We start from the raw sequence: 284511 nt of genomic DNA, 5'->3' as shown, positions 1-284511 counted from the left end.
TATACCACTTATAGTCTAACTCAGGGGTGTCAAACTCAATCACATAAGGGGCCGAAATCTAAAACACAGGCTAAGTCGCAGGCTGAATTTTTAAATAAAAATTACTTAGTATTAATAAAAGATGCTTAGTATTAGTAGAAGGAAAGATCCTTCCTCACCCTCAGACACCTGTGGCGCGGTCAGGCACTTGGGATTGAGGCCTGCAAATGGATACTGGGGCAGTGTAGTGAGGAACTTGGAGCACCACTGGGACTGGGGCTGCACCGTCAGGTGCTTAGATGTGGCACAGTCACCGAGGGCCACATAAAATGGCCAGGCGGGCCGGCGTCAGCCCCTGGGTCTTCTGTTTGACATGTGTGGTCTAACTGGTTAACATTCAGGTACTCAATCATTTTTCCCTATCTGTTTTAGTGGACTCAGTCTACCTAATGTACCTGGGGCAATGAGGGATTTGGTGACTTGTCCAGGGTCATTAGGGGCAGCATGGGATTTGAATCCACAACCTCGGGGATGTGGAGACTGTAGCCCTAACCACTGCACCACAACCTCTTATACAACCCAGGGGTTGAGCGTGCCCAGGACTTCTTACTCAATTCAGGGAGGAGCGTGCCCGAGACTCCTTATATAATTATGGATGACAGTGGTAACACCAGGGGGGACAAGCTAGGTAGAGTCTAGGATGATTCATCTCAGCCACTTCATCGCAGCTGTTTCAAAGCTGAATCTTTGTCCAGCGATGAAACAGCTGTAAAGATTTGTTGGGTCTGGGAGCTACAGCAGGGCACCTTTGAATTTTGACAATGCCCCCCCCCCCCCCACCCACACACCAAAAGTCTTTCCTCCCTGTCTGTGATCGGCCAACAGCTCTTCTGTGTTCTGTGTTCACAGTGACAAAAGTGGATGATTTGCGATCTGGCACCTCTCAGGTGATGCCCCCCCCCCCCCCAAATGTCCCTTAAAATTCTTCCCTCCCCTTCCTGTCCGCAATCCGCCTAGCACCCATTCCTGCTCCTTGAAGAGGATGATTCACTACAGCTTCCTCCCTGTTCACGATTTGCCGGCACCTCTCCCTGTTCCTGTGTCCACATCGACAACAGAAGGGGATGATTTATCATGGTCATTTCATCACAGCCAAGCTGAAACATCCCTGATAAAATGGCCTTTATGAATTGTCCCATTCCAAGCTAGGTATGGGGGAAGCAAGTCAAAGCGACATTTTTGTTTATCATATCCCTCTTTTCCCCCACTTTTAAATTAGCATTATTATTGATAACGTCATTCAACAAATTATTCTGTATGGGAGTGGTCTGGATTCTCTATAAAATTGGCCATAATCTTTGCATAAATCCTGATGCTCCTATTCTATATCACAGACTTCATATTCCTCAACAATGGAGTTATCTCCTTAAAACACCAAAGAGAGCCCAAGGAAGCTCAACAAGACAATCAAGGCACAACAAAGGAGTCGTGAGTATGAGATGTCAATAATTCAGAATTAAAGATATTTTAGGTTGCATTTCAGGGCATAAGATCAGATTAGGGCACAAATGGCTGTTGAGGAACGTCTCTGTATGGTGTTAAATTCCCTCCTGCCCACCCCAAGGAGGAGGTTTTTGATTTATAGGCTCTTCAGTCAACCAGGAACAGGGCATTGCTTTGTTAGGATTTTTCTGCTCTTTCTTTTTTTTTTCCAGGTGTAAGTACTTTACTTCTGCAACCACAGTATGACTGGGAAACATCGTGTCACCAAAGCTGCTGCTCAGGTTACAGCTTCTGTCTCTGTGCAGACAGAAAATGTTATCCAAGCAGGGAGAGTGGTTCCATGTGTAAGCTGTCTTCAGCTTGAATCCCTCATGAAGGAAGTAAAGGAGCTAAGAGGGGAGGTGATAAGACTGAGAAGCATCCATGAGAATGAGAGGTACATCGATGAAATGGTTCATGAGGTGTCAAAAGATTTCCAGCAGTGGGGAAGAAGAGACTGTGCTGAGGGAAGACAACTGAACTCAGATTATGGAAGACTGCAAGATTGGTACTGTGACTCAAACTGCTTTTGAACTGAAGAACCGGTATGTAGCCCTGGAACTGGAGGAAATGAGAGCTTCTCAGGGAGAGGAAGGACCAAAGCTTGAAATTCCAAAACTTACTGGATCCGTGACCACTAGGAGGCGTAAGGTATTGGTGGTTGGCGATTCCCTTCTGAGGGGTACAGAAGCATCCATCTGCAGACTAGACACGATTGTCCAGGAGGTATGCTGTCTGCCTGGTGCCAAAATCCAAAATATTACGGAGAACTTGCCGAGACTCATCAAGCCTGATGACTATTATCTGATGCTGCTCATCCACATTGGCACTAATGATACTGCCAGATACCCCTGTGAACATATCAAAAGTGACATTGTGGTTCTGGGAAAGAAGGTGAAACAGTTAGGTGCACAAGTAGTATTCTTATCCATCCTCCCTGTCGAGGATAAAGGTCAGGGCAGAGAAGCTTACATCCTGGAGATAAATGTGTGGCTACATGGATGGTGTCGTTAAGAGCATTTTGGCTCCTTGAACCATAGAATGATTTTCCAAGGACTGCTGTGCAGGGATGGTATTGTAACCAAGGTTTAAGAGTTTTTAAGTTTTATTACTTGGGATCTGGGTGGTTTGGGGGTCATTCGTTTGGATCTGGGAGTTGGATCGAGTGATTGATCCGGCTTTCCACCGGATCCACAAGTTATGTAGGGCCGTTCCTGGGTCTTGTTCTGGCCGCCAGAGGTGTGGGCCGCATCAGAGCCATGGGAGAGTGCTGTTGCGGCATGTTTGTGCCGCTGCTGATAAAGAAAAAGCTAAATTGCTTAACAATTCTGTGTTCACGCCTGAAGCGCCGGGAGTAGGACTGCAGAAGACAAACATGAATAAGGATGGAGGAGTGGTAGACCCTGATCGATTCTCAGAGGGTTGTGTTCGTGAGGTGCTTGCTAAATTAAAGGTAGGCAAATCGATGGGGCCAGATGGTGTATGTCCAAGAGTGCTGAAGGAACTTAAAGAAGTTCTGGTGTCTCTGCTGACTGACCTTTTCAGTGCTTCTCTAGAGTCGGGAGTGGTACTGAAGGACTGGAGAAGGGTAAATGTGGTCCCTCTACACAAAAGTGAAAGTAAGGAAGAAGTAGGGATTTACAGGCCAGTCTGACTTCTGTGGTAAGCAAATTAATGGAAATGCTTTTAAAAACAGAGAAAGTTTCTGGAATCCGGTGGTTTACAGGACCAGAGTCAACATGGATTCACTAGAAGTAGGTCTTGTCAGACAAACCTGATCAATTTCTTTGATTATGTGACCAGAGAATTGGATAGAGGGAGTGCGATAGATGTGATGTACAGTATTTAGATTTTAGCAAAATCTTTGACAGTGTTCCACACAGGCATCTAATAAATAAACTGAGTGCCTTCAGGATGGGCCCCAAAGTGACAGGCTGGGTCAGGAACTGGTTGAGTGGAAGGTGACAGAGGGTAGTGGTTAATGGAGATCGCTCTGAGGAAAGGGATGTCACCAGTGATGTGCCTCAAGGTTCTGTTCTTGGGCCTATTATTTTTAATATTTTTATAAGCGATATTGCTGAAGGTCTGTTGGGTAAGATTTGCCTTCTTTGCAGATGATACCAAAATCTGCAATAGAGTAGACACCCTGGATGGTGTGAATAACATGAAGAAAGCCCTGGCGAAGCTTGAAGAATGGTCTGAAATTTGGCAGCTCAAGTTTAATGCTAAGAAATGCAAGATCATGCATTTAGGTTGCAAAAACCCAAGGGAACAGTACAGTTTAGGGGGTGAAGAACGTATGTGCACGACAGAAGAACGGGATTTGGATGTGCTTGTATATGATGATCTTAAGATGGCCAAACAGATTGAAAAGGTGAGCTAGAAGAATGCTAGGGAAAGATGTAGCCAGTAGGAAAAAAGGAGGCGAGATCTCATTTAGAATATTTAGAGATCGTACCTTCAAAAAGATATAAAAAGAATGTAGTCGATCCAAAGAAAGGCTACTAAAATGGTGTGTGGCCTTCGTCATAAGGCATATGGGGACAGACTTAAAGATCTCAATATGTATACTTTGATGGAAAAGCAGGAGAGGGGAACTATGCTTGAGATGTTTAAATACCTACGTGGCGCAAATGCACATGAGTCGAGTCTCTTTCATTTGAAAAGAAGTTCTGAAATGAGAGGCATAGGATGTAGTTAAGAGGTGATAATTTTTTTACAGAAAGAGTGGTAGATGCATTGGACAGTCTCCCGGAAGAGGTGGTGGAGACAGAGTGTGTCTGAATTCAAGAAAGCATGGGATAGGCACGTGGGAACTCTTAGAAAGAGGAAGAGATAATGGTTACTGTGGATGAGCAGACTGGATGGGCTATTTGGCTTTAATCTGCTATCATGTTTTTATTAACAGGGAACACAGATGTATTATGTATATGAATCCATGATTATATCACATAGGTCACTTTACCCAAGGCTCTAAAGAGAAAAAAGCCAACAGAATCATTCATTCATTGTGTCACATGACTACAAAGGGTCATTCAACCTAACTGCATATCTTCCAATTTTTTAATGTTCCTGATGAGCTCAATGTATCCTTGGCAGACATTAAAAAAAAAGAGATCCCAACACATAAAAGCTCTTGATTTGGTTTACTGAATTGCCAGATTTATGTAGTTAAACTGTCTAACTGGAAAAAAAAAGAGAAGAGAAAATTCTCAACACTGGAGCTCATTGTTCTGAGCGTGATAATTTTTCTCCTTGTTTCTTCAAGGAAGCAGATCATCTCATTTTGCAGGCATTGTTCAGAAGAAAAGAGAGTACAATGCTGTCCTTCAGAAAGCAGGCTTGGAGTTTGTCTCTGCTTTTTTAACATGCACGAAAGCTACATGTTGAAAAGCCAGAGAGCAGAGGGTAGGACCACATTCCCTGAAATGGAGAGGTGAAATGTTCTTGAGGAAGGCAGTGTGACTGAACTGCTGGCCAGAATGAAAGCTCTATAGAAAAGGGACTTTCTCCTATGTGTTTATATACAACTAGTCTTTAAGCCCGTTACATTAACGGGTGCTAGAATAGATGTGTCTGTCTGTCTGTGCTTCTTTCTCTCTCTCTCCTTTGCCACTGTCTGTGTCCTTCTATCTTCCCTCATCCTGAGCAAAGCTGTCTGCCCCAGCACACCCCTCCCCCCAAAGCAGCCCCCTTTCCCTCTCCCTGACTCTCTCCGTGGACCCTTCTGTGTTCACCCCAGAGCAAAGCTGTTTGCCCCAACACACACCTCTCCACAAAGCAGCCCCATTTCCCTCTCTGTCTTCACCCCACAGCAAAGCTGTCCGTCCCCAGCACACTCCCCCCCCGCCCAAAGCAGCCCCCTTTCCCTCTCCCTGACTCTCCATGGCCCCTTCTGTCTGTCCCAAGCACACTTCCCCCCCAAAGCAGCCCCCTTTCCCTCTCCCTATCTCTCCATGGCCCCTTCTGTCTTCCTCCCACAGCAAAGCTGTGTTTCCCCGCACACCTCCCCCCCAAAAGCAGCCCCCTTTCCCTCTCCCTGTCTCTCCTTGGCCCCTTCTGTCTTCCCCCTTCCCCGAGCACAGCTGTCTGTCCTAAGCACACCCCTCCCCCCCAAAGCAGCCTCCTTTCCCTTTCCTCCTGCCCCCCCCCCCTGTATTGACCCCACTTGGAATACTGCATCCAATATTGGTCTTCCAACCTAAAGAAGGATATAAAACTGCTGGAGAGGGTACAGAGACGAGCAACGAAGTTAGTAAAGGGTATGAAGAAACTGGAATATGAGGACTGGGATTGTTCTCCCTTGAGAAAAGGAGACTACGAGGGGATATGATCGAGACCTTCAAAATATTGAAAGGAATCGACAAAATAGAGCAGAAAAAATTATTTACATTGTCCAACTTGACACGGACAAAAGGACACGGAATGAAGCTAAGGGGGGCAGGTACAGAACAAATATCAGGAAATTCTGCTTCACGCAGAGGGTGGTTGACACCTGGAATACCCTCCCAGAGGAGGTTATTGCGGAATCGACCGTCCTAGGATTCAAAAGCAAACTGGATGCACATCTCCTTACGAGAGGCATAGAGGGATATGGTTGACTAAAATTACGCCTGGTGTACATCGGGCAGGGCCTCCGCATGTGCGGATCACCGGACTTGATGGACCGAAGGTCTGATCCAGAGATGGCGCTTCTTATGTTCTTACCCTCCCTCCATCCCAGCGTCTTCTGGCCTGCTCCTCTTCAAAGCAGCCTGCGATCGTGGTGGCCGGCTTTAGTGAACCTCGCAGGCCGCTCTCCAACTCGGTAGCACGTTCCCTCTGACGCGATCCCGTGCGTCAGAGGGAACTGCTACTGAGTTTGGAGAGCGGCCTGCCCGGTTCGCTAAAGCTGGCCATGATCGTAAGCTGCTTTGGAAGAGGAGGAGAAACGGCGGTGGCGGTTGGTGAGTTGAAGCTCCAGTGTGTTCCCTGCTTCGGGTTGGTGAGTGAGGGCGGGAGGAGGGGGAGTGATCAGAGTGATCTCTGCAGCCGGGTTCTAAAATGAAACACTGCCACGGATCACACACCACAGCAGCAGGGATCACGCTTTTTTAAAAGTGCATGCACCGCTAAGGTTTTATTATATAGGATGCTGTATACAGTATATTTGCTATTGTATATGGAGAGGTGAAATGTTCTTGAGGAAGGCAGTATGACTGAACTGCTGGCCAGAATGAAAGCTTATAGAAAAGGGTCTTTCTTCTATGTGTTTATATACAATGCTGTATACAGTATATTTGCTAGTGAGTTTTGTATCTGTGTTATTGAATGCTTTAGAGATGGTTTTTGTTTTAGATTTAAAATGTTGAAATGTTTTATATTATTCATATATGTTGTAAACCAACCAGATTTGTAGATGTACGATATATTAAAAATAATTTTAAATTTGCTTTTTAATTAAGGCTGTGTAAGGGGTTTTTTTTTATCGCAGACCGCTGTAGTAAAAGTTCCAATGTTCATAGAATTCCTATGAGCAACAGAGCTTTTGCCGCAGTGGTCTGTGATTTAAAAAAACAACAACAACTTATGCAGCTTGATAAAAAGGAGGCCTAAATGAATATTTTTCATAATTTTTTTCTAGTATGAACTTTATAGGTGGTTCCTTCAAGATAGGAAAAGTGGCCACTGGCACAGTGTGTAAGGAACACTACTTGTACCACTACTGCATATACTCTGTGGGGCCGATAGAGCAATTTAAGCAGGCAGGAAGCTCTCCTGCCCGCTTAAATCCCTTCCGCCTGCCTAAGAGGGGATATTCAGCGACACTTAATCAGAGTGAAAGATAGTAACATAGTAGAAGACGGCAGATAAAGATCCGAATGGTCCATCCAGTAGGCCCAACCTGATTCAATTTAATTTAGTTTAGTTTTTTTTTCTTCCTTAGCTATTTCTGGGCAAGAATCCAAAGCTCTACCCGGTACTGTGCTTGGGTGCCACTGAATATCTAGATGATTAGCTATGTGGATACCGGCATTGAATATTGAGCAGGCACTTGCATAACTTTTTTTAAACCCTTCCCAACCCCCCTGGGAAGCTCTGAAAACCCCCTCCATGATGTGACAAGTCCCCTCTCCCCGAATGAACCCCTGCCCTCCCTTTGATATGCAGGTAGGCCCCCGGGCTACCTGTGTACTTGGTGGTCCAGTGGGGGTCTTTGGGGGCAAGAGCGCAGCCCCCCTCACTCCTGCCCCTTCAAAGCTGCAATCCAAAATGGCTGCCACAACCTCTCGCAAAGCTCACAGTACTTGTAGTACCATGAAAGGTTGCATCAGCCATTTTGGATTGCAGCAGTGAGGTGGAAGGAGAAAGCAACTCACCTCCTGCCCCCAATACTCCCGCTCGACTACCAGGTACATTGGTGGAGGAAGAGAGCAGGGGTTCACGTGAGGGGAAGGGAGAGAGAAGGGGAGAGGGACAGCAAGGGGGAGTTGAGAGACCCATGGGGGAACATCAGAAGGTTTTTTTTTTAATTAATAGTGAAATGGTCCCAGATGGATATTCATCCAGGACCACATAACTTGCTTATGCAAGCCTAGATGAATATTGGCTGGGCCCACATAAGCTCTGGCAGCCTGCCCATTCACATTCAGCCCCCAATACTCACTGCTGGTGCCCAGACATGGCCCAGCACTAAATATAGGGGCTAATTCAGTCAGTGACGGTAAGTGTTTAAAAAAAAATCTGACTGCCGCCAGATGAATATGGTGGTGATGGTCGTGGGGGGTGGGTGTTTGTATGTGTAGTCTCTCTTATATACTCTCTTTTCATATTATATACCGTATTTGCCGGCGTATAAGATTACTTTTTAGTACCTTAAAATCCTCCCCAAAGTCGGGGGTCGTCTTATACGCCGGGTACAGTTTACATGCCCTTACTTGCGGGGCTGGATGTACTCAGTCGCGCGGCTCTTCTTCTCCCTACCTTCTCTGCTTGCAGCACAGAGCCGAACGGAAGTCTTCCTGACGTCAGCGCTGACGTCGGAGGGGAGGGAGGGCTTAAACAAAGCTTAAACAAAGCCCTCCCTCCCTCCGACGTCAGAGCTGATGTCGGGAAGACTTCCATTCGGCTCTGTGCTGCAGGCATGGCAGGTAAGGAGAAGGAGAGTAGCCTCGCGGTACCAAGAGAGAGGGGCGGCCGCCCCGCCCCGGTTGCAGCACAGCCGGCCAGGTTCCCTTACTTTTGTGGCACTTCCCCGACCGACCGATAACAGCCCGGGTCCGACAATCCTCCCTGCCCTGTAGCCGCGAATCTAAATACCTTCTTACAGCAGCTGTAAGAAGGTAATTTAGATTCGCGGTTAAGGGCAGGGAGGTTTGTCGGACCGGGGCTGTTGTCGGTCGGTCGGGGAAGTGCCACAAAAGTAAGGGGACCTGGCCGGCTGTGCTGCACCCGGGGCGGTAGAGAAGGTGTGCGGAAGAAGGGGTCGTCTTATACGGCGAGTATAACACAAAACTCTATTTTTTAACTGAAAGTTGGGGGGTCGTCTTATACGCCCAGTCGTCCTATACGCCGGCAAATACGGTACTTAAATAGTGCCTGGTTCTGATTGAGTTAGAGCAGAGGCCGTTAACCTTTTTCAGTTCCCGCACCCCTTCAACTGATCAATGAAGCCCTTGTACCTCCTTCTTAAACCACATGCCCAGAAGTGACTACTGATAGTTACAGACAGTGCTTGTCCTGGGTTCAGTAGCATGGAATGTTGCTGTTATTTGAGTTTCTGCCAGATATTTGTGACCTGGATTGGCCACTGTTGGAAACAGACTAATGAGCTAAAAGGTTCATAGACAAAATCGCGCAAGACAACGGCGCGCCGACAATTGAGCGCAAGGTTGATGGTGCGCCGAAGAAAAGCACTATTTTAAAGGGTTCCGACGGGGGGGGGTGTTGGCGGGGAACCCCCTTATTTTACTTAACAGACATCGCGCTGGCGTTGTGGGGGGTTTGGGGGGTTGGAACCCCCCTCATTATACTTGAAACTGAACTTTTTGCCTGTTTTTTAGGGAAAAAGTTCAGTTTTAAGTATAATGTGGGGGGTTACAACCCCCCAAACCCCCCACAATGCCAGCGCAATGTCTGTTAAGTAAAGTGGGGGGATTCCCCCCCCCCCACATCCCCCGTCGGAGCCCTTTAAAATAGTGCTTTTCTTCGGCGCGCCGTCAACCTTGCGCTCAGTTGTCGGCGCGCCGTTGTCTCGCGCGATTTAGTCCCGTCACCAAGCTAGAAGGACCATTGGTCTGACCCAGGATGACTATTTTAAGCAATCATGTTCATTGCTGGTTAAAGGCTATTCTTATGTAGATCATTCCATACATGACCTGATATAGAATTTCCAGGGATAACAACGGCAACAGTCAGCAAAACACTGATTGCCAACCAGCTGAATATCAAGCCTATCGTCCTTTTACCTTGCCACTTGTTTCTGCCTTGACTTTTCAGTATTCCTTTACTAGCATCTGCTGTTTGCTTTTCACTTTCAGACTCTGCCTCTTCTGCTTGTTATCATCCTCCTCGTCTCGGCACCGAAAGCAGCTCAGACTGGTAGCTAATTCCCAGGCTACAGCTGTCACAGCTGCCTTCCAAATTGACTATCACACACACAAAGTCAGAACATTCTTGGCACTATCTCGAGTCCCAGGCAAGAGCGCCACATGGGAGACTAATGGGCTCAAAAGCGAGGCAGCTCTGGGTGTCTTGAGCCTGGTCCTGGTGGCGCCGTGTCGTGCTGTCTCTGCTGCCTTTGTTTAAGACGGATCTGCTCGAGTTTTCAGATGAGTTACGAGGAGCATTCTGCCATGCCGAGCCTTGTCGAATCAAGGTCTGCCAAAGGGACTGGTGTGAAGAGTTTTCAGAGCAGGAGCTAGGGGTGCACAGTCCCAACTTTCTCATTTCCTTTAGTTTCCTGTGCCATTTACAGGAATGTTTTTTAAAAATATTTTGTAGTTCTCCCCCCTTCTTTTCCCTCAATCATATGTATGGTCCAAACACAACCTTCCCCTTCACCCCCATTTTGTGATAGGCGGGATATCAAGATTGAAAGAAACTTGGAAACAGTGACGTAAGCGAGAGTGAGAGGTTCCCCACCCCCGTCTGTTCCTTCCTCGCCCCTTCTGCCACACACACACCCTCCTTTCCTTCCCCCACACCTCTTTAACATTCCCGGCGTTAGCAGCAACCCCAACCTGCTGCTCACGCCAGCATTGGCTCTTTCTCTGATGTCACTTCCTAGGTCCAGGAAGTGACATTAAAGAGATACAAGGAAGGGAGCTTGGAAGGAGGAGGGGGTCTGAGAGGAGGACAGGTGCCGGTGCCCCCATCAAGATGGTGCCTGGGGTGGACCGCCCCCCCCTTACTACGCCACTACTTGGAAACAGTGTGAAGGGGAGCAATAGACTAAAGGGTAGGGCAGTAGGCTGAGAATCAGGGGAGTCGGGTTTGATTCCCACTACAGCTCCTTCTGACCTTGGGCAAGTCGCATGCTTCAGGTATAAAAACTTTTAAGCTGAGGGACAGAAAAAATACCTGCATCTAATACATGTAAACCACTTTGGCTGTACCACAGAAACACAGAAAGATAGTACAGTAGAATGCCAATTATCCGAACGCCGATTATCCAGATAGAATTGCAGGATATGCAGAATATAAATTTTTAAAATAAAATATCCAGACTGCTTCAAGGGTCTCAGTCTATACTCAAGTTCTCCCCTAAAGTCCCATTCCTATTACCCTCCCTCCCACTAGTGTTCCATCTCCGCGGCTGCCACTGCTTCCATCAACCCCCATCTGAACCAGGAGACTTCCCCTGCCATCAGCACCCCCCCCATCCCCCTTACAAGAAAAGGCAGTGTTCCTCCTCCCTTCCCCGAACAGGCACCACCAACCACCCTCCCAGACCCAGAGGAAGGACTCCAGGCCTACCTCGAGTCCTTGGTGGGCTAGCGGAGCTTCGGAGCAGGAACAATTCCCACTTACTCCTGCCCATGGTTTTTCAGTGATGAAAATGCCTGCCATGACTGAAGTCTCTGCTGGGAAGGAATGAGAGTGCAGTAGAGGAAGTGTCAGAGGTGGGTCTGCAGTAGAGGGGAGATTTCTCAGATCTGCAGGGAGGAGTGCCATGGAGAGTTTAGGGAAGGCTCTTTGCTTCCTACCTGTTCCCATGAGCCATATAAAATATTTGTAAAGTCTCAAAGGAGGTTAGCGCAGGACACAGTGCTCGTATTTCTAGCTGTGCTGCCATGCTACCTCCTGATCAATGTTCAGTTTCTCTCCCATGCAGTCAGGCACTGAGAAAGCATGTCAGTCCTTCACCACAGGCTGTTACATCGCTGAAGTCTCACTATATGAGTTGTGAGATCTCTCTGCTTGTAGCACCGCAGCAACAGGAACTGAGGCGTTTTAGCGCTTTACCTGCTGCCAGTTTTAAGAAGTGATTTTTAAGAAGTGATTGGGAAAGGGTGCAGACAAGTAGGGGCTGGATCAATGTGTGCCACACTTGTCTCCTTCCAGCAGTGCCACTGTTCAGGGGTGGCTGAGGCACTTTGCAGCTTGAGACAAGGAATGAGACGGTGCCTTTCCCTCACCCAAAAGAGACAGCTCTCTGAAAACTCTGATCAGAGAGGAGGGCGAAGAAGTCCCCTCATGCAGAGCAGTTGCCCCAAGAAAGAATGCAATTTATATTCTCAGGTTAGGCTTCTACTACTTATTATTTCTACAGCGCTACCAGGCTTATGCAGCGCTGTATTTCAGAACATGGAAGAGACAGTCCCTGCTTGAATGAGCTTACAATCTAGTTGAGACAGACACACTGGACAAAAAGTTGCATCTATACACAGTGCACAGGTGGGAGAATTACAGAGGGAATAGCAAGACAGAAGTGGGTGCCTAGCAGGTGGATTGGAATTTCAAATTGAAAGCAGCTTCGAGTCTGGATTTGAATACTGCCAAGGATGCTGCTAGATGTACCAAGTCAGGCAGTTTGTTCCAGGCATATGGTAGAAGGGACTGAGTCTGGAGTTGGCTAAAGAGGAGAAGAATAGCCTTACTGAGTCAGACCAATGGTCCATCAAGCCCAGTAGCCCTTTCTCACGGTGGCTAATCCAGGTCCCTAGTACCTGGCCAAAACCCAAGGAGTAGCAACATTCCAGAATCTCAGAGTAGCAACATTCCATGCTACCGATCCAGGGCAAGCAGTGGCTTCCCCCATGTCTTTCTCAATAACAGACTATGGACTTTTCCTCCAGGAAATTGTCCGAACCTTTCTTAAAACCAGCTACGCTATCCGCTCTTACCACAACCTCTGGCAGTGTGTTCCAGAGCTTAATTATTCTCTGAGTGAAAAAAAATATTTCCTCCTATTGGTTTTAAAAGTATTTCCCTGTAACTTCATCAAGTGTTTCCTAGTTTTTGTAATTTTTGATGGAGTGAAAAATCAATCCACTTTTTCTACACCACTCAGGATTTTGAAGACTTCAATCTTATCTCCCCTCAGCCGTCTCTTTTCCAAGCTGAAGAACCCTAACCTTTTTAGTCTTTTCTCATACAAGAGGAGTTCCATTCCCTTTATCATTTTGGTCGCTCTTCTTCTTTGAACCTTTTCTAGTGCTGTTATATCTTTCTGGAGATAAGGAGACCAGAATTAAACACAATACTCCAGATGAGGTCACACCATGGAGCAATACAGGGGCATTATAACATTCTTAGTCTTGTTAACCATCCCTTTTTTTATTAATTCCTAGCATTCTGTTTGCTTTTTTGCCACCACCGCACATTAAGTGGAAGGTTTCATGACACCCAGATTCTTTTCTTTGGGCACTAACCCCCAAAGTGGACCCTAGCATCCGGTAACTGTGATTCGGATTATTCTTCCCAATTCATCAGTGTGCATTTGTCAACATTAAATTTCATCTGCCACTTGGACACCCAGTCTTCCAGTTTCCTGAGGTCTGCCTGCAATTTTCCACAATCTGCATGCGTTTTGACAGGTTTGAACAGTTTAGTTTCATCTGCCTGATGAGCGGAGTTCCCTGGGTGGAGTATAGGGAGAGAGGAGAGGTACTGAGGAGCTGCAGAGTGAATACATTTGTAGGTCAGTAAGAGGAGTTTGAAATGTATGCAGAAATAGATAGGGAGCCAATTAGGAGAGAGGTAGTATAGTCAAACTGAAGCAGAGAAAGATGGTTTAGTAAAAGGCCAGCACGAAGCAGGTTGCAGTAGTCTAGGCAAGAGGTGATGAAAGTATTGATGCGGGTCTTATCAGTGCACTCAGAAAGGAAGGGTCAGATTTTGGCGATGTAGAGAAAGAAATAACAGGTTTTGGTGATCTGTTGGATTTGTGAAGAGAAGGCGAGAGATGAGGTAAAGATTACCCTGAGGTTTTGAGCCGATGACACAGGGATGATGGGGGCATTGTCCACAGAAATAGAGAGATAGTTTAGGAGGAAAGATAAGGAGCTCAGTCATGGCCATGTTTAATTTTACATGGCGGTGAGACATCCAGGTAGTGATATCAGACAGTCAGGCTGACACCTGGGCCTGATTGTCTGTAGAGATTTCAGGTGTAGAGAAATAGCATGGAAGCCATTAGCGCACCAAGGGAAGATGTGTAGATAGAAAAAAATAAGTTGTCCCAGGACAAAACCCTGAGATACACCAACTGATAGTGGGATGGCGTTGGAGGAGAATCCACCAGAGCATATGTTAAATGTGCGATGGGAGAGATAGGAATAAAACCATGAGTAGACAGTGATTTACTGTGTCAGAAGCTGCAGGTAGATCAAGGAGGATGAAGATGGAGTAAAGGCCTCTGGATTTGGACAGGAGCAGGTCATTGGAAACTTTAGTAAGGGCAGTTTCTGTAGAATGAAGAAGGCAAAAGCCCAATTGAAGCAGATCAAGAATAGCTGGAGATGAGAGAAAGTCAAGACAATGGCGGTGAACAGCATGTTCAAGTATTATATAATAATAAACAAAGAAAAATGTTGCTGACATTAGTTAGAGCAAACTCTTAAATAAAAAGATACTGACCCCTGACCCTGCATCATCACGGTGTGCCTTCATAGAAGCCTTCCTCATGCTACAATGGGTGTAGAACGGAACTAGGTCATTTCCTCAAAGAACTCACCACACAAAAAAAGTTTGATTCTGCTTTCATCTTACGAACCTAACTTAAAAAAAAAAGGTAAGGCAATAACCTACTGAAAATAAAGAAAACCCAAATAAAATCTCTTTCTATATACAAACTGAAGGCAATGTGGTGGCACTATATACAAGTATACCACAGGATCAAGCTTTACAGATTGTTCAAGACACTGAGCAGGAGACACTTTTCTGAGAAGAGGGCCCACTTCATTTTTGATTACTTTAGCTAATTTGGTTCTGACTAAAAATTATTTCCAATTTAAGGGTTCTTTTTTCCTACAATGCCAGGGGGTTGCCATGGGAACCACAGCAGCGCCCAGCATTGCCAATCTTTTTATGACTCACTTTGAAGAGCATCTATTGTACCCAGCCATTCAGTATAAAAACATACGGATTTTGACTCATTTTATTGATGATATTTTCCTAATATGGACTGCTTTGCAGGAAGAACTCGATTTACAGCTACTTATGACCAAAACTCAGTTTAATTTCTTGATAGAGTAGTACAGAGAAAGGATTCTTCCCTGGTGACTACAGTTCATCATAAAACAGCAGAGAAAAATAATTTTTTTGATCTATAGCAGTTTTCATCCCAAATGATTAAAATCAGCCCTACTTATTAGTCGATTCCTTTGTATTTGCAGAATTTGCAGCTCTTTGGAAGAATATAAGAGAGAAGTATCAATTTTGGAATGGAAGTTTTGAGCTAGAGGATACCCCACTACAGTTGTACACAAGGCTTTCCTGCAGGCGCGTTATGCCAAACGGGATTTACGACGTATGAATAAACCAAGAGAACCTTCAAACAAGTTTTTGTCCTTTCTCATTCCACTCAGGCGTATGTGATAGTGAAAAGCATTCACCAACACTGGCATATTCTTCAATTGCACCCCATTTTTCAGGAAAGACCCTGTATTGCTTACACGAGGGGGAAAAATATATCAGAGAATTTGGGTTGTTTTTTTCTAACTTCCAATTAAGGAAACAAGATAGGGTTCATTTAACTTGTGGCCAATGCACCAAGTGTAAAACAGCTCAGAGAGGAAATTATTGGGTTCATCCTGTTAAGGACAAGCTTTACAGGTTAAAAGCCAGGACTACATGTGCTTCAGCATTCGTAGTTTATGTCATTTCATGTTCATGCGAGTTCTTATATGTTGGTTGCACTACATGCCCTATAAGAATTAGACTTAGAGAACACTAGCTGTTTAAAGACCTGGAAGTTGACAGCTCCTCTGGTCTCTCATAATATTGAACAGGACCATATATTTTTGGAATTAAAATGGCGTGTTCTAGAACAAGTTTCTTCGTACTTCAATGATGCAAATCCCCCCTCCCCCCCCCCCACCACCACCACCACCCCCCATCTTTTTTTGTTAGCCAGAGAGCAGTTTTGGATTTATCATAAGAACATAAGAATTGCCGCTGCTGGGTCAGACCAGTGGTCCATCATGACTAGCAGTTATAACATAACATGACATAACTTTATTTTTCTATACCGCCTTAAAAGAATTCTAGGCGGTTTCCACAAAAGAGAAAAAACCGGACAATCAGTGAAATACAAAATAGTAAAAAATGAATACAAGCTATTGTATTAAAAAGACATTAAAATTTTTTAATGAATGGAATAAAATTAATTATGTTAAAAATGAAAGCACAGATTAAGAGATAAATTTATCAAATAATATTGTCTTGATTTCTTTTCTAAAAGCGCCATAGGACAGCATGGCTCCACTGATATAATTACCCAACCAGGACTGTTGTTTGTTTGCTTGAAAAGCAAGCATCCTGTCTAAATAAGACCTAAGTTTGCAGCCTAAAATCTTTGGGTAAGCAAATAGGTTGCAATTCCTGGTTACCCTCACAGTCTTCTCACGCGGCGGCCCTTTGGTCAAAAACCAGCGCCCTAACTGAGACTAGCCCTACCAGCATACGTCCTTGTTCAGCAGGAACTTGTCTAACTTTGTCTTGAATCCCTGGAGGGTGTTTTCCCCTATGACAGACTCCAGAAGAATGTTCCAGTTTTCTACCACTCTCTGGGTGAAGAAGAACTTCCTAACGTTTGTACGGAATCTATCCCCTTTCAACTTTAGAGAGTTCCCTCTCATTCTCCCTACCTTGGAGAGGGTGAACAACCTGTCCTTATCTACTAAGTCTATCCCCTTCAGTACCTTGAATGTTTCGATCATGTCCCCTCTCAATCTCCTCTGTTTGAGGGAGAAGAGGCCCAGTTTCTCTAATCTTTTACTGTACGGCAGCTCCTCCAACCCCTTAACCATCTTAGTCGCTCTTTTCTGGACCCTGTCGAGTAATACCGTGTCCTTCTTCATGTACGGCGACTAGTACATTCCAAGACATCTCACGCATACAGATGAAATGGAATCTGTGACCTTTGAAAGTCTGAGAACATAGTCATTTTTTGATCTCTTGATTGAAAGAGGATCAACAAAAGTGAAAATATTCCTTAAGAAACATCCCAAACAGTGGACAGATGATCCAGTTTTCAAGGAACTTTGGAATCAGGCATCCAAACTGACTGTTGTTCATGATGCAGCAGAACGAGGGATAAGCCTCATTGAAAAATACAATGGTACTTTGACAAAAGATGAAGAGCAAAAGCAATTTGTTCTTTCGGCTAGTGGCCAGCCACCGAAAGAAGTTTCCTTTTGCATCAAAGATGGCTCTTATGTCATAGACCGTTGATTATTTGTCGAGTGCACAAGAATTACAATATACCAGAGTCTCGCAAACTTTCTGACCGGTGGCACACTAAATCTAGTGCCCCGGCTGGTAGGCATCCGGAAGTGCGTGGATGTTGACGTCCGCACATGCACAGAGGCCCATCTGGCCGCAACTCACCGGTGGAGGGATCCAGAAGGTGCGGGGAGAGGAGGAGAGACGCTGGCCAGGAGGAGTCATCTGCGCTAGCTGACTTCCTACAGGACATGCCTCTCGCCACTGACTTCCTACAGGACGTGCGACTCTCTTCCTCACCAGTGTGTCACAGCACACCAGAAATCTCAGGAGGCACAGTTTGCGATACAGGTTTCAGGTTTAGAGTTTATTAAAAATTTGATATACTGCATTATCAAATATAAAAGCGGTTTTACATAGTATAAAAAGAAATTATAAAAAATCCATTACCATCCTTAAAAGGACTATCATACATCATATGCAATATACTATTAAGCTTAGCGGTAGTTCTAAAAAAAACAGTGAGGTGGGACAAACTCTAAATTTTGTTTTAAATAAAATTTTGAGTGGTTTTCATTTTTATATAAAGGAATAAAATTAGCCTTGGGGACAAACAAAATGTGTTAATTTTTGGACCACCCTAACGTGTAGCCCTCAAGGACCAGAAATAAATACTACAGTATTGGCATTTTGGTTCATTTACAATCTACAAGGGGGTGCTGAAAAGTTCTCAATCCAACCCACCAACTTCCTAAATTTTGAGCATTATTTTGCTACTTTAACTGAAAATGCTCGAGTACCTGAATAAATTCATGTCAACCATTCTGAGCTCTCCTGGGAGAACAGTATAGAAAATTTTAAAAATAAATTTAAAAAAATAAATAAAAAAATTTCATTAAAAAAGGTGTTGAAGTGAATGGAACGGAGCCTTATACTCAGGCTCAAATGGACTTAGGCAATATTTCAGATATTTTGGAATCATCCTTGGTGCATAGTGGTCAGAAACCACTTCACAGGTCGCAGACCTGATGGGCCGCCGCGGGAGCGGACCGCTGGGCGAGATGGACCTCGGTCTGACCCAGTGGAGGCAACTTCTTACTTCTTACTTACTTCTTACATATTGAGGAGAGGGCAACTCTGCTTGTCTCGTTTGTGTTTCAACAAGATTTAAATGCTATAATGAAATTATACTTCAGGAATGCACAGAATCCTTTCATGGGTCAACGGGATGGATTTATCCGGATGTCAACAAAGAAACCCAAGAGAGGAGGAAACTTTTCCTAAATATGAGGCAAGAAGTAAAGGATTTGGGGGCAAATTTCCAACTAGCGTATCCATGTAAATGCCTCATTAAATATCTCGGATTGAAGTACACTTTCTTTGTTCCAGACCATTTACGGTCGTTTCTGGACTTAAAGAAGATCAACAAGGGTTAGATTTGGTCAATAAGTCTTTAGAGGAGAATACCCGTTAATGCCTATTTTGTTATAATGATTGCTTGTTGGATTTATAAGTCCTTATTTGCTTTGGGCCACCACACTGTACTCTAAGTTGGGGTCTAAGAAGAAATTATGAATGTTTTTGTTTCATTAATATTATATTACCTTGTATTTTGTTTCCTTTCGTTTTGCTTAACAAGCGTTGATGCTTGCTTTATATTTTTAAAACGTAATAAAGAAATAAATAAAAAGTAAAAAAAATTTCATTAAGTGCCAATTTGCAGAAACGAAATTCTACGTTTTGACATTGTTTGTGATCATTGATTGAACCACACCCACGTCATTCTCTTCCTGACTGGGCTGAGAACTTTTCAGCACCCCCCTCGTACTGGGGAATTTTAACCATCGGAACCCACATTTTGTTTTAGGTTTTCACTTACATTAAAATTTCTGTTTTTGTGATTAAAATGTGATACATGGGAGGACTCGTAAATAGCACGCGGTGAAGAGGGGGGTGGGGGGGGTCTGAGGGCTCAGCTGGAACACAGATTCACTTGAAAGAGAAAGAAAGAATGTTTATCAGAAATATCCCAAATGTCCGTTGAGTGCCTGTGTGCAGTAGGAGAGTGTAAAGGAAGGTTATGTCATTCTAGTCTGTGAGCCAATGTTATGATGAATCTCCATGGATACAGGAAGGACCAGGGCGGGTAAAAATAGCTAAAGTAATATGAACCCAGTTCCAGGAATTCTCTCAGAACACACAGAGAAAGAGAGAAACATATGTTCCAGTTTAAAACCAGGAGGGGGGGGGGGGGAAGCTATGGTTCTTGTGAATCAATTAAAAAAACCCAACAACTGATAAATATGATTTCTGTTGCTCCAAACAAAACGGAGAATTTACTGCGTCATTACATATATTTTGCATTGAACAACAGAGTGGTTTGTTTCCGCAAAGGTAAGCATACAAGATTCCAAACAGGCATTCTTGAAGCTCATTCGGATTAATTTTTTTTTTTTTTTTCTTAATGTTTTATGAAATAAAACCAGATATATAGCAGATGCTGTGTATGTGGAATTCCAGAGGCCACAAGAGACAAACTCCGCTCAGCTGTGATTTAAATTTCACACAGGCTCAACATATGCCAATGCCTGCCTGGTCCAGAGGTTTGCACCTCACATTTGCAAGAATAACAGCCTTTTATAAGCAGAAAAACAGAGACAGGATTCAAAAGTTTTGTATATATACATACAGATAGATAGATAGCTTTTTTAAAAAAAACCATAAGAGCAACTGGTAAATATGACTTTCCATGTAAGTAAAAAACTTTCCATGCTTTTTCAACTTTCACCATCAGCTCCAGAGTTTCCCTCGAGGAAAGTAGAGGCTGAATCAGATTAAAGCGTCAATGATGGGCTGTTTGGAACACATTGAAAGGTGCATTAGTCAGAAAAATAAAGGAGTGGGGAAGACCTGTGTTACATTATAGGGAATGTGTCCTTTCTTCACAATTCCTCACTAATTGTGGAAATCTTGAAAACCCCCTCGAGGACCATAGTTGCCCCAGGATTAGGGTTACCACATTTTTTAAACAAAAAAGAGGACATTTGACCCTGCCTCTAGCCCCTCACTTGCCACGCCCCTCCCAAATTAATTTTGACAATTAAATATCAGTACCTTGAACATAAGAATTGCCGCTGGGTACTGATATTTAATTGTCAAAATTAATTTGGGAGGGGCGTGGCAAGTGAGGGGCTAGAGGCAGGGTCAAATGTCCTCTTTTTTGTTTAAAAAATGTGGTAACCCTAATCCTGGGGCAACTATGGTCCTCGAGGACTATAACCCAGTTGGGTTTTCAAGATTTCCACAATTAGTGAGGAATTGTGAAGAAAGGACACATTCCCTATAATGTAACACAGGTCTTCCCCACTCCTTTATTTTTCTGACTAATGCACCTTTCAATGTGTTCCAAACAGCCCATCATTGACGCTTTAATCTGATTCAGCCTCTACTTTCCTCGAGGGAAACTCTGGAGCTGATGGTGAAAGTTGAAAAAGCATGGAAAGTTTTTTACTCACATGGAAAGTCATATTTACCAGTTGCTCTTATGTTTTTTTTTAAAAAAGCTATCTATCTATCTGTATGTATATATACAAAACTTTTGAATCCTGTCTCTGTTTTTCTGCTTATAAAAGGCTGTTATTCTTGCAAATGTGAGGTGCAAACCTCTGGACCAGGCAGGCATTGGCATATGTTGAGCCTGTGTGAAATTTAAATCACAGCTAAGCGGAGTTTGTCTCTTGTGGCCTCTGGAATTCCACATACACAGCATCTGCTATATATCTGCTGCTGGGTCAGACCAGTGGTCCATCGTGCCCAGCAGTCCGCTCACGCGGCGGCCCTCTGGTCAAAGACCAGCGCCCTAACTGAGACTAGCCTCACCTGCGTACTTTCCGGTTCAGCAGGAACTTGTCTAACTTTGTCTTGAATCTCTGGAGGGTGTTTTCCCCTATAACAGCCTCCAGAAGAGCGTTCTAGATTTCTACCACTCTCTGGGTGAAGAAGAACTTCCTTAAGTTCGTACGGAATCTATCCCCTTTCAATTTTAGAGAGTGCCCTCTTGTTCTCCCTACCTTGGAGAGGGTGAACAACCTGTCCTTATTTACTAAGTCTGTTCTCTTCAGTACATTGAATGTTTCAATCATGTCCCCTCTCAATCTCCTCTGTTTGAGGGAGAAAAGGCCCAGTTTCTCTAATCTTTCACTGTACGGCAACTCCTCCAGCCCCTTAACCATTTTAGTCGCTCTTCTCTGGATCTTTTCGAATAGTACCGTGTCCTCCTTCATGTACGGCGACCAGTGTTGGACGCAGTACTCTAGGTGAGGGTGCACCATGGCCTGGTACAGCAGTATGATAACCTTCTCCGATCTGTTCGTGATCCCCTTCTTTATCATTCCTAGCATTCTGTTTGCCCTTTTCTCTGCCGTCGGACATAGCGGGGACAGCTTTATTGACTTGTCAATCAGAACTCCCAAGTCTCTTTCCTGGGAGATCTCTCCAAGTACTGCCCCGGACATCCTGTATTCGTGCTTTCAGATTTTTGTTACCGACATGCATCACTTTACACTCATCCACGTTGAGCCTCATTTGCCTTGTCGATGCCCATTTCTCAAGCTTGATTATGTCATGTGCTTTCAGTTTGGCAGGGCCAGCTTATTCAGAACCCAACGGCTCCCCCCTCTTCCCTCCTCAGTGCTACAATTTAATTTTCTTCAGGCCACTGTCAGCTCAGCAAGGTCAGTTTGCTGTCACCAGCCTGTCCTGGAAGCTGCTTCTCTGCAGGTTCTGCCTATGTAGGAACAGGAAGTTGCTGCAGAGAGGCGGAATCTGAGGAAGGTTAGCAGCAGCAGGCTCACCTCGCTGAGCTTCTGGCAGTTCAAAGAAAATTGAACTGCAGCGCCAAGGAGGTTAGAGGGGGAGAGCCACTGGATTCCTTGTAAGCCGGCCCTGCCAAACCCAGACAGCCTCAATCTGGACAAAGAGGACATGTCTGCGTTTTCCCAGACGTATGGTAACTCTATTCAGGATTATTTCTTTCAGCACTGGTGGAAGGGTTCATAGACAAAAGCGCGTGACGACAAAGGCGCGCCGACAACCAAGCGCAGACAACTGAGTGCAAGGCGGAAGCGTGCCAAAGAAAAACAGTATTTTAAGGGGTTCCGACGGGGGTGTTGGTGGGTAACCCCCCCCCCCCACACTTTACTTAATAGAGATCGCGCCGGCGTTGTGGAGGGTTTGGGGGGTTGTAACCCCCCTCATTTACTGGAAACTTAACTTTTTCCCTCTTTTTTTAGGGAAAAAGTGAAGTTTTCAGTATAATGTGGGGGGGTACAACCCCCCAAACCCCCCACAACGCCGGCGCGATCTCTGTTAAGTAAAGTGGGGGGTTCTCCCCCACCCCACCCCTGTCGGAGCCCTTTAAAATACTGTTTTTCTTCGGCGCGCTTCCGCCTTGTGCTCAGTTGTCTGCACTGGGTTGTCGGCGCGCGCTTTTGACCTGTCACCGGTGGAAGCAGTTATGTGTCACCAGCTGGTTGTATGCCCCTGCTGCAGCTTAGTTGGCGAAACGTGCCAATGTCAGGCACCATCTCCTGGGAGCATCGATTACAAAACATTTTTCTTCATATGGTCTTGCGTCTTGTCTTTTTTTCCATTTTCAATGTGGATATGCTGAAAACATGATTGACTAGCTGTGCCTCCAGGAGATAGTTGGAAACACTCCAACAGGTATATTTCTCTGGGAAACCTCGGACACATAACCCCATCCTGTTCCGCCCTAGCCCCGCCCAGTCCTGCCTCCAGCCCCACCTCCTTCACAAAGCCTCTTCTCTTCCGGATGAGCTCCAGCTGCAACTGGAGGGCCTGGAGCATACGCAGATGTGCGTGGCATCATCCGTGCATGCTCAGGGGCCCTCCAGATGTGGCTTGAGCTCATCTGAAAAGAGGACATGTCCGGGTTTTTCCCCAGATGTCTGGCAACCCTACCAACAGCTATTACTAAAGAAAGTTTCTATATTTCCCAAAAGTGAGAGACCCTACATCTCTGTAATACTCTCCTCACACGTAGCTGGGTGTAGTTTCTACTCCTCAACTGATGTATCAACATCTCTTTTGACCTGTAAAGGAACATTAATTTGCAGTAAATCCTAGCCCATTAACCTAAAACAGGGTTTTGCAACACAGTTCTGGAAGCCCATCTAATCAGTGAGGTTTTCAAACAACCTAATGACTGTGCATGGTATATATTTGCATACTTGTGTCTTTAAAGTATGCAAATATATCTCACTAGTCTTTAAGCCCGTTACATTAACGGGTGCTAGAGATGTCTGTCTGTCTGGGTTTTTTTTCTTTGTCTCTCTCTTCCTCCTCTGTTATGATCTTCCATCTCTCTGTTCTTCATCAGGGTCTCACCCCCCCCCCCCCCCCCGTCTGCACCTCTCATAGTCCAGCATCTGCCTCCTGTCTTTCCCCTTTGGTACAGACCTTTCTGTGTTTCTTCTGCTTACAACCCCCACCCCTTCTCTGCCTCTCTCTCCTTCCTTCCTCCCTATGTCCCCCTTACTGTCTTTCAGCCTTTGTCCCACCCCTCCCCTGAAGCCAGCCTGCCTTGTCCCTCCTGCGCCCAAGCCTGGCCTATCTGCTGGCGATATTTCCTCCCCCCGGTCCGCTGCAACTCGCCGCCCTTGGCCACCTTCCTGCCTCCTCCCAAGCAGACATTGACTCCGGCGTCACCCCACCCTCTGGCGAGAAATCGACGGCTCGGCGATCAACCGCTGCGAGACTCGAGCCCTCCGCCATTTTAGGCGGGGACGACAGGGGGCGGCGCTTGGGCAGCGTTAACTCTTCATTTGTTCGCGTGGAGCCTGGTTACGGCGGCGAAGCCCTTTTATTTATGTTTACTAAGCGGCGGACTTGGCCGCGCCACAGCGCTCGAGCCAGCTGAGAAGCTGAGGCGGGAAGACGCAGCCCGTCGCGAGCGCCGAATCCCCCTGTGGAGACGAAACTTTTTTGTCCTTCTCGCCTTGGGAGGACGATTGAGCCAGGAGGGAGGAGTTGCTGGCACATGCGCCTCCAGCTAGCGCAGGTGCAAAAGCACACCTCACGGCGCCAGGAATCACGAAGTTTGAACAGCACATGCGCGCTCTAGGGTTTTATTATTATAGATACATATTTATCATGACTATTCTCAAAACCAGACAAGTTAGAAGAACTTTCAGGAAATAGCTGGAACACCTAGCATATGAAGATGACTGGGACACCCTTGGCTTCTGTTCCACTGCACTCTGCAGCCACAGATCCTGATCAGTCTCGGCTCTTTTCCTCTACCACTGAGATTCCATTTCTTTGGGTTTAATCCTTGTATGCTTGAATTCTGCCACTGTTTCGGCTCTTGTAAACCTCCACTGGGAATTAGTTCCAGGGGACCATCACCTTCTCAGTGGAAAAAAAAAAAAAATCCTTGCATTCCTTCTTATGAGGCTGAAGAGAGGGAAGTTCAGATGACTCATCCATTCTGTGGAATATTATTCCTTTCGGTACCTTACTGAGGAGACCTGTCTTTGAATGTTTGTATCATATCTCATTTCCCTCCTTTCGTACCGAGACTATCTTTATCACCATCAGTCTCTGTGTGATGGCTTACAGTGCAAATAATAGCTCAATAAAGTTTGTTATTTGAAATATGGACATGGCTCTGAATACTCTATCCCAGTGTCCCACAAACTTTCTCGAGCCTCGGCACACTAAAGGTGTGCTCGAGTGCATGGATATCGCCATGATGACAGATGGGCCTTGAGATGCCAGAAGGTAAGAGGGCCAGAGAGAAGGTTAGGTGTAGGCGCCCACTGATTGCCTACAGGACATGCCTCTCGCCACGAGAGGCACGTCCTGTAGGCAGGCAGCTGGCACTGGCACCTCTCCTCCTCCCCAGTGTACCGTGGCATACCTGAAATCTCAGGAGGCACACAGTTTGAGATGCACTGCTCTATCCTCTATTAAAGCACTGGTCGCCGTACATGAAGAAGGACACGGTACTACTCGAAAGAGTCCAGAGAAGAGCGACTAAAATGGTTAAGGGGTTGGAGGAGTTGCCGTACAGTGAGAGATTAGAGAAGCTGGGCCTATTCTCCCATGAAAAGAGGAGACTGAGAGGGGACATGATCTAAACATTCAAGATAATGAAGGGAATAGACTTAGTAGATAAAGACAGGTTGTTCATCCTCTCCAAGGTAGAGAGGGCACTCGCTAAAGTTAAAAGGGGATAGATTCCGTACAAACGTAAGGAAGTTCTTTTTTACCCAGAGAGTGGTAGACAACTGGAACGCTCTTCCAGAGCGTTCCCTCCAGGGATTCAAGATAAAGTTAGATAAGTTCCTGCTGAACCAGAACATACGCAAGTAAAGCTAGTCTCAGTTAGGACACTGGTCTTTGACCTGGGGCTGCCGCGTGAGAAGACTGCTGGGCGCAATGGACCACTGGTCTGACCCAGCAGTGACAATTCTTATGTTCTTATGAATGAGTAGCTTTGTGTCCAAGGAATAGGCTGAGCTGTTCTTAGACACAGAATTTTAAAGAGGTCTAACCTACATAGATTGCTGGCATTGAGGAGAGCACTGGTTCCAGAGTGAAGCAGTTGGTGAGGAGGAAGATGAAAGACTCTCTTTCAATTGTCCAAAGGGCAATCCGAAGAAAGGTAACCTTGAAAAAGGATCTCCCACACCTTCATAAGTAAAACAAAGAGCTTCATCTTCTTCACATGTGCCTCATAAACCTTTGAACTGAAGTTGATATCCTTAGGATTGGTGCAATGGGTATTGGGTACACTCAGTAAACCTGCAGGCTTGCCTGCCTCAATTAATGTTAATGCCTTTAGCTCCCCCCATTTGAGATTTTGATAAGCAAAACAGTCATAATTAATTCTGCACCACCCTTCCCAGAATAATACTGTCAAAAATGCTTAATTGGACATAATATTTTTAAATATGCCTATACTTCATAGATATTTACACAAGAAAAGCAATTTCTGGAAGAGGTCTATTTGAAAATTGCTCATCCTTGCAAGTAAGAGTATTTGCTGATGAGAAGTGGCATACCTGACTTGGTATCCATTTGGGGTGGACACCCTCTCCTCCAGGCAGTGGGGGGTGGGGGGGAGGGGGAATGTATGGAGCGGTCATGGGGCCGCAGTCTATTTGGGCGCGGCCATCGGCTCTGCCATTCTCTTGCTCCAGATCAGGCAATTGTCATCAAAGGGGGCAGGGCTGGTGGAACTGATGGCCATGCATATATGAATTACAGCCCCACAACCATTCTGTGTGCACCCCCTACTGCCTGCACTTGGGTGGACCATTCCAACCTTGGTACAATAGAACTGATGAGTTCTGAGTAAGATTATTGTCAGAAGCTATTGCTTTGCTTTAACTGCAGCTGCTCTTTGATGCCAACCCCTTCAAGCTGCTGTCTTAGGCAATTGCCTAGTCTTACCTAATGGTTAAGCAGCTCTAATTATCCTAGCTCACTGCCCTATTGCATCACTCTTCCTGGCGCCGACCATTAATGGGAACAGGGCATCTCTGTGAATGGTAATAATTAAGAAGGACACAATTTGCCCTGAAGAGAAAGCTCACATTCCTTGTCTAATGAATGAGCTCACTCCAAGGGCCCTCTGCCAGAAACAATAAAGCTTAGAATACATTCCAGCAAGTGAAATACAGTCCAAAATGGATGTATAGCTGGAAATATGCAGTCAGTGTTCAACGCAGGCTTTGTGAGACGGTTGAAAAAGCTCTCATTTTAACAAAGGTGGAAGGTGCCTACGTTGTCTAGTGTAACAAGAATAAACAGTGGTCTTCCTCTGAGCAACAGTGGATGCAATACAAGCCTGCACAGGACAGGACAGCTAACATCTAGCTGTAAGCTTAGGTGAGTAGGCTGCCCAGTGAAATCCTCAATCACCTACCTTGCCTGGGAAAGGTCACAAGGTCAAGACTGGAGCTGGATTAACCTCTGCTGTACAGACGAGGTGGCTCCAGTGCCTCAGCAAGATGATGAGTTGGTGTGAAGATCTAGAGCTTTTATTGATTTTTGTACTGTTTTACTTTTTGCAAATATGCATTATTGTTTATAGGTACTGTATGTTTGATATTTATTGATATGTTTGTTTTATTTTTTGAATAGTGATTTTGTCCCTTGATGAAGACAATGCGTCATTGATTGATTATGGTATAAATATGTCTACATGGAAAACCAGTTCAGAAAACGCTAACTCTGTATTGTAACACCATTACAGAAGCTCATGTAAAGCGCTCTGAATTGACTCCCCAGTCATTAGTAGTGGTATAGAAGCTTTCAATAAACAATTGCTGAAACTAGGATCCTTGTTGAGACCAAGAGAATAAAGATTGTTGAAAGAGGCTGGTGACTGTCGTCTGTTTTGACATCTCATCTGCCTTTCTTTTATACATTTGGACATTATCACAAGGCAGTACTGTGTTCCCCCTTTTTATCATGTCTGGTCCAACCTCAGCCCTCGCCAGGTTGGGTTGCCAGGATTTCCCAAATGAATATGCATGAAATTTATTTGCATACAATGGAAGCATCACGCGCAAATAGATCTTGTGCAAATTCCTTGGTGAAATCCTGAAAAGCCAACTGGATTGTGGCCCTTTTTGGTCAGTGTTAGCAGGTGTTGAGCACTGAAGGTACGGTTCATAGACAAAATCGCACGAGACAACGGCGCGCCGACAACTGAGCGCAAGGTTGACGGCGCACCGAAGAAAAGCACTATTTTAAAGGGTTCCGACAGGGGGTGTGGGTGGGGAACCCCCCCTATTTTACTTAACAGACATTGCGCTGGCGTTGTGGGGGGTTTGGGGGGTTGTAACCCCCCTCATTATACTTGAAACCAAACTTTTTGCCTGTTTTTTAGGGAAAAAGTTCAGTTTTAAGTATAATGTGGGGGGTTACAACCCCCCAAATCCCCCACAACGCCAGTGCAATGTCTGTTAAGTAAAGTGGGGGGTTACCCCCACACCCCCCCCGTCGGAGTCCTTTAAAATAGTGCTTTTCTTCAGCGCGCCGTCAACCTTGCGCTCAGTTGTCTGCGCGCCGTTGTCTCGCGTGATTTAGTCCCGTCACCGAAGGTACACTGCAGACTATGGTATAGCACAAAAAGAAATCAAACGCCTTCAGATTATTCAGAATACAGCCATCAGACTTATTACAAAAGCTAAAAAATTCGACCATATAACTCCTCTTCTTAAGGAAGCTCACTGGCTTCCAGTAGCCCACAGAATAACGTACAAACTTTGTTTGCTCACATTTAAATCTCTTCTGTTTAAAACTCCGGCCTTTATTCATAAATTATTAATCCCTTATTCCTCCAATAGAACCCTAAGATCAGACCAACAGCATTTACTAATGATTCCCTCATTAAAAATAATAAATACTCGCCAGCAGTATATTTTCTCAGTGACAGCACCCCAAACTTGGAATTCTCTCCCCATCTATTTACGTGAAGAAATCAATCTAGACAAATTTAAAAATAAACTGAAAACTTTCTTATTTAACGATGCTTTTGTAATCTAATATCATTGGTTCCTTTTAATCAATATTCAATAAAATTTTGGACCTAACTGCCTTTTCTCCACACATTCCACACATTCAACTATTTTTCATCCCATCCTTTTGTGTTTTCCATTTTTGGCTTCCCACTCTGCTCAATTACATTGTAACTTCTTCCCCTACCTTCCTCTTGTTTCCAGTTTGTCTAGTTATCGTCTGTGTCTAGTCAGTTTTTAAATTGTTTTAAAATGCTTTTTATTCTGTAACTTTTATTCATGTGTAAATCGCCTTGAATACTGACAAGGCGATTAATCAAATAAATATTAAACTTGAAACTTAATTTGCTTTCTCAGACTTGGAGGTGGTCCTTTTGCAGCAGGTTAACATTCTTGTAAATTGTGAAAGAAGCCTCCACTGCCTTCCTCTGCTTTATTTTTTTTTTTTTCTGTATTGGGACTATGTTTGTACGTACATATCTAAAGCCTGCATCTGTATAGAACCTGCACTGTAGTTGACCATACTGAACATATTCTGTGGCGCAGTGTGCGTGGAAAGGAAAAGGAGAATTGCCATGCTACTAGCAGTGGTCAGGGCTGGCATATTCATTACGCAAACTAGGTGGACACCAGAGTGGCAGCTTCTTAGGGGTAGCAAAAAGCAGCTCCAGTCAAAGCAAAGCAAAAGCACCTGACAGCTGCACAAACTCAAAGAACTATCAGGATGTAATAGGGTTACCATAAAAAAAAAAAAAAAGAAAACCCCCAGACACTTTTGCCTCTAGCCCGCCCTATTCTGCCCCCAGAAAGCCACCTCTCTTTGCTATGAGGTCTGGCCATGTCCAACCAATTTTCTCCCCTTGATCATAAATGGGGCCATTTTTCAACTTGAGATTCAGCCTGATTCCCTTGATTTTCTGCTCCTCTTGCTTGCTCGGCCTGATTATTTCAGGGTTCCTGCTCCAGAAGAAGGAGACTGGTACCTCCGAAACGGACTTCCGTAGCGCTATTGATGTTTCAGAATGAATGACAGATGATTACAGACATCTATTTTGTGCATTTGGAGATAAGTGACCCTACTTTTGTATTTATTGTTGGGGAGAAAATTGGTTGGACAGTTGATTGTGGACATTAGCGTACTCATTGCAGTCAGAGCACACTGGGAAGTACTATACACGATTGATTTCAGAGTGTGATTTTCACCTAGCACATCGGGCCCAGGGATATTACTCCTTTGTGTTAACATAGCTAAAAACTTTTTTTTTTTTTTAATTCTTTATTGATAACAAATTCAACGTATAATGGTACAGTAAAAGCACATTTAACTTTCATATGTTCATAATCAACCATTTTCCCCACCCAATAATCATTCAATAAAACACAAAAACATATACAGTGGTACCTTGGTTTACGAGCATAATTCGTTCCAGAAGCATGCTTGTAAACCAAAATACTCATATATCAAAGTGAGTTTCCCCATAGGAAATAATGGAAACTCGCTTTGATACGTTTCCCCCCCCCCCCCAAGGCCAGCGGCGCTGCTCCCCCCCCCAAGAACCAGCATTGCTCCCCCGCTCATGAAGGCCCCCCCTGTGTGATCTGCAATCCCCCCGCTCGTTTCACCCCCCCCCCCCCCCCGTGATCCAGCGACCCCCCACGCTCGCATCGCACCCCCTCCCCGCCGCGATCTGGCATCCCCCAGGCATCCACCCACCCACCCACCCGATCACATTTCTTACCTCCATTGGCACCGGCATCAACGCACAGGACATGCTGGTGCCGGTGCCCGAAGATCTGCCTCCTTTGCGCTGGGCCTTGAGCATCTGCGCATGCTCAAGGCCTTCGGGGGATGCCGGATCGCGGTGGGGAGGGGGTGCAACGTGAGCGGAGGGTGCCGGATCGCGGAGGGGGAGGGTGCCAGATCACGGGGGGGGGGAAGGGTGCTCATAAATCGAGGCACGCTCGGTTTCCGAAGCGCCGATTTTGCGAATGTTTTGTTCGTCTTGCAAAACACTCGCAAACTGGTGCACTCGCAAACCAAGGTACCACTGTATTACCATAAAAACCTTACCCTATTTTAAGTAATGATATCTTCCCACCCCAAGTGTGAATATTCAAAAATCAATTTATGACATAAATAACCCCCTCCCACCCTTCCCTGGATATGTACCACAATAAACAAAAACTGACTCATAGTCAACACTCAATTATTATCAATTATAATGAGGTAACATAAAATGTCAATGGGCCCCATATCAATTTATGTATATTACCATGCCTCAAATTCTCAGCATTTATTCTTTCAAGTCTATAACTAGAGCAAAGACTTGCCCACCAGAACAAAAAATTTAAACGATCACAGTTCTTCCAATTTCGAGTGATCATCTGGATGGCTATCCCAGTCATTATAAGGAAAAGACGACCTCTATATTGATCTAAAGGGGGTCACCCGCGGGCCGTAATATTGTACCACAAATGATTGTCTCATACGTTAGAGGAATTGTTGACCTCCAAAAGCTAAGTATCAAAGGACAATAGAACATCAGATGATCCAGTGTCCCAATGTCTAAATGGCAGTGCCAGCATCTATTAGACTTGGAACTAACTAGCTTATGCAACCTAACAGGGGTCCAAAAAAATCTATGTAATAGGAAAAAACATGTCTGTCTCATAGACGCTGACGCTGTACATTTCAATCTCCAAGTCCAATTTTGTGGCCATCGAGACGCAGAAACTGCTGTATCTCGATGCTCCAGATGTCCTGAAGAAAATAATAAAAAATAATAATAATTTTATTCTTATATACCGCCATACCCAGCGAGTTCTAGGCGGTTTACATCAATTAGATTAGGATCCGCATTGACATGCAGATTTACAACAATTTATCAGATTTACAACAAATTTAGCCGAACTTGGCAGATGAAGAAGGAAGAGGGTAGAAGAAAGGGAAGATAGAAGCTATCATGAAGGAGGAGATGAGCCGAGCGAGGGGCCCGGAGATTGCCGGAAGGGTCGGTTAAGGGTCTTGTTTGCTGAATAGGTAAGTTTTGAGTAATTTTCTGAAGCCGAGGTAGGTGGGGGCCATTCTTTGGGTTTTTTAGTCAAGAACTCTGATATTAATATATACTGCCTGGCAGCCTGATGACCTAACGAATCTATCTGGAAGGAAAGGATCTGCAAACTATAATCATTTTTTAGATTTTGCCAATCAGGGAACCCCTTCTGAATGGCCTGCTTCAACTGCAACTACTTATAATTTTGAGAATTAACAATACCGAATGTTTTTTTGCAGTCGTGAAAACGTGCTAACAACTTTTGAGAACAGGCTTGTCCTGTTGGGTAAGTTGTGTAAACTGAAGACCCAGTTCACACATTATAAAAATATTTGGGACTTGAATATATATGTTATTGAAGTTCTAACTCCCAGTGTACTCTTTAATACAAGGAAGAATTTTTGTTCAAACCATCTTTTGAGTTTTCTTTCTTATACGGGTCTCTTAATTTTGAAATCATCTCACACTAAAGCAGAACCTCAATGCATATGTTCCAGGACCAGCCAGACCCCTTTCTTCTGCGTTTTTGTTAGCTAGAGTGGCATCATTCTCAGAAACATTAAACTGTGGCATTTCATCTTTCTCTTAAAGCTCCGGGATGACTTTTGATTCCATTGAACAATCAAAAGTCTAAATATAATTAAAGAAGCATGAGAACTGTGACAGGATCAGGGATGATGGAGGATATTTGATACACGTTTGCAGTCTTAGCCTCAATTCACAAATCAACATTCTAGCTACCTTCTCTTTAAAAATGTGCTTCTCTCCCAATCCCTGAGGCAGTTAATAATAATAATAACTTTATTTTTGTATACCCGAAGAGTTCTAGGCGGTTCACATTAGTTAGACAGAGATTACAAGTGGTTACATATCAAATTGAATCATAGAGTTGCGAACAGCAAGGAGAGAAGTTGGGGGGAGAGGAGGGATATGGGGGAGGGGAGTAGATCAGAGCGGGGGGAGGATTGAAAAGGGCATTAAGGGTCTTGGTCTTGGAATAGGTGAGTTTTGAGTAATTTTCTAAAGTCGAGGTAGTTGTAGGCCTTGAGGACCATTTGGGATAGCCAAGGGTTTAGTTTGGCGGCTTGGAAGGCGTAGGTTTTGTCAAGGAATTTTTTGGAGTGGCATAGTTTTAGGGAGGGGAAGGAGAAGAGTTGAATTTTTTGGGAGTTCTTATAGTTGTGGTTAAGGGTGAAGTGAGGGGATACCCCTCCAAATAACATCTGTCTATACAGTGCTGTTTTCTCTTCAGTATTTTATATTTCTTAATTCACTTCTACTCCTTGAAGTCCCTTGGAAAATCCAAACGCTTCTCTTGAACCCTAATGGATTTCCTTTCCCCCATTTACCTCCCTTTATTTTTATTTCATCTTGATGTATTTACAAAAACTTACCTTCCCCCCCCCCCCCTCTTTCTACTCATTTCATGTACGTCAATGTGAATTTGCCCCGGCATTTTTTAATCAAATTTCTTTTTTAATCTCATTTTATTGTATACCATTTAGACATCTTTTTGATAAATGGTATATGAAAAATAAAGAAACTTGAAACGCCATAAGAAATGCAGGCAGAAGATCCAGCCTTTTCTTGTAGCATGAAGGAGTGAATGTAAAATGTACAGTGTTCTCCTGTGAATTTGCGGTTCGTGAATCATAGACCTGGTCATTCATGGTCTGCTCCGACCGCCTCTTCCTGTAGTAAAGTTGGGCTACACCAATCAGGAGCTGCTCCTGATTGGTGTAGCCCGACGTTACTACAGGAAGAGGCGGTTGGAGCAGACAGCGAGTGATTTCCTTCACCCGCCGGCACTCCAGCTGCCCTCTCCTGCCTCAAAACTGCATTTGCAGTTTTTCAAAATTCACGGGGTGTCCTGGAATGGAACCCCCGCGAATTTCAGGGGAGTACTGTATTTCCACTTTAAATCTACTTTTCTATATTACTATTAAGAATGACTGAATTACAAAACATGTGCACATAGCAGCTAGGAATTGATACTGGCACTACAGTTCACAAGGCTCAAACTTGTCCTCATTCAATCTCTTTTTATATCTTATCTGCAAATGTAATAAAACCGAGGTAAAACTAAAGCACCCTTGATCTGAAAATCTTTAGGTTGAAAGAATGACAGTGTTATGCCAAAAGAGGAGCCTTTTATTAAGCCATGTTAGGTGCTGCAACTAGGGTTGCCAGATTTCCTCTTATGTATTTTATTTATACCACTTATATCCTAAGTGCTTTTACATTCAGATACTTTAGCGTATTTCCCTATCTGTCCTGGCAGGCTCAAACTCTATCTAGTGTGCCTGGGGCAATGGGGGGATTAAGGGACTTGCCCAGGGTCACAAGGAGTAGCGAGGGATTTGAACCCACAACCTCAGGGTGCTGAGGCTGTGGCTCTAACCACTGCGCCACACTCTCCGCAGAAAAGAAGACACCTGGTTCTGCCCCAGCCCTGCCCCATTCCGCCTCCAACTCTGCCTTATTCCACCTCGCCCCACCCCACTCCCACACTAACCTGCCTGAGATCGGCACTACATCTGGAGAGCATCCGTACATGTGTGGACGTCAATGCGATGATATGATTAGCATGCACGCATGCATACAATGTCATGTTGACATCCGCAGACGCCCTCCAGACGCGGCCCTGAGATCGGGGACTTCCAAAACCCAGACAAACATTAAGTTCTTACAAGACACAATTACATAGTAACATAGTAAATGACGGCAGATAAAGACCCGAATGGTCCATCCAGTCTGCCCAACCTGATTCAATTTAAATTTTTTTTATTAATTTTTCTTCTTAGCTATTTCTGGGCAAGAATCCAAAGCTTTACCCGGTACTGTGCTTGGGTTCCAACTGCCAAAATCTCTGTTAAGACTTACTCCAGCCCATCTACACCCTCCCAGCCATTGAAGCCCTCCCCAGCCCATCCTCCACCAAACGGCCATACACAGACACAGACCGTGCAAGTCTGCCCATTACTGGCCTTAGTTCAATATTTAATATTATTTTCTGATTCTAAATCTTCTGTGTTCATCCCACGCTTCTTTGAACTCAGTCACAGTTTTACTCTCCACCACCTCTCTCGAGAGCGCATTCCAGGCATCCACTACCCTCTCTGTAAAGTAGAATTTCCTAACATTGCCCCTGAATCTACCACCCCTCAACCTCAAATTATGTCCTCTGGTTTTACCATTTTCCTTTCTCTGAAAAAGATTTTGTTCTACGTTAATACCCTTCAATTGTTAAAGAACTTAGTAGTCCTTTTACTAAGCCACCTCTTTGCAAGTCCCGCCTACGCGGGGACAAGAAGTTGCAACAGAGAGGTGGTTTCTGGGGCAGGCTGGCGGCAGCAGGCTTACCTCACTACTGCTGCTGCTGGCTGCCTGAAGATTCAATTACAGTGGTCAGCCTGGGGAAGAGGTAGGTGGAGGAGTCGGGAGAGTCGGCTAAACCCGAACAGACTTTGCCATTTTTGAAAAACTGTCCAAAGGGAAGGGGTAAAACGCGGACCTCACGGATCTAAACTCGTAAGGCCTTAAAAATCTGAGGTCCGTGTCGGTCCGTGTCCCTGCTGCTTGTAGTTTCTGTCGCTGACAGACCTTGATGAGATTTGAGCGCTGATGGATCTGTCTCAGCATAGGGAGGGAAAAGTGTTAGGATTGGTCAGTGCTAAAAATCTCTTCGAGGTCTGTCAGAGCCAGAGACTAGTGCTGGAGCGGCAGAGCAGAAGCCAAGAGAGCGGGGACATAGGTTTTGGACGTGCGTTATGGAAAAGAAGTCTCCAAACTCCAGCACTAGTCTGACAGACCTCGAAGAGATTTTTAGCGCTGATGGATTCTAACACTTTTCCCTCCCTATGCTGAGACGGATCCGTCAGCGCTCAAATGTCAATCAAGGTCTGTCAGCGACAGAAACTACAAGCGGCAGGGACACGGACCGACACGGACCTCAGATTTTTAAGGCCTTACTGGTTTAGATCCGCGAGGTCCGTCAGGACCTTGAGGTCCGCGTTTTACCCCTTCCCCCGTCCAGGCACCTGGACGGTCCTTGAAAAAGTAGATATGTTCAAGTTTTCCCGGATGTCTGGAAACTTTACCCATGTCCCTGACATGGCCATGGCAGATCTGCATGGAAACACTTAAATGCTCTTTTATAAATAGGCGTATACGTATGTTTTTTTGCGTGGATCTGCCATTGTTGCCCAATTTTGTACCTTGGAGCCATTAGAACTATTTTGTGCCGGAAATATGTTGTAGAAATAGCACCTAACATGGAGAAAATAATTTCAAGTTACAAAGCGTAACGGCACAGAGCATGGGGGTAGGGGGTAGCACAGTCCCACAGCTGCTCTCCCAGGGCTGTCAGAGGACAGCCAAGTGGTGACCTTTGGATAAGCTTTTGCAACTGAGGGACAATATTTCAGCATTATGCATGTTCAAAAAAGCCATTTGAGCACAGGTGACTTTCTGAGTGCAAAGTAATAATCAGAAAATAAGGGTGTCAGGTCAAAAGCGCACCGGGACAAAGGCGCGCCCAGCAAATTGAGCACAACGCGGAGGCACATGCCGCTCAAAATTACTGTTTTTAGGGCTCCGATGGGGGTTTTGTTGGGGAACCCCCCCCACACACTTTACTTAATAGACATCGCGCCGCGTTGTGGGGGGGTTGTAACCCCCCACATTTTACTGAAAACTTCACTTTTTCCCTGTTTTTAGGGAAAAAGTTAAGTTTACAGTAAAATGTGGAGGGTTACAACCCCCCAAACCCCCCATAACGCCGGCGCGATGTCTATTAAGTAAAGTGGGGGGGGGGGTTCCTCAACAAAACCCCCCGTCGGAGCCCCTAAAAACTATCATTTTGAGCTGCGCGCACCTCCGTATTGCGCTCAGTTGTCGGCGCGCGCCTTTGTCTTTCGCGCCGTTGTCTATGAGCCGGAAATAAGTTGTGGGTGATGCTATTTATGATTAGTTACAATGGTATGCTTCATAGTTTCAGATTCTGGATACGATTTATCAACTTTCATCCCTCTCATTCGGCATCTGGTTGTGTGCGCGACTGCCTTGAGAGAAGAAATGTCTTAAAAAGATGCTGAGCAACAACAGAAAAATCCAACTGAACCTGCAGTAAAAAAATCACCAAAACGGAAAAACCAACAGAAACTGCAGGCAATGTACAAGATGCAGGCAGGATTTATTGTGCCAAATTAAAATGCAGTAATATAAAAACTTTTTTACCAACCAAGGGACCCAGGTTAAAAAGATGCTGGACATACATTGGACGTCGTGAATATCTGATTTGGGGCACTGTTGAGATAGATGTGGCGGGCAGCGTTAGAAAAACTGGCTTAAAATCATGTATAATAAAAGACATAAGATCATAAGAATAGGGGGTAGGTTGTTAAGTACAGGAGCATATATACACATATTCTCTAAGTAACTGATTTTATCTGTATCCATTTACTTATTAGTTAAGGAGAAAACAAAGTGGAAAAAATTACAGAAACTTTCTGACCTCTCAACATGAGCTGCAGTTTGCTGAAAATGTGCTAGAGGGAGCCAGACGAAAGCAAAAGATTCTGCCATCTAATTAAGAACACTTCTTCCTGCCCATCCCTTCTGTTTGGGAAGAGCATTAATTAACAAGCACCCCCAGAGAAGCAAACGGACGTGAAACCTGAGAGCTCATTATTGTTATTAATATCCCTGGAAGACAAATAGCATGCATGCACCTTGCTCCTCAAAGCTGCTGGAATCTTATACAAAGGAGGTTGCAAAAGCCCTCAGTTTTGCCAGAGAAGGGGCAGAATACAATTACGGTATTTCCATTCTCCTGCATGTTCTCTACCTGTCTCTGTGCTAGTTGTGCAGCAGTGGGAATCAATAATTTCCCTGTCCATGCAAATCACACGCAATCAAGGGAAAGCACAGCAGGGATATCCATGGACTTCAAGGACAAAGATTATAAACACCAAGAGGATTCCAATGAAATCACAGCCACAATTACCAGTGCAAAGCCAGTGCTCCCTGGCAGGCTGCAGGACAAAGTTTTCCAACATCAGATTTGGGGAGTGTGTGGCGCGTTGGTTAGAATTACAACCTCAGCACCCTGAGGTTGTAGATTCAAATCCCACACTGCTCTCGTGACTTAGGGTAAGTCACCTAATGCCCCAGGTACATTAGATGGAGTGTGAGCCCACCAGGACAGACAGGGAAAAATGCTTGAATACTTAGTCTATAAGTGATATATAAATACTTAATTAGATAAATAAAAGAGAATGCGACACCCCCTAGGCCACGACAAACCCCCACCCCTGTCCTCAGGCCTACCTTTCTCCTGGTGGTCTAGTGGGGGCAGGAGTGCAGCCCCCTCATTCCTGCCCCTTGAGGTGACTCCTCAAAATGGATGCTGCAACCTCTCATGGTATTTTGGGAGGGGGGGGTGAGGGGGAGGAGAGTATGGCATGTTCAAGAGTGGAGTCGGGAGGAAAGACTAGAAAGGTTAGGGCTCTTCAGCTTGGAAAAGAGAAGGCTGAGGGGAGATATGATTGAAGCCTACAAAATCCTGAGTGGAATAGAACGGGTACAAGTGGATCGATTTTTCACTCTGTCAAAAATTACAGACTAGAGGACACTCGAAATTGCAGGGAAATATTTTTAAAACCAATAAGAGGCAATATATTTTCACTCAGATAATACTTAAGCTCTGGAACGCATTGCCAGAGGTTGTGGTAAAGGCAGATAACGTAGTAGGTTTTAAGAAAGGTATTGGACAAATGCCTGGAGGAAAAGTTCCTAGTCTGTTATTAAGACATGTTGGAAGCCTCTGCTTGCCCTGGTTAGGTAGCATGGAATGTTTTACTCTGGGGTAGAGAATGACACGGTGACAAAATTCATCACCGTTCCCGTCCCCGCGGATAACCACGGGAAATAATCCCATGTCATTTTCTAGTGTCTATTTCAACCTTAGTCCTTCTACACCAGCATTCTTCAAAGCAAAGCTTGCAGATCAGTGGTTGTGGCCATTCATACTCTGATTCTTATGGGAGCCAAGGATAATGAAGCCATTGTGACATCACTGATGTGATTGGCTCTTAGGCACTGGTGGAATGAGGCATTATGACATCACAATATCTGCTCTGGATACCAGAGACTGTCATTCTGTAGTGTCTGTTTCAACCTCGGTCCTTCTACACCAGCATTCTTCAAAGCAAAGCTTGAGGGTCAGTGGTTGAGTCCATTCATACTCTGATTCTTCCCTCTCTCCTTAAAGAATGACATGAAGATGGTTTCCTGCGGTTATCCACGGGGACGGGAACGGTGATGAATTTTGTCACCGTGTCATTCTTTACTCTGGGGTTCTGGAATCTTTTGTTACTCTTTGGGATTCTGGAATCTTGCTCTTCTTTAGGATTCTGAATGGAATGTTGCTACTCTTTGAGAATGTAAGAAAGGTCTACCAATTTTTAGCAAGACAGTCATAAGTGCTAGAGCAACAACGGGTACAAGTGGATCGATGTTTCGTGCCATCAAATATTACAAAGACTAGGGGACACTCGATGAAGTTACACGGAAATACTTTTAAAACCAATAGGAGGAAATTTTTTTTTCGCTCAGAGAATAGTTAAGCTCTGGAACGCATTGCCAGAGGTTGCGGTAAGAGCGGATAGCGTAGCTGATTTTCAGAAAGGTTTGGACAAGTTCCTGGAGGAAAAGTCCGTAGTCTATTATTGAGAAAGACATGAGGGAAGAAACTGCTTGCCCTGTATTAGTAGCATGGAACATTTCTACGCCTTGGGTTTTGGCCAGGTACTAGTGACCTGGATTGGCCACCGTGAGAATGGGCTACTGGGCTTGATGGACCATTTGTCTGACCCAGTAAGGCTATTCTCCTGCATGCTCCCTACCTGTCCCTGTGCCAAACATGCAGCACTAGAAATCAACCTTTCCCCCATCCGTATAGACCACACGCAATCAAGAAAAACAGGAGGCATGCCCCATGGACTTCAGACTGGTTACTTGTGCGGGCATTTCTAGGCAAGCAAAACTGCGTGGCCATTTTGGGTGGGCAAATTTAGGTGTCCATTCTTAGCCGGGTAACTTTAGGTGGCTAGTTTTCCCCAGGCAAGAATAGCCACCCAAGAAAGTCGCCTATCTATAAACAGCTATTTTAGTCGGGTACACGAGTTGAGCTGGCTATATTTTGTGGCTCTTATTTTATGTGGCTATTTGTAGCCATGTAAAAATAGCCATCTAATATAGCTTGCTAAAGTTACCTGGCGGTCTCACCCTTTCTCTGACGTCAGAGAAAGGGCGGGACCGCCGGAAGAGGAAGCAGCGCAGACGCAGGGCTCACAGAAGGGCCGGGACTGCCAGCAGAGGAAGCAGCAGGATAACGGTAGGAGCTTCTCCATGATGGGGGGGGTGCGAGCGGTCCTTCGGGGTGGGGGTGCAGGTGCGGGTGCGCGTGCGAGTGGTCCTTCGGGGTGGGGTTGCAGGTGCGGGTGCGAGTGTGAGCGGTCCTTCGGGGTGTGGGTGCGAGCGGTCCTGCGGGGTGAATCGGACGTCGGGGGGGGGGGGAACTGTGTAAAAAAAAAGTTGTAAAATGCGCTCACGCATATAACGCGCATGGTTATGCACGGTTTGTAAAATTGTGTATAACACGCGCGTTATATGCGTGAAAATACGGTATTTCTGGATCTCCCATTTGCCTCAAAGTATTTTATATATTTTTCAAAATGTTTTTTAAATAACACGTTTCTATTCCAGACTTTGTTCCTTTCACTTTGCTGCCCCCTATGCCTAGAATAGACTATCTGAGGCTGTGTGTCACACCTAGAGTTACTATCGTCCAGATTTCCCCGGACACGTCTTTTCAAAACCCGGCACTTTGTCCGGGTTTTAAAAAGCTGTGTCGGACAGGGAGGAAATCCAACCGTCATGCGATGAGGTCAGGTGCACGGGCTCCAGTTAAAAGAAGAAAAAAAAAAAACCTATGCCGGCCCAGAGGTCCAGTAAAAGTAAAAAAAAAAAAAAAAAATCACGGCTCTGACGGGCACGGTCTGCGCATGCGTGGGGATCGCAGAAAAGTGATCCATGCCGGCGTTCTTCCGATTGCCCCCCATCTGCATATTTTACTGTGCTGAATCTGTCGGACCGGCAGGTTGGTGAATCTGGCCCTTAACCCTCTCCCTCTGCTCATTACCATAGCCAGCAGCTTAACCATCTCCTGCTAACTGCAACCCCTGCCCTGACATCCTGTTTATCTGTCTTGATGAATTAGATCGTGAGCTCATTCGAGCAGGGACTGTCTCCTTCGTGACTGTGTACAGGTAACGCTCTAGAAATAATTAATAGTAGTAGTAGTGGCAGTTTATTTTGCACTAATTATTTACAGATCCTTCCTCAGTTGTCCCCGCTGCATCAATGTAGTACCAGCATACAGTAGCATAGTAAGAGGGGGGGAGCGAGGGGGGCAGTCCATCCCAGGCGCCATGTTGGTGGGGGTGCCAGCACCCCCCTCCTCTCCACCCCGGCCTCTTCTCATTTATCCCCTTCATGTGCACACACCCCCCCTTCCCTTCTCCCATACCTCTAGTTGAAGTTGTTGTTTGCGGAGGTCAGCAATGTGCTCTTCGCAACCCCGTTGGCTCTCCTGGCTGATGTCACTTCCGGGTGTCGCGCATAGGAAGTGACATCAGAGGGAGAGCCGATGGGGTAGAGAGGAGCACATTGTTGGCCGTCGCGAGTAACAACTTCAACTAGAGGTACGGGGGAAGGGAAAGGGGCGTGCGCGGCGGGGAAGGAGCAGGGTAGGGGCGCGCCTCACACCCTCACTAAACCACTGCCAGTGTGAGCTCTTTTACGAAACCCATGGTAAGATTTGCAGTTACCGCAACTTAACGCAGGGCTTTTAGCATGAGGAAGATGCAAATTTAATACAGCAGCTGTAGCATCAAATGCCGGAAAACACCCTCAGTGGCTGCTGTGTTAAATTTGCAGGAGACTGAGAGGGGACATGATCGAAACATTCAAGATAATGAAGGGAATAGATTTAGTAGATAGAGACAGGTTGTTCACCCTCTCCAAGGTAGAGAGAACAAGAGGGCACTCTCTAAAGTTAAAAGGGGATAGATTCCTTACAACATAAGGAAGTTCTTCTTCACCCAGAGAGTGGTAGAGAACTGGAATGCTCTTCCGGAGTCTGTTATAGGGGGAAACACCCTCCAGGGACTCAAGACAAAATTAGAGAAGTTCCTGCTGAACCAGAACATATGCAGGTAAGGCTAGTCTGAATTAGTCTTTGACCTAAGGGCCGCCGCAGGAGCAGACTGCTGAGCACGACGGACCACTGGTCTGATCCAGCAGCAGCAATTCTTATGTTCTTACAAATCAGCATGATCGAAACATTCAAGATAATGAAGGGAATAGACTTAGTAGATAAAAACAGGTTGTTCACCCTCTCCAAGGTAGAGAGAACGAGAGGGCACTAAGTTAAAAGGGGATAGATTCCGTACAAATGTAAGGAAGTTCTTCTTCACCCAGAGAGTGGTAGAAAACTGGAACGCTCTTCCAGAGGCTGTTATAGGGGGAAACACCCTCCAGAGACTCAAGACAAAGTTAGACAAGTTCCTGCTGAACCAGAACGTACACAGGTAACACTAGTCTGAGTTAGGGCACTGGTCTTTGACCTAAGGGCCACCGCAGGAGCGGACTGCTGGGCACGATGGACCACTGGTCTGACCCAGCAGCGGCAATTCTTATGTTCTTATGAATTAGCATGGAAACGGCACCTCCTGTTTAAAAAGTGATACATGGCCCTGTGGTAGCTGCAAAAATGCCAATTAGCATGCAGTATATGAAGTGTTTTAACCACAAAGGACCTAATTCTATGGTGGCAAAAAATCTGTGTCAAATTAAACATGCTTAGTACTACAGTGTTCCCCCGCGAATTTGCGGTTCGCGGACTCGCTCATTCGCGGTCTGCTCCAACCGCCTCTTCCTGTGATAAAGTCGGGCTACACCAATCAGGAGCTGCATATCAAAGCAGCTCCTGATTGGTGTGGCCCGACTTTACTATAGGAAGAGGCGGTCGGAACAGACCGCGAGCGATTTCCTTCACCCGACTGTGCTCCAGCTGCCCCTCCTGCCTCTCTTGCCTTTTGACTGGTGAAAACTGCATTTGTGGTTTTTTGAAATTCGCGGGGGGGGGGGGGGGTTTGAAACCAGAGGTTGAGGTTGAGGGGTGGTAGATTCAGGGGCAATGTTAGGAAATTCTACTTTACGGAGAGGGTGGTGGATGCCTGGAATGTGCTCCCGAGAGAGGTGGTGGAGAGTAAAACTGTGACTGAGTTCAAAGAAGCGTGGGATGAACACAGAAGATTTAGAATCAGAAAATAATATTAAATATTGAACTAAGGCCAGTACTGGGCAGACTTGCACGGTCTGTGTCTGTATATGGCCGTTTGGTGGAGGATGGGCTGGGGAGGGCTTCAATGGCTGGGAGGGTGTAGATGGGCTGGAGGAGGTTTTGATGGAGATTTCAGCAGTTGGAAGCCAAGCACAGTACAGGGTAGAGCTTTGGATTCATGCCCAGAAATAGCTAAGAAGAAAAAAAAAATAAAAAAAGTTTAAATTGAATCAGGTTAGGCAGACTGGATGGACCATTTGGGTCTTTATCTACCGTCATCTACTATGTTACTATGTCCCATACAGACCGAAGGTCCATCAAGCCCAGTATTCTAACCCAGGTAAATGCCTTTCACTCCCATTCTCCATTCATAACACATCCCCTAACACAAAATGTACTTAACACAATGTACTTAATGTATCACCAGAGACAGTTAGAGAGACAGTTAGAGAGACAGTTAGAGAGACAGAGACACCAGAGACAGTTAGAGAGAGAAAGAGAGGGCACCAGCACAGAGAGAGAGTCAGGGAGGACACCAGCAGCAGATAGGGAGAGAGAAAGGACACAAAGCGGACACAAGTCACAAGTAATCTCAAGTCACAAGTAATCTCAACTGATATATTAAAGTAGGAACAACAATGGAAGCAGAAGGAAGCCAGAAGATGAGCTTTCCAGTGTTCTGCACAGACTGTCATATGTATGACTATCTCCCCTCGGGGAGACAGTCATATGTATGCAGTCGGTGTCAGGAACTGAAAAGCTTGAAGAAGGAGGTCAAACGACTAGAGGACAGGATACAGGAGATCGAAGGATTTCACACCACGGAGAGACACATTGAGGAGGAAGTCAGGGAGCTCGAGAGATTCATTGAAGAGGCATACAGGACGAAGGTGGAAGAGAACGAACTTCAGATGAAAGAAGAAGCTACACGGATACCAACATGCATGGGAGAGCAAGAAGAAGACTACCTCAAGGATGACACCCACAGAGGACTACCGCAAGAGGGGGAGAATTTGGCTAGTCGAGGCCCAGAAGAAGAAAGAGTGAAGCACTTTGAGGACATTGACCTGAGACCGAAGCGAAAATTGAAGAAGGGAAAGTCAGCGATCCTAGTGGGAGACTCGATCCTTAGGCATGTGGACAGCCACATAGCAGGAGGGAGAGAGGACCGACTGGTGACCTGCCTTCCGGGAGCAAGAACCAAGGACATCGTGGACAAAATTGGAATGATCCTGGAAGGGGCGGAGACAGAAGAGACAGCTGTAGTGATCCACATCGGGACGAACGATGTCAGCAAGAGAGATTACAAAAGAAGCACGCTGTTAGAACAATTCAAGATTCTGGGAGGGAAGCTGAGGATGAGGGCCCAGAGGATAGTGTTCTCAGAGATCCTACCAGTACCGAGGGCAGATGTGAAAAGACAAGAGGAACTACAATCAATAAATACGTGGATGAGGAGATGGTGTGAGGAAGAAGGATTCCACTTCGTGAGGAACTGGACGGCGTTTTGGGGCAAGAGCAAGCTCTACAGGAAAGATGGACTGCACCTCAGCGCAGCATGAACTAGACTCCTAGCAAACAACGTCAAGAGAGGAATAGAACAGGCTTTAAACTAAGAAGAAGGGGAAAGCCGACAGTTGACCAAGGGTCGACGATTCGGAAGACGGTATCCTGCGAAGATACTGAGGGGAAAAATGGCTGGGAAGAAACAAGGGACAGATTGCAGGGGTCGACGAACCCAGAAGAAGTGGTTACAATGTCTGCAGCAAAAGAGAAGAAAATATGGACCGAAGCACAGGGAAAGGAAAGGAGGACAGCAAAATACCAGGATCTAAAGTGCATATATGCTAATGCAAGGAGCCTAAGAAACAAAATGGGGGAACTAGAAGCCTTGGCCAACATAGAAGACATCGACATCATTGGAATCTCTGAAACATGGTGGAATGAGGAAAGCAAATGGGATACAGCACTACCGGGATACAAGCTCTATCGCCAGGACAGATCAGGACAAAAAGGAGGTGGAATAGCCCTATACATAAAACAAGGCATACCATCCACAAAAATGGACACAGCAGAGACGGCCAGCAAGCTGGAATCTCTATGGATCAAAATACCGGGAAGGAAAGGGCCTGAAATAAAGATGGGCCTATTTTATCACCCACCCGGGCAAACCAGAGATATCGATGAGGAAATGGAAGCCGAGATGAAGCGAGAATGCAAAAGCGGCAACACGGTTATTATGGGAGACTTCAACTACCCTGGGATAGACTGGAGTCTTGGAAGCTCGAAATGCACTAGGGAGACAAAATTCCTAGAAGCTACACAGGATTGCTTCATGGAACAGCTTGTTAGAGAACCGACGAGAGGAAATGCCACTCTGGATCTAATCCTAAATGGGTTAAGGGGACCTGCAAAGGAAGTAGAAGTAGTGGGACCGTTGGGAAACAGCGATCATAATATGATCAAGTTCAAGGTTGAGGTAGGAGTGTCAAAAGGCAAGAGATCCATTGCGACAACCTTTAACTTCAGGAAGGGAAACTACGAAGCAATGAGGGAATTGGTAAGGAAGAAACTTAGGAACACTTCCAAAACATGGCTATCGGTAAATCATGCCTGGTCCTTCTTCAGGGACATGGTGAGCGAGGTGCAAAATCTGTATATCCCCAGATTCAGGAAGGGGTGCAAAAAGAATCGAACAAAAGACCCGGCGTGGATAACCAAAACAGTGAAGGAAGCGATAGGCAATAAGAAAAATTCATTCAAGAAATGGAAAAAGGACAAAACTGAGGGGAACTGGAAAGAGCACAAGAAGCATCAAAAAGAATGTCACCGTGAGGTTCGGAAAGCCAAAAGAGAGTATGAAGAGAGGCTAGCCAGGGAAGCAAGAAATTTCAAACCATTCTTCAGATATGTTAAAGGGAAGCAGCCGGCTAGAGAGGAAGTGGGACCGCTGGACGACGGAGACAGGAAGGGAGTGGTGAAGGAGGAGAAGGTAGTGGCAGAAAGGCTTAACATGTTCTTCTTGTCTGTATTTACAAACGAAAGCACGTCCAACATACCGGATCCTGAGCAATTCTTCAACGGAAGTCAAGCAGAAAAATTAACATCCATAGAAGTGAGCCTTGAGGACATTCGTAGGCAGATAGAAAAACTAAAAACTGACAAATCCCCGGGTCCAGATGGCATACATCCTAGGGTTCTGAAGGAATTAAAGGAGGAGATAGCAGAACTACTGCAGCAAATTTGCAACTTATTCCTGAAAACAGGCGAGATCCCGGAAGATTGGAAGATAGCCAACATTACGCCCATCTTTAAAAAGGGATCAAGAGGTGACCCGGGAAACTACAGGCCGGTGAGCCTGACTTCGGTTCCAGGGAAAATGGCAGAAGCACTGATAAAAGAAAACATTGATCAACATTTTGAAAAACATGAACTTCTGATAACCAGCCAGCATGGTTTCTGCAAGGGAAGATCATGCCTAACAAACTTATTGCACTTCTTCGAAGGAATCAACAAACGGATGGACAAAGGAGACCCCATAGACATCATATATCTAGATTTCCAAAAAGCCTTTGACAAGGTGCCCCATGAACGTCTACTCCGGAAATTGAAGAACCATGGGGTGGAAGGAGACGTACATAGATGGATCAGAAACTTGTTGGAGGGTAGAAAACAAAGGGTAGGAGTGAAGGGTCACTACTCCGACTGGAGGAGGGTCACGAGTGGTGTCCCGCAGGGCTCGGTGCTCGGGCCACTGCTATTTAATATCTTCATAAATGATCTAGAAACAGGGACGAAGTGCGAGATAATAAAATTTGCGGACAACACCAAACTATTTAATGGAGCTCAGACTACAGAGGACTGCGAAGAATTGCAAAGGGACTTGAACAAACTAGAAGAATGGGCGGCGAAATGGCAGATGAAGTTCAACATTGAGAAATGTAAAGTATTACATGTGGGGAGCAGAAACTCGAGGTACATCTATACAATGGGAGGGATGTTATTGAATAAGAGTACCCAGGAAAGGGACTTGGGGGTAATGGTGGACATGACAATGAAGCCGTCGGCACAGTGTGCAGCGGCCGCTAAGAGAGCGAATAGAATGCTTGGTATAATCAAAAAGGGTATTATAGCCAGAACGAAAGAAATTATCCTGCCGTTGTATCGGGCGATGGTGCGCCCGCATTTGGAGTACTGCGTCCAATATTGGTCGCCGTACCTTAAGAAGGATATGGCGTTAGTCGAGAGGGTTCAGAGGAGAGCGACACGTCTGATAAAAGGTATGGAAAACCTGTCATATTCTGAGAGATTGGAGAAGCTGGGTCTCTTTTCCCTGGAGAAGAGGAGACTTAGAGGAGATATGATAGAGACTTATAAGATCATGAAGGGCATAGAGAAAGTAAAGAGGGACAGATTCTTCAAACTTTCTAATAACAAAAGAACAAGAGGGCATTCGGAAAAGCTGATAGGAGACAGATTCAAAACAAATGCTAGGAAGTTCTTCTTTACCCAACGTGTGGTGGACACCTGGAATGTGCTTCCAGAGGACGTAATAGGGCAGAGTACGGTACTGGGGTTCAAGAAAGGATTGGATAAATTCTACTGGAAATAGGGATAGAGGGGTATAGATAGAAGATTACTACACAGGTCCGGGACCTGTTGGGCCACCGCGTGAGCGGACTGCTGGGCATGATGGACCTCGGGTCTGACCCAGCAGAGGCATTTCTTATGTTCTTATGTATCGTAAATTCAGAACTACCACAAAGCCCTATTTGGCGGCTGTGTGCTAGCAGTTTCCCCGAGCTAAGCACTTAACACAGTTAAGTAAAAGGGCCCCTTATTTTGGTGTACAAAGCTTACAAGAAATTTCGGAGATTTTAACTATGCCAATTCTGTGGATATAAGAAAAGAAGGAACTCGTTTTAACTGCTTGCTGAATTGTTTTAAAACAAGATTGCTGCATGAATGTAAGATTCACTGTAGATTTTTCCTTTTGCCTTGAGACAGGAAGAAGACAGAGTTGTGCGTGGCTGGCAGCGGCAGCAGGAGACGATGGCTTCATTTTGACTCTCACTGATGCGTGAAGCTGGACAAATACAGTCAAACCTTGGTTTGCGAGCATAATTCGTCCCAGAAGCATGCTTGCAATCCAAAGCACTCGTATATCAAAGCGAATTTCCCCATAGGAAATAATGGAAACTCAGACGATTTCTTCCACAACCCAAAAACTTTAATACAAAATACTATACGTACTTATATTGCAAGACCTCGCTCGTTTAGAACAGTCACTACACCCCCAGTAGCATCAGAGAGAGAAGAACCATTGGCTCAGTTGTGATGATGTGACGCGTGTATACCGTATGTACTCGTATTGCAAGACTTTGCTTGTTTAGAACAGGCACTACACTCTTGCAGCGTCAGAGAGAGAAGAACCATCGGCTCAGTTGTGATGATGTGACATGTGTATACTGTATGTACTCGTATTGCAAGACTTTGCTTGTTTAGAACAGTCACTACACTCCTGCAGCGTCAGAGAGAGAAGAACCATCGGCTCAGTTGTGATGATGTGACGCGTGTATACTGTATGTACTCGTATTGCAAGACTTTGCTTGTTTAGAACAGGCACTACACTCTTGCAGCGTCAGAGAGAGAAGACCCATCGGCTCAGTTGTGATGATGTGACGCGTGTATACTGTATGTACTCGTATTGCAAGACTTTGCTTGTTTAGAACAGTCGCTACACTCCTGCAGCGTCAGAGAGAGAAGAACCATCGGCTCAGTTGTGATGTGTGTATACTGTATGCAAGACATTGCTTGTATATCAAGTTAAAATTTAATAAAATGTTTTGCTTGTCTTGCAAAACACTTGCAAACCAAGTTACTTGCAATCTAAGGTTTTACTGTATTATATAAATGAAGCAACAACAATATTAAAAAAAAACCCAAAAGCTACAGGCTGCATTTATTGATTGTGGCAGAAGAAAAAAAAAATCTTGCTCTGTGTTTTCAGAATCTGTGGGTGGACCCGAGCAAATCTCTGTGCCCTCCTGTGGTTCAGAAGTTTATATGAAAGTTTGTGTTCCAAGAACAGGCCTTGAAGCCAACAAAAAAATAAAGATTGTGTTGATCGGGCCCTAATCTGAAGCTTTTTTTTTCTCTCTCTCTCCCCACCACAGTCAAAGCTAAAAATGACTCAGAGTGTCGACCTTTAATGCCACCGTGAATGGAAGCAGGAGGGAGTGGGGGCGTCTGCCTAGTCTATTAATTTCTTTCCTGTGATCCTAAAGCTTTTTTTGTTTTTCTACTGGGGAAATGAATCGTGTGTGCATGTACGAAGGCCCAAGGTGATGTGTGAGTGAGCGCACACATCCATGTGTGCATCTGTATAGGTTATGTCTGTAAAAGCAACAGGGCAGCCAATCTGCAAGATCCAATGTGGTAAAAAAAAAAAAAAAAGGAGCAGATCAGATGGGAAAGAACTTTCAAAAGATATTAAAAAACTACATTTAAAATAGACAGTAGCCTAAAACGGCCATGTTGTGCCCCTTCCAGGGGCTGTGTCAGGGGCTATAAGAACCACATGGTGCGATCTCACCTAAGTGATAGATTTAACCAAACTTCTGAATAGCAGTAACAGTCCCTGGAAGGGGCGAAAATACCGTGTCAGGTTATTGTCTATTTTAAGGGTCGTTTCTTAATAATTATCTGTTGAAAGTACTTTTCCATCAGATCTGCATCGCCTGTTGTTACCACATTGGATTATGTCTGTTCAAGCATTTTTATGTCTGCAATGTATCTTTACTTATACCGTAATTCTATGAATGGTGGTTGGGTTGTGCCCAATTTGCACGCCCAATGTAATTGGATAATGAGCCAATTCGTGCTGATTCTGTTACATCTACTCCAGATTCCGTACGCGGCGTGATCAATCCTTTCCCGCGGACTGGACTTGCAGAAGTGAGAATACTTACAGCTTTGAGCACCTCCCATATGGAGGCGGAGCCCAGTGAGTGGGAATGGATTGATCACCCCACGTACGGAATCCGGAGTTGATTAACAGAAAGAAGATTATCCAGGTAAGAACCGAATCTTTCATTGGCGACTTTAATGAGCAATTGTTAGGATTAATTGGATTTAATTTAAATGTACGCGGGAAAATGTAGGTAGAGTGCAGGTCTGCGCCTAAAATTTGCATGTGGCGCCAAAAAGGAGGAATGGAAACGAGAAGTTCAGGGGTGGATCAGGGGCATTCCTCAGAGTTACGCACTCGTATAAGTATAGACCAGGGATCTCAAAGTCCCTCCTTGAGGGCCGCAATCCAGTCAGGTTTTCAGGATTTCCCCAATGAATATGCATTGAAAGCAGTGCATGTACATAGATCTCATGCATATTCATTGGGGAAATCCTGAAAACCTAACTGGATCGTGGCCCTCGAGGAGGGACTTTGAGACCCCTGGTATAGACTACGGGACATCTGCGCTTAACTTTACATTACAGTGACAGAGAACCAAGAGAAAGGAAGCCACAGTTCACCTACACTTCATGCTGCTCTCAGGCAATGCCTCAACTGGCTGGACTACAACTGGAAAGCCAACGTATTTAAAAGAAGTATTGCCTTGCAATCAACTTTAAATATGTTTTACATCTGTAACGTTCCTTAAATCGTCTTTTATTCCCATTGCCCTTTTTAGCTCAGTTATATAATTGAAAGTGCATGGAGAGTAATTCTACCTGGTGTCTGGAATAAATGGGACCCCAATTATTTTTCAAAATAACCCAAAAACAAATATACTAGTGTATATTACAATCATTGCGATTATTGACAGGTGTTACTGCGAGATGCTGTAAAATATGGCTGATCCCTGTTTTCAAAATGACGCCATTCAGGAAGTGACCATTAAGATCAGTTTTAGCAAAATGGTGTTTAGCAAAGAAGATAAAGTGGTTCATAGACAACGGCGCGAAAGACAAAGGCGCGCCCGGACAATTGAGCGCAGCGCGGAGGCGCGCGCCGCTCTAAATTACTTTTTTTAGGGCTCTGACAGGGGGGCGTGGGGGGGAACCCCTCCACTTTACTTAATAGACATCGTGCCGGCGTTATGGGGGGTTGTAACCCTCCACATTTTACTGTAAACTTTTTCCCTAAAAACAGGGAAAAAGTGAAGTTTTCAGTAAAATGTGGAGGGTTACAACCCCCCACACACCCCCAACGCCCCCCACAATGCGGCGCGATGTCTATTAAGTAAAGTGGGGGGGTTCCCCCCCATGCCCCCCCATCGGAGTAATTTAGAGCGGCGCGCACCTCCGCGCTGCGCTCAATTGTCTGGGCGCGCCTTTGTCCCGGCGCGCTTTTGACCTGACACCAGATAAAGTGCTGATTACATTTTTGTGACAAAATAAGGCATTTGGTGCAAAGCATTTGCTAAGGGAGTTTCCCCAATAAAGGTTGGCTCCTGTGTTTTCAAAAGTCATACTACGTGTTTAAACAATTGCAAAATATTTTGAAACTATGGAAGCAGTTCCATTCCCCCCCCCCCCCCCAACTCCATGTATTAACAGGGCACTTAGAATTTAGGTGCTAGAAAAGCATCTATTTAAAGCTTCTTCTATAAAGGCACAAACCTTTCTTTATAGAATACTAGTGCAAGTGGTGAAAGCATGCAAACACAAGAGTCATAAAACTGGTGTAAAAGCTTGTGCGTAGATTGCAAAAGAATGCATGTTGGGTGAATCTCTTTATAAAGGCGGTTAATACATTTCAATAAATAACACTGTTCCATATGTACTGCATACATCCCACCCACATTCTAATCTAACTCTGTCCATATGAACATCCACCTGTCATCGAATACTGCCGCACATTTATGGAATAGTGTATAGCCTAGAATATGCCGCTGAAAAGTTCTCAGCCCAACCAAGAAGAGAAGAATGATGTGGAGCCACGAAACGTACAGGTTATTCCACACTTTCATGACACTTTTCGTTTCAATGAGGCAAATGCATCTAGTACATGGACACAAGTATAGGGAAACGAGGCCATTGTGACATCACCGATGAGGCTGGCTCTTAGGCACTGGTGGAAAGAGGCACTATGACATCACAATAGGAAGGACAGCTGAACCAACCAAGAAGAGAATGATGTGGGGCCATGAAACTTCCAAGTTATTCCACACTTCTCTTGACACTTTTCGTTTCAATGAGGCAAATGCATCTAGTACATGAGCACAAGTATAGGGAAACTAAGCCTTTGTGACATCACCGATGAGGCTGGCTCTTAGGCACTGGTGGAAAGAGGCACTATGACATCACAATAGGAAGGACTGCTGAACCAACCAAGAAGAGAATGATGTGGGGCCATGAAACTTCCAAGTTATTCCACACTTCTCTTGACACTTTTCGTTTCAATGAGGCAAATGCATCTAGTACATGGACACAAGTATAGGGAAACGAGGCCATTGTGACATCACCGATGAGGCTGGCTCTTAGGCACTGGTGGAATGAGCCATTATGACATCACAATACGAAGGGCTGCCGGAAGGTTCTCAGCCCAATCAAGAAGAGAATGATGTGGAGCCACGAAATGTACAGGTTATTCCACACTTTCATGACACTTTTCGTTTCAATGAGGCAAATGCATCTAGTACATGGACACAAGTATAGGGAAACGAGGCCATTGTGACATCACCGATGAGGCTGGCTCTTAGGCACTGGTGGAATGAGCCATTATGACATCACAATACGAAGGGCTGCCGAAAGGTTCTCAGCCCAATCAAGAAGAGAATGATGTGGAGCCACGAAATGTACAGGTCATTCCACACTTTCATGACACTTTTCGTTTCAATGAGGCAAATGCATCTAGTACATGGACACAAGTATAGGGAAACGAGGCCATTGTGACATCACCGATAAGGCTGGCTCTTAGGCACTGGTGGAATGAGCCATTATGACATCACAATACGAAGGGCTGCCGAAAGGTTCTCAGCCCAATCAAGAAGAGAATGATGTGGAGCCACGAAACGTACAGGTCATTCCACACTTTCATGACACTTTTCGTTTCAATGAGGCAAATGCATCTAGTACATGGACACAAGTATAGGGAAACGAGGCCATTGTGACATCACCGATGAGGCTGGCTCTTAGGCACTGGTGGAATGAGCCATTATGACATCACAATACGAAGGGCTGCCGAAAGGTTCTCAGCCCAATCAAGAAGAGAATGATGTGGAGCCATGAAACTTAGAAGTTATTCCATACTTTTCTTGATGCTTTTAATTTCATATCATTGTGGTGTGTATAAACAAACAATCAAAACATCATAGATATATGATCAATAACTAGGATACAAGCGTTTAAGCACATTACTGCTGCCTAAACTAGATGGGTCTTTATAGAATTATCCCCATACTCCCAATTCTAAAATCTTTTGCACCCAGTTTCATGTTTAGTGTGCAATGTTATACAATACCTACAGTTATGTGTATAATAACTTCATTGACAAATCAGCTGCTAATTAGCTGTGGCCTGATAACCAGAGGAATTGGGTTCAATTTGCACTGCAGCTCCTTGTGGCTCTGGCAAGTCACTTGACCATTCACTGCCTCAGGTACCTGTATATAATTTGTAAAACTGCTTTGATCGTAACCACAGAAAAGCAGTATATCAAATTCCACCTCCCTTTCCCTTAATTGCTACCCACAACCAATTATTGGTGTTAATTGACACTAATATGGAGCTACCTGTATAACTACACTTGGGATTCGATCACCTTAGTGGGAAAATGTTACAGCACCTAACCACAAAGCAGTGGGGATGTGGGAGGGACATGGGCAGGTCAGGGGCGTGTCCTGCATATGTGCCTAGGCCCTAATTCTGTAGATGTAAATGAATGAGCTAAGGCCGGTAGTGGACAGACTTGTACGGTCTGTGTCCCAAATGTGATGATTTGGTGTAGGATTGCGCTGGGGAGAGCATCAATGGGAACCACTAACTTGGAACACGAGGATGTTACTGGCCAGACTTTATGGTAGATATCCTGCAAACAGGATGGTTGGATAGGCTGGAGGGAGCTTGGACAGCAACTTCAGCAGCATTTGGGACCTAGGACAATACCAGGTGGACTTTACAGTCTATGACTCAGAAATACCAAAGAAGAGACAAGTTAATTTAATCATGTATTTTTAGTGGGTATAACTAATGGGCAGACTGGATGGACCGTTCAGGTTTTATCTGCTGTCATTTACTATGTTACCTGGCAGAAACCCGAAGAGTAGCAACATTCCAGAGCTGAGATTGTGATGTCATAATGCCTCATTCCACCAATGCCTAAGAGCCAACCTCATCAGTGATGTCACAATGGCTTGATTAGATGGCAACTTCAGCATTTGGAACCTAGGACAATACCAAGTGGACTTTACAGTCTATGACCCAGAAATATCAAAGAAGAGAAGTTAATTTAATCATGTATTTTTAGTGGGTATAACTAATGGGCAGACTGGATGGACCATTCAGGTCTTTATCTACCGTCATTTACTATGTTGCCTTTGAGTGCAATTGTCAATCCGCTAGGCACTGTTTTCTTATGTTCTTATGGAAAAGTCCATAGTCTGTTATTGAGAAAGACATGGGGGAAGCCACTGCTTGCCCTGAATCGGTAGCATGGAATGTTGCTACTCTGAGATTCTGGAATGTTGCTACTCCTTGGGTTTTGGCCAGGGACTAGGGCTCTGGATTGGCCACAATGAGAACGGGCTACTGGGCTTGATGGACCATTGGTCTGACCCAGTAAGGCTATTCTTATGTTCTTATGTTTATAGAATTGCGGTCTTAGGCGCCAGTAGGCGTTGAAACCTTAGGCGCGCTCCCATATAGGCTAAGGTTTTCTTGTCTTAAATAATTGCACCTAAGGTTATAGAATGCTGTGAGTTATGCAGGTAGCTGACAGTATTTAATCTAATCTGGGATTTATAGGTTGCACTAGGCCTAAGTAGGTTCAAAGCGATTTACAGTACAATTTAAGGAGATACAATTTAGTACAGTATAAGGATGCTACAGAAGATACATTACAATACAGATTGAGAGATGGTACAACACATGAAGAGACAAACTAGTATTGCTGAAAGAGTGGTATTGTGAGTTAGAAGGTGGAGGTAACTTAATACAAGGTCAAGGTCACGTAGATGACAATATGTGTAGTATCATTGAGGTAGCAAGGTGTTTGTAGCCTCGGGGGTCATTATTCTGTGCTGAATATGGTGTCAAAGAGATAAGTCTTTAGTTTCTTTTGGAACATGAGAGCATGTACACCAGCCTTGGTCATGGTGTAAGTGTTACAGGTTCAAGTCTAGTGATACTCCTTGTGACCCTGGGCAACTTAACACCCAATTGCCACAGGTACGTTAGTCAGATTGGGAGAAATACTTAATTTATTCTTTAAATTTTCTATACCATTCTCCCAGGGGCGCTCAGAACGGTTTATATGAATTTATTCAGGTACTCAAGCATTTTTCCCTGTCTGTCCCAGCGGACTCACGATCGATCTAATGTACCTGGGGTAATGGGGGGATTAAGTGACTTGCCCAGGGTCACAAGGAGTAGCTTGGGTTTGAACCCACAACCCCAGGGAGCTGTGGCTGTAGCTTTTTCCACTGCGCCACTCTAGAAGTGAGCCAAGTGTAGGACAATGAAGTCATTGTGACATCACTGATGAGGTTGGCTCTTAGGCATTGGTGGAATGAGGCATTATGATGTCACAATACCAGCTCTGGTTATCAGAGGCTGAAACTTTTCACACTATTTATTTATTCAATTTTCTATACCATTCTCCCAGGGGCGTTCAGAACGGTTTATATGAATTTATTCAGGTACTCAAGCATTTTTCCCTGTCTGTCCCAGCGGACTCACGATCGATCTAATGTACCTGGGGCAATGGGGGGATTAAGTGACTTGCCCAGGGTCACAAGGAGTAGCTTGGGTTTGAACCCACAACCTCAGGGTGCTGAGGCCGTAGCTTTAACCACTGCGACACACTCTTCCCCCTTTTGAGCACCTGAATATAAACCGCTTAGGCTACAAGAAGCGTATAAATACTAAAACAATTAAAGAACAAATTGTACAATTGTGGCAATCGCATAATTTCCAATATAGAATTTGCGCTTGTTGCACATCGTCTCGGTGCCTACATTTATGTGACCTGTAGAATATTTACCTCATAGAGCCCATGCTGGCTGGCTAGAAAGATTTCATGAAATTGCCTCAATTAATGTTTTCAAGAAAGGTTTTCTAGGTATGAGTAACACTGACATATGATGAAATCAATTTAGGAGTTTGCAGCTGGTTGTCTCTCCTTTTTGCCCCTTTCCCGTTTAATGATGTCAATGCGGCTGCGGTAAAAAGCTCGACTGTAGCTTCGCAGAAGGAACCTCCGTGGGGCTTATCTTTAGCGTTGGCTGAAAAGACAAACAAGTGCAGCTCTGCTTTCATGGAAACATAAGGAACATCTTAAGGTTGAAAGATTGCAGGAGCAAAGTGACTAGGTGAGGGAAGGGGTAAAACACGGACCTGACGGACCTCGCGGATCTAAACCCATAGGGCCTTAAAAAGCTGAGGTCCGTGTCGGTCCGTGTCCCTGTCGCTGACAGACCTTGATGAGATTTGAGCGCTGACGGATCCGTCTCAGCATAGGGAAGGAAAAGTGTTAGGATCCGTCAGCGCTAAAAATCTCTTCCAGGTCTGTCAGAGCCAGAGACTCGTGCTGGCGTTTGGAGACTTCTTTTCCCCGCTCTCTTGGCTTCTGCTCTGCCGCTCCAGCACGAGTCTCTGGCTCTGACAGACCTCAAAGAGATTTTTAGCGCTGACGGATCCTAACACTTTTCCCTCCCTATGCTGAGACGGATCCGTCAGCGCTCAAATCTCATCAAGGTCTGTCAGCGACAGACAGTACAAGCGGCACGGACACGGACCAACACGGACCTCAGCTTTTTAAGGCCGTATGGGTTTAGATCCGCGAGGTCCGTCAGGTCCGTGAGGTCCGCGTTTTACCCCTTCCCACTAGGTGACTATAGAGGTGAAGATGATGCAGGGAGAATGAGTAAGGGGATGGGAGGGGATGCCAAGGGGCAGAGAGCAAGTGAAGGGATGTCAGAGCAGAGGGCATGTGAGGGGGAGGAAAAGAGATGGAGGAATAGGAGTGTGCAGATGAGGGGAAGAGAGTCAATTGGAAGGTAGCAAAGAGAGAGAGAGCAGGTGTGAAGCGAGTGGCTTGAAGAGAATAAGGAGAATGAAGGGTTTGGGGGGCCTTCAGCCAGGTAGATGGAATTAGAGTGGCTCCTCTCTTCTTCCATCTCCTGATTCTGGATCTCTCTCTTCTCAAACCATGAGCTTTCCACTTTCTTTCCATTCCCTTTGCCAAGATCCTGTCCCTGATTCCCTTCTTCCTCTGTGCTTTTCTCTATTTTTTTAATTTTATTTTAATTGGAATTATTCTAAACAATACAAGCAAAGTTGTTACAAAAAATAATTTGTAAAAATAATCCACTTTAGAGAAAACTTAAAATAGTAAAAGATTAAAAGTCAACCACCCTCCTGTGCTTTGAGCCTGCATCCTCCCTTTTCTCCCTAAGATCCTTTCTGTGTCTCCCTCTGAGATCTCCCTTTTCCTCCCCTCCCCCAGATCCAAATCTTAAACTCCCATCTTTCTTCTCAACATCAATCACTAGTATTCCCCCCCCCCCACGACACACAATAAATGCACTGGTAGATCAGTGGTCTCTTCTGGTCATGAGCAATCCCCAGTCATTCCTGCCCCTGCTAGTTCCTCAGTCAAAATGGCTGCCAAGACTTCCTGCAGCAGCAGCCTCATAAGTCTGCAGCGGGATGTCTGACTCCTGACAATCATTTTGAGATTGGAATTAGCATGGGCAGGACTTAAAAAGCTACCAGGGCTTTCCGCAGCAATCTCATGAGGCTGTTGTGGGAAGCAGTGGCAGCCATGTTGACTGAGGAATTGCTCCTGCCCTGAAGAAGCCACGAGACCACCAGGGCATTTAATGGTAGGCCCAGGGAAGATGATAGGGGTTGTGGTCAAAGAGGCGGAGGGGCTGGGAGAAGGCTCCATTTTTCAGTTTCGTTCAAAACCAAGAACCCTAGTTTTGTTTGACTTCTACCACACAATAACTTCTACTGTCACAAAACCCATTAATGTGGTTGTGTGCTAGCAATTACCAGGCAACCCCCCTCGGTCTATAAACTTGGATGTCCAATTTGACACTTAGCGTGCAAAGCTGCCTGCCCACGTTATAGAATATGTTAATTTGTGAATTAGCGGCTAACTGTTATTAACAATCAATTATTGGCAACAACTGATGTTAATTGTTCTTAGTAATCTACAAAACGCATGTACAGTTTCCACAGTGTGCAATTGCATGGGAAGTCTGGACCTGGGTGGGACACGGACGGGTCGGGAGTGTGCCTTGCACATAGGCGCAAATCTATAGAATACTTGCAGTTACGTGGCTTATTGCCCTTGAGCTAGGGTAAGTGCTTGCTCCTAACTTAGGCACCTAAATGTGGATTTATACTACTTCTCGGGACAGACATGTAGGATTTCTTTTTTTTTATTATTATTTATTTATTGATTTTAAATTTTTCCAAGAAAACTTCTTGTACAGAATATTGAAAAAGAAACAGAAATAATTTTAAACAAAATATAGATAGCAATTAGAAAATACAAATCTTAATCAATACTTTAAATCCCAAATATTAGATCCAAGACTCTTATTGAGTGAACAAATATGTAGGATTTCTTAGGGAGATAGTGGATACTGCAGATGGGCAGACTGGATAGACCATTTGGCCTTTATCTGCCGTCATGTTTCTATAACCATACAGTTCGATGACATCAGAATGCAAGTGTTAAGAGCTTTAGCCTATAACCATAAAGCTCTATGACCTCACAATGCAGGTGTAAAGAGCCTTAGCCTATAGGGAAAGGAGGAGATAGTAGATACTGCGGATGAGCAGACTGAATTGACCATTTGGCCTTCATCTGCCGTCATGTTTCTATGTTACATGCAATTACCCAGTATAGACTATGCACTCAGGCCCCTATTTTATAAAAGATGTCTTAATCGGCGCCATGAATTGAACATTGCAATTAAATCGCAATGAATTAGATGGTAGGCATCTTGCTTGGTAGACTCCTAGAAGTCTACTCCAAGGCACCTACTAGAATGTAGGCATGGTTAGGGGTGGATTATGGGCGGATTGTGGGTGTGTATTGTCTTAGGTGCAATAATTTAGGCCAAGAAAAAACCCTAGCATAGAGTGTGCCTAAGGTTTCAATGTCTAAGACTGTTTTAAGCGCCTCTAGGTGGAATTCTATAAATGGTGCTAATTTATGATTGACACTTGTGCTCCTTGGCACCTACAGGTTAGGTGCCATTTATAGTATCAGGGCCTCAGTGTGCTTCACCCTGTTCGGCTTTAGGCCAGCTATAGAGTATTACCCCATAAGTACTTAAGTGCAAGTGACTGGGCTGTGAACTTTTCGGCCCAAAATTATCTTGCCGTTACGATATACGAGAGAGTGGTTTGAAAAGTGTGCTATAAAAGCAAGTTAAACAATATACCCCCCCCTTTAAAAACCATAGTGCGGTTTTTAGCGCCAGCTATGGTGGTAACATCTCCGACGCTCATAGAATTCCTATGAGTGTTGGAACTGCGTCTGGCGCTAAAAACCACACTATGGTTTTGTAAAAGGGGGGATAGTCTTCATCCAGGGCTATACATTTAGTTCAGTGAGTTTCCAGTGTTCTGTAAGCTATTTTTCCTACAATACGGAGAAACTGGAAACTCGCTCTACTAAGTGCACAGCCCTGGATGAAGACTACACTTCTCCCTCCGTATTTGCTGTCATATGGGATTAACAGAACCGCAAATACAGAAAAACCGCAAATAACTTTTTCGTATGTTATTCACTGTTTTCTATTAAAAACCATCATGAATAGGGTGAAACCGCGAATAACACGGCGGGAGACCTGGCCTGTTCCTGAAGGAGAGGCAAAACACGGTGAAGGAAGTGCCGGGAATTGGCGATTTTCTCTGTAAATGCTTGGAATCAGCGATTTCTCTATGTAAGCTGATGTAATTTGGGGGGAGGAGCCAAAACCGTGATTAATCGAAACCGTGAATGCTGAAACCGTGAATACAGGAGGGAGAAGTGTATGTTGTTTAACTTGCTTTTTTTTTTTTTTACCAAACTTTTCAAACCACCTTCATATGATAAAAAAAATTATTGCGCATACATGATTTGTATCCATACCGAGTCTGAGATTGCAATTGATAAAATAGTAACACAGGAATTATCTGAACGCCTTTGGCAGTATGGAAAACATTTTACCGATCGAGGTCTCACAGAAAGCTAGGCGGTGCTGAAAAGTTTTCAGCCCAACCAAGAAGAGATTGACGTGGATACGGTTCAATCAATGATCTGCAACTATGTAAAAAAAAAACAAACAAACAAAAAACCCCATAGAATTTCGTTTCTGCAAACTGGCCCCTTAACGAAATAAGATGACCCTCTTTCCAGCTACAGTAGCAAAATAACGCTCAGAATTTAGGCGCCTGGTGGACCGGGCTGAGAACTTTTCAGTACCGCCCGGGAGACAAGAGCTGGTTCTGTGGTGCTGAACCGGTCCGTTCGTCAGGCAAACATAGACATCCGCCTAACTATTTCACCAGAAGAAGAAATAAGAGTCAGAAGGCGAGTGGAAGGGATGGAGAGAGCCTTTTGCCCTCCCCCTCGGCATCTTTTCCACTTTGGTAGAATGGGAACCAAGAAATTGTTTGGGGTTTTTTTTTTTTTCTTCTCCGGCTTTGCAGAGGCAGCAAGAAGGCGATCTGGGAGGGGGAGGGCAGGCGGTTCCTGGAAGAGCCAGCCTGGGGAGTTGGTCACATTCTTGGCTGGGATTCAATGACTGAGGCAGACGGCAACAAACAGGGAGGGAGGGGAGGGGGAGGAGGAGGGAAAGAGAGAGAGAGAGAGGAAGGGAGGGAGCAGCGGGCAGTCACTCTTCCCTGGAAGCCCAGCGGCGAGGATGTGCGGCGGAGCAGCGCAGCTGGGTCCCGTCACCAAGTGCTGAAGGAGCCCCCCGAAACTTCTGGCCGCCTCGGTGCCCGCTTGGTTGTTTCGTCCGGGGCGATGGGCGGCGGAGCGCGGGCCGCGGGCTCGCCCGGGCGCCCTTAGGCGGGAGATCGCGAGGGGGGGCGCAGCGTCGGAGCGGGGCAGCGCATCTCTCTCGGAGCGAGCCATGGAGGCGGTGAGCAGGAGCGGCTTCCAGCCCCATCCCGGACTGCAGAAGACCCTGGAGCAGTTCCACCTGAGCTCCATGAGCTCGCTGGGCGGGCCGGCGGCGTTCTCGGCGCGCTGGGCGCAGGACCCGCTCAAGAAGCCCGAGGCGGGCGCGCCGAAGGAGGCGCCCGCCGAGCCGGCGCCGCCGCTGCCCGGCCCCCTGTTCATCGCGTGCGACCGCTCGACGGAGCGCTGCGAGACGGTGCTGGAGGGCGAGACCATCTCGTGCTTCGTGGTGGGGGGCGAGAAGCGCCTGTGCCTGCCGCAGATCCTGAACTCGGTGCTGCGCGACTTCTCGCTGCAGCAGATCAACGGCGTGTGCGACGAGCTGCACGTGTACTGCTCGCGCTGCACGGCCGAGCAGCTGGAGATCCTGAAGGTCATGGGCATCCTGCCCTTCTCGGCGCCCTCCTGCGGCCTCATCACCAAGACGGACGCCGAGCGCCTCTGCAACGCGCTGCTCTACGGCGGCGCCCTGCCGCCCGCGCGCGCCCGCAAGGAGCCGCTGGCGCTCGAGCTCAGCGAGCGCAGCTTCGCCGTCTACCACGAGTGCTTCGGCGAGGGCCGCGGGCTCTTCGTGCCCGAGCTGTACGCCGGCCCGAGCGCCGCCTGCGTGCAGTGCCTGGACTGCCGCCTCATGTACCCGCCGCACAAGTTCGTCGTGCACTCGCACAAGCCCCTGGAGAACCGGACTTGCCACTGGGGCTTCGACTCGGCCAACTGGCGAGCCTACATCCTCCTGGGCCGGGATTACGCGGGCAAGGAGGAGCAGGGCCGGCTCGAGCAGCTGCTCGACGACATGAAGGACAAGTTTGACTACAACAGCAAGTACAAGAGGAAATCGGCCCGGGTGAGTTGCCCCCTCTGGTCACTGAAGTGCGGGACCCGGGCGCTTAACCCTTTGCTGGCCGCCATGGGCTTCTAGGAGGAGTAGTTTAAGATTCCTTTCTTTGGGGGAAGAGAAAGCCCCGCTTCCTCTCTCTTATTGCTACGGGTTCTCGGGCTTTTTAACGTCCCCCCCCCCCCCCCCTTTCAGTCTCTCTTTGAAAAGTAGTTGTAACTTTCTTTTTGCTCTCTTTTCATCCTTCTGGGCTTATTATTAGCGACGTATAATAAAGCTGCATTTACTCGGCGCTGCTTGGGAGGCCAATTAATCCCGTTATTATTGCTTAAACCCTTTTTTCTTATTATCGGTGAATAGATTCCTTCCCACTTTTCCCCAGGAGTTCCTCACAACTGAGTCTCGGAGCCATTGTTGCCAGCCTTAAGTGTAATGAGGCGCATTATCTGCCGTCTTTGGAGGTGGATGTGTTTTTAATGGCTTGTCTGGCTCCTGCTAATCAAGGACCGAGGTGCTAGGTTTGGGGGGGGTGGCCCGTCAACTCAGATGTGGGAAGGGGGCAGACTTAACTTTGGTAGGGGGGGTTCTGTTTGTCAGAGTGGGAATTTGGATACTGTGTAATTTATTTTTTTCTGCTACAGTGGAAATTCATTCTATTTAAAGAACGCCCATGGCTGCCAGGAAATGTGTGTGTGTGTGGGGGGGGGAGGGATTCTGGTACAGGTCAAGTAACACCATCTTTTATTTTGAGGAAGATTTTTTTTTGTTTGCATTAGGCAGAAGAGAGGCAAAGCACAGGCGCTTGCATGCTTTTAAAAGATCATATGTACCTGGACCACCTATCGATATATGGAATCTGAGCAGAGGCTTTAATTTGATGGAGTCTGTGGCCAGCCGCAGATCATTATCTCTTTTCACTTCACCTCCCCGAAAGTGAAAAGTTGCTCCTGGTATTGGGCTAGTTCAGGGGTCTCAAAGTCCCTCCATGAGGGTCGCAATCCAGTCGGGTTTTCAGGATTTCCCCAATGAACACGCATGAGATCTGTGTGCATGCATTGCTTTCAGTGCACATTCATTGGGGAAATCCTGAAAACCCGACTGGATTGCGGCCCTCAAGGAGGGACTTTGAGGTCCCTGGCCGCTAGATTTAGCTATTGCTGAAGAGCTTGTCTGTGCACCTTTGTCAGCCGGGTTTGTGTCTGGGTGTGCTGGTGTTGCTGTCCTTGTGTCTGCCTGTCTGGATATGCTGCTGCTGCTGTGTTTGTACCCTGTGTCTGGGTGTGCTACTGCCATCCTTGTGTCTGTCTATCTGGCACTGTTGATCCTGTATCTGTGTCTGGGTGTGCTTCTGCTGTATTTGTCTGTGCCCTATGTCTGGGTGCGCTGTTGTATCTGTGTCTGGGTATGCTGCTGCTGATTCTCTGTCTGGATGTTCTGGGTTCTCTTCACCCCCCCCCCCTCCCTCGCTATGTTGCTTGTCTTGAGGCTCTGAGGCAGGGTTTGGAGGTAGGAATCAGCAGGGGTCTGCCTTCTCATATGCAAGCTTATAGAATTAAGGCCACAGAGGTTAAAAGGAGACCTCAGCTCTGCACATCCCCATTACAAACTTCACTTCACATGGATAGTTTTTACTTTTGACTCAGTTTAATGTTTTTCTCTTTCTGTGGTTGCAAGCAAAGCAGTTTACACTTATATACAGGTACTTGTGTGGCAATGGAGGTTTATTTGGTTTTCCCAAAATTAGAAGGAGCTGCAGTGGGAATTGGAACGCAGTTCCCCCAGGGTATTGCACCGACCGTTACACTATTCCTCCACTCCGTTCTCACAAAACAACTCGGGTTACTCCTTCACCTTCATCCAGTCCTTAACCTTCAACTTGTGCTGATTTTTTTTTTTTTTTTTTTTACACTCCATCTGTCTTCACTCTCCTCACACCCCCTTTCGTCTTTCTCACAGTCCTTTTTCTTTCTCGCTCTCCTTGGCTTTTAACCTCTTCATCATGCCTGGGCTTTGCTTTGCAAGGTTCTGGTGTTTAGGAATTTTTTCTCTTCTCTCCTTTGGCCTCAAGTTTTTTGTTCTTTTTTTTTATTGTAATTGGGCTGTATAGAACAAATCAGACCTCTGTTGTGAGCATTCCCTGCCTGTAAAATTAAGTGCAAGAAGCTGTGATTGTACTTGTGAACGAGGTGTGTGAATGGAACTTATTTTTAAAAAATATAGCTTATGGTCTCTGTATGACGAGTGCAGCATGAGGAAACTGGGTGGTTTTTTTTGTTTTTTGTTTTTTGGTGGGAGGGGGGGTTCCTGGAGTACCGATTCCTTTTACCATTTCCTCCTTGGACCCAAGACAGGGTAGTAATTCCCAAAAGCTAGTCAAGAAACGTATTTAGTGTAATTAAGAGGTACCACTTTATAGGGTTTTGTTTGCTAATCTTTCTTAGATTCCAGAAATTTACTTTGGTTGCTGGAAAAATAAGTTTATTAGTGTGAAACCCCCCCCCCCCCCCCCGATTTGTTTTAGTTTTAGATGGTTTTACAATTTCGTTAACCTTGTGCAGAAAAGGTTTCTCTCCACTTCGGCAAAGTAAAGCCAACAAATAAGAATGCAAAAGCATTAAGATCGCAGCATAAATTTAAGAGGTTGGTTGGTAGAAAACTACAGTCTGAGAATGACCAGCGGAGCTTGCAGTATGCAGACTCTCTTGTGACTGAAATGAATGCCCAGTTGACCATTTTAAGAAAGCTGAATTCTGGAATGTAATTTGCATGTGAACCTGCCTTCCAATCATTCGCCATTACCTCACCAAGATCCAGTTAGGATGCAGAGCATCTGATGTTTTATTCTTCCCAAACTACATTTAAATCCAACAGTAATTTCATGGCGATCCTCATGCCAGATTCTAGGATTGGCAACCTGCAATTTAGTTGGGTTTTTTTCTGTAGGAAAACACTATTGTGAGGAAAAACATGGCTGCTTTTTATTAAAATGCATGGATGTTTTGCACTAAGGCCCTAATTCTGTAAAATATATCTACCGTTAAGGCGCCTAAATTATGCCCCCCTTTTACTAAACCATGGTAGAAGTTTCTACTGTTCTGACGCTCATATGAATTCTTTGAGCATCGGAGCATTTAGCGCTCCTGACCCCCAGAGGGGTGGAGTAATTATTTTAACTGGCTTAATCTGCACTGATAATTGAAAGCGCCATTAAAAACAATTAAACATTATTTAAAACAATTACCCCCCCCCCCTTTTAGAAAATCATAGAATGGCTTTTTTTTAGTGCTGGCCGCAGTGGTAGCGGCTCCAACGTTCATAGGAATTCTGAGCATCGGAGGTAATACCAGCACTAAAAAATGCTCTGTGGTTTAGTAAAAAAACAAAACAAAACAGGGGGAGGGGTTAATTTGCTGGTAGCCTAACTTAATAGGCACCAACCACGTGGATGTAGGCATCTACACTGATTTGGGTCAGGGTTTGGGCGTGGTTTGACTTAGGCCTCAGTCACTCATTCAGGCCAAGAAAACCCTGGCCTGTGTTGCGCCTAAGGATTTAGCGCCTGTTTGTGCCTAAGAACGCTTAGGCACTGCTAGGCGTGATTCTAAAAAAAAACAGTGCCTAGCGGTTGATTGACCACCGTGCCAAACGGTGCCTAGGAGTTAGACGCCGTTGATAGAATCAGGTCCCGAGTGCAACAGTTAAATAAGGTGCATTACATGCAAAACCTCTGCATTAAAAATTACCAGCCGCATTTTGCAAATGGATGCATGTTAATGCCCTTTGCATTAAATACACAGGGTATTCCGCGGTCCCTTTTTGAGCCAAAATGACCTTTTCACGTTAGCTGTTTGGTGTGGTGGTTAGTGCTTGCTAACTTAGCACATGTTAAATAGTTAATTCTTCCCAGTAAATGGGGCCTGTTACAAGCGTTTCATTAAAACCTTGCAAAAGAGTTTTATGCATTTTGTGATGGTAATTATCTTTGAATTGAATTGCCTTGCAAAATACTGGGAAAAACTGTATCTCCACCCAATCTGTGGCATCCTTCCAAGAAATCTGAATGTGACAGCTGTCACCATTAGTTTTTCTGTTCTAAAGGAATGTCCAGCGTATTATTTTTAAGAGATTATCATCATATAGGGGACGGGGAGTCGTCTTTGAAATTTTCCCACTCCCCCCCCTCTATCCAAAAGAGGATCCGTCTTGTGTTCGTGTCCTTGTAATGGATACATTTTACATCGGTACACAGTCTGAGGCTGAGCGCTTGCTGTTCATTTAAAAGTGTGGTTTCCCAGCTGAAAACCTTCATAAAGCGGTAATTGCATTTTCTGGAAAGTAAACTTGGGAATTAAAAAAAAAGAAAAGCACGTTGATCGATTCTTCGTTGCCCCTGGCTTTCTTGTCTAGTGATTCATGAACAGTTTACTTGCAGGCGGCAATAGTTGAAAATGTTGTTGCTACTGGATTACAGTACCTCTCTCTTTTTTTTTTTTCCCCTGTCCGTCCTCCCCCATCTGTTTTTAAAGGTGTTTGAAAGGTTGAGCGGAGCCGCACCCATTTGATTGGGTGTGTCGGTGGGTCAGAATTTGAGAATGCATTAGTGGCATGCTCCAAAGACTTGCATCCTCATTCTTAGTTCTGCCTAGCCTATGCTATCTTTTTGAAGAATAAGGTCATTGACGGGGATTATGCCTTAGTTTCCCAACTTTTTCAGTGGCCGGTTTGTGTAACGTCTGTCTGAAGTGTTGAGTAAAGACATTGAAATAGCAGACAGGATATCAAGTGCTAGGAAGTCTGGCTGGAACAGCTCAGTGGCTCCTTTCGCATATTTATAGAATCTGTTCTGGAAGCTGAAACTCCTGTTCAGCCCCGGTTTAGTTTTCTCCCCAATAATTAATTTTGCATGTCTTTGGCTCTGCGGGGGCTGAAATGTTGACCTTTATGTGGTGCTGAAAACATTACACAAGATTTAATAATGTTACTTTTACAACGAGAGTTGTGTAAGATACAAATGATTTCTTCACTGCATGCGTTGAGCAAGCTCAAACTGAAATGTATTCTGTAAGCTACAAAACCGTTCTTATGCCATCTTTCACTAGTTCAGGCAGGGATATGATATGTCTGCCTCGAGCACCACTCATCTGGTGTAATCAGATGGTTCTAACAACTAAGGGGTATTTATTTTTCCTGCTACCTGATATCATACAAGTGATTTTTGTAGGCTAACCAGACAAAACTAGGAATCCCAGAATGCTTTGAGAAGGAGAGACAGAGGCTCACCCTTGGATGACCGTAAACTTTGCCTTTATTGCCAAGGTGAATGAAGGCCTTGATTCTATAAATGGCACCCAACCTCTAGGCCCTGTTGAGCACAATTGACAATCATCCAATAAGAACATAAGCAGTGCCTCTGCTGGGTCAGACCAGAGGTCCAGCAGTCCGCTCACGCGGCGGCCCATACAGGTCCAGGACCTATATAGTAATCCTCTATCTATACCTTTCTATCCCCTTTCCCTTCAGGAAATCATCTAATCCCTTCTTGAACCCCGATACCGTACTCTGTCCTATCACACCCTCTGGAAGCGCATTCCAGGTGTCCACCACCCTTTGGGTGAAGAAGAACCTCCTAGCATTGGTTCTGAATCTGTCCCTTCTTAATTTTTCCGAACGCCCTCTCGTTCTTGTAGTTTTCTAAAGTTTGAAGAACCTGTCCCTCTCCAATTTCTCCATGCCCTTCATGATCTTGTAAGTCTCTATCATGTCCCCTCTAAGCCTCCGCTTTTCCAGGGAAAAGAGCCCCAGTTTCTCTAATCTTTCAGTGTATGAAAGGTTTTCCATACCTTTTATCAATCGCATCGCTAGCAGTAGTTTAGTAAGGAGGGGGGGAGAGCGCACCATGCCAGGTGCCATCTTGGAAGGGGTGCCGGCACCTCTCTGTCCCTCCCGGAACCTCCTGAAATCTTCTCCAGCGTGAGCAGCTTCTCAGGCCTGCTGATCGCGCCGGCTTGACTCCCCTCTGAAATCACTTCTGGGTCTTGGGATCAGGAAGTGACATTAGAGGGAAAGCGAACGACGGCACGAGCAGCAGGCACGTGGGGAAGGGAGGGCGTGAGCGTGGCGGGGGGATGGAGAGGAGGGCGCAGGGGGGATGCCACCGCTCCGGGTGTCTCCTACCCTCACTATGCCGCTGGCTGCTAGGCGCTGTTTATAGAATCGCACCTAGCGACACTTAAGCAGTCTTACGCGCGGGTAGGCGTTGAAACCTTAGGATCACTCCCATTTAGACCAGGTTTTTCTTGGCCTAAATGAGCGCTCCTAAGTTAGGCGCCTACTGGTACCCAAGTCAAACCACACCCAAAATCCGCCTTTAACCACGCTTACTTTCTGGTAGGCACCTTGGAGTACACATAACATAACATAAAATTTTATTTGTATAGCGTGATACACCATGAAGTTCGACGCGGCTATCTAAAGACCTACCATGTTAGGCACCTACCACCTAATTCATTTTTTAAATTGGGTTTTTTTTTGGCGCTTTCAATCAATGGTGCCAACTGAGCTAATTAACACCCCCCTTTTTTACAAAAGCGTAGCGTGGATTTTAGCACCGACCATGGCAGTAATAGTTCCTATGCTCGAAGGAATCCTATGAGCATCAGAGCTGTTACCGCTGTGGCTGGCGCTAAAAACCACGCTACGCTTTTGTAAAAAGGGGGAGGGGGTGAGTTAGGTACCATTTGTAGAATCTGGGCCAAAGTGACCTCTTAGGCTCATGGAAAATCTATCAGCTGTTGGTGAACGTAAAGAAACTATAGGTCTACAAAGATCTAGCCCCTCTTTGGCCTCTCTGTTCATTTAGGTTTCTCCATAGTTGGGACACTGGGAAGGAAGTTGAAAGGATCACCTTTTTGCTATCCTGTCCAAAGTGTTAGTAGGTTGTGAGGCTTTTTGTCAGACTAGCCTAATGCTAAATAACAGATGTTGTCGAACTTGATTCCTTTGAAAACCAAAAAAACCTCTGTGGAGTGATGACATTCCTAAATGGACTTTATTTGAAAGAGTCAACGTTCCAAAGGTACACCAAAATCATCCACATAAAAATAGGTTATCCACATAGAAGCCTTAAAGGACCTAGTCCGCTAGGGATACAGGACCCAACATGGTCCACGTTTCGACAAAAAGTCTTCTTTAGGGGTCCTTGAATATGTGGGAAACATATTGCAAACGCAAGCAATGTCTCACTTCCGGTTCAACACACTATTGTTTCCCACATATTCACCTTTTTAGGACCCCCAGGAACCCCTGAAGAAGACTTTTTGTTGAAACGTGGACCGTGTTGGGTCCTGTATCCCTAGCGGACCAGGTCCTTTAAGGCTTTTACGTGGGTAACCTATTTTTATGTGGATGAATTTATTTTATGTGGATGATTTTGGTGTACCTTTGGAACTTTGACTCTTTCAAATAAAGTCCATTTAGGAATATCGTCACTACACAGAGTTTTTTTGGTTTTCTCTGGATTTTCTTCTCTGTGGATATCTTGGGGTCAACTCCTTTTGTTTTTTTTGAACTTGATTCCTTTGACAGAGCTCCTGTGACCTCAAACATTCATTCTGGATTATTCTTTTCATAAAGAAAATCATCACATCCATTCTGTTGATAAGTACTAGGAGGGTGAAAGTTGGCGTACGTTGCTTGAAGGAGGCTTTCGTGTACTTATCCTAACTTGATATTTTTTATTTTTTTTTAACCGAGAGACTCGTTTTCTGCCTGCTTTAATATATGTTGTAGGATGAAACCTTCTCAGAAGCATTAAAAGTGATACGTTGAAACAAGATGAGAGGTCTATTGTACGAAGGGTCTCTCGTACGAAGAGAGACTGAACAAATTGCAGCTCTACACTCTTGAGGAACGTAGGAAGAGGGGAGACATGATCGAAACATTTAAGTACCTCACGGGACGTGTCGAAGTGGAAGATGATATTTTCTTTCTCAAGGGACCCTCGGCCACAAGAGGGCACCCGCTCAAACTCAGGGGCGGAAAATTTCATGGCGACACCAGAAAGTATTTCTTCACAGAGAGAGTGGTTGATCATTGGAACAAGCTTCCAGTGCAGGTGATCGAGGCAGACAGCGTGCCAGACTTTAAGAATAAATGGGATACCCATGTGGGATCCCTACGAGGGTCAAGATAAGGAAATTGGGTCATTAGGGCATAGACAGGGGGTGGGTAAGCAGAGTGGGCAGACTTGATGGGCTGTAGCCCTTTTCTGCCGTCATCTTCTATGTTTCTATGTTTCTAACTCTTCCTGAGTTAACCTATTCTGAAGACTTCGGACCAAAGTCTATTTAAGTTGCTTACAAAATCGGCATTGGAAAAATCTGCACAGTGCTATTCTATAAACCGCCACCGGAGTTAGGCACAATTGATAGACTGCATGTTACATCCGACTGCGCAACTAACATTTAAGCACAATATATACAGTGAAACCAAGCCAAAAATGCCAGTGCCTAAATTGTGCATGGTGTGGGCATATTCTATAACAGTGCACCTAACTTTTAGGGACACCATGCCCCTCCTCTTGCCACTCCACTTTTGAAATTCATGCACTAGAATTTGCGCGCTCCACTATACAGAATATTTTTAGAAAGTTGGCGTGCGTAAATTCTAATTAGTGCCAATAATTGCTAGTTAAGTGGCAATTATCACCACTGATTGGTTTGTTAATTAAGTTGCACACGCAAATCAACAGGGCACACAGATTTGCACGCACATCTTTGACCGAAGTATAGAAGTCCAGTCGGGGTAATTAAAGAGTTAAAATGATGCTACACCTTTGTTGTTTTTCAATTTCATATGGCCATATTAGGATTTTTTTGTGGGGTGGTCAGATTGTTAGACTTTGGAATTGTTACTGTAACTGGACAAGTATTGTGTACGTCTGTTGATGTAGGCTTTTCTTTAAAAATTTGCAAAGTGATTTACTATAGAAATATGTTTGTTACTTTAATTTTCTTCCTTTTCACGTTTGTTCTATTTTTTTCACGTATGTTCTATTACTATTAATCTTTCTTGGATGTGGCCCTAAAACTTGATTATGTGTAGGAGATGCAGTGAACTAGAAGACTTTGTGGTGATTCATTGTAGCAGGGATGGCACTTGGTAAATTTTGCGCATACAGTTTGCAGGACTCGTGCACACAAAATAAATAAAATTGAGGTGCTCTTAAAACCCCCCAAAACAAAACATGTCTGTAATCTGAAACTCTGCCCCAAATCCAGCAATTCTTCCCATGGACAGGATTTACCAGTCTAACTACCTCAGATTGTGATAAATACAGTGGATGGAAATCTGTGCTAATTTGAGGACTAATGTATTTATTTATTCAATTTTCTATACTGTTATCCCTGGGGAGCTCAGAATAGTTTACATGAATTTATTTAGGTACTCAAGCATTTCTCCCTGGCTGTCCTTGTGGGCTCACAATCTAAATGCAGAGCTCTCAAAGTCCCTCCTTGAGGGCCGCAATCCAGTCGGGTTTTCAGGATTTCCCCAATGAATATGCATGAGATCTATGTGCATGCACTGCTTTCAATGCATACTCATTGGGGAAATCCTGAAAACCCGACTGGATTGCGGCCCTCAAGGAGGGACTTTGAGATCCCTGATCTAATGTATCTGGGGCAGTGGGGGGGGATTAAGTGACTTGCCCAGGGTCACAAGAAGGCTGTAGCTTTAACCATTGCGTAACACTCTTTCTCCAGTAAGACCAATCTGTAGTACAATTGGAACAGCTCTTCCTGACAACAGGGAAAAAAAATTATTTTGTTCATTCCTCCAAAGTGAAAATTTGTTGTGTTAAAAATATCCCGATCCAATTCTTTAAGTTTAAGAAATGGGAGTGCAGAAAATCCAAAGGAAATGAGAAGGTCCTGAAGACTTTACTTAACACAACGCAAGAAATGCCAGTTCTTTTTTTTTTCCAAAGTTCATTCATCTCTTTCACGTCTTTGCTCCGGGCTGTTTATTAACGTTCCTCCTTTTTTTTCCACCCAAACAAAAGCGTAGATATGTCAAAAGGAACTTGAATTTCAGGCTGAGGCCAAAGAGCAGTGAATGATTGATTTGAATATTATGCAGGTGTGCTGGTACCTTTCATTCATGCCCCAGCATGATCCCTGTTCCAAAAAAAGAGATTGGGGGGGGGGGGGGTGAGGGAGTTAGCTGTCTATTAAAACACAAGACCTTTCAAGGCCTAAAGAATAAGTAAGGCTTAAGTTAGCCTCACCCTGTACTGCAGGCTGCCTTTAAAACAGCGCATGAAGCCTGGAGAATAGTCATGGGAGAAATTACAAAGTGCACAATAATGTCCCCTCCCTCACCCAGCATGGTTTTGATGGGGAATCTGGGGGTTCATATCTAATAAGGCAAACAGGATGTTGGGCATGATAAAGAAGGGAATCGCGAGTAGATCAGAGGATATCATAATGCCGCTCTATAGAGCAATGGTCAGACCACACTTGGAATACTGTGTCCAACACTGGTCTCCCTACTTAAAGAAGGATATAGCAATACTGGAGAGGGTGCAGAGGAGAGCGACGAAGCTAGTTAAAAATATGGAGAACTTGAGCTACAATGAACGCCTCGGAAAACTGGGATTGTTCACCCTCGAGAAGAGAAGAATGCGCGGGGATCTGATAAGAGACTTTTAAAATACTAAAAGGACTCGACAAAATAGAGCAAGAAGCAACGTTATTCACGTTGTCAAATGTGACTCGGGCAAGAGGTCATGGACTGAAACTGAAGGGAGACAGGACCAGGACAAATGTCAGAAAATACTGTTTCACACAGCGAGTGGTGGACGCCTGGAACGCTCTCCCGGAAGAGGTTGTGGCGGAAACTACCATTCTAGGATTTAAGGGCAAGTTGGACGCACATCTTCTTGCAAGACACATTGAGGGATACGAGTGACCCAGGTCCTCGTCGGGGAACACCTAGCTGAGCCTCCGCGGGTGCGGACCACCGGACTAGATGGACCCACGGTCTGATCTGGTGCGGGCATTTCTTATGTTCTTAATAAAGCCCAATCCCATCAGACTTGAGCCTGCTGTATCTTTTCCACTCACTTAGCTATTCTTTCTGGGCTGTTTAGTCTAATAACAGCTCCTAAAACTCCACTTCCAGGATGGTCTTTTTGATCAGGAGTAATTTTTAGCATTTTTTTTCTTTAATACAAGGTGTCTATGATCAAAATACTGTACATCAATGCGCTTGTGTATATATATATTTCTATAGCACTACCAAATGTTTGTAGCAGTCCTTGCCCCGTATGACTTACAGTCAAGACAACCAGAAAAGACAAGAGAGGCTTCGGTTAAAATCAACGAGGCCATATCAGGGTAGGCCAAGAATCAGTGTTTAAGATTTAAAAACAGTGTCAAAAGGTCACTTAATAGTGGAAACAAGTGCATTATACAAAATATCATTCACTTGACAGGTTCCTGAATGTACATGATAGCAGCGTGCCAAATTTATAGACTACCAGCACTGTGGTAGGGATTGGCTCTTCTGTACATTGTGTCTAATTTGCATACTTCTCGATTCTATATATGGCACCCATTCCAAGATGTGCGCCCCACTAAATTGGCTAACAAACCAATTAGTGCCAGTAGTTGGGTGCTAATGGGAATTATTTGGTAGCAATTTGAATGCGCGCACACATCTTGCTGTGCACTGTTTTACAACAGTGTGTGTCAAAATCCTATAGTGTGCAACCCCAATGAGGGCACGGCTAAGAGAGGTGCATGGATGGATCAGGGGCATTCCTAAAATCTGTGTGTACTGTTATAGAACATCAGAGATGTGTGCTGGGAATTACACCTAACTTCAGCAGATGTAAGTCCTAGTGCTCAAATTTGGGTGCCAAAATTGGCATGCGATGCTAAGGACAAGAATAGCCTTACTGGGTCAGACCAAAGGTACATCAAGCCCAGTAGCCTGACCTCAAGGTGGCTAATCCAGGTCACTAGCACCTAGCCCAAACCCAAAGAGTAGCAACATTCCAGAATCTCAAAAAGTAGCAACATTCCAGAATCTTAAAGAGTAGCAACATTCTAGAATCTCAAAGAGTAGCAGAATCTCAAGAGTAGCAACTTTCCAGAATCTCAGAGTAGAACATTCTAGAATCCCAAAGAGTAGCAGAATCTCAGAGTAGCAACATTCTAGAATCCCAAAGAGTAGCAGAATCTCAAGAGTAGCAACTTTTCAGAATCTCAGAGTAGAACATTCTAGAATCCCAAAGAGTAGCAGAATCTCAGAGTAGCAACATTCTAGAATCCCGAAGAGTAGCAGAATCTCAGAGTAGCAACATTCCACAATCTCAAAGAGTAACATCATCATCCAGGGCGCAAGCAGTGGCTTCTCCCATGTTTGTCTCAGTAGCAGACTATGGACTTTTCCTCCAGGAAATTGTCCAAACCTTTCTTAAAATCAGAGCATGGACATATGTAGGCATCTTAGACTAGGCGCTTAGATGGAAGTCATAAGCGCCTACCAACCCAATTAATTTGAATTTAAGCCGATTATAAAGTGCTAATAGCAGAAAAACAATTTCTTTTTAGATCCGCAATTCGTCAAGTCGCTAGGCCTCGAGCACGAGTCGATGGCACCCAACGGCGGCAGCAACAACAGCAATGGTTTATTGTTGGCGCTGATTAAGCTTCTTAAATAAATTAGGCTCCCTTTTACAAAGCGGCGCAGCCGAGCGCTACTTGGCAAATGCTCTAATGCCCATTCAGTTTCTTTGGGTGTCGGAGCATTCACCGCGCCAGCCCACGGCTGCCAACTTTTGTGAAAGAGGGGGGGTAAGTTAGCCATCTATCTTGGCTAGGCGCGCTGATCGAAGCGCCTAACTTCAGGCATCTTGTATAGAAGCAGGGACTAATGTGCCATTGCAGGCGGAGGGGAAGGGGACGTTGCCATAGGCAGAGCATGGGCATATCATGGGTGAGTTGCAAAGGGACAGCATAACTTTAAGAATACTCTCAGCTGCATGTCTTGATTGGCACCTTTAAGCTGTTCTGGGACTGGCACCGAGTGCCCCTTTATGTCACCTACAGATACATTGATAAATATTTAGATTGATAGCTAGATATAGAAATAGTGTATGTATTTTTTATTCATTGTTCTATACCAGTGTTCTTCAACCACTGGTCTATGGACTGGTGCCGGTCCGCAGAAATTTTTCTGCCGGTCCACAGGGCCCGAACGTTCATCGGGCAGAAGACAGTGTTCTTTAGCCGCCGGTCCACGATGCGATCAACGCGGCGTCTTCGGACTGGCTCCCTGAGTGCTACAGTGCACAAAGCCGTGGGAAAAGGCTTCTACGCATGTCCTGCGCCTGAACCGGAAGCCTTCTCTCTGACATTGCAACGATTGAGGGAAGGCTTCCAGATTAGGTGCGGGACACGCGTGAGGAGCCGCTGCCCACAGCTTTGTGCAATGCAGCACTCAGGGAGCCGGCCTGAAGACGCCACGTTGATCGCACTTTGGACTGGCCCGAAGATAACACCGGGGGGAATGGGGGAGGGGGGGGGCAGGCCATAAGGTAAGGCACAGCATGGAGGGAGAGAGACAACAACGGTAAGGGAAAATGCTTTTATTTTTTTAATTTAGTGATTGATTTGTCTGTTCAGGAAGAAATGCATTTGCTTCTTTTCCTCTGGGGTTGTACTGCTTGCAGAGTTTTGCATCTTAGGGTTTGTTTGTAAATATTAGTACTTTTAGTTTTTTGGTCCTGCATTTACATGGGGTTATCTGTTTTCTGGTAGGAATGAATGTTGAAAAGCATAGAGTGTGCTTTTGTGTGTTTTAATTGTGTGGTTAACCATTATGTGTTGTTAATGCAATTATATTGTATGTGTGTATATATGAAAAATGAATGGAAAAAATGGTGTTACAATTAGTACTATTATGGGGGCGGGGTCTGGGGTGGAGATTGGGGGTGATGGGCACGACTTGGCCCAGTGTTCTTCAACTGCCGGTCCGCAGACTGGTGCCGGTCCACAAAATAATTTTTTTATTTCTGCCGGTCCATGGGTGTCAAAAGGTTGAAGAACACTATTCTATACTGTTCTCCCAGAGGAGCTCAGAATGGTTTACATGAATTTATTCAGGTACTGAAGCAGTTTTCCCTATCTGTCCTGGAGGGCTCACAATCTATCTAATATACCTGGGGCAATGGGGAGGGGGGGGGGGGATTAAGTGACTTGCTCAGGGTCACAAGGAGCAGCGTGGGTTTGAATCCACAACCTGTATCTGTATCAGGCTGTATCTACAGTATATTTATTTATGGGGCTGATATTCATGGGAGTTAGCAGGGCTGAGCCTGGATATTCAATGCCAGGCTGTTTCCGGTGACCAGCATTGAATATCCGGTTTATTTTTGGTGTCTGTTATCTTAGCCAGCTAAGTCAATGTTAAGCGCTGGCCGGCTACGTTTATAGTAGCCAAAGATAGACCAGCTATTTACGTGGCCTGATTTGGCAGCAAACCTTAGCTGCCTAGCGCTTTAAATTTTGTGGATAGCTGGCTAAAGTGTCCTGAATATTAGCACTTAGCTAGCTAAATGCAAGTTAACCAGCCAGGAGCTGCTTCTGGCCACTTAAATAGTGCTGAATATCTATCTGTCTATCAGTAAATAGATATACAAATGTTTGGAAAAACTGGAAAGAAAATTTCTGTCTGTCTGATGTGCTAAAATGTTTCCATGCTTATTATTATTTTTTTTTCAAGCTCCTTCTGTATCCGCTGGGCCCTCATGCATGCTGGGATTTCCCTTTTGCTGAATGTACTGCTTGTTTGAGGGTGAGGAAGTGAGTTCCCAGTAGGATTTAAAGGGGGAAGGGGAGAGAGAAGGGGTGGAGTAGGAATGAGTTTGGGAGTAGAAGGGACTGTTCTGTTTCAAATGCAAAGCACAGTGAACTTAAAAAGGAGGCATTTTAAAAAACAAAAACCCTGATCTGCCGTAGCCCGAGGCAGCAGATGCTGGCTTTGTGATAGACTATTTAAATTAAAAAAAAAAAAAAAAGATTTATTGGGGGAGGGGATGCATTTCTTTTACACATTAATTTCTTATATTGTTTTCAAAAGTGATGCGTTCCAGTCTCAACCATTTTTATGAATTAATTTCTGCAAGCCACCGAAGCATTATTCATTCAGGTGCAGTGCATATTTTTCTGTCCTCGGAAGACTCGGGGTTAAGTGACTCTCCTGTGATCACCAGAAGCAGCAGTGGGATTTGAACTGGTCTCCTCTGGTTCTTGGTCTACTTGCTTTAACCATTAGGCTACTCATCCATTGCGTGTTGCGTAATATTTCCACAATGCATTAACGCAGATGGGAGAGAGCTGAAGAAACCCTAGTTTGGTTGGGATTTTTTTTTTCTCTTCCAGTTCAGAAATTCACTCGCACTGAACTGATTGGAATAGTGTGATCGTGTTTTTCTCACTTGCAGAATGGATTTGGTTAAATTTTAGATTATTAAAACAAAATTGTGAACCTTTCAAGAACCCCTCCCCCCCCCCCCAACACACACACTTTTTTTTTTTTTTTTTTTTTTTTACAAAACCATAGCATGGTTTTAGGGTCGGCCGCAGCTGCAGTAGCTTTGACGCTCATAAGAATTCTTTGAGTGTTAGAGCTGTTACCGCCATGGCCGGTACTAGAAAAAACACACTACGTTCTTGTAAACTGGGGGGTTAATTTGTCTTGAGTTACAACTAGAAAATGTATGAGTCAAATCTAAATAGATAATATTCGTCATCATCATAATAAAAAAACATTCCTCTCTGTTCCATGGCATTAGCTACTCAATGACCTCATTGCCAGCCCCTTCAGCTGCAGTTTGGGGTCTGTGATAGGGACCCCATACAATCTGCATGGAACAACAGTGGTGACATGCTGGGTAGAAGGACTTAATTTTGGCTAGAAACTGTGTGTCTTGCTTGCTATTATCGATTCATGGCCACTGTTCTGCTATAGGTCCTAAATGTTATTGGCATTGGGCATACAGCTAGAGTTGCTAACATGTAGAACTGTATCGTCACATGTTGAGACCATTTAAGATCTGAGGTGATATGAGCTGTTAAATTTAGGACACCTGTATTTGAGAACTAACATCTGTACCTTTTGTATGGGATGGCGTATGTATTATGTGGTGTTAATTAATATGTATGTTTTAAATTGCTAAGCCTCTTGAGTCATTGAGTTGGAGAATGTGTCATTTTGAGGTTTGAACAATAAAGATTTTCATATGACCAGACAAATTGGAGGACAACTTTTTTGTCATTTTTATCTGAACAATTCTACTCTGGTTCCTGTATGTTTTAAATTGTTAGCCACTTAGTTGTAAGCGGGTTATAGATTTGTAAAAATAAATGAGTAGTGATTAGGCCTCATTGTAAAAAGTGGGAACTGAAATGCTCAGTGCATTTAGCTTGAAACATGCTCTGTTAAAATGGGCATCAGAGGTTGCCCCTTCCTTTGCGCTGTGGAGATCTCAGATGATATAATTGTTAGACGTGTTAAAATTAGGGGTGGGCGAGCTATATTGGTTGCAGCTCCAGTGAATCTGAGAGCCACTTTGGAAACTCACTAGTATGTGGCACGTAGTAGAAACTTAGAAGCATGACGGCAGAGAAAGACCGCATGGCCCATCCAGTCTGCCCATCTGCAGCATCCACTATCTCCTCCTCTCCCTATAGGCTAAGGTTCTTTACACCTGCATTGTGAGGTCTTAGAGCATTATTGTTATAAGCTAAGGTTCTTAAATGCTGGGGCTATTCTCCCTGGAAAAGCGGAGACTTAGAGAAAACATGATAGAAACCTTCAAAATCCTGAAGGGCATAGAGAAGGTAGACAGGGACAGATTCTTCAGACTGTGGGGAACCACAAGTACAAGGGGGCACTCAGAGAAATTGAAAGGGGACAGGTTTAGAACAAACGCTAAGAAGTTCTTTTTTACCCAGAGGGTGGTGGACACTTGGAACGCGCTTCTGGAGGTTGTGATAGGCCAGAGCACGCTACAGGGGTTCAAGGAAGGTTTGGATAGGTTCCTAAAGGATAAGAGGATTGAGGGGTACAGATAGAAGTAGAGGTAGGTTATAGGAATAGTCAGGGACCACTTCACAGGTCATAGGCCTAATGGGCCGCCACGGGAGCGGACCGCTGGGCGCGATGGACCTCTTGTCTGACCCAGTGAAGGCAACTTCTTATGCTCTTATGTTAACATTTGCACTGTGAGGTCATAGAGCTTTATGGGTATAGGAACATGTTGACAGATAAAGGCCTAGTAGCCCATCCAGTCTGCCTATCTGCAGCATCCACTATCTCCTCCTCTCCATAAGAGATTTGGCCCATGGGAGTGGGGAGGGAGAGGGAGAAGTAGAGCGTGTTAGGGGAGCGGGAAAAAGTGATGATAAATATGGTCTGTTAGTGACTTAAAATGAGCCTTTAAAAGTACATGCAATTGTAATGTAACCTTTGGTAATAATTTCTGCTCAGCTTCACGGCTTGGTGTGACCAAATTGTGTCAGTGTAATCCTTGACAATGGTTTACCTGTTTTTCAATAACAATATTCAAACATAAAATGGGACCATTAGCACGCATGGATGCAGCAGTGCACGCCAGTAACCAGGGCTGTGGAGTCAGTAGATAAATGTTCCGACTCCGACTCCTCAGTTTTTTGTACTTCAGACTCCGACTCCGACTCCAGGTACCCGAAATTTCCTCCGACTCCACAGCACTGGTTAATTTTCAGATCGTTAAAATGGAATGTCAAGTTGAGAGAAATGAGCATTTTCGACACCACCTTCTTTTTGCTTTTAATCAAGGTTCTAAGGCCGCAGAAGCTGCTCGCAACATTTGTGCTGTGTATATAGTGGGTGCTATAGCTGAAAGAATCGCTCGTGATTGGTATGCCAAGTTCAAAAATGAAGTCGGTAGATAAATGTTCCGACTCTGACTCCTCAGTTTTTTGTACTTCTGACTCCGACTCCAGGTACCCGAAATTTCCTCCGACTCCGACTCCACAGCCCTGCCAGTAACTCTAGTTCAGGAATCCGTGGCTTTGGTATCAGGAGCTATTTAGATGACTTCAGACCTTTGTTTAGACATTGGATGAGGAGAGAGAGGTGAGGGGTGTGGCACAATCAACTCCTGCATCTGGCGTTACGGTCTCCATAAAAACTTGGTGCTTCTTGAGGACTGGAATGGTGCCCCCCCCCCATCCCATAGGAAGCCTTCAGGAGCCCTGGTTTGATTTACCTGTCAACTTCACCACAGGCAGGGGAGGTGCATTTTGGGCTCAACCATTTTTTTTTTCCTATAATTATGCTGTGAGTCGAATGATATGCAAATGCAGTCAATTAAGCGAGAGGTTTTTAATTAGCAGTTTAAGTTCATGTGCGAAGTGCCTTGCCTTAATTACTTGACAGTTTTGTTGTTAATTTGCTAAGGTTTTTTTTTCCCTCTGAACTATCAAAACTGTGATCTTTCTTTTCTGGTTAACATTCTGAAGGATGAGTAAGACTCGACTACAAAACCTTTATGCATTTTGGCCTTATTTTTAATTTCGCTCAAGAGGAACATACATTTAAGACTTCGCCAACGTAGTCCAGTATAGAATACCCAAAAGCAAGCGTTATCTGAACGTAACCATTATTTAACATAGAAAAGAGAAAAATGAAGGCAGATAAAGACCATATGGTCTACCAGTCTGCCATCCATTTCATCGATAATTCCTTCTTCTCCCTTAGAAATTCTATGCACTTGTCCCAGTCTGTCTTGAATTCAGATACCGTCTTCATGTTCACCACTTCTGCTGGGAGGCCGTTTCATGCATCTACCACCCTTTCTGTAAAGAAGTATTTCCTCAGATTACTTCTAAGTCTTATCCTCTTTTACCTTCATCCTGTGCCCCCCTCATTCCAGAGCTTCCTTTCAGTTGAAAGAGCCTCGCCTACTGTACATTTATGCCACAGAGGTATTTAAATATATCACGTCTCCTCTCTCCTGAAAAAATGGGACCATATCACCCCTTTCTACCACAAACTCCACTGGCTCCCTCTAGAATCCAGAATCATGTTCAAATTCGCCTGTTTTTGCTACAAAACAATATTTGGTTTATCCCCTAGTTACATCACCCCCCATTTCACCCTTAACCACAACTACAAGAACTCCCATAAAATTCAACTCTTCGCCTTCCCCTCCCTAAAACTATGCCACTCAAAAAAATTCCTCGACAAAACCTATGCCTTCCAAGCCACCAAACTAAACCCTTGGCTAGCCCAAATGGTCCTCAAGGCCTACAACTACCTCGACTTTAGAAAACTACTCAAAACTCACCTATTTCGAGACCAAGACACTTAATGCCCCTTTTATATCCCCCCCCGTCTGATCTACTCCCCTCCCCCGTCCCCCTCCTCTCCCCCCCACTTCTCTCCTTGCTATTCGCAACTCTACGATCAATTTGATATGTAACCTCTTGTAACTACTCTCTCCTTGCTGTTTGCAACACTAGATCAATTTGATATGTAACCACTTGTAATCTCTGTCTAACTAATGTGAACTGCCTAGAACTCTTCGGGGTATGGCGGTATACAAAAATAAAGTTATTATTATTATTATCTCCTGCCTTTCTTCCAAATTCTCAATATTGTTCATCTGCATTGTGAAAACATGAGTAGTTCATATGCAACTTTTGGCCCTCTTTTTTACAAGGGCGCACCAAGCGTTTTAGCGTGGATTTAGTGCGTGCAAAATCAATGCATGCGCTAACCGCTAACATGTCCATAGGATAACATGCATGCGTTAGCGTTTACCGCACCTTTGTAAAAGAGAGGGTTTTGTCTTTCTTGGTCTCTGGGTCAGTTCTGTGATGCTCCAGCAGACCTGTTAGCATTGCTATTCCTCTGCAGGGTTCACACTCTCTCCTCATTCACTCCTCTCCATTTATCCTACTGCCCTAAAGGCTATTGAAGTGGTTGTGGAGTAGAGAATGGCACGGTGACAAAATTCATCACCGTCCCCGTCCCCGCGGATAACCGCGGGAAACCATCTTCATGTCATTCTTTAAGGAGAGAGGAAAGAATCAGAGTATAATTGGGCACAACCACTGACCCGCAAGTTTTGCTTTGAAGAATGCTGGTGTAGAAGGACTGAGGTTGAAACAGACACTACAGAATGACAGTCTCTGATATCCAGAGCAGATATTGTGATGTCATAATGCCTCATTCCACCAGTGCCTAAGAGCCAATCACATCAGTGATGTCACAATGGCTTCATTATCCTTGGCTCACATAAGAATCAGAGTATGAATGGCCACAACCACGGACCCGCAAGCTTTGCTTTGAAGAATGCTGGTGTAGAAGAATTGAGGTTGAAATAGACACTAGAAAATGACATGGGATTATTTCCCGCGGTTATCCGCGGGGACGGGAACGGTGATGAATTTTGTCACCGTGTCATTCTCTATTGTGGAGTCCTCATAGCGTAGGAGATGAGGAGGCATTAGAGAGATGGGTCAAAAACCCAGAAGTTAAGCACAGATTTGTTTAGGTAGCTGTAATATCAGTGAAAAGGGTTATTCTGAAATTCTTCCCCGAGTTGCTGGGTACAGTTGATGCACGAGATGGCTGGCTTTGAGCTTTATATCTTTAAGAATAATCAGAAGCTAGGATGGCTGCTGAATAACTTTGTTATGCTTCAAGGGAAGGTTCCCTTGTGATACAGAGAGCAGTGTATGTGGGGAGGTGGGGGAGGAGGGCAGGTAAACAGGTAACTAGAAAGACAAATGACTTGCATTCAGGTTTTTCAAGCTTATTGCCGCCTTTTGGTAATAGGGAAAGAGATTAGGACTTGTATATGGCCTTTTTGCAGTTATGCAACCACACTCAAAGCAGTTTACATATAGGTATTTCAAGCATTTTCCTATCTGTCCAGGTGGACTCATAATCTATCTAATGTACCTGGGGCAGTGGAAGATTAAGTGACTTACCCAGGGTCACAGGGTGTCAGGTCAAAAGCGCGCCGGGACAAAGGCGCGCGCAGACAATTGAGCGCAGCGTGGAGGTGCGCGCCGCAGAAAATTACTGTTTTTAGGGCTCCAACGTGGGGGGCTTGGGGGAACCCCCCACTTTACTTAATAGAGATCGCGCCGCGTTGTGGGGGCGTTGTGGGGGGCTTGGGGGGTTGTAACCCCCCCATTTTACTGAAAACTTCACTTTTTCCCTGTTTTTAGGGAAAAAGTTAAGTTTACAATAAAATGTGGAGGGTTACAACCCCCCAAACCCTCCATAACGCCGGCGCCATCTCTATTAAGTAAACTGGGGGGGCTCCCCAACAAAAACCCCCATCGGAGCCCCTAAAAACTGTAATTTTCTTCGGCGCGTGCCTCCGTCTTGCGCTCAGTTGTCGGCGCGCGCCTTTGTCTTTCGCGGGGTTGTCTATGAACCGGGTCACAGGGATTGAACCCACAACCTCAAGGGGCTGAAGCTGTAGCTCTAACCACTGTGACACCCTCTCCTCCAATACAATATCAGAAGTGAGCCAAGTATAGAACAATGAAGCCATTGTGACATCACTGATGAGGTTGGCTCTTATTGGTGGAATGAGGCATTATGACATCAGGGAAAGGGACTGGGACTTGTATACCACCTTTTTGTAGTTTTACAATCCTGTTCAAAGCGGTTTACATACAGGTACTTCAAGCATTTTTCTATCTGTCCTGGCGGACTCATAATCTATCGAATGTACCTGGGGCAGTGGAAGATCAAGTGACTTGCCCAGGGTCACAAGAAGCAGCGTGGGATTTTAACCCACAAGCTTGAGGTGTTGAGGCTGTAGCTTTAACCATTACGCCACACTCTCTGGAAAAGGTCGAGAATGGCTGATTTTTCATGTCGAGTTCCATAAGCAGTCTGTAAAAGTTACACGTTTGAATTTCTAGAACTTTTTACAATTTTTTTTCCACATAAAAGGATTACAAATTGTTTGCTCTAACAGAATTTTGTTTGTTTCTGGATTTTTGTAGTCACCTCTTCCCAGAGATGGTCACAAATTCTAATGCGAACTGTACATATCTTTCGAACATGTGGAGAAAATCCAGGTTAAGAAATTTTTCCTTTGAGAGCAGCAAAATTTCTGTTGAATTGTTTGGACTTGTTTTTAAATACTCAACTGTAATTATTTTGATAAGGGTGATGCATGTTTTCAGGGAAACAGTTTTAGTTCTGTCTTTTAAACTTGTAGCCTGGTACATTATAGAATTTAATGGTGCATTTTGGAGAAATTTGGGGCTGTTGCTCCCTGGCATAGGAGTCAGAAGGGAAAAAAAAAATCAAAACCAGTTATATTATGGAGTATTTTTTTTTTTTGCCAGCTGAAATGATTAGGGCTATGATAATCTGCTAAAAGTAAATTGGAAATTTTTAGAAAAAATAAATACGTACAATGGAAAAGCTCTACAGGGCTGGAAAAATCCCAGGAGCCATTAGCGGAAGAGGCATCAGAAGGTCTTGGACTAGGGAGAGATGGAGATGTTGTCCCTGATGGAGTCGAATAAGGAAGGCATATCACAGCTATTGCTGTCACCACTAACACGTTTGAGGTTAAGGATGAAATTTTTTTTTCTCCTCGATGGAGATTAGGCTACAGACATGCAGCATGCATTATTTTCAGTATCCCTGGATTACCCTGTGGAGCAGGGGTGGACTCTCTGGTCTGTGAGGGTTACCATCTGGCCAGGCTTTTTCAGTTAACCCTAATGAATATGAATGCATGAGACAGATTTGCATACATTGGATGCAGTGCATGTAAATCTATCTCATGCATATTTATTGGGCTTTCCCGGAAAAGCTGGCCAGTTGGTGACCTTTGAGCGCTAAAGTACTCAACCCTGATATGGAAAAAGCTGGTGGGCAATTGGAATAAGGGCTTCTGGTGGACAGAGAGAAGAGACAGCACCATGGTGATGTTGAGTAATTCATCTGTAGTTTCGTGTGTGCTTGGCTCAGGGATGCATTAATATCAGAGAGAGACTTTTTCATAAACCTTAGTAGGAGCCAGTGGCGTATTAAGGGGGGTGGGCGATCTGTTCCGGGTGCTGCTACCCCTCCTCTTCCCACTCCTCGCCACGCATGCACCCCTCTTCCCTTTCCCCGTACCTCTAGTTGTTCATTGCCGTGAACAACAACTTGAATGTGCGCCTCGCGACCGCGTCATCTCTCTCTGACATCACCTCAGGGTGCCATGCATAGAATGTGACGTCAGAGGGAGAGCCGCCGGGGTCGCGAGTAGCATGTTGAAGTCCATGTTGCTCACGGTGGTGTACGGGGAAGAGAAGGGAGGGGGGGTTCGCGTGTGGAAGGGGAGGGGCGGAGATGAGGGTGGGAGAGGGGCGCCTCTTACCCTCGCTACGCCTCTGGTAGGAGCAGAGCAGGGAGAAAGTATTTGAGACACCGCCATGTGACGTGTGGTGCAGGAAGTGGCGACGGAACATTAGATCCCAGTTTCCTGTTCTAGATTTCAACTCTGAAGGGATTTTAGTTCCCCGAAAAGAAACATGAGGGGGTATTTTATAATGTAGGTGCTAACATTTATTAGAATAATTAGATACCAAAAAAGCACAAACTAATTTAATCAGCAGATATGTCAAGTAATACAAAAATATCTAATCGTTATCTGCCAAATGTTCATTAATTGATTAATCAATAATATATGATTCTCAGCGCCTTTCAGAAGCATAAGGTTTCATAGAAACACTTCAACGATCCTAAAGGATCAGCCTCATATTCTTCATAGAGTCGAGTTTGAAAATACTTAAACACCCCGCCCTCCCCTCCCCCGTTTTACAAAACCTCATTAGGCTTTTTTAAAATCACCGGCCACGGCGGTATTAGCTCTGACGCTTATAGGGATTCTATGAGCGTCGGTGCTACTACCGCTGTGGCTGGCGCTGAAAAAGCGTAACGTGGCTTTGTAAAGGAGGGGGTGGGGAGGGGGAGGTGATTGAGAACTTATTTTAAAAGAAGTAAATGCTACTTTGCTTGTTAGGAGACGTACTTTTCCCCGTTGTTATTCCCCATTATTAGAATAATGACATTTCTGGGTGTGTACATCTTACGTAGTCCACCTTTTACTGGTAGGCATCCACATGGGTGGAGCCTGGGTGAGACTCATGCATGTAACCTACAGACTGCTATGAGTTATGTATATAGCTTGGGCATTTAGGCTGTTGTAAGCGCTTGTGTCCAAAACCAATGTGTGTATTCCTGAATATGCTAGTGTTCTACAAAGGCAAGTAGGGGCCTGTTTTCCTATGAGCGTCGGGAGCAGCGTGGGCCATTCAGCGCGGCTCTCTGCGCTAAAAACTGCTAGCGCAGTTGAATAGAAGAGAGGGGGGGGGGTGTTAAATTTCCACCAGAAATTGATTTTATTTTTATTTACAGTATTAGAATTTTTTTTTTTTCTGGTTGCTTGAGAGTTCTGGTTAATCGAGTTCCAGTTAACAGAGCGTCTACTGTAGTAGTAAATTTTGATGCCCCGTAATTGAATGAGGGAGAGGGGATTTACTGTCCAAATGGGTTTAAAAATGGACAATGGCATGTCGGGATCCTATAGCACTTGTGTCGTAAGAATCAGTGCTGCATACAGGCCAGGGAACTGACAGAATAACAGTACCCTGACAGAAAAAAAAAGAAGCAAAACAAAAAAGCAAACCTTGCACAGAGACAACAGTGTCATAAATCAGGAGCCTGAGAAAATGAGAATATATTACTTCCGATTCAGACGTTCAAATACTTGAAGGGTATTAATGTAGAACAAAATCTTTTCCAGGGAAAGGAAAATGGTAAAACCAGAGGACATAATTTGAGGTTGAGGGGTGGTAGATTCAGGGGCAATGTTAGGAAATTCTACTTTACGGAGAGGGTGGTGGATGCCTGGAATGCGCTCCCGAGAGAGGTGGTGGAGAGTAAAACTGTGACTGAGTTCAAAGAAGCGTGGGATGAACACAGAAGATTTAGAATCAGAAAATAATATTAAAGATTGAACTAGGCCAATTACTGGCCAGACTTGTACGGTCTGTGTCTGTATATGGCCGTTTGGAGGAGGATGGGCAGGGGAGGGCTTCAATGGCTGGGAGGGTGTAGATGGGCTAGAGTAAGTCTTAACAGAGATTTCGGCAGTTGGAACCCAAGCACAGTACCGGGTAAAGCTTTGGATTCTTGCCCAGAAATAGCTAAGAAGAAAAAATTTAAAAAAAAAAAAATTTAAATTGAATCAGGTTGGGCAGACTGGATGGACCATTCGGGTCTTTATCTGCCGTCATCTACTATGTTACTATGTTAATCAAAATAATTATGTTTTCCTGGGCACCAAGTTGTCTTTATGGATTTTTCTTTTTTTTTGCTGCCTTTGCTGTGTTTCTGTCTGTCTTGTGTGCCTTTGACTGCTACGGATGTAAGTCAGTGAAATTCTACACGGACTGGGTTTGCCCACCTGTTTTTGGATAACCATTTTAACACAGGATAGAACTTGCTGATAAATCATGATTGTTACATACTTAGAGATTTGCCGTTTTCCCAGAAGTTGCTAAAGAGCAGAATAAATTTTGTGAGCGAATGCGCTTGCATGTGTGTTTGTGCGTGCATTTATTTATAAAATCCAGGTGTAGAAACATAGAAGATGACGGCAGAAAAGGGCTACAGCCCATCAAGTCTGCCCACTCTGCTTACCCACCCCCTGTCTATGCCCTAATGACCCAATTTCCTTATCTTGACCCTCGTAGGGATCCCACATGGGTATCCCATTTATTCTTAAAGTCTGGCACGCTGTCTGCCTCGATCACCTGCACTGGAAGCTTGTTCCAATGATCAACCACTCTCTCTGTGAAGAAATACTTTCTGGTGTCGCCATGAAATTTTCCGCCCCTGAGTTTGAGTGGGTGCCCTCTTGTGGCCGAGGGTCCCTTGAGAAAGAAAATATCATCTTCCACTTCGACACGTCCCGTGAGGTACTTAAATGTTTTGCTCATGTCTCCCCTCTCCCTACGTTCCTCGAGAGTGTAGAGCTGCAATTTGTTCAGTCTCTCTTCGTACGAGAGACCCTTGAGCCCCGAGATCATCCTGGTGGCCGTCCGCTGAACCGATTCAATTCTGCGCACATCTTTACTGTAATGTGGCCTCCAGAATTGCACACAGTACTCCAGATGAGGTCTCACCATGGCCCTGTACAACGGCATTATGACTTCAGGCTTTCGGCTGATATTGATACAACCCAATATCTGCCTTGCCTTAGATGAAGGCTTCTCCACTTGATTGGCAGTTTTCATGTCTGCACTGATGATTACTCCTAAATCTCGTTCTGCTGAAGTCCTAGTTAAAGTTTCTCCGTTCAAGAAGTACGTCCTGCATGGATTTCCGCTTCCGAGGTGCATGACCTTACATTTCTTAGCATTGAAATCTAGCTGCCAGGTTGAGGACCAACTTTCCAATGTAAGCAGGTCCTGCGCCATATAATTCTGTAGCTTCGTTCTTAGCCCTTGGAGGCTTTCGGTTTTATGTTTCCTGTGCTGTAGTGTGCACTTCTAATTTTAGTAAGGAATGTTAACAGGGAAGCTGGGAGAGTTTGAAGATTCATCATCCTTGCTCAGTTCCCCCCCCCCCCCCCCATGGGTATTATAAACTCCCAGCCATTTCCAGGCTTGCTGCTGACCAGGCAAAGCTCTTCTGGAGAGGATTTAAACACAACATCTTCATGGGAGAAGGGCGGAATCCCTTGGCAGTCTCTGAATATATGGAGACTGGTGCAGAGTAGGAAATTTATGAGAGGCTTAAGAAACTCAGGTTGTGTTGGAATCTTTCACCCTCCCTCCCCCCCCCCCCCAAGCACTGACAGTTCTTTCTTAGCTATAACTCCCCCCCCCCCCCCGTTTTAAAAGAGTAGTGCGGTGTTTAGCGCCAGCTGCAGTGATAAGAGCTCCTATGGAATTCTATGAGCGTTTGGCGCTGTTACTGCCACGCCCGGTGCTAAAAAAAAAACGTGCTTTGCTTTTGTAAAAAAAAAAAAAAAAGGGGGGGGTGGTTCCTGCAGAATCTACATCTGTGGAAAAGGCTAAGCCAGAAATGGCTTTTACCGAGTGGATATAAATGTATTTTGCACTTTGAAAAGTACCAAAAGCTTCCAGGGAATATCCCAGAGAACATTAAGTGAGAAAGAAAAAAATAATAAAAAGAAATGTGTAGTGTCAGTATCTTCAGGGTAGACTGTCTGGCACTTGAGAAGAGAGAGAGAGAGAAAATACATCCTCCTAGGGGAAATACATTTATCTAAAAAAAAAAAAAAAAAATTACACGCAACTTTGAATTTAATTATTCAGTTATTCCCCCAACAAGTGTAAATTAAGGTAGCACCGCTTTGCGCGTGATAGTCTGGCATTAGCAAGGAGAGAGATAGAGAATGCAAAATAACCCAAGGTGGGATCCTGCATACAAATTAGAAGGCAATTATGCCAGTGTTATCCAAACGAGTGTAAATGGAGATACTGTACCTTGCTCTGGAAAGTTAGGTAGTAATTGAGCTGCACGGGAACTCCGCCATACCAGCGGTGCTCATTGGAGCAGGCTTGTTGGTACTTGCAGAGAGGCAAATGACCTGGGAAAATGATGGAAAAGATCAGAACCACAAGAGAAAGAAAGTGAGGAGGGAACTGTGGTCTTCAGTTTCAAATCATTTCTTAAATGCAGCATATCAGTCCATATGACTTATCCTCTTTGTGGATCATTTCATACTCTCCCATTCAGTTTACTGAGTTGAGGTTCATGTACTTTGGGAGATAAGCATACATGGCCAGACTCAATAGGTCAGTGGTCTCCTACTCAAACCCTTTGCAGAGCCACATTTTGGATTTGTAGGTACTTGGAGGGCCTCAGAAAAAATAGTTAATGTCTTATTAAAGAAATGACAGTTTTGCATGAGATAAAACTATAGTTTATATAAATCTTTCCTTTTGGCTAAAGTCTTAATAATAATATTGTCATTTATAGCTACAGAGACATATGATCAAGAAACTGTTTTATTTTGTGATTATGATAAAGATCCTGAGGGCTTCAAAATAGTACCTGGCGGGCCGCGTGTGGCCCCCGGGCCGCGAGTTTGAGACCACTGCAATAGATGGTGCTCAAATTTAGTCACCAGGAAAAATATGCACTCAGCACTAGTTTATAAAGGGTGCTCCAGGTTCAGTGCCCTAATGGAGCAGCACTCAGCGTGGATCCCCGCGTCCCCCTCCGGGCTCAGTGCCCTAATGGATCAGCACTCAGTGCGGATTCCCGCGTCCCCTCCGGGTTCAGTGCCTTAATGGAGCAGCACTCAACGTGGATTCCTGCGTCCCCTCTGGGCTCAGTGCCTCTTATTGAACAGCACTCAGCGCGGATTCCCGCGTCCCCTCTGGATTCAGTGCCCTTTATGGAGCAGCCCTCAGCGTGGATTCCCGTGTCCTCTCCGGGCTCAGTGCCTGTTATAGAACAGCCCTCAGTGGGGATTCCCAAGGCCAGCTTTGGGCATGAGGGCTTGAAACCTAGTGTAAATCCTGGTGTGCGAGTTGAGCACCTAACCTCGGTATTCTATAACACTGTACCTAAATTTTGAGGATACACTTGCCCCTCCCGTGCCCTCTTTTGGTTTGTGGGCAAGTCGGTCTCGGCGTTCAGTGTTATAGACTAGCGCATAGGCATAGACATCTATTTGCAAATCTGAATTGGTGCAAATTAATGTTGACATCTCTTTAACACTGTTGACATCTCTGTAGCACATGTGCATGTGTGTCCTGTGTTCCCAAATTTGGGTTGCTAACTTTAGAATTCAGAGGACAGAGTCCCATTTGTAGCGTTGGAAAACTCTTCATCCCCTGATATCTTCTGTCCAGCTTCTCAGATCTGATCCTCCCCTCCCCCCCCAGCCACTATCAAAGCTGTATACCAAAGCTGCAGTTTACCTCTAGGGCCTAAGAACATACGAATTGCCATAATGGACAGACTGAAGGTCCAACAAGCCCAGTATCCTGTTTCTAACTGTGGCCAATCCAGCTCATAAATACCTGGCAAGATCCCAAAGAGTACAATAAATGTTACGCTGCTTATCCTAGGAATAAGCAGTGGATTTTTCCAAGTCTATCTTAATAATGGCTTATGGATTTTTTTTTTTTTCTTTTAGGAAGTTGTCCAAACCTTTTTTAAACCCTGCTAAGCTAACTGCTTTCAGCACATTCTTTGGCAGTAAATTCCAGCATTTAATTACACATTGCATGAAGAAATATTTTCTCTGGTTTGTTTTAAGTGTACCACTTAGTCGCTTCATTGCATACCCCCTAGCCTTAGTAGCTGTACTAATGGTGTTTAGGGTTGTCAAAATTTTAGTGGTAAAAATATGTACAGAGATTGGTTTTTGTGTTCATGAAGATCAGGTTGAGGCATCAAGCCAATAAAAACATCCTTAAAGCTCTGATTGTGTAGGTTACATTATACTTTCGCAATGCAGGGAAAGCAGTGTACTCGGTAGATGCCAAACCCAAACACAGCTGTCTAAAGAATATGACGACACTGGATAAAAAAGTTTAGACAGAAAGGATAATATATTTAGGGTTCAGCAGGTGCGGCAAGTGGTGTATTTAAACTTCAGCTGTGTCATTTAAAACATGTTGGGGGGGGGGCATTTTTGATAGGATGTCTTAAGTCTAACTTTGCACGTTTCCGCAAAGACGTCCAAAAACCGGGTTGGGGGAAAATGATCATTTTCGAAATGACGAGACATCTATATTTTGTTTTTCGAAAATGACTGGTCTAGATCATTGGCGTAGTGAGGGTGATTGGTGCCCCTCCCCCGTCTTCTTTTCTGCTCCCCGCTCCTTCCTGACCCCCCCCCACACTCTATGTGAGCCCCTTTTCCTTCTCCCATACTTTTATGGCTGCGACAGTGGCCCGTCGCATTTTTCCAGTGATATTAGAGAATCTTCCTCTCAGTCCTTAGTTTTGAAGAGGAGCAGGGGGCCCAATATCCTGCCTGGTTAAATGGTGCCCATTGCCCTGGCTGGTACCTATATTTTGGGCTCCTTTTACTAAGGTGCGTTGGGGCCTTAACGCGCGGAATAGCGCGCGCTAGATCTTAACGCCAGCATTGAGCTGGCGTTATTCTAGAGGCGGACCGTGCGGTTTAACGTGTGGTCATTTTGTGCGTGCGCTAAAAACGCTAGCGCCCCTTAGTAAAAGGAGCCCTAAGTGGCTCTTAGGCAGTGCCTCTGAATAATTGCTCCGACCCTAATGGCACTGCCTGTTTACTGCTGGAGGGGTATTTAACCGGCGTCTGTGGTGGCAGTAGTCCTCTCACCAGCAAAAAAAAGCTGTCCTAATTTATCCACCAAGGTAACAGGGCACTGATTTGAATATCCGCTGGCATTCAGTTAGCTTCTGGGTAAACATCCAAGCTCAGTTAAGCTTAAAGCCACTGACTGTCGCGGGCTGAATATTTCCCTCTCCGCTCCTGCCGAATGGATTTTCTGCACTGCACTTAATCCCATGTGACTGTAATTCAGTACTGACTGTGGCATGGTTTAGCTTTAGATACACTCCTCTAATGCTGATTTACCCCAGTTTTATGATTTTTTTTTTTTAACCTGTTCTTGGAGGAACATTTGTATATGAATGATGGCACACCAAACTCAAATTATTTTTCCCCCCCCCCAAAGATCCGTGAACGTTGAAACTGTAGGAATACAAATTTTAGAACATGCTGTTGTAAGCTTACAACAGCTGTGGGCAAAGAATACAGAGGTAATTCTTTCTCCAGATGTTCTGTGCTCTATTCAGCTCAAATCCTGAATCAGCAGCTGTACACATGATACGTCTGTAATGGGCGTCCATTCATAATGACGTATGGCATAGTAGATTTGCTGGCATCCTTGGCTTAAAAAGTTGTGGCGTGGGAGACGCGGTTTCCATGGCCATAGAGGGGGGGGGGAGGCACGTAGATAACGAAAGCTACTGCATTAGTAATGGTGGCTGCTTCTCACGTCTCTGTGTCTCGCAGGGCAAGGGTTGTGAATAATTGAACAAGTGCAGGGAGGGATGTCTACAGAGGCATCATTGTTAGGAATACTTCTGTCAGCAGCCAGCCAGTCTGGGCAAGAAGCTAGGGAGGCACTAGCAGAGTCAATACTCCATCATGTCATCGAATTGAAAGGGTTTTTAGAGCATCTCGGCACTAAAGAGTCTAATTTTACCAAGGCCCTTTATCCCATTTTGAAGGTAGTTTTTATAAGGAGGCATCTAGTTTAAGCAAGAAATTTTATAAATATACGTAGGTGTCTATGTGGTCCTTTGATTAAGGCGTGATAACTGATTTAGAACGCGCTAAATGCTAAGGCATCCATTATATTCTATTGGTGCCTTAGCATTTAGCATGTGCTAAATTGGTTAGCGCACCTTAATTAAAGGACCCCTGTGTGTTTTTATAAAATATTGTGCAAGTAGGCAGAAATTACACCTATTTTATACACGGCAACATTTAGATCTTCTCCACAGCTTGCAAATCCTTGGATCAAGTATAGAGCAGGTGTAAATGTCTGTACCTAGATTATTTAAGCACATGAATAAATTAATGTATTCTACAATCTGTGCTCGTACTGTACAGGCCGTTACATCGACATGCATGCATTTACATCAATCAGGATTTTATAACAGCCATTTACTTGCATCTGTGGCCACATGCATGTCAAAATAACTTCATATACGGTATTTCCCCACCCTTCATATCTCATTTTTTTACTCTATCTTTATTTTCCTCTCTATTATTTTGCTAATTTGTTTGTTCTTAGGTACTTTAGTTAGATTGTGAGCCTTCGGGACAGTAAGGGAATTTCAAAGTACCTATTCTTTATTTATTTATCTTGTTTTTATTGTATCCTTTAATGTATATTTCTCTGTAAACCTATATTACTTATAATTTTAATGCACCCTATTGTCTATTATCTGTAAACTGCTTAGAATCCTAACGGAGTTTAGCGGTATATAAGAAATAAATTACATTACATTTTATGGTGAAAAAGACCAGTGAATGAATCGGCCCCTAAATGTGAAACTAAATAATTGCATCTGCCTAAGAAAGCCAAAATGGAAAGGATCCAGCCAATAGCTAAAGTCAGAATCACAGGGTAAAACAGCTGTTAGCGCAATTTAGACATTAGGAATGTATTTATTCGAAACCTATTCCATCAAGACAAGTAGACACCTGCTTTTCTTTGTAGGAATACTAGTGTAAATAGCCAAAATCATGACTATAAAAATGGTTTTTTTTTTTTTTTGTGTGTTAAGGCGTTCGGGGGCAGACTTGGAGGATCACAGTATGTATACTGTGAAGGAAAGGTGGTAGAAGAGACATATGCTAGAGGCGTTTACATGCCTAGGCATAAATGCACATGAGTCGAGTCTCGGTTGAAAGGAAACTGAATTGCTGGGGCATCAGATGAAAGTGAAATGGGATAGACTCAGAACTAACCTCAGAACATGCTTTTACAGAAAGGGTGGCGAGTGTGTGGAGCGGCTTCCTGGCGGAGGTGGTGGAGACGAAGGGGCTGAGTCTCCAAACAGGCGTCCCGATTGTAGGCATCCTAGCGCCATCTCGCAGGCAAGGAAGGGCGCCTACATTGCAGGTGTATTTCATGCGCTTATGGAGACATAGAGAGATGCTTATGGATACCCAAGGCGTAGCGTGAGCATGGTCTCCACCAGAAGTGGCTGTCGGTGTCCGTAAGCATCCCTACACATACTCCATAGAAACGAAACAAGATGCCTTAAATGTAGATCTTTAAAATACTGGCCTACATTTAAGGTGTCTGTTAGTAAAAGTAGATGCAATCCTCTATGGGACGCCGATGTGTGATTGATACCAAATTGACGTCCTTTAGATAATAGGCCCAAAAAGTGTATCTGAATTCAAGAAAGCTTGGGACAAGCACATTGGATCTCGTTGGGAGAGGAGGGGAAGGAGAGAGAGGGGCGCATTGGGACTCGGGAGGGAGAGGGGTGCGTTGGGACGCCGAAGGTAGAACAGGACCCCCCCATTCGTAAGTACGAGTCTGACGTAAGACGGATGTTGGTAAAACGGGGACTGCCCTATCCCAGCTCCACCCCTGTAAACTGCTACCTGCAAAGTGCAAGTTGTCACATATATCTGTTCACTTATGCATATAAATGACTAGAAGGTGGTTTATCAAATATGCAGTGTTCCCCCAGTGGTTCGCGGTTTGCGGTCCTGGTCATTCGCGGTATTTTCTGCCCGAGGAGAGGGCAGCGGGAGAGGCAGGAGAGAGCAGCCGGAGGGCTGCGAGTGCAGGAAATCACTCGCGGTACGCTCCGACCGCCTCTTCCTGCACTAAGTCAGGCCTTATCCAATCAGGAGCGTACCGCGAGTGATTTCCTGCACTCGCGGCGCTCCGGCTGCCCTCTTAAGGCTCCCCCATGAAAAACCGTATTCGCGGTTTTTCGAGATTCACAGGGGTTCCTGGAACGGAACCCTCGCGAATCTCGGGGGAATACTGTAGTACAGTTAAACCTTAGCCTAATCTTAAATCTAAACCTGCCATGCTGCTTTTCACATATGTCTTGCTGTGAAATGTTTACCGGCTTCTTATAGAACTTCCTAATGATCTTATGTGTTATGAGCACCTTTAGTAAAGATTTCACTCCCTTTCGTTCCTGCCCCCCCAAAAGTTCTTTCATTCTAAATCCTCCATTCTGTGTTGCTGAAGGAGATGTCCCATGGGCTTTCTTCATGGCAGGTTGTGCTAGGTCAGCTCAGGCTGCCTTTCATTCAAATGCTTGGGGGGAGGAGGTTGTGTTCTCATGTGCCGCAAGGTCACTGACACATGACCTTCCCACACAAAAATACTAAATATCTCCCTTCCCCCCTAACCAAGCCTGTCTCTCACACACACACATACGCATCAGCCCTTTTCAGACTCCCAGATGGTAAATACCAGCAGGAGGTGAAAATGAATCTGTTCCTTTCTTATGTCCCTTTTGTGTATTCTGTGTCTGTCCAATTCTCTTCTCCTTTTCCCCCTTCTTTAGTCACTAGGTTGAGAAAATTTTGCTTGCTGGACAAGAAATAGAGAAAGAGAGCTTGAGCTCTTAAACTAGGGACAGTACTATCTTCATGGCTCTTTTTTCTTGTTTTTTTGAACCCCCCCCCCAAAAAAAAAAAAGACTAAACTTCCACTCAGAATTATTCTTTACCCTGAAAAAAATTGTGCGTTAGGACAGATTTTCAGCATGTGATTCTTTATAGCAGTGTTTCTCAACTCAGAAAGGGTAAAAGTGGGGCAGACTGGATGGACCATGCGAGTCTTTATCTGCCGTCATCTACTATAGGGTTACTATGTTACAGTCCTGGAGTATCTACTTGCCAGTCAGGTTTTCAGGATATCCACAAAAATATGCACGGAGACTGTGTATGCAAATTGAGTTTATGCCTATTCATTGTGGATATCCTGAAAACCTGAATGGCAAGGGGTACTCCAGGACCAAGTTGAGAAACACTGCTCTACGGGAGTGAAAGGCACAATGATGGAGAAACGTTTTCCAAAGCAACACTGACTTGTGAATGTGGTCACTTCTGAGATTGCGAGACTCAACTTTTTTTTTGAAAGCAATCATTATGGCCCTCTCTGCCTGCCCCATTTAGGACTAACCAGAGAATAGTTCTCTACAAATCCAGATATGTGTTGGGTTGGTTTCTTTCTCGCCCCTCTTATTCCCCTCTCCAAATTCAGCATGTGATCACCCTAGGAGTTCCCTCTGACCTGGGCTGGAGCTGAAGGCAAAGGAAGGACTTTATTTCCAGTCTGAGATGATTGGATGTGGGAGGATGGTGAAGTGAAATATAGAAGGATTAATGAATCCCTTGGGTACTGGGGTTGCCATCCCTTTGTTTCTCTTTGTTTTAAGCTGTTGAATATTAATGGTGGGGTGAAGGGAGTGGAGGTGGGGGGGGAGGTCAGAGGTGGGGGAGGGTGCAAAGTCTAGTTAGATTTCTAGTGTTTTAGAAAGGAGGGGCTCTCTTTTTTTTTTTTTTTTTAAGGTTTTGTTTTGCAAATATTGTTGAGGAGCATCCTGCCTGGTTGCCAGGGTCCTGACTGGTCTTTTGGATGTCATGCAGATGTCAGCTGGAGAAGCCGGCTGGATGCATTTAAAGGGATAATGCTTTCTTTTCGGCGCTGTGGCCCCAGACTAGGAGTCTTCTAGCCTTTTCACTATTTATTTTCTTTCTTTCTGAACAGATGAGAAAACAACAAAGGTTGCGTATATCTTGAGAACATCTGACCTGATTTATGTGCAGGGTTTCAACATTAAAAAAAAATTCATGCCTGGAAATCTTGAACCAGCCAAAAGTCGTCCGGTATAGGCCCTTACCATGTATTATTTAGCAGAACGTGGTTAATTTCAGTTAAGTCTGGGAAAAGGATTACCACTCAGTACAAAATCTTGCACTTTATTATAGGACTTCTGTGGTCTAGTGTTATGATTGCAAATGTTCAATATCCATCATGTGTCACGCGCACAGGGACAGATAATGAGACAACGGGAGGCAGCCCAGTTACCTCCTGTGGTCAGTGGTGATCCCGAAAATAAAAACATAACATAACATTTTATTTGCATACCGCATTACACCATGAAGCTCGATACAGTTAACAGGAATTAAATAGAAGACTGTACATGAGAGGGGCCGTTATGGGTACAAATAACAAGGTCAGGGTTAAACACAATCATGGCAAAGTAATACGAGAAAAGCTCAAGTACTGAACAGCTTTCGAATACCGGTACAGATATAGGTATGGAGAACCCGAAGCAGGTAGCGAAATGGTTAGGGCTCTTCAGCTTGGAAAAGAGACGGCTGAGGGGGAGATATGACGGAAGTCTACAAAATCCTGAGTGGAGTAGAACGGGTACAAGTGGATCGATTTTTCACTCTCTCAAAAATTACAAAGACTAGGGGACACACGATGAAGGTATAGGGAAATACATGGATACATGGAACGCGCTTCCGGAGGCTGTGATAGGCCGGAGCACGTTACAGGGCTTCAAAGAAGGTTTGGATAGGTTCCTAGAGGATAAAGGGATTGAGGGGTACAGATAGGAGTAGAGGTAGGTTATAGGGATAGTCAGGGACCACTGCTCAGGCAATAGGCCTGATGGGCCGCCGCGGGAGCGGACCGCTGGGCGAGATGGACCTCTGGTCTGCCTCAGCGGAGGCAACTTGTTATGTTCTTACTTTTAAAACTAATAGGAGGAAAAAATATTTCACTCAGAGCATAGTTAAGCTCTGGAACGCATTGCCAGAGGTTGTGGTAAGAGCGGATAGCGTAACTGGTTTTAAGAAAGGTTTGGACAATCTCCTGGAGGAAAAAGTTCATAGTCTGTTATTGAGAAAGACATGGGGGAAGCCATTGCTTGCCCTGTATTAGTAGCGTGGAATATTGCTACTCTTTGGGTTTTGGTCAGGTACTAGTGACCTGGATTGGCCACCGTGAGAATGGGATACTGGGCTTGATGGACCATTGGTCTGACCCAGTATGGCTATTCTTATGTTCTTACGTGAGCCAAGTAAGGACAATCAAGCCATTGTAACATCACTGATGAGGTTGGCTCTGAGGCATTATGACATCACAATCTCAGCTCTGGAATGTTGCTCTCATTGGGGTTCTGGAATCTTGCTATTCTTTGAGATGCTGGAATGTTGCTACTCCTTGGGTTTTGGCCAGGTACTAGTGACCTGGATTGGCCACCGTGAGAATGGGCTACTGGTCTTGATGGACCATTGGTCTGACCCAGTAAGGCTATTCTTATGTTTTTAATCCTCGCCTGAAATGCATGTATGACGAAGAAGACCCTATAATGGGGAGCAGTTCCCGGCTGAGGTGAGCTGGCTAAGACTGTTGGCTAAAGATAGACCTGCTTTTTGGGTGGGTCTATCTGATTGTGTGCCTTAGCCAGCCAGCCAATGAAAATCGGCAGTGACTAGCTATGTTGCGCAACATGGCCGAAAACTGGGCTAGCTGTTGAGCTTGGATATTCAGAGGGAGACAGCCAGCTATCTCCCACTGAATATCAGCCAAACGGGACTTAGCCAGAAACCGTTCCTGGATGGCTAAGGTCCGCTGAATATTGGGGGGGGGGGGGGGGACACATATATTATCAAGAGCATAGGATTTTTGAAGGATATTTGAGTGTGTCTGTCTATGTATGTGCATATTCAGTGGGGATATTCAGTGGGGATAATCCTTGCCTAAAGCTGAGCATAAATGGCTGTTATAGAATACTAGCATAAGGCGTGAGTATTTAGGCCAGCTCAAAGTCTGGTGTAAGTGCTTGCGCCTAACTTTTGACAGTTAGGTGAGTAACTGCTAGTATTTTAGAACCTGGGCACACAGGTATAGGTCATGCCTCGGACCCGCCCATGCGCCTCCCAGGTCCATGCCCCCTTATGCTTCAGATTTTGCGCACACAGTTAATAGAATACCAAACTAGGGCAGTTAGTTATATGCGTAACTACTGTTAGTGTCAGTAAACACCAATTGTAGTCAATAATTGATTATTAATGTCAGCAGGTCATTATTTATTTTAAAACGTATTTCCCGCCTAATACCTAGGTGAGTTCCAGTCAACAAACACAATAATTCATACACATACAAAACATTACCAATAAAACAATCGTATAAGTGACGGTTCCTCCTGTGACAAGCATTTTTCTTTGAAAAGTATATTCCTCGAGGGAATTAGAAGTCTACGGCACGAATTAACTGGCCGTCAGAGCATTTATGCCACAACGTTGCCCGACTTCTCTGAGTTGGCCTACCCTACTAGGACCGGTGTCAGGTCAAAGGCGCGCCGCTCAAAATGACTGTTTTTAGGGCTCCAACGGGGGTGTGTGTGTGGGGAACCCCCCCACTTTACTTAATAGACATCGCGCCGCATTGTGGGGGCGTTGTGGGGGGTTTGGGGGTTTGTAACCCCCCACATTTTAATGAAAACTTCACTTTTTCCCTGTTTTTAGGGAAAAAGTTAAGTTTACAGTTAAATGTGGAGGGTTACAACCCCCCAAACCCCCCATAACGCCGGCGCGATGTCTATTAAGTAAAGTGGGGGGGTTCCCCAACAAAACCCCCCGTCGGAGCCCCTAAAAACTGTAATTTTCTTCGGCGCGCACCTCCATCTTGCACTCAGTTGTCGGCGCGCGCCTTTGTCTTTCGCGCCATTGTCTATGAACCACTAGGACCCCATGATTGTGGGCGTGGACATTTTTTTCTGATCAAGAGCACGTTGCTGCTTTCCCGGTAAGGACAAGCCCACAGGGGGTCACATTTGCTCTTGGGGCCTCTGCATAGTAACACTGCAAACCATATAGCTTGTGATTAGTCATTTGATTCTTCTTTAGACACACAAGGCAAATGCTGACATACCACTATGGTGCCAGTCTGTCGAGGCTGACATAAAGCTGTTTTGGTGTAGCATTTAGTCAGAGAGAAGCTCCCATAGAAACTGACCTTGCTTACAAGTACAGCTGTCAGAAAGCTATCTCTGTACGTTTCCTTCCTATGGATCTGACTCATGTTACAGGAACACGTTTTATCTGGTCAAATGGTTGTTACAAGCAGTATCTAATGTGTATGCCTAAACCACAGGGTAATGCAAGATGACTGAATTCACTAGCGCTCTGTTTTGCACAACCTTGGCACTTGTTTTATCATATAAATTGTTAGTAGATTGAATTGTGGCGTTATATAAAGACGACTTGCAACCTGGTAAAAACTAATCATAGAACCTTTGGCCCACCCCTCTCCCCAGCACTTGTAGTTTGAAGGGCCAAACACACCAATCTCTAGCCCCCATCCGTAGTTGCCGAAGCTCTGTTGGACAAAATATTGGCGGGGCATATTGCTATTATTTATTATTTCTATAGCGTTGCAAGGCATACATAGTGCTGTACATTAAACATGTAATAGAGGGTCCCTGCACAGTAGAGCTTATAATCTAATTAGAGCAGGGGTTAGGGCGTTTCTAGCCTCTCTTTACAGCCGCCTTGAGCCTGTACAGGTATGAGTGGTGACGGGCCATTCGCGCGCGAGACTTCAGCGCACTGACATTGCGTCGGGTTTCTTTAAAAGTCACTTTTTAGGGTGGAGCGCTGGTGTCTTGCGCCGAATTGTCGGCGCGCTGAAGTCTCGAGCGCGAATGAATATGAACCGGTATGAGTGATGCACAAATAGAAGATTAGATTAGATGAGATGGACATAGGTATCTTATGGTGAGGGGGGAGTTGGGAGTTGATAGCAGCCTCGAAAAAGCCTTGATGCCTATGCGCTGAACACTCGCTCCCTCTTGCATACCCCTGGCTGTCCGTTTCCTTGCTTCCTGGCAAGTGTTTCTGGGACTGTGTTTTTAGGGGGAAAGGGAGACTTGTATACTGTCTTTTTGTGTTTACACATTCAAAGGTGGTTTACATATATACAGATACAGTAAAACCTTGGTTTTGCGAGCATAATTTGTTCCGAAAACATACTTGTAATCCAAAACACTCGTATATCAAAGCAAATTTCCCCATAAGAAATAATGGAAACTCCACAACCCAAAAACTTTAATACAAAATACTGTACGTACTCCTATTGCAAGACCTTGCTCGTTTAGAACAATCACTACACTCCTGCAGTGTCAGAGAGAGAGAAGAACCATCGGCTCAGTTGTGATGATGTGATGTGTGCATACTGTATGTACTTGTATTGCAAGACCTTGGACAAGTTCCTGGAGGAAAAGTCCATAGTCTGTTATTGAGAAAGACATGGGGGGAAGCCACTGCTTGCCCTGGATCGGTAGCATGGAATATTGCTACTCCTTGGGTTTTGGCCAGGTACTCGTGACCTGGATTGGCCACCGTGAGAACGGGCTACTGGGCTTGATGGACCACTAGTCTGACCCAGTAGGGCTAGTCTTATGTTCAACCAAAAAAACCCCCTTTTGCCCAGTAAGATTTTACCCCGATGCGGGCTGATGTTGAAATATGGCCATTTTGGGTTGATATGTAAATACATTTTAGGCAGTCCCCAGGTTAAGTACGAGTTATGTTTTTAAAGCTGTTCTTAAGTTGGATTTGTATGTAACTTGGAGCTTGTAGATTTTAAGATTCTTGCTGCTTACCTCTGCTCCCAGCTGACTCAAGGGCCAACTGTCCCTACCAGTGTTCCCTCTAAGGTACAGCATGCACAACCACACACCGCTCTTAATGCGGCCCTGCATCTTTCCTGAAACTGCCGCAGTCATACTTAAGTCGGGCGTCTGTAACTCGGGGACTGCTTGCACTGGTCTTTGCTGATGTTTTTACAATTGGTCCTTCTGGAGCCTCCACTCCAGGCAGTATTCCTTTGACTGCTCTTTTCACTACCTCTTTGATACTTTCTTCTGGATGTATCTGATGCTTTCGCCGTGGATGTTATGAACCTATTGGCTCATGCTCCAGGAAAGCATTAGGAGCCCTTGAACTAAGAGAATGTGCAACATGTGTAACGTTAAGAACAGAAGAATGGCCTTACTGGGTCAGACCAATGGTCCATCAAGCCCAGTAGCCCATTCTCACGGTAGCCAATCCAGGTCACTAGTACCTGGCCAAAACCCAAGGCGTAGCAATGTTCCATGCTACCAATACAGGGCAAGCAGTGGCTTCCCCCATGTCTTTCTCAATAATAGACTATGGACTTTTCCTCCAGGAACTTGTCCAAACCTTTCTTAAAACCAGCTACGCTATCTGCTCTTACCACATCCTCTGGCAACGCGTTCCAGAGCTTAACTATTCTCTGAGTGAAAAAAAAATTTCCTCCTATTGGTTTTAAAAGTATTTCCGTGTAACTTCGAGTGTCCCCTAGTCTTTGTAATATTTGACGGCGCGAAAAATCGATCCACTTGAACCCGTTGTTTCTCTAGCACTTATGACTGTCTTACTAAAAATTGGTAGACCTTTCTTACATTCTTCTGCAGTTTGTTACTTAACTTCCCCCTACCTTTTACAAAACCATAGTGTGGTTTTTAGCGCTGGCCACAGCGCTAACAGCTCCGACACGCATAGGAATTCCTGTGAGCGTCGGAACTGTTACTGCCACGGCTGGTGCTAAAAACCGCGCTACAGTTTTGTAAAAGTCACCATCTAAATTCCATTTTCATTATTATTTTTTTTATATTTGTTTCTGAAGAGTGCTGTTTCATAACACAAGTGAAAGAGCAGGGTATGACGGTGGTTTTCGGGGGAGGGGGGGGCGGAGAGATGGCAGTTAGGAAACAATGGCATGACTTGTGGTTTTTTACATCCCAGTTTGGCAGAGTGGTAGTCTAGCATTGTGCAGACAAGGGGGCACTGAGTTGTCTCCAGAAAGTCTCCTGTTATATCAATGCAAACTTCCTCTTTATGTTAATATTGCTGACCCAACTGCTTTGGTTTTGTGTCGAAGGATACTCAAGGTTAAGGAGTTATCTGAAGTCCAAGCTATAACTGATCCTTCCACCGCCTTCCCGTGGCAGAAACTTGTCATCAAGGCTACCCAAGAAGAAATTTCAGTGGGCCACTACGTGCATTAATGGAGTCCTTACGCTTGTTTTCAACAGAGCTTACAGGACTTCTGGCATGCCTTAACCCTTTCAGGACCAAGGGACATATTTGTCCCATAACTTTAAAATCCTATAAATTTTGATTGGGATAGTCTACAGTTCTAAATTTGATATGTACGGATTCCATATGATACTGCCTTTATGTAAACAAACGGGTTCCGACATTCATTCATTAGCGTCATTGCCAGATTGACGAGAAGATTCACTTGCCACACTGTCCATAAGCCAGAAGTTTGATTTAAAAAAAAAAAAAATAATGATATTTCACAAAAAAAATCAATTTTTTGGCATCTGCAAGCCCTTTTTACCATAAAAATGTCGTCAAAACCACAAAAATTGGCCTACGATCCTTATGGTCCTGAAAGGGTTAAGTGTTTCTGGAATGTCTTTACTGATTTTTTGTTGTTGTAGTACCGTATTTTCACTCATATACCGCGCACCCGTGTAAAACGCGCACACGGGTATAGCGCGTGGGGAACTGTAATTTATGTAAATAAATTTTTATATACCGCGCACACCTGTATACCGCGCATGCCGCCCCGACTCTCCCTCCCGTCGCTGCCCGACTCTCCTCTGGCCAGCCCGACTCTCCTTTAGCCCGCCCCGACTCTCCTCTGGCCAGCCCGACTCTCCTCTGGCCAGCCCACTCTCCTTTAGCCCGCCCAGACTCTCCTCTCCCCCTTGAAGTCCTGTCCCCACTCTGAAAGCCAGATGCCCCCCACCACCGACGTCCGATTCCCCCCCCCCCCCGCAGGACTGCTCGCACCCGCACCCCGAAGGACCGCTCGCGCTTGAACACGCACCCCCACCCCGAAAGACCACTCGCACCCCCACAGCCTCCCCACCCACCCCCCATCATGTAGAAGTTTCCTACCGTCGTCCTGCTGCTTCCTCTGCTAGCGGTGCTGCCCCTTCTCTTAGCCCTGCGTCTACGCTGCTTCCTCTTCCGGTGGTCCCGCCCTTTCTCTGACATCACGATTGTAAAATCGTGTATAACACGCGCGTTATATGCGTGAAAATACGGTAATTATTATTTTTTTTTTTTGAATTTTTCATTTACAAAGAACTCTTCTGAGACAGCTCAGATCGGTATAACCTGTGAAAGGATTTCAGCTGAATTGCACGAGTGGTTGTAAATAAAGATAACATATCAAACTTGAGACCCTGATTCTTGAACTTGCTTGTGCCTGGAAAGATCAGCTTGTGTGTGTGTGTGTGTGTGTGTGTGTGGGCGGGAGGCGGCAAAGTCTGTGTACTTGTGCCCGATGAGACTACAGCTTGAACCGAACAGGTAAACATGATTATGTTTGTGCAATTCTGAGCTCTTGGAAACTCCTATTTGGGGTTGAGCTTATGGTTTAATTTTTATCTACACTGCCTCTTGACCTCTCCCAGCGTGTGTACCTCGGGCTAGTCTGTTTATATAACATGTCAAGACCCCGAAGCGTACTCCCATGTTTAAACAGAGACTGAATTGATAGTAAGTGATCCGTAGAAATGCCTCATCGGATGCCAAACACAAGACTTGAGGTTACGAGAGGTGGCTGGATACGAGACGTCCTTTTCCACCTGCCCACAGAGGTGTTCGTGTGAAATTAGGTTGAAAGTCGTCACCTGACTCGGAGCAGTGGTGTTAATTGATGAAAAACTGAGCCAAAGGCTCAAAACTGGATGTTAAATTTCTGGAACCTTATTTTTTTTTTTTTTAATGTCATTAGGTCGTTCCGATTGCGCAGGCGCACAGCAACTATTCTTTTGAAGATTTTATGTCAATGACAAAGCATATATTCCCTAAACAATCTTGCTGATATTGGTCTTTTTTACATAATTTTTCCCGATGGCGTTTTGCTTGGGTATGTTACAAAATAAGAACATAAGAATTGCCGCTGCTGGGTCAGACCAGCGGTCCATCGTGCTGGGCAGTCCGCTCACGCGGCGGCCCTTAGGTCAAAGACCAGTGCTCTAGTTGAGTCTAGCCTTACCTGCGGACGTTCTGGTTCAGCAGGAACTTGTCTAACTTTGTCTTGAATCCCTGGAGGGTGTTTTCCCCTATAACAGCCTCCGGAAGAGCGTTCCAGATTTCTACCACTCTCTGGGTGAAGAAGAACCTTCTTACGTTTGTACAGAATCAATCCCCTTTTAACTTTAGAGAGTGCCATCTCGTTCTCTCTACCTTAGTAGCTCAGTAGTTAGAGAAGTACTGAAGAAGGGTTCTCATATTTCCACTACTCTCACCAGTAGTCACTTCATCCTGTTTCCTTAGGTGCAACTTCATGGTGAGTCCTGACAGTAACTTGCCTTGAATTCTGGCTTAGAAAAGATGAGTAATAAATCTAAAATCCAAATCTATGCTCATGACATTGTACGTTGGAAACATCATTTGTCAGAGCTGGACAGATCCCGGGCATCAGGTTGCCATGGCACTGAGAAATTGGACCCTGGTATCTAGGGGTTTATTTTTCCCCAGATTCTTTTTTTTTAAAATATATATCTTTATTAATTTTTCATTCTAAACACAGTGCATAAAGGAATACATTACAAATAATTTGAAACCCAGCACTTACATCCATCAATAAATACATGAGAAACCATTTTCTGCCCCCTCCTACCCACCCTAATTCCAGTGTATACAATAAAACCATACAACAGTACATACATGTAATTAATAAACAAATCCTAATATAATATCCCTTTCCCTCCCCCCTTCCCTGGATAGAAACATAGAAATAGACGGCAGATAAGGGGCAAGGCCCATCTAGTCTGCCCACCTTAATGTCCCTCCCCTACCTTCGCCCTATGAATAGATCCCTCCCCTACCTTCGCCCTGTGAATAGATCCCATGTGACGATCCCATTTGGCCTTAAAATCAGGCACGCTGCTGGCCTCGATCACATGCATTGGAAGACTATTCCAGCGATCAACCACCCTTTCTGTGAAAAAGAATTTCCTGGTGTCAGCTCGTAGTTTCCCTCCCCTAATTTTCCACGGATGCCCTCTTGTTGTCGTGGGACCCTTGAAAAGGAAGATATCTTCCTCCGTCTCTATGCGACCCGAGAGATACTTGAACGTCTCGATCATGTCCCCCCTCTCTCTGCGCTCCTCGAGTGAGTATAGCTGCAATTTGTTTAGCCGTTCCTTGTATGGGAGATCCTTGAGTCCCGAGACCATCCGGGTGGCCATTCTCTGAACCGACTCCAGTCTCAGCACATCCTTGCGATAATGCGGCCTCCAGAATTGCACACAGTATTCCAGATGGGGCCTCACCATGGATTTATACAGCGGCATAATGACTTCCGGCTTTCGGCTGACGAAACCCCTGCGTATGCAACCTATGACTTGTCTTGCTTTGGATGAAGCTTGCTCCACTTGATTGGCAGCCTTCATGTCCTCACTGACGATCACCCCTAGGTCACGTTCTGCTTCAGTTCTTGTTAGGATCTCTCCATTTAGGGTGTAAGTCTTGCATGGATTTTGGTTGCCCAGGTGCATAACTTTGCATTTTTTGGCATTGAAGTTGAGTAGCCAGGACCTAGACCAGCGCTCCAGTAGGAGTAGGTCGTGCATCATGTTGTCGGGCATTGAAACATCATCTATTGTGCATTTGCCCACTACATTACTTAGTTTGGCGTCATCGGCGAATAATGTTATTTTACCCCGAAGCCCTTCTGCCAAGTCCCTTATAAAGATGTTGAATAGGATTGGGCCCAAGACCGAGCCCTGCGGCACTCCACTGATCACCTCCGTCATTTCAGAGGGTGTGCCGTTCACCACCACCCTTTGAAGCCTACCTCCAAGCCAGTTCCCAACCCATTTCGTCAATGTGTCACCTAATCCTATAGAACTCATCTTGCTCAGCAACCTGCGGTGTGGTACGCTATTGAATGCTTTGCTAAAGTCCAGGTACACGATGTCCAGGGACTCCCCAATATCTAGCAAATCAAACTGGTAATAGGGGAATAATCCATTTGATTAAAATTATAAAATTGGTCAATGGATCCCACGTCAGTTTAAATAACTTATTATAACTTATTTTTCCCCCAGATTCTTAGCGCTGGTTGCTTCTGCTGTAGAAATGCACTGTTTGTTTATACTATTCATTGATGGCTTTTTTGATACCCCACTTTTTGTGCATACTCATGTGGGGATTTTTCTTTTCTCGAAACGCACTTTCTTGTCATCTGCGTTGCACAGCTTGGCTCCCAATAAATGTGAAAGGTCTGGTGCGGGAGCAGTCAGTTGAGCTTGCTGTCATCAGTCACGCAAGAATTGAGACGGCAAGATCAGCTGTCTGTCCGTGATAGAGACTTTTAAAATACTAAAAGGATTCGACAAAATAGAGCAAGAAACATCGTTATTCACATTGTCAAATGTGACACGGACAAGAGGTCATGGACTGAAACTGAGGGGCAGCAGGCCCAGGACAAATGTCAGGAAGTTCTGTTTCGCACAGCGAGTGGTGGACGCCTGGAATGCTCTCCCGGAGGAGGTTGTGACGGAGACTGCCATTCTGGGATTCAAGCGCAAGTTGGATGCACACCTTCTTGCAAATCACGTTGAGGGATACTGGTAAACAAGGTCTCCATCAGGGAACACCTAGCTTGGCCTCCGCGTGTGCGGACCGCCGGACTAGATGGACCTAAGGTCTGATCCGGTGAAGGAGTTTCTTATGTTCTTATGTATGTTCTTATGTAGTGCAAATAACCGGAAACTGCATTTTCTTCACAGGCAGAAAAAGCAAACAGTGAATTGAAAGTGGGGATGTAGCTAGCTATATATAGTCTGGAAGATGCATGGGATGGTGGTTGTGCGGGGTTGGGTAATTAGGGAGTGAAGGAACCAAAACTCCTGGGTGGGACAAACTGGGATTTGGAAGAAAGACAGACAGAGTGGTTGAGGTGGGAGTGGGGGCTTCAGTGAGAGGCCTGTGTGTGCGCGAGAGAGAGAAAGAGGGTGATGCCAAGAGATACTTTGGTTCCTGCCATATTAAGGGTCAGATTTACTAGTTTTTCATGCAGACAGTGAATGAAACCCCCGCCCCCCACAGCATTAGTTAACCAATCTCTCATAAGCAGAGCTGCTAGCTAATTGGCTGCCGGGAGTTCTTGCGGTCCCACAAGAAATCGCAGCGGTCAAATAGCTAGTGGCTCTGCTTGGGCAGAAACAAAGGAAGGTCACTCCTGCTGTGGTTCACCGCTGGACCACCAGGGACTTAACAGGTACGTGGAGGGAACGGGAGGGAGATATCACACAGTAACGTACAGTCAATTTAATATCCAATTTGCAAGTTCTTCCGGAATTAATCCAGATACCTCTCCTCCCTTGTAACCAAAAAAAAAAACAAAAACAAAAAACCAAAAACTGTTGTAACTTCACTGGAAATGTCCAGTTAGCTTTTTTTGTAATCCGCCTTGAACTGCAAGGTATAGGCGGAATAGAAGTCCCTAATGTAATGTAATATAAAAGTTATTTATAGGTACAGGAGATGGAAGGGATCCCTCCTATCCCGGCCAACCGCTGGACCACCAGGGGAAATGAGGGAGGGGGATGGATGCAGAGCCTGGAAGAGCAGGGAGGGAAGGCAAACAAGGTACAGAGCCTAGTAGGAAGGGAGGGGGGCTGGGAGCAGAGCCTGGCAGGGGAGGAATGGGGGAGGAGACGGCTGGAAGCAGAGCCTGGCAGAGCAGGGCAGTGCACTTGAATATTAAACACTCCCCCCCCCCCAGGTTTATATTCGAGTCAACCTTTTGGGGGAATAGGTTACCTCGGTTTATATTCTGATCGGTTTATATTCGAGTATATACGGTAGTTAGCAGAAAGTGCTGACTTCTGAGCTGTCTGTGGTATGTCTCTTAAAATGAGTAGTGGGATGCAAGGCACAGAAGTGGATGTGGATGGGGCTGGCTGCATATGGTCAGGTAGTAGCTGCTGCCTGAGCTGAGGAAGTTTCTTCTTTTTATCCTGGCCCTGGTGCGGCACTTGCTGCGGTCATGTCCCTTTAAGGGTCACACGGTCACACTAGACTGGCAGATGGTACAAGCCTTTCAAAGAGAGGGCAGTTTTTTGGGGCCCCTCCTCTTTCAGGCCACCGATCAGTTTCAAAAGTTCTGTTCCCTTGAAAACGCAAAGGAAAGGAACTTCCTGGGAATTCCGATAATACTACCCTCTTGACCAGAGGTTTCGTGGTTGCACTGCTGAAAACTGAAATGCTGGCAGTGAACGTGACCTTCAGGTCAGGGAACTCGATACAAACTGAAATGTGCGTCTCGGCAAATTAATTCCCAACATCCGCCCAACCACGAGGAAGTTAGAATGCTAGATGTGGCGCATAGCAAGCGTTTCAGATCTTGAGATTCCTGCGTAGTCTAAACTTTTAATTTATAGCATTTTATTGAAGGAAACAAATAAATATACAATCATATAATACAAATAGATATTCATTACAATTAGATTCACAATTATGATATTTCCATACATATTTCTATCATTCCTCCAAAATATATTTCCATATGACCTATTCCATCCTACTCCTACACCCCCCAGTTCCCTCCCCCCCCCAAATGGAAGATGACACAAATTACCAGGTATTGGGATGCAATGAATGTTTCCAAAGCTTCAATATAAAACATTAATAATCATACTTTGTGTTCTAGATGAAAGATTTTGAATATAGGGGTCCCAAATTTTCAAAAAGAGATGAGTTCGTCTAGGAAATCTACAAACCTCCCAAACCTCAAATAACAGTAAACGATGGAGTTGATTCCTCCAATACCTTAAACTAGGAGGATCTTTCTGTAACCAATATTGCAAAATACATTTATGACCAATTAACCATAGTAGCATAGTAGATGACGGCAGATAAAGACCCAAATGGTCCATCCAGTCTGCCCAACCTGATTCAATTTAAATTTTTAATTTTTTCTTCTTAGCTATTTCTGGGCAAGAATCCAAAGCTTTACTCTGCACTGTGCTTGGGTTCCAAGCCTTTTGAAATAAAATGCATCTCCCTTGTCCATATACCCCACAAGCAGCAGCTTTACCAAATAACACCCCCCCTTGGGGATTCCACTAATGAACTATCCCATAATGAACTCAAATATAATAAGATGGCAGACCAGAATGACTTAATAAGAGGACATTGCCACAATGCATGAGATAGCGTAATAAGAGCTTTATCACATCTAATACAATTGGGATTATTAACTAAGCCCGCTTTTAAATATGTGAATTTATTTGTAAGGAATATCTTTATATATTATATGAATGTATTTTCTTTTTGTTCCTTCAATAAAAATGTTTGAACATAAAAAAAAAAAACATCCAGCCACCCAGACAGTCCTCGAAAAAGAGGCCAAGTCCGGGTTTTCCTGGATGTCTGATAACCCTAAAAAAAACCCCCACCTTCCTGCTGATGTCTGTCAGTGACCGTTGCTCATGCTTCTAGGCGGTTCTCATTCTTTCTTTTCTCTTGGGCAAAAAATGACCAATTAATTAGGGTTTATCCTATAATGGCTCTTATTAAATATCGGAATGATGTCTTCATTCCTGCAGTAGTGTAAGACCAGAACTGGAATAGCCTATCTCTCACTGACATGGTGCTAAATGGTTTTGACTATGAGCCAAACCAGTGGTCTCAAACATGTGGCTCGGGGGCCACATGCAGCCCGCCAGGTAATATTTTGCGTCCCGCGGTCTGTACTACTGCTGCCCGCTCTTTGCAGCGTCCTCCGGCTTCCCCCCTGGCCTCCCGCTCTTACCTTCAGATAATTACCGCAACCTGCAGCAAGGATTGCCGATGCCGTAGCGACTCTTGCAAGCCGCTGTCGTCCTCAGCATCATGTTCCCTCTGCCGCGATCCTGCCCCTGATGTCAGAGGAGGGGGCGGGAACACGGCAGAGGGAATGTGCTGCGGAGGCTGATGACAGCCTGCAAGGAACACTACGGCACCGGCAATTCTCTCTGCAGGCTGCGGTAATTAGCTGAAACTAAGACTGGAAGGCCGGGGGGAAGCTGGAGGATGCTACAAGGAAGGGGGGGGATCATGCAGGCCTTTGGGGGGAGGGGGAAGATTTATAAACTATAAAGAGTTTTACCTCATGCAAAACTGTCATTTCTTTAATAAGACATTAAGTATTTTTTTCTGCGGCCCTCCAAGTACATACAAATCCAAAATGTGGCTCTGCAAAGGGTTTGAGTTTGAGACCACTGAGCCAAACAGAGCACTAGTTCCAAAAGGTCAGCACTTTTTAATGTGTTACAGCTCTATTTATCAGAACCAGAAGAAGGTGAAAGAGCAGTGACCTTCTGTAGGTAGTAGAAAACTTTTTTAAATATTTATCGGTGCTTGAAACCTGCTTCAGCATTCTTGGGATGTCAGGCCTTGTAGGGTTACCATATGGCTCCAGAAAAAGGAGGATGGATTGAGTCATCCGGGTTTTATTTCCATTGCTTTCAACAGAAGCAAAAACAAGGGTTACCATATGGCTCCAGAAAAAGGAGGGCGGATTGAGACATCCATGTTTTACTTCCATTGAAAGCAATGGAAGTGAGGAGGACAGACTGAGGCATCTGACTTCTACTAAAAGCAGATAAACGAGCGCTGTCTTGCAGTACGAGCACGTATACGTGTGTCACGTCAAGTACGCACAATATACGCGCGTTACATCGCTGAGCGAGGCTAAACGCAAACTCGGGTAAACCCCTTAAATTGGGATGCACTTGTAACGTAGGCCAATACCTTTTGACAATCTCACATACTTTGTGACTGTTGACCGAATATGGTAAAGTGCACACAAGGGGGGTTCCCCTCCCAAAATCGAGTTCAAGCGTGCACAACATACGCCCATATCAAGCTGAACACGGCTGAACATCATAAAAGCATCATGCTTTGTACTTTGGAATGTTGGGTGGGTTATTGTTTGCTATTTGTGAGTGGATATCTTGGTAGAAGGTGGGGGTTTAAGCAGGGCTGTGGAGTTGGTAGATAAATGTTCCGACTCCGACTCCTCAGTTTTTTGTACTTCAGACTCCGAATCCAGGTATCGAAATTTCCTCAGACTCCTCGACTCCACAGCACTGGTTAATTTTCAGATCGTTAAAATGGAATGTCAAGTTGAGAGAAATGAGCATTTTCGACACCACCTTCTTTTTGCTTTTAATCAAGGTTCTAAGGCCGCAGAAGCTGCTCGCAACATTTGTGCTGTGTATATAGTGGGTGCTATAGCTGAAAGAATCGCTCGTGATTGGTATGCCAAGTTCAAAAATGGAGTCGGTAGATAAATGTTCCGACTTGACTCCTCAGTTTTTTGTACTTCTGACTCCGACTCCAGGTACCTGAAATTTCCTCCGACTCCGACTCCTCGACTCCGACTCCACAGCCCTGGTTTTAAGTGCTGTATATTGAGTTTTTCAGATTTGTTGCTGGTTTATTCACGCGGTATATGGTATTTCCTGTATTCATGTAGTATATGCTGTTTGGTACTTTTCTAAAACTTTAATAAAAATTTAAATATTAAAAAAAAAAAAAACGCATCATGCCCATTTCACCCACAGTTCAAGCGCGCTGTAGAAGTGCACATATCTTTCGCACTGTATTTTATACAGTACAGTATTTTGGGTTGTGGAACGAATCGTCTTGAGTTTCCATTATTTCCTATGGGGAAATTCACTTTGATATACGAGTGCTTTGGAGTACAAGAATTATTCCGGATCGAATTATGCTCGCAAACCAAGGTTCGACTGTACTGTATTTTACAAATGTTTTCAGAAAGGTTAAATCGCTGTTTGAGCCCCTTGTTTTTGATTCCATTTCTACTTGTTTATTTATCGCAGATTTATGGAGCTCTGTGCATTTCCTGTTCTGACATGTCTTGTTTTGACCGACTGGGTGTAGGATTGATATTTGTGTGCCCTCCAGGTTATAGAAGGAAGGTAAAAGGGGATAGACTTAGGGGTAATCTAAGGAAATATTCTACACTTCTCACTCTGTATCCATGGGGTTAGGTACAGAGCTGGACCACGAAGTGTAAAAAACCGCGAATAACTTCTCAGCTGGCTCTGACCCACCCCTGCCTCCCTCCTGCCTTCCTCCTGTGCTTTAAATACAAACAAACCATCCCGGACCTTACCTAGTGGTCTAGCAGTCTTTTGGGGCAGGAGCGATCTTCCTACACTCCTGCCCCGTGCAGATCACTCATAGGAAATGGCTGCGGGGAGTTCCCGTCGTAGTCTCGAGAGACTATGGGAGCTCATGGCAGCTATTTCCTACGAGTGATCTACATGGGGCAGGAGCGAAGGAAGATTGCTCCTGCCCCGAAAACACACTAAACCACCAGGTAAGGCTTAAAAATAGCCCAAAAAATTAAACTCGGGCCTCCCCCCCCAAAAAAAATCACGAATAACCGAATCCGCGGATGCTGCAACTGCGGATTCGGAGGGAGAAGTGTATTATGGAAAGGACAGTGGTTGCATGGAATAGACTTCCAGTGGGGTTGGTAGATATGAGTACGGTATGATAACTGAATTCAGGAAACCATGGGACATGCACAGAGGATCTCTGAAGGTTATAAAGTGGCTGTGCTGTTGTTTTGACTGGATGGGCCATATGGTCTTTTTCTTCTGTCTTTTCTAGGTGTCTCTGCTTAATTAAAATGTTCATTACACGGGCATAAGAAAAAGGTCACCTTGCGGGTTGTGATTGTGAGAGTTTGAGCTTAATTGCTAACTGAAGTCAACAAGCCTCCTCTGACCATAGCGCTGGATGTAAGCCAAGACAGCTTTGAGATCAGCTGACATGCAGTCACCTCCTGAAATTCAGACCTACTCTTTGAACATCCCAGACATTCCTCTTACACAATATTGGCTTCTCTCTGTCTCTTTTTTGTTCAGAGCTATCAATTTCCCTGGAGAGAGAAGAACAAATCAATACGCAGATAAATTCAAGGAAGGAGGGGCTTCTGTTGACTTGTGCCGGCCTTCGCAATGATGGTGCTTTTTGCAGGACATTGTTTGCATCGAGAGTTTAATACCGCTGATTCTAGGAAGAGAATCCGAAACTTGTGTTTGCAGAGACTGAGGATGTCTCTTAAGTCAACCCCCCCTCCTCCCATGCCCCCCTGCCCTTTTAATTAACAACTAAAGACAAGTGCTGTACTTTGACACTGATTTTGAGGACTGGAGGGAAAAAAAAGAGGTCAAATATCTTTTACACTGAGATGGGAGTTTTCTATAGGGGACTGTGAAAGAGCCAGAAAATGTATTTATAATGTGGAAGATGTCCTTAATAGGGAGATGGACTTGAATTAAAAATATATTGACCAAGACCAATGATCGTGCCTTTAAAATAATAATGCTATTTGAAATTTAGCATATAGTGACTACTCTCACTCCCTGTTTCAGGACCACAGACCCCGCTTCTACTCAGCTAGATTTCCTTTGTGCTTAGTCCATGCCTTCTTGCGTTGAGTTCTTTATGTATAGTTTGTGAACTGATCAACGTATACCAAGAGAAAAAGGGCCGAGAGTTGTCTAACCAGAAGCAAGCATCAAATCTATAAGTCTGAATTAGTCTATTAACAAGACAACACATTGAAGTTAAGTGTCACTAAAGTGCTGACTATCTGCAGGGTGTGTTACTGGAAAAACATGGGGCACAAGAACAATCATGTTTCTGTGAGCCTCATCCCCCTAACCCCCCCCCCCCCCCCAACAACCCTGGGGTGCCACTTCTCTGGGCCCTTGATGGTGGTGGTTATGGGGGGGATATAAATTTCTCTTATGCATATTCAGTTGTGGATGTCTTAATAGCCTATCTGGCTAGTGGGTCCCACAGGACAGGTTTAGGAACCACTGGTCTAGCGCCTCTCAGAATTCTGCTCGACTGGACCACAGCATTCACCACCTACACTGGATATGTCTACTAGGAAGTCTAAATTTCGCTGGTATCTCCCCGGCGTTTGGAAACCATTTCTTGCAACCACCATAGATCTAGTGCTTAAAGATCTAAATAAGCTGGAGAAACAAGCTCAGGAATATAAAAGTTATAATCTGACTAAAAAAGAAGCAGCAGCACTTAAAGAAGAATAACGGGAGCAATTGCCATATTAAATTGCGAGAAATATCATGAAGAAGCTCTACATCAGCTGAATGATGAGATAGCTTATGTTAGTCTAGAGCAGGGAGTGGGCAACTCTGGTCCTCGAGGGCCGGAATTCAGTCGGGTTTTCAGGATTTCCCCAATGAATATGCATGAGATGTATTTGCATGCCCTGCTTTCAATGCATATTCATTGGGGAAATCCTAAAAACCCGACTGGATTCCGGCCCCTGAGGACCGGTGTTGGCCACCCCTGGGCTAGAGGAAGATCTGGTTGAACAATTGAAAACAGAAATAAAAAGGCTGGTGGATGAAAGAGTTAAAATGAAAATGCTAACAAAAAATGAAGTGCTTTCCTATAGAGGTATATCCTTCGATGCCTATATAAGGATCTGCAATCCCCACCTGGACGCCCTATTGTTACGACAAAAAATTCAATATTAGAACCTCTATCAAAGTTTCTAGACTACTTCTTAAGACCAGAAATTAAGAAAATTATATTGTATTTGAAAGACTCTTCCCATCTGCTTAGAATTTTGGAAGATTGGGAGATATGACTGGAGTTTCATTTTTGGTAACATTGGACATTATATCTTTATATACCCAAATACTCCAGGAGGCAGCTCTAGAAATTACATGGGGATGCAGCCATAGATCTTAGGATGAATACTGTGTCAGAAATTAAAGAAAGACAGGGTGACAGAATTCATCACCGATCCCGTCCCTGCGGATAACCACAGGAAACCATCCCGTATCTTTCTTTAGTATCTGTCTCAACCTGAGTCCTTCTACACCAGCATTTTTCAATGCAAGGCTTGAGGGTCAGTGGCTGTGCCCATTCATACTCTGATTCTTATTTAAGCCAAGTATAGGATAATGAAACCATTGTGACATCACTGATGTGATTGGCTCTTAGGCATTGGTGGAATGAGGCATTATGACATCATAATATCTGCTCTGGATTCCAGAGACTGTCATTCTTTAGTGTCTATCTCAACCTCAGTCTTTCTACCCCAACATTCTTCAATGCAAGGCTTGAGGGTCAGTGGTTGTGCCCATTCATACTCTATTCTTCCCTCAGTCTTTAAAGAATGACATGGAGATGGTTTCCTATGGTTATCCACGGGGATGGGAATGGTGATGAATTCTGTCACCGTGTCATTCTGTACCAGAAATGAGTAGTTTCTGTGGGTTGGGGAAAATAAGTCTTTTCCCTGAAAAAGGGCAGGAAGAAGGAAGGTAAAGGAAAAAAAATATTTGCCTGTTATCATTTATACTTAATCTGATCATCCCATATGACCTCAGAGTATAAAACGCTCATAGAGAAGGTGTGAAAAATAGCCGTGCAGGAGTAAGCTTGTCATGTTTACTGTTCTTAAGGGGCTGAACATGAGAAAGAACAAGACAGAATAGGAGGTCAAGTGGGGAGCTGTTTCCTGCATTATATACAGAGCAATTTCTCTCACAGCAGAGCCAGGCTTTTTTCCTTCCCATTGAAAACCTCTGTTACTTATACAGTATCTCGTCCTTACTAAAACCGATGTACGGCTTGATCCCCTTTTTTTCTCTTTGCCCTATATGAGATCACTTTATCTTCAATTGCTGCTCGGTATACACCAGGCTCCCTAATGATGGCTTATTTGCTGAAACAGCCTGTGTTGGATCTGTCTTCCTAAATAAAGAATTGTTTGCACCAGTTCTGGATCATCTGTGTCGGACATTCCCGCTGACTTTTGAAGTAGGGAGAACGAGAGGGCACTCTCTAAAGTTAAAAAGGGGATAGATTCCGTACAAACGTAAGGAAGTTCTTCTTCACTCAGAGGGTGGTAGAAATCTGGAACGCTCTTCCGGAGGCTGTTATAGGGGACAACACCCTCCAGGGTTTCAAGACAAAGTTGGACAAGTTCATGCTAAACTGGGGAGACTGGACTCATTTGGAGCGCTGGTCTTGACCTTGGGGCCGCTGCGTGAGTGGACTGCTGGGCAGGATGGACCACTGGTCTGACCCAGCAGCGGCAGTTCTTATGTTTAGCTGGATTGTGCGCAGGGCTGTGGAGTCGGTAGATAAATGTTCCGACTCCAGGTACCTGAAATTTCCTCCGACTCCACAGCACTGGTTAATTTTCAGATCGTTAAAATGGAATGTCACGTTGAGAGAAATGAGCATTTTCGACACCACCTTCTTTTTGCTTTTAATCAAGGTTCTAAGGCCGCAGAAGCTGCTCGCAACATTTGTGCTGTGTATATAGTGGGTGCTATAGCTGAAAGAATCGCTCGTGATTGGTATGTCAAGTTCAAAAATGGAGTCAGTAGATAAATGTTCCGACTCCAACTCCTCAGTTTTTTGTACTTCAGACTCCGACTCCAGGTACCCGAAATTTCCTCCGACTCCTCGACTCCGACTCCATAGCCCTGATTGTGCGGGAGCGTACTGTTTGCCTTTCCCTTTGGTGTAATATGTCATCCTTCTCGAGGTAAAATCTATTTTTGCTAAAAAAAATAGAAATAAATAAAAAAATCTTAAATGAGCTCCATCCTGAGGTCAGACAGGTTGTGTTTGGCTTACGGTCTGCATGTCAGATGATGCCCTGTGATAGATTCTGTTGTTTTCAAATCCTTGCAGAGTTTTGTGTACCGATGTCTAATTGGAAGTCAGGCTTCTGAAGGTTTAATGGACCACTACAGTCTCTTCAAATGGTGATGAGACATTTAGGGATTTTGCCGTTAAGATGTGAATTTAAAAACAGAGAAATATTCTATTTACCCGTGGATAACAGTAGATGCAGCTCGTCAAATTAAACTGTTTAAACTCTTCTTCAAATAACCCTCTTGCTCTGCAGGGTTACACGTAAAGCTTAACGCGGAGATCCTATGTTGGATAACAAAATAAGCAGAATGTTTCTCTCAGGGCTGGTGCAAAGATATTAGGGCACCCTAAGTGTGTGATCAGCCTTGCACTCTCCTCCCTCAGTGGAACTTTAGACTCCTTGCCCCCACCCCAAACAATTATGATCATCCTTGTACCACTCCTTCCAGAATAGTCTGCATAAATGGTCTAGTTGAAAGCTGCCCATTCTCGCTACTGGTAAAACTATCTCTTGGTTGTTGTTGGGTTTTTTTTTTTTTTTTTTGAGTACGAGTGGTCTGTGGTTTACCTTGGCTTGCAGTCACTCTTTGGTGCCCTCCCCCCATTTGAAGCTGCTGCCTTAGGCCACTGTCTAGTCTTATCCAATGGTTAACCTGGCCCTGGTTTCCGTGCACCTTGTCTTTAAAGAATTCAGTCAGTGTTTCCGCAGATGAGAAAGCACTAGGGCAGGGGTGTCCAATGTCGGTCCTCCAGGCCGCAATCCAGTCGGGTTTTCAGGATTTCCCCAATGAATATGCATGAGATCTATGTGCATGCACTGCTTTCAATGTATATTCATTGGGGAAATCCTGAAAACCCGACTGGATTGCGGCCCTCGAGGACCGACATTGGACACCCCTGCACTAGGGGTAATCCCCCTGGTGTGGCAGTTTTATCCCTAAAATTACAGGCTCTGTGAGAAAGCACTATGCAATCCCCGAGGCATTGCTCTTAAAAAAATTTGAGCTCTATGAGCATGGAGCAGTGAAGGCTATAGTTGCAATCCTAAAAACAATGGTACTATTTATGGGCAGACTGGATGAGCCATTTGACCTTTATCTGCTGTCGTGTTTCTATGGGACATGGGAAAATGGGTTTTCGGTGTTGGGAGTTTAAACTATATGTGCATGTACCCATGTTATACAAATTGCTTCTGGGTGGATGGAATGGGCCGTTTTGGTCTTTATTTGATATTTACAGTTATTTGTAGTTAATCAGCATTTTCTTCTGATAAAACCTGTGGGTTATATTTTTTCTGAAGGTTGCTTTTTCAACCAACTATATAACAAATTACAAACTGTAGAAAAAAGCCAAACACCCTCTCCCCCTTTTTTTTTACAAAACCGTAGTGCAATTTTTAGCATCGGCCGGAGCTGTTACCACTGTGTCCGACACTAAAAACTTCACTATGGTTTTGTAAAAGGAAGGGTGGGGGGGTGGACATAGAACTATTTAGGAAAATACAAAATGTATATGGTTCATAATCCAAGTCATCATAGTAAAGAACATTTTGAGTGTGTAAAATATTCCCCCCCCCCCCACCCCTGTTACAAAACCGTAGTGCAGTTTTTTGCGCCGGCTGTGGCGATAACCATTCAAGTATAATGTATGCACCTTTTTAGATCCAGTCCTCTGGGCTTCCCTCATTTTTGTCTAGTTATTTGATCCCCTTGATTCGCCAAAAAGGGATCTTCGCTCTTCCCATCAACATTTGCTATCTGTACTATCTTTTAAACAGATGTTTCTGGATAGAAATCGAGATTCCAGTTTTTCAGTCATGACCCCCCTACACCAGGGATCTCAAAGTCCCTCCTTGAGGGCCGCAATCCAGTCGGGTTTTCAGGATTTCCCCACTGAATATGCATTGAAAGCAGTGCATGCACATAGATCTCATGCATATTCATTGGGGAAATCCTGAAAACCCGACTGGATTGCGGCCCTCAAGGAGGGACTTTGAGACCCCTGCCCTACACTGTGGAACTCTCTACCACTATATTTAAGGTCAGAAAAATCTCTCAAGAACTTTGTCACAATTAAAAAGCCTACTACTTCAACAAGGCATTTGATACAACTTCCTTATAGACCTACTTTTACTACGGTTCACATGTATACTTTTAAAAAACAATTTTACCTTTTATCTTTTGTTATTTTCTTCCTTGGTCTTCCCCACAGTATATTGTAAACCATTCCTCCGACTGTCAGCCTGTATCATGTCCAGTTAGTTTCCCTGTTATGGTCTTCTTACCCTATCTGTCTTTATTGATTTTTTTTTTTAACTTTTACCCTTGGTTTTTATTATTGTAAACCGCTTTGGTTTAACATTTTTTTGTTAATAATTGTGGTATATTAAATAAAATAATTGTAACTGTAACTGCTAAAAACCGTGCTACGGTTTTGTAAAAGGGGAGGGGGTTAATTCTGTTTCCACCCTTGTCCCCAGGTTCCTCTTCAGCTTTTACCGTGACACCTGGGATATACAGGCCCAACTGGAAGCCAACTTGGCCGTCTCTTGAACCAGCCAGTTGGTTTCACTCTTGAGTGATGGTTAAAACTTGCCTGCATTGAGCATGATAGTCAGCCCAGTGTGGGATGCCCTCTTTGCTGCAGCTTGGTTATCAAGCCAGCCCAGAACACCAAATTTTAACTTCAGCACGTAAAGTAATAACACCGTTAGAATTCCAGTTGATATAATATTGGTGTGGCCGTATTGATGAATATGCTGGGTTAGGCCCATTTGCCTAAGACCCCGCCCACAGGAGGGGCCTAAGGCTACTGTGCCTATTCCGGTTGGCCCAGGCGCCTCAGGCCCAGCTGTGGGCGGGGTTTGAGCCGCCTGGGCCAATCAGGCCCTAAGGCCAGCCATTCAAGGGATAGCTGGCCTGCCGGACGGACAGGTTTGGCACCCGTCCATCTGGCCAAAGATTTTAAGGTACTGGGGGGGGATTGGGGGTGGGGGGGTCTCGTGGGTCTGCAGGGATTTGGGGGGGCGATCATGGGAAGGGGGGTGCGTCGAGGGCAGGAGGGCCTGGGATCCCTCCTACCTGTATTTTAGTGAGGGTGGGGGGTAGGGGGTTCGCCTGGGCAGGAGGGGTTGGGCTCCCTCCTGTCCGATCTTGTGGGGGGTGGTCGTGTGGCCAGGAGAGCTTGGGCTCCCTCCTGGCCCAATCGTAGTTGGGGGTTCGGGGTGTCGCCGGGGCAAGAGGGCTTGGACTCTCTCTTGCCCCGATCGTAATCGGGGTGTCGCCGAGGCAAGAGGGCTTGGGCTCCCTCCTGCCCCGATCATTATGGGGGGGGGGATTCTGTAACCAGTGTTGTTTTTACAGAATCCAGCTTTTAGGCGAAGGACTGGCTCCTCCTTCGCCTAAAAGCCCTTGTTTTGGACATTTGGGTCTTAGGCTTTTGGACGTTTGGGTCTTAGGTTGATGATATGGTATAAGTGTAGACGTAGTGGTGGTCTGAGCATTTAAACAGTTGAATGTAGAGGCAGGCCATTATTTAAAAAAACCCTCCTTTTGGACATTTTTTTTGATAATGGACATTTTCCCTGCTTCTACTTTCAACATTTAAGGCCTTAGGCCAAAAGGGGACTTAGACATTTTTTTGATTATGCCCCTCTGAGGGCCTCAAAATAGTACCTGGCGGGCCGCATGTGGTCCCCGGGCCGTGAGTTTGAGACCACTGTACTAAGCTGCCACAAGGTTTTTTTTTGTGAATTCTTTGCATACGTGGGATGTCCCTGGCAGTGGCTTAGCAAGGGTGAGAGGTGCCCCTCCCCAGCCCTCATCTCTGACTCCCCCACTCCCCCCCTACCGCGTGCGTGGCCCCCTTCCACCGTACCTCTAGGTGCTCACCTCCACGAGCAGCAAGAACTTGAACGTGCTCCTTGCGACCCCGGCGGCTCTCCCTCTGACGTCTCTTCCTATGTGTGGCACCCGGAAGTGACATCAGCGGGAGAGAGGATGCGGTCGCAGGGAGCACATTAAAGTGGCTGCTTGCGGTGGTGAACAACTGGCGGTAAGGGGGAAGGGGGTGTGTGGCGAGGGGGGGAGTGGCGAGGGGCGGAGAGGAGGAAGGGTGCCAGTGCCCCCACCAACATGGTGCTCGGGGGCAGAACTTCCCTCCTCCCCCTTACTATGCCACTAGTCTCTGGTACCATTCAGGTTCTCTAGGTTCCCACAGAGCATTAGAACTCAATTGGCATGACCACAGGCAATGAGAGTATTTTTCACTAGATTATGTAAATACTTAAAAAAATATTTGGTTTCTATACTAGCCAGGCTTTTAGATAGCTTATATATTTATATGTGCTCAAGGGACTTTGTAAGACTTCTTCCAGTTTACTACGATGTGGCCATTCCAGCTTTTACTAATGACTTGATAATGTAGATCTGTAGCCTAAGAAAGTCTCTTAATACTGTTTCCAGAGCAGTGGTCGCGGCCCGCCAGGTACTATTTTGAGGCCCTCGGTCTGTTTATAATAATCACAAAAGTAAAATAAAACAGTTTCTTGATCATATGTCTCTATAGCTATAAATGACAATATTATTATTAAGACTTAACCAAAAGGAAAAATTTATAAACTATAAAGCGTTTTACCTCATGCAAAATTGTCATTTTTTTAATAAGACATTAACTATTTTTTTTCTGGGGCCCTCCAAGTACCTACAAATCCAAAATGCGGCCCTGCAAAGGATTTGAGACCACTGGCTTAACTGTAACCATGACATCATGTTTGTCTTTGGGAAGCAGAGCTGAGATTGTGATGTCATAATGCCTCATTCCACCAATAAGAGCCAGCCTCATCAGTGATGTCACAATGGCTTGATTGTCCTGTTCTCCCCTCTGCCCTCCAACCCAGCCAGCAGATTAACTGTTCCCTTAACTCAGTGGTCTCAAACTCACGGCCCGCCAGGTACTATTTTGAGGCCCTCGGTATGTTTATCATAATCACAAAAGTAAAATAAAACAGTTTCTTGATCAAATGTCTCTTTAGCTATAAATGACAATATTATTATTAAGACTTAGCCAAAAGGAAAGATTGATAAACTATAAAGAATTTTACCTCATGCAAAACTGTAATTTCTTTAATAAGACATTAACTATTTTTTCTGAGGCCCTCCAAGTACCTACAAATCCAAAATGTGGCCCTGCAAAGGGTTGGAGTTGGAGACCACTAGCTTAATTGTAACCATGACATCATGTTTGTCTTTGGGAAGCAGAGCTGAGATTGTGATGTCATAATGCCTCATTCCACCAATAAGAGCCAGCCTCATCAGTGATGTCACAATGGCTTGATTGTCCTGTTCTCCCCTCTGCCCTCCAACCCAGCCAGCAGATTAACTGTTCCCCTTAACTCAGTAGTTTCAAACTCACAGCCCGCCAGGTACTCTTTTGAGGCCCTCGGTATGTTTATCATAATCACAAAAGTAAAATAAAACAGTTTCCTGATCATATGTCTCTTTAGCTATAAATTACAATAATATTATTAAGAGTTAGGAGTCCTTTTATCAAGCCATGCTAGTGGGGTTAGCGCGTCGGACATATTTCATCTCGCGCTAACCCCCGCGGCCGGCTAAACAACTAACGCCTGCTCAATGCAGGCGTAAGCGGCTAGCGCGTCAGGCGATTTAACGCGCGTTAAACCCCTACCGCAGCTTGATAAAAGGAAAGGACCCCTTAGCCAAAAGGAAAAATGTATAAACTATAAAGAGTTTTACCTCATGCAAAATTGTCATTTCTTTAATAAGGCATTAATTATTTTTTTCTGAGGCCCTCCAATTACCTACAAATCCAAAATGCCCTGCAAAGGGTTTGAGTTTGAGTCCAGTGTTCTAGAGCACGCATGGACTGCATGGAAGCTTCTAGAGTGAAGAAGGGATGATGTATGGAACGATTAGATTGGTAATTATAATACTGTATTTCAGTTGCATAATCAGAGACATTTGGAACAAAGGTGACCTGCCCAAGGTTGAACAGGGTCACTTGCATCTATTAAATTGATTCAACATGCCATGGTTTCCTGCATGCATGAAGACTACTATGGATAGGGTGATTTGGAACTCCTAATAAAAGCTGGAATGACTGCCACCGTGAAGCAAATCAGAACTTTTAAATTCTTGCCAGATGTGAATTAACGTGCAGTTGCACATCGCATTCCCCCACCAGGCCCCCAGAGATCACTCTAGTGCTAATCACTTGGTGAGGCATATTCCCCTCCCCTACCTACTTCTTAATGAGTTTAAATCTCAGAGGCAGTGACAGTTGGGTGGTAGGCCGTGCTAATCTGCAAATTTGCTTTCTACACAGTTTTCCTGTCTGCTTCCTAATGGTCTTATTTGTGAAGTATGATCTAATGAGACGCTTGATTCATGTACTGACGATGAAACCACCAAGCTCAAGTTTCCAGTTTCCAGTCATTGGGGTATTCACCCCGGGTTCTGGAGAGAATGAGCTGGTAAAGAAGACTCTCTGTTAACCGGAACTCAAGCAACCAGAACTCTCAAAAGCAGCCAGCAAAAGAAAAAAAAAAAAATAAAAATCAAAGAAATACTTTAAATAAAAATGAAAAATTCCAGTTCTTGTCAACTTTCATTGGGTTTGGGAGGTTTAGTATGATTCTTTCAATAAAATGTTATAAACTAATTTTTTTTTGGGGGGGAGAGGTCAATAGGGAAAAGGGAAAGGGGGGTAGGAATTAGGGGGAGGGTATTGAGAGATGTAATGGGTATTTTGGAAATATATTTTGAAGAAACGAAAGATTTGATGGAAATTAATACGATGAATTTTAATTTAATGACTCTTTTATTGTATTATATTATTGTATATTTACTGATTTCTTCAATAAAAATGTTATAAATTAAATAAAAATGAAAATAAAATCAATTTCTGGCGGAAATTTAAGTGTAACCTTGGCACGCCACATTTTGGTTCGTCCTCGCGCTTTGCCTACCACATGTCCGGTAGTTTGTCTGAAATGGGGTTCCAAGATGTCCGGATTTCCCCGGCCATGTCCTCCTTTTGAGGACTTATCCGGGGGGTCCGGATGGCTTTACAAAACCCGGCACTTTGTCCGGGTTTTGAAAAGCCTCCTCAAATTGCGTCGGGCAGGGAGGAAATCTGCGCATGCACGGATTTCTTCCCTGCCCGATAAGAGCGGGGTGGGTGGGGCTAAGGTGCAACTGGGGGTGGGATTAGGGCGTTACAGGGTGGGGGTAGATGGAACTGGGTGGGCCTGGGGGCAGGTTTAGGGGTGCGGATTTTCCGATTGGAAAATCTGGTGACCTTAGTCTGAAACAGTATGGCTTAGTATGGGGTATAGTATAAGTTAGGCCTATTTTTAATAGTCACTCTCAAGCAACCAGAAACTACATTTATCCGGCATCTATCAATCCGCATGGGTGCCGGTTAACTGAGAGTCTACTGTAATAGGCCCTGCAACATTTGTAAACAATTCAAATCATTTTAAGTTATAGAAAGATTGCATGCTTAAAGTATGGTTACGGGCCCAGATTCTTGATGTAGGATACACAGAGGAGGGCGGTAGTGGTGAGTGTAGTTTCTGTTGGAAGCTGAAAGGAACCCTTCCATTGGTGTCCTCCTTGTCTTCCTGGTGAGACTCGTTAGAAGGTTGTTTTAAAATTGAGAGCTTGTAAGGGCAGAACTAAAAAAAAAAGAATGAAGCTGGAACAATTATGAATCATTTCTTCAGATGATGAGCTGTAAAGGCCCTGTTTGCTGTATGGGTCATGTGCAGACACGATTTCAACTGTGCCTAGCTGGAAAGCGCCGAAAACTGAACTTTTCTGCAGCCAGAAAACACAAGTGCATTGAGCATGTTGGCGTTTGAGCTGCACACTTTGACCGAGCGTAAATGTTTGAATTAAGTCCTAACGCACTTATTTCTTCGAATAGCAAAGAGCTAATATAAGCAGGCCATGAGTTCAAGTTCGACCTTTAATCCTGAAAACCAGAGAATGGGATAAAGGGGCACTCTATGAACAAAAACTGTTTCTTCATAACATGGGGCATTTTTATCCTTCCAGCACTTGGTGGGCGTAGCGCTTCAAGTTCGGCTTCTTCCCATGTAAGGAAGGAGACGAGAGCACTTCAGACAATGGCTAGACCATTGGACTCTTGAGTCATGAGGTAGCCCTGGGACATGCGCTCAAGGCTTCCCTCTGTGTGAACGACTTTACCTTTACTTGTGTCTGTTGGTGACTCTATAGCAGTGGTCCCCAACCCTGTCCTGGAGGACCACCAGCCAGTCGGGAATTTTGGGATAGCCCTAATTAATATGCATGAGAGAGATTTGCATATAATGGAGGTGTCAGTGAACACTGGGGGAGTGCGTAGGGGGATTTACTTTGTCTCTGCAGTGATTATCTGGTCAACTTTGGATACCTTTTGGGTACTTTATACTTGTTTTTACATCATCTAAGTCATAACGTATAAGTTCCGTCCAGGAAGTCTTGTAAAACATTCGATTATCCCTGCAGAACGATCAAGTCTAAGTCGGCCCACATCCTGCCCTAACTACTCCTCCAGACACGCCCCTTTTAGCTCTGGGCACACAGTGGCATTCAGATGTCTAAAGTGTCCCTGAATACATCCCAAAAAATAGATTTGATTATCGGCATTTGGATGACCTGTCTATTAGGTCGTACAAGTCCGACTTGGACGGATTTTTAGACGTTTACATTTTCATTATGAGCCCCTTATGTTATAGAAAGAGAGCAGTTATGACAGTCACATGTTTTTTCTTAACGCACTCTGTCGGATGTTCACGTGTTTTTCTCTTGCAGCACTGCTGGTCTCTGTCCGTTCCATGCGTTTTTTTGTATTTCTTAGCCTGATTCCCAGTCCACACCTCGGCAAAACATACCAGGTCTGTTACCGACCAATGGAAATAGGTTCTGGTTGTTGGTCTCCATCTGTTTCTAATACACTACTCAGCAAAATTTTAAAAAATGCTGTTCACTAGAATCTGATCAGGCTGTCAGTCGCACTCCTGTTCATTCAAGGGGCTCGATTTTTCAAAGCCGAGTGGGAACTTTGACAGCTGCAGTTGCAAAAGGACCCTCCAAGCCCTAGACTAGCCCGAGAGGCCTGATGGGGAGTTTCCTGGAGGCTAGACAAGACACCCCATGTCCCTACAATATCTGCTTTTTCGGAAGATTTGAGACGCCAGTCATCCGCTGTGTTTCTGATGCACGAAGATAAGTCTGGATGAATATCAAAGTGCCCAGAGCAATTTTTACTGTCTTTTCCATTAGAAGCTTGTCTAGAAGTGTAAATTGCAAAGGGGAGGGGGGCAGGAGCGGAGGAGAGACTTGACTGAGCATGACCAGCTTTCCTTGCCAAAATATAATAGTTTGTAAACTATCAAATGACTTCATTCTTAGCTCTGCCTACTATTAAGATTGGATGGAATTACAGTACAACCTTGGTTTGCAAGCGTTTTGCAAGACAAGCAAAACATTTGATTAAATTTTAACTTGTTACACAACCAATGTCTTGTAATACAAGTGCATACAGTATACACATCACAACTGAGCCGATGGTTCTTCTCTCTCTCTGACACTGCAAGAGTGTAGTTACTGTTCTAAACAAGCAAAATCTTGCAATATGAGTACATACAGTATACACGTGTCACGTCATCACAACTGAGCCGATGGTTCTTCTCTCTCTGACGCTGCGGAAGTGTTAGTGACTGTTCTAAAAGAGCAAAATCTTGCAATACAAGTACATATAGTATTTTATATTAAAGGTTTTGGGTTGTGGAACGAATCGTCTGAGTTTCCATTATTTCCTATGGGGAAATTTGCTTTGATGTACGAGTGCTTTGGATTACAAGCATGCTTCTGGAACGAATTATGCTCGCCAACCAAGGTTTGACTGTATTTGTAATTGATGTACTGATTTTAAACACAATTAAATGCAGTGTACTGTAACTGCATTGTGTCTTCTCTGACCTGATGGAGAGAGGGTATCTCTCAAAGGCTTGTCAAATATCTGTAAAGTTAGTCCAATGTAAAGGTATCGTCTACAATTGGTTGTTGATTCTTATTTCTTCACTCAAAATCAAACAATGCAAAGGTAGGGTTTGAACCTAATCCATTTAGGAGGGGCTGCTGTGGAGGAGTAAGCTAATGGTTAGTGCAGTGGTCTGAGAACTGGGGAGGGAGGGGAGAGGCACTGGGTTTAATTCCCACTCTTAACTCCTTGTGATCTTGGACCAGTCACTTAAACCCCCCATTGCCTCAGGTACAAAAATTCTGATTGCGAGCCCATATAATAAATGCAAAAAAAATTGCTTTGATTGTATCATATAAAGGCACCAATATTTAATTTATTTCTAGTCTGCCTTTGTCCAAAGCGGATTATAAAAGTAAACATACACAATAAAACACGTGTCAACAAGACCTGCGGGCCAAGATCTACAGTGACTTGAGGACCAGCTTTCAGAAAAGAACCCAGAGGTATATGAAGCTCCTTTGAACTTTTCATGGCTGCGGTTTTGGTTTTTTTTCTCCCCCCTGCAGCTGTATTGCTCATTCTGGAGTGGCTTGAAGGATTAAAGGCTCACCTTGGAGAGCCCGATCGCTTATAATGGCAAAATCTTGGGGCTTAGAAGAGCAGCGCTTAAAAAGAAACATTTAACTATTTGACTTGTATTGGGTAATAGAGACAATCCACCAGGGTTGAGACATCCCATAACTGTGGTTTATTATTATTATTATGTTCTTGTATACCGCCATACCCAATGAGTTCTAGGCGGTTCACATCAATTAATTAATATCCGATCTGAACACGGATTTACAACATTTTGTCGGAGCTACAAGCAACGAGGAAGGAAGTGTTGGAACATTTTAGCAGAAATTTATCGGAGTTATAGGCCGCGATGAGTTGGATTGGACGGAAAGAGGGAGGGAGAGAGCAACAAAGGAGGGGAGGGGGGAGGGCGGGAGTTGGTTTATTGCAGGGGAATGAGGGATTAAGGGTCCTGTTCGCGGAATAGGTATGTTTTGAGGAGTTTTCTGAAGTCGAGGTAGGTCGGGGCCTCGAGCATCATTTGGGCTAGCCGAGGGTTCAGCTTAGCCGCCTGGAAGACGAAGGTTTTGTCGAGAAATCTTTTGAGCTGACATAGAAGCCCTGTACCATTCAAGATGGAAATAAGAAGGAGCCAGAGCCTTTCGTGTTAAAACTGTCTATTTCTAATTGTGAAAATTTCCTTTCTTGATCCCCATAATTATGGACTAAATATTAGTTAATGTTTCCATTACATCTGATTGTATAATTAGGTGATTTTCTTTTGTTTGCTTGCTTGATTGTTTCCGATCTTTTTCAAGTTATGTATGCTTGATTAAATTTAAAAGGTTATAAATAAAAATTAAAAACCAAAAAACTGTCGATCAAAAACAAACCCGTGAATCCTTTTCTCTGCTAACTAACCCCCCCTTTTCCTAAGCCACGGTAAAGGGTTCTACCGTGGTCCAGAGCGCTAAATGGAATTCTATGAGCGTCGGCGCATTTATCACTCCGGGTCGCAGTAGAAATCTCTGCCGCTGCTTAGTTAAAAGGAGGGGGGGGGGGATGGAGGATAAATGAACAGGTTTTGTGCTTATCTAACCACAATATCGATTTAACACACCCAGCACCGATTCAGGGCTAAATGTGCACTTCTTAGCCTCAAAACAGAAAACTGAATATTTGCTAACAGGTTTTGTTCACTTACCTCCTACACACATTAAAAAAAAAAGACACATAATTGAATCTTACATTGCTTAATAATCGAGTCTGGGCGCAACAAGAGGTACCATCCGCCAAAACTTTTACAATTTGTGCGAGGTGTTTTATTTTTTTACACTTTGCTTTCATCTGGCCTGGTCTGACGCATGAAATTAAAATCCTCCCACTGACAACTGACTCCTCACCCACTTCAACGTTTCGCATTTCGGTCTGTGACAGGAAGAGGATAGGAACAGAAGTAAAATGCATTTTAAAAAGCCAAGTTTTGTGACACACGCTCTAAGCCTGCTGCTGCCGCTGCAGGCTTTGTTTCTAAGGTGCCCACCATCGTTTATTTCTAATCCCTTTCTCTGCGTCTTCCCAATGAGAAAAGAAGGGAAAGGGGAAATGGGGCACTTTGCTGTTTATACAGCCTTCCCAAAATCTTAGCCTGATCCAATAATACGGGGATAGAGTTGCTGATTTGACTCCAGTAGGTACCACAAATTGCACAAAAATAACATTTTCTTGTTTATTTTTGGGGCTGTTTTCTTTTTTTCTTTTTTTTACCCTTCCTTGAGTTATTTTCCTTTTAATGTATTTTTTCTTCTACAAACATAGTGTAACTTTCCCCCCCAATCCTCACGATTCATGTATGTCAACCCAGTATGTTTTTATCTAAAGTCATTGTATTTGTCTTTCTATTATATTTGAATTGTACATCGCTTAGATATTCAATAAGCGATTTATCAAGCACTAATAAAACTTGAAACTTCTCCTTACCTTTGAATCTCCTGCTGGGTCGAAACCAGCCTTGTTTGGCCTGCAGCTCCCCTGAGCCTTCATTCACAATAACCCTGGTTCCCTAGAATTTTTGTATATATCTTTTCAACATATTGATCATTTATTTCTTTATTTTAGTATTTATACATCGCTTATCTGATATATGAGGTGATTGTTCTCCGTAGACACAGAGTAGGTGAAAAGCCTTTGTAAATCAGGCCAGTATCTACATATCATCAAGTTTCTTTATTTCTGATATACCGTCTATCAAGTGTCTAAGCGGTGTACAATAAAATGAAATTTAAAAAGTCAAATAAGAAATATCTTATCAAATGTTAAAAATATTGGACAAGTTCACGCTGACGTACATGGAACAAAAGGGAAGTGGGGGAAGGGAAAGCTTTTTAAATACATCGAAGTAAAATAAATAAAAAAAGGGAGGTAAATGGAGAATGGAGACACATTAGGACTGGTATAGCTTCAAAAGAAGTGTTTCAAAGCAATTCGGCGTATTGTTTCTCAGGCCCTTCAAGAGATATAAGGGAATTAGAGGTGAGAGCTGAGACTAAAGAGGGTAGGCGTCTTTAAAGAGAAAAGTCTTAAGTTTAGCTTTAAATTTTTCAAGAGAGTTCTCTAATCGAAGATCTAATGGAAAGGCACTCCACAGCGAAGGAGCGATAACTGGAAAGATGGATTTGCGAGTGGTGTCGTAGAACAGTTCTCATACTGATGGCATGGAAAGCAGGCTTTGGTTGTTAGATCGGAGAGCCCTGGATGATGAATATGAGATCAGTAGTTTGTCAATGAAATCCTGTTAGTTGGAGTTTTTTGTTTTGAAGGTGAGGAGAAGTATTTTATAGGTGAGGCGATGAGTGATGGGCAATCAATGAGCTTTACAGAGGAGAAGAGTGATATGGTCATATTTTTTTGCATGTCTCCCTCTGGATAGTATTCTATGAACTGTCCAGAGGACGGTAACTAGGGCCCTGGGTTGAGCTGCCTGGTCTTACTGTCAGATGACATCATTCCCCTCTGAGCCAGTCAGCTTCACATTCTTCTAGGGTGTCAGTAATAAGATGTGGAGGGGCGATAGGACATCTAAATCCCTTTGGACATTTCCCTCAAGGCGTCCAAAAGTAGTAGGCCGAGAAGCAGCCATTTTTGAAACCGGCAAAACTGCAAGATATCTAGATTTATTTTTTGAAAATCGCTAACTTAGATGTCTTGGCTGCCAGGATGCCCAACCTTATTATAATAACTTTAAAAAGATTTGGGAACCATTGGCGATTTATTCTAATGATCAGACATCTTAAGCACCAAAATATTGAATAAGATAAGGGGGTGGGATTTTGAAGGATTATAATTGACAATTGTTATTAATTGGTATATGGGTGGGAGGGGGGGCTTCTTATATAAGAATTTATTTGAAGTAACATAAATTGGTATCTGGGAGTTTAAGCACGCCTAAAGACTGCCCAAACCATGCCTCCTAAATGCCCTCCTTTAGTTTTGGATGCACAGCAGCTGGGACGCTTTGCAAGATGGCAGTTAGGATGTCCAAGTGCTGACTTATACTATTTTTGGGATGTCCCACTGTTTTCAAAATACCCCTAATAGTATGTGTAGTGTCACAGAGGAATAGATGAAATGATGATCACATCAGTGTGTTAGCTAAGAAGAAAATTTGACAACATTTAGGTGGAAAAACAATCCCTTCTTCAAGACTGTTGCTATGGTGACTGGTGTTAAGGCTAAAATTGAATGACCCAATATTCAAAAGCACATATCCGTATAGTGGCAGCTGCTATACAAATAAATACCAGGGATCGGCAACCTGTGGCTCTCCCTCCCAACCCAATGATCTCCTCTCCTCCCCCTTCCCCCCCCCCGGGGCCTACCGAGGTACCTGGTGGCCCAGCGGATGTTTTTGTGGCAGGAGTGCGGCCCTCTCGTTCCTGTTTCCTCACGGCTGCCTTCTAAAATAGCTTCTACGACCTCTCTCAGCTGCTTGCGGCATTTCCCGTGGAACCGCGAGCTGCTGCGCGCGGTTGCGGTAGCCATTTTAGAAGTCAGCCTTGAGGAGGCAGGAGCGAGTGGGCTGCGTTTCTGCCACAAAGACCCCCCCACCCCCCACCCCCGCTGGACCACCAGGCACTTCGGTTAATTTGCTTGGTTGCAACTTTCTCTTCATTCTCAGCAGCCCTTAACCCATCATCCTCACTGAAAATGACTGGTTAGCGCCAAATTTAAAGCCGGCTGTGTCGGGAATGGAATTCAGTTAGGTCCTGATAGTCAAACCTAACCGACAAGGTTTAGCTCATAAGTAGGACTGCATAAATAGCTGTCCTATGTGTATGCACTAATCCATGACCGGTTAATTCGGTATACAGTATTAACCAGTCATGGGCTAGACCAGGGGTCTCAAAGTCCCTCCTTGAGGGCCGCAATCCAGTCGGGTTTTCAGGATTTCCGCAATGAATATGCATGACATCTATGTGCATGCACTGCTTTCAATATTCATTGGGGAAATCCTGAAAACCCGACTGGATTGCGGACCTCAAGGAGGGACTTTGAGATCCCTGGGCTAGACATATTTAAAAAAAAAAAAGACATTCAATGAAGCCTGCAAAGGGCCCGGCATCGAATTTCTGATTTTAGTGCCCAATGACAAATTTAAAATAGTTTTTACGAGTTTGGATTTTGTATTAGCTGGTGTTCATTTGCCCCTGAAGCAACCATTTTGGCTAAACATGGCCACGTTGGGCATGATTGTATAAATCTGGGACTAAGGCAGTGAATAAAAACTGCATCTTCTAAACAGTCTGCTCTTATTGTTGATTACCTAACTTTAGCCACTAGGCTGCCAATAGCGTGTCAATCGTGAACCGACACCAATTATAGAATTTCACCTTTTTTATTATACTGGCGCCTTAAATGAAGGCCAGCATTATAAAAGCCTACATTTAAGGCTACTACCGGCGCAAGCCGCCCCTAAGCGCTTCCGTAAGCGTGACACCAGTAAACGCCATTCACACCTCCATTTTGCTTCCGGATTGCTTGGCTAGCCGGCTAACCTTTGATGCGCCTTCAAGAATTTCCCCCTAGGTTATAAAACGAAGGGGATAGTTTCTTGCCAGCATTCATTAGTGAATGGCACCTTTGGTTTCCCTAAAATTAATAAATTTTTAGGCATTGTGCAAGTTCAATTTAGCAGATAGCTTCCTGCCTTTTTAATTTTTTTAATCACTTCTGAGTAGTAGGACTCTGGCTCTATTAGATTCATTCATCTGGTTTTTGTTCGGCATTTGGATGTAAATTACGTCAGCACATTAAAAAGAGGATGGATCTGGCCGTCTGTTAACCAGATGTTGGAGGGAAGGAGGCAAAAAAAAAAAAAAAAAATTGCAGGAAAAAATCCATTTGTGCAAAGAATTTACTGCTAGGCCCCAAGCGGGTTTATAGCAGGGAGCAGTATATAAGCTCATTACAGCAAAAGTACTTTGGCCTGGGGAAGGAGGAAATGGATGAAAAGGCTCACAGGGTAATAACCCAGAAAATGTGTCCTCTTTTTCATCCCTTCCACATTGGAAAATAATTAAAATGCCACAGGTAGGAAGGATTAAGCAACTCAATCCTTTAGGAGCCATAAACAGGTCTGGGTTTCAGCGTAATCAAATTCTACAAATGAACCTGGTTCTGAGACCAAGATCTACGCAGATATATCTTTGAACAGAAGAAGAGATGATCTTGTGTCCTCTTTTGGAAAATTAATACAAATGCAACCTGAAACCTGTCTTCAGGAAAAGAATTGTCAGCAGTTTAATTTTCTCTTCTTTGAAATAATTAAGAAAAGGCTCTTCCCCAGACAGACACGGGTTTCTCTCTATTAAATCACGTTTAATTTTGAAGTATTTTTTTGGACCGGAAATGAATATGGAGCTAAGAAGAAGGACCGGCGGAGGCAATTCAGATGCAACGTGCGTACATTAAGAAATGGCCAGATTAAAGCACCATCCTCTGCTTTCCTTAACAAGATGATTTAATCGAAAAGTTGGAATAAATAATTATTTTGTTGTTCCTTTCCAAGCCACACTGGCCTTTGATTTAGCCCAAGGACTAATTTTAATGCTCTGCAGCAGTTGTGTGCTAAGTGTGGGCCCAGTCAGTTAGGAATGTGTACTCATTGCCAAAGACACCCTGCAAAGTACTTGGGAAAACTGTTAGCAAAATGTTGCTAACTCTGTGTGCTAACAACAGAACAGAATTAAAAGGAGCCAAAGCATTTATTGTGAATGTTGCACATCTCTAAAGATCACCTTCCATAGTGTTTCATTCTAAAATGGCTGGTGGTTTCAATACTTCTAAATTTATAGTTAATTTTTAATAGGATATATAGGTGATATACTACTGCTGCTACTTATCATTTCCGCAAAAGCTTAATTTTGTGCTGTTAACATCCTCCCACTCTGAAACTGGGGGCCATATTTTATATATAATGCCTAAAAAGATTGGCGTCAGAAGGTTGGCACTTAGCGCGATTCTATAAAACACCTCTAGTTAGGCACAATGTATAGAATCAAGCTTGGGGCCCATACACGTGACTAATATTTAGACCCACCCATTTAGGCCTAAGTTGTAATATTGTGTTGATCTTTTAGGAATGCTCAAGACCCGCCCATACTCACCCCCCCTGGCCACACCCCCTCTCGAGATTCATGCACAAGAATTTCCATGCACCACTTTGTAGACTACGCTTAGAGAGTTGTGTGCATAACTTCTTATATTGGCGATGATTATCTTGCTAAGGAATTAAGTTGGTCATACAATACAGAATGAGGCCCTAATTGAGTATAAAATTGATGCACTACTGCATGTTCTGACTTTTAAAACTATTAACTTGATCATAATTTGTCTATAAATTGCTAAATGTCAATTGAATAGACTGTTTTAATGATTAGAACTGGGCCAATTTGTTTGATACTTGTCTAGCTAACTCTATAGAGCGCATGAGTTGCATGGAATTCTGGGAAAAACCTGACTTCACAGAAATGCTGCTTTCTGAGACATAGCCTTGCTTGAATAACAATTGTTCCTTCTACCAAGGACTTTGGTGCTACCACCCTGAAAATCGTGTGATAAAGAGCTTGTTAGGAAAATAGAACCTTGTGGAAGGGATACGTATTCGCAATTTATGGATTTCCTTCACAGGAAGGGAATATGGATTATAGCCATAAAAGCCTGTTGGAAAAGACATGTAATGCAATTTATTTTTGTATAACATATGTCTAAATGAAGGCTATTCTGAGACAATGAAATGCTGTAAACACGTGTTTAGAGTAGACAGTAGAAAATGCAAGTCTTGTGGGCTAAGAGTAGACTTCTTAAAACACAAATTTGGGAGACTGCATTAGCTCAAAGAGTGATTTGGTTGGTGGAGTTTGTCAGAATCCATTTCAGAATATTCTAAGGTCTGCATTCCTAGTGGCTCAAATCAATCAAATAAAAGAAAAGAAGAAACAGATACACCAGGCCCTGGATATTTTAGGATGGAAAACCAAGGTCCCATGGAATTTTATGGTAAATTTGAACCTAGATTTGTAAGATACTTTGTTAGTGACGAGGTGCATCTTTACAGATCTGTTTATATAGTGCTTTAGTTGACATGTATTCAGTATAAAAAGAGCTTAGTACAGTGGTTCCCAAACCTGTCCTGGAGGGACCCCTAGGCCAGTCGGGTTTTCAGGATAGCCCTAATGAATATGCATGGAGCAGATTTGCATGCCTGGCACCTCCATTATATGCAGATTGCTCTCATGCATATTCATTAGGGTTATCCTGAAAACCCAACTGGCCTGGGGGTCCTCCAGGACAGGTTTGGGAACCACTGGCATAGTATGTTTAGTGGGCAAGAAAACACAACATGAAACAAGACTAGAGTACTTCAAGTTAATTTTTGGTCCTTCTTCTTGGACAGGATAAGTGTACAGGGGAGAGCTGTGAGGTGTCTCGGGTAATCCAAATTTCTGTCATGTTATATATGTGCTTGTTTCTATTGTTATATTCATTTTAGAGAATGACACGGAGACAAATTTTTTCCCATCTCTGCAGGAACTCAATTTCCCTGTCCCTGCCCCATTCCTGTAAGCTCTGCCTTAACTGTACAAGCCTTGAACACTTATGATTTTAAGGTATACCACAGTATAGCAGTGCACAATTCTCGTGGTTTGTATTAGTCTCATTACATTGCCAGTGTTGCCTTGTGGAGCTATTCACATTTCTGTTTCTCAGCATTCATTGCCAGCACTGTCTTATAAAGTTAGTCACTGTTGTATTTCCCAGCATGCATTTCCAGTACTGCCCCATAGACAGGTTCTTTGGTTCTAAATTCAGCCACTTCCACAGTCCCCACTGCTAAGTTTCCAGTGAGAAAGTGGGCCCATATTTATAAGAATGATCTTATTTTCTGTCCCAGGGAAGTCAAGTCTGGTCCTTTGTGAGGTTTTTTTCCTTCCTTGAGGTCACTCAAAAGGCAGCAACCATTAAAAAAAAAAAAAAAAAAAAAAGACTATGACTGGTCGTTAGGAGGTCTTCAGAGTAATTAAGTCTTAACTGCCTGGCTGGATCACTCTTCAAGACAGAAACTAAAGCTGGACTTCATAGTAAACAAACTAACCCTCCCCCTTGCCCCTCTAGCCAGACTAACTTTACAGCCTTTTGGTATGTTTGTGTATGTGGCAGAGGGAAAGGGAACAAGCTGTAAATCTTTTGTAGGGCTGGCCAAGGAGGTCAGGAGAAGTAACTTTTAGACTGTGAAGCTTTTAAGGAGGATGGAGTTTTGAAGCATATAGCAAAATAAATGAAAGTAAGATGTACGTAAACATACTTGTTTGGGCCTTAGGAGCTTCTAAAAGCCTAGATCATAGGGCTTTAGACTTATAGTTGTATTTAGATAGACTTTGGAATTTATTAGAGTACTTCCATGACAAAGGTGAGCTTGAATGTGCACCATCAGTTGAGGTTCATTTTCAGGCCTGCAAAAAAAGGCTTTTCATATTAAAATGTGACACACCCAATAATAACTTGTTTTACCCTCATCATCTCCTTTACGGAGATGGATATGAAATGGAACACCATTTGAGGAACAGTCGAGGTTATACAGCAATATAAGTACCACTGAGTAATGAGACACGTAAGAGGTCCCCAGCATACTTGTGTCTCAAGTTTTTTTAAAAAATTTGATGCAAACGCTTATAAAAATTTCTAAGTGATGTACACTACTAAAAGTGTGGACATAATAACATATAAGAACAAACATGAAACTTGACTCACTTAAAGCTCAGGGAATGGGGGTGGAACTACATTATAGAAAAGGAGAACATATAAGGGTAGTACATTTGGGAGGGGGTTGGAGAATAGGGCTGTACGCAGGAGATTTTTTGAGCGGAACGAGAATTTGGTTGCCTGTGTCCGAAGACATTCGTTTTCGAAGGCGTCATAAGAACATAAAAAGATGCCTCCGCTGAGGCAGACCAGAGGTCCATCTCGCCCAGCGGTCCGCTCTCGCGGCGGCCCATCAGGCCCACTGTCTGAACAGTGGTCTCTGACTAATTTTACAAATTACCTCTAATCCTATCCCTCTAACCTTACCTCTACTCTTATCTGTACCCCTCAATCCCTTTGTCCTCCAGGTACCTGTCCAGACCCTCCTTGAAGCCCTGTAGCGTGCTTCTGCCTATCACATCCTCCGGTAGCGCGTTCCATGTATCCACCACCCTCTGGGTGAAAAAGAACTTCCTAGCATTTGTTCTAAACCTTTCCCCTCTCAATTTCTCTGAGTGCCCCCTTGTACTTGTGGTTCCCCATAATTTGAAAAATCTGTCCCTGTCCACTTTTTCTATGCCCTATAAAGGAAACCTTTCAGGGAACCCTTAAACTCTTTGCTCATCTTTGGAAGTTTTAGGAGTGGCAGTGAGAATAAAGAAAATCTAAATTGGGACCCTTAGTGATCATAAGCCTACATCTGGAATGACGGGCCTTTCAAGATCGTAATGGCAAACTTGGCGTCCCTGCATCTGTTGGTATATGTTAAGGCCCTTTTCCTGGTGACTTCTCCAACTAAAGGAGAGCATCGGTTGAAATGAGGAGTAAGGCCTGTAGTGTTGTGAAAACGGACAGGCTGGCTGGGCCTTTTTGTCTTTTTTTTTCAAATTATTTTTTATTTTCAAATTTTTCATAAAGTGTACAAAATATTAAAATACAATTGATAAATACATAGTATCACTTTTATATCTAATACATTATATATCTAAATTTGATTTTCCCCCTCACCCTCCCCCCATCCTTTTATTATTTTAATATAATATTTTTAATTTTCAAATTTTACAGAAAGTGTACAACATGTTAAAATACAATTATTAAATATACAAAATCACTTTTATATCTAATATATTATGTTCTAAATAAATTTTATCCCCTCTCCCTCCCCCCACCCTTCTATTACTTTTCATTCATTCATTATATATTGTATAATATATTATAACATATTATGTATAAATTATTTTCCTTACCCCCCCTCTATGTGTGTCATAAAAAAGATTCCTAAGAGAAGAAAAGAAGAAGAAAAATCCTACTATTTATTCATTGCAGTATTTTGTCAATGGCCCCCATATTTTTATAAATTTAGTATATGTCCCTCTTTGTATTGCTATTGTTCTTTCCATTTTAAATATATGACATATTGTATTCCACCAAAATGTATAATTTAGGTTGTTATAATTCTTCCAGTTATTGGTTATATGCTGAATGGCAACCCCTGTCATAATTAATAAAAGCTTGTTATTTTCTGGTGAAATTTGACTTTTAATTGCTGTGTCCACAGAATATGGTTAACACTTTGAATAATGGACCAGTGTACCCAATTTGGTACTCAGTGGTAGAAATATTTAGAGAGAGGGAGAAGAGGGAATTTTTCAACTTGCAGGACAAGAAGCTGGGCCAGAAGTGGCTGATTTTAAATGATCCATTCTGAAGTACAGCTATCAATTTGATGCCATGAAACTCACGTTTAGTTTGGTCATGTACTTAAATTAAGTAACTAAACTTCTGTGTTTTGCTGATACTGCTGCAGAATTGCAAATTAAAAAAAAAAAAAGAAATCAGACTTGCACATTATACAGAGCTGCAAAACAGATTTAGTACTTTATTTTTCCCACTTTCTTCTTTGCTTAGAAAGACAGTATTTTGGGAATGTGGCATTTTGTGTATTGCCTCGGCAGACAGAAAATGGGGTTTTCTGCTCTAGCTTCCAGTTTTATGTGAGGTCAGACGGTCACCGTGGTTGATGGAAGAGTCCACCATCTGGCAATCATAAAATGGGTAATAAACATTTTTGAGGGGTGGTGTTGAGGTAAACTGCAGACTTGTTAGGGGGGGGGGGTTGCATCCTCCCTGAGCAGACACAGATCTGGTTGGATACTCCATCCAGGGTCAGGAGTTCAGTCTGACCAGCGCACCTCCCCAACCAAAGAAAGGAGACGGGAGGGGGGGGGGGCCTGGAATGCCACAATTCCATCTCCTCCGGTCTCTCCGTCCCTGTCCCTCCTTTTCACAAAGCCTCTCACATGGGTGGGGCAGAGTCTGGCTTGTGGGAATAATTGCACAAGAAACCAGAGGGATCGGGGCTTGAACTTTGCAGAGCCTTCCGTCTCGAAGAAGCAGCAGCAGGGCAATCTGCTTTTCCCTGAACTGGCAAGTTCAGCCACTGCCATTCATTTCTTCTTCTTTTCCTGTAAATGGGCCTTGCCCTATGAAATACAAGGCTGTGCTGGCAGTGTCGTAGTAAAGGGGTGGTGGGGTGAGGGGGGCAGTCCACCCGGGCACCATCTTCCTCGGGGCACCAGCCCCCATCCTCCTCCCTGCCGTGCGCTTGCCCCCCTTTCGTTTTTAACTTCGGCGCAAACAGCCACCAACTTGCCCGCATCGGCTTCAGCGCTGCCTCTACCACTACTACTATTTATTATTTCTATAGAGCTGAAAGGCGTACGCAGTGCTGTACATTTTAATATACAATAGACAGTCTCTGCTCAGAAGAGCTTACAGTCTAATTTAGATAGGACATTTCAGGGTTGGGGAGGTTATAGTGAGTCTAGGTATCTGACAGCGGTGAAGGGAGAGTTAAGAGTTGAAAGCGGTTTCAAAAAAAGTGGGACTTTAGCTTGGATTCGAACACTGCCAGGGATGGTGCACCATGTATTGATTCAGGCAACCTGTTCCGGGCATACGGCGCCGCAAGAAAGAAGGGACGGAGTCTGGAGTTGGCAGTGGAGAGGCTTGCCCGATGAGTGGAGATCACGGAGGGGAGGGGGGAGCATAGCGGGAGGTGAGCGAGGAGAGATATCGGGGGGTGGGGTGGCTTCAGAGTGAACACATGTGCAGGTCAGCAACTGTATTTGGAAATGGACAGGGAGTCAATGAAGCGACTTGAGGAGAGGGGTAATGTGAGACTAACGGCTCTCACAGACTACGAGTCGCGCAGCTGCATTTTGAACGGATTGAAGAGGAAGTGACGTCAGAGAGCACCGAAGCTGACGCGGGGCAGTAGGTTGGTGGCGCCATGCGCCAGAGTTAAAAAAATAATGGGCAGGGGTGCACGCGCATGGCAGGGTAGTGGGGGAGGGGCGCCGCTGCTCACCCTCGCTACGCCACCGTGTACTGGCTTCCCGTGGCAAATGCGCTCTCCATGAACACAGAAATGGTACATTTAGTTGCATTGTGTTAGGACTGTAGGGGAAAGTTTTATGAGGAGTGAGAGAGGCCGTATCCCAGATGAATAAATTGAAAAAGCAGTGATTTGTGTTTAAATCATCCCATAAAGTGAATATACAAAGCAGCCAAGTACAAACAGTGGGATGACTATGGACCTAATTTAGAACAGCAAATTTTTATTGCGTTAACATGATAAATCAATTTACTTTTTACAGTCTTGATAGATTTCTAAAATTATTGTGTGTGTCTGTATATCTATATTTATAGATGTACATCTAGTTTCAGTTTAATGGTGTGTTTTTTTTTCCAATATAGTCAGATCTGATGCAGTCTAAGAATAAAAAATGCATATATTTTCTTTACATTCATATTTGTAAACCCTCCAAGTAACATGTTTCCATTAATGTAGAGCACAGATTTCTCTTGTGTTCCTGGCCTAGACTCGGGGACTGCCATGAACATACGTTGCTTATCCTTCATGATTTTTTTTCCCCTCTCTTTTTGAAATGGAGAAATGTTTGCATTCTGTTCAAGCACTATTGCCAAACCATTTTATGAAACAATCCACCAGCTTAATACTGCAGCGTGTGGTCCTGCTGAGGAGCTCAGAAGGCTATATAATGCGTGCAAACTCATTATCCGTCATTAGGAATAAGTGTCTGGATTAGGAAAGTCATTGCTCATTGGGCTGATATAGAAGGACACGATCAGTCTTCCTTCAGATGGGGATTTGGAAATAGTTCTCGAATCAACTGGAGCAGTATTGCACGGTCTCAATTTTGGACTCCCTGGTAGATGGATGAAACGCCTTCAGCTGAGCATACGGCTTTAAGAAGGTCTATACAAGTGTCTTGAAAACGGTGGCTTTATTATCAATGAAATATCATCATTTAATTTTGTGTGTGTGTTCAGAAGTCAAGAAAATCCCACCTTACTGTGCACAGGACATCTCACCCCGTTCCTGCACGGTTTATTTTGATGAGTGACCCAGGAACCAGTAGTGAATTTGTATAAGTACGGCCTGTTCTGGCAGACACATGGAAATTAGAAAAGAAAAATGAAATACCATATTTTTCGTACTATAAGATGCACCTGACCATAAGACGCCATCTAGGTTAGGAGGAGGAAAACCAAGTAAAAAAAAACATTCTGAACCAAATTGTGTACTAATAAAATATACCAGGCTCTATCTAAACCCAGCCCCCCTCACTCCCTCCCAGAAATAAAACAAATTTTTTTTAAAAACCCTCTTTTTGATGGCTGCCCTAGAAATTGGCTTAGCGCACGGGAAATGTATAAGCCCATTTCTTAGAACAGCTTAGTAAAAGAGCTTCTTAGGTAAGTTAACATAATATTGATATACAAGCTCTGAAGCTTACCTCATTCTAAACAGAATCCCAACCTCCTTCTCTACATTGTTCATGTAAACCTGGCCTAGTTAGTAACTGAGCCTCTAAACCAGTGATTTCCAAACCTCTACTGGGTTTTCAGGATATCCGCAATAAATATGCATGAGATTGATTGCCTCTGTGGTATGCACATCTGTCTCATGCATATTCATTGTAGATATCCTGCAAACCTGACTAGCTGGGGTTCCCCCAGGACAGGTTTTGGGACCACTGCTCTAACCTATTCCATTGCCCTCTTCCTTGGGCACAGATGACCTGGATTTAAAGAGCCAATTGTCAATCTCCTGCTGGACCCTCTAAAGCTCATTGTAGGGAGGGAGGCCCAATTTATTGCTACCTTCTCTCCTTTTTCCAATGGTCTTTTCATATACCAGTGAAGCACTGTGTTGGAATGGCTGATCTTTTGTAAATAATAATAATAACTTTATTTTTATATACCGCTAAACCACAAACATTTCTTTTTATTTATTTATTTATTTATTTATTTATTCAATTTTCAAAATACAATTCAAGATTTACTTGTACAGAAAGCTTTTTAAGTCAAGAAAAGAAAATCACAACAATATTATAAATTTCAAGGATACCAATTAACTTAAGTCGGCTCAAGTCCACAAATGATCCAAAATGTAATTATAAACGGAAAATACAAAGAAATAATATTAAGGAAAATAATGCAAGTTTGCTGATGAGGGCATCTTAAATTTCCTATACTCCTCCATTCTTTTTCTTCTCAAGCCGAGAAAGAGATAGGAAAGTTGTCAGCTGGTAAGGCTCAAAGAAAACATATTTTTGGGAATTATATTGTATAACACATTTACAAGGATATCGTAGGAAAAAAGTTGCTCCAAGAGCCATAATTCCCGGTTTTATCATAAGAAACTCTTTTCTTCGCCTTTGTGTGTCCCTGGCTAAATCTGGGAACATTTGTATTTTGAATCCCATAAATTCTTTTGCTCTATTTTTAAAGAAAAGTCTCAAAATCCAGTTCTTATCCATTGTTAGAGCTAAAGTTGCTACTAATGTTGCAAACATTTCTAAATAGTCCAATCACTTATCTCAGTGTTTTTCAACCGCTGTTCCGCGGCACACTATTGTACTACCAGTCCTGCATTCAGGGGCCCGGAGCTGACAGGGGGCCCGAGGCAGGGGCGCCAGTAGCTCGCCAAGGCAAAGTGAGTCGATAACCCAGGACTCACTTTGTCTTGGCGATCTAATCTATCGAGCCGATAAGTCTTCTTCTCCCCGACGTCAATTCTGCAGTCGGAGAGGAAGTTCGGGCCAGCCAATCGCTGCCTGGCTGGGCGGAACTTCCTCTCCGATTGCAGAATTGACGTCAGGGAGAGCATCCGTCGGCGTCGGCTTTGGGGCCTGTTATCCATTGGTGGGTCCTGTTCCCCGATGGCAGCGGCAGTGGCAGTGGCTTGGGGAATGGCAGGGAGAAAGAAAGAAAGGGGGCAGGCAGGGAAACAGAAGGAAAGAAGAGAAACAGAAAAAAAGAAAGAAAGGTCAGGGAGAGAGGAAGAAAAAGTTGGGGGAGGGAATGAGGTGTGGAGGAGAGAAAGCATACAGGCTGATAGAAGGGAAGAAAGATTGGATGCACAGTCAGAAGAAGAAAGTGCAACCAGAAATCACCAGACAAGGTAGGAAAAATGATTTTATTTTAAATTTAGCAAAGTATTACCACAGTTTTCAAAGGAATTTGCCCAAATAACTTAATAGTTAACTGGGTAAATTCCCAGAGATGAAAACTTCCCTTCACTTACTATGCACAGTTCTGAATTTATATCTGCTGTCTATATTTTACAATATGGTCACCTTTTACTAAACCGCTATAGTGGTTTTTAGCGCAGGGAGCCTATGAGTGTCTAAGAGCAGCGCTGGGCATTCAGCGCAGCTCCCTGCGCTAAAAACTGCTATTGTGGTTTAATAAAAAGGATGGAGGGTATATTTGTCTATTTTTGTATGCTATAAAAACCAAATACAGAGAGAGACTGAGAGCTGTTGACGAAGAGCTACTTGTGTGTCTTTCTTCGATTCCAGCCAGAATATCAGCTTTGTGTTCAGCCAAACAGGCCCAGGTTTCGCACTGAATAAAGTATTTTATAATTTTTCACTATTCTGTTTACTTAATATTTCATAATAAAGTAATTATAAAATACTTTCTTTGTGTTTATTTGATTCCTATTCAAGAGAATTACTTTATATATAGTCAATATAGGCACAGAGTTAAATTTTTTAACATTTTCTAATGGTGGTGTGCCTCGTGATTTTTTTCATGAAACAAGTGTGCCTTTGCCCAAAAAAGGTTGAAAAACACTGACTTATCTTAGATTTTTGTCCTTTTGTGTATGGGAATTGTCTTACTGCTGTAAGAAGTCTGAGATTCTATCATCACTATTACAAGTCTTCCTCAAACTGTCTTTTCGCATATCAGCATTAGAAGTCTTTACTCAGATTTTCTTATTGCTAACTTATTTGATGTATGTTAACTTGTAACCCGTTCTGGGCTGTTTTGGGGAGGACTGGCTAAAAAAAAAAAAAGTGAATGAATAAGTAACAAATAAATATTTGTTAGGAGAATGTCGTACATCTGTTCAGGTGAAAAACTCATCAAACAAAAATTGTGTTAAGAAGGCCAGCACTTTCAGTAAAAGTATCTTGTTTTCTTGGCACAGATGCTCCCTCAGTTTCTATTAAGACTGTACAGCAGGGGTAGGGAACTCCGGTCCTCGAGAGCCGTATTCCAGTCGGGTTTTCAGGATTTCCCCAATGAATATGCATGAGATCTATTTGCATGCACTGCTTTCAATGCATATTCAGTGGGGAAATCCTGAAAACCCGACTGGAATACAGCTCTCGAGGACCGGAGTTCTCTACCCCTGCTCTACAGTATCCTCTCGTAACTCATAATTGCCGTCCATTGGTGCTGAAGTGTAAAGGGGTCAGCCCAACATACTTTATTTTGCAAGGGAGCAGCAGGGAAGATTCCAACGTGTGGCAAATGTTAACACAGCACAAATAATCAATATTTGCCAGAAAACAACTTGAGACAATAAAATAAGAAGACACCTAAGAACTTTCATAGCTTTTTGTAACTACCGCATTATAGCTTTGAGCCATGATTTCTCCAGGTCATGTTTACATCCCCTTGGAAGCAATTTCATACTGAATAGTAACATAAATTCTACCCAAGCAGCCTTGTAGTATAGGGGGCCCAAGGAAAGATGGGGTGGGGGGGCACCAGTGCGGTCAGGGCCTTCAGGGGATTCACCCCACCCCCTAAAGGCCCTGAGGACACTGCTCTAAATTTGATTGGTCAAGCAAGCAACAGGCAGATGCTGCTCAGCCAATGAAATTCATATCAGTGCTGTCAGGGCCTTCAGAGGGTTCGGAGAATCCCTAGCCCAAGAGCCCTGCCCTTTTTTTTGGGGGGGGGAGGGGTTAATTTTTATGCAGTTTGACTGGTTGAGCAGGTTGCCTACTCAAGTAATCAAACTGTCTCAAGCAAATGGTAAATAAATAAATACAAAAGTAGGGCTGTAGAGCTGAGGATTCACTGAATCCCCTGAAACCCTCACTGTACACCACTGGAGGTGACCCACTTATAGCCATGCCATTATCTTCGGAGGCTGATCTCCCACTGCACCTCCATTGTAAGTGGCAAATGTAGCAGTAGCTTAGGAAAGCAGTATTAAGGTACAAACATTGCTGAACCTCCTTAGCATGGGAAAAGCTGGGAAAGTGGCACTGTTAGAGATCTGGGGCTGTTTTTGGTGGTCCAGTGTCCCTGTTACTTCTCTAGCTTTCACTACTGGGCCCTGCCAGCCAAGGCTCCAGAAAGAAAATTAAATTCAATATAGTCTTTGCTGAACCCGATGAACGTCAGGGTTTAAAAAAAAAAAAATAAATAAATTTTTTTTTTTTAGCGTTGCCAACTGGCGTTTGTCTTGATCACCGCATTAGCAAAATTTGAATGTCACAGCAATCCTGTGTGCCAGAGAGTGTTCAGTTCCAGCCAGCTTCGCTTTTGAGTTCATTGGTGACCGAGTTTTAATAGGCTGTGCCTGGCCTGTTTCAGAGATCCCTCGCCTCAGCTGGCGCAGCATTGTAAAAGAGGTCCAGGGTTGAAAAGGTCACAGCCCTTTTTTCATTATCTGCAGTTCAGTTCTCATGACCCCCATCTGACCAGCACCACCAGTCCCTGCAGGGTACTGAAGAGGTCAGGGGTGTTAGTTGACTTTATAGCACTGGGCGTCTTCCATATGAGTCCCCCCTCACCCCTTATTTTATTTTGAGGCCTGGTTTTCAAATGTCTGCAAAATACAACCAACCATAGGCCTTTAATGCAGAAAATCACTTTGACAGCAGACACTTGTCTCACACTAGCAAAAAAAAAAAAAGAGTCCCTTTCTATTTCACTTTGCTCAACCCCAGGTTCCTGCCAAGAAGAGGGTAAAAGGCTGACCTATGCGGAGATGTTGCTACTACTTTCAAAACATACGCTGACATGGGTGAAATTTTAAGATAAAGGTGCCTGCGAAGAAAAATACACTCTTCCTATGTTGGCTTCAGAACAGAATTTAACTTCTTAGCTTGCTGTAGTCTCTTTTTTTTTTAAAAAAAAAATGATTTTGGTATCCTCATGGTTCATAAGAAGATTTTAGTGCATGTTCCTTAAACCTCATTCTGTCCATTCAGATTGATTAAATTCTGACACAGAGGCCCAAGTGTGGGTAGGGGGGCAATAGGTTCAGGTGGCTTAAGAATACCCTCCCTCTCCTTGGGATTGGAGGTACAAGGCCATCCCTATGTTCATCAACTAAAAACGTTTTATATTTCAAATGCATGCTTTCTGTTTGAGCCGTAGTGGAAACATTATCTTTCAGGCTGTAGGAACAGAGATTTCCACGTCGGCTATGCTGTCAAATCTAAAGTGTGATTTTAATCTAAATTCTAGGTTCAGTTTTTTTGACATTCTCTTTGGTAAAGTACAGTGCTGTAATTGATTAAATTGTTCTCTTTTTCTTTTCTTTTATGCTTTGATGCTTCTTCTGTGTTGGATCTGGGAATCAGGTAAGACTGAATTTTTAAGTATTCAGAATTTTAGGTCTGAGTGGGTGCTTGAGATTCTGTGTAGTTATGGAGGGCCATTTTTAGAAGTATTCTTTTGCATGCAAAGCACAATTTATGGGTGGAGTATGGCTTTTAAAATTGTGCGTCTAAGTTGTGTGCTGAAAAGATCGTGCATAGTTAATATGCGCACGGAACTCAGTTCAGTAAAGAGCGCTCAAATTAGGTGCAAAAAAGTTTGAGCACTGAGGCCCTGATTCTGTAAACGGTGCGTAACTCCCAGGTGCTTTTGAGCACATTTGTCAATCATTCCGCAAGGCGCCGTTTATAGCATCACATCTAGTGTGCCTATGCGGTCTTAGGCGCCAGTAATCATTGAGTCCGTTTAGGCTAGGGTTTTCTTGGCCTAAATGAATACACCTAAGTCAGTCACTGCCCAAAATCAGCCCAGAATCTGTCCCTAATCATGCCTACTTGCTGGTAGATGCCTCAGTGTAGATATTACCTACCTCAAACTGGTAGGCACCTACTGAGTGCCGGGTTTTGAAAAGCTGTCTGGTACCCTGGACGTCTGGGGAAATCCGGGGAAATCCGGACGTCTGATAACCCTAACTCTGCATGACTGTAGTCCGAGGTTCCTCCACCCACCAGACCTCTGCTCAGTGATTCCTCAAACCCTGCCAGGGATCTCAAAGTCCCTCCTTGAGGGCCGCAATCCAGTCGGGTTTTCAGGATTTCCCTGATGAATATGTATTGAAAGCAGTGCATGCACATAGATCTCATGCATATTCATTGGGGAAATCCTGAAAACCCGACTGGATTGCGGCCCTCAAGGAGGGACTTTGAGACCCCTGCTTGTAGGCGCTCCCTAGGCCTACCTGACTCTAGTGGTGTTGTGGAACATTGTTGGAGTGATCCCCATTCACTCTTCCTTCTTCTAGTTCCAACTTCAAATGGTGCCTGCAACTCCTAGTAGTAGAGATCGAGTTGCATAACACCAGGACATGGGAGTCATCTTGACTCTGGAGCTCCTAACCCTTTCCACTGACCACTAGGGATTAAGTCATATAGGCTTCAGGGGGTCTACAATGTATGGGGCATTTTTAGGGGATGGAAGATTTTTAGGTGAGTCATTGACCTAGGATTCAGGGGGAGCTGGAAGGAGGGGTGCCTTTGCTGGGAGAGAGAGGGTGGGGTGAATGGGGGGGAGGGGAGTTCCTCTATTGCTATTTTAGTGCTCCGACCCCAGGAGCTTCAGTCCTTATGTTGGTGTATCAGTACTCTTAGGTAGGAAAAAACAATGCCAGTTTTAAGCCGTCATTATTTTTCCATGAGTAATAGTGCATATGAAGTTAAGTACAAGCTGTGTTACTCAATTTGCATAATAATGGCCTTGAATGCTTTGTATTGTTATGTAACCTGTGGTGAGTTCAACTAATATGCGTAAAATAATGCACAATTTTGCCATCTAACGTGCATTAAAGGGCAAATATTGTGTGTCCCTACTCCCCTCGGTGTCATTTTTTAACAAAAAAAAGTCCCCTTTTGCAGATGTGGGGTGCAGGGCCCTTATGTTTCTGCAAAGCAGCTCTCTGGTGTAAATACATCTTGCTAGGAGACAATTTTTCAGGCTGGCTGTGACTCTTCGGTTGATTTGATGGAGTGGCTCTGCTGACCTTTACATGTTAATGGCGTTATCCCTCACAGGGGAGCTGACATGTGGTTTCAGTTCTTCTGGCCTCTTAAACAGCAAAACTTTTTCAGCAGTCATAAAAATAATCAAATGCTTATCCAGGCACCTGGGCTCTGACTATGTCTTGTTTGTTGCCTTTAATTCAAAATGATGCCACATTTTCTGCATAAATGATGTACTGGGACTGGTGGACTTGCCTTAGAGAAAGTGATTGTGGTTGGGTGTGTATTTTTTTTTAAATTTAATTTTCTATACCGTTCTCACAGGAGAGCTCGGAATGGTTTACATGAATTTTTTCAGGTACTTAAGCATTTTTCCCTGTCTGTCCCATTGGGCTCACAATCTCTGTAATGTACCTGGGGCAATGAGGGATTAAGTGACTTAGACCCAGGGTCACAAGGAGCAGAGTGGGTTTGAACCCACAACCTCAGGATGCTGAGGCTGTAGCTTTAACCACTGCACCACGCTCTCCCTTTAGCCATCTAGCTGTGTTTGTGTATGTTTCTTTCTTGCTTTTTTTTTTTTTTTTTGGAGTATCAAGTTGTGTCTTTTGGGCATGCCACCCACAACTGTTTGTTTCTGCTCGTCTGCTTATGGAGAATGGGAGGTCCCCTGGTGGTACTTGGGGGCTAGATTCACTAACCTTTCCAATCGTATCCGATCTGTGTGTGATCCGTGGCAGACTGACTGCTTCACAACGTGTCCTCATGCAAATGGGGGCGATCGGAGGCACGCCTCACCCCCACCGACTGCATGGATCGCTGGAGAGCAATCCTGACGCATGCGCAGACCATATTTTTTGCCTGTAGATGGTCTGCATGTGCACTTGCTGTCCGTAAATGAAACTTTGCTTTTTTATTTTTTGACTTTTTTTACTCGTGAGCCCGTGGTTTTAACCCGCGGGTTTAAAGCGGGACTGCACTGCGGGTTAAAACCACGGGCTCGCACTGCAGGGAAGGGCTTCAGAGCAGGAGAGTCGGGGCCACCTCATTCAGATTTCAAGCTCAAGAAGTCTGGAACCTGGGTTCAGATTTGCAAAATGAATGGTCAAAACTAATTTAAACCATTTTATTTTGGGAATATTAAATGATAACTGTTACAATGAAGTTCTGAAATTTTTCCTATTAAAAAACTTTGGCTGTAGTCTGGCTTAGTAGAACGTATTCAGATTCCTGGCTGAGGATGCTGCAGAGATAGCGCTCACAATTCTTTGGTTGGGGGGAGGAAGATGAGTCACTGTTCAGTGGTGACACCTAGTGGTCATATTTATGGCTTGACTCTAGGAAAAAAAACCACCCAACTGTTGCTGCAAGTAGTGATCAAAATTAATGGGGGGAGAGGGAAAGAGAAAATTCCTGAGTACTTTCCAATGAAACTACATTTCTGCTTTCATGTAAGCTGGAATCCCAAAGGATGAAGCCTCTGGGTAAAAATTTATCTCTCCCCCCAAAACCCAGGAATAGGTCGCAGAATATAATTGAGTTGAGTGTTTAAGCCAGGGGATTCTCAACCCAGTCCTTGGGATGAACTCAGTCATTTGAATTTTTGATAGCCATAATAAACATGCATGTGACTGATTTGCATACCATGGAGGTAGTGGTAGGAGTGGGGTTACTATGTTTTGAGAAGAAAAAACCTGGACCCATGGCCCCACCCTGTTCCACCTCCAGCCTCACCTGTTCTGCCTCCAGCCCCGCCCCCAGAAAGCCTCGTCTCTTCTCCCCCGACTTCCAGGCCGCATCTGGATGGCCTTGAGCACTTGCCGATGTGTGTGATGTCATCCGCACATGCTCAGAGGCCCTCTAGATGCGGCTGGAGTTCAGGGCTTTCCAAAACCTGGACAAACTGCTGGGTTTAGGAAAATCCGTCTGGGCCTGGACAGTTCTCTAAAAAGAGGAAATGTCTGGGTTTTCCTGGGTGTCTAATGCTTGTTGCATTGAACCTAGGGAACTGGATTTAATTTTCACTGCAGCTCCTTGGCTCTGGGCAAGTCACTTAAGTCTTTGTTATCCCCAGGTACAAAAAACCAATTGTGAGCCCACCATGGGCATAGAAAATACCTGCATATAATAAATGTTAAAAAAAAAATAAAAAAAAAAAAAAATATATATATATATATATATATATATATACACACACAGTAAAACCTTGGTTTGCGAGCATAATTCGTTCGAGACGAATGCTTGTAATCCAAAGCACTCGTATAGCAAAGCAAATTTCTCATAAGAAATAATGGAAACTCAGACGATTCGTTCCACAACCCATAAACTTTAATACAAAATACTATGCATACTTGTATTGCAAAGACTTCGCTCATTTAGAACAGTCACTACACTCCTGCAGCATCGGAGAGAGAAAAAAACCATTGGCTCAGTTGTGATGATGTGACGCGTGTATACTGTATGTACTCATATTGCAAGATTTTGCTTGTTTAGAACAGTCACTACACTCTTGCAGTGTCAGAGAGAGAAGAACCATCGGCTCAGTTGTGATGTGTGTATACTGTATGTACTTGTATTGCAAGACATTGTTTGTATATCAAGTTAAAATTTAATCAAATGTTTTGCTTGTCTTGCAAAACACTTGCAAACCAACTTACTTGCAATCCAAGGTTTTACTGTATATATATCTCATACATATTCATTGTGGTTCTCCTAAAAACCTGACTGGCTAGGAGTTTCTTGAGAACTGGGTTGGATACTTTTGAGGGGGAGGGAGTCTGTACTCAGGTGGTCAGCTACAGTACCACAGCTGAGAATGTAGACTACAGGTTGTTGTGGTCTGTTTTCTTTTGCTGTAGACTTCTTGGGGAACTTTGGTTGATTTGAGGCTACAGAGCTTGTAATATGAGCTTTTCTTGGTTTACCACTAGTATGCTAGGTTTTGATTTTTGTGTGTGTGCAAAGACTTTTTTTTAGACATGTCTTCTGAGGTGCATCAGTTCAAAAGTGCAGATCTTTTTTGGTTTTTGTCTGCAGCCTCTGGCCCAAAAGGCAATGTTTTGACTGTGAGATGCACCTGTCAGTGGCAGTCCCACCACCCCAAGCTCTAGGAAGCTAAAGAATAACACAGCATATTTAAGATTCCAGTTGTTGAGCACTTTTTGAGCCATCCCAGCATTTGTTGTGTGTAGAGAATGACACGGGGACAAATTTGTCCCTGTCCCCGCAGGAACTCAATTTCTCCATCCCAAGATTTGTCGCTGTCCCTGCCCCGTTCCTGTAAGCTCTGCCTTAACCGCACAAGCCTTGAACACTTTTGATTTTAAAGTGTTGGAGGCTTGTGCAGATGAGGACGGAGCTTAGGCATTGGTGGAATGAGGCATTATGACATCACAATCTGAGCTCTAGAATGTTGCTACTTAGGATTTTAAAGGGTTTGAGGCTTGTGCAGATGAGGACAGAACTTAGGCATTGGTGGAATGAGGCATTATGACATCACAATCTGAGCTCTAGAATGTTGCTGCTTATGATTTTAAAGTGTTTGAGGCTTGTGCAGATGAGGACGGAGCTTAGGCATTGGTGGAATGAGGCATTATGACATCACAATCTGATCTCTAGAATGTTGGTACTTATGATTTTAAAGTGTTTGAGGCTTGTGCAGATGAGGACAGAGCTTGCAGGAAAAGAACTCGACGGGACGGGAAAATAAGTTAATTAATCCACAACATTGTCTGTGTTAAAACAGCCCCTTAAGGGTGCCTAAGTAGGCAGAAAGGGGAAAATTTCCTGCAAGACTGAACACTTTTATAATAAAACCATGTGGAGTAGAAACTCCACAATCACATATGTAACCTGGGACCTGCTAGTTCAGACAAGCAGATTAGATGCTACTGTGTACAGCATAAAGTACTATTCACTGGGCGTCTCCTGTCTTGGGTCTTTTCTTATTGTCTGTGATACTGTGAACTAAGGATGAAGCTTCCATCTTCCTGAAACAAAAAGGAGGCATTTAGGAAATCAGGTCGACAGGGTAATCGGAGGTGAGGTGGAGGTTGTCCACCTCACTATGACACAAACTGTACATTAAAGCAGGCTCTCACCTCCCCCTTAGCTCCAGGGATCTCAGAGTCCCTCCTTGAGGGCCGCAATCCAGTCGGGTTTCCAGGATTTCCCCAATGAATATGCATTGAAAGCAATGCATGCACATAGATCTCATGCATATTCATTGGGGAAATCCTGAAAACCCAACTGGATTGCGGCCCTCAAGGAGGGGCTTTGAGACCTCTGCTTCAGAGTAACTTCTATTCTCTAGGCCAGGGGTAGGGAACTCCGGTCTTCGAGATCTGTATTCCAGTCGGGTTTCCAGGATTTCCCCAATGAATAGGCATTGAAAGCAGTGCATGCACATAGATCTCACGCGTATTCATTGGGGAAATCCTGAAAACCCGATTGGATTCCGGCCCTCGAGGAGGGACTTTGAGATCCCTGCAAGAAACCAGAATAGATTTCAAATTCTCCAAAACTTTGAATAAATTGTTTCAAGTGGTATTATAAGGAATAGTTGGCATTTTGCCTGAATGCTATTTAAAATTTTTTTTTTTTTTTTTTAAATGTGTCTTCTTTCAATTTTCATTATGTTGCAAGAATGTCTGTTATCTTTTTTTGGGGAGGGGGAAGAAGGCAAACAAGACATGCAGCACATTAAAAGAATAGATTTTGGTGTAATGCCTACTTTAAAGCACAACCCCCTCCCCCTTCCCTTCCCCCCCCCCCCCCGATTTCCTGTGAGATGATCCTGATGTTTCTGTGTATACTTACTGTGGGAAGGCACCAGTGAGCCAAGAATTAGCAACGCTTAAAAAGTTCTTTGGGAATTTACAGAGAGACAGACAGTTGCGTAAGAAGGACTGAGAGCTAACATGTCTCTTTGGGTGGAATTTTAAGCAATTAAACATTAAAAACAAATTTAGCTTTTTTTTTTTAAGCTAGTATATATTTTTTTTTCATTGCCTCCCAGATGAGAATCTGGGGATGTGGAACAAGGGGGAGCACTGGGATACATGACGAGCTTAAGCTTTGATTAGGACCTTAATTTTATAAATGTATTTTGCTGTTATTGTTGTCTGTTTAAGATGGTCTTCTTTTTTTCTTTTTTTTTTAAATAATCATTTTTATTAAATTTTTCGGGTATATAAATTCAAGCAATACAACAACATACCAACAGCATCTAACAAGAGAAAGAGCAGGAACAGTTAGGTCATTTGCGTCGTTTCTTCACGAAGACCCACAGAAACCAACCCCCCTCCCACCAGAATCCCCCCCAAGCCCCCACCCCACACACTCCAGTGTCAAAGTTCAATATAGAACTTCGAGTAAGATGGTGTTCTTAAGACCGAAGTTGGAAATGCTTGGAACTCATAACCGGGACAGCAGGCTAGCTGAAGAGCCAGTCAATGCACACTGGCTCCACCGGTGTCCTCACCCCATCCTCTCTCTTCTCCCCCCCCCCCCAGGGCTGACATCATCAGAACCTCAGGCATAGACTGTCTTCTGCAGCTGCGGCAACAATTAACAAGGCAGCCAAAAGGGAGAAGAGCTTGAAGGGAGCTGCCGACTGGAAAACATGCTTCATTATGAAATGCTAAGTCTGGCTGGGTCAAGGCTCTTTTTGTAAACAGTTTTAGCAGACTGTCCCTGTCCTTCATATTTCTGCTTGTTCTTCTACTTCAGTGTAGGGGGGAGGGGGGGGAAGAAGTTGAAACAAGGCCTGCTTTTTTCTTCCCGAACATTTACTTGCTGTAGAAAAAGAACCGGGGGAAGAAGCTGGCTGGTTTAAACACGTGGAAATAATTCTATAGCCAGGTGGCAAAATTAGGCACCTTGATGCTGTGCACCGACCACTAATTCTGTAACGTCATTTGGGTGCGAAGATGCCACTGTTGGGGGGAGGGGGGTCGATGCTTCTGGCCGGTTAAATTCCAATCCAATCCGATAGTTTTAAATACCGATTCATCCCTCATAGAAGGGCTCGACTCGGTTTACAGATATAAAAAATCAAAACAAAGAAAGGATCATGGTTGACAGATGGAAGAGCCTTAATTAGAAACAGATGAATTTATTAGGGACTTCTGAAAATAAGTGAGTTTCTAACTTTTTTCCAGAAAATTGATAATTGGGGAAGGAGTCTAATCCCAGACGGAAGCTCCTTCCAAATCTTTGCAAATAAAAAGGTAGACAAACGACAGAAGTTGGCGGCAGTTTTGATATTCTTTAAAGTGGGGAAACCCGGCTTATGTTTGGGGGCACTTCTGGATTTAAATGGTAAAGAGGAATTGAAAAAAAAAAATAGGAACAATAGGAAAAAACATCCCATATAAAATTTTAAAAATTACACTTAACATGTACACTTCTCCCTCCGGATTCGTGGGGGATAGGGGCAGAGCCGGACCGCGAATGGTGAAATACCGCGAATATCTTCTGGTCCGGCTCTGACCCACCCCCGCCTCCCTCCTGCCTTCCCCCCGGCATCCCGGCCTTACCTGGTGGTCTAGCGGGCTTTCGGGGCAGGAGCGATCGTCCTACGCTCCTGCCCCGTGCAGATCACCAATAGGAAATAGCTGCCGTGAGTTCCCGTAGTCTCTCGAGACTACGACGGGAACTCCCCACAGCCATTTCCTATTGGCGATCTACACGGGGCAGGAGTGTAGGAAGATCGCTCCTGCCCCGAAAGCCTGCTAGACCACCAGGTAAGGCTGGGATGCCGGGGGAAAGGCTAAACTGTGGGGGGGTTTCTTTTTTTCCCCCCTCCCCAAAAAATCGCAAATATGTGAAATCACGATTGCCGAAACCGCGAATGGGGAGGGGGAAGTGTATTCTCCAATAAACTGGAAGCCAGTGAAGTGCCTTTCAAGGCTAACCACTAAGGGCTCCTTTTCCAAAGCCGCGTTAGCGGTTTAACACGTAATAGCGCGCGCTAATTTGCCAACTGCGTTAGCCGCTACCGCCTCCTCTTGGGCGGGCGGTAGTTTTTCAGCTAGCGCGGGGGTTAGCGCACGCTAAAAAGATGCGTGCGATAAAGCCGCTAATGCGGCTTCGTAAAAGGAGCCCTAAGTTTTAACAGCACTTAACTGGTTAGTGCCGCTGGAAATAGCTGGCTAGCGCTGAACTGCAAAGCTAGCAATTTTGGGGGGTGCTGGGGGTGGAGATGGCCCTTGGTGGTCAAGACAGTACCACAAAAAAAAAAAAAAAAGCCAGTTTTGTCTTCATGCAAGTAACCCATAGCCGTTGAAGTGCTGAATATTGTACTTAACTGGCAATGCATTAGCCAGCTTCGCGAACCCAGAAATTCCAGTACTGGCGCCTGGACATGACCCAGTGCTGAATTTCCAGGTTTAACGCTGGCGGCGGTGAACGAAACACTGATTGCTGCCAGCTGAATATCGGGCCCATAGAATACAGTCGTAAGTCAGCATCGGCATGGCCACTTACGGCGTGTCAGTGGCAGACGTAAACGGGCGTAAGTGTGGCAAGCCATACATGTAATAGCTATGTGTGTAAGGTGGAGAAATACCCATGCCCCTCCCAAGCTCTGCCCATGTGTACGCCCCCTTGCAGTTATGTGCTAAGACACGCCCTCTTACAGAATAGTGCGCTTATGCAGGTAATTGCCAATTTCTCGCCACTTTTACGGTGGTAAGGTACATGTAACTGCACGCACCCAGTTATAGAATTGCCCTGATAGGCAAAAGTGACATTAAGGGGAGAAGCCATCAACATGGGTACTATTAAGTTGGTTTATTTTACCACAAGTCATGCTTTTATAGCACAGGGTCTTATTGCATAAAATAGGATAATGTGGTAAGATAACCCATATTACTAACAGCCCATGTTAAGAACATAAGAATTGCTGCTGCTGGGGTCAGACCAATGGTCTATCATGCCCAGCAGTCCACTCACGCGGCGGCCCTCTGGTCAAAGACCAGCACCCTTAGTCGGGAGAGTTTCAGTCTCTGGTAACCAGAAATGATATTGTGATGTCATAATGCCTCATTCCACCGGTGCCTAAGAGCCAGTCTCATCGGTGATGTCACAATAGCTTCATTGCCTTATACTTGGCTCACTTTCATTATATATAGCAGTGATTTTAATTTCTAGAGATTTTTTTTTTTTTTTTCCTTTAATTAACAGGGAAGTTATTAATGTGTTATACTGCTAAGATGTGTTATTTTACTGTTAATCTTAGTTATTAGTAACCAGATCTCATTGCATAAATTAAGATAGCATGGTTAGCAGCAGTTAACTGTGTACTTTGATACCATTTGCGGTAAGTAATAATAAGAATGTTCTCTGTGTTGCCAGTAAAAGAGATATCTTCTTCTGGGAAGTAGTTTCTCAAGAGTTCTTGGGGGCACCTTTTATACCCAACAAACAAGTACTACTGGAAGTATCACATAAATTCACTGGATACAAAATTACTCCCTGATAGTTTTGCAACAAATTTAGCCGTGCCTCAGAGACCGTATCATCCAGCACAATAATACTGATAATTTATTGCAAGTCAACGGTCTGGATCTCAATCATTGGCATCAGGCTGTATAAATTATTAATTATTTTTGATGTTTTTTAGCTTTTTTTAGATCTTTTGTCTTTTTATCTAATGTTTATATTCATATAGGCATTAATGAGATAGTGCAGAACTTCAAAAGCACTTATCTTTTTGGAGCACTGTGAATCCCAACGGGGCCACCGTTTCACCCGCTGTGGCTTCGTCAGGGGATCAATGACAGTGCCTAAAACATAATAAGTTAGTTAGCTTTAAAATATTATGACATTCTATAATATGCAGCAATTTGTAAAGCAAAATCAATTAAGCAACTTACGATACACTTTTAACTTGGCTCCTCACATTTGTTTTGCTTATTGCAAATGGCGGCGACCCGTGGGAACGCCGAGAATTTAAACTCGTTTGAGTAACCTATCGGGACTCACGTGTTTTGCGTGAACCACGCAAAAAACGTGCTGAATATACACCTTTAAAGGGAACCAGGTGATACAAAGAGAAACAAAAAAAATTTTTATCACCTGGTTCCCTTTAAAGGTGTATATTCAGCACGTTTTTTGCGTGGTTCACGCAAAACACGTGAGTCCCGATAGGTTACTCAAACGAGTTTAAATTCTCGGCGTTCCCACGGGTCGCCGCCATTTGCAATAAGCAGAACAAATGTGAGGAGCCAAGTTAAAAGTGTATCGTAAGTTGCTTAATTGATTTTGCTTTACAAATTGCTGCATATTATAGAATGTCATAATATTTTAAAGCTAACTAACTTATTATGTTTTAGGCACTGTCATTGATCCCCTGACGAAGCCACAGCGGGTGAAACGGTGGCCCCGTTGGGATTCACAGTGCTCCAAAAAGATAAGTGCTTTTGAAGTTTTGCACTATCTCATTAATGCCTATATGAATATAAACATTAGATAAAAAGACAAAAGATCTAAAAAAAGCTAAAAAACATCAAAAATAATTAATAATTTATACAGCCTGATGCCAATGATTGAGATCCAGACCGTTGACTTGCAATAAATTATCGGTATTATTGTGCTGGATGATACGGTCTCTGAGGCACGGCTAAATTTGTTGCAAAACTATCAGGGAGTAATTTTGTATCCAGGCACCTTTTATACCAAAAGGCGATTTGAATCTCTCCCTTTGTTTTTCCTGTTTTCATCTTTGCCCGCTGGTAGTTGAATTTAAATAAGCAGAGCATTTCTAGGGAAGTCCTTGTGGGGGCTGACATCATTGGGGTCCCTCATGTTAAAAGGCCATTGGTGTTATGTGGGCCCCCTGACAGCTCCTGAGGCCCTAAGGAGCATAGGCTACCTGTGTCTAGCGCTTAGTTGGAGGGCACTGGCTAACCCTCATCTCTGGAGGGTTGCTCCTGATGAAGCGCCAGGTCCACTGCGGGGGAGTCTCCTGTTATGAAACAGGAAGAGGTGTCTCCTGCAGTATAACGGAGGCACTGCTCCACTAGATTCTCGGTTTCTCATTAGAATCTCGGAGAGAGCGGGAGCCAGAAGGCCTTGAGCATGCGCAGATGCTCAGGGCCCAGCAGAGGTCAGCGGCAGGCTCTTTTGGCACCGGCATATCCTGTGGGTTGGTGCTGCGTGCCGGTGCCCGATCACTGGTAAGGGTTTGGGCGGGGAGGGGGGGAGATGCCAGTTCTCAGGGGTGGGGGCTCACATATCGAGTCAATGCTCGGTTTGCGAGGCAAGATTTGTGAGAATGTTTTTCTTGTCTTGCAAAACGCTCGCAAACCGAGATTTGACTGTATTTTGAAAACATGGAAAAATGCGTCTTTGTTATCTTTTTCAATTTTGGTGGAACTCAGTTTGCTCGATTGGGAAATATGAGGCAACCATAATGGAAAAGAGAGGCAAGAAGGCTAAATTTAAAAGATTGTGGTCACCTATACAAGAATATGTGGACAATGGTTAAGTGTTATTGAAAGAATGGACATGTATGTATGGATGTTGATAGGTTTTTCACTCTCTGCATATGGGGAGGGGTGGGTGGGTTTGGGGATAGTTCATCCTAGAAATTTCATGAATATTACTATGCTTTATGATGATATAGTTTGTAAACAGACTTTTCAGAATTTATATTCTCTCCTGTTTGAATGTATGTTTATTATATAAAAAATTTCAATAAAATTTTGGAACTGAAAAAAAAAAATGCACTAAGCCCAGATCTCGCCACATCTTTTGTTTACTTTTTTCCTTGTATATCCCTGTTATATCTCTCCATTGGCATTATGGATTGCTGGAGGCCACCTGGGTGCCTCAAAAACAGAGTTGCTCCTAGTGTATCTTAGAAAATCCATAGGACTATGAACTGAAACGATGAGACAGCACAGATAGTCCCTTGGGGTAAGGGCAACTGAGACAAAGAGGCTGGAGATTTACTTGAATGAACTTTTGAGAAGGCTGAGGTCAGGTAATATCACCTCTGTACATATGAGGTAAAGGAATTAGGTCTCATTAGGTGGGGAGAAAAAAAAGGCAGAGGGCGTGCATAGCAGATGTAAACTCTGGCTATTTATAAGTTCAGCCGCTTAGCGCACACGATCCTGACACCGACCCTTATTATACAGCAGGGTTCTTGATCACAGTACAATTGCTGGATTCTGTGCCACTGCAGTTACTGGGTTGTAATTTTGATGTCATGTTGCACACTTGTCTGCTTTATAAAAGGCTTTCAGTATGTCCACCCACTTCCTGCCAGCTTGTAACTGTCTTGAAGCTCTTTCTGCAGCTTTTTGAGGAGGGAGAAAGAAAGAACAGGTTTATGGACTACTTAGAGAGAGCCAGCGATTTCTGAAAAAGGAGTGCCTCTCCTAGAAACCTGTCCCTTATCAACTGCTTTAGGCTGCTTTGAAAGCTTACTCAGGGTTTAAAGTTCTGTGATTCATTAATCCTTTCAATTAATTAGATGACACTGAATCCTTGAAGTACTTTCAGCTCTGTTGACAGAGGAAGTCGCAACTCATGATTACAAGTTCACTCAAGGGTGGCTGAAATGTTCTCTTTATTATTTTCCCCTCTAGTCTCTCTTTGCCTTTTTCCTCCTCTTTTTGAACTCAGAATAAGAAGGTACCGTAAAAAACAAAAAACAAAAAACCAACTAAATTCCCAGATGAACTACTATTTTCCCTTATAGTTGTGAAAAGAAAGTATTTCTTTTTTTTTTTTTTTCTAAGTCCGTGGAATGCCCTACCCTCATCATTAAGACATGAGGCCAATCATATTCACTTTAAACACACCCTTAAAATGTTCCTGTTCATACAGGCACTTAAACAGTGTTCTTTCTCCCTTCTTAAGGTTGGGGCATAGCATGCTGATCTGCCTTCTTTATTATTTGTTAATAATATTTGTTTGGATTTTGCATCGCTTTTTCAGTAGAAGCTCAAAAGGTGAGTTATACTGTGCATTCTTGCTATTTGCTGGGGTTAGTTTCTAGAAAACCCTGTGAATACCAAAAATGCAAATATGGAACCACTGATCTTATGGGAAAAAAGGGTTTAGGTTCCTGTGCGAAACCTGTGTATTGTACATTTTTGCTGTCTAATACCATAATGCCCTTATGTCACTCTATGTGTGGCCGCACCTCGAATACCGTGTGCAGTTCTGGTCATCATATCTCAAAAAAAATATAGTGGAATTAGAAAAGGTACAGAGAAGGGCGACAAAAATGATAAAAGGGATGGGATGACTTCCCTATGAGGAAAGACTAAAGTGGCTAGGGCTCTTCAGCTTGGAGAAGAGACAGATTAGGGGTGATATGATAGAGATCTATAGAATAATGAGTAGAGTGTAAAGGGTAGATGTGAATCGCTTGTTTACTCTTTCCAAAAATACTAGGACTAGGGGACATGTGATGAAGCTACTAAGTAGTAGATCTAAAACAAACCGGAGAAAATATTTCTTCACACAACGTGTAATTAAACTCTGGAATTCGTTGCCAGAGAAAGTGGTGAAATCAGTTAGCTTAGCGGGGTTTACAAAAGGTTTGGATAATTTCCTAAAAGAGAAGTCCGTAGGCCATTATTGAGATGGTTTGGAAAAATCTACTACTTATTCCTAGGATAACCAGCATAAAATCTGTTTTATTACTTGGGATCTAGCTAGGTACTTGGGACCTAGGTTGGCCACTGTTGCATACAGGGCTTGATGGACCTGCGGTCTGTCTCAGTACAGCAATTCTTATGTTCTTATATGAGCCAAGTATAGGACAATCAAGCCATTGTGTCATCACTGCTGAGGTTGGCTCTTAGGCATTGGTGGAATGAGGCATTATGACATCACAATCTCAGCTCTGGAATGTTGCTACTCTTTGGATTTCTTCTAGGTACTTGGACTTGGGTTGGCCACTGTTGGAAACAGGATACGTAGCTTCATTGTTTAACAAGCCCAATCGGCTCTGATAATGGGCAGTTTGCACATCGTAATTGATGTTATTTGACACTAATTAAAAGTTATGCGCACAACTTGGCGTATGCTGTAAAGCGCTTGCATGCCAGTTCTAGGGTGCAGATCTGAAAAAGCCATGAGAAGCATGAGCGGATCGTGGGCCTTCCTAAAAGTTAGGCGCACTGTTATGGAATACTCTTGATCTGTGCACAAGTCAGGCACAGCGATGGAGGTCCGGTTTGCCTTGGCCTAAATGGGGGTGCCTAAAAGTTACGTAACGCACCGGCACTTAGCGTAGTTCTGTTAGATGCAAATACCTTCTATAGAATTACGCTAAACACTGTTCTAAGCACTGATTTTTTGGGGGTGCCTTAATATAGAATTTGCCCTAACAGTGCATGCAAGTGGTGCTACTCTATAAACCATGATTACAGTTAGGTGTGGTTTATAGAGTAGCGCTAAGTGCCGGAAGCTGCAATTACATTTTGGCACTATTTACATCCGTGGAAACCTGCTGTAAATCCCCACGTGTAAATTAGGCGCAGATTCCCCTAATTCTGTGACCAACGTGCAGAAATGATAGGAATGTCCCTGTTCTGCCCATGACCCTCCCATAGCCACGCTCCCTTTTCAGATCTGCGCACTAGAATTTACGAGCACCTCTTTATAGACTACACCTAAAAAGCTGCGCGTGTAAATCCTAACTATTGCCAATTTGGGCCAATAATTGCATATTATTATCCGATTATTGTGCTGATTGGCTCATTATTCAATTCAGTTGTGCATGCGAATTGGCTGCACGGCCAAATTTGCATGCAAATATGTAGAATCTGGAAAGATAGTATGTAAGTGTCAGAGGGAGCGTTGTATTGTATTTATTGAATTTGATATACCGCTTGTACATAAGTATTAAGCAGTTTACAAAGCTAATAATATAATAAGGCTGCCAAATGTGCAATTTACAAAATACACCCCTGCTGCATTCACGCAACTACAATTACGCCAGGTCTGTGGCTGTTATAACTGTGATCAAGTACACCATCACATAATACTATCATAATACCACCGGCATGCCAATGGTGTTATGATAATACAGTACTCCCCCGAAATTCGCGGGGGATTCCGTTCCATTTGCGGTTTTTCGCCTGTCAAAAGGCAGGAGAGGGCAGCTGGAGCGCCAGCGGGTGAAGAAAATCACTCACGGTCTGCTCCGACCGCCTCTTCCTGTAGTAAAGTCGGGCTACACCAATCAGGAGCTGCTTTGACACGCATCTCCTGATTGGTGTAGCCCGACTTTACTACAGGAAGAGGCGGTTGGAGCAGACCGCGAATGCAATGAGCGATGAGTCATCCCATTCCTTTTATCATTTTTGTTGCCCTTCTCTGTACCTTTTCTATATTCCACTATATTTTATCATGTACTTATAGAAATCCCTCCCTCTCCCCCTCCTAGAACTCAAGTGCCCGTGTGAAGGTTGGTACAGTGGAAAACCTCGGAAGTGCAGGAATGTAGCTTGACTAGAATTTCCATTGAAATGAAAGCAGTGTAAAACTCATGCCACTTAATTATGTATTTTGTGTGTGTGTGTTTATAAAGACTTGAATTGGAGGAAGAGGAAACCTCTTAAAAAAAAAAAAATAAAAATCCCAGAAGTTTGCAGAGTTAGGAAAGATTTACACGCCTATGCAGTTGTTATGACCGCTTTCTACCTTTTGCCTATCCACTCCCACACTGCCCTCCTCCACCCAGCAAGAAACTAAAAACAAACCCTTTCTGATATCTCCAGCGCTTAGCACTGTTCTGCTTTTCTTCTGGAGAGAGTTCATGCCCTTAACCACTTCCCACGAGACTGAGATCGTCAAAAGTGAGCCAGGGAGAAAGTGCTGACAGGGCAGGTTGCAAAAAAGCGTGTTGTTTCATGGGCACGCCCTCACAGGTCTCTGGATTTAATTGCTTCCTCCAGCTGGACCCATTCGTATGACTTTAGAGCCCTGCTGCTACGCCTGCGTTTTCTCAGAACAGCATTAGAAAGCCAGCATTCCTAGGACTAATTATGAGCGGGGTATCGAGGGTTTTGTTTTTTATGTTTTCCTCTTTCCAGATCATCCCCTCTTTTTTTTTTTTTGTTACACATGCAAAAGTTTATGTTCAGCCTCCCCTATGGCGAACTCCTATGTGGGTCCACTGAAAAGTATCCTAATTAAGTAGGACTGCATTAAAATATAGGCGTAACACATTTTAACGCAAGGCTTTCCTCTCTGCTAAGCCCATTTCTAATGCAGCAGTATTGTAGACATTTTTCAAAAAATTATTTTCAGGTTATGCACTAATGTTTGCATTAATGTTCCTTTGCTGAAAAAAGTTAATGCGGGAGCTCTTACATAGAAACATAGGAAAAACAGCAGAAAAGGGCTATAGCCCACCAAGTCTGCCCATTCCAAGTATCCCCTCCCCTGAATTTACTCCCTTAAAGATCCCATTTTCTCTTAAAATCCGTCACGCTGCTGGCCTTTATCACCTGGAGTGGGAGTCTGTTCCAATGATCCACTACTCTTTCGGTGAAGAAGTACTTCCTGGAGTCGCCATGAAACTTCCCTCCCTTGATTTTCAGCGGATGCCCTCTGGTGGTCGAGGGTCCCATGAGCCAGAAGATATCATCTTCTGACTCGATGCGTCCCGTGATGTACTTATATGTTTCAATCATATCTCCCCGTTCTCTTCTTTCCTCAAGTGAGTACAGCCGCAATTTTTTAAATCTTTCTTCATAAGTGAGATCCTTGAGCCCCAAGACCATCCTGGTGGCCGTTCGCTGAACCGACTCGATCCTCAGCACGTCCTTTCGGCAGTGTGGTCTCCAAAACTGAACACAGTACTGACCAAGTACTCCAAGTGAGGCCTCACCATGGCTCTGTACAACGGCATCATAACTTCAGGTCTCCTGCTGACGAAACCTTCCTATTAGGAAGTGCTAAGTGCACATGCATTATCTCTGCATTAACCTTTTAATGTGAATGTGCTAGCTGTTCAGGCTTCTACATCCATTCGGTGCCCATGACACCCCCCCAGCAAAAATATATATTAAAAAATAATAAAATAGTCAGCATATGAGTTAGTGCATATTGACAAGCAAACAATTTCAGCACATTTTGTGGTAAGTCTTGTTTAAGAACATAAGAGTTGCCCTACCAGGACAGAGTACATTGAAGGTTTATCAATCCCAGTATCCTGTCTTCATCAGTGGCCAATCCAGATAACAAGTACCTGGCAAGATCCCAAAAGAGTAAAACAGATTTTATGCTGCTTATCCTAGAAATAAGCAGTGGCTTTTTCCAAGTCCATCTTAATAATGGCATATGAGTTTTTCTTTTGAAAAATTATCTAAACCTTTTTAAAACCCTGCTAAGCTAAATACTTTCACCACATTCTCTGGCAACAAATTCCAGAGTTTAATTACACATTGTGATTTGTTTTAAATCTACTTCTACTGTATTCTCTCCTCCAGGTCAGCCACAGTGGCCTATCCAGTCCTGGTTTTGCTGCATTGCATGTGTAGGTTTGTGGTTCTCATTTCCTCACTGATATCTCTAAGGAAATCAAAGCTACGCACCTGCACATGAAATAGAAGAAAACCAGGACTGGGTCAGGCTGTTTGGCTGACCTGGGTTAAGAGGGTAGCCATAATCACATCCCATAGAGGATCCAGCTGTCTTCAGGACTAGCACAGCTGCTCAATCCTGAGGAGTGGGATTGCCTTGCAAATTTATGCTTCCTTCCCTCTTACCACACTCACATCCTCCCCATAAATGGGGGAGGGAAACAGAGCAGGAGGGTTCCTCCATTCCCTGAAATTCCCCTTTTCTCTATATTTCTGCACATTTCCCTTCAGCCTGATTCTTAAAACTGGCACAAGACTAGAAAATCCATAAAAACTACTTTACAAGCTGCCGGGCCATACTGTGGCCCTGCGAGCTTGTGCCAGAAACAGGCAGGCACATGATGTTGTCCTGTGCTGTACTAATTGTCTGATAACAATGGGACAAACCTCTCTGCTCTGGTAATGTTTGGTTGGTAGTGTATTTCCTTTTTTTTTTTTTTTTTTTTTTTTTTAATATTCTCTGCTAAGGTTTCCAGTACTTTGCCTCAGCTGTAGGGGAGGGGAAGGATATTCACCTTAGAAACATGAAGAATACAACAGCAGAGCAGTGATGTAGCTGTCAGGGCTGGTCATGGGGGAACAAAGTGCCAGTTCTTAGAATGTGACTTTCTTCTGGGGATACAGAGTGTGTTGGAAATAATATTTGTCATGGGAATAGGGCACTTGTGCTTCTTACCTCCGTACTTGGAAGGAGAAAACCTTTAGTTCTTGACCATGCAGGAAAAAAAAGTCTTTAGTGTACAATGATGCTTAAAATACTTGTTTGAAGTAATCCTCAATTCAGGATATACCCGATCCTCAGAGGGTCAAATTACCCAAAGATTCATGTGACAGAAGTCTCCGAACCCGATCTTCATGGGATCAACGTGCTTTTTTTTTTTACCATATATATTTTTTTCGTTTTAGTTTTAAATTACTATATATCAATTGAATCTTTGGGTAATTTGACCCTCTGAGGATCGGGTATATCCTGAATTGAGGAATTTCTTTAAACGTGATTCTATTAAATACACTGGAAGTTTGATTTGCTGTACAAGATAAGATTTGATTCCAGTGCAAGGTATAGCCACTAGAATATTTGCTAAAATACTGTTTGAGCATCATCCTGTATGAAAGACTTTTTGTCTTCTGTATGGCCAAAGGTTTTCTTCTATTTTGTGCCTCTGGGGAATAATGCGTGGTGGATAGGGAGAGAGCCCTGCGTGAGAAATTTAGAGCATGCTTGGCAGCTGAGGTCTGCTGCATTCAGCCACTCTGTCATTATTGCTGCTATGAACTATCCAAGCTTAACAATGCTCCAAAAACTAAAAGAAGCCATAATGTTGGGACGGACATGCTTGGGGTGATTTTATAGAATGATACTTGACAAAAAATGTCTCAAAGGAACTATTTCAGGTGTCCTATAAACAAAGCACCAGGTCTTTTTTAGCTAGACCCTGGAGAAACTGAACTTGTCAGATTAGTACTAGATGCCGTTTACAAGATGCATGCTCAAAGCCGGCAGAGACTGGGAAGAAGAAGATCTTCAAGCCGGCACCGGCACCGGCGCTTGTGGGCTGCATGCCGGTGCCAAAGGGGGGGTGAGTTAAAGTTGGTTGGGCGGGAGGTTCCTGTTCTTGCGGGGGATGCCGATTCGAGCGGGGGGGGGAGCGGTTCTCGTGCCGGTTCCAGACGGGGGGGGGGGGGGTGAGTTAAAGTTGGTTGGGCGGGGAGTGCCTGTTCTCACGGGGGGTGCCGGATCACGCGGAGGGGGGGGACTTTGCGAGCGGGGGGGGGGGGAGCAGCGCCCTGGCCTCGGGGGGGGGGGGGTGGGAATGTATCAAAGCGAGTTTCCATTATTTCCAATGGGTTACGAGCATGCTCCTGGAACGGATTATGCTCGTAATCCAAGGTACCACTATACTTGCAATTGTGCACTTACCTGCCATCAGTTGAGTGTGAGCATTTACAAACGCTCTCACCCTTACAGAATACTAGCTGAGCATGGATCATCCTATCTTCGAGTGCCAATTATTGAATCTAGCCCCTTGTACCTTTAGAAAACAGGCTTTTACACTGATCCCCAGTTCCTTACAAATGTCCGCACACATACCTATCTGCTCCAAAGAAAGTGTGCATTTGTGAATGTACTCTATGCATCTGCGCACATAATTTTCTAAAACGCATGTGCACACGGGCTTGTCGTGCCAACGGGACTTGCGCGCCTCTGTGAAGCCGAACGCTATGGCAAATCGTAACCTGTTCACTGTATATTGTGTCTGTTGACCTGTAACCTCTCCTGGGCTCTTTAGAGAAGACGGGATAGACAACGAATGGAATAAATAAACAAATATGCCGTCGGTAGTTTCACTACCAGCATGGCCTGCCAAGGTGGGCAGGTTTCAGCGGAGATGTCAGACTAACGATGTGCCACCCGTCTGGTTGGAGACGGCAGATCGAGTTTGATGCGGCAATGGCAACAACATCAAATTTACACTGTGGAGAAGAAAGGCCCAGCAATCTACTTCTGTATTCTGCCATGAAAACTTAATATAGTAACATAGTAAATGATTGCAGATAAAGACCTGAACGGTCCATCCAGTCTGCCCATAAATTATACCCATTAAAAAAATACAATTTTAAATTAACTTGTCTCTTCTTTGATATTTCTGGGCCTTAGACTGTAAAGTCTGGTATTGTCCTAGGTTCCAAATGCTGAAGTTGCCATCTAATCAAGCCATTGTGACATCACTGCTGAGGTTGGCTCTTAGGCATTGGTGGACTGAGGCATTATGACATCACAATCTCAGCTCTGGAATGTTGCTACTCTTTGGGTTTCTGCCAAGTAACATAGTAAGTTTCCAAGTTTCCAAGTTTATTATAAAATTTGATTAATCGCATATTCCAAGTTCTAAGCGATGTACAGCTAAAAATTATAAAGTTAAGGGAAACATACATGACTAACAAAATCATTCCTAAGCATATTAAATAGTATAAGATACATAACATAAAATAACATGACTAAACATAACTAACAAGACTATTTTTACATACAAAATCAAATAATGGGAAAGTTGCAGGAAGAAATACAATTGAATATAAAAGAAACAATTAAGGTTAATAATACATTGGGAAAAGGGAAAAAAATTACTGTAATTTAAGGAAAAATTAGAAACATAAAGAATTCAGTTAATCACTGAAAGCGTCTTTAAAAAGGTAAATGACGGCAGATAAAGACCCGAACGGTCCATCCAGTCTGCCCATAAGTTATACCCATTAAAAAAATACATGATTAGATTAACTGGTCTCTTCTTTGATATTTCTGGGCCATAGACTGTAAAGTCTGGTATTGTCCTAGGTTCCAAATGCTGAAGTTGCCATCTAATCAAGCCATTGTGACATCACTGCTGAGGTTGGCTCTTAGGCATTGGTGGACTGAGGCATTATGACATCACAATCTCAGCTCTGGAATGTTACTATTCTTTGGGTTTCTGCCAGGTAACATAGTAAATGACAGCAAATAAAGACCCGAACGGTCCATCCAGTCTGCCCATAAGTTATACCCATTAAAAAAATACATGATTAAATTAACTTGTCTCTTCTTTGATATTTCTGGGCCATAGACTGTAAAGTCTGGTATTCCTAGATTCCAAATGCTGAAGTTGCCGTCCAAGCTCACTGCAGCCTATCCAACCATCCCGTTGTTTGCAGGATATCTACCGTAAAGTCTGGCCAGTAAAATCCTTGTGTTCCATATTAGTGGAGTTCCCATTGATGCCCACCCCAGCCCATCCTACACCTGCTCGGTCTGTCCAATACCGGCCTTAGTTCTTTAGTTTACATCTTTTGTTTTCTAATTAGACATCCTCTATTTTTATTCCACGCTTTTTTGAGTCCCATCACTGTTTTCCTCTTCACCACTTCCCTCGGGAGGGCGTTCCAGGCATCTACCACCCTCTCCTCCTAAGTCTTCCTCCCTGTAAACCTCAAATTATACCCTCTAGTTTTCCCATTTTTATCTTCTTTGGAAAAGATTTGGTTCTATATTAATACCTTTCAAGTATTTAAACGTCTGTATCATATCTCCCTGTCCCTCCTGTCCTCCAGAGTATACATATTTAGGTCGCCTTCCTTTGGATCGCTTCAAGTCTTTATATAATGATTTTCATCAAGTCACTAAGACTTGAACATGAGTCGATAATACCTAACTTGCACATTGCAAATTTGCTCCAACTCTGCCCAGTCTATGCCTACAGGAGCACCTTGTCAGTATACCGTATTTTCACGCATATAACGCGTGCGTTATACACGATTTTACAAACCGTGCATAACCTTGCGCGTTATACGCGTGAGCGCATTTTATAACTTTTTTTTACATAGTTCCCCCCCCCCCCGTCGTCCGATTCACCCCCCCCCCCCCCGCTGGACTGCTCGCACCCCCACCCCGAAGGACCGCTCGCACGCACCCGCACCCCCACCCTGAAGGACCGCTCACACCCCCACAGCCTCCCGACCCCCCCCCCCCCATCATTTAGAAGCTCCTACCAGTGTCCTGCTGCTTCCTCTTGGCGGTCCCGGCCCTTCTGTGAGCCCTGCGCCTGCGCTGCTTCCTCTTCCGGCGGTCCCGCCCTTTCTCTGACGTCAGGCGCAGGGCTCACAGAAGGGCCGAGACCACCAAGAGGAAGCAGCAGGACACCGGTAGGAGCTTCCACATGATGGGGGGGGGGGGTTTCAGGAGGCTATGGGGGTGCGAGAGGTCCTTCAGGGTGCGGGTGCGGGGGGAGTGCGTGCGAGCGGTCCTTCGGGGTGGGGGTGCGAGCGGTCCTGCAGGGGGGTGAATCGGACGTCGGGGGGGGCATCAGGCTTTCAGGGTGGGGACAGGACTTCAAGAGGGAGAGGAGAGTCGGGGCAGGCGAAAGGAGAGTCGGGTGGCCAGAGGAGAGTCGGGGCGGGCGAAAGGAGAATCGGGCGGCGACGGGAGAGTCGGGGCAGCATGCGCGGTATACGGGTGTGCGCGGTCTTAAAATGTTTTTTTACATATATTTTGGTTTCCCGCGCGCTATACCCGTGTGCGCGTTTTACACGGGTGCGCGTTATCTACGTGAAAATACGGTACATACTTATTGTACACTTGCTTTCTGCTGAATAATTTTATTAGAGCTTGTTTCAGCATATAAAACATGCTTAATGTGGAAAAAGCTGTATAAAATTGTCCTCATAGTGTGCATAATTTAACAAATCTTAGATGCTGTTTGTTTCCCAGATGGTGCTAGGTTATGAAAACAATTTTATTTAAACAAATTTTAAGGAGCAACGATTTCATAGAAATAAAATGTATGCATTTAACATATTTGGGGGGGCCAGTATGTTCAAGAATTTCAAGCAACAAGGCAAAAAAAAAAAAAATAAATATCCCAATCCTGTATGCTAATGCCTTCAAAGTGGAAACAGCAGTTCATCCGGCAGAAATGTTTCTCTGTGGCTTTAAAGATATTGAGTGCAGAAGTGCGTCAGCGAGACTCAGGCGGCAGACAAACCTGGCAGACTGAGGGAGGAGGAAGGCAGAGAGGGGAGGGAGTGCGCACAGAGAACAGAACAGCTCTAGTCTGGGCTTCCAGCCTCCTGGCTAGACGGTAGAAACTTACAATTGAGTTGCTGAGCAGTTCCTCCCCTCTCTGCAAACTCCCTGGCTCAGAGCCATGCCCTTTCAACAGTGACCTTGCCTGCAAATAGCACACAGGAATTCTTCCAGGCACAGTGCAATAGAAAAGGGTCAGAGGCAGGAAAGCACTTTTTTTCTATATGTCCATACCGATCTATATTATGTATGTGCACGCCTATATATTTTTGTTTGTGTGTGTATATGTTTTAGCTAATCTTTGTGTACATGTAAAATTTCATTATAAAATGTCACAGATGAAATGTCAGAGCATATCTGTATTTTGGAATTTTTTGGGGTACTTCTAAAAATCTCAAAACGCTTTCGCTATTTTTATCATTCCTGTTAATGGGGCTGACTGAATTCTAAATTGTGAATAGTTGTAATAATCCCATCTCTTGCCAAAGCTTTCTGTTATCTTCAGGTTCAATTATCTTTTAGCAGAATTATAACCCATTTTCCTCTTGTGCTTGAAATTGAGTGACGTTCTTTCTTGCTTGTTGAGCAATCTTGGACAGTTACCCAGAAGACAAATTTTTCTTCTTTCTTCTGTCTCTCTCATGCAAGTCGCATGAACACTGCAAAGAATGAACTTGATTCCAAGTTCAGATTCCAGTTCCTGTTTTTAATGTCTATAGAGTTTTGAGAAAATTTAAGTACCTTGGGCTGGATTCTGTAAACGGCGCCATCAGCATCGGTCACCTAAAAAATGGCTGCTGGTTTTGTGTCATGCTACGGCGCTGTTTCTAGAGTCGCAACTTTGTGAAAGGTGGCGCCGGAAAAGCAGACCTGTGTTTTAAAGGTCTACATTTCCGGTGACTACCTTTTTCGTGAATTGCGGCTACGGTTGCACTTTTACGATGCCTAGCACCACACCTACAAGTGGGGTTAGGCATTGTAAAGTGCCTCTGTAGATGGGAGAATAGCGGCCATTTTGGAGGCACCCTTAGGTGCCTCCATTTAAAAAAAAAAAAAAATCGTTTTGTAATTGTTTTTAAACAATACGGTCAATTACTACACCGTTTATCACCAATTAAAATAATTAAAATTAGCCGGTGGTAGGACAACTACTGCCGCTTAAGTTAAGAGTGCTGTTCCTAAAATCTATGTTTATAATCTATTTGTGCGTCGCTCATACCTATACAGGCTCAAGGCAACTTTAACCCTTTCAGGACCATAAGGATCGTAGGCCAATTTTTGTGGTTTTGACGACATTTTTATGGTAAAAAGGGCTTGCAGATGCCAAAAAATTGATTTTTTTTGTGAAATATCATTATTTTTATTTAAAAAAATCACACTTCTGGCTTATGGACAGTGTGGCAAGTGAATCTTCTCGTCAATCTGGCAACGACGCTAATGAATGAATGTCGGAACCAGTTTGTTTACATAAAGGCAGTATCAAATGGAATCCGTACATATCAAATTTAGAACGGTAGACTATCCCAATCAAAATTGATAGGATTTTAAAGTTATGGGACAAATAGGTCCCTTGGTCCTGAAAGGGTTAAAGAGAGGCGAGAGAGAGGGGAAGGGGATAGGGAGGAGGGGGAGGGAAGAGATAAGAGGGGGTAGTGGGGGTGGAAGGGGAAGGGGCTCGTCTGCCACCTAAAAAAATGCCACCGACCGTGTGTCAAATCACGCAGCGGCGCCCTTTCTAGAGTTGCGGCTTCGTGGAAGTTGCCACCAGAAATGTAGGCTGGGGTTTTAAATGTAGGGCCAGCATAGAAAATGGAATGAAGGAAAAAATGAGTGAGGGAAAGGGGAATATTGTTGCATTCGTTGGGTAGGGAATGGCATTAGTAGCGGGGGCTGGTTTGGGTTGGATTATGACAATAGATGGGGTGGGGAATGTTGTTACAATTTTTTTAAGGCTGCGTTGTAGCACTTCAGGTGATTTGGGAAGACATGGCAGAGTTTCGTAACTATTTTGTAGAACAAAATAAAACTGTTAATAAGCGTTACTTGTTACAAGCGTTGCAAGGTTTTGAGATCGAAGAAATCTGCATATCTCAGTACATGTTGTCGCATAGGGTTGACGTGACAAAACTGAACTAACTTAGTACCTGGGAAACCACATAAATAAAGCCGGACAGACCTACAACACATTCCGAAAATCAATTAAAACTGTTCTATTTGTCAAATTCCTTGCTTAATCAGATCACCTCTCTCAGGTATTTTTTTTTTTCTTCCCCTTTTAACCCCATTGTATTATGTAACATCTTTCTTCTCTCATGTATTCTTTCTCCATGCTTCTCCAATTCATGATGTAACTTCCTTCTTCTTGCATTTTGTAATTCGCTGATTGTCCAGCTTTCTTTCTATGTGAACCGCCTAGAAGTCAGTTTGACTATGGCGGTATAGAAAAATAAAGTTATTATTATTATTACCTGTTTTCTCTGTCCTACAGAGCAGACTCGATTTTGGCTCTTGGTGACTGGTGTTGCCTAACCTCACCTACCAAGAAGTGTTGTTTGCGTGGAATTAGTATCAGATATTTAGGATTATTATGCGTAGAAGGAGGCTTTGTCATTTGACCCTAGCCATCGCTTCAAGAGAGTGTAGCATAGGGAGAACGAGACAAGAATATATCTTCTCACATGCAGCATGTCATTAGCGTCTGCTCTATTTGCCAAACGTTTTGAAAATTAATTCTTGTGAAATTTTGCTATTGCCTTCTATTTGTCATTTGTAAATCATCCCCTGTTTATTTAACTGCTGGAAACCGAGTCGAGCCTTCTCAGAATGATGACTCGGTAAGCTTTAGTTTAGTCTCGTGCCCATCTTTCTGGTACCCTCGGTCCAATTTCCTGTGGAATGGTATTCAGATTAGAGAGGCCGTCGGCCCAGTTGGCAATCGCATGAAAAGCACCAAGATTCACATGGACATGGAAATAGGGCCTAACACTGCACGTCAGAATGTGGTGCCTAGAGAGCTGGGTTTTGAGGCCTGTTGGTTGGGGAGTGTGTTCAAGCTTCGCTGCCAAATGGTTTGCCTTATACATATTTTTCAGAGACCTTCAAGCTTTCTTTGCTGCATACGTGACATAAGAACATAAGACTTGCCGCTGCCGGGTCAGACCAGTGTGGTCCATCTTGCCCAGCAGTCTGCTCACGCGGCGGCCCTCTGGTCAAAGACCAGCGCCCTAACTGAGACTAGCCCTACCTGTGTATGTTCTGGTTCAGCAGGAACTTGTCTAACTTCGTCTTGAATCCCTAAGAAGGGTGTTTTCCCCTATGACAGACTCCAGAAGAGCGTTCCAGTTTTCTACCACTATCTGGGAGAAGAAGAACTTCCTTACGTTTGTACGGAATCTATCCCCTTTCAACTTTAGAGAGTGCCCTCTCGTTCTCCCTACCTTGGAGAAGAGGCCCAGTTTCTCTAATCTTTTGCTATACGGCAACTCCTCCGGCCCCTTAACCATAGATGACCAACAAAAAGTGCCGGGTTGATGGTATTTAAACTACCTTAAGCCACTGACCATGATCGCAAACGGTGGTCACTGCCACGTGGCACCTCTTTGCATCCTTGTTCTCTTTCTCTATTGTGCTCTGCACCTTTTCCAGAAAAGCAGTGTACTGTGGGTGAGTGTACTGTACAGAACATATTTGGGGGGGGGGGGGGAGAGGAGAAATCTGTGCGTTTTGACAGCTTAAATATGACGCTGTTAGCTTCCTGTGTGCTACGGCCTTCTGTCGCCTGACTCAAAATGGTCTGTCATGAAAAACAATTCTCCCACAAACCAGAGTGTCATTTTTTAAAGACAGATTGCAAAGGGCTTTTTTTTTTTTTTTTTTTTTAAGGATCTGGATTATTTTTTTTCCTCTTTCATATTTAGCATGCCAACAAGATTGCCTTAAGAGGCAGCCTTTATTTCCTTGCAGGAAGCTCTTTGCTGACTTTTTTCTTTAGTACTTGATAGCAGCACTGTATCTGCTCGTAGATCAAAGTGTTGTAAAGACTAAAAACTTGTTAAGGTAACTATCTAGTTCCACAGCCTCCGAGCTAATGAGGTCTTGGGGGTTTGAACCAGTGTTGCATAACCATCGGGGCAGGGACTTCACCGTTGAACCGAAAAAGTGACTCCTTATCTGGATGAACTGGAGACCTGTATTCCTACTTTATCATGCTTTGTTTTAAGGTCAAAAACCTGCTTATGACTTTGAAACAGAAGAGTCTTAGAAGGAGAAAGTCCATAAAAATGGTTTCCTCCATATTGTCTCCTGCGAAATATCTTTTAATCTGGTTTGCAGAACCTCGAGGCCCATACAGTAGTGCCTTTATCTAGACCCAGGGGTAGGGAACTCCGGTCCTCGAGAGCTGTATTCCAGTGGGGTTTTCAGGATTTCCCCAATGAATATGCATGAGATCTATTTGCATGCACTGCTTTCAATGCATATTCATTGGGGAAATCCTGAAAAATCGACTTGGAATACGGCTCTCGAGGACCGGAGTTCCCTACCCCTGACCTAGACCATGGGTAGGCAATTCCGGTCCTTGAGAGCCGGAGCCAAGTCAGGTTTTCAGGATATCCACAATGAATATGTACGAGATGGATTTGCATGCACTGCCTCCTTGAGATGCAAATCTATCTGAGATGCATATCTATCCTGAAAACCTGACCAGCTCCGGCTCTCGAGGACCGGAATTGCCTACCCCTGACCTAGACCAAAGCTAACATGGAAAATAAAGGAACCTCCTAGGACAAGGGTGTCAGAGTCCCTCCTGGAGGGCCGCAATCCAGTCGGGTTTTCAGGATTTCCCCAATGAATTATGCATGAGATCTATTAGCATACAGTGAAAGCAATGCATGCATATAGATCTCATGCATATTCATAGGGGAAAACCTGATTGGATTGCGGCCCTCCAGGAGGGACTTTGACACCCCTGTCCTAGGAGCAGATTATCTGGCAAAGTAGACTGCTAAATCTCCCATGGCAGAGTAGGTTTTCAGTAGTAATAATAATAATAACTTTATTCTTCTATACCACCACAATCTTGCGACTTCCAGGCGGTTTACAATCAAGAGAGCTGGACATTCAGCGAATTACAATATGCAGATAGTCAGAGGAAATACAGAGTGCAGTGACTTTAAGAAAGCAAAATTATAGAAATACAATTTGCTGTGTAAGAGTATAAGATATACAGTTTGGTAAGTAATGTCTGAGAGGACCTGTTTGGAATAGGCCGCACATTTCAAAAAAAATACAGCGAAAAATTACGATAAGATAAAGATAACAGTTTATATGTATCACAGTACTGTGAGTGAGTGTCATTCAGGAACAGTAGATATTTTCCTGTCTCCAGAGGGTTTACAATCTGTACCTGAGATAGTGAAGGGTTAAATGACTTGCCCAAGATCACAAAACACATTAATGGGATTTGAACCCTGGCTTTTACCCTGGTTCTCAGCCTACTGCTTTAAACATTAGGCTACTCCATGGTGCTACTGTGTCTTCAGGAATTGAAATAATTTACACTTGCAGAGAGTTGAATACTCTAAAGCAGTGGTCTCAAACTCGCGGCCCGCCAGGTCCTATTTTGAGGCCCTCGGTATATTTATCATAATCACAAAAGTAAAATAAAACCATTTTGATCATATGTCTCTTTACCTATAAATTACAATATTATTATTAAGACTTAGCCAAAAGGAAAGATTTACAAACTATAAAGAGTTTTGCCTCATGCAAAATTGTCATTTCTTTAATAAGAAGAAATTAACTATTCTTTCTGCGGCCCTCCAAGTACCTACAGATCCAAAATGTGGCCCTGCAAAGGGTTTGAGTTGGAGACCACTGCTCTAAAGTGCATGATAATATGTCCAGTCAAAGGCATTGTAAGTAGAAAGCTGAGATGGTTTGATAGCTAACTTTTTGCTCTCATTTTCTCCTCTCTTCCTCCCAAAATAATACCGAAACATGTCATAAAGTTCTACTGATCAAAGATAAACTCTACAAGAATGCTATTTGTGCTCTAGGTGGAAAATTAAAAGCAAAGAATTAGTCCTAGACCTGCTGTCTTTCCATTCATGAAAACTACTACAGTAAGATGCTTAAAGTTATCCAGCAGGTTTTTGGTAATTAACTCAGTAGAAGAATCACAGCGGAAGATCCATGATTTCTTGCCTTGGTTGGTTTGCCCGCTGGTGAAAGAAACGGAAGTACTGAGAGATAACATGAGCAGAAGGTATTTAATATCTAATGCAAATCGGATATGATATGCTTCTCTCTGGTTTTAAATAGGTTTCAGATTTTATCATTTAAACACCCGTCTATTAAGATGTTTGTTCAATTCCTCTTTATTTTCCCAAATAGCTTTTTCTCAGCTCAGTTTTGGGATTCAAGCTCAGCGGGAGCTGGCTTTAAGTGGACTAAAGTGGTGTGTTTTGTTATCCAATGGAATATATTGTTACGCTCCTCATCCTGGATAATTGCAATGATAACGGCAAACGGCCGTTTTAGTGCGTGCTAAATGCTAACGCGTCCGTAGACTATAATGGAAGGCGTTATTGTTTAGCACGCCATAGTAAAAGGACCCCTATATCTCAGTAGACTAAAACGTTCAGTCATGCAGTTGAAGAACAGTATAACAAATCTGAATGAATAAATCAATGGAAGACCCCACTTGGAATACTGTGTCCAACATTGGTCTCCCAACCTAAAGAAGGATATAAAACTGCTGGAGAGGGTGCAGAGACGAGCAACGAAGCTAGCAAAAGGTATGGGGAAACTGGAATACGAGGATCTACTTAAGAGACTGGGATTGCTCTCCCTTGAGAAGAGGAGACTGCGAGGGGATATGATCGAGACCTTCAAAATACTGAAAGAAATCGACAAAATAGAGCAGAAAAAAATTATTTACATTGTCTAATTTGACACGGACAAGAGGACGCGGAATGAAGCTAAGGGGGGACAAGTTCAGGACAAATTTCAGGAAGTTCTGCTTCACGCAACGAGTGTTGGACACCTGGAATGCCCTCCCAGAGGAGGTTATTGTGGAATCGACCGTCCTACGATTTAAAAGCAAACTAGATGCACATCTCCTTACAAGAGGCATAGAGGGATATGGGTGACTAAAAATTACGCCAGGTGTACACCTGGCAGGGCCTCCGCATGTGTGGATCACCGGACTTGATGGACCGAAGGTCTTATCCAGAGATGGCACTTCTTATGTTCTTGATGATAGGAACATTCCTGAATCCTGAAGGAAGTCAGGCTTAGAGTGGGGCAGTCCATATCTGCCTTGACGTGCTGGTTTTGTGTCAGGTAAATGACCTGAAACCTTTTTTGAACTGTGGCAGATTTTTCCTTTACCCAGTGAAAGATGGAGGAGACCATGACCTCTCGCTCAAGATCACTATTCCTCATGGCCATTATTTTACAGTGGAAGCTGTCAGTCCTCTGTTGCTCTTTGTCATCGTGGAGTTGATATGAGAGGAAGGCTCTTCTCCAGCACCCTGCTGAACCCTAATCTGTCCCCTTCTCAAGGTCTAAAAGCCCTCACTCTGTTAGTGTTGTATGTGGCTTGCCAGGCTTCCTCTGCTAGCTTTTCCCTTGCTTTCTTTCCTTACATGCCAAGAATGTAGGAAAATTTAAAAAAAAAAGAAAGAAAAAAAAGCCCACAGGAAATGCCTCGTCGTTCCTTTTAACGACATCTCCAGCTGCAGTTGGATGGGAGAATTGGGTGAGGGGGAGGAGCCACGTCAGTGGAAAATTATTCTGCCAATTCAAACGGGTGCATCTCAGCTTTGCAGACAGAAGAGGCTTTCTATGTTCACTTTTGGCTATATTTGAATGTTCTCTCAAAAAGGGATGGAGGAGCAATTAATAATGACGTAGCCTTTTTAATGTATTTGTGCATGGGGTTAAATTGTTTTAAATTTTAAGCATAATTGATTTAAAGATAAAGAAGTCTTTTAAAAAATTCATCCATTTTAGTAGCTCGGGTTGCAAAGCAAGAAGCCCCTTTAGCTTCCTGGGATACCAGGCCATTGATAAATGCATCCCTTGCGGAGTTCAAGTAAACTGGATTTGCAAAAATCATAAATCAATGGCCTCTTGTCCTGAGAACTTAGAGGGCCAGCGTGACAGGGCAAATACTACAAAGGACCAAAATTTTGAAGGCTTCTTTTATCTTTAGTCCCTTACGTAAATGAATTCACGTAATTAGAAAGTGTTGTCCTTATTAACTTCACCTCCCCACCCCTTTGAGAGAACATTGAAGTATGGTCAAAACATAATTTAAAAAAAATATATATATATCCTTTTCTGATTTATGGCTTGGGTTCAAGAATCCAATAAAATTCTGCCTTTTTTTTGATTTGAGGCCTTTTAAATTAGTCAAAGGATGCTGATGTCCTGGGCTTTTCGCTTAACTTCCAGCTGAGGGGTTGATGTAGAAAGCCGTGCAATAGAGCCACACGCAGGCGGCCCCGCGCACGGTGTCTGCCGCAGAACTTAAACCATGAGATGCGGTAAGCTAATGAGATAACGAATTTCAAGAACTTGCGCTCTAATCAGGAGAGCCCAATCTAATTATGACAGACAAACAGGACAAAAAGGGGTGAATCTGTACGTGCACGGGCAAAAAGGTTCTTCAGCTCCCTTTGCGTTCGCTTTGCACATGTCACTTTGCGCATGTCTGAACGAAATAAAAGTGCCAGCACACATCTGTGCCTGCTGTTTGGCACACACATTAGTTTCATAAAAATGTCTTGCACATAAAATTTTTACGAGGCTGATTTTTATGCGCACTAAATCCTCTTTGGCCAACACATTTGCCCGGAGCTGGTGCACACTTTAAAAGCCACTGTTTTCTTCTTTGCATTGCAAAAGAATACTTAAATGGCCTCATCACCATACATTTTAATACAGTGTGAGCCCAGGTGAGCACAAGGGAACTCCTGCACTCATATCCCCTTTTATTAAACTGAGCTAGCAGTTTTTAGCACGGGAAGCCATGCTGAATGCCCCGCGCTGCTCCCGACGCTCATAGAGTTCCTATGATTATCAGGAGCAGCGCCAGGCATTCAGCGTGGCTCCCCGTGCTAAAAACTGCTAGTGCAGTTTAATAAAAGGAGGCCTCCGTCTTTTCTGCATTCTTCAGCCTGTAATAGAGAATGACAAGGGGACAATTTTTTCCCCGTCCCGTGGGAACGAGCATTTTCCCATCTCATCCCAGCGAGTTCTTTTCCTGTCCCTGCCCCATCCCTGCAAGCTCCGTCCTCATCTGCACAAGCCTCAAACCTTTTAAAATCAGAAGTAGCAACATTCTAGAGCTCAGATTGTGATGTCATAATGCCTCATTTCACCAATGCCTAAGCTCCATCCTCATCTGCACAAGCCTCAGACACTTTAAAATCATAAGCAGCAACATTTTAGAGCTCAGATTGTGATGTCATAATGCCTCATTCCACCAATGCCTAAGCTCCATCCTCATCTGCACAAGCCTCAGACACTTTAAAATCATAAGCAGCAACATTTTAGAGCTCAGATTGTGATGTCATAATGCCTCATTCCACCAATGCCTAAGCTCCATCCTCATCTGCACAAGCCTCAGACACTTTAAAATCATAAGTTTTCGAGGCTTGTGCGGTTAAGGCAGAGCTTACAGGAAAGGGACAGGGACAGCGACAAAACTCATGAGGACGGGACGGGGAAATTGAGTTCCTGTGGGGACGGGAAGAAATTTATCCCGGTGTCATTCTCTAGCCCAGGGGTGTCCAATGTCGGTCCTCGAGGGCCGCAATCCAGTCGGGTTTTCAGGATTTCCCCAATGAATATGCATTGAAAGCAGTGCATGCAAATAGATCTCATGCATATTCATTGGGGAAATCCTGAAAACCCGACTGGATTGTGGCCCTCGAGGACCGACATTGGACACCCCTGCTCTAGCCTATAACATACACATACACCCCACAGTAACTGTTCACTTAATGCCACAGGTTTTATTCACTGCTGCGTGGGGTGTTTACCCTTTTTAACTGCCTCATCCCCCTTTCCTGACGCGCTCATCACAGCAGTACTCCTGTGGCTCTGGAATTTGTCCTGAACTCTGGTGTCTCAGAGAGCATGATGCTCCTGCAGAATCCTTAGCCTTTATCGTCTTCTAAACAAGTACGCAGGAAGAAGATGTTTAACTCCACCTTTGAGTTCCTAGGACCGCACATCTGGAACAGCCTGCCTGCATTATCTGTGGCAACCCACTACATACTTCCACTTCAGGGAAAAGCTAAAGACATGATTTTTCCCCTTGTAACTACTAAACACCATTTGAAGACTTCGTCCCCCATCTCATCAAAGTTATCTCAACCTGAGTGATCCACGTCAGATTCGCTTATCTTCTACGTAGAGTTACTAATGTAAAATCCTTTTGCTGTAAGTCCCGTTGATTCCGTGTGGAAAATTGCAGATACAAGAATTGTATTGTATTATACCGGCCCAAAGATCGCAAGCCAGGTCCAGAAATTGAACCTCGGTGTCTTGCTGTGGGCCATCACATTTGAATCAGGGAGGAATGTTATCATGGTATCATGTGCCTTCTGGTTCTGTTTACAGGCAGTCCCTGTTTTATGAACATTTGACTTACGTCGGACTCGTACTTACGAACAGGGGTCCTGTTCTACCTTCGATGTATCAGTGTGCCCCTCTCCCTCCCTCCATCCATTCTGTACCTTCCTCTTGTGGGTGTTTACCTTCTGGCTGGCTCCCTCCTCCTTCCTGCAACAGTCATTTCTCTGCACAAAGTTGCGGGCGGCGGCTCCTACGTGCATCCCGCGGCTGAGCTGGAAGCCTTCCCGCTGACATGGGAGGAGCTTCCTCTGACATCAGAGGGAAGGCTTCTGGCTCAGCCGCCGCCTGCGGTTTTGTGCAGACAAACGACTGCAGCAGGAAGGAGGAGGGAGCTGGCCAGAAGGTAAACCTCTGCCGGAGGAAAGCATGTACTTGAGGCACAGAATGGAGGGAGGGAGAGAGAGGGGCGTGTTGGGACTCGGGAGGGAGGGAGGGAGCACATGCTTCGGACAAATGATGGAAGGAAGGAGGGAGGTGGCATGAACTTGGGACACAGAATGAAGGGAAGGAGGGAAGAGACCATGAACCATGGGATGGAAGAATAGAGGGAGTGAAAGAAAGAGATGCTGGAGTGAGGGAGGGAATAGAAAGGGAGAATTGGGTGTCTGAGAGAGGGAAAGAGAGATAATGCACGTGGGGAGATGAAGAAAGAGAATTGTTGATTATAGGGAGAGAGAGAGAATTTTAGGGAGGGAGAGAGAATTATTGGACATAGTGGTGAGAGAAGAGCAAGGTAGAGATGCATGGGGAAGAGAGAGATGAGAGGAAGTAATTGTGGATGAGGGAACAGTGGGATGGATGGGCAAGAGGGGCCTCGAGGTGGAGAAGGTGGGAAGAAGACTAGAATCTGAGTTACATACAAATTCAACTTAAGAACGGTTTTAAAAAAACAACCTGTTCTTAACCCGGGGACTGCCTGTATTTAAAAAGCAGCGGTTCGCTCCGTTTGCCATAACATCATCTCCCTTTTATCCCCAAAAGCCTACAGGGGAGGCTGTAGAAAATTAGCCACGAGCCGTTCTGGTCTCTGATCAGTCTGCTTATTAAAAATGTATCCTGCTGCGGAGACAGCACAGTACGTAAGAGATGGGGGCCATGATAATGCTGTCTGGAATTCTTGAGCCAGGGCCTCAGACAAAACAGTCGAAGTGGGATGGGAGGGGCGGGGAGGACGCTAAGACATTTGTTTATCACTCAGAGCTCCAGTCTGATCAGGGGCTTCAAGCAAGTATGCAACTCAGACAGGAATCAACAGAAAACAGAGAAAGCTTGAATTTGTGCTTAGGCCTCATTAGAAAGTGTGCAGCTGAAGCACCGAACGATGTGGTCCTCTGGCAGGGTCAGTCACTATAAAAATGAGGTTGTATCTTCTGTGGACTTATACCAGGGGTCTCAAAGTCCCTCCTCGAGGGCCGCAATCCAGTCGGGTTTTCAGGATTTCCCTAATGAATATGCATGAGATCTGTTAGCAGACCATGAAAGCAGTGCATGCAAATAGATCTCATGCATATTCATTGGAGAAATCCTGAAAACCCGACTGGATTGCGGCCCTCGAGGAGGGACTTTGAGACTCCTGACTTATACTCTCCTGGCTTTACATTGGAAGTCCATTGTTCAACCCCATTTTTATAACTGACCGTTTATTTTTTTTTCTTCGTGGGTTCTTGCTTGATGGACTTATTTTTCCTCCTGAAGGTTCACCATTTCAATTTTGAAGGTTTTATAAAAAAAATTATGATTATTTTTCCTCTTCCAAGGCTATTTATTCCTCTCTATTCTACTGATAGTTACTGTTGGCACAGCTTGGCAGAATGAGGTGGGAAGGCAAATGTCAGCTTTGCCCAGGCAAAATTGCTACTTGCCTACGGCCAGCTGCTGATGTGGGGGTGGGAGGAGGAGGGAGGGAGGGAGGTGAGGGCCACAGGGAAAGATGTTGCAATCTCCTTGCATCTGAGGCTGACTCATTGTGTCGATTAGTTGCAGCCTGATATGGTCTCTGATCTGTCAACACTGGTGCAAGTTCCTTCTGTCTGTTCAGCTGTGGTACTGCACAAATCATAGCATCCAGTCTTTTTCCCCCACCACACAAGTTTCGTTTCGTTTTGCTTTCACCTGGCTTTGCTACTATTTGGGATTTTTCCAGTTATTAGTGACTTGGATTGGCCACCTTGAAGATGGACCATTGGTCTGACCCAGTAAGGCTATTCTAATGTTCTTAAATATATTCTTATATTCTGTTGTGATAGTCTCCATCAGCAGTCTGCTGGATCTCAACTGTGGAAGAGTCCATAAAAGAGACTATTGGATGGTTTAAATGAGCAAGAAAAGCATTCCTTCTTGACATTCCTTCTTGACAGAAGGACTGAGGTTGAAATAGACACAAAAAAATGACATGAGATTATTTCCTGCGGTTATCCGCAGTGACGGGAACGGTGATGAATTTTGTCACTGTGAATTCATGTGAAAGCACTTGGCGTTTGCCCCGTGCACAGCGCTGCCACTGTAGGCCCCAGCAATCGGGCCGGGCATCCTGAGCCTTCTAGTAGTGTTAACCTCTCTGCATTTCCTGACTGTTTGAACGAAGCGGAGGGATCGTGCGATTGCACGGGTTCTATAGATGGAATCGCATATTTGGAATTCATTTAACTTTTCCGCGCTGTTTGTGACGGTGTCGGCTGGGGCCTACAGTGAATGAGAAAGGTGTGAGGTCGGAGACCCTGCTTGGCTCGCTCCCTGGTGAGAAGTTGGCAAGGCTTAAAGAGGTTGGTTGTGCATGATAGGTCCTCAGTCAGCAGGCGAGACTAAAGCCTGATGATCCCCGGATAAAAGAGTAATGATTGGAAATGATAAAGGAAAGAGTGGTGCAAAGGGAAGGATACAGAATATGGTACTATCTCAGCACATAGCTTAGAGATCAACACCCTGACCTGACCGCCGGGGGTAACAGAGCATGGCAGGTAACGGGCATGGTGCCCGGGAGAGTAGGGCATTCACCAGAGAAGGTGTACACCCGACGGCCAAGCATTTCCTTTGATAAACAGTGGCCTCCTCTGGCAGCCAGGCTGGGAGAAAAGAGTTTATTTTATAGTCCTTGGAATACAAGTGAACTTGAAGTCTCTATTTAAATGCTAACTTTCCAAAAGACGCATGCATCAGCGTTCTGTACCACAGTGGGTAAAAAAAAAAAAAAAAAAGTGCGAGAAAGGATTATGAAAAACAGAAATTTTAGATGGCTTTTGGATACGATTGCTTTTTGCAGACCTTAGGTTTTTTTTTCACACTTTACCACTGAGCTCCTGGTCTTTGACTTCTGGCAGATAGTGGAAAATCAGGTCAGATTGGCATTCAGAGAAATATTTTTTGGGTAACAGTGAGCAAGCCTGCCCTGTATTTAACTGGTGCTTTTGTTGAAAGGCGGTTGGCCAACAGTATTTAAGATTAACTCACAGGCCCAGTGTTAAAGAAGATATTTAAATCTGCCTGCCTCTAGAAGTATAAACATTTCAGGTTAATTTTATAAATTCCAGTTCACAGAAGCAAAAGGACTCTCTAGGGTGAACTTGACATTGCAATTATCCAAAGTTTGTCCTCCATTGCTTCAGGTACAAGCTTAGAATCGTCCACTACGTAATACTGCTTTATTTGTCGCTCCCCCAGTTTAAGGTTCTATCTATAAAAATTTCCAGCAATGCTTGCTTGCTTTTCAGGCAGCTAGTTGGGACAAACAGTTACGTATTTTATTCGGAAGGTCTTGCTCTTACACACATTTCAGAGAGTCATTAAAATCATTCTTATTCACAAAATTTTTTAAGAACTGAAATGATTAATGATTATTCTGTAGTTTGTCCGGAAACTATCCCCTTTTAACTTTAGAGAGCGCCCTCTCGTTCTCTCTACCTTGGAGATGGTGAACAATCTCTCTTTCTCTACTAACTGGGATTGTTCTCCCTTGAGAAAAGGAGACTGCGAGGGGATATGATCGAGAATTTCAAAATACTGAAAGGAATCGACAAAACAGAGCAGGAAAAAAAAATTATTTGCAATGTCCAATGTGGCACGGACAAGAGGACATGGACTGAAGCTAAGGGGGGACAAGTCCAGGACAAATATCAGGAAGGTCTGCTTCACGCAACGAGTGGTGGACACCTGGAATGCTCTCCCAGAGGAGGTTAATGCGGAATCCACCGTTCTAGGATTTAAAAGCAAACTAGATGCACATCTCCTTACGAGAGGTATAGAGGGATATGGGTGACTAAAATTACGCCAGGTGTACACCTGGCTGGGCCTCCTTGTGTGCGGATCGCTGGACTTAATGGACCGAAGGTCTGATCCGGAGATGGCAGTTCTTATGTTCTTCAATATCTTGAATGTAAGCCGCTTTGAAGTTTACTGTATATTTAAAACTGGAATAACAAGTTCCGAATATACTTGGAAAGTGTTAATAGTGTGCAGCCTTTAAGAAGAGTATAAAGTATAAAGACCGTGCACTATGTGCAAAGAGGACACACATTTTTCTGATTTTATGTATGCAGTTTGTGATCCATTTCACGCGTATGCACTATAAGTCTTCAAGAATACCAATCAGATCCATTGGTGAAGGGTTATCCAGGCCTAGCTATATTTTGTAGTAAAATAAAGATCCAGACATATCTTCAGCTTCCAGTGCAGGTGATCGAGGCAGACAGCGTACCAGACTTTAAGAATAAATGGGATACCCATGTGGGATCCCTACGAGGGTCAAGATATGGAAATTGGGTCATTAGGGCATAGACAGGGGGTGGGTAAGCAGAGTGGGCAGACTTGATGGGCTGTAGCCCTTTTCTGCCGTCATCTTCTATGTTTCTATGATTTTCAGAAACATTTTTTGACCACCCCACCCTAGTGCTTTAAATAGCAGCGAGATGAAATAAAAAACCAGGTCTACCTGCCCCAGAAGCCTGGTGATTCAACAGTTTAGATGTCTGCTGTAGGTGAGCTTCGGTCCTTGGTGCTAATCTTCTGATGCCGAAGGCCATTTCCTTTGCATAAAATGGCTGCCATACAGCTTTTGTGAATCACCTCTGCAATTAAACAACATTACTCTCTGCCTGTTGAAACCATCAGCATATTTGCCTAATTGAGTCGGAAGTTTTTGGATCATGTTCTTCAATTTATTTTGTCTGGCGCGGCGCCGTCATGCGCCCTTCCAAGGACTTGACCCAGTTTCAGGGCTCCTCGCTGGGCTTCAGAAAGTGGTGCAAGCAGACTTTGACGTAGAGAAATCTTACCCAATAATATCGATCCAGCTTTGCACCTCCCCCCCCTCGCCCCCAAATGTGCTTTAGGAATTTGGGATTTAGAATCATGGCTACATGCGTCCTCCTTTGGTCCGAGAGTCCTTGTCGGTTGGCATTATATGGGTGGCTCAAACACCTGCGCCAAGATTTAACATGATTCAGCATTTGGCACTTTCATTGCTTGACTACATTTTGCTAGGGTTTAAGTCTGGTCTGGTAGTTCCCCCTTCAATTAGTGAGGCATTTACACGAACGTGAGAAGCAGTTACTTTCATTGCTGGGTGCAAATTAAGCAGTGTGCTGAATTAAGATTCTCTGCCATTCTCGAGCATCGGTAGAAAAACCATGATTTTCCCCCCCCCCCCCCCAGGGGTGAGCAGGTGTTTAATGGGTTGGGTGTGATTCCGCCATCAGAAGGAATTACACACATTTATTGAAAAGAGCTGATATACCAATAGTGAATTTTATCTTCCAAGGAGAGCAGTTCTACTCAAGGGATTCCATTTAATTTTGTGGTTTGAGACGCTGGAGTTAATTGTCAGAAGAGAAAGTCAGATTTCGGTTTGGAAGTCAGTAATTAGAAAGCCACCTGAGTAGTCATCCGTAATTATGGTGACTAAATAAACCTAGCGGATAGTTTTCGGGTCACCAATTCAGCTCTGTTGTGTAACACACCTTACTGTAACTTGACTGATGTTCAAGCCAAATTTGTAGTGTGTCGTTTCTACGCTCTTGGATGTCATGGTGTTTTCGAGTGGTAGAATCATTCTGAACTGTGAGGCCTGTTTGATTAGGGTTACCATAAGGCTCCAGAAAAAGGACGGATTGAGACATCCGGGTTTTACGGTTCATAGACAACGGCGCGAAAGACAAAAGCGCGTGCCGACAATTGAGCGCAGTGCGCGCCGCCGTGCCGCTATAAATTACAGTTTTTAGGGGCTCCGATGGGGGGTTTTGTTGGGGAACCCTCCCCAGTTTACTTAATAGACATCGCGCCGGCGTTATGGAGGGTTTGGGGGGTTGTAACCCTCCACATTTTACTGTAAACTGAACTTTTTCCCTAAAAACAGGGAAAAAGTGAAGTTTTCAGTAAAATGTGGGGGGTTACAACCCCCCACAACGCCCCCACAACGCGGCGCAATGTCTATTAAGTAAACTGGGGGGTTCCCTCCCCACGCCCCCCCCTCGTCGGAGCACTAAAAACAGTAATTTAGAGCGGCGCAGCGGCGTGCGCTGCGCTCAATTGTCTGGGCGCGCCTTTGTCCCGGCGCGCTTTTGACCTGACACCGGGGTTTTACTTCCATTGCTTTCAGTGCAAGGAAAACCCAGATGTCCATCTGTCCTCCTTACTTCCACTGCTTTCAGTGGAAGTAAAACCCGGATCTTTCAATATGTCCTCTTTTTTTCTGGAGCCATGTGGTTACCCTATCTTTGATCACCTAACAATGACTAAATCAGATTTGTGGGGTTTTTAGCGTCAGTGTAGTAGCATGGTGTTGTAATATGATGCTGTACATTGGCTTTGGATGGTAACTGAGTTGGATGGCAGCTGCTTGGAGTCGAGACTTGCAGTACGTTGTATCTCTCGCCTGCATTTATTTTGACTAGCATAGGCTGCTTCATCTTTGTGAATCGCTGGTGTTAAAAGTAGAGGTTCGGGCGTGATCGTTTTTAAATGTTCTTCTTGGTAAAAATAACCTTGGTGATGTAAACAGTCTGGAAGGTGAACCAGATGATGCGTCTCTTCCTAGTGTGGTTAATGGTTCACAGGTCATGCTTTGAACGGACCGTGGATTATATCCACAAATCATCTGTTAACTGCCAGAAAAAAACAAAACACATTGGTAGCTGAAGACAGTAGATGAAGTTATTTTCTTAAAAAAAAGAAAACACCCAAATCTACCAATAGATCATTGGTAAAGGGTTATCTCAGGCTCGGTTATGTTTTTATTAAAATAAAGATTCAGACATAACTTGAGGGAACAAGATTTTCAGAAACATTTGCCTCATAGCTCTGCGTGCACTGGAATGCAGTCAAATTTCCATTCCCTGGTGGGAATAACGATGTTACCTAAGGTTGTGTAAGCTACTTAGAAATATGTGGTTGAACAGATAACAGGTTAATATTTCCAGTAAAAATACCTTTTTAGAAAAGAGATATGAGTCATGGGTTAGTCACGGTGGTCCAAGCGAGTAGTCATGAGGTGAGGCCAGTGACTATGGAAGAGTAAATAGCATTAGATTATCATGAGATAACATTGTGGGTGATTTTATTAGCCATGGGAAGTCTCGGACGCCCAGACTCTGATGCACAGATGAGTAATAGCCATTGCAAATCATATATCTAGTAGACCCCGCAGAGCAGCTCTGACAGGGAACCTTCCTAATAAGAGAAGTTCCTTTCTTTCCTTAAAAAAAAAAAAAAAAAAAGTTAACATTCAATGAAATGGAAGTAATTTGGGCCTGAATGAGACATTTTCTTCAGATTTAGGAGGGAAGTTATCAATGTGGCTGCTGTTCTCCCTCCTGCACGAAACTCAATCTGGTTTTAGGCCTCTATTTAGCACTGAAACAGTAATTGCGGCCATCCTGGACAATTTGCGCTACTTGTTCAGTAAGGGCCTCAATGCCCTAATCATGCAATTTGACTTGAGCTCCGCCTTTGACTTGGTGGACCATGGAAAACTGTTACAATGCCTAGACGCAATCGGAATCAGAGGAGAAGTACTGAACTGGTTTCGAGGTTTCCTTATATCACGCACATACCAAGTCCGTTTTAATCACGATCTCTCAGATACATGGAGCAATCCATCTGGCGTGCCACAAGGATAACCGCTTTCTCCCTTTGCTCTTCAATGTTTACATGTCCTCATTGGGTGCACAGCTTTCCAGCTGGGGATAAAACTATTTAGCTACGTTGACGACTTCACGATAATTATCCCATTCACCAACTCTGTCTCAGAAGTCACCCCCAAAGCAACAGACGTATTAAATCGGATGGAGCAATGGATGACCGAATTCAGACTAAAACTAAACTCAGAGAAAACAAAATTTTTCATAGCAGCGCCATACCCACTCGACACTAAAGCACCAATGTGCTTCAACAACCTTAGTCATCCCATTCAACCCACTATGAAGATATTGGGTGTAACACTGGACCAGAACCTGACCACGAAAGACCAGGTAGACTCCTTGATCAGAAAAATCTATTACACCCTCTGGAAACTTCGGTCCATCAGAGCTTACTTCGATGCCTCATCATTTCGAATTCTAGTACAATCAATTATTCTGAGTCAACTCGATTATTGTAACATCGCCTACTTGGCACTCCCCCAGAAGTACATGCGGCGATTGCAACTGGCTCAAAATACAGCGGTTAGACTACTTTGTGGACTGAAGAAGTTTGATCATGTGACACCTTCCTATCAACTTTTACACTGGCTAGCAACGGAGGCACGTGTGAAATTCAAGTTTGGTTGTTTTTGCTTCAAGGTACTCTATGGCTTAGCCCCTAAATACATAACAGACCTTTTCTCTTTCTCAGCCAACAGACACAAGCGAAGCTCACACCTGAACTTCGTTTCTCCACCGGTTAGAGGTTGTAAATGTAAAAGTCAACATCAACATCTTCTCGCACATCAAGCAGCATTATGGGGTAAAGGCCTTGAACAATTGCTTGTGCCTACTACCTATGGAGAATTCAGGAAACGCCTGAAAACACATCTGTTCCTGAAATACTTAGGAAACCAACTTATTCAATCTTAGTCCTTAACAACCGAGCGCAAGAACCACCTGTCGCTAAATCTGTACTTTGTTTATTCACTCAATCTGTAACATTTCTAATCATTGTAAACCGCATAGAACTTCACGGTCCTGCGGTATATAAACTGTTATTATTATTAAGATGTCTTATTTTACTCTTAACCCTTTCAGGACCATAAGGATCGTAGGCCAATTTTTGTGGTTTTGACGACATTTTTATGGTAAAAAGGGCTTGCAGATGCCAAAAAATTTATTTTTTTTGTGAAATATCATTATTTTTTTTTTTTTAAATCAAACTTCTGGCTTATGGACAGTGTGGCAAGTGAATCTTCTCGTCAATCTGGCAACGACGCTAATGAATGAATGTCGGAACCCGTTTGTTTACATAAAGGCAGTATCATATGGAATCCGTACATATCAAATTTAGAACTGTAGACTATCCCAATCAAAATTTATAGGATTTTAAAGTTATGGGACAAATAGGTCCCTTGGTCCTGAAAGGGTTAACCTCAGTTATTAGTATTTAATTGCATAAAATGGGGCATATGGTAAAATGACACAAGTCAGTAATAAAATAATACATCCTAACATTAGCTCACATTGATAATCCCCCCTTCCCCCAACCTGGTGTGAAGTTTCAGTTTCTGGTAACCAGAGCTGATATTATGACATCATAATGCCTCATTCCACCAATGCCTAAGAACCAACCTCAGCAGTGATATCACAATAGCCTCTGTATTTGGCTTAGAGAATGACAAGGAACAAATTTGTCCCCATCCCCGCAGGAACTCAATTTCCCCATCCCGTCCCCGTGAGTTTTGTGCCTGCCCCCATTCCTCTAAGCTCTGCCTTAACTGCACAAGCCTCGAACATTTATGATTTTAAAGTGTTTGAGGCTTGTGCAGATGAGGACAGAGCTTAGGCATTGGTGGAATGAGGCATTATGACATCACAATCTGAGCTCTAGAATGTGGCTACTTATGATTTTAAATTGCCTGAGGCATGGGCAGATGAGGCGGAGCTTAGACATTGGTGGAATGAGGCATTATGACATCACAACCAGAGCCTGGGACCAACAAAAGGTAGAAAAAATAATTTTATTTTCTGTTTTGTGATTACAGTATGTCTGATTTGAAATGTGTATCCTTCCAGAGCTGATGTTGGACAGCAAGCGTGAACTAGGACCTAAAAGAGAGCGGGAAAGTCTTTATTAAGGTGCGCATTTAGCGCACACTAAATCAGTTAGCGTACCTTAATAAAAGGACCCCTAATCTTTTTTGTTGTTCTAAGGTTCTCCTACAGCATAATTGTTCAGTTAGGGAATGCTTCCATAAATAATATTGTTTTAAGTATCTTCTTGAATTTTTGCATATCCGTAAGTGATCTCAAGGATCCCTTCAGACTATTCCATAGGGATACCCCCTGCTATCGAGATTACTGATGTTCTTGTACTTCCATAATATACACGGAGAAATTCATTTGTACATAATCGCATCGTTCCCTCAGAGGCCTAGATGGCTGATATAGTTCCATCACCTGTGCTAGGTACCAGGGAATTTTTGGATGGATTACTCTGAAGACTAGTATAAGGGTTTTGAAAACGATGCGACAATGCACGGGCAGCCATTGAGGTTTTTTCAACAGAGGTGAAATGTAATTGAATTTGTTTCCACCACATATCGAGCGTGCCGCCGCATTTTGAATTGCTTGCAATGTTTTAACATTGTTGAAGATCTGATTGTCCAGCTCTTCTTATTGTAAACCGCCTCGAACTATTATGGCTTTGGCGGTATATAAGAATAAAATAATAATAATAATTATTATTATTCCCAAGTAGAGAACATTACAATAATCCAACCTGGAAAGAAATGTAGCCTGTGCGACTCACCGAAAATCATATCCGGATACACGGAAGCTGTAGGGTCAATGCGTGGGATGGGCTCAACATCTGCCCTGTGTTGCTGCCCAGGTCGGCGCTCACTAGACGGTGCCACACTATCTACCACTGTGTATGACGCAATGTGGTCCAACTCAAATAAAATAAATCTTAAAAAAGAAATGAAATGAGTGACATGGTGTGGAGGAGGGTGTGGCCCAGCGGTTGGAGCTACAGCCTCAGCACCCTGGGGTTGTGAGTTCAAACCCCGTGCTGCTCCTTGTGACCCTGGGGCAAGTCACTCAGTCCTCCGTAGCCCCAGGTACGTTAGATAGATTGTGAGCCCACCGGGGCAGAGAGGGAAAATGCTTGAGTACCTGATTGTAAAAACCACTTAGATAATCTGGATAAGCGGTATATAAAAACCTAATAAACTAAAAGGGGCTACCTTTGAAAGCGAATCATAAACTACATTAACCCCTCCCCCCTTTTACAAAGCCCCGATAGTAGTGTTTTTTAGCGCAGGCCAGCACGCCGAATTCTCTGCGTTGCTCCCGACACTCATAGGAACTCTATGAGTGTCGAGAGCAACGCAGAGCATTCGGCGTGCTGGCCTGCGCTAAAAACCGCTATTGCGGTTTTGTAAAAGGGGTGGGGGTAAGTTAGTCCAATAAAAAAAGTATTATTTATTTCCTTTGTTTTTGTTTTATTTCTACATATTACCCCCAAAATGAAAAATTTCTGTGATAACCCTCTCCCATGACATCTGTCTTCCTTATCTGATTCCCCCCCTATTTTTTAACCCCCCAACACCCCTGACATCCAATTTCCCCTCCCAATGCCCCAGTAACCCCCCCTGCCTATATAAGCTTTTTTTTTTCCCCTGATACTCCCTAACACCTACATTCCCCAGTATCCCATCTCCCTTACCCCCAATATCCAAACCCTACTCCTTAGGTTGAAACCCCGTCCCCACTCAAATCTCCGCCTGCCGGGAACTAGTGTCTCCCTTCACTTTCTGATCCCCTTGGAACTTAGCCAGGCATCGTCACTGGTGTTTCAGTGGTCCTGGGTGGGAGCAGTCCCCCTTTCACTCATGCCTTGCATTACATCAAGATGCAAAATGGCCACCATGTGTCCTAGCAGATCTGATACTTGGTGGCATTGGGAAGCAGGGTTGGATGGGTGAGGGGGTAGGGAGGGGTAATTGATTTTTGGGATGTGTCGGGAGTATCAGATACTAGAGAATGTGTTTTTTTTTTGGGGGGGGGAGGGGAAGAGCGTCGCCATGAAAGTTATCGTGATAGCGCAGCTGCACCTACTGCCTCCCTTTGAATTGTGTTAGCTGACACTGCAGGCCACTCCCACACCACTCCGGCTAGCATTTAAAAAAAAAAAAAATCACATTGGCAGTCTTAACACCTGTTAAACATTAGCTTGAAGGGACTCTAAAAGTATCTTCCTGTCAAAAACACATGTGGTTGGAATGCTTCTTGGTCCATGCCACGGAGCCCTGTGCTAGTAAGAATCAGTGCCCACATCTGGCCATCGTAGCCAGGTCAGACGGCTTGGGTCACAGGATTGCACCTAGCTGGGATGGTAGCTCACTTTCATTTCAGTTCTTAGGATGTATAGCCCCTCTCTTAGGCAAGAAAGAATGAACTTGGTTTAGATGTGATGAGTTGGGAAAGTCTCTGAGCTCTTTCATCCCTTCTTCTATTTGATTTGGCTGTTCTTCCCGAAACTGTGAATGGGGTGGCATGTCCTTCCCTGCCTTTATCTGTACATCAATAAAAACGCTTCCTGTATATATATATATATATATATATATATATATATATATTATTTTTTTTTCCATTTCTTTTATTAGGATTTTTTATTTTGTCTTCCCCTTACCTTGTGTTTTTATAAACATTTTTTCATCCATGGATTCTGGTTTCTCCTTGGCACATTTCATCATAATTGAATTGCAATGTATAATTTATCATACTGCATTGAACCTTAAAGCTTTTGTATATAAAGAGAGGGAGACTATTGAACAAATGAAAGTTTTCATTCTGTCAGGAAACTTGGCAGGTTGTGGCCTGCGGTCTTCTCAGATGCATATAATACTTCTTTTGAAACAGTGTACGGTTTAGGAAATCGTTCAAGTACAAACCCAGTATGTTCTTGCATTTTATTTGCTGATTTTTTTTATTTTTTTTTGAATGGCTTCACCTGAGTACTGAAGCAACGCAAATGGTTTTCATCATAATGTGAATTTCTGAACACATTAATAATAGCCTTTTTCTTTGGGGATTTTTTTTTTTTTTTTTTGGGGGGGGGGCAGGTGATAGCATAAGATGAAGAACCCCGCAGTGGCTGTTCTCCTTAGTGGGTCAATATTATGTGCAGTAGTTCTTTTGAAAGACACTGAAAGGGGATAACCACAGGACTCCGGGTTCAGGTGGATTAACCAAAAAACATGTCAAATGGAAAAAAGCTGAACAGTTTGAACCAAGATTCTTCATTGCAATGGCAATCCTAAAGTGTTGCCCCATTTCCCCCCCCCCCCCCAATCCCACTCTGTTCTCCCAGGACTGGGAGAGCAGCATGCAGTTCAGACTCACTGCAAGCTATGTAAAAAGAAAACCGAATAACGGTTCAAAATTAGGCTTTTCGCACAAGCCTCCAGAGAAAGTATAGGGGAGAGGTAGAAGGCGGGGAGGACTGGCTTGACGGGAATAGGGGTGGAGACTTCATGGCGGTAGAGGCTGAAAGGTATCTAATACTTTTTCTGCTCCTGGGCTTGACTTTTACATTGAACATTTTTGGACAGATTGGCTCCTGCTTTAAAAGTAGTGAAGATCTCTGGTGTAAGCAGCAGAATATATTTGGGGTGGGGGGGAGGCATCTTACCATCTTCGGTAAACCCTTCCCTTTGGGTTGGAGCATTTAGAGAGGATGTTATTCACGTAGGCTACCATTAAGATGGTTTACACATAACTGGAAGAGTTCTCAGCTATGTGAAAGATTGGATAAATACAGCGGTATAGTGCAGGGGGGGGGGGGGATACGCCCAGAGCGTTGTGTTGGTGAGGCCACTGGCACCTCTCCGTTCCCACTCCTTCCCCCACCATGCGCGTGCCTTTACTCTCCCCCCCCCCTACCATACCTCTATCTCTTTGCTGGCGTGAGCGACAACTCCAACCTGCTGCTCGCACCAGCGTTGGCTCTCCCTCTGACATCACTTCTGGGTCCTGCGCCTAGGAAATAACGTCAGAGGGAGAGCCAACCTGGGCGGTGAATTGGTGATGCTGCTCGCGCCAGGGAAGTTGGGCAGGGTGGATGACCTTACTGCTCTTATCTTCTATTGGTGTCTGTGTCTATGTACTAGTCAACATATGAGCTGTAATAAAAGTGCAACAAGGTTCTTAATGGAGGTTATGCTAATGTCATTGACCATTCTGTAGATTGACCACCTTGCTCACGTTCTTCTAAGAATGGAGAATGCTGCTGTTTGAGTTCTCAGCTCCAGTCATCTCAACAGGCTGTTCAAACTCTGGATGGATACATAGAAACATGATGGCAGATAAAGGGCAAATGGCCCATCCAGTCTGTCTATCCACAGTTTCCACTATCTTCTCCTCTCCCTATTGGCTAAGGCTCTTTACGCATGCATTGTGATGTCATAGAACTTTATGGTTATAGAAACATTTGAACATGATGGCAGATAAGGCCCATCCACAGCATCCACTATTTCCTCCTTTCCCTATTGGCTAAAGCTCTTTACACATGCATTGTGATGTCATAGAACTTTATGGTTATAGAAACATTCGAACATGATGGCAGATAAAGCCCATCCACAGCATCCACTATTTCCTCCTCTCCACTATTGGCTAAAGCTCTTTACACCTGCCTTGTATAATGGTGTCAGGTCAAAAGCGCGCCGGGACAAAGGCGCGCCCAGACAATTGAGCGCAGCGCGCGCCGCCGCACCGCTCTAAATTACTGTTTTTAGCGCTCCGACGGGGGGGCGTGGGGGGGAACCCCCCCACTTTACTTAATAGACATCGCGCCGCGTTGTGGGGGCATTGTGGGGGGTTGTAACCCCCCACATTTTACTGAAAACTTCACTTTTTCCCTGTTTTTAGGGAAAAAGTTCAGTTTACAGTAAAATGTGGAGGGTTACAACCACCCAAACCCCCCATAACGCCGGCGCGATGTCTATTAAGTAAACTGGGGGGGTTCCCCAACAAAAACCCCCGTCGGAGCCCCTAAAAACTGTAATTTAGAGCGGAGCGGCGCGGCTGCGCGCGCTGCGCTCAATTGTCGGCGCGCACTTTTGTCTTTCGCGCTGTTGTCTATGAACCTTGTATAACAGGAGAGAGAAAGTGTAAAAAGAATCTATTTTGTAAGATCGGGTTGTGGAGCCAGAAAGCCTTAGCAACATAGCAACCCTCCCTCAGTGTTCTTACTGAAACATTCCCATTTAATTAACTCAAATTCCTAGTAAATAAATCTTCCAAGCTCTGTAACCACAACATCCTGTGTGTTTCATGCTCACTTTCTTTTTTTTTTTTTTTTTCAACAACCATTTCCTTCCAGTCCTGGATGGAAAAGTTCACTCATCTTATATTGATCCATTGTGACAAATGGGAAGAGAGACAGAAAGCCATTAACCGAAAATAAAATCATCTCCCCCCAACGCTGACAGTGTAATGTCACAGGAATGTTTGCCGTGGAGTAGCCAAGCACATGCTCTAGGGGCGAAGGGGGAGGTATCATTTTTAGTGAAGTTCAGAAAGGAAAACAGATTTTTATTTTTTTTCTTTCTTTATCTCTGATCTCAAGAAAGAAAAAAAGTTGTTTTTTTTTTTTTTTTTTGCCCTATGTTCTGTCTGCCCTTTTTGTTTTTGTCAAATAAAAATTCCTGCTTGTTTACAGATTCTGAGCTTTTTTTTTTTCAATGATGTATGCAAAATCTGCTGTTCTGGAGGAAGCGAGAGAGATTGTCTGGTTTAATGCTTCAGAGATTATGAGTGTAATAAGAAGAAGATGCAGGCTGATGGTCAATGCATTACAATCTTCAGTTTCAGCTCTTAAATTATTAAAATAACCCAGCAGTGAATTAGAGACTCATCTTAGAGAACAGGACTGTAGTACCATAGACATGATTTGGGTAGGCGCATTATCGTGGACTTGAGCCAGATACGCAGAATCCAGCCTTTGCCACTTTTTCAGGCACAGAAACTGTGATGGTGGACAGAGACCACAAGGCTCCATCAAGTCTGCCTGCCTTCCCCTTCCAGTTTCGATACCATAGACCAGGGGTAATTCCAGTCCTCGAGAGCCGGAGTATCAATGCAGTGATTACAGGGGCTTATGGGCATGGGTCCTCCTCTCTATGAGTCCCTAACCCACCCCCAAGACGACTTAAGCTGCCTCTGTGCAGGACGACTAGGCTTTCCTCTGCCAGGCGGCCAGGTGATGATGGTCTGGAGGCTGAAATTTAAAGTTGTGAATAAAATTTTTATGGGGGGGGGGGTTGGTGATCACTGGGGGGTCTGTGTTATGTGTGGGGGTGTGTGGGGGTCTGTGTTATGTGTTTGCAGTGCTTATCTGGTGAGTTTAGGTGGGTTTTTGTGACTTAGACCATGTTTTACATGGTCTAAGTCACAACGTCCAAGTTCCATCTAGGCTCTGTTGTTAAACTTTCAGTTTTACATGCTGTACGACTAAGTGTAAGCCGGCCCACGTCCCGCCCAACTCCCGCCCTCGACACGCCTCCTGAAACGCCCCGTTTAGCTTTGGACGTTGAGCGGCACTATGAAGGCCTAGGTCGTTTTTAAATACGTCCAAAACCCGGTTTTATTATCGGCGCTTGGATGTTTTTGAGAAACGTTCGTCCAAGTGCCGACTTAGGCCGGTTTTTAGACGTTTTTCTCTTTCGATTATGAGCCCCATAGTATATAGAACCCTAACTTTACCCACCCACCCTTCTATCAATTATGAATAATACAAGACATCTTTATTTATTACATTGATATGAAGAATTAATATCATTTTCTCAATTACCTCTCCTTCTCCCCCCCCCCCCCACTCCCACCCCGGATGTGTAAGGAAAAACTTAGAAGAAAAGTACATAAACCGCTTCGAATTTCACGGTATAGCGGTATGTAAGAAATAAATCATTATTATTATTATTATTATTAATGTGAAGCAGCAAATAAAGGCAATGGACTCCATACTTTGTTAAATGAAACACTGGACCCGTAACATTCTGCATTCATTCTCTCATATTTGTATGTATTTACATACATTTGTCCACCAAAATGTGTAGTTTAACCTAACATGGCTTCTCCAATTTTTCGTGATCAATTGAACATTTATTCCAGTCAAAACCAGGAAAAGACGGGTTTTATATTTATCAAGGGGAGGTTTAACGTGTAACATAGTGCCACAAATTATGGCTTCATATGTTCAGGGAATATCCGATTCTAAAACAATATTTATTTGTCCCCAAATTGATTTCCAGAAACTAAATACCAGTGGACAAAAAAAAAAAAACAGATGATCTAAAGTCCCTGTATCAGCATATATATAATTGAACTCCTTTTGCTGACTTTTGTATGTGTTAACATCGTAGGAAGGTAGTCATCCCGACGGAAAAAAGAATGTGCTTCTGATGTAGGATTAGCAGATGCCCGGATTTAACCCTGTACGTAGAGAACTGTCCAGGCGTACAGCCGGCTTTAAGCTTCGAGCTCGGGGGGGCGTGTCCGCAGGGCATCTGCGCACGCTTGGGTGCAACGCGGTGACTTCACGCCTGTTCATGTTCGGAAGCCCTCCAAACATGACTCCGAGCTTGAGGAGGAGGTTTAAGGGTGGGGCCGGGGGGGGGCGGAACGGGGTGTGTGACATGGGCGGGGCTGGGGGGTGGGGCCACGTGTCTGGATTTTACAGGCGTAAAATCTGGTAAACCTACCCCGATGCCGGTCCCTATGGATCTCTCTAACAGTACTTTTGCCTTTGGCTAGGGAACCTCTTGCTTTTATCCACGAAGTGCTTGTGATACCAGTGCAGCAGAAGTTCGGAAGGATTAGAGACCAAGGGCTCCTTTTACGAAGGCGCGTTAGCGGTTTTAACGATCGTAATAGCGGGCGCTAAACCGCCGGCCGCGCTAGCCGCTACCGCCTCTTCTTGAGCAGGCGGTAGTTTTTTGGCTAGCACGGGGGGGGGGGGTTAGCGTGTGATGAAAAGTCACGCTTTGTAAAAGGAACCCCAAGAGTTTTGGATTTGGCACCAAAACCAACCCGAAATCTTGGTTTCGGGGTTTCAGTTGAAACTTCACCCTCACAGTCACTCTCCACCTATAGGCCTAGTGGTTTAGTGGCCTTTGGAGGGCAGAAATGAACCCCGTTCGTTCCTGCCTGGTGCTCCTGCTCAGGAGAAATGTCTGGCAGAATATTCCATGGCAGCCTCATAAGATTCTCGCAGGACGTCCCGCCAACCATTTTCAAATGGTTCCAATCTCAAAATGGCTGCCAGGACCTCCTGCAGCAATTTCCAGTGAGGGCTTTATTATTATTATTATTATTATTTTTTTTTTTTTTTTTTTTGGGGGGGGGGAGGTTTGTTTTTGGTTTCTACTGAAACCGAGCAATCGATTTGAGTTGCAGATTTGGTTTTGTTGGGCTTTAGGGAAGATTCCCATGTCACTCCCCTCCTCCTGAACTCTTAATTCTTTCCACTGCAAAACTCCAGCTAAACTCTGTTCCATTTTATTACACCCCTTACCTAGGTCATTACCTGGGATTGAACTCCTGCCACGGACGGGGCCGAGTCTCATTTTGCGCTCCCTTTGTCAAACGACAAGTATTGAAAGGGAATCGCCTCCTCATGACCTCTGCCTTCATGGTGTGTTTTATAGTGGGGGGTTTTCCACAGACCACAGTAATTCTTGCCTTGCCTTTTGTCATGCCCATCTCCTTGAGGACTCAGGGTTTGTTTTTTTTATGACAGACACCTGCTAAGCAATATCTTTAGCTCAGGAGACAGAAAGCAAATGAGTGGTTTGTCTGTTGGGTCCTGTAACACTTCCCAGCTCAATCAGCTAAATCACAATGCCCCGATTTCTTCCACATATGGGACCACAGCATGCCAGACTTTAAGAATAAATGGGATACCCATGTGGGATCCCTACGAGGGTCAAGATAAGAAAACTGGGTCATTAGGGCATAGACAGGGGGTAGGTAAGCAGAGTGGGCAGACTTGATGGGCTGTAGCCCTTTTCTGCCGTCATCTTCTATGTTTCTATGTTTCACATATATCAGAAATATTAGGGAAAGGAGGGATTCAGCTGGAAGAAGATTTCAATAATTTGCAAGCTATAAATTTATAGAACTGGCTGAGAAGTCTCACTATCGTAGAAAAATACTTTTTAGCAAGTTTGTAACTAGAGTACTTTAGGGAACGTAGACTTGCTACAAAGTTTATGTTTTTGATACTGTGGTTAGTTACAAATTACATACTTTAAATTGGTTTGAAGTGTACGTAGGTGGTTAGTGTGATTCTGAGGAGAAAAAAATATTGGTAATTTGGCTGCAGTACTACAGTTCCGGTACATTGTTGCAATTTCTGTAGACAATTGTGAGAGAAAAATGATTCAGGTTGGGTGCATCATTTCATAAAAAAAAGTCTTAGCATTATTTGTTAATATTTGAGGCCAAAGTGAAGTACAGTAAAACCTTGGATTGCAAGGAACTTGGTATGCAAGTGTTTTGCAAGACAAGCAACGTAACTGGTTTTAAGAAAGGTTTGGACAAACTCTTGGAGGAAAAGTCCATAGTCTGAATTGGCAGCATGGAATGGTTCTACTTTTTGGGATTTTACCAGGTATTAATGACCTGGATTGACCACTATGAGGATGGGCTACTGGGCTAGAAGGACCATTGGTCTGACCCATTAAGGCTATTCTTATGTTCTTGTGTTTGTTAAACTTGCCATTTTAATTGTTTTTCTGCATAAATTGAATAATGTATTTTGCTGGCCCAAAAAGTACATACGAGCATCATTTATCCTTCATATTCATGTAGGTGGCCTTGAAAAAGGTCATTTTGTGTGAATGAGAAATTTGGTGGTCCACCCTCTGTTATTTATCACCTCTCTGTACCGTGTCTGCGTTGACTGAACCAGTTTGATGAGGTGATCATGGGTGACAACGCAGTTCCAGGCTGAAATGAGTGACTCAAGCAACTCGTGTTTTCATGTTTGATGTCTCTTGGATATCTCCCGGACTCAACGTTGTTCTGATGCTTCCAGTTGATCACCTGTTTGGAGTGATGGCAAGATGCATTGTCGTCTTGGAACAGGAACTGACCTGGAAATAGCTGATGACACCGTGCAATTTTGTAGTATTGTTACATTACATTATATTACATTACATTAGGGACTTCTATTCCGCCTATAGCTTGCAGTTCAAGGCGGATTACAAAAGAGCTAACTGGACATTTCCAGTGAAGTTACAACAGTTTTTGTTTTGGTTTTTTTTGTTACAAGGGAGGAGAGGTACCTGGATTAATTCTGGAAGAACTTGCAAATTGGATATTAAATTGACTGTACGTTACTGTGTGATATAACAAATAGATTACAGTTAGAGTACAAATAAGATTACGTTACATTTCAGGGATCTGAATACTCGGTTGGTGTTTTGGGGAGGAAGAGATTATTTAAGTGGAGGTTTTGGGGGAGAATTTATCTAGGAGGAGGGGGAAGGGTTGGTTTAAGATATCTGGATAAATTTTTTGAAAAGTGGGATTTTGATTTCTTTTCGAAAAGTTTTGAAGTCGCCCGTTGCCGTAAGCAGGTTGGAGATGGAGTGGTTAAGTTTTGCTGCTTGCGTCGTCAGAAGGTTATCAAACATCTTTTTGCGCTGAGTGCCCTTGAGTGGAGGGAAGGCAAAAGGGTTCGGAGTTCTTCTTTGTCTTGAGGTGAGGATCTGGTTTAGGCGGTTGTTTAGATAGGGGGGGGGGGCGGAGCCGTTTAATGCTTTGAATATACCACCATACCCAGGGAGTTCTAGGCGGTTCACATCAATTAAACAAAGTTTAATAAGAAATTACAATAAACTAGATTTACAAGTAATGTAGATATTGAGGTGAGCATGAGGAGGGGAGTTTTCACAACAGATAAACAAAATTTAACAAAAACTTACAATTGATCATAATTACAAGCAATGAGGTGATGAAGGTGAGCATGAGAGGGGGGGATTGTACAGGTCATTGGAGTTAGTGAGATGGGGGAGATCAAAAAGGGGGGGTACCGGGAGAGTTGGGTCGTTTGAGGGAGGGGTGAGAGAAGTGGAAGAGAGGGGATTAGGGATTTTGGGCGTGGAATAAATGAGTTTTGAAGTATTTTTCGGAAATCCAGGTAGGTGTGGGCCTTGAGCAGAATTTGGGCTAGCCAAGGGTTCTGTTTGGCCGCCTGGAAGGCGAAGGTTTTGTCGAAGAACCTTTTGAGGTGACATAGTTTTAGGGAGGGGAAGGGCGAAAAGATTGATTCTGCGGGAGTTCTTTTTGTCGCAGTTCAGGTTGAAATGAGGGGTGAGGTAGCTCGGAGATAAACCAAAAACAGTTTTATAGCAGAAGCACGTGAACTTGAATAGGATTCTAGATTCAAGGGGTAGCCAATGTAGTTTGTGGTAAAAAGGGGTGATGTGTTCCCATTTTTTAAATAAAAGGACCCTCTCACTTCATCCATAAGCTTGACACAGTCTTCTTGTCTTCTCACCCCCGGTTGCTGTCAGCATAGCTCCGTGTGGAAAATGAGCAGCACACAGGGTTAATCCTGAGATTCTAAAGGGAGCAAAGTCCTTTCTCGGTGCCTTCCAGCTATTTTCGTCTTGCACCTATGCAAATATGAATCTGTGCTGTAAGCGGACGGAGCAGGTGTGAGGCTTGAGCACCAGCCAACCTAAAGAAGAGAGGACACGGCGTCGCCAGGTTATTCTACCAGACGTGGAGCCGGCTTACTGATGAGTCTCTGGCCAGCAGCCAAGTTCCTCTGGCCTCGGCATGATTGAATGAAATTTAAAAAAAAAAAAAAAAAAAAGCCACACATAGCCAGACAGAAAAATTGATTGTTCTTTTAATGTGATCTGACATCGGGGAAAGTGGAAGAACAGGACAGGGAAAAGCCACAACCTCTCTGCACTGCATCACTGTATCTTTCTGGATTTAGAGAATTTATGAACTCTTTTCTCTGGGAGGAAAACCTCTCAGTCTCTTTCTAGCATAGTGAGAATGAGATGAATGATGTCTCTGTCTTTGGGAGCCATGTAGACTTTGTGTAGTTAAGAACTCTTTTGTGTATTTGGCTCTCTGTAAGATAGGCCGGGCCCCAATCGGAGGAGAAAATAAAATAATTCTCCTTTATTAAGATGATAAATAAACCTGTCAAGTTGCTGTAATTAGGACAGTAATCCAGTTGTGAACAGTAGCTGTCTGGCTGAAACCAGAACCACTATAACTGCTGCATTTTTCTTTCTTTCTTTCATTTTTTTTTTTTTTTTTCTTACTGTTATCAGTCAAACGCAGCTCTAGCTAATTCCAACCTCCGATTTTTTTTGGCTGCCTCCGAGGATTTGCAAAGGAAGCGCTTGTGCGCTCTGAGGTCTTCGCTTAGTTAGAGAGAAATGTATGTTGTTTACTCATGGTTTTGAACTCCAAAATACTTTGTGGCAGTCCAAGTGGAAAAACTCTCCCTGAAAGAGCATTTTGTGCAGCCAGGCTTTCTTCATTGTTCTTCCATGGCAGTCAGGCTGGGTCGACCAAGTTAGCCAGCATGGAAATAAAAATTTCCTCCAGCTTTCAATACAGGTTGTGCAATACAGACCAGAGTGTTAGGCTGAAAAGTAATGAACGCAGTCAAAGCACTTGGAAATACGGCAGGCTTTCTGTGTCAGAAAAGGGAAAAGCAGTAGAATCCTCAGGTGTATAATTATATAGAGAGCGAGCAAATATATTATGCTGTCCTTATACACAGTGTGATACCCGATTAGTACTTAGGTCAGTGTATTACTGTACATCTAAACATGGGTGTATTTCTTTTAAGGTTACCAGTTCTTATATAAGAAGTAATACATCCAATTAAAAAGTGTTCAACAGCCATGTTCTGAAATTTTGCTCATTTCTGATCTGAAAGCTATTTTATTTTTATTTAATTTATAAAAAAGACTTGCTATACCAGATTTATTTATTCATAAAATTATCTCCAATCAACAAACATAACTTATACACATACAAAACATTAACAATAAAACAATCGTATAAATAAAATCATAATTTAAAATTCATATGTCATAAAAAGCCTGCGCAAAGCCTTACCAATAAAGCAATCCTATAAATCATCATTTAAAAATGAATATGTTATAAAATGCCTGCACAAACAAATGTGTCTTTTAAGCAATTTTTGAAATTGTTCCATGCTCTTACATAAATGCAACACACCCGGCAACTTGTTCCATAGCCGTACTTCAGTCCCTGAAAATGCTGAATGCCCTGTCACAACATTTCGTACGGTCTCAATAACTGAGAGCATCACTGCCTCAGTAATCTCAATTTCCTACTTGGTAAATATACAGACATTATTTGTTGTAAATACAATGGTGCTTGTCCATATAAGATCTTATGTACCGCCATCAATACGTTGTACTGTATTCTCCTTCAATGGACAGCCAGTGTAGTTCTTTCAACACTGGGTGCATTGAAGTAAACTGATTAACCCCCATCAAAACCTTTGTGGCCGCATTTTGAATTACTTGAAGCACACGCTGTCCTCTCTTGGTCATTCTTAAATACGAGGGGGTGCTGCAAAGTTCTCAGCTCAACCAACTTTCTAAAATTCTGAGTGTTATTTTGCAAAAATGCCAGTTTGAAGTATTGTAATGCTATGTTTTGACATTGTTTCAGATCATTGATTGAACCATGTCAACGAAACGTGTGGAACTCTAAGCCGTCATGGAATTCGTATTTCTGCAGAAGAAAACTCCAAAGGAAATCCATGAATGTATGATGCAAGCATTGAGTGACCAATATTCCATCATACTCCACAGCGAAGAAGTAGCCTGCAAATTTTCAGTGTGGCGATTTCAAGACCGAAGATGCAGCAAGGTTTGGGAGGCCTCAAACGGTGTCAACTCCTGAAATTGTTGGCCATGTCCATGACCTGATTTTGGCAGATCAGTGACTATCGGTTAAAACAATTGCTGAGATACTACAGATAGCCTGGGAATGTGTTGGGTGTATAATCCATGAGCCAGGTGTGCAGAAGCTGTCAGCCAAGAGGGTGCCAAAATGTTTGAATGCTGATGAGAAACGACATTGAGTGGACACTTCCAAGTTGATTTTGTAGCATTTTCAGCGAGCTGGTATCAACCTTTTGGAATAAGAACATAAGAATTGCCGCTGCTGGGTCAGACCAGAGGTTCATCGTGCCCAGCAGTCCACTCATGCGGCGGCCCTTAGGTCAAAGATCAGTACCCTAACTGAGACTAGCCTTACTTGTGTACATTCTGGTTTAGCAGGAACTTGTCTAACTTTGTCTTGAATCCCTGGAGGGTGTTTTCCCCTATGACAGACTCCGGAAGAGCGTTCCAGTTTTCTACCACTCTCTGGGTGAAGAACTTCCTTACGTTTGTACGGAATCTTTCCCCTTTTAACTTTAACCGTCCATGTAATGGCAGCACTCAGGATCTCCAAGGCCAAGGAAATTCAAGATCCAAAAGTCAGCAGGAACCGTCATCTACTATGATACTATAATATGATAGGAAAGGTCACGGCCGCAGTGTTTTGGGATGAGGAAGGTGTTGCAATGGCTTACCATCTTCCAAGGTGCCAAACTTGCTGTGCCGATTCAAGGAGGCATTGAAAGAAAAAAGGAGAGGGAAGCTGCGGGAAGGCGTCCTCTTTTTTGCAAGACAATGTACCTGCTCACATGGTTGATAAAACGATGGATATTTTCATGCAGTTGGGGTTTCAGTGCATAGACCATCCACCCTACTCACCAGATCTTGCTCCATCTGACTATTTTCTGTTACCAAACCTTAAAAAGAGTTTGAAAGGATGACAATTTTTGAGTGATTTGGAGGTGATTGCAGCAGCAGAGCAGTAGTTCAGTGACCGTAGACACCAGAGTATTTTTGGGAAGGGTTACAGAAACTTCAGACACGATGTGCCAAGTGTGTTGAACTTAGGGGTGAATATGTGGAATAGCTGGTACGTTTCGTGGTTCTACGCCATTCTCTTCTTGGTTGGGCTGAGAACATTTCAGGCATTACAGTAATCAGTTTTCCCCAATTACTAAACTTTGTAAGACAGATTGAAAATTGTTCCACGGTATCAATGATTTCAATCTTTTCAGGAAAGGCAGACTTGACGCTTGCGCTTGCATTGTCAAATGGCAATCCAGCTTCACTCCTTACTTGTTTTTTAACCGGAATAACAATACTTCCCAACCTCACTTTGATAGACCAGTGTATGGATTCATACCTCCCTAATATCATCACTTCAGTTTTATCTATTTTCAGTTTTAAGATGATTTTCCACCACCCATTTCTCAAGCGCATCCATATACTCCTTTAGTCTCACAGTAAATTCTGAGTCCCCAATCTACTGTGGGGGGGGGGGGGGGGAAAGTTGCACGCCAACTTCATTTAAGCTATAGAGCACATTCAGCTGCTCAAAAGCTTTCCAAGTTTAGGACATATACAGTACTCCCCTGATATTCGTGGGGGTTCCGTTCCGGGAACCCCTGCGAATCTTGAAAAACTGCGAATACAGTTTTTCATGGGGGAGAATGAAGAGGGCAGCTGGAGAGCAGCAGGAGCGCCGCGAGTTCCGGAAATCACTCGCATTATACTCCGACTGCCTCTTCCTGCACCGCGAAGCACCGATCGCAAACAACCGGGGGAACACTGTACACATTAAAAAGTAATACTGATAAATCCGAACCCTGCGGCACTCCACACAACACCTCGACTTCCTCAGATACTTGACCATTACTTAACACCTTAAAAAGACCTGCCAACCAGATATGATTGCAGCCATTTGTACACTTTTTCAGTAATCCCCCAAAACGGTCAATTTTTTTTAGCTAAATTCTTAAATCCAGTGACTCAAATGCTCCTAAGATGTCTAACAACACCAAACATAAATCTTGTTTTTTCTCCCTCCCATGCCTAATTTGATCAACTGTGGTTATTCTGTGCAAGAATCCAAAGCTCTCCCCGGTACTGTTCTTAGGTTCCCAACTACTGAAGTCTCTGTCACAACTCACCCGGGGGGCCACATGCGGTCCGCCAGGTACTATTTTGAGGCCCTCGTTATGTTTATCTTAATCACAAAAGTAAAATAAAACAGTTTCTTGATCATATGTCTCTTTAGCTATAAATTACAACATTATTATTAAGACTTAGCCAAAAGGAAATATTTATAAACTGCAAAGCATTTTACCTCATGCAAAATTGTCATTTCTTTAATAAGACATTAACTATTTTTTTCTGAGGCCCTCCAAGTACCTACAAGTCCCAAAATGTGGTTTGAGTTTGAAACCACTGATCTATACCATCCCAGCCATTGAAGCCCTCCCCAGCCCATCCTCCACCAAACGGCCATATACTAACACAGACCATGCAAGTTTACCCAGTACTGGCCTTAGTTCTTCACTATTTACTATTGTTTTCTGATTCTAGATCCTCTGTGTTCATCCCACGCTTTTTTGAACTCCGTCACCATCTTCATCTCCACCACCTCTCTCGGGAGCGCATTCCAGGCATCCACCACCCTCTCCATAAAGAAGAATTTCCTTACATTGCTCTTGAGTTAACCACCCCTCAACCTCAAATTATGTCCTCTGGTTTTACCATGTTCTTCTACCTGTCTCAATACTATTTTCTCAATAACCTTACCAATCATAGATAAGACCGAAATTAGCCTATAATTGTATGTAACATTAGGATTAAGGCCACCTTTCAATAAAGGTTTAACGGATGCACATTTCGCCCGTCGTGAGAAAACACTAAACATTTCCAAAAAAGTGTACATACACACATAGGCATTGTAAAGGGGGGTGGGGCGAGGGGGTGGTCCACCCCGGGCACCATGTTGGCGGGGGCGCCAGCACCCTTCCTCCACTCCGCCACCACCGCCTCATCCCACTCCTCCCCTCGCCACGTGTGCCCCCTTCCCCTGTACCTCCAGCACCGCCAGCAACAACTTTAGCATGTTCCTCGCAACCTCGTCAGCTATCCTGCTGATGTCACTTCCTGCTGATGTCACTTCCAGCTATCCTGCTGATGTCAGCGGGAGAGCTACCGGGGTTGCGAGGAGGACATTGAAGTTGTTATTCGTGGTGGTAAACAACTAGAGGTAACAGGGGAAGGGAGGGGGCTGGACGCGGGGCATGTGGGATCGGGGAAAGAACGGGGGTGGGGTGGGGTGAAGATGGGACGCCTCTCACCCTTGCTAATCCACTGTACACACACGCACATGTATTAACTTTTCTTTTAAAAAAAAAAAAAAATTTATGTCCTGCTGTAGGGATCAGGGCCTAGGTGCAGAAAATATAAGTGGCACTAGAATGACCTTAAAATCGATTACTGGCCCTTTCATCTCAGAGCAGAAATATCTGCTTGGGTTAGAGGAAGGATGGATGGTTTACACTGGTAGGATCCAGATGTTCCCAGCATAATGGTTTGTGCAGAAGCGAGGTCAGGCGGACGGTTCCTACTGCCCAAGCATGTGTGTAAGTGAGAAAATGTGTTCCCTAGCCCTCGCTGGACAAAATTAGAAATAATTTATTCACGTCCTAGAATGGCTGCACAACATGTGGCACATTGCATCAGTAACTGACCTTTTAGTGCTGTGACCAAGAGCGCTCACGAACAGCATTAAAAATAAGACCCGTTGGAGGAGATGGCGAGGGAAGGTCCAAGGTGTTTTGTCTTTGCTTCATTTTCAATCCCAGCACCGGATTCCATTTAAAATATTCCATAAAAATATGATGGTTGCATGAAGGGAAGGGAAGATGAAGGGAAGAAAAAAAAAATTGCCATGATGAGAGACGAGCTCGTGCACAATCTAAATCAGGGGTGTCGGAGTCCCTCCTCGAGGGCCGCAATCCAGTCGGGTTTTCAGGATTTCCCCAATGAATATGCATGAGATCTATTAGCATACCATGAAAGCAGTGCATGCAAAGAGATCACGTGCATAGTCATTGGGGAAATCCTGAAAACCCGACTGGATTGCGGCACTTTGACACCCCCTGATCTAAATAGAGGTTTCCGTTCAAGATGACAGGAGTTTAACGAGGAAAGTAGCTTCTAATCAGATTGAAAGTGGTTAAACAGGTGAAATAAGATGGTGAAAATAAGGCAGATGTCCCGGATCCAAAGTGAAAATGATGCCGCATGTTGCATGACTGTGCAAGATAAACCTAGGTGTAGGGCATTGCATTGATCCCCTCCATATCTGCATGGTATTTTGCTGGCCTTGTCCAGGACTTATTTGGCACCAGATATAGGTTTAGTGGCAAAAGACCATCCAAAGATCATGTAACCAGGTTTGCTTGTAGAATTTTAAACTAGCATGTGTGTTCCTGAAGGATTTATTTATTACATTTTCTAAACTGTTCTCCCAGGGGGGCTCACAATCTATCTATTTATTACCCCAATCTCGATTAATGGTAACCCATTACAGATACAGTGGTGCCTCGCATAACAAACGCCTCGCACAGCGAACGCTGCGCACAACGAACTTCATGTCTTGCTTCCCACAACGAACTTCGTTTCACACAACGAAGTCGCCCGAGCTGCATCCTTCCGCGCAGGCATCGCGCTTAACTGCCCTCTCTCCGCCTGGCTCCCTGTGCAGTAGCGGACCGTCGGCTCGCAGGGGCCCGGCGCCTACTGCTGATGCGTTGGGGGGGCGGAGCTACTCTCACCGCTTCCCCGATGCTAGAAAAATAACAGCTTTGTTCTCTCTCACCATTGGCAATCTGTTTACATATTGAAAGAAACAGGAAAAAAAAAGCTTATCCATTAAGACCATTTTGTAATAAGTATAAACTAGTATTATAGACAGAATGATCTGCCCAAGGAAATGGACAACATTTTCAACCATGCAGGCATTTAAAAAATGAACAGTTAAGTCCCAGTTTTTGCCGCTGAGACTCTGCCCTCTCTCACTGTAAAATTAGACTCTACTTAGTCTGTCTTTAAATTTAAAAAATGTGTGTTGTTTTAAAAAACAATTATGTTTTTAGATGTATCTAAATAAAAATAATAACAAAAAATTTATCTTTTTTTATGTCATCTTAGCATATTTTATGCTACAGAACAAATTATTTTTTTTAACATGTATTGTTATGGGAAAACGCGTTTCACATAACGAACTTTTCGCATAACAAACTTGCTCCTGGAACCAATTAAGTTCGTTGTGTGAGGCACCACTGTACAACAAAATATTAAAATCTTAGGTATTATATTTGACAATAAATTATCATACCATGACCACATAAGTAACGTTGTTAAATCTACTTTTTTCAGACTACGCCAAATTCGCTCTGTCTCTAAATTCTTATGTACAAAATCTCTCAACATTCTGATTCATTCTTTAGTCATCTCTAGACTCGATTACTGTAATGCTTTATTCAAAGGTTTATCTCATAAAGAAATTAGACGTCTTCAAATTGTGCAGAATGCCGCTATTAAAATAATTCACAAAGCCAAAAAATTTGACCACGTCACACCCTTACTTAAAGAATCTCATTGGCTTCCTGTAGCACACCGCATTTTATTTAAGATATGCCTACTCACGTTTAAAACTCTCATTTTTCAAACTCCCGCTTTTATCCATAGAGTCTTAATTCCATATACCACTTCTAGAACATTGAGATCACAGGATCAACATCTATTGACCATTCCCTCGTTAAAAATCATTAATACTAGACGGCTCACTATTTTTTCAGTGACAGCTCCTCAGTCCTGGAATGATCTCCCAATACATATAAGAGAAGAAAAGAACCTTGAAAAATTTAAGATTAAGCTCAAAAGTTTCCTTTTTAACGATGCTTTTAGTGAATAATGATCTTTTATTATTTTTTATCCACTTTTTTACTGTCTTTCTTCCCCCCCCCCCATGTTTTTACCTTTGTATTTTGAATTTAATATAGAATGTAACCATTAATGAACTTTCCCGTTGTTTTAATATAATACGTAACAACTTAATTTTTATTTTAAATTGTGTTTGTTTTTGTAACATTGTTTATTTATACAATATTTTACCTATGTTTATAATTATTTGTATTATTTTGTACATTGCCTTGAATATAGAGAAGGCGATTAATCAAATCATTTAATAAACTTGGATAAACTTGGATCTAATGTAACTGGGGCAATAAGGGGGATTAAGTGGCTTGCCCAGGGTCCCAGGGAGCAGTGTAGCTTTTACCCCACAACCTCAGGGTGCTGAGGCTGTAGCTTTAACCACTGCATCACTCTTCAAATCTAAATTTAGTAAAAGTCAGCTAAGTATAGAACAGTCAAGCCATTGTGACATCACCGATTAGGTTGGCTCTTAGGCATTGGTGGAATGAGATATTATGACATCACAATATCAGCTCTGATTACCAGAGACAGAAACTTTTCACAGTATTTATTTATTCAATTTTCTATACTGTTCTCCCAGGGGAACTCAGAGTGGTTTACGTGAATTTATTCAGGTAATCAAGCATTTTTCCCTGATGGTCCTGGTGGGCTTACAATCTATCTAATGTACCTGGGGCAATGGGGGATTTGCCCAGGGTCACAGGGAGCAGTGTGGGTTTGAACCCACAACCTCAGGATGCTGAGGCTGAATCTTTAATCCCTGCATCACACTCTCCCCCCCCTAATTTAGCAAATGATGCAAGCAAACCTTCCCGTGAAATGTTTGCCAACAAAGTCAAATCTAAGAATCATGCAACCATCATATTTTTATGGAATATTTTCCATTCTGGAAGATGTAGGAAATTTTCAGTCATTTACCAATTATTGTGTGATCAAACTGACCATTGAGGGGGTTTTACCCTTTGTATGGTTTGAGCCAAAAAATGTTGCTTGAAAATGTATAACTGACTGCAGGAAGGCCACCCGGGGTCATTGTTTCCAAAGAGTTACCACAGGCCTAGGATAGGAGGTAGAGAATGACACGGTGACAAAATTCATCACCGTTTCCGTCCCCGCGGATAACCGCGGGAAATAATCCCATGTCATTTTCTAGTGTCTATTTCATCCTCTCTCCTTCTACACCAGCATTCTTCAAAGCAAAGCTTGCAGGTCAATGGTTGTGGTCATTCATACTCTGATTCTTATGGGAGCCAAGGATAATGAAGCCATTGTGACATCACTGATGTGATTGGCTCTTAGGCACTGGTGGAATGAGGCATTATGACATCACAATATCTGCTCTGGATACCAGAGACTGTCATTCTGTAGTGTCTGTTTCAACCTCAGTCCTTCTACACCAGCATTCTTCACAGCAAAGCTTGCGGGTCAGTGGTTGTGGCCATTCATACTCTGATTCTTCCCTCTCTCCTTAAAGAATGACATGAAGATGGTTTCCCGCAGTTATCCGCTGGGACGGGGACGGTGATGAATTTTGTCACCGTGTCATTCTCTAATAGGAGGCAAAATGGTTGGTGTGATGGACTCAAAGCGGGAAATCTCAGACCAATCTCCACCCTTCTCCTATTTGCTACTGAGGTGAAGTGTGGCCTAGTGGTAGAGCAAATCCTAGGGCTGCTCCTTGTGACCCTGGGTAAGTCACTTAATCCTCCACTGCCCCAGATATAAAATACATATACATATAAACAACTTTTAGTGTGGATGAGTAACTACAAAAAAGACCAAAAAATTTGTCCCCATCCTCACAGGAGCTCAATTTCCCCTTCTCCACGACTTTTGTCACTATCACTGTCCCCCCACCCCATTCCTGTACCTGCCTTAACCGCACAAGCCTCGAATAAGTGATTTTAAAGTGTTTGAGGCTTGTGCAGATGAGGACAGAGCTTGCAGGAATGGGGCAGGGACAGAACTCATGGGGATGGGCCAGGAAAATGAGTTCCCATGGGGACAGGGAAAATTTTGTTCTTATGTCATTCTCTATTTGGGAGAACAGTATAGAAAATTGAATAAATAAATAGTGTGAAAAGCTTCAGCCTCTGATAACCAGAGCTGGTATTGTGACATCATAATGTCTCATTCCACCAATAAGAGCCAACCTCATCTACAGTGGCTCGATTGTCCCATATTTGGCTCACTTTTACTACATTTTGATTTCTAGAGTGGTGCAGTGTAGAGAATGACACGGGGGCAAATTTGTCCCCGTCCCCGCAGGAACTCAATTTTCCCATCCCGTCCCCTTGAGTTTGGTCAATGTCCCTGTCCTGTTCTTGTAAGCTCTGCCTTAACCGCACAAGCCTTGAAAATCTATGATTTTAAAGTGTTTGAGGCTTGTGCAGATGAGGACAGAACTTGCAGGAATGGGGGCAGGGACAGAAAGGGAAAATGAGTTCCCGCGGGGACTGGGAAAAATTTGTCCCTGTGTCATTCTCTACTCTGAGACGTTTCATTATTCAAATCCAACAGGAAGCGTTAATAATCACATCTCACTCAACTGCACATTACAGTTGCACAAAGGATAAGAACTCGACACGGCCAAGTTTCGGCGATGATACCTGCACCGGGAGTCATGCATTCCTTAAAAAATATGTCACTCAAGAGCTGTAGTGGGATTCTATTTATCGTATTCCAAACCGCAAATCAGATTCATTGTTCAGTGTTTGCTCTCACTCTTTCAGCATGGCCATGTTGAAAGAGTGAGAGCAAACATAGAACATTGAATTAGATTTCTGGTTCTCCCTTGGAATGATAGTAATGAAATACTCTCAGGGCAAGGTGAGGTAGCGCTTTGGGTGCTTTCTGTGGGCGCTGGAAATATAATATAAGGAAAACTGGAGGAGGCAGGGCATGGAAAGAAGAATATAGAGGCGATTGTTCGAAACAACAAAGACCACAGCCAAAAAAAAAAAAAGGATGGGGGGATGGGAGTAACTGAGGAGGTTTGTGAGGGTAGGAAAGACAGGCAGCTTCCAGTCCTATTGTTTTCCCCACTTGCCTTTTGCATAATGAGGGCTTTCAGTGACCTCTAGGCTATAGCAGTGGTTTGGGGACACCTGCCGCAAGATCAGTGGAGCCAAATGTTACGTTTGTGTGTCCCATCGCTCCCTTGTGTTGCATTAATAAATTTGACTTCCAGATCTGCAGGCTCTTGCAGGGTTATGATTCCTATCTGTCTCTTTTCCTCATTATATTTTCTCACTCCATGCTGTAAAAATCCTTCCCAAACTAATTTCCTTTCTGTATTTGGCTATATATGTTGTCATCCGTTTACAGAAAAACTTGGCCTTTTTTAACCCTTTTGATCTGCTAAGCCTTATGTGCACTCTAGACCCATTAAAGTTCGGATTACTTTTATTTTTCTTTATTCATTTTCTTTTTCTCCCTTTTTTCATCTTTAGATATGTCTTACTCCTTCTGCCTGCTCTCCTCCCCTCCCCCCCCCCGGTTTCTGTCCTGACTCACTCTGTCCCATTATATTACGAACTAAAGAGAACTGGAAAGTCCCACCTCATCTTGAGTTTCAGTTTTGTTTTATCAGCCTGAGCGTTTATTCACTGACCATTTCATTTAGGGTTGATGCCTTTTAAAAAATCTTTTAGGCCCCTCTGACAACCTAGGAGCTTCAGCCGACCAGATGGAGGTTACAGAAGGGACATTGATGTGCAACTCAGTGACTTCCTCCAGGAGGGCTGACATAGGCCAGATAACACAAGGAAAACAAAATATTCCAGATGGTGTATTTCTCTGCGGGTTTGTCAGTTTAGTTTGGATACAGCATTGTGGTCTTGAATTATTAAATTCTCAATGCCAAATTAAAGGGTTTGTGGGGGAGGGGGGGGGTCTTATTCTGTTTGAAATTCCGAAGCTTGAACTTTTTTTAATTTTCATTTTGTTCAGGTGCAATAAAAAGAAAACACTTCACTTGTCTGGTGGTTTGCAACTAAAGTGAAGTCTTTTAGCAACACGATGGCAGATAAAGGCCAAATGGCCCATCCAGTCTGCCCATCCGCAGTAACCATTATCTCTTTCACTCTCTGAAAGATCCCGTAAAAAAGTATTTCCGTAAAAAAGTATTTCCTTACATTACTCCGGAGCCTATCACCTCTTAACTTCAACCTATGTCCTCTCATTGCAGAGTTTCCTTTTGGCTAAGGCTCTTAACATTTGCATCTCCTCTTCCTATAGGTTAAGGCTCTGTGCACCTGCATTGTGAGGTCATAGAGCTGCCCATCCGCAGTAACCATTGTCTCGTTCTCTCTCCGAGAGATCCCACGTGCCTATCCCAGGCCCTTTTGAATTCAGACACAGTCTCTGTCTCCACCACCTCTTCTAGGAGACTGTTCCATGCATCTACCACCCTTTCCGTAAAAAAGTATTTCCTCGGATTACTCAGGAGCCTATCACCTCTTAACTTCATCCTATGCCCTCTCATTGCAGAGCTTCCTTTCAAATGAAAGAGACTCGACTCATGCACATTTATATTACGTAGGTATTTAAACGACTCTATCATATCTCCCCTCTCCCGCCTTTCCTCCAAAGTATACAGATTGAAATCTTTAAGTCTGTCCCCATACGCCTTATCACAAAGACCACACACCATTTTAGACAACCACTTATTATTCTTTTCATGGAAATTTGTCTTTTGTATATCCTCTAACCTTGGCACAACTCTTGTTTAACTTCATACTTGGTTCTGAGCTCTCAGTAGCTTGCTCTGGAAACTGGCAGGCTTTCCTTTTTTTTTTTTTCTTTTTTTTTTTTTTTTGCAGAATTTGCTCTTGTCCCCACTTTCTCATGTATGTTTTTTTTGCCGTGCAAAAACCAGAGATTTTAATAGCCATAGGTGGAATTTCACAAAATAAAAGAGAGTTGGGTTGAAGAGGGAAATGTGAATAATTGCAGGAGTTAATGGGCCATTCAGTGGCACTATGGATCTGATTCTGTAGATGGCGCTTAACTTCTAGGTACCACTCATCGTGGTTGTCAGTCAACTGCTAGGCGCCATTTACGGAATCACGCCTAACGGCGCCTAACTCGACTTAGGCATCGCTAGGCATCCTAATGGTAGACTCCGGTACATTAGGCTGGGGGGTGTCATTAGGCGCCTTGACTTAGGCATTGCTAGGCGCTGCTCCAAAGACTCATGAAAGAAACTGGTGCATTCTTCCCAGTTGAGTCTGAGAAAGTTCTCAGATTTTAGGTGCTTTTTGATACCTGTATTGATTTGTTGTTTTAATATTTTATCAATGAGTTAAAAAAAAAAAAAAGCACCAAGGGCCTCAGAGGTGGGAATAGTGAAGGTATACTTTATTCAAAGACCTGTCATACACCGTGTTTCATTACTAATTGCCTGCCTCAGGGGTTCATACTGCTTAATTCCTTCACTCAATCAAATAAAACTATAAATAAGAACATAAGAACATGAGAAATGGCTTCGCCGGATCAGACTCTAGGTCCATCCAGTCCGGCGACCCGCACTCGCGGAGGCCAAGCCAGGTGTTCCCTGCTGAGAAACCTTGTTTACTCGTATCCCCCAATGTGATTTGCAAGAAGGTGTGCATCCAACTTGCTCTTGAATCCCAGAATGCTGGTCTCCATCACGACCTCCTCAGGGAGAGCATTCCAAGCGTCCACCACTCATTGCGCGAAACAGAACTTCCTAATATTTGTCCTGGGCCTGGTGCCCCTCAGTTTCAGTCCATGACCTCTTGTCCGAGTCACATTTGACAATGTGAATAACGATGTTTCTTGCTCTATTTTGTCAAATCCTTTTAGTATTTTAAAAGTCTCTATCCTGTCTCCTCGTAGTCTTCTCTTCTCGAGGGTGAACAATCCAAGTTTTCCGAGGCGTTCTTTGTAGCTCAAATTCTCGATACCTTTAACTAGCTTCGTGGCTCGCCTTTGCACCCTCTCCAGTAGGATTATATCCTTGATAAATAACTAGGCGATAAACCGATCAAAAGTCATCGAGAAAATCCAAACAGCGTGCATGCGCTTTAGAACTAATAAAGAAGAACAACAAAAATACAGCTTTGTAAAAGGGGTGGGTGGAGTGGGGAAAGACAGCTAATAAATTCCAGTAAGCAAATAATATTCAGACCCATAAATTTGCCGGGAGGTGTTAATAGAAAACCAACTGGCCAAAGGGAAGGAGCTAAAATAAAAAAGATCCAGTAATATTCTCAGTTAAAGATTATGAAAAGGATACCAGTGTAGCGCCATTTACTTGTTTTGGTGAGCACAACGATTATTTTTATCCTTCTTGTAAAAATGCTTCAGCTTTCAGTTAGCAATAAAATATTTAAAATGCTTTTAAAAGTCATGACCTTGGCATCTGTTCAAAAAAGATTTTATTTCCTATTTCAGACGGTTGAAGTTATGTTGCTCTAGTTCAAGGTTTCAGTCTTTATTAATAATTATTTTGGGTGAAATCAGTCCATTTCCTTGTACTAAAAGGGTCAAGGTTGTGGCCTGTTGGGATGTTTTTGATGACTCCAGTGCTTCCGAAACTCACTTTAACTCATTGATAGAATTCTTATATGCTGGTCTATCAAGGAATGACCAGTTTATAGCTCAGCCTTGATTTGGCATCTCTTAAAGAGGTGAGTTACCAGATAGTCAAGGAATTTCACAGAGGCAGAGTTGGTGGGTGCTGGGGGTGGTAGGATGAAAAGAGGGGTGTCAGGTCAAAAGCGCGCCGGGACAAAGGCGCACGCAGACAATTGAGCGCAGTGCGGAGGCACGCGCCAAAGAAAATTACTGTTTTTAGGGGCTCCGACAGGGGGACGTGGGGGGGGGACCCCCCACTTTATTTAATACAGATCGCGCCGCATTGTGGGGGCGTTGTGGGGGGTTTGGGGGGTTGTAACCCCCACATTTTACTGAAAACTTCACTTTTTCCCTGTTTTTTGGGAAAAAGTTAAGTTTCCAGTAAAATGTGGGGTGTTACAACCCCCCAAACCCCCCACAATGCCGCCGCGATCTGTATTAAGTAAAGTGGGAGAGCTCCCCAACAAAACCCCCCGTCGGAGACCCTAAAAACAGTAATTTTCTTCGGCGCGCGCCTCCGTCTTGCGCTCAGTTGTCGGCGCGCGCCTTTGTCTTCCGCGATTATGTCTATGAACCAAAAGAGGAAGTCTCAGTCAGTGTGCAATAGTGACACCTAGGGGATAATTCTATGTTTATTGGCATTTGGTATGTCTCCCTATCTTGGAGTAGAGAGTTGCACGGGGACAGAAATCAAATCCGTCCCCGTGGGAATCAAAACTATCCCGCCCGTCCCTGCTGGAATCGAATCCGTCCCTGTCTGTTCCCGCAAGTCATCTCTTCCGTCCCTGCTTGTCCCCATAAACTTCAGAAGTAGTTATTTGATTTATTTATGCTATTGAATTAGAGGCTCTGGTAGAGACCAGTTTACAAATAAGCAAAGACACTTTATTAATTTGGAAATATTAATTGGGAAGAACACATACTTTGTAAATGGGTCTCTGCCAGAGCCTGTAATGTAAATATTAAATATAAATACTCCAGCTGATGAGGACCCTCAAGCTATGTCAGCTGAGGATTTCCTCTGAAGGTGGCCAAAAATCCCTTTTACCAAACTTGGCAGGCAGCAGCAGCGTCCCTAAGCCACAGATGCTGGCACCTCAGTGGCTCAAGGATGCCGCCAGCAACTGCTACGCTTGGTAGAAGAGAGTTCCAGCACAAACAACGGAGACAGCCAACTCTGCACAAACATCAGTAGTTCAATAGAGAAGAGCAGAGAGCCAGGTCTTCAAGTGAATCACATTGTAATAGCAACCAAAAACATACACAAAATCCTCTGGCACCTTATAGACTCGACACGGGCCGTGTTTCGGCTAAACCGCCTGCATCAGGAGTCCTTGTGAGTAACAAGCCAGATAATGAACAATGCTCAAAGTAAGGATCTTTTCTTCGAATGGGACTAAAGCACTTTGTTTTTTAACATCTCAGTTATCCTCAAAGACCTGGTATTCCTTTATGAGTATTGTTCATTATCTGGTTTGTTACTCACAAAGACTCCTGATGCAGGCGGTTTAGCCAAAACACGGCCCGTGTCGAGTCTATAAGGTTACAAGAAAACCAAAACGTATGCCAAAAAATACTGATTTCACACCAAAAATAATTGGCAATAACTTCTAGTCCGTCTATGAACAAATACCAGCGTCTTGAATGCCAAATCAATAATAATAATAAAGAGACTTTCAGTACAGGCCAATCGTTAATTGTTATATTGTAAGGCCCCGGGCAGAAAACTTAGGTGACAAGCACCAGACTAAAAAGCCTAAATAGGTCTTGCCCCGTACATCATGGAGTCTTATATAAATGATTTATCATAAAAGTGAGACTATAAACAAACGCTCGGAGTGAGTGCAAAGAGGGTGAAGAAGGAAAAAAACGCCTTAAACCTCAACCACCTAATAAAGAGGTTCAAAAATCATTGAAAATAGAAAAAGTTTTTTTGAAAAAATAACCATAAGTACAGTCCGACTTATCTGAGTCCCAACGGTTTCCTGTCACAGCTCGACAGAGCTCCGTTTCGGTATCTTCATCAGGAGTTGAGACAAATCAATCCCCATGAGAGAGCATGGCTGCAGAAGATTGTTTCAGTAATTTCCGGAGGACAGTGAACTCCCGTGAGAGAAAGAAGTGGCTCCAGACCGTAGAGCACAGTCAACCTGGAACTGGAGAAGATAAAATAAATGGCGGCTGAGGCATTTAAGATGCCCTGGAGCACCCGCAGAAACAACCAGGGCTGTGGAGTCGGAGTCGAGGAATCGGAGTTGGAGGAAATTTTGGGTACCTGGAGTCGGAGTCAGAAGTACAAAAAAACTGAGGAGTCGGAGTCGGAACATTTATCTACCGACTCCACATCCCTGGAAACAACGCACTCAAAAAACGTAAAGACGTGCACCTTGATGTCAAAATGGAATGTTGAAATATTTGTATATTTAAAGTGCTTTTGTTTGATTCGTTTATGTTTAAATTCACTGTATTGCACTGTTAATAATTGAAAACTAATAAAGATTAAAAAAAAAAAAAAAAGTAACAAGAAGATTAATCACTATAGAAACAATTGAAAAAGAGGCTTGTAGGAAAAAGTCTGATGATGCGAGTAAGAAATATTAGGAACGCTGAGGCCAGCCAAAACCAGTGGAAATGCATGCTATAAGGAGCCAGAGGATTTTATGTATGCTATTGGTTGCTTTTAAAGTGTGATTTGTTTGAAGACTTGGCTCTCTTTGTTCTCTATTAGAAGAGAGTTCCAGCCACCTTTGGAGGAGGTCTTCAGCTGGCGGTGCTTGGGGATCTCCACCAGCTAGGGGTCATCAAAAGTACTTCAACATCGGTTTTTAATGGCTCTTGCAATTAACATTTCCGATTAACCAATTAAAAATAAATTAGGTGCCTAGCTCGGTAGATACCTCAATGTAGGTGCCTATCGGCAGGTACCTTTTATAGAATCAGGGCCTATGTGCTTACTTAGCCAGTTAGAGCTTTGAATATCAGCGGGAACCGACTAGGGCCATTCTCCGTCCACTCTCTGCCCCGGCTCGCCCCCTAACCTTGCCAGTTAGGTGTGGACAGCTTAGCGGTAATATTCATAAGAACATAAGAATATAAGCAATGCCTCCGCTGGGTCAGACCTGAGGTCCATCATGCCCAGCAGTCCGCTCACGCGGCGGCCCAACAGGTCCAGGACCTGCACAGTAATCCTCTATCTGTACTCCTCTATCCCCTTTCCAGCAGGAAATTGTCCAATCCTTTCTTAAACCCCAGTACTGTACTCTGCCCTATTACGTCCTCTGGAAGTGCATTCCAGATGTCCACCATACGCTGGGTAAAGAAGAACTTCCTAGCTTTCGTCTTGAATCTGTCCCCCTTCAACTTTTCTGAATGCCCTCTTGTTCTTTTATTGTTCGAAAGTTTGAAGAATCTGTCCCTCTCTACTCTCTCTATGCCCTTCATGATCTTGTAAGTCTCTTATCATATCCCCTCTAAGTCTCCTCTTCTCCAGGGAATAGAGACCCAGTTTCTCCAATCTCTCAGCGTATGAAAGGTTTTCCATACCCTTTATAAGACGTGTCGCCCTCCTCTGAACCCTCTCGAGTAACGCCATATCCTTCTTAAGGTACGGCGACCAATATTGGACGCAGTACTCCAGTTGCGGACGCACCATCGCCCGATACAACGGCAGGATAACTGTCTGGTTATGTGCTGCTGAATATGAGCCGTTTAAATCATTTTCAAAATTGACCCTTGGATTTTTTTTTTCGGAATGCTTATCGACATTTACAATATGATTGGGACTGCAGGATGTATACTTAAAGTAAGTTTGTAAAAGGAAGGGAGAATGGACAGGGGGAGCAGGCAAGGGGTGGTGGTGGACAGCCGAGGAAAAAGAAAGACAGAAAGAAAGAAATACAGAAATAGGCTAAGGAGAGAGAGAGAAATAAATAAATACATACACACACACATATTCTAGCACCCGTTAATGTAACGGGCTTAAAGACTAGTAAAGTATATCAGTAAAATCTTACTTGGGTGATAAGAGTGTGTAGTGTAGAAGGAACACATCTCTGTCTAGAACTGGGCGAGATCACGAGAGTATCTGTAAATATAGAAGGGTTATGAAACCCTGGAGCATAATATTTCTTATAGTGCATACGCGGGGTCCACATTATTAATAGCACAGGATGGCGATGCAGCATTGAGTTACATATAGAGCCGGCTCTGCTTCATTTCTAGGCCTTGTGGCTTAGGCATGCTACGTGGAGAGCCTCAGGATGCTTTGGGGGAAATTCCAGCTCCTGGAGAAAACAGGCAAAACCCAAATCGATTCACTTTTACTGTCCATTAATACACTGTCCAAAGGAAGGATACCTTTTTTTTAAAAGATAATATAAACAAAAACTTTCTTTCAACTTCAGTAAGATTTTGCCCTTTTCTCTTCTTCCCCTTTCATAGGGCGTTTGAAATACATGATTACTAATGTACATCAGCTTTAGTGAGCTTTCCTGTGGAAGACAGAGCATGGTGTAGCCACACAGGAATCTGTATGAAAAATTGAAAGAAAGCCAACTCGAGCAAACCTCTCGGGGACTCTGCAGGATGTAGCTCACACATGTGCCAGTACAGAGCAGCAAACTCTGCCTTCAACCAGGAAAGTACAGGGGAAGCGACCACAGGAGATAACTTTACTCCTGCACAACCCAGCAGAAAACAGCAGCAGTCAACACACACGCACCCCCCCCCCCTCTCAATATCAACACAGCATTCAGAGTTCCCACACAACCGCTGCCAAAGAAAATAAACAAATGTAAAAAGACTTTTTTCCTGCTCAGCCCCTCTGACCTGGTTTAGGCTAGCCTGAGTCCTTGGCTGAGCTCCAGCGCTGGGATTTCTTTTTATATATGTGTATATAATATGTAGACCTCGGGCTGAGGAATTCTTCTTTGGATTTATTTTATAGCCCCCAGCTGCTCCGGCCGTTGTGCATGCCAAAAACTGCAACTTGACCCGCTTGGGCATGGTCGTCATTTTGGAAGGGACTTTTGTTTGATTGGTGTTAAGATGTCCCTTCTTCATAGAGAAGAGATTATGGTATGATTATGTATGTAGATTTGTACACCACTCTAGAATTGAGGATAGAGCGGATTAGAACATTTTCAAATAAATAATGAAAAGATTTTCCAGTGTTCTGATTCATTAAAAAAACAAACAAAAAACCATGCAACATTCCTAGTTCTATTTAAGCCCTGGCTGGCTAGCTAGCTCTGGTCATTTCATTCCAGTGAGAGGTTGGGTATCTATAATCTCCCCAGTAAATAACCCTAGGGAACATTTCCATACAATGGTGATCAGTTTGCACGGATGCTTTCCTTGTCTTGAAAAAAAGATTGGTTTTGCAGCGCCCTCTTTCTCCCCCAAGACCCGAGTTGGGTTGGCCATCTTTGTCCAAAGCCCCTTTGTCACTCTTCTCCTTGGGCATTCTAGCAAGAAGGTTGCATATGTAAATGAAATAGAACAGGCCACATTAACATCCCCCATCCAGTGTGGTTTCGTAGGGGCACAGTCAGAACATCGGAATAGGTTTCACCCTGCGGTGTGCTGTCAAAACTTCATATCGCTGAGTGAGGCTTATTCCCATCGGGACATCCTTGGGGGCTGAGTTCTGTGTCTCTTTCAGAGATCAGTGACCCCTGCAGTGCCTCATTCCCCTCTCTGAAACTAGTGAACCAGCAGGCATTTAAATAGCCCCTTATCATAATAAAAGGCATTTTCTCTCCAAAAGGAAAGGGCAGCAGTGACTTTAAGGCATTATCTTGTGGCCAATACACAAATAAAATTGATTCTCTTGAGAGAGGAGCAGGGCTTTTTTTTTTTTTTTTTAAGCTTGTCTAGAGTAAGACTTCTGGAAATAAATAAAGGCACAGAGAGGCAGCTTCCCAGCTGGGTCCAACTAGGCTCTAATGTCTGTTCCGAGTATGTATTTTTTTTTGTTTTGTTTTGTAATTCCAATCTCTCCATCCCAGCTGCAGAGTTTGCTTGATGTGTTGATGAGCGAGAATCTCATGGGGGTGGAGCGGGGAGGTTATTTGCCTTAAATCATCCCCAGATTTAGTCTGTTTTGGTGAGCCCTGTGGCTGTCTAGGAGTGGCTTCTCAGAACTGGGGACTGTATGTCTAGCTCAAAGCTTCTAGAAATCAATGAGCTCAGATGTCTCCAAATAAAAAAAAAAATAGGTCCAGTTTACTGTGGGTTTTCTCTGCAAAAATGCATCAAAAGGACGTCAAACCAAGGTTGTGACCAGTTAGCTCTGGATGGGCCCCCATCCCATTCTGGTTTTATTGTACTGCATAGGATTTGTAGGCTTGAATTTCTTGGCCTGCATGCCCTTGCATGTAGAGTGACAGAACCAGAACTGGATCAGACAGCGGTGGGAGTAAAAGGGAGTCAAGTTGGCCATTTTAATGTTGCCTCTGGCACAGAGAGGAGTTTTTCAAGCCTTAACTTGAGACCTTTCAGCTGAAGCCTTTCAGGGGAGGAATTTTCTCCCCCTAAGCTTGGATGTGCCTCAGTTAGTACTTGCTTGTTTCAGGAGAGTAGCTCGACCAGAGTGGATTAATCCAATATGAAAATTAGATGCTAAAAATTAGGGACATCTACTATAAAATATAACAGCATATTTTTTGGTGGATTTTTTTTTTTTTTCAGTCTGCTGCCCTCTCCTTCCATTTCTGTTTCTCTGAGTGCATAATGGTTGCATTTCAGATTGCTTGAATGCACTGATTTTGTGGTTTGACTACTTGGCCATGACCTTTCTTTGAAGCCACCTTCTGTGCTCCGGCCTCTGCCTGCCCTTTGCTTGTGTGGCTACAGCTCAGCCAGACCCTTCCTTTCATATTCTCATATTTCCCCTTTCTCTGTTGAATTCAGGCCACGGGCTAAGGCCTGGTGGCTGAGAGGTAGGCATAAGCAAATTGCCCCCCCCCCCCCCTTTTTTTTTTTCCAAGTATTTGACTGGAGGTTTTTGAAGTTTCTTTTTCTGCAGATCTTTTAAAAAATTACTAACCTCTTAAGCACCATGGGGGAATCAATATCCAAAGCCATTTTTCAGGATAATGGCCGCCATTATCCATCTAAGGATCCCTTTTACTGAAATGCATTTAAAAACGGACTTAGTGTGTATTAGCGTAGGACTTTCCCATGCACAAAGCCTATGTTTAATGTAGCAAACAGGGCTTTTTCTTTTTTTTTAAATGTTTGCAGGTCCTGCACAAATTTTTCCATTGGCATGCTGGATTTGCAAAAAAACATTAATGTGGGAGCTCTTACGGCTTCCTGTTTAGGAGGCAGTGAGGCCCTGATTCTGTCTGTGTGGCGCAGTGGTTCAAGCTACAGCCTCAGCACCCTGAGGTTGTGGGTTCACGGTGCAGAAAATTAAATAAATAATAAGCACTGATAATTCAAAGCATCATAAAAAAAAAATTAATTAGCCAGTAGGCACCTACCACTTCGAGGTAGGCGTCTACACTGAGACGCTTACTGGCAAGTAGGCATGGTTTCACTTAGGTGCACTCATTTAGGCCAAGAAAACCTTGATAAATATGATCATTGATAAATTGATAAATATGATCATTGATAAATATGTTAAAAAAACAGCGGTCCCAGCACAGACCCTTGTGGAACCCCACTATTTACCCTTCTCCATTGAGAATATTGACTATTAAACCCACTCTCTGTTTTCTGTCTTTCAACCAGTTCTCAATCCCTAAAAGGACATTACCTCCTATCCTGTGACTTTTTAATTTCCTCAACTGAAAGGCCATATATGGGATACAGATCGTGCAATCTTGCCACATCCTTAGTTCTTCAATATATACCATTATTTTCTGGTTAGAGATCCTCTGTGTTCATCCCACACTTTTATGAACTCTGTCACCGTTTTCCTCTCTACCACTTCCCTTTGGAGCGCATTCCAGGCATCAACCACTCTTTCTGTAAAGGAGAATTTCCTAACATTACTCTTAAGTCTACCACCCCTCAACCTGAAATTATGCCCTCTGGTTTTACCATTTTCCTTTCTCTGGAAAATATTTTGTTCCACATTAATACCTTTCAAGTATTTGAACATCTTTCATGAGGAACTTTGTTAAATGCTCTTTGAAAATCCAAACACACAATATCAACCAGTTCACCACAAGTTCATTCACCCCTTCAAAGAAATACAGTAGATTGGTGAGGCAAGATTTCCCTTGTCTAAAACCATGTTGGCTTTCTCTCATTAATCCATGCTGATTACGTATATGTGCTGTCATTTTGTTCTTTATAATAGTCTCTACCATTTTACCTGGCACCGACATCAGATTCATTGGTTTATAATTTCCCGGATCACCTCTGGAACCCTTTTTTAAAATCGGCGTCACATTGGCCACCCTCCAGTCTTCCAATGCTATTCTGTTTTTTTAAAGAAAAATTACAAATTATTAACAATAGCTGTGCAAGTTCATTTTTTCAATTATGTCAGGACTCTGGGATGTATGCCATCCAGTTCAGGCGATTTGCTACTGTTCAAGTTTGCCAAATTGACCCATTACATCATCCAGTGTACGAGTTTCTCTGATTCATCAGAATTGAATGTAATTTCTGGCACCAGTATCTCCCCCACATCTTCCTTAGAGAAGACCGAGGCAAAGACTGAGGTGGTCTATCAAATTTTAATTAAACTTTAAACTGGAGATAAATATTGACCTGCATAGATAGATAGAGATATATTTATTTTAATTTTGTCAGTGACATTTAAGGGGTCCTTTTACCAAGCTGCAGTAAAAATTGGCCTTGGCACGCTCTTACGCTAAGGCCATTTTACCATGGCTGAAAACACCCCAATTTTCTCTTTTCCCCCCCCCCCCCCCCCCATTAATGGCTATGTGCTAATGTTCTGGAAATAAATACTCTCCCAAGCGAAAACAACAGGTAACATAAACCAAATCAATAAATGAAAACAACCATGAAGCAACAGGAGCAACTCATGTTGCCATTTGAAAAAAAAAAAAATTACCACAGGATCACTCACTGCCACCTATTGTGCAGATGGCGAGGACTTCTACGCTAATTAGTTAGCGCACAGTAATATAGATGCTCTAATTGGTTAGTGCAGGCATGCCCACTTTCTCTCCCTGACATACCTAAGTGATTAATTAACTCCAGAAGGTAGTAGAACGGCCTAGTTTTATATCGCTCCAGTCTGAATGAAACACTGACTTTTTGTGATATCATCAACACCACTGTCAAAAGTGCCTTTAACAATCAGAGACACGTTTCATGAAGAAATCAAGATACCCCATATTATGTAGTGTAAGAATATAAGAATTGCCGTGGCTGGCCCATCGTGCCCAGCAGTCCGCTAACGCGGCGGCCCTTAGGTCAAAGACCAGTGCCCTGATTGAGTCTAGCCTTACCTGCGTTCGTTCCGAATCAGCAGGAACTTGTCTAACCTTGCTTTGAATCCCTGGAGGGTGTTTTTCTCCTATAACAGCTTCCGGAAGAGCGTTCCAGATTTCTACCACTCTCTGGGTGAAGAAGAACTTCCTTACGTTTGTACGGAATCGATCCCCTTTTAACTTTAGAGAGTGCCCTCTTGTTCTCTCTACCTTGGAGAGGGTGAACAACCTGTTTTTATCTACTAAGTCTATTCCCTTCATTATCTTGAATGTTTCTATCATGCTGATTTGTAAGAACATAAGAATTGCTGCTGCTGGATCAGACCAGTGGTCCGTCGTGCTCAGCAGTCTGCTCCTGCGGCAGCCCTTAGGTCAAAGACTAACTCAGACTAGCCTTACCTGCATATGTTCTGGTTCAGCAGGAACTTCTCTAATTTTGTCTTGAGTCCCTGGAGGGTGTTTCCCCCTATGACAGACTCCGGAAGAGCGTTCCAGTTTTCTACCACTCTCTGGGTGAAGAAGAACCTCCTTACGTTTGTACGGAATCTACCCCCTTTTAACTTTAGAGAGTGCCCTCTCGTTCTCTCTGCCTTGGAGAGGGTGAACAACCTGTCTTTATCTACTAAGTCTATTCCCTTCATTATCTTTTGGGTTATTAGATTGCTGAAATATCTAAACATTTTGTTACGCAATGCTGATAGAATTCTTAGGATCTATGAAGCCTCAAAACATCGTAATTCATAAGAACATAAGAATAGCCATAATGGGTCAAAGCAACGGTCCATCTAGCCCAGCACCCTCTTTTCAACAGTGGCCAATCCAGGTTACAAGTACCTGGCAGAATCCCAAATCGTAGCAGCATTCTGTGCTTCCTATCCCAGGGCAAGCAGTGGCTTCCTCCAAAGCTGGTAATCATTGTTGTTTTCACATGTTCTCACAAAGGTCCCATCTCAGATGATATTCAACCACACCTGCACCGACCTGGGATCCTAAATGCATCAGTCCCGTTGAGAAGTACCTGCTAAAAATGGCTCTTCCATTTGTCAGCCTGCGCCTGCAGCTCCTATGGTTCTAGCAGAGGGCTTTTGACTGCAAGCCCTGACAATACCCAGTGGGCTTCGCCGGTTCGCACAGCCTAACTAACCCTAGATTATTTTTCTTGACAAAGGCTTTAGGCCTACTTTCTTGTTTTCAATATAATGTGATACTCCAGTATGTATTTACTATCCATTTACTACTTAATACTACAGTGTTCCCCCGCGAATTCGCGATTCCACGGACTCAGTTATTCACGGTATTTTCTGACTGCCTCTTCCGGTCAGAAAATACAGGAAATGAGTCCACAAATCAGCCTTCTGCACAGCCGATTCCTCCTCCTCCGGTCAGCCAATCAGCCTTCTGCACAGCCGATTCCTCCTCCTCTCTCCCCCCTGGTCAGCCAATCAGCCTTCTGCACAGCTGATTCCTCCTCCTCCTCCTCCCCCCTCCGGAGCATACCGGGTATGATTTACTGCACCCGCCGGCGCCCCAGCTGCCCTCTCCTGCTTTTTTACAGACTCAAAACCGCATTCGCGGTTTGTTTGTTTTTTTAATTCGCGGGGATTCCTAGAACGGCACCCTCGCGAATTTCGGGGGAGTACTGTACATGAAATTAGCTGAAAATTTCTAAGATGTGAGTCAAATGTTGGCTAGTGCCACCCATATCCCCCAACATCTTCACCCACCTCCGGAGTCTTATGACAAAAGAGGAAGCGACGTCCAGACAACACTGCTCAGAACTTTCATTAGGGAAGCTTTGCGCTGAAGACACTGTGAGAATTTAAAATTGGGGAGTTTACATTTCTTTTCTGGTGCCAGGCTGAGTTTCAATGCAGTGCAGCAGCAGCATTTCATTAGCCCGCTTGGATTTTTTTCCCCCTTAATACCAACATGAAGCAGCTAATGAAACATTTGTTGAGGATCCACTTTAAATGTGACCAGTCCTGCCGTCTTGCACTGGCTGCATTTCTTTTTTTTTCCTGCCATTAGATGAATCTCGTACAAGTAGGGGTGAGATTCCAAGGACACGTAGGCCTGGATTCATCGCTATTGGCAGCCACTTAAAAAAAGCAGCTGCCGATCGTGTGTCGGTGACATAATGGCGCCCTGTAGAGAATCGCACCTCTGCGAAAGATAAGCCCCGGAAATGTAGGCCAGGGTTTTCCGGGCCTACATTTCCAGTTCCTACGTAGGCGCTTTAGGCTGCCTTATTGCTACTTCCGGCATTAGCCACGGCTGAGGGCCATAGTGGTGTTAAGCGGCCTAAAGCGTCTACATAGTTGCGATTCTGGCGTGTAATTATTTAGGTGCCGATAGGTGCGTTAACGGTGTGGGTTTTTTGGCAGTTTTAAACAGCGTTTCTTAATTAACTTAGGCGTCAGTGGGACGCCTTCTAGAGAATGACACGGTGACAAAATTCATCACCGTCCCCGTCCCCGCGGATAACCGCGGGAAACCATCTTCATGTCATTCTTTAAGGAGAGAGGGAAGAATCAGAGTATGAATGGCCACAACCAATGACCCTCAAGCTTTGCTTTGAAGAATGCTGGTGTAGAAGGACTGAGGTTGAAACAGACACTACAGAATGACAGTCTCTGGTATCCAGAGCAGATATTGTGATGTCATAATGCCTCATTCCACCAGTGCCTAAGAGCCAATCACATCAGTGATGTCACAATGGCTTCATTATCCTTGGCTCCCATAAGAATCAGAGTATGAATGGCCACAACAACTGACCCACAAGCTTTGCTTTGAAGAATGCTGGTGTAGAAGGACTGAGGTTGAAACAGACACTAGAAAATGACATGGGATTATTTCCCGCGGTTATCCGCGGGGATAGGAACGGTGACAAATTTTGTCACCGTGTCATTCTCTAACGCCTTCCTTCACCTAAATTTAGGCCCTGTTTCTAGAATTTTCCCTTAAGGGCTTGTAAACATAGTAATTGTCTCTTAACCCCCTCCTCTGGTTTGTCTCTTTACCTCTCCACAGACCCTATGCAGTCTAGTTCTAAGAGGATTCCTTTCCTTGTTAGATTTAAAAGGGTGGGACAGATAACAATATAGACAGCCATTTGCCCCAATGAAATGTTTGTTGGCATTAATATAATATTCATATTTCTTAGTGCTAGTAGACATACACTTCTCCCTCCCAACTCGCGGGTTTAGGACTCATGAATTCGTTTATTTGCCAGTTTCTAAACCCGGGACCCACCCCCGCCTCCCGAATGCCTTATAAAATGCCCAAACCCAGCTCCACTTCGGTACCGTGACTCAAAACCGGTGCAGCCACCGCAGGCAACAAGTGACTCGGTCAGCTCCTCCCTACGCACGACCACAAATCCCCGCTCTAACGGCCTCACCTCTCCCAGGACCATCACAACGTCCAGCCATGCCCCCACCCCCCCCGGCCTTTGTCACTCTAGCGGCCTCACCTCCCACAAAGCCCCCCAGGCAGCCACAGCACCCGCCCACCTGCCAGCTTCGTGCTCCCAGCTGGGCTTCTGAGTGCTGGCGCCCCAGCCAATCGGCGGCTGCCTTGGTCTCGGCCCCTCCACGGCACTAGGTGGGCACAGCCAATGGCGAGAAGGGTCTTCTCCGCCGTTACGCCAACCCGCCGCCGAGCCATCTAATAGGCATCATCTTTGTGAGGGAAGGGGAAGTCCGTTGTCTTTTCGATGCTGCCCTGCTTTACCCGACAGACCACCAGGTAAGAGGTCCGGGAGGCAGGAGGGAGGCGGGGGGGTGGGTCAGAGCAGGCCCTAAAAGTTATTTGCATTTTCTCGATATTTGCAGGCCGACTCTGCCCCTAACCCCCGCGAATATTGAGGGGGAAGTGTATACAGGGCTGTACAACTGTGACAAGTGTTCAGGTATCAGTTAAGTGTCTGCTCCATACAGACCTGAGGCAGTGTGAGATAAAATAATTTCCCAAGGTTATGTTTGCGGTGGGATTTGACCCCTGGCTGTAACCACCGGTGTCAGGTCAAAAGCGCGCAGGGACAAAGGCGCGCGCAGACAATTGAGTGCAGCGTGGAGGTGCGCACCACAGAAAATTACTGTTTTTAGGGCTCCGACGGGGGGGTGTGTGGGGGAAACACCCCCACTTTACTTAATAGAGATCGCGCCGCGTTGTGGGGGGTTGTAACCCCCCACATTTTACTGAAAACTTCACTTTTTCCCTGTTTTTAGGGAAAAAGTTAAGTTTACAGTAAAATGTGGAGGGTTACAACCCCCCAAACCCTCCACAACACCGGCGCGATCTCTATTAAGTAAACTGGGGGCGCTCCCCAACAAAACCCACCGTCGGAGCCCCTAAAAACTGTAATTTTCTTCGGCGCGCGCCTCCATCTTGCGCTCAGTTGTCGGCGCGCGCCTATGTCTTTCGCGGGGTTGTCTATGAACCGTAACCACCAGGCCATTACCTTTCCTGAAAACAGAGGGGAAAGAAGGTAAAGCTACACTGACCAAGAGTCAAAGCTGGGTCAGCTGGCTGGCTTAAAATGCTGGATGCTTAAAATGACTGCTTTCAGTATTGGAGAGTGGCAGAATGATGCTAGTGTGCTATGTCCACCTCCCCTTCACTCTCAGGGCAAGATTCTCAAAACTTTTAACGCCGTCGCTAAACTGTTTTGCGGCGGTTTAGCCTGCACGCATTCTAGTGGCGGATTATCAAAACGGATGATCTCCATCTTTAGCGAGGTTTCTAGCAGTCTCCAGCAATGGCATGCAAATGAGCTCTTTAACATTGAAATGAGCTCTTCGGTAGATTCTTAAAAATCGCCGGGGCATTTTCGAAGAGTGGCGTTGGCAACAAAAAACAGCGACTGGTCCGGGGGGGATGGGGAGGGCTGTGCCGTTACAGTGCCAGGACTTGTATTTTGACTGTGGCTAATGGAAAAAAAAAAGTGCATCGATATATTTTTAGTGGAGGGTAGTAAAATTACGTTTCTGTTTTTGGGAGAGACAGGCATGTTTCATGCGCGCTTGTTAAAAGCCAACCTTTCTTCTTGAGCGCGTGTATGCTACCCTTGTCTTGTGTGTTTCTGGCTGTGAGTCTTGATTAAATTTTACATGGAAAACAAAAAACAAGATTTACCTGAATTATAGTAGTTTTTGGGGAGAGAAAGGCTTGTTTTATGCACAATTGAAAAAAGTTGGCGTTGCTTCTCCCCTCCTCTCCCTTCCATTCGTCCAATAGTGCAGCAGGAGAGTGGTTTGGGATTTTTTTTTTTTTTTTTTAATGGCGTTTTTCTACGCATGGGCACATGCAAATGTAGGAAATCTTCACCGCTATCCGCCGATCTTTTTTGCATCTGCGATTTTTAAAGAATGTCTCAGGTTTTTAGATTTGGTAGCAGACAGTCACTTTTTAACGCAGGTTTTTGAAAATCCTGCCCTCAGTCTCTATCCCTCAACACAGTTAAAATCTGGAGCCCCTGGCACAGTTTTATGGAGGAGTGGAGGAGTAATCAAAGTATCGGCCAGAGAAGCAAGGTTCGAATCGCACTGTGGCTGCTTGCCACCTCAGGCACAAGCTTAGATTTGGATTTTGCTCAGGTCTTTTTCACTTGTAACTTAAGATAAGTTACAATCAGGTTATGGCAGATGTTTTTCTGTCATTCAGCTCTCCAGGGACAGAAAAATGCCTACTGTAGTGGAATGTACTTGGCTTGAAGTACAAACTGAAAAAGGTGTAGATTAAATCCAAAATATCTTTTCTTCCCCCTACAAGGAGCAGTACCAACCAGATACACTGCTTTACTGCATCACCCCTAATTCATCGTCTCATAGCAGGCTGAAAGGGACATAATTGTCCATGGAATCTTAAACAATTTTGAGTTTCCTGCTGTTATATGATGGGTGGATCACTCTGTCTCTTTAAAAAGCTTTTGGCAAACCGATTTCTTACTTTGCTTCTGCTGTATATTTCGAAACACCTGGTGACCCTGTGATTACATATGCCATCTCACAAAGGTTAGCAGTAAGCTCTGTTTTGTCTAGCACAGTGGCATTAAGATATTAATTTCCTGGAACAGGTGTGTGTGTGTGTCCTCTATCACCCCACTACATTTTAAGGCATGACTTGATTACTGGAGGTCCAGAAGAGGTATCTAACATGCCTCTGTAAAGAGGGCAGTCTTGCTGAGCCACATATGCAAAAGCTGCCATGTTATTCATTCCAGGAAGGAGACTGGTTATAAACTTGCGTCCCAAAGCAGGGTAGTATTTGCAGTCCATGATTCTATCAGTTGAAATCAGTGCTGCAGGTCCCATAATGCACCAGGGTGAGGCTAACAAGAAATTCAGGACCGGCCAAGACGTCTTCCTCCTGGAATGGGTAACGTGGCAGCTCTGCCTGTGTATCACAAGCCTGTGGATTCATGGAGGGGGCAGTCTTGCTGGTCAGCCTTCTGTATGTAGTAGCCACAGGATTCCAGCATCGCTCCTTAACCTGGTGTTTTTTTTACTTACAAATATGTATTTGTTTTTCATATGTCTGTCACTTCTGTGACTCTTTCCCCTCCCCTCCCTATGAAATATGTCTCTGAGGTTTTGTAAAATCAATATCAGACCGGCGCCTGGTCTTGTGGTTTTTACTCTGGGTGAGAAGTTTTTCTTAAATTTCACACCCCAATTGAGTATCTACTGAAACAGGAAGTTCCACCCTTTCCACAGCATAACCGAACCAGTGTTTTTGCATAGATACCACAGCTGCAAAGGGAACAAAACCCAAGTCAGGTTTTATATATATATATATATATACACATATATATCTAAGTCCTATTTCTCACTAGAGCTTTCCAAATATACCATGTTTCAGGAGAGCTTTTACTTCACTATCTAAACTTGTTAAATGAGAAAAGATTCTGCCATTCATTTCTTTGCATTTCCCAACACATCTGTCTTGTACTTTTGTTATCATGTCAGTAGATTCCCTTCCTATATATATATATATAAATTTAGGTATTTGTATACCACCTATCAAGGTTATCTAGGCGGTTTACAATCAGGTAATGAAGCATTTTCCCTATCTGTTCCGGTGGGCTCACAATCTTTCTAACGTACCTGGGGCAATGAAGGATTGAGTGAATTGCCCAGGGTCACAAGGAGCAGTGCAGGATTTGAACCCACAACCTCAGGGCGCTGAGGCTGTAGCTCTACTAGGCCACTCCTTCCTTCAAAAGTATATTCATAAGGAGTAGGTGTATACCAAAATTGATTTGGGGTCCCAAAGAATGCCCTGAATACATAATTCGTATTCTGTGACTAGCGATTTCAATTTAAATGCTAAATCCTGCTGAAATAAACACTTGATTTCAGGTTGCTTCTTTTATTATTTGTTATGTTAAAGCTAAATAAATGCTCACTGTAACCCGTTCTGAGCTCTTTGGGGAAATGGGATAGAAAACGGATAAAATAAATCTATATTCGGTACAGCTCCAAAGTGAGGCTCTTCAGACATCTTCTGCGATGATCCAGTGGCTAAACTGTTTGAGCCCATTTTGGGAAAACTGCCCCTTGTTTCAGCCCTTGCTGTTCTTGTAAGCACAATCTGTGCAGTTCCTTTGACTTGGTCTGGGTTCTTACATCTGTAGATAATTGGTAACCCCTGCGCGCTGTGGGTCACTGCATCTACATTCTGCCTGTCAGAAGTTCTCAGGGCTCCAATAATAGCTACGGTACCCGTGGGCTGTGCTTCAGTGCCTTCAGACAACAAAACCCTTCACTTTGGTTCTCCCCGACTAGCAGTTGAAATCCAACTCTTGAAGAAGCGTGCTGGCAAAGGGAATTCAAGGGACTTCTTCAGGTCCTGCTGGCGGTGTGGCAGCATTTCTTCCCCCCCCCACCCGAAATCTGTCGTAATTAAGTCACGTGTTTAAGAGGTAGTGGGCTTTAGCCAGTTTTGCAAAGGAAAAGAAGGCCTTGGAAACTGTTTTTGCTGTGTGATGGCGTGCACCCTGTGTTCCTGACCACACCAGATTTTCAGCACATAGGAGAAAGGACCTGAGGACTCTGACATGGGATTGGTGGAGCCTGACTTCAGTTCCCGGAAGAGGCGTTCGGAAAATACTAAGAATGATCCCGCACCCGATTTTCCTCACCCGCCGCTGCCCCCAGCTTGCCCTCTCCTGCCTCCGATACGCTCCTAAACCGCATTCGCGGTTTTTTTTTAAATTTGCGGGTGTTCCTGGAACGGAACCCCTGTGCATTTTGGGGGAAACCTGTATAAGAATGAAAGGGGAATATTGGTATAGGAAGCTCTGGTTCTCAAGGACCATAAACCAGGATATCCACATTGAATGTATATAACAAATGGACTTTTTTTTTTTTAATAAGCAACATTTTTTATTTATTTTTAGGAGGATTTATCTTTGGGAGGGTCTCAAGGTGTCAACTAGTCTTTTTCCATCATCCGAGTAGGATCTGTACCTAAACCATCACCCAAACAACTATCTATCTAATATGTTCTTAGAGACTTTCAGCAAATGAGTTTATTTATTTTAAAAACTTGGATCACAAGTAATTTTCTTCTGCAGCCTAAGTATCCTTCCATCGAGTAAGCTTTGCATGATTTCTGGTTTAAGAATAGTTCAGTGTGTACTCCTCCTGAGTCTGGTGGAAGGCTGAATTTTCAAATTCCTGTTGCTTGAAGAAAGGATGGGCGTGGGTGTCAGGTCAAAAGTGCGCCGGGACAAAGGCGCGCCCAGACAATTGAGCGCAGCGCGCACCGCCGCACCGCTCTAAATTACTATTTTTAGCGCTCCGACGGGGGAGCGTGGGGGGGAAACCCCCCCCACTTTACTTAATAGACATCGAGCCGCGTTGTGGGGGCGTTGTGGGGGGTGTGGGGGGTTGTAACCCCCCACATTTTACTGAAAACTTCACTTTTTCCCTGTTTTTAGGGAAAATGTTCAGTTTACAGTAAAATGTGGAGGGTTACAACCCCCCATAACGCCGGCGCGATGTCTATTAAGTAAACTGGGGGGTTCCCCAAAAAACTCCCCGTCGGAGCCCCTAAAAACTGTAATTTAGAGCGGCGCGGCGGCACGCACTGCGCTCAATTGTCACTGCGCGCTTTTGTCTTTTGCGCCGTTGTCTATGAACCATGGGCGTGCCTCCCTTGCCTGTCTCCACGTCCCCAGTTAGTGCAACTTGTACTGGAAAGATTCACCTTGCCGTCTATCAGTTCATATATTCTTCCAGTAGGGAATACAAATTGTGTGGTGGCAGGCGTCAGGCCCCCCCTTCTCAGACAGTGTAATTATGCATGCAATAAATACTTCTCTTCAAGACAGCTGGCATCGAGATTCTTTTTTCTAGGTGAGCACTAAGGGGGTCCTTTCACTGTGGCCTGCTAACCGATTTAATGCGCGATAATCGTTTAGCGTGCCTTAGTAAAAGGACCCCTAAATTTGTTCAGCCGACACCAGCCCCACCTCTTTAAAAAAAATAAAACCCAAGAAGATTCTCCCTCTTTAAATAGACAGGGAGAGCCTGGTTTGGCGTGTGGCGTTTGCCTTCCAGGGCATGGGCCTCCGAGCCTGCCTGGACATGGCGCTTCGTTTCCAGGTGACACGGAAAGGACGGTTCTTTGCAGACACCAGACACCTGTTGTATTATTTATTTTAATCTTCTCCTTGCCTCTCTTCCCCTTTTCTTGCGCTCCCCCCCCCCCCTCACCCAATCTTTCCCTAGTGGATAGGGCAGGAGCAGCAGACACATGTCAAATACCTATCGCATGTTGTCACTGCTGTTGCACAGACAGCGTCTCTGGAAAATGTGAACCATATCCAGAGACGCTTGGGATTTTTTTCATTTTTCTTTTCTGAAGAGCAAAGTCTTGATAATTTATCAGACTTTAGTAAGGAATAGCTTATCCTTCAATATATATAATAAACAAGGGAAAAAAATGGAGGAGATGGGTGTAAAATAGTAAATCAGGCAGGCCCTTGGGAGCTGTGGCATGGATAAGTGGTTAATTTATTTATTATAGCACTTGCTGGACTGATATTCAAAGGGAGTTCTGCACTGGCTGCTGGCTGGACCATTAGAAATTAAAAGGGCAGAACTGGGTCATTTACAAAGCTGGCGCCTCCTTTTAAGCTGTGTGGTGAGAGTCTATTCTGTAATGGTACCTGGGCACCCAAATTCTGTTATCGAGTGCTAGTGTAAGCTGGCATTGGTGTGCCTTACTTTTGCACCAAGTGAAAAAGGCACAGTGGGCCTCCAAAGATGAGGCAGCATCTAAAGTTTGTTAAAGGACCCTACACAGGCCATGTTTCGGCAAAGCGTCTGCATCAGGGGTCGTGAGTGTAAAACAGCATGGCTAATTTGTACGGTTGAAGGCTGCCAAAGCCAACCACAGACCGCGCTCACTGATGAAGACGGCCAGTGCCGGGTCCTTTAATAAATAAACTTTAGATACCAGCCCATCCTTGGAGGCCCACTGTGCTTTTTTTCCCCCACTTGGCTTGGTTTTTTGTTCTTTGCACTCTCTCTTAGACTCATAGACTTGGCGGAACTGCAGGGGTCAAATTATGACAAGGGTGCAGGTAAGTTACAATATTCTGTAAGTGGCAGCACTGTCCATGCCCCTGTTCTGTGCATGTGAATGCACCCATTGCATTTATGTGCTGTGCCTTTTGGGGCGCCTTTAAGGAGTAGTGCTTAGTTGCTCTGCTGCCACTTATATGTGAAAGTGTATATCAGGGGTAGGCAATTTCGGTCGTCGAGAGCCGGAGCCAGGTCAGGTTTTCAGGATATCCACAATAAATATGCATGAGATAGATTTGCATCTCAAGGAGGCAGTGCATGCAAATCCATCTCATACATATTCATTGTGGATATCCTGAAAACCTGACCTGGCTCCGGCTCTCGACAACCAGAATTGCCTACCCCTGGTGTATATGTTTAACCACAACAGTGTAAGTCAGGGGTGTCAGTCGGTCCTTGAGGGCCGCAATCTAGTCGGGTTTTCAGGATTTCCGCAATGAATAAGCATGAGATCTATTTGCATGCACTGCTTTCATTGTATGCTAATAGATCTCATACATATTCATGGGGGAAATCCTGAAAACCCGACTGGATTGCGGCCCTCGAGGAGGGACTTTGACACCCCTGGTGTAAGTGGTACCTAAGCACTGGTACCTCGTTATATTTGGTTAGGAGAGGAGCAAAGATCATACCATGAAAATTATCTGTTTAGTGGATAGTGTTGGGCACATTTAATCAGTTTATCTTATATTCAGTGTTTTTATCTGTAAGCATAGCAGCGTTAAATATACAGATTAAATTATGTAAATTGGGAGGCTTCAGATTATTCAAAACCCAGCAGTAAAAATGATCTTTCATGCAGAAAAATTTGATCACGTCACCCCCCCCCACACACACACACTTCTGAAAAAGGCACATTGGCTACCCATATCCCACCAAATAACGTTTAAAATGCTAGATAGACTTTTGGTTCCGTATGTTAACTTCCAGACCACTTCGGTCGACCCAACAGTCCCTTCTTTCGGTTCCCTCCGTTCGGCAAATATTTTGTGACACGACCCGAAAAACAATTCTTACATTGGTGGCCCCAACGTAGTGGATCTCGTGGCCACTCGTGCTGAGGCAAGCGTCTTAATTCCTCTAAATTCAAATCAATGCTTAAAACCTTTCTCTTTAAAAAGGGGCACAAGACCCAGACCCAGAGCATCACATGGAATTCGTACCATGTCCTTTTGTTTTGTTTTTTCCCTCCCCACCCCTTTTTTTTTTTTTTTTTTTTTTAAATTTTAAGCAATGTAATCCTACCCGCTTGTAGCTGTTTAAGGGGTCCTTTTACTAACGGCTCCTTTTATCAAGGTGCGCTAGCGGGGTTAGCGTGTCGGACATTTAATCACGCGCTAACCCCCGCGGCAAGCCAAAAAACTAACGCCTCATCAATGGAGGCGTTAGCGACTAGCGCGGCAGACGGTTTAACGCGTGGCATTCCACGCGTTAAATCCCTACCGCACCTTGATAAAAGGACCCCTAAGGCGCGCTAACTGATTTAGTACGCACTAATCGATTTAGCACTTGCTAAATGCTAAGGCATCCATTATATTCTATGGATGCTTTAGCGTGCCTTAGTGAAAGGACCCCCTAAGTGATTTGTCTAACAGTGTGTTCCTATATGTAACACCCCCTATTTTATTGTTTTAAAATTTTAACATTGTGTGATGTAAACCGCTTAAGAATGTAAAGCGGTATATCATGCACTAATAAACTTAAAACATAGCCCCTCTTCTACCAAACCGCGACAGCAGTTTTAGCGCGGGGAGCCGTACTGAATGACCTATGCTACTCCCGACGCTCATAGGAACTCGAGCATTGGGAGCAGCGCGGGCCATTCAGCGCGGCTCCCCGCACTAAAACTGCTGGCGCGGTTTGGTAGAAGAGGGGGTTAAATTATGCATTGGCAAGAGCCCTTAAGTTAATTTGGTGATTGTTCTGACTGAAAGTCCAGCCCCATATGTTTAAGACACAGGCATGAGCTGTACAGAGGTGACTTACTGCTGTTTATTTTTAAAAAAAAAATTCATTTCCATTGCACTCAAATTGCATATTTGACCCCCCCTCTGCCCCATTCATAACAGCGTTGCTTGTCCTCGGATCGTTCTGGGAACAGGTGGTATAAGGTGCCAACTTTGCTGGTATTAGCCGGAATGTGGCTGGTGATTTCCAGACAGCTCTACCACCATAAAAAATGATACAGAGATAATGATCTTGGCATTGACAGCAGAATTGTTGACATGCTAGGGTTGATCTGCATATCCAGTGTGAGCCCAGGCTAGAAGAAGTGATGAATAGGCCAGACAGAGAGCCAGCAGGAAAAAAAAAAATGTTGATATCTTAAGACCATAAATATATTGAATCTCTGAGCCTGGCAACCACCAAAATCTAAATTTAAAAAAAATGTAGCGATTTAGATTTTGGTGGTAGCTGGACTTAGAGATTCTGCATATTTATTTCAGAGGCTAGCATTTGTGGACTTTGATTTATTTTTTTTTTTTTTTCCTTCTGGCTCTAGTGTTTTTTTTTAAAAAAATGTTAATACTGTAATTTATGTGACTTATAACTAGAAACATGCTTCCCCCCCTCTTGTTTATATTTTTTCTGTCCTGAAAAAGGGCCTTTCCCAGTAACTCCAGGGTACCAGTTAGATTCTTTAATTTTTTTTTTGTCGACTTGTCGGAAATTGTGGAGTGGAAGGCCTAGCTTGCCAGGGGGACTTAAGTGTGCTTCAGGGGTGATATATAGGCCAAGTAGAGCCCCTTATGGAAAAGACAACGCAAAGATTGGCAGTACACCCAGAATATGCCGCAGCTGCGGTGCAGTGAAGTCATCAACTTAACAACCATAGCAAGTAAATAAAACAAAGCCAGTAGTGTTGTTATGTAAAGGAAGCGTTCCAGTTCAGAGCCACATAAGATCCTGCTTTAGCAAAAAGAAGCCAACATATTTTATCCATTTCGGGTCAAGTGATTTCATTTATACTCCAGTTCCGCTGGAAGCCTTTACAACTTCATGCTTCCGGATTACTTTTGCAGATGATTAGGGAAATGAGCTTGGTGTTGCAAAAATGTACGTGCTGCTGTCTTTATTAACCCTGCGTAGACGGTTGGCATAACATGCGGTGTAGTGCTCGACTGAGAGCATCAGAAAGACCAATCTTGCCATGTCTTGCAGCGTTGCAGTTATATGAAAGGAGAAGAGACTGTCGTTTTTTTTTCGTTCATCTTTTGGTTGTTTAATTTTCGCATCTTTTTTGTTTTTTCTTTCTCTTTTGTTTAATTTCAGATTTCTTCTGAACCAGCTGCCAAAAAGTCTAGAACGGATGACTCGGTTGGCCAGTGCCCTGGCTCTACGGAGAAAGAAAAGCAGCACAGCTGGTTACGGAGCCTGTCTAGCACATCTAATAAGGTAAATATTAAATGCGTGGAGTTTTTGAAGTGTCTCATGTTACCTTTATATTTTGACCTGGCCTTTCAGTTCAGATCAGAATCAGGGCTGGCATCTGGTGTCATGTGCCTTTATGCATAGCTACACAGGGATTTTTCCTTCTGTTTTATATCCCTCCCAATTCCCCTAGCAGTGACGGTCATTGGAAGGGAGTGGAGGAGGGCTCACTGCACAACACTTCAGTTCTGGGTCCTGCCTCCATCCACTAGGTGCCGCCATTACCTGATGACACTGATTCATCCCATCTCTTCCCTCAAACGGTCTCTATCTCCTTAGCATCTCCAACCCTGGACAGCCCAAGAAGCAGAAGACCGAGAGGTTACCAGATTTTCCTTCGTGGAAATTTGGACCCATAGCCACGCCCCCAGGACCGCCCAGTTCTGTTTCCCTTCCCACCCTGTTCTGCATCCCAGCCCCACCCCCAGCCGGCATCCGCGCATATACGGACACAACGCAATGACCTCATGCGCGCGTGACGTCACCGAGTTGCGTCCGTGCATGCCCCTTCCCGACGCAATTATGTCAGGAAGCTTCTCAAAACCCCGGACAAAGTGCCGGGTTTTGAAAAGCTGTCCTCAAAAGGAGGACGTGTCCAGGGAAATCCGGACGTCCAGTAACCCTAAGAAGACCCCACTTGGCAGTCAAAGTGATTCTTGTAGACTGTAATACCTTTTACAGAGCTGGAGAAAGATGAATATGAAAATATTGGGCATGATCTTACCAGGTTACATAGATCCTCTTTGGAACACTGGTCGGCTACGAAGGGGGGTCTGTGGTTTCAAAATCTCATGCACATTATTAGAGAATGACACGGTGACAAAATTCATCACCGTTCCCGTCCCCGCGGATAACCGCAGGAAACCATCTTCATGTCATTCTTTAAGGAGAGAGGGAAGAATCAGAGTATGAATGGCCACAACCACTGACCCTCAAGCTTTGCTTTGAAGAATGCTGGTGTAGAAGGACTGAGGTTGAAACAGACACTACAGAATGACAGTCTCTGGTATCCAGAGCAGATATTGTGATGTCATAATGCCTCATTCCACCAGTGCCTAAGAGCCAATCACATCAGTGATGTCACAATGGCTTCATTATCCTTGGCTCACATAAGAATCAGAGTATGAATGGCCACAACCACTGACTCGCAAGCTTTGCTTTGAAGAATGCTGGTGTAGAAGGACCGAGGTTGAAATAGACACTAGAAAATGACATGGGATTATTTCCCGCGGATATCCGCGGGGACGGGAACGGTGATGAATTTTGTCACCATGTCATTCTCTACACGTTATCTTCGGTGTATTAATTTGGATAACATTACCAGAGGTACATAGCACTTTACAAACATAAAGAATAATTCCTGCTTCCTCAGGTTTACAATCCAATAAAGGCTAGGGGTGGGAGAGTAATGCGGTCTCTTGAGAGTCTTTGAGAAATCAGCCCTTAGGTGAGTCAAGGAAGCTTTGCCAGAAGAATTGGGGAGACCTGAGGATAAGATGGCAGTCTCGGAGCTAGAATGTTGGCTGGATAACTGGTAAAAAAAAACCTGTCTTACCTAATAAGGTGATTCTTATCTTAGTCCAAGTAAAGGTATCACAGCCTGCAAAGAAACCAGTGGCTTAGTAAGGAGGGGGGCGGTCCAACCCGGGGGCGGTGTTGGTAAGGGCGCCCCCCCCACTTCTTCCCAACCCCCCTACTGCACGCTTGCGCCCCCTTCCCTTGTACTTTTTTAATTTTACCTGCGCCCTGCGCGAGCAGCATTACGACCTTTTGCCCGCGTCGGTGTCTCCTCTCTCTGACGTCACTTTCGGGGCCCCCCCCATCTAGGAAGTGATGTCAGAGGGATAGCCGACACAAGGGGGGCAGCAAGTTTGTGATATTGCTCACGCCTGGAAAATTAAAAAGGGTTAGGGTGTGCGGGCGGAGGAGGGGTGCCACTCGCCCTCAGTATGCCACTGAAAGAAACTAGCCATTTTCAGCACATGGCTACTAGATACACCATAGTGCTTGCAGATTAATATCATTTATTTTTGCCCCTTTTCTAGCCATCCTACAATTCTTGTGAGGCCACTGATGGGGCCAGTCATATTCCCATGTCTTTCCCCCCCCCCCCCAATATAGAAACTCTTAAGATGAACCAGCCATAGAAGCTTTATGTAGCTTAATGCATAGCAGTATTTTTGTGGCTGTGACCCGAGGACCGTGGCCAAATAAAATTATATGTAAAGTCCCCCGTCATGACCCCAAATGTGGGTCTGGGGAAGCTCTGATTTAGCCTATTGCAATCCTTGAAGTGTTCCTTGGAAAGCGGCAACTAAGCGGGAATTTCAGTCTAGCCTGGCTTGTGTTTTCCAGGAAAAAGTTGCTGAGCAGGGAATCAGCCATCCATCCCCAACATTAGGAAGTACAGATCTGCACACTTTAGACAAAACAACAGAAAACAATTTTTTTTTTTTTTTTTTAAAACATACTCCCCAGAATAAACTTAGCACTGTTTTCTGCATTCTGCCTGTGCAGCTTATGTTGTTAATTGGTGTTTAATTCCTTCTTGTTATTCTCCCTGCAGAGCATTGGCTGTGTGCATCCACGGCAGCGTCTCTCTGCTTTCCGGCCCTGGTCCCCCGCCATTTCATCAAGTGACAAAGAGCTCTCTGTGCATCTTCCTGCCCTGATTCGTGACAGGTAAAAGCAACTTGCAAGAAAACCTCGGTGTGGCAGCTTTCTATAGCATGTAAAGGGGCCGTGGATTTGAAATACCACCTTTCTGTGGTATAGCCAAAGCTTATTTTTAGCATTTATATACAACTTATAGCCTAAGTGGTTTACATTCAGGTACTCAAACATTTTTCTCTACCTGTCTCAGTGGGCTCACAATTTATCTCATGTACCTGGGGCAATGGGGGGATTAAGGGACTCGCCCAAGGTCACAAGGAGCAGCATGAGAGTTGAACCCACAACCTCAGGGTGCTGAGGCTGCAGCTTAAACCACGGCCACACACTCCCCACACAGGTACTTTCTCTGTCTCTAGTGGGCTCACAATCAAAGTTTTTAGACCTGGGGTTATGTAGGATACAATAGGAGACATAGAGGGGAGGAGGGTTCAAGGCAGCACATGACAAGTAAAAGAGGAAAATGAACTACAATTTTATAATATAGTAAAGCATGACACATAAGGTAAGGAATGCTGTCTCTCATGCATATACTGTATGTTGTGGATATCCTGAAAACCCAACTGGCCGGTCGGTCTCTGAGGCCTGGGTTGGGCAACTCCGGTCCTCAAGGGCTGCAATCCGGTCGGGTTTTCAGGATTTCCCCAATGAATATGCATGAGATCTATGTGCATGCCCTGCTTTCAGTGTCTATTCATTGGGGAAATCCTGAAAACCTGACTGGATTCCGGCCCTCGAGAACCGGAGTTGCCCACCCCTTGCCCTAGGCCATTCAGGGAGCCATTTTGAGAAACCTAAGTTTTATTCTATGCATTGGCTTTAGCAGTGGCACAGCGAGGGAGATTAATACCTGGGGCGGTGGCGACTGGCATTGCCACGCCGTGTGCCCCTCCCCCCACGCTTCCCCTCAGCTTGAGCACCTCTCGCCTCCCCCACGTACCTCTTGAAATGTTCGCCGGCATGAGCAGTATCTTTCACCTGCAATCTGGAGGTGACATCAAAAGGGAGCCGAGGCCAGCGCAAGCGGACATGCTGCTCACACCGGTGAATGTTTAAGGAGAGGAGGAGAGGGGCTGGTGCCCCCTGCGAAGATGGCGCCCGGGGATGTCTTCCTCTCCCCCCCCCCCTCTCACTACGCCATTGGGTTTTGGTATTATTTATAGGCTTGTAACACTTTAGTTTCCTTGGCCCTCTTGTCTCATAACCATTTTAAATTGTTTAAATCAGGTGACATTAAAGAACCTGGGTTGGGGCACTCAGAATTTTTACAGAGCTGGAGAAAGACGAATATGAAAATATTGGGCATGATCTTACCAGGTTACATAGATCCACTTTGGAACACTGGTCGGCTACGAAGGGGGGTCTGTGTGGTTACAAAATCTCATACACGTTATCTTCGGTGTATTAATTTGGATAACATTTTGCCAGAGGTACATAGCACTTTACAAACAAAGAATAATTCCTGCTTCCTCAGATTTTTGTGGGTTCAGTACCACTAGTCCTAAGCCTGCTGGGCTTTTTCCTTATAGAGAATTCATTCCATGGCATTAGTCATTTACTAATGTGTTAACAAATTATACGAGGATGCACGACATATAATATGTTCAGATAATGATTCAAAATGTTGTGTGATTGTGGCACCGAAGTACCCCCCTCTTCAAACCCAGCATGCACCCAAAAAGAGGGAGAAAAAGCCTCAGACTAATGTAGCAGCGTCGAACCAAAAGATACAAATCAAAACTTTCACTGGCTAAAAAACTCCCTCACAGAACAGCTCAGGTTTAGATTAGAAAAGGGCAAAGTCACCCGGAGGCACGTTCAAGGGCTTAGCTGACAAAAGACGACTTGAGCTCCAACGCTGTCACGTCTTCTCCAATTTTCCCGACAAGCGACCTTGCTTCACCAATGTTTGGCTCATCCGCGGAACAAACAATACAGCCTTGAAAAGTGCAGCCACGCTGAGACCAGCGTTGGAACTCAAGTCGTCTTTTGTCAGCCAAGCCCTTGAACGTGCTTCCGGGTGACTTTGCCCTTTTCTAAACCTGAGCTGTTCTGTGAGGGAGTTTTTTTTAGCCAGTGAAAGTATCAAAAGCAGATTTGATTTGTACCTTTTGGTTCTACGCTGCTACATTAGTCTGAGGCATTTTCTTCCTCTTTTTGGGTGCATGCTGGGTTTGAAGAGAGGGGTACCTCGGTGCCAAGATCACACAACATTCTGAATTATTATATGGCATTAGTCATGCCATTTCGTGCTCACCACTTCATTGACAGCCCTAAACTTAATGGCAGCGTTCTCAACCAACCCACCTTGTCATATGGCAAAAAACTGAGCCATTTGAACAACCTCTGGCCAGTGTCCTCACTTAGCATGTTCTGACATTTACCTCTTGTTGCTCTGCTCATTCCATGTTTCACTTCTTTTATTTCTCAATTTCCTCAGGGATGTTTCGTCAATGCTTAGCGCGGACACGCCCACTCTACAGATCCCTCAACACCCCATCAATCATTCCAACTTGGCTGCGTACGTCTGAATTTGTCTTTTTACCCCCCCCCCCCTTACTTGTATGATTTTTTTTGTCTGCGTGTGTGAGTTTTCCATGCAGAGAATGAATTGTATGAAAATATTCGAAAGTAAGAATAGTCTGCAACTGAAAAGTAGATGGAATTTCTCCAGGAAAGCAGACCAGTTTGGTTTCGGGTGTACAAAAACTCTTATCTTTGCATATAGATTTACTTACATTCACATGTTAGGGAGGGAAGGCTGAAATCCGCTGGGGAGCATTGCCAGTAGCAAACAGATTAGGAGAAAAATGTATTTATTTATCATTTGAATCACAATTCAGCTGTGAAACGACCATTAGTAGCTGTAAGAAGGTATTTGATCTCTCAGGACCTGATACTAAATAGCACTTAGATTGGTTGGCAGTGGAACTTACTATGTGAGTGCTTTTTTATTTTAAATCTGGGGCACTTAAGCAGATAACACAGACCACGTAGGTGAGTCTGTGACTAAATCAGTTTAGAATGGGGCAAGCTTAGGGATGTTAGGGAAAGGGTTTATAAATGTACAGCGAGAGTGGTGAAATTAGCCGCTCTCTGTGGAACTTATCCCTGTAACTGCTGATGGCCAAAGAGCAAGTATAACTTTGAATGGGTGACCCGTCCACAGCGGCCTGTACAAAGGTCATTAATCGGAGTTTTGTCGCCAGTTTGAACTATTGAAGGATACAGCAACCAGATAAAACCTATTTGACTGTTTTGCAAAAGACAGAAGTGTAGGGTAACAGACCATTCTGGTAATAATTTATGTTCATTCAGACATCACACTGAGTTTTATTGGCAGTCAATTACACAGCGCATCTGTTAATTTTCTGAGTGCGGTCCGCTAGGGATGGTACTGACATTCACACAGCCCTCTGTGTATAAAGGTTTCCCACCCCTGATTTAAAGATATACGATGTGCCCTGGATTTTTTTTTTTTTTTTTAATTTATAAGAGATGATTCTTACGAGTTACTACTGAAAAGATACAATTAAGACCAGACAACACTGCAAGCATTAGAACTAAATAGCCCTAATGCAGTCACAATGTTATGCTCCACAGTAAGCAAGAGCTAGAATCACGTTAATGTTCAATGAAGGGTGAGATTCTGCGCTGTCCCTCGTTTTTACACTGCCAAAATAGTTTCAACTTGCTACTTTTTAAAAAAATATTATTATCTTAAATACCACCAGCAAGCTATTGAAGCCGTGTAGGTATTTTTGTGTCCCTGCAGGGCTCACTATTTGAGTTTGTAGCTAAGGCAATGGAGGAAGCTGCAGTGGGATCTGAACTGGACTTCTCTGGTTCTGGGCTCACTGCTCCGTTAGGCAATTCCCAAAACTGGAAAGAATAAGATTGAACACGAGAGAGCAAATAGAGAAGGAGAGAGAATAGGAAGAAGGGAAGTGAGGACAAGGATCCTACTTCACAACCAGCATTTACACATGGGCCAGGGTGGGTTCAATTGAAATGAAATCGATTTAAAACACTAGTCAGAAAGATTTGATTTAAATCACACCCGTGACATTTTGAATGGACTAATGGAATTCATTTACCAAAAAATTTAAACATTGCACGAATAAACAGCCTCATGCTACATAATGTTATATTAACAGCTAAGAGATTATTGAAGATAATTCACTCTTTCTGTTTTGCTTTAATCAACAGGTTTTACAATTACAAAAGCTTTGAAAATTCCGTGGCACCTAATGTGGCTTTGGCTCCGCCTCCTGGCCAGCAGAAAGTTATCAGCAGTTCACCCTGTGCCACTGTAGTGCCACGTAGCTGTGAGACCCTAGGCAGCCTAGTCTCTTCACGGAAAAGACTGACTGCAGAAAATTCAGCAGCCTCCGAGCCTCGGGGTACAGTCGTCACCGCCATGGAGGAAGACAAAGAATCAGAGACTGAGATTGAAGTGGAAAGCAGAGAAGAATGTAAGCGTGAGCCAACATTTTAAATTACATATACAGTATGTATGTATATGCAAATCATATGAAACTGAGGAGGGGTTCTCTACCTACAATCCTGCCAGTGGGGGGTGCTGTTTCAAGTTTTCAAGTTTATTAATTCTTTTGATTAATCGCTTAATCATAGTTCAAAGCGATGGACAATTTAAAATACATTCAAAGGGGAACAATACAATACAATACAAGCTTAAAACAATACAATAGGTTAAAAATTAACTCATCATATTCATAACATAAGGTAAAAAAGGGATAATGAAATACAATTTAATATAGGAAAGTAGAACAAAAAAGGGAAGATACATGAGGGAACAAAAAATAAAAGCATATTAATAGAATAAAATCAATGACCTGGGTATTAAGAAATTAAATATCAAAGGCATCTTTAAAAAGAAATGTTTTTAAATTACTTTTGAATCTTCCTAGGTCCTGCTCCTTTCGTAAATAAATTGGAAGAGCATTCCAGGTCTGTGGCGCGGTTACTGAAAAAATAAATTGGGGTCTTGTATTTATAATTTTAAGTGAAGGGATAGTTAATAAATTTTGTTCATTTGATCTTAAAGCTCTGACAGGATTATATGGAATTAGGCATTTATATATGAATGCTGGTGTTTTAATGAGAAGGGATTTCAATAGTGAGGGACAGGCAGGCTCTGCAGGACTCTAAGGAACCTGCCTGTCCTTAGTGACCGAAGATGCAATATTAAAGCACTGCCCCCCACTGGTGGCAATGCAGTTGAAGGACTCCTACTCTGCTTAGAAGGAATAGTGTTTGCATGAGTCAGCTTCCAAGAATTAGAAATAATGCTTCTTTTACTTCCTGAAACCTCTGAAAGTAACATAAAATAACAATCGGCTTTTATACCGCAGGACCGTAAAGCTCTATGCGGTTTACAAAAGAAAATTTTTTGTACATTTGAATGGAATAGCTTAGTTGCTCAAATATTTTAGTAAGCAAGTACATTTTTAAATGTCTTTTAAATTCTAAATAGATACTGGAGGTCATAGTTGGAAGGTCTAAATCTTTACCCCATATTGCTGCCTGTTAAGATAGAAGGTGATGATGATATTTTTAAAATTTGCATCCTTTAACGGATGGAAAAATGAAGTTTGCATGTGAGTGTCTAGTGTGTTTACTGTTACTGAAGGAGAACAGATTGGTAAGATAATTAGGAGTTAGTCCAAACATGATTTTGTAACAAATACAGCCAAACTTAACCCTTACCCGAGCCTCCACCGGCAGTGGGGAAAACACACAGAATTAGAGGTACAAATCTTCAAAGTGTATTATAGTTAGGCGCCAAAAATATGAGTATTGTGGTAATATTCTATAATAGCCAAAAGTTTTAACAGAATACTAGCTTAAATCTGCCATTATGCACCAACATTAAGGCACACCCACTTACATCCACAACAGCAGTGGGGAAAACACACAGAAAGAATTAGATGCAGTGGCGAACCGAGGGTGGGGTGGGGGCTGACCGCCCCGGGCGCACGCCCTAGGGGGGTGCACAGCCGGCCGGGTCCGGAACCTCCTGGGACCTGCACTTCAGCGCGGCTGCTGGTCCACCCCCGCGGCCAAGAAAAAGGCTAAGAAGCCGGCGGGAGTGGCGAAAGCGTCCTTTAAGGAACACCCTCCTGATCTGGCTCTATCCCGCCCCCTTCGTGACACCACCGGACAGTGTTCTCAGCCATTGGACGACCTTGCCTGGGCTCTGCGACCCAGTTTATTTAAAAATTTAATTTGATCGTAATATCATATTCCAGTACGATTTACAAATAATAACAATACAATCATAATTGGGGGGGAGGGGGGAAGTGAGGGAAAGGGAAGGGTGGAAGGTATAAAGGGGAATGTACTGAGAGTTGTGTAATAGGTTATTTCAAAAAATTTATTTTGAAGAAATGAATGATATGTGATCAAATGTCAATATGGTAAATTTATTATGTAATGATTATTTTATTGTATTATATTAGTATTGTATTTTTATTGGATTTCTTCAATAAAATGTTACAATATAAACTGTGGAATAAAAATTTCCCAATTAAAAAACAAACAAACAAACCCTAACCCCCCCCACACACACACACACAAACACAATTGTTAAAACTATGACGCTACAGGACACAAGAGGAAGACAGGCACACGCTTATGTGCAACTTGGCGTGCTAGAGTGCCGTTTGCAGAATCACAGCCACGTCAAAAGTAGGCGGTGGAAGTGTAGGCCAAGGTTTTTATAGGTCTACATTTATGGCACCTACATGTGATGAGAACCACGTCTACAGAGGCACCCACCAGTGCCTACGCCCACTTCTGACGCAAACCAAAGCTACTTTTGATGTAGGCGCCTCTATAGATGGGGCTCGGACAGTGTTCTTTGTAGGCGCTTGCAGGGGCCTACTTTTTTCTTTTAATTACTTTTTAATTGGTTTTTAATGACTTGGTCAATTTATCACCAGTTAGACCAATTATTTAGTCAGCGCTGGGCACCTACCACCGCCTAACTTAGGGTGTGGTTTTGAGAATCAGGCCCTAAGCTTCTTCTACATGGAATTGCCTTTATAGAACTCACACTTAGCATACATTATCCTGCTGCCTAATTTTGGGTGAACTTTACTAAATTCCCACATGTGACTTTTTTTCCTTAAGGATTAAACTTAAGAATCGGGCAAATCTTAGGTCTTTCAATCTTCCTACATTTGTTAAAGTTCGCCAGTTCATTGGTCAATTGCTGGTTATTTGTTATGTAACTATAAATGTCAATAAAGATGATTGAACTGAAAAAAAAAAAAAAAGTTTTTGCTTAAAAGGGCTTCATTCTGTGTGAGTTTCTTGTTCATCTGAAATACGATGTAATGCACAATGGGTTTTAACACTTGGTCCCCCTTGTTTTCCTTTCTTCAGTCACTTCCTCCTTGTCTTCGCTATCTTCTCCGTCCTTCACCTCCGCTAGCTCTGCGAAAGATCTGAGCTCGCCTGGGATGCCGGCCCCGACCACAATTGGCGCATCCTTTGAGGCCTTGGCCCATGCCGAGTCACACAGCAATGGGCTGGAGGCAGAACTTGAGCATCTGAGGCAGGCGCTGGACAGTGGCCTGGATTCGAAGGATGCCAAGGAGAAGTTCCTGCACGAGGTGGTCAAAATGCGAGTGAAGCAGGAAGAGAAGCTGGCTGCAGCCTTGCAGGCTAAGAGGAGCCTTCAGCAGGTAATGACCAAAATTTTAATGCCTTTCGTTGGTTCTCTGTGGAGACTGAGCTGTACTCTGATTAGCGGAATATACATTTGTAATAATAATAATTGCACAGTGGAACCTTGGTTTACGAGCATAATTTGTTCCAGAAGCATGCTCGTAAACCAAATTGCTCGTATATCAAAGCGAATTTCCCCACAGGAAGTAAGGGAAACTCCCCCCCCCCATGAGGCACCGGCGCTGTTCCACCATCCCCTCCCCCCGCTCAAACCGGCATGGCTCCCCCCCCCCCGCGAACTGGCATCGCACCCTCCCCCCCGCTCGAACCGGCATCGCTCCCGCCCACGAACGTCTCCTCCCCCGAGAACCGGCATCACACCCCCATGCTGGAACCGGCATACCCCGCCCACCCAAACAAGCCCCTTACCCCATCTGGCACTGGCACGCAGCACCAACTCACAGGACATGCCGGTGTCAGTGAACGAAGATCCCGCCTCTTGCCTGGGATGGGCCTTGAGCATCTGTGCATGCTCAAGGCCCAGCCCAGGCAAGAGGCGGGATCTTCGTTCACTGGCACCGGCACGCAGCACCAACCCACAGGATGTGCTGGTGCCAGATGGGGAAAGGGGCATGTTTGGATGGGCAGGGGATGCCGCTTCCAGTGTGGGGAGGGTGCGATGCTGGTTCTCGGTGGGGCGATCGCGGGTGGGAGCGATGCCAGTTTGACCGGGGGGGGGGGGGAGTGCAATGCCGGTTCTCGGGGGGCGGGAGCGGGTGGGAGCGATGCCGTTTCGAGTGGGGAGGGGGTGCTCAAAAATTGAGTCAACGCTCGGTGTGCGAGTCACGATTTGCGAGAATGTTTTGCTTGTCTTGCAAAACACTTTCAAACCGCGTTACTCGCAAACCGAGGTTTGATTGAAATTATAACTGCTTGAGGGGAAGGAATACAGGGCTCCGATTTTTAAGCCAAGTATGCCTATGGCAGCTGCTTCAAAGCTGCCTCTATAAATTTCATTTGACTAAAGCAGTATGGTTGCCGTGTTAGCTCACTTTAAAGGGAATAAATCGATATCAAAATTTGACTAGTCATTTATTTACTTAAAAAAATATAAACTAAATGAACAATATAACATAGTAACATAGTAGATGACGGCAGATAAAGACCCGAATGGTCCATCCAGTCTGCCCAACCTGATTCAATTTAAATTTTTAATTTTTTTGTCTTAGCTATTTCTGGGCAAGAATCCAAAGCTTTACCCTGTGCTTGGGTTCTAACTGCCGAAATCTCTGTTAAGACTTACTCTAGCCCATCTACACCCTCCCAGCCATTGAAGCCCTCCCCAGCCCATCCTCCACCAAACGGCCATATACAGACACAGACTGTGAAAGTCTGCCCAGTACTGGCCTTAGTTCAATATTTACTATTATTTTCTGATTCTAGATCCTCTGTGTTCATCCCACGCTTCTTTGAACTCCATCACTATTTTCCTCCACCACCTCTCTCGGGAGCGCATTCCAGGCATCCACCATCCTCTCTGTAAAGTAGAATTTCCTAACATTACCTTTGAATCTACCACCCCTCAACCTCAAATTATGTCCTCTGGTTTTACCATTTTCCTTTCTCTGAAAAAGATTTTGTTCTACGTTAATATAAATACATCAATTGTGCTGTGATGTTTAATTCAACATCAGTAAATCATCACACCTAAATGCAATGGCAGCTTAGTGGTTACACTGAAAAATTTTAGGCAAACTGGGGCATCCGAATGGCAGATGAACTGTAATGTGGTATGTATGGTTACTTCGAAACCACCTAGGTTTTAGGCGGTGTATAAATTTTAAAAATGAATAATAAATAAATGTGGAGAAATGCAAAGTGATGCACGCTGGGAAGAATAATCCAACTCATAGGGCTCCTTTTATCAAGCCACGCTAAACCGTCGGTCGCGCTAGCCGCTACCGCCTCCCTTGAGCAGGCGGTAGTTTTTAGGCCAGCGCAGGGGGTCAACGCGTGATGAAAAGTTGCACGCGTTAACCCCACTAGCGCGGCTTGATGAAAGGAGCCCATAGCTTCTGAATGCCAGGGTCCACCTTAAGGGTCAGCACCCAAGAAAAAGATCTAAGGGTCATTGTAGACAATACGCTGAAATCTTCCACCCAGTGATGTCCCCCCCCAAAAAAGCAAACAGGATGCTAGGAATTATTAGGAAAGGGATGGTGAATAAGACCGAGAATATTATAATGCCTCTATAGCGCTCCATGATATGACCTCACCTTGAATATTACGTTCAGTTCTGATCACGGTATCTCAAAAAAAGATATAGCAGAATTAGAAAAGATTCAAAGAAAAGCTATCAGAATGATAAAGGGGATGGAACTCTTCTCGTATGAGGAAAGGTTAAAGAGGTCAAGGCTTCTCAGCTTGGAAAAGAGACGGCTGAGGGGGGATATGATTGAAGTCTACAGAATTCTGAGTGGTGTACATGAGAACATTTGGTGATGTGGAACAGGTAAAAGTGAATCAATTTTTCACTCAAAATTACAGACTCAATAAAGTTACATGGAAATACATTTAGAACAAATAGGAGGAAATGTTTATTTCACTGAACGGACTAGCTAAGCTCTGGAACACACTTCCAGAGGATGCTGTAACGTTGGTTAGCATAGCTGGGTTTAAAAAAAGGTTTGGACAAGTCCCTGGAGGAAAAGCTCATAATCAGCTATTGAGACAGACATGGGGGAAGCCACTGCTTGCCCTGGGATCGGTAGCATGGAATAACCCGCCACTGCTGCCTGCACAGGTCTGCCTGTTCTCTCTCCTTTCCTGGGCGGAATCAGGGAGCAGTGCTTCCTGTTTCCTCTTTTGCATGATATTCTTTGCAGTCAGAATTATGCAGGATCCCATTTGTGGGAGTTTTAAAATGAATTTATTAGGATTGGGGAGGGAGGGGACAACATTCTTGTTTATCTAAGGCTCACTAAATGGTCCATCCTGCCCTGTCCAGAGGGTGTCTTTGTGGAGCGAAAATAGGCACCTACTTTCCTTTATAAAGAACTGTACTAGATTAATAGGTGAAATACAGTGGAACGCTGATTATCCGAACTCCAATTTATCCGGATGTCCAATTATCTGGATTAATTATTACTCAGTTTATAATTGAGTTCCCCCACCTCCAAAGTACTATTCTTATCATTCTCCCTCCCATTAGTACTCCTTTGCTGCCATCAACCCAGAACCCTCACCCCACGAACCGGGAGACTTTCCACCACCGTCAGCACGCCCCCCCCCCCATGACAAGAAAAGACAGCATTCCCTCTCCCTCCTTGAACAGGATCCTACTCGATCCTGCCCATACTCTGTCAGCGACAAAAATAGCTGCCAAGACTTCCAGCGGCAGTCTAGTGAGGCTACTCATAGCCCCGCAAGACTGCCCCTGGAAGTCTCGGCAGTTATTTTCGTTGCTGAGAGAGCATGGGCAGGAGCAAATAGGACCGCTCCTGTCCCAGTGCTGCCGCTAGACCACGGGGAAACAAGGTAGGTCTCAGGTCTTTCTTCTGGGTCCAGGAGGGAGTGGTAGTGCCTGTTCAGGGAGGGAGGGGGAATGCTGCCTTTTCTTGTCGGGGAGGGGGGGATACGCTGAAGGTACATTTTTATTAACAATTATTAAAAAGAAAATAAAAAAATGAATGTCCAATCATCCAGATTCTTGATTATTTGGACTACCCTCTGCCGAGGTTAATCCAGATAATTGGCATTCTACTGTACATGCCTGTAATTTAGGTGAGAGCCATGGAGGTGGTGGAAGAGCTGGTGTCTAAATGTGTAGGTTAATGCAGGAAAGTTATATTATTCTCTGAGTCCCACCTAGACCCCAGCCATATGTAAGCCTATCTGTAAGATCCATACTATGTAAGCTATTTGTATATTTATAGATTAGTGCTTTGGTGAAATTTTAGCATTCGTGTGCAAATGTGCACACATAAACCTCACCTGTGGTGTTCTAACATTTCTTTAAAATCTTTTATGTCCCGCACATCTCAAAATCTGTGTGGGTCACAGAAAAACATACTCAGTGCATTAGAGTGTAATAATTAGGAGAGAGAGGTTACAAATGTAAAACTTCTTAATAAATATTTAAAACACTTCCCCCCTCCGTATTCGCGGTTTCCATATCTATGGATTCACTTATTCACGATTTTAAACCTAAAATTCCTTTTTCAGGGCTATTTTAAGCCCTGTAAGCCCCCCTTAAGCCTTACCTGGTGGTCTAGTGGGTTTTCAGGCAGGAGCGATCTTCCCACGCTCCTGCTCCGTGCAGATCGCTCACAGGAAATGGCTCGAGAGACGACGGGAGCTCAAGGCAGCCATTTCCTGTGAGCGATCTGCACGGGGCAGGAGCGTGGGAAGATCGCTCCTGCTCCGAAAACCCGCTAGACCACCAGGTAAGGTACACTGAAATCATCCACATAAAATAATTCCATCCACATAAAAATAAATCATCCACATAAGAGCCTTAAAGGACCTAGTCCGCTAGGGATACAGGACCCATAAGCCATATTAAGGTGGCTTAGGGAAATCCACTGTTTGTTCCTAGGATAAGAAGCATAAAATCTGTTTTACTCTTTGGGATCTTACCAGGTACTTGTGACCTGGGTTGGCTACTGTTGGAAACAGAATACTGGGCTTGATGGACTTGCGGTCTGTTCCAGTATGGCAGCTCTTATGTTCTTGCATGAGTCAAGTATAGGACAATCGAGCCATTGTGACATCCCTGATAAGTTTGTCTCTTAGGCATTGGTAGAATGAGGCATTATGACATCACAATCTCAGCTCTGGAATGTTGCTACTCTTTGGGTTTCTGTCTGGTACTTGTGACCTGGGTTGGATACTGGGCTTGGTGGACCTTTGATCTGTCTCTTATGTTCTTATATATAGAATTAAGTCCTACGTGTATATAGCCCCAAATTCTATAAATTGTGTCCAAAGTTAGGCATTCATTTGGGTGCAGTGTTATAGAACTGGGTCAGTTACACATGTAACATAATTAATTGGCACTAAATTGACAAATAATTGATGATAAATGGCTTTACCAAAAACTGAAAACATTAACGGGTATGATATAATGAAACTGGGGTTAAAAACACAATAACAGACAGAGTTAAGGGAGAGAACATTGGGAATTATAATTATATCGAGATACAAATAAAATAAAAGTGATGGGGGGGGGAGAGGAAAGACATGAAAGGGAGGGGGTCGCTTCTTGGGAAGCGTTTGTTGTACTCTGCCAAAGCGATCGTCCGTGTTTGAGTAGGAAGTGAGATCTCAGATTCCGTATGCATCCCTAAAGAGAAAAGTTTTGACTTTGGAAGTGGAATTTTTCCAACGAGGGTTCTAGCTTAATAGTCAGTGGTAGGGCGTTCCAAAGCGTGGATGCGCTAACCGAGAATATTGTTCACGGACAGAAGGCATGAATAGAAAATTCTGATTATTGGATCTTAGTGTTCTGGAGGAAGAATAAGGAATCAAATGTTTATCGATAAATGCTGGAATTTGAGTTTGTTTGGTTTTGTAGGTGAGAAGAAGTATTTTAAATCTGATGTGATGCGTTATGGGTAGCCATTGTGCATCGCGAAGGAGGGGGGGGTGACCTGTGTTCCCTGTAAACTGAGCACGTGAGCAATCGCTCATACATTCTAGGAGCATCACTCACAGATTTTACATGGTCACTCACAAAATTACTTGCAAATCTGGAAAATTGTTGGTTTTAAGGACTTGTTGCCCACATGAGAAAAATGTGCACACATCCAGTCTTGGTGATCACGTCTAAAGTTTGGTGTGTATTCTGTAACATATGCAACTCTGCCATTATAGAATACTAGCTCAGAGCCCGGTATTTTGGTACCTATCGTATAACTACCTATACAGTATACCCCCGCAAATTCGGGGTTCAGAATTCGCGGACTCAGTCGTTCGCAGTTTTCCCCCACGGAGCAGCCAATAGCTGGAAAGTTCACATCTCCCCAACCAATCCTGACGGAAGGAGAACCGCGAATGACAGCTGAGCCCGGTGCGAGGGCGGGCCGGAGCCAGAGAGGAGGAGGGGTCGTGCTGAGAGCGTGAGGTTTAGGTCACTGGCCGCGACGGGGGGTGGGGGGGAATGTTGCGACCGCAAGCATTTTCTGCTTGGCAACTGGCTGCTCATGCTTTAAAACCGCATCCGATATTCACGGTTTTTCCAAATTTGTGGTCATTTCAAGAGCGGAACCCCCGCGGATTTCGGGGGAGTACTGTATAAAGTTTACCCCATAGTGTACAGAAGAGGCAGTGGCATAATAAGGGGGAGGGGGTAGTCTGCCCCAGGTACCATCTTGGCGGGGGCATCAGCACCCATCTTCTCTGCCCACCCATCCGCCCCTTCCTTGCCCCTCACTACCGCATGCACGTGTCCCTTCCCTTCCCCTGTACCTCTTTAACATTCCGGGCGCGAACAGCAATTCAAACCTGCTGCACGCGCTAGCTCTTCCTCTGACGTTACTTCCTGGACCCGCGCCTAGGAATTGACGTCAGAGGAAGAAGCAACGCTGCTGCGAGAGACGGGGCAAGGGAAGGGGCGTGCGGCAGGAGGGAGCGGGGAAGGAGTAGATGTGGGTGGGGAGGCGGAGAAGAGGGCGGGGGAGGGGGGCACCACCACCCCAGGCGGCTCTCATCCTCGCTACGCCGCTGAGGTGAGGGCGCAGTATTAACATTTCTTGGGAAAAAAAATTCCAAATGTAAGCAACATGTAAATTTTCTGGGAGACCATTCTTAGCAGGTAGGATGCAGTAAGACACCGCCCCCCCTCCCCCTGGTTGGCATCCTCCCACCCTCACCTCACCATCCATCTGCCTTAATCCTCCAAACCTTCCACCGAGGGCATGCCGCCTCTTCCACTGCCCATAGTTTCCTGCCCAGAAACAGGAAGTTCTGTCCGAGGAGGTGGGATGCTATGGAGAGAGGTTTCCGACAGTGGGAGAGACTGGAAGGTTTAGAGGGCTGAGGCAGGGAGGTGAGAGGGTGATGGGACAATCGTGCGCCAGACACCAGCACGCCGACAATCGAACGCTGACAGTTTGGCACAAGACACAAGCGCGCCGTGGGAAAACTTAATTTTAAAGAGCTCCGACGGGGGTGTGTGGGGCCCCCCTCCCACTTTACTGCATACTGTTGCGCTGCCGTTGGGGGTAGGGTGGGGGGTGCAACCCCCATATTATAGAGGAAACGGAACTTTTCCCTAAAAAAAATCGGAAAAAGTTCAGTTTTCTCTGTAATGGAGGATTCCAACCCCCCAACCCTCCCCCAACAGCACGTCAAACACTATGCAGTAAAGTGGGGGGGGGGTTCCCCACTCACACCCCGCTTCGGAGCTCTTTAAAACTAAGTTTTCCCGCAGCGCACTGGTGTCTTGCGCTGAATTGTCTGCCCTCCATTGTCGGCACGCTGGTGTCTCGCGCGCGACTGACTATGAACCGGTGAGAGTGGGAGGATGCCAACCGTGGGGGGACAATAACAAAGGACCGTCAGAGTCGTATGCGGCCCAAGGGACATTTGCAGTAAGAGCGAAATCAATGCAAAAACATCGACAAAGGAATATTAAAAAAACCAATGTCTCTAATGGTGATAGACTGCTCTGTCTGCTGCCTATAGGATAAATAATATCCATTTTTCTTCCCACTGCTAAGGGGTTTCTAATTCTAAGTGAAATAAAAGTTTCTGCTGGGCTGATCTGAACAGTCATACGGCTGGGGAATTAGATTATTTAAGGGGGGGGGAAAGGATTTCCCAAGTCCTGCTGCAGGCTGTTACTTAACAGAAGCAGAGATGTGGCTTTGTGGCTCCGTTTCAGAAAGAGGGGAAGAAGATGTTTTTTTCCCCCTCAGATTCTGTACTTTGAGCTTTTTAACCCTGTAATAATAATAGCTTTATTCATATCCCGTCATACCTTTCGGTTCAAGATGGTTTATGAGAGAGGTTGCATGCATGCAGCGAATTTACATCATGAGCATGAGGTAGGAGGAAAACAAACAGGCGTGTAACATAGTTCTATATAACAGGAGGGAGACGTTACTAAGGTCCGTCCTGAGGCTAGATGCACTAAAGCCAGCGACTGTCGCTAAACCTGTTTTCACTGCTTTAGCGACGGTCGCTTTTACTGACCCAGTGCACAAAACGGCCCACCGCGTGGTTTATCCCCTCGATCGTCCATTTTCTGATCGGGCCATGCAAATTAGCTAAAACCCCATGCAAAGCAGCCAAGTGTTTGAATCGCTAACATCGCTTGGCTATTCAAAAAAAAAAAAAAAAAAAAGGGGGGGGGGGAAGGGGAGGGTTTAACGATTGGAAAAACAGAAAGGTCTAGTGTGTTACCGACAGGTCTGCCTGTTGTTTTTTTTTTCTCAATGGCACATATATTTGTGTAGATATGATGTTCTATTTCAGTGGTCTCAAACTCATGGCCTGGGATCCACATGCAGCCCATCAGGTACTATTTTGAGGCCCTCGGTATGTTTATCATAATCACAAAAGTAAAATAAAACAGTTTCTTGATCATATGTCTCTTTAGCTATAAATGACAATATTATTATGAAGACTTAGCCAAAAGGAAAGATTTATAAACTATACACTTCTCCCTCGTCATTCACGGGGGATACGGGCAGAGCCGGACCGCGAATGGCAAAAAATCGCGATTATGCGGCTCTGACCCACCCCCACCTCCCTGCCGCCTTCCCGGCCTTACCTGGTGGTCTAGAGGGCTTTCGGGGCAGTTGCGATCTTCCTACGCTCCTGCCCCGTGCAGATCGCCATGAGGAAATGGCTGTAGGGCTCGAGAGACTACGGGAACTCCCAGCAGCCATTTCCTCATGGCGATCTGCATGGGGCAGGAACGTAGAAAGATCGCTCCTGCCCCGAAAGCCCTCTAGACCACCAGGTAATGCCGGGAAGGCGGCTGGGTAGGAAAAAATATGGGGTTTTTAAAAGTTTAGACTTTTTTTTTTTTAATTTTCCCCCTCCCCAGAAAAAATCGCGATTATCTGAAACCGCAAATGGAGAAACCGCGAATGGGGAGGGGGAAGTGTAAAGCGTTTCACCTCATGCAAAATTGTCATTTCTTTAATAAGACATTAACTGTTATTTTCTGAGGCCCTCCAAGTACCTACAAATCCAAAATGTGGCCCTGCAAAGGGTTTGCGTTGGAGACCACTGTTCTATTTGTATGTTGCTTTTGCCCTTTTGTTTTTTTCTGGAGGGGTTTTCCTGTGTCCCTTCACATATCTCCCCCTGGCAATTTGTTTTCCTTGCTTTAGTGAGCTTTCGTGTAGTATTTCCCATTCTTTATTCTGGGAATTTCGTTGATAGTGCAGGAAAATTTGCTAAGGATCTCTAGGCTCTCGAGCTCACTCTAGTTATGTGGCTTAGGCCCAAACTAAAGAAACATTTGGTTCAAAGAGACACATAGCCCCTGATATATATATATATATATATATATATATATATATAAGAAAAAGAGCTCTTAAGATAGGTTCCTGAATTTCTACCTCATTTTCAGCCACATAGGAGCCTAACCCTCTCTTTTACAAAGGCACGTTAGCCATATTATCGCGCGCTAAACGTTAACGCGTCCATAGATTTATAATGGGTGCATTAGCGTTTAGTGCAATCTAAAACACGTAGCACATCTTAGTAAAAGGAGCCCTAAGTTTTCCGCTGAAAATTCACCTAAATTTGTGAGCTTAAAAGTTATGAACAGCATTCTAGAAAGGACGCCCAAGTCAGTATATTGCAAAAAGACATCCATCGCGTAACGTACATGTGAGATGGACATCTGTGTGGTAGAAATATCCACCATGAGCATCTGTTTTGCAAACTGGAAGGTCCAAGGTCCAAATTATGAATGAGAAAAATAAGGGACACGGACGTCTGTGTGGCAGCAGAGGATCGTCCCATCTTTTAAAAAAAGCCACATATATATCCGTGCAAAGCTGGAGGGGTAGCCTAAAGGTTAGAACAGTAGATTGAGAATCAGGAAACCCAGGTTCAAATCCCACTTCAGCTATTTGCAACGTGTTTGGGTTGTTTTTTTTTGTCAGCTCTCCAGGAACAGAAAAATGACTACTGCATTTAAGATATACCACTTCAATAGGCTTCAGGCTTGCAGGTGTGTATTCAGGTACAGTAGGTAATTTTCTGTCCCTAGAGAGCTAACAAACCTGAAGAAAGATTTGAACCTGGGTCCCTTAATGCTCAGTTAACTGCACTAACCATTAGACGACGACTCAGATGTATATCCTGCTACATACCCAAAGCTACTAAGTGGCAGATTTAAAACAAACCAGAGAACATATTTCTCCACACAACGTATAATTAAACCGGAATTCGTTGCCAGAGAATGTGGTGAAATCAGCATAGCAGGGTTTAAAAAAAAAAAAAAAAAAAAAAAAAGTTTGGATAATTTCCTAAAAGAATAGTCCATAGGCCATTATTGAGAGGGCTTGGGGAAATCCACTGCTTATTCCTAGGATAAGTAACAAAATCTGTTTTACTACTTGGGAACTAGCTAGGCACTTGGGACCTGGGTTGGCCACTGTTTGAAAACAGGATACTGGGCTTGATGGACCTTCGTTCTGTCCCAGTATGGCAATTCTTATGTTCTTAAGCTTTTCTTAGAGCCTGGTATCCCTTGCCAGGAGAGAGGAAGGGGGGACAGCCCTAATGTTGCCAATTATGTGATTGATTGTATCATCCTGACTGTGGGGTGCATGAAGGCAAGGACACCTGTGATAACTCTCACTCATCTCTTTACCCCAGGAGCTAGAGTTCTTACGTGTGGCCAAGAAGGAGAAACTGAGAGAGGCGACCGAGGCCAAGCGCAACCTTCGGAAGGAGATCGAACGCCTCCGCGCTGAGAACGAGAAGAAGATGAAAGATGCCAACGAGTCGCGGATTCGGTTAAAGCGGGAGCTGGAACAGGCCAGACAGATCCGAGTTTGCGATAAGGGATGTGAAGCTGGCAGGGTACGGGCCAAGTATACAGCTCAGGTCAGCCTCCTTTCCTGTTGCCACTCAAGGGTGCTGTCCTGTGTCAAGCTTTCTCCTGATTTGAATATCTGTAATCAATAAATCCTGGTGCCAAGACTGCAACAAATGAAATTGATTGACTATATGTATTTAAGGATGGTGATTGCACTGGGCCTTTAATGATTAGGCTAGACTTGTAGATCTTGTTTTTGAAGGTGCAAGATGCATAATTATGGCAGAGACTCCCAAGAACTTCGGTAAAGAATGAAGTAGTATGGTTCCTCTCTTAGTCTCTATAGATTTCTACAAAACAGCTGTAGGTGAAGCACCTGTTTTGTCGTTCTGTAAAAACAAAAAAACCTAGAATGTGGCAATTAGGCCTGGAGAATCTTCTATATCTTTTCCATTGCGAAAGGATTGTCTTAAGTTCGTTTCCTGATTCTGGCTACATCCCTTCATAATTCTTTTAAAAATTTTAACTGAAATTCTTGTGACAAGGTTTGCTTCAGAAGCCAACAGTTCAGGAACAGCTCTAAAATAACATCATTTCTTTTAGATCCGGTTAGTAAGAGGAAGGGGGGGGGGAGGGGAGTAGCTCGATTTGCAGAGATCTGAGATGAGGCACCCCAGGAGAGGACAGGCAGGAAGTGATGCAGACTTCCTCCCAAGCTTCATGGGATGTCGGTCTGATAAGAGGCCAGCCAGACTAAACATAGCCACAGCGAGACTGGGCTATGGGTGTTGCCTTCTGTTGGTTTCCACATGAGCAAATACTAGGCGGCAGGCAGTGCTAATCTGATACGAAGTTAAGACTTTACAAGTCTCTTTTTTTTTTTTTTTTTCTTTTGCTGTGGCACAGGACAAACTGTAGCATTGGCATTTTAGCAGACCAGTTGTAATTTTTTTCCCTAAACACTCCGTGTATTACATTCCTGCAGTCTTCAGATGAAACACGTGGTCATATCAGTCTTCATTTTCTGTCTGTCTCATTGCCTTCGTTGTTTTGCCATTCTGACTAGTTAACCTTGGGGGTTAGCGCCCAAGGAAAGGATCTGGGTGTCATTGTAGACTACCTTCCGCCCAATGTGTGGCGGCGGCCAAAAAAGCAAACAGGATGCTAGGAATTATTAAAAAAGGAATGGTTAATAAGACTAAGAATGTTATAATGCCTCTGTATCGCTCCATGGTCGACCTCATCTGGAGTATTGCATTCAATTCTGGTCTCCTTATCTCAAGAAAGATATAGTGGCACTAGAAAAGGTTCAAAGAAGAGCGACCAAGATGATAAAGGGGATGGAACTCCTCTCGTTATGAGGAAAGACTAAAAAGGTTAGGGCTCTTCAGCTTGGAAAAGAGACGGCTGAGGGGAGATAGGATTGACGTCTACAAAATCCTGAGTGGAGCTGAACGGGTACAAGTGGATTGATTTTTCACTTTGTCAAAAATAACAAAGACTAGGGGACACTTGCTGAAGTTACAAGGAAATACTTTTAAAACCAAAAAAGAGGACATATTTTTTCACACAGAGAATGGTTAAGCTCTGGAACGTGTTGCCAGAGGTTGTAGTAAGAGCAGATTGCGTAGTTGGTTTTAAGAAAGGTTTGGACAATTTCCTGGAGGAAAAGTCCAAAATCTGTTATTGAGAAAGACATGGGGAAGCCACTGCTTGCTGTGGATTGGTAGCATGGAATGTTCCTACTCTTTGGGTTTTGGCCAGGTACTAGAGACTTTGATTGGCCACTATGAGAAACGGCTACTGGCCTTGATCGACCATAGTTCTAACCCAGTAAGGCTATTCTTATGTTCTTATGACGAATATTCCCCATGAGAGTGACTTTATTTTGGGTTTCTCCCAGCTCGCTTTTCACTTACTCACCCTCTTGTCCACTGTACATAGGTCAGTGTGCTTGTTCAAGACCCTTCTCTGTTCCCTGTTTGACCTCTTCTGCACCCCTTGGGGGAAGGGGAGAACCAGTGGTCAAGAACCCTGCTCTAAGCTGTGCAGGAGTCCTTGCCTGCATTCCTGTTAGTGCAAAGTGGCGATTCAATATCATATTTTCAGTTGTGAGAGACAGGCATATCCCATGAGAGTCTTGCAGAATCTGCCTGTCCCTTGGGTCTGACAATGTGATTTTGAATCCCTCCCTCAAGCAGGAATACAGGGGAGGGCTCCCACACAACTTAGATTACCAACTGAGAAGGCATTTATTTATTTAAAACTAGGCATTTATTTTTTTATTTTTATTTTTAATAATTCTTTATTGATTTTTAAACAAGAACAGTGTTATATAAATAAAAGAATAGTATATTATTGCATTCAGTCATAACACTAATATCTATATAGATAACAGAACTATCCTTCAATAATTACATTATTTTGCATATAGTAATAACATAAGAACCAAGTAAATAATATAAAATGAAACCAAGTTACCTAAAATATCATTATCAATATTTCCTCCCAACCCCCCACCCTCCCTGGAAGTGTAAAGATAAATAAATCAAGAAAAAAGTAAGACAAAATACAGTATTATATTTGTACAAATGTAGTCAATGGGCACCAAATTTTGTTGAATATTCCACTAAGTTCCCTACACTCCACATTAATTCTTTCATATTTGTATATAGTACACACATTCACCCACCAGAAAGTATAATTTATTCTATCATGATTCTTCCAATTACTTGTAATCAATTGAATGGCTATACCTGTAAGAATTAAAAATAGACGACTTTTATACTTATCTAAAGTGGGTTTAACATGTAAAATTGTTCCACAAATTATAGCCTCATATGTTAATGGAATATTTGAATCTAAAACTAGATTAATTTGTCCCCATGTGGATTTCCAAAATATTAATGTAAATGGACAGAAATACAACAGATGATCCAGACGATAAAACATGCATAAGATAAAAACAAACCATATCATAAAATCTACATAATAAAATAATTTCTTCTCTTCAATTGTCAACTAATAAATTACAAGAATACAATAGCAAACATAGATAAGCAGATTCTTATCTTCAAAAGCCAACTACTAAATCACAAAAATGCAGTAACAAACAGCTGAGTTTTTCAACTGCTTCTTAAATTGAAACCGGTTTATACACAGTCGCAATTGGCCCACCAGGGCATTCCACATTTTGACACCAGCAATACAGAAGGTCATCGCTCTAGTTTCTGCATAATTTCCCTGCGCTATTGGAATTAATAGCTTTTGATTGAGTAGACGTTTAGGGAGGAGACCGTCAAGGATTAATGTTTTGGCTTCAGCAAAAATTTCAGAGGACATTATAGCTTTGTACAAACTACCGAGGGCTGATTGGAAGTCTTTAGACTTTTCAGATCAGGGATACCATCCTATGTCATCCTTAATGTTTGTCTTAGGTATTGAACCAATAATGTGGCAGGAATTTCTGTTCTGATGTTACTGTATATGTTTTATGTCAGCTAATAGGTCTTGGTTTTCTAATTGGTATCTTTTTTTTTTTTTTTAATAAATCTTTATTAATTTTCAAATGTTTAACAGTGCTATACAATGAATTTAAACAAAAGCACTACACAGAACGCACTTTAAATCCACAAATAATTCAAAAAACAATCATTTTCTCCCCCTCCTCCCCATAATTAATAGAAGAAGAAGTACATATTTAATTTCAATAATATAGATAATTAAGTATAGCAAGCAATAATACATTCCTCTCCCCCACCCACCCACCCACCCTGGATGTGTAAGGAAGTCAAATAAAAGGAAAGGTACATGACAGTTATCGTGACTCAATTGAAATAGATCTTATGCAAATAGATCTCATGCATATTCATTGGGAAAATCCCGGAAAACCCGACTGGATTGCGGCCCTCGAGGAGGGACTTTGACACCCCTGCTCTAGAGTGATCCCACAAATTACAGCTTATAATAACAAAACAAATCTTACCCTCACACCGTGGCTTAGTAAGGGGGGTGGTCTGTCCCGGGTGCCGCCTTGGCCAGCACCCGTCCTCCTCTGCACCCCACGCTCCTTCCTGAAATGCAACGCCCCCCCCCCCCCCACGCCATGCACATGTGCCCCTTCCCTCCCCTCATAGCTCTTTAATTTTGCCGGTGTGAGCAGCATCACAAACTTGCTGCCTGCATCGGTGTCGGCTCTCTCTGATGTCACTTCTGGGTCCCGCCTCTAGGAAGTGAATCCAAAGTCGAGAGTTTGTCTTAAGTACAGGCTATCTCCTTCTGTTTTTAAATATCTATATGTCTCTCGGAGGGTTAGGGAGGTGGGGGGTAGTTCTTCTGGGATCCCTGTGGGATTTCAGTGATGTTGGTTTCCATTTGCTCTTGTTCATAGTTTTTGGTTCTAGGGGAGGAATGTTGGGCTGGGGGGGAAGAAGTTGGGGGGGAGGGGAGGGTCATATTGTAAAATTGATTGATGACTATGGAAGTTTCCTTTATCTCAGTTGTTATACATGGATGTTTACTTCATGGTATGCTCTGTCGTTTACTGCTGCGTTGGTTGTCATCAGTAAAATTGTTTAAACCTAAATATCTATATGTCTTTCTTTTGCTCTTTCAGATTGAGGACCTCCAAGCCAAGCTTCAACAGGCAGAGACAGACAGGGAACAGCTCTGTGCTGACCTCCTTCACGAGCGAGAGGCTTGTAAACACTTAGAAAAGGTCATCAAAGAACTCCAGGACCAACTGTGGCCTAAATCGAGCAACCAGTCCAGCAGTGAACATACCACAAAAAACTGTGAAAATTAAGCAAAACTTGTTTTTACAGCGTCTCTGCCTGAACAGAGTTCCCATGTCTGCACAATAAGGAAGAATGCGTGAATGTGCCTGGGTGATCGTAGCGGAGCATGTGTTAGAAAGAAACATGGACTGCAATGGTTGGAGAGAACATGTTACTCTTTACAAATGAAGCACTGACAGTATGCCTCTTTTTCAGTCCACGTAGCACAAGCGTCTGACTGTGCCTGTCACACACACCAAGCGTTTGTGAAACAAAAAACGTTTTGGATCCACCACAAAAAAAAGAACCCCTTTTGGTTTTCTTCTTGAGTCGCCTCAGACAAGTGGCAGAATCAAGGTTGGAGGACAGCAGGCATGGAGATCAGGGTTCGACTCCTGTGCCCTGTTGGGACACTTTTGAATATGTTTTATAATAAGCTATTTAAAATTTTAAAAAAAGACATTATAAATACTTGGTATTAATAACAATAAAATAAGTTGCTGGGTTATTTTATATATAAAACAAACCTGAAATCCTTGATGTCCCAGTTTTAGTGACTTGTTACAGGCTTGAACTCTTGTGCAAACCCATTTGGAAATGCCCCATATATATATATATATATATATATATACACACCCACCTTTTTTTTTGGGGGGGGGGACATGTTCTGTCCCATGTAACGCACTAGGAAGCCAATGCTGCAGTTAATTTTGGATATATGAGAATCTTTGAAGATATTTTTTTTTTTTGGGGGGGGGGAGTTGGTTACTGTATTTAGTTTTATTTTCCATTTTTTTGCTAAATTATAAGAGAATAGTTGCTGGGCCAGCAACATGACTACAAGTATGAAAAAAGGAATACCTTTTCAGCTTTATCAATGGTGGTGTTCCAAAATTGTCTATAACCTACAGATGACTATCCTATGGGTCAGCCAATGTGTTCGAAGTGCATGTCACCTGCGAGTACTTCAGATAAAAAAAAAAAAACGATAAGAGAAGCAGTGAACAAAATAACGAATGCAAATGTGAGAGAGAAGGAAAGTCAGGTTGGTTGAAAGATGTGAACAGAAGGGACATCCATCTTGAAATCATTTTCACATCCAGGGCTGTGGAGTAGGTGCACAAAACCTTCCGACTTCTTTATTTATGGCATCTCCACTTCAACTCCGACTCCTTTATATATCTATATAGGAGTTCGTGGGGGTAGGGATGGGGGGACAAACTTTGTCCCGTGTTATTCACTACGTGCCACTTTCACTAATATAAATATAAAATATATTACATTTTGTAATCAAAGGACTTGATACCAAAATATATTCTAAAAGTAAAGCATATCCTGAAATAAATGGGTTATTCAAATTATTATCTGTGAAATAAGAAATTTAAGCATTATAATATTTGCATGACATACAATTTAACTTCTGTTAGGAGTCAGAGTTGGAGTCGGCCCATTTTCTCCGACTCCACAGTCCAAAAATTGCTTCCTGCTCCGACTCTGACTCCACAGCCCTGTTGAAATCTTTACTGTGGTCCTCTGGACAGGTTTTTTTGTTGCTTTGTTCAGTGTTTATTCTCAAAATGCAGTATTTTCCTTCCCATCCATTTCTGCCTGTCTCAACTTTGTGTGCTCCTAGATCTGACATCTACAACTCTGGGGATGGCGGTGGGGCGGGGGGGGGGGGGGGAGGGATAATTTTAAGAGCTAAAATTACTTTAATTTTGGGATAGAAGCCACAGCACTGAAAAAACCCACAAAGTAACATTATGATTCTTGTGTCATTTAGTTCGTTAACTGCTATTGTTTTAGACTTTGCACTTTGTGAAAAGCTGTTTTTCCACAGTTTTACTCTCCTCACCAGCCCCACTCTTATCCTGCAACCCAGTTTTTCAACTTAAACAAGTTCTTAAAAAAAAAAAAAAAAAAGAAAGAAAGAAAAAACAAACAATGTTGGCGAATATCTGAGTTCTAATAAATGTGGTTACCAAGTCAATCTGGTGCTTATTCAACAAGGGAAACTTTATAGACATACAAATGGACAATTTTTTTTTGTGTGTAATCAGACTTTGCTAAACCGCTTGAAAGCTGACCAGTTTTCTTGTTTTGGCATTATGTTCACAAAATTCACCTTCCCTTTCCACCAAACATAAGAACAGTACGTGTATGAAAATAATTGCCTTGTTCAGCATTGTAAGAGTTTGTTTATGTGACCCCTTTGAAGTTTCTGTTTGAGCCTAAACCGAGTGGCACAATATTTATTTACGGTAGAGTGTAAGAAAATGTTGTAAGAATTACTTGCTGAGTTCCAGTGTTTTAACCCTGACTATAACAGTGATCATTAATCAGGAAGGAGCAAAACAAAATGATGTGTTATTCAGTAAGCTACATAAGCATATCACAAACACACAATGATTGTGACCCTTAAAAATGGGGGAAGATGAAAGCCATTGAAGAGATTGAAAGGAAAAATCTTTTTGGGGTCAGAGTACAGCTTTTTGTAAGATTTTGGGAACCTCCAAATTACCATGTCCCTGTCTCGCTTGGAAAGTCAAAGGGAACATTGATTACAAATTAACACGTTTATTACCCCACCCAAAAATTTTTCTTAATTTTTTGCTTTTCTGTATTTTTTTTTTCTGCAGTTATTTAAAAAACAAATTCATATGCATGAAAGGTAAAATCTCTGCCATATAGATATATATATATATAGATATATATTCATTAATGGGCATTATTACTGTATTATTATAAACAGTTTTTTTTTATTATTTGTTACATGATATACATAAAGCTGGTTTCCACCTTCAGGAGATATGTTTTGCGTTCATTTCTTCAGTGGAAGCTAAACCGTGTATTTTTTTTCTCTCTGGAAGATTTTAGGTAACCTTTCCGTACTGTCTTGCTGTTCTGGTATTACCAGTTTAAAAGAATTACAACGAGAACAGCCCTGTACTTACAATGATGCCTTATAGAGTTTTTTTTCAGTTTTAGCCTGAAAAATTGCTTCAGAAAATGAAAATTGGCCACTACAGTTCTTGTTTTTGGCATGTCTGATGTCCTTTCACTGGTCTGCTGGAGACTAGTGACTTGGTTATCTTTCTTTAATATGCAGGGCATGACTTAAGTAAGCTCCCCTACATGTAAACCTAGCATTTCTCACAATCAAACTAGGGTGTTTGTTGCATGAGTTTTCCGATCTGTTAGTTGGAACGCCCCATAAGAAATGCAATTGGCTAAAACCAATGGGAGCCAAGGTCCTCAAAGTAATTTTTCTCTGTGACTCCAGTGTGGCCATCCATGGACGCTGATCTATGAATGTTTCCAAAACAAAACACTAAGGGGCTTATTTTCAAAGCACTTAGGGGGTCTTTTAATAAGGCATGCTAAATCAGCTAGCATTCCTTAGTAAAAGACCCCCCTTAGATGCACAGAGGACCATAGGTTCTCTGGTGCTCTGTGTATCTTAAGTGCTTTGAAAATGAGCCTCCATATAACACTTGGGATGCAAAACAGAATTAATTTCATGTACCACAAGAGCTTCATCTGTCTCTGGCATTTGGCAAGGTGGGACCTTGCGAGATGTTTACTGAAGGAGCCACTTTTTTTTTTTTTGCATTTTCCACGCTGTAGTAGCAAAACTGTGGTGGTAAGTGTAGGGCCTGTGCAGTAAGTGCTGGGGGCATGGTTCGTACTTGCCGAATATTTACCACACGGGACAGATAGTGCCCATGTCAATAGTGGAAACACTTACACTGTCTCCTAAAGTGTTTGATGCAAGCGCCTCACACTAACCCACCCCCAAATCATGCAATTCAATCCCTCTGATGCAAGACCTGCCCCCCCCCCCAACACCTTTGAGGATTAATCATTCTGATCAAGAACACCAACAATCAAAACTTGCCAGATGCCAAGCTCCCAACTGATCGACACCCTCACAAATGGATCAAGATAGTCCTTGGGGAATAATCCCCATAGTCAAGGTGCCCCCAAAGCAAGCTTGCTTGATCAAGATCAATGCAAACGTCTCCTAATCACGATCCCCCCACCCCACCCCTGCTCATGCCTCCCACTGATCAACCACAAGCAATAAGCCTCTTGAGGGGTATTGATCAAGATCATCTTAAGTAATAAGCCCCTTATTTGGCAGATTGACCCGTAGTGGTCATAGATACAATTTTGAATTTTGGTAGGAGTTAGAGATATGATTGCTCCCATCTTGTCCATTAAGCTACCAGGGATATCCCCAAGTAAGTTCTGGAGGAGTAGGAGGTGGGGAAGAATCGAGTTTCAATCTTTGTAGGGAGGACTTGCATCAGTGAGGATTATTGCAGGGAGATCTTGTTTGAGGGGTTGTCTTGATCTGGGAGCTATTACTTCGGGAGATTGGTATTTCTTTTTTGGGGACGGTGGGGCTGTGCTGACTTGCCAGGAGCGTAGCAGCATTTAACCATCTTTTCAGATGGCATGAAAGGCATTCCCACTGTGGGCAGCAAATGCTGTTACTTCTAGGTACACTCTATCCTCACCTTAACCTGCACTAAACAACATGGAATTTTTACTATGACAGCTGGTTTTTAACATGTGGTAGCTGTTAGCCCATGCGCATGCTAACCCCTCAAATCCTTATCTTTCATTACACTTCTTCTTTGCTAATAGTGATTTCTAAAAGAGTGTGTAAGACATGTTAGTCTAGATGGGAAAATTGACAGCCAGGGTGTCCACCCCAGAGTGTGCATGGTGCTTTAACCAGAGAATGCACTGAAATCTGGGTTTCTATAGCTATCCAAAATAATATAATATAAGCTATGTGGGTTTCACCCATTTTCCTTTTGAATGGGCTCGGTGGACGATGGCCATGAACAGATCTGTTTAGGGTTTTTTTTCAGGCTGTTAGGTAAGATGAAGATTCACGAGATGCACTTACACATTCTAGATCTGGGAACCGGGTTGAGTGGCCTTTTTTGATGAGTCTGAAAATCAGAGCTGCTTGAAGCTGAAGACCCTTATGCAAAACTTTACATATGTCCTCCGGCAGCTGAACAGGGAGTTTTTATATGTGTAATTTCTGTGCTGGGAGCATAACATGGCAGCAGGACCAATGTTTCCTCTGTATGGTGTGAGAGTCCTCCATGTACATTCCTACCAGCAGAGGGTGCTATTTCAGTATCACAGCTTAAAATAGTGAGAGACAGGCAAGTTCTCCTGGGAACCTACCGGTCACTAGCAATTGAAAACACAATATTGAACTCCACCTTCCATTGGAAGGAATGCAGTTGAAGGACTTCTACACAGCTTAGCATGAACATTGGGTAGGACTATACCTAGCACTCTTTATAAGATAAACAAAAGGGAAGCATTATTTACAGGCGTATTTTCTTTTAAGGGGAAAAGAGGTATTAAGGAAGCTGTTGACCCTCCCTTGTCATACAAATATATTATGTAAGAGACTAATTTAAATACTCAGGGGTCGATATTTAGTGGGAGATGACCAGGTAGGACTGGCTCCTACTTTGTTGTCTCTGGCTGACCAGGAGCCCCACAGGATTCAACGGCACTTAACCAGATATTGCCACAGAGTATCCTGTCTGACCACCATGTCACTATCCAGTTAGTAGTGCCAGGGTGGTCAGGGGCAGAGTCGGGGTGGGACCTACAAGTTATCCAGGCACCATGGATATTCAGTACTGATGCCCAGATAACTGTCCAGGCATGTCCTGGATAAAAGGCTCTGAATATCAGCTGGATCCAGATAACTTTTGGCAGCCGAGGGAGACCTGGATATTCGGCACCGATGTCTGGGTAAAACCTGGTGATGAATGTCCAGGTCTAAAACTGCCTGTGGCAGTCAATATTTTCAAAAGATTGCTGACCACTGCAGGCTGAATACCGTCTAATCAATGTTTCTGTACTGGAAAAAAACCAAAACCCAGCAATAATATGTCTCTAGAGCAGCTATCTAGTATACATGCCATTCTGCTTTTTCACAAGAAATTAGCCAATGTACAAACAGAAAACTAAAGTGAATTCAACATGTAAATACTTTATTTTATTTTTTTCATTTTACACTTGTATTATACATGTATATTGAGTTTACTTTTTCAGAAACTTTTTACTGGTAGCTGTCTTATTTTAATGAGTTCTGTTTTGGGGCTATGAAAAATCTTTGCAATCTGTTAGAAAATCATTTTACAGGTTATTAATAAATGTGGGTTTGCTCCCCCTGACCCCCTCAACCACAGTTTGTGTATACAGTGTTTTGTTTTTTGTTTTTTAAAAAAAATTTTCATTGTAAAGTATTTTGTTATTAACAAAAAGCTACTCTTCTCAATTTTTTTTCCTCCGTCGGCCTTTGTGTATTAGGGGGCAGGGAGGGGTGAGGGTGGGATGGGCAGTTTTTATGTTTAGTCAAAGGATTTCATACACACACACAAACAGGGCAATTGTTTTTCAGAAAAGAGAAAAATGTATAATAGCCAATATCATTTCAATACAGTTTTTATCCTTTCCTATGCTGCTGCTAAAAAAACAATATTATGACTTACTCTACTATTCTAGAACTATTTTTTATGTAATTAATGTATGCTTTCTTGTTTATAAATGCCTGTTTAAAAGGAAAAAATGGCTTGGCATATTTATCTATTTCGCTGTGTACCTTGTTAGTTCATTGGTAACCCTGCCCCTTTTATTCCACACCCCTGACCCCTGATACAAATATTATTGTAAAATAAAGGACTTTATGAGAGTATGTATGAAAATTAGTATGCTTATATACCACAGTGACTGTATAGTGTATAGATGCATTACTTAAAATAAAATGTTTGTCCAGAAAACAATACAAACTTTGATAGTAATTTTTGCTGTTACTGTAGAGTCTCAGTTAACTGGGACTCTTACACAACTGACAAAAAAATTGCAGGTGGAAAAAAAATGTCCCCCGAAGCACCAGTGGCAGCGTCCTGAGCCGCAAATCCTCTCACCCTCCTTCCCTCAAGCCCTAAAGCAACTATGAACTCCTTAACCCCCCTCTCCTGCCCCGAAGCACCAGTGTGGCAGTGGTCCTGAGCCGCAAAGCCTTCCTCCCTCCCCTCCCTCAAGCCCCAAAGTGGCAGAAGCAGGCAGTGGTCCCGAGCCACGAACTCCCTTGCTCGTTCGCTCAATCTCTCTTCCTTACCCAAAAAGCAGAGGTCAGCAGGAGGCCCAAGCTCCTCACGGCCAGCCCCGGTAGGGATTTTACTTTGACACATCACTTCCGAGGCATCGGAGGAAAGGCCCTGCCAGGGCTGGCCATGAGCAGCCTGTTTTGATGCGGCCTCCTGCTGACCGGCTACGCTCAGGTAAGTAAGGGAGAGAAGGAGGGAGCAAGAAAGTTCACGGCTCAGGATCGCCGACTGTTTTTGCCATGTCAGGCTTGAGGGAAGTAGGATGGCTTTGTGGCTCAGGACCAGAAAAACAGCCTGTATCCACCAATCCCTGTAGGTGCCGGATAACTGAGATTCTACTGTATTTTCTCTGTCCAAGCAAAAAGAAATCTACATATTGTAAGTTCACCTCCCCCTTCCCAAAAAGGTTTCTGGTTTGGAAGATTCCAGTGCAGTGTCAGAGGGAATATTTTGTTTACATTAGGCTATTTTTTTTTTTCTTACTGTAAAATACGAGGGTCATTTCATAAATAATGCCCACTATTTTTTTTTTTTAATTTACATGTTTGTTTTTTTCAAGTATTTCTTTACAATCCTTCAATATAATCTCCCTGTTTTGCAATGAGTCCCAACGTCCGGGAAGCTTCGTTATTCCATCCAAGATACCGTTTTTGTTCAGTTGCCGAATGGCTCGGGTACTGGCGGAAGAAAGCTGTTCCAGAGATGCAAAACGATGTTCACGCGTAGGTTGTTTCAACTTTGGAAAAAGGTCAAAGTCTGGTGGACTCATGTCTGGACTGTAGGGAGCATGAGGTAACACCTCCCAGCCGTATTTGCGTAGTTTTTCAGTGACAACATTCCCTATGTGCGTTGTCGTGAAGAATGAGTGGCCCAGCCAAGAGCAACCGAGGTCAGGTTTTGTGCATTTTTCTGCGCACTTTTTTTTTGCAAAAAAATCACGATAATACACTGCTATGACACTTCTTCCACATGGAGCTTTGTCTGTGATGATGATGCCTTCGTGATCATAAGCAAAACTCATTTGTTTGTCTTTTGATTGAGCTCCTCGAAATTTTTTTGGTCGTGGGGAAGATGGAGCTCTCCGCTCGTCGTTGATAAACTACGCGAATACGGCTGGGAGGTGTTACCTCATGCGCCCTGCAGTCCAGACATGAGACCACCAGACTTTGACCTTTTTCCAAAGTTGAAACAACCTATGCGTGGACATCGTTTTGCATCTCTGGAAGAGCTTTTTTCCGCCGGTACCTGAGCCATTCGGCAACTGAACTAAAATGGAATCATGAAGCTTCCCGTACGTTGGGACACGGTCATTGCAAAACAGGGAGACTATATTGAAGGATTGTAAAGAAATACTTGGAAAAAAATAATAAAACATGTAAAAAAAAAAATAGTGTACATTCTTTATGAAATGACCCTAGTATATATATAGAGAGTGTCAGTATTCAAAGATGTTTAACAGGTTTAGCACTATAGAGGTGTCTCATTTTAGGCAGCGCAACACCACACAGTAAGGCTCTATCTTATAATGGAATCTAGGCACCCAGATTCCCTAATATCAGTATTTCTCAACCTGGTCCTAAAGCACTTCCCTTTCCAGTCAGATTTCAGGATATCCACAATGAATATAAATAAACTTGTTATTCTCTGGTGCATAAACTTGATTTGCATACACTGTATATGCAAATTTCATGCACATTCATTATGGATATCCTGAAAAGCTGACTAGCAAGGGGGGGGGGGGGGTACTCCAGGACCGAGTTGAGAGCAACTGCCTTATAGAATATCCTCCAGCTTCTATATACCGTAACCAAAGTTGTGCACGCAAATCTGTGCACATTGCCAATTTGTGCGTGCAACTCGATTGATTAACAAACCTATAAGCTCCCACAATTGCCAATTTTCAAGCAATTATTGGCACGAAGTAGAATTTACGAGCACAACTTTCTAGGCATATTCTATAAAGTGGTACATGTAAATTCTATGTGGATCTCAAAAGGGAAGGGGCATGGTTACATAGAAACATAGAAGATGACGTCAGATAAGGGCCATAGCCCGTCAGGTCTGCCCACTCTACTGACCCACCCCCAAGTCTACTATCCTAGGGATCCCACTCCTGGTGATAGATTCCCTTAGCTTAACCATCTAAGGGATCCCACATGGGCATCCCATTTGCTCTTAAATTCTTGCACGCTGTATGCCTCGATCACCTACACCGGGAGCTCGTTCCAAGAATCAACCACTCTCTCGGTGAAGAAATATTTCCTGGTGTCGCCATGAAATTTCCCGCCCCTGAGTTTGAGCGGATGCCCTCTTGTGGCTGAGGGTCCTTTGAGAAAGAGAATCTCTTCTTCCATCTCGATACGGCCGGTAATATAAATGTCTCGATCATGTCTCCTCTCTCCCTTCGTTCCTCGAGTGAGTACAGCCGCAACTTTTTCAGCCTCTCCTCGTACGATAGATCCTTGAGCCCCGAGACCATCCTGGTGGCCATCCGTTGCACCGACTCTACTCTCAGCACATCTTTTCGGTAGTGTGGCCTCCAGAATTGCACACAGTATTCCAAATGAGGTCTCGCCATGGTTCTGTATAATGGCATTATGACTTCAGGATTCCGGCTGACGAAACTCCTGCGGATGCAACCTAACAACTGTCTCGCCTTAGATGAAGCCTTCTCCACATGGTTGGGTCGTGGGCATTCCTAAAAGTCAGGTGCACTTATAGAATATGCCCGATCTGTGCACAATCGAGGGGCCTGGTGCGTGTCAGTCACTCGTAGGCGCTCATTACAGAATTGCACCTGACTTCAAACTTAGGCACCTATAATGTAGGCAACTGTAGTGATGCGCCTATGTCCTATAGAGAATTACGCCGAGCGATGGGCACTTATCTTTTGCAGAATCGCGACTATGAAGATGGGCGCCCATTTCCCAATTCAATTTTTTTTTTCCAATTATAATCATGATAAAGCTCATTATTGAAGCCAATTTATTAATTAACCCCTTGTGCCCCTTTACTAAACTGCGATAGCGGTTATTAGCGCAGGGAGCTGCGCTGAATGCTCTGTGCTACTCCCGACGCTCATAGCTACAGCCTCAGCACCTTGTGGTGGTGGGTTCAAACCCAAACTGCTCCTTATGCATCTAGGCAAGTCACCCAATGTCCCCATTGCCCCAGGTACATTAGATAGATTATGAGCCTACAGGGACAGACAGGGGAAAGTGCTTGAGTACCTGAATAAATTCATGTAAACCATTCAGAGCTCCCCGGGAGAATGGTATAGAAAACTGAATAGATAAATCTTTCATTAACGCAGCAGTACTCCTTACTCTAATCCAACGGAAATCAAGTGAGAGCCATCATTTTCTTCCCTTTTGGGTGAGGAACCCAAGTTTTGCTCCCACTCCAGAGCTAACATAAGACTAGCCTTACTCTGTCAGACTAATAGTCCATCAAGCCCAGTAGCCCGTCCTCATGGTGGCCAATCCAGGCCACTAGTACCTGGCCAAAACCCAAAGAGTAGCAACATTCCATTCAGAATCCTAACGAATAGCATGATTTCAGAACCCCAAAGAGTAACAAAAGATTCCGGAACCCCAAAGAGTAGCAACATTCCATGGTACTGATCCAGGACAAGCAGAGGCTTCCCCATGTCTTAATAAAAGACTATGGACTTTTCCTCCAGGAACTTGTCCAAACCTTTCTTAAAACCAGCTACGCCATCCGCTCTTACCACATTCTCTGGCAACGCGTTCCAGAACTTCACTATTCTCTGGGGGGGAAAAAAAATTCCTCTAATTGGTTTTAAGAGTATTTCCCCTAGTCTTTAAGAGTGTCCCCTAGTCTTTGTCATTTTCAACGGAGTGAAAAATCGATCCACTTGTACCCGTTCTACTCCACTCAGGATTTTGTAGACTTCAATCATATCTCCCCTCAGCCATCTCTTTTCCAGCATCAGGAGCAGCACGGAGCATTCAGCGTGGCTCCCTGCGCTAATAACCGCTATTGTGGTTTAGTAAGGGGGGGGATTAATTTAGGGGCCTAACCTTAGGCGCCATTTATAGAATTCCCCTGTTATTGCCAGAATATTGTCAGTCCACTCTGGTTGCCACCAGCAGGTGTGTGTGCACGTTCAGTGTGTTCTTGCACATTTAGTGCATATTTTGCTTACAGCTCTGGAGGAGCAAAATGTTTCTATAACACTTGAGTCTTAGAGCACAGTCTTTTTTTTTTTTTAATTTAATTTTCTAGACCATTCTCCCCAAGGAACTCAGAACAGTTTACATGAATTTACTCAGTTACTCAAGCATTTTTCTCCGTCTGTCCCTGCGAGCTCACAATCTATCTAATGTACCTGGGGCAACGGGGAGATGAAGTGACTTGCCCAGGGCCACAAGGAGCAGCGTGGGTTTGAACCCACAACCACCTCGGGCCGGTGACGGGATAATCGCGTGCCAGACACCAGCGCGCCGACAATCCAGCGCCGACAATTCGACGCAAGACAGAAGCGCGTGGGGGAAAAAGTAATTTTTAAAGAGCTCTGACTGGGGGTTTGGGGTGGCAACCCCCCCCCCACCTTATTGGTTAGTGCTCGCGCTGCCATTGCGGGGGGAGTGTGGGGGGTGAAACCCCCCACATTATAGAGAAAACAGAACTTTTCCCGAAAAAAATCAGAAAAAGTTCCGTTTTCGCTATAATGGAGGTTTCCAACCCCCTGAACTCCCCTCCAACAGCAGCGTGAACACTAACCAATAAAGTGGGGGGGGGGGTTGCCACCCCAAACCCCCCGACGGACCTCTTTAAAAATTACTTTTTCCCCTGCGCGCTTCTGTCTTGCGCCAAATTGTCGGCGCTGGATTGTCAGCGCGCTGGCGTCTTGCGCGCTACTGTCTATGAACCCCTCGGGGCACTGTGGCTGCAGCTTTAACCACTATGCCACACACTCTTAACATGAGACCCCTGCATCAGCACCCAGGTTTGTACTTGTGATAAGGGAGGGATTAGCAGCATTGGTAGGATTTGAATCCTAGCATCCCTGGTCCTCAGCCTCCTGCTCTAACCATGAGGATGGTCCTCCACTCTAAAGATTGCTGTTATACATGTAGCTGCTGGTGGTGAACGCTTTCTGTGTATATTCAGTGCGACGGCCTATCCATGAAGAAGTAATTGTATGTATTTTTTTTTAAATACCTTGGTTGGCATTTAGAAAAAATGCTCACCACTGGGCATTTCAGTGGTGTATTTTGTACTTCAGAACATAAGAACATAAGTATTGCCTCTGCTGGGTCAGACCTGGGGTCCATCGCGCCCAGCAGTCCGCTCCCGCGGCGGCCCTCCAGGTCCTTGACCTGTAAGCTCCCCCCACCTGAATTGTTTATGCCCTAATCCTGAAGTACCCTGTATAGTACCCCTCTATCTATACCCTGTAATCCCTTTCTCCTTCAAGAAGTCATCCAAGCCCTTTTTGAAACCTATCATTGTACTTTGTCCTGTCACCTCACATGGATGGCTGTGAGGCTCCCCCCCTTGTTCAGGTGGAGAAGTAAACGGGGGGAGTCCAACTCAAATCCCACTTCAACTCTTTGTGATCTTGGGAAATTTACTTAGGTCCTCTTTTACAAAACCTCCAGCTTGGAAAAGAGATGGCTGAGGGGAGATATGATTGAAGTCTACAAAATCCTGAGTGGAGTAGAACGGGTACAAGTGGATCGATTTTTCACTCCGTTGAAAATGACAAAGACTAGGGGACACTCTTAAAGACTAGGGGAAATACTCTTAAAACCAATTAGAGGAATTTTTTTCCCCCCCAGAGAATAGTGAAGCTCTGGAACGCGTTGCCAGAGAATGTGGTAAGAGCGGATAGCGTAGCTGGTTTTAAGAAAGGTTTGGACAAGTTCCTGGAGGAAAAGTCCATAGTCTTTTATTAAGACATGGGGAAGCCTCTGCTTGTCCTGGATCAGTACCATGGAATGTTGCTACTCTTTGGGGTTCCGGAATCTTTTGTTACTCTTTGGGGTTCTGAAATCATGCTATTCGTTAGGATTCTGAATGGAATGTTGCTACTCTTTGGGTTTTGGCCAGGTACTAGTGGCCTGGATTGGCCACCATGAGGACGGGCTCCTGGGCTTGATGGACTATTAGTCTGACAGAGTAAGGCTAGTCTTATGTTAGCTCTGGAGTGGGAGGAAAACTTGGATTCCTCACCCAAAAGGGAAGAAAATGATGGCTCTCACTTGATTTCCATTGGATTAGAGTAAGGAGTACTGCTGCGTTAATGAAAGATTTATCTATTCAGTTTTCTATACCATTCTCCCGGGGAGCTCTGAATGGTTTACATGAATTTATTCAGGTACTCAAGCACTTTCCCCTGTCTGTCCCTGTAGGCTCATAATCTATCTAATGTACCTGGGGCAATGGGGAGATTGGGTGACTTGCCTAGATGCATAAGGAGCAGTTTGGGTTTGAACCCACCACCACAAGGTGCTGAGGCTGTAGCTATAACCACTGCGCCACTCTAGAAATCAAAATGTAGTAAAAGTGAGCCAAGTATAGGCCAGTCAAGCCATTGTGACATCACTGATGAGGTTGGCTCTTAGGCATTGGTGGAATGAGGCATTATGATGTCACAATATCAGCTCTGATTACCAGAGACAGAAACTTTTCACAGTATTTATTTAATTTTCTTTGTTGTTCTCCCAGGGGGAACTCAGAATGGTTTATATCAGTGGTCTCAAACTTGCAGCCCGCCAGGTACTATTTTGAAGCCCTCGGTATGTTTATCATAATCACAAAAGTAAAATAAAACAGTTTCTTGATCATATGTCTCTTTAGCTATAAATTACAATATTATTATGAAGACTTAGCCAAAACAAAAGATTTATAAACTATAAAGCGTTTCACCTCATGCAAAATTGTTCATTTCTTTAATAAGACATTAACTATTTTTTTCTGAGGCCCTCCAAGTACCTACAAATCCAAAATTGCAATTCAGTGTCTTTATTTTCATGAAAGGAATATTAACTTTTTAGCGCGAGGGAAACCAAATCCTACAGAAGTGTTCTGTCACGTTGACCTAGCTAGGCAAAAAAACACAAAAAAAACCCCTTCTCCCTGCGTAATCGCTGGACCGCGTTGTGTGTGTTTTGAAAGGAAAAGGTTACGAGTAAGATGATCCTGGGAACGAGAGATGCACCTGTGAAGCGCTTCGTCAAGGCCTTAGTTGCACCTGAGGGATCCATCGTGTAGCTTAGTGAGGATTTGTTATCCTCGGGTTGTCCTGTTCCCATCCGCAGATTTAGGTGTGAACGATTCATCAGCAAAACAACAAGGGAAAGTATGTTAGTGGGAGTGTCACGAGTCACCCTTGCAGACAGGGTCATCTTGTGTCCTCATAGTACAGAGGTAGTTTTTTTGTTGTTGTTCTTGTTTGTTTTGCCTAATATTGACCAGTCCTTTAGGAGTCCTCGCATGCAGTGGGTAGTGCCTGACCTTGACCTGGGTAGATGGACAGAGAGATTAAAGCAAGCAAAAATGATTTATCCTTTCTAGAAGTTGAAAAGCGAAGCAATAAGCATCCACCTCTTAGCTGACCAATCTGGCTTAGCTAACCTTGCACAGTAACAGAGTTTAGCTGGGAGCCAGTCCGCCAATAGCATTAATGCTTAAATTTGAAGCTACTAAAGGATTATTACCCAAAGTGGCTCAAGAAATATTCTACCTAATATATATAATAATACAACTTTTAAAGAAGGGTGCATCCAAAAATACTTTTGTTCATAGTATCTTCTAGAAAATTCACTCAGGAAAAGGCCTCAGAATT

General features: G+C 43.9%; 1 protein-coding gene across 3 annotated transcripts; it reads left to right on the top strand.

Moving 5' to 3' along the window:
* The first annotated feature begins 61434 nt into the window (after positions 1-61434).
* On the top strand, positions 61435-274238 carry SKI (SKI proto-oncogene). 3 transcript variants are annotated; one of them, XM_033921227.1, is made up of 8 exons: positions 61437-62605; positions 243232-243354; positions 245957-246072; positions 248501-248581; positions 250270-250535; positions 253471-253772; positions 264601-264807; positions 269379-274238. In XM_033921227.1, the coding sequence occupies exons 1-8, from the start codon at positions 61715-61717 to the stop codon at positions 269565-269567; spliced, it is 2175 nt and encodes a 724-aa protein (XP_033777118.1). In that variant the 5' UTR covers positions 61437-61714; the 3' UTR covers positions 269568-274238. The 3 variants fall into 3 exon arrangements, with proteins under 3 accessions (XP_033777119.1, XP_033777118.1, XP_033777117.1); XM_033921226.1 differs by having other exon boundaries at positions 61440-62605; positions 264601-264831; XM_033921228.1 differs by lacking the exon at positions 264601-264807 and having other exon boundaries at positions 61435-62605.
* The last annotated feature ends 10273 nt before the right edge of the window (positions 274239-284511 follow it).

The sequence above is a fragment of the Geotrypetes seraphini genome, chromosome 15 (genome assembly GCF_902459505.1).
Source record: "Geotrypetes seraphini chromosome 15, aGeoSer1.1, whole genome shotgun sequence".
NCBI classification, from domain to species: Eukaryota; Metazoa; Chordata; class Amphibia; order Gymnophiona; family Dermophiidae; genus Geotrypetes; species Geotrypetes seraphini.
Note: the sequence above shows the minus strand (reverse complement) of the source record. Positions and strands in the feature narration are given on the sequence as shown.

Excerpts from the sequence above, each read along its gene's own strand:
- SKI (XM_033921226.1), top strand. The coding sequence starts at position 61,715 with ATGGAGGCGGTGAGCAGGAGCGGCTTCCAGCCCCATCCCGGACTGCAG. Across the intron at positions 243,355-245,956 it reads TGTCTAGCACATCTAATAAG|AGCATTGGCTGTGTGCATCC; the intron begins GTAAATATTAAA and ends TTCTCCCTGCAG. Across the intron at positions 246,073-248,500 it reads CCTGCCCTGATTCGTGACAG|GGATGTTTCGTCAATGCTTA; the intron begins GTAAAAGCAACT and ends CAATTTCCTCAG.